At 45.0% G+C, this 207,715-nt stretch overlaps 7 protein-coding genes across 12 annotated transcripts; 3 read left to right on the top strand and 4 right to left on the bottom strand.

Moving 5' to 3' along the window:
* Positions 1–11,104: 11,104 nt before the first annotated feature.
* gnrhr4 (gonadotropin releasing hormone receptor 4) lies at positions 11,105–47,999 on the bottom strand. Its single transcript, XM_086162738.1, has 3 exons — positions 47,445–47,999; positions 14,585–14,789; positions 11,105–12,149 (listed from the first exon to the last, which is right to left on the bottom strand). The coding sequence occupies exons 1-3, from the start codon at positions 47,997–47,999 to the stop codon at positions 11,689–11,691; spliced, it is 1,221 nt and encodes a 406-aa protein (XP_086018864.1). The 3' UTR covers positions 11,105–11,688.
* A 29,828-nt stretch (positions 48,000–77,827) lies between these two features.
* LOC147225370 (ras-related and estrogen-regulated growth inhibitor-like protein A) lies at positions 77,828–81,067 on the bottom strand. Its single transcript, XM_086163190.1, has 4 exons — positions 81,001–81,067; positions 80,855–80,908; positions 80,698–80,774; positions 77,828–79,307 (listed from the first exon to the last, which is right to left on the bottom strand). Exons 1-4 carry the CDS (start codon positions 81,059–81,061, stop codon positions 78,882–78,884), a joined length of 618 nt encoding a protein of 205 aa, XP_086019316.1. The 5' UTR covers positions 81,062–81,067; the 3' UTR covers positions 77,828–78,881.
* Positions 81,068–97,378: 16,311 nt separating this feature from the next.
* slco3a1a (solute carrier organic anion transporter family member 3A1a) lies at positions 97,379–133,848 on the top strand. Its single transcript, XM_086162737.1, has 10 exons — positions 97,379–98,004; positions 102,205–102,661; positions 122,690–122,788; positions 122,853–123,152; positions 123,935–124,099; positions 124,169–124,367; positions 127,293–127,446; positions 129,847–130,019; positions 130,100–130,164; positions 132,112–133,848. The coding sequence occupies exons 1-10, from the start codon at positions 97,846–97,848 to the stop codon at positions 132,462–132,464; spliced, it is 2,124 nt and encodes a 707-aa protein (XP_086018863.1). The 5' UTR covers positions 97,379–97,845; the 3' UTR covers positions 132,465–133,848.
* A 5,595-nt stretch (positions 133,849–139,443) lies between these two features.
* On the top strand, positions 139,444–149,251 carry st8sia2 (ST8 alpha-N-acetyl-neuraminide alpha-2,8-sialyltransferase 2). The gene is made up of 6 exons (XM_086162735.1): positions 139,444–139,789; positions 141,098–141,151; positions 142,980–143,114; positions 143,182–143,439; positions 145,868–146,161; positions 147,999–149,251. The coding sequence occupies exons 1-6, from the start codon at positions 139,692–139,694 to the stop codon at positions 148,297–148,299; spliced, it is 1,140 nt and encodes a 379-aa protein (XP_086018861.1). The 5' UTR covers positions 139,444–139,691; the 3' UTR covers positions 148,300–149,251.
* Positions 149,252–150,308: 1,057 nt separating this feature from the next.
* fam174b (family with sequence similarity 174 member B) lies at positions 150,309–155,022 on the bottom strand. Its single transcript, XM_086162736.1, has 3 exons — positions 154,388–155,022; positions 153,078–153,209; positions 150,309–152,312 (listed from the first exon to the last, which is right to left on the bottom strand). Exons 1-3 carry the CDS (start codon positions 154,657–154,659, stop codon positions 152,309–152,311), a joined length of 408 nt encoding a protein of 135 aa, XP_086018862.1. The 5' UTR covers positions 154,660–155,022; the 3' UTR covers positions 150,309–152,308.
* On the top strand, positions 154,104–187,290 carry chd2 (chromodomain helicase DNA binding protein 2). 6 transcript variants are annotated; one of them, XM_086162732.1, is made up of 43 exons: positions 154,104–154,470; positions 158,569–158,848; positions 160,229–160,296; positions 160,459–160,519; positions 163,215–163,270; positions 165,890–167,862; positions 170,847–171,078; positions 171,751–171,837; positions 172,032–172,093; positions 172,542–172,673; positions 174,090–174,266; positions 174,352–174,491; positions 174,579–174,804; positions 174,884–174,984; positions 175,054–175,095; positions 175,205–175,383; positions 175,465–175,589; positions 175,675–175,891; positions 175,972–176,061; positions 176,168–176,358; positions 176,444–176,632; positions 176,715–176,877; positions 176,984–177,136; positions 178,811–178,882; positions 179,288–179,437; positions 179,527–179,675; positions 179,761–179,857; positions 179,940–180,032; positions 180,125–180,295; positions 180,377–180,546; positions 180,629–180,670; positions 180,761–180,900; positions 180,991–181,129; positions 181,205–181,355; positions 182,556–182,678; positions 183,813–183,947; positions 184,048–184,188; positions 184,275–184,391; positions 184,480–184,658; positions 184,739–184,838; positions 184,929–185,118; positions 185,211–185,457; positions 185,535–187,290. In XM_086162732.1, the coding sequence occupies exons 6-43, from the start codon at positions 167,801–167,803 to the stop codon at positions 185,815–185,817; spliced, it is 5,457 nt and encodes a 1,818-aa protein (XP_086018858.1). In that variant the 5' UTR covers positions 154,104–154,470; positions 158,569–158,848; positions 160,229–160,296; positions 160,459–160,519; positions 163,215–163,270; positions 165,890–167,800; the 3' UTR covers positions 185,818–187,290. The 6 variants fall into 6 exon arrangements, with proteins under 6 accessions (XP_086018858.1, XP_086018856.1, XP_086018854.1 ...); XM_086162730.1 differs by having other exon boundaries at positions 154,105–154,470; positions 160,226–160,296; positions 163,215–163,292; XM_086162728.1 differs by having other exon boundaries at positions 154,108–154,470; positions 160,226–160,296.
* A 2,937-nt stretch (positions 187,291–190,227) lies between these two features.
* On the bottom strand, positions 190,228–202,216 carry rgma (repulsive guidance molecule BMP co-receptor a). The gene is made up of 4 exons (XM_086162725.1): positions 201,591–202,216; positions 197,865–197,980; positions 195,466–195,983; positions 190,228–193,164 (listed from the first exon to the last, which is right to left on the bottom strand). Exons 1-4 carry the CDS (start codon positions 201,602–201,604, stop codon positions 192,457–192,459), a joined length of 1,356 nt encoding a protein of 451 aa, XP_086018851.1. The 5' UTR covers positions 201,605–202,216; the 3' UTR covers positions 190,228–192,456.
* Between the last annotated feature and the right edge of the window lie 5,499 nt (positions 202,217–207,715).

Below are 207,715 nucleotides of genomic sequence, written 5' to 3'. Positions count from 1 at the left end.
AGGTTCAAGCAGGTTGGAATGGGTGGAGAAAAGTGTCGGGGTACGAAGAGATAGAAGAACATCAGCCAGAAGGAAAGGAAAGGTGGACAAGACACCTAGAAACAGATACAATGACGAAAAGAAGGCAGAGATGAAGATGTTGAGGTCCTCTTTGGGAGCAACCGGGATGGAGAGGATCAGGAATGAGTCCATCAGAGGGACCAAACATGGTAGATGGTTTTGACGTAGACTACAGATGGTTGGGTCATGAGAGTGACAATATTGGAATTGGAGGTCTAGAGAAGAAAGAGAAGATTGATGAACGTGGGGAGGATCCAGACAATAGGGTTGGATGGAGAAGGTTGATTGGCTGTGGAGACCCCTGAGGGGAAAAGCCCAAAGGAAAAGAATAAGCGCACGCTGCTCAACACCTTTTCAGTGTTTGTGAAGGTCAACACGTTAGACCTTCTGAGAACACTGATGTAATGGTTGACTTTGTTTGTATTGCTTTTTCTTTTATGATTCCGCTAACCAGTTTAGGCCCCAGCATGCCCATGACCTTGAGTGCAGGATAAGCGGTAGAAGATGGATGGATGATAACCAGTAGCAGCTATCAGGAAATGGAATTTACTGCCTTTCACAATGGGGCGTTGTTGATCCTGCGCAGAAATAAGATGAACATCAGTTGGGTCCTCCAGCACCATTCAGGTTTGTCATAAGACCCCGTGTTAAAATGAATTGCCCACCCCTGCTCTTGGATCTTTTCAGGAAAGAGGACGTTTTCGTGCTTTCAGACTGCTTAAGAACCAGGAACCATGGACCTCAGCCTTAGAGACATTTCAGCTCCAAGTCTTTTTACGGTTACGGTGGTAAAATGTCTAAGCCGCTGGTGTTACCAGATGCTTCTTGCAGACTGGAGAGCATCATTTTTGAAAATCTATCGAGGTCACTGGTCAGCTGATGGTCAGATTAAACAATAACATCAAGAGGATCATGTCATTGTCACCACCACTTTGACCTGGAGTCAAGCATACATGTCCTGTGAGCCCCTTTCGCACTATAGGAACATTTTGCAGAAACATTTCCAGCAAAGAAATTAGGGCCTCAGCCCGCAACTATTTTAGTTCCATTGGATTTATACATATACATATGCAGCAATTGGTAGAACTCGTGAGCTTGTGGTGCAACGGGCAGGAAGGATTGTCCAGGATAGCCCCCGGCCTGTCCTTCACCCTCCCCACTGTCACCAATTGGAAATGGTTCAGTCCCACCACCGAGTGGGCTTTCCTCACTATCTTATTGAGCCGTTGACCTCACCGGTCCTGGCATCGCCCGACCAGCCAACAATATCCAAGGGGAGCAGCTGGCTACCTACGTATCTGTTACCTAGGTATCTTTTCTTCTACCTTGGAGTGCTAAATGGTGCCTGGTTCCTGCTTTGACCCTGACAATGTTAAAGGAAGTGCAAAAAGTTTGATAGCGTTAGTGAAAATTCACCGGCTCGGCGGATGGCGCCGATGCTACTGGAGTGAAACGTAAACATCCTTCGCCGCAGACGGATCATTTGACATCAATGAAGACAAAATGCCTCGATGTTCTTTTTGTGGATCGCAGCGGAGCGGCAGCTTTGACGGACGTCCAACACACCGCCTTCGACAGCCGTGTCTAATTCAATTTCACCAAACATGGCAGTTATTAGACACGGCCTGCTGACTGACACCAGCGTTTGTGGACGGTCTGGAGACCCCCCATCAAATCCACAGCACCAACCAGGGAGCTCTTCCTATTTTCTGATGCGTGCAAAACCACAACAAATACCCGAGGGGGTCTAATACATGAAGGCCGACCGATCTTCCGCCGTCAGATATTTTACATATTTGACCAACAAGACACGTGTGGAGATGAAATTCCGTGTTCGATGCACAACTTCCACCGCCGTCTGCAGGAAATGAAAAGCATCGGCTCGGGTTGGCGGGGATTGACCCGTCGCTGAAAGCGCTGTTGTATGAAATTCCGAACGCACGGTGATTGTTTTTGAGGCCGCAAGTTCAACACTGGGGATTCTTTTGCGATCATACTCTCAGATTAACATAAACGCCTATTTTGCACGCTTTTCCCTTCCGGCGCTACTCAGTTTAGCAGCAGCTGTCAGACGCTGCTCCCCGACGACCCCCTCCAGCACGCCAAACATACGGGAAAATTACGCAGCTTATACGGCGTCCCCTTCCATCGGGAATGGCAAATAATGTCAGCCAAGATGTCACCTGATTTACATGCTGAATGAATAATAATTAAATACAAAAAAATCTGAAATAGAATATAAATAACCTTATCACAAAGCTAAAACCTGTAGATTACTGGATAAATAATAATAGCAGTAAATAATAATCTGCCCCATAGAGAGGGGGCTTACTTGGGATTATCATTAGTGGTGATATTAAATGTTTTTCTTCCCCATTTTTGGAGTTTTAATATAATTAAATTGAGGGAGAATTTTCCCCTGCTTCCCCGGAGGCCCCGGGCGCCGTTAGCATTTGCTAGCATCGTCTAATAGGCCGGCGAAAACACCAAAGATCCGGAATGAAAATAAGCTGCAGGGAGCGGCGTAAACAAGATGGGAGTTTGAGGATGTTATCTGCCCAACGAACTCCCTCATCTCCATCCTCAAATACTCCCAATTCACACTCGTGTCATTTTCTGTCGCCATACATTTACAGGAAATCGCTACGTGCTGATAATGCACCCGCGGCATAAATGGTCGAGGCGACTGGAATTGAGACGTCTTTTTCGTAATGGCTTTCGTTCCGCGTTGTTTCCTGTCGCAATTTTCCGGCTGGAAATTTAGTTGCGATCTTTAGAAGAGAAAACAAATCAAAGTGCGACACGGTTTTTACCTTTTGCCTGTATGTCTGAATTACTTTTCTTTTGCATGTGTGTGTGTGTGTGTGTGTGTGCATCCAGATATCGGCTACATACAGTATTTAAAGTGATTTTTCAAGTGATCGCAGACCGCCATATGCCCGCTTCTGTTTCCTGCATGTTGATTGGCTAATAAATAGGTGACCGATATTCTGACCCGCTGTTACACACAGCGAAAACCGCCGGGATCTCCAAATGTCACCGGATAAACCCGCGATCGTGGACTTCGATTGTGAAAACTGGCTCGGCGCGAAGCTGAATCTTCCCCCTCGGGAAATCTGAGCGGGTTTTGAACTGCATGAAACAGGTCGTCGAGGCTATACAATTCATATCCGGGTTATAATAAACAAATAAACCTTGAAACCGAGCAAAAAAAAAACAAACCGGCAGCGCCACGTGTGAGACGTTTTTTCGGGGGGGGATAACCAAGTTAAGGCATCTCACTTTTCATACCGTAAATACAATTTTGAGATACGAGTATTTCAAAATAAATAAAAAAAGTCTTGAAAAAGAAAAAAAAAAATCGACAAAAATAAATGTAACTAAAGTATTTACTACTGTATACATCCTGTATACATACCAATATACATAAACAAATACAAATACACATACTTATTCATTTATATATGCATATACATAATCATATAAATACACATACACATGCACACGTATATTCCGAACACATATACATAAACAAATATATCCAATCATATTCAAATAAATATATGTTCATCGACATAAACATAGAAATACACACACATCCCTGCATATATATTCATATGAATCTATATACATGTGTTTATACTGTACATTTACATAAACACATGCATTTGAACATACATACACAGGACTGTCTCAGAAAATTAGAATATTGTAATAAAGTTCTTTATCATGTGTGATGCAATTAAAAGAACAAAAATATTTTTTCATGATATTCTCATATTTTGAGATAAGATTTTTGAGTTTTCTTAAGATGTACGCCATAATCAGCAATATTAAAATAACAAAAGGCTTGCCTTTTTTCAGTTGATTTGTAATGAATCCAGAATGTATGACATTTTCGTTTTTTTAATTGCATTACAGAAGATAAAGAACTATATCACAATATTCTAATTTTCTGAGACAGTCCTATAATTGTATGTATATATATATATATCAACCCAACCATCTATCTATATACAAAACATATATGTGTATAACTATATACATATATGTATATATCTATCGATTTATATATGTCTATGTATTTATATATATATATGTATATATGTATATATATGTGCAGATAGATAGATGGATATATTTGAGATATCCATATATACATCTAACTAAAAAGCTTGATATATATAGGAGATGGTACATATAAGGGTGTGTATAAATGTGTATGTGTGTGTATGCATAAAAATAAACACATATAGTACAAAATGCTTGTGTGTGTACATCTGCAAAGATATACACATAGAGTGAACGCTCATCCTTCATCATTGCGCCCATAACAATGTTAGCTGGATGCTAAAGTAGCTTCCGTCAACATTAGCACAGTCCGGCTACTGGCTACCGGCCGTCCAGATCGGTAGCCAGATTTGGGCCAGAGGAAGTCGACAGGATATTTGCCGATTTCCACTGGCGCCGTAGAAGCACGGAGCATCCAGGAATGTCGGGAACGCCGCGGGTGATTTGTTGAAACATACTCTAACTAATGCAATAAAAATATTTTTTTTAAATGTCTGCATGAAAGAATATGCTTTTTCTTCTTGTGTCAATCGGTATAAAATGAAAGGAGAGACAGATGGCAACCATGCGGCTGACAAATCTAAAATAAGTTGGTCTCCTTGTTGATTATGAAATTGAAGTTAGAGTCTTAAACTGCAAAATGGATTAAACAACACAGATTAGGGTTCAGTCCAAACACATGCAGGAGGTTCTTCCGAGAAGCGTGGAAATGACAAAGTGACAGCGGTTGTGTCTCTATATGACACATCAGCAAGAGGTTGTATGTCTCTATATGCGGTCCGTTGCCTGGCAACCGGTTCAGGTTGAACCTCGTCCAATGACGGCTGGGAAAGAATAAGAACAACTTTATTTATCCCGAAGGAAATTGTTTTGCCAGAGTTTCAAGTCAAACATAGCAATAATAGATAATAGTAGGAAGGAGGGAGAATAAGAAATACAAATAAAATATAAAGTGTCAAAGTCAAGGCTATAAAATGTTTTAAGGTCTTAAAAAGTACAAAGGAAAGGCTCCGGCGGCGCCCCGGACGCTGAGGTTAGCAGTGTTGATCGCGAATGAATGAACCAACAAATGAAACCTGCGATTTGTGCAGGTACATCGAGATGGACGGAATTTTGCTGCGTCAAAGAGACGTGTTTTCACGGCGTGAAGCGGCTTTGCAATCCGACGCCAACGCAAAACGCTTCATCCCGAGGAGGAATCAGATGCGATCAGATGAGAGATTCAAACCAAAGACCGAACAGTGACGATGACGAAAAGACAGGAAGCGGAGCTGGAGGCGGCAGAGACGAAGATGTATCGATGTTCTCTTTGGGAGCGACCAGGATGGAGAGGATCAGGTATGGGGACGAGGACGGCACATGGTAGATGTTTTGGACGTAAACTGAGATGGTTTGGTCATGAGAGTGAATATATTGGTGGACGGATGCTGGAATTGGAGGTCTAGATCAGGGGTGTCAAACTCATTTCTCATGGTGGCCACATACGACCAAGGTAGATGTCAAGCAGGCCGGACCATTAAAGTGATAGCATACTCAACAATAAATAACCAAAATATCATGTCTTTCCTCTGTTTTGGCGTAAAGATGTACAAAACATTTCACGAAACACCTCATATTTCCTTAGACAAACGTGCAATTTACTTTTATCATTCAAATGAATGCATTGCAACGGATCCCACTGATTGTACAAAGGCGCAAAAAAATTAATTGGTATCGAAAAATATAGTAATGCACTTTAAGATTAAATGAGACTTATAAAGAAAGGGATTTTTAAACCATTTACACATGTGCATATAAAATCTAAATTGAATCCCTGCCTACACCTTATAAACTAAAGAGAGTGCTATTAAATGCGTAAGGAAGAAAGTGTTCACCTGTCCTGTAAATAAACTTCATATATGAAACATGCACACACATGCAATACATACTGACAACGTATGGAGTTGCATGAATTGCACATTTTACCGCTGCTCCACTGATTTCTCGGCTAACGGTGAAAGTGGACGCTGTTTCCTCAGACCCGCCAGCAATTGGTCGATCTTATCTCTTCTCAGTCGTCTTTGCAAGCTGTCATATTTTTCGCTGTGATGGCGCCGAATATTATATTACTTACATATCGAAACTTGTCGCAAACACACCGAGCGCAAAGGTTTCCCGTGCGTCTCCGTAAATAAATAGGATGTAGTCCATTTTTCTTTGAAAATTCTACACTCTTTATTTACTTTTTTCTGTTTTGATAACATTTTGGCTAATAAGGGAGTAGCGGGGAGGCGGAGAACAGGGTGGAAACAAGGTGGTAACAAGCAGCAGGTGGCGCATTGATAACGTCTGCTGATTGGTCCGTCTCTGGGATGCAGCTTGTCTTCTATTCTGACCAAAATAGTGTGGAAAATTCTTGAATTGCACTTAACTAAAAAAATAAATACTTGTCTTTTATGCATATTTTCACTTTCAAATTATTCTGCGGGCCTGATCGAACTCTGGCTACCGGTCTGGATGGCCGGTAGCCGGTAGCCGGACAGTGCTTATGTTGACGGAAGCTACTTTAGCATCCAGCTAACATTGTTGTCAGGCGCGATATTGAAGGATGAGCGTTCACTCTATGTGTATATCTTTGCAGATGTACACACACAAGCATTTTGTACTATATGTGTTTATTTTTATGCATACACACACATACACATTTATACACACCCATATATGTACCATCTCCTATATATATGTATATATATACATACATATATATACATATATATATATATGTATACACACACATACATATATATATAGCTTATTAGTGAGATGTATATATGGATATCTCAAATCTATCCATCTATCTATCTGCACATATATATACATATATGTACACACATATATGTATATAAATGTAAGTACATAGATATATATAAATTGGTAGATATATACATATATGTATATAGCTATACACATATATATTTGGTATATAGATAGATGGTTGGGTTGATACATATATATATGTATATATATATATAGACATACAATCACAGGACTGTCTCAGAAAATTAGAATATTGTGATAAAGTTCTTTATCTACTGTAATGCAATTAAAAAAACAAAAATGTCATACATTCTGGATTCATTACAAATCAACTGAAATATGGCAAGCCTTTTATTATTTTAGTATTTCTGATTATGGCTTACATCTTAAGAAAAGTCAAAAATCCCACCTCAAAATATTAGAACATCATGTTAAAGTAATTTTTGTGTTTTTAATGGCATCTTTGACAGCCCTGATCTAGAGGAGGACCAAAGAGAAGATTGCTGGAGAGAGGATATGAAGTGATGCAGAGAATAGGGTTATAAATGGAGAAGGTTGATTGTCTGCGGCGACCCCTGAAGGGAAAAGAAGAAGAGATTCAAACCAAATGTCCTGACGTTTTATATTTGTATTGTACAGGAATACAGATGGAAATTAGCTATGAGCTATTATTTGGTACAAACATCTCTGCCTCTGTGCTCAATGTATTTGTACACTGTCCTAATAAACTTCCAAACAAACAAACGTAATGATTTCATTTGCGTACGAGCGCACCCTCGCCGTCTATTTCGAATTCCGGAGACGTCCCATCAGCCGGGCGGATCTTTGCTCCCCCGTTATATAATCCCCGGTTCGGGTCGTCGGGAGGTTGATTCGGGTTTCGGCGCTGTCGCCTCGTTCTCACGCTCCATTAGCCTTGACACGGATTCTCAATTCTCCCCCTCGGTGAGCTTCTTTGTCGACCGCAGCCGCTGCTTTCCCGTCTCGCCGGTCGCCTCACCTCGGGGCCGGGATCTTGGCTTCACGAGTGCATTTTCACCGTTTCTTCACGCCGTGTCGGTTTAGAATCTTTAAGCAGCCGTCGAGCTGTCGTCAGGCTCCAGGTCTTCGCCCTCCCTCCGTCTCAAATCCGTCTCGTTCTGAAATTTTCTCCAGAACATCTAACGTCGATCTCTGAGGGAGGCCGGGGCCGCAGACGTCATCGTTTCCTTCATCTTCCGGAAGGCTCTACGCCTTCCAGAAGGCTCCTCGGCGCGTGCGTGACACGTTAAATATTAATGTGAATTTTGAAATTGGAATAGATATATTCCATTCTCCCATGAGAGCGGATTGGAAATGAAATACTGTAAATCCAATGCATTTCAGATGTTCTTCTTCTCAGAGAACATCTCATCATCTCATCTCATTGTTATAAAACAAATATACACTGCTCACAAAAATAAAGGGAACGCTAAAATAACACACCCTGAATCTGAATGAGTGAAATATTCTTATGAAATACTTTGTTCCTTACATAATTGAACGTGCTGACAACCAAATCAAACGATGATTTTAACTCACACTCAAAATTAAACAACTTTGATTTATGTCCTTAAAACAAGTTCAAATGAATCCGTGTTGTGGACAGTTTGATTTCACGCAAGTGTGATCGACTTGGAGTTACATTGTGTTGTTGAAGTGTTTATTTTTTGGAGCCATATATAAAAAAAATAAATAAATAAAATATAAAAAAAAATCCAAATATATTATTCATTATACGAACCTCTCATTGATGTAGAGAAAAACTAAAAAATTGAGCCCAAAAAAAAAAAAAAACCTCCAGCTCCGGCCGCGGACAAATTTAATTCCCCCGTCCGCTTACGTCGTCTACGAACATCTCAAATTCCGTCCTATCAGATTCTTACAGGTTCAGCAATCACGTATTCCCCGGAAAGCAGGCTGCCAGCGGAGGCGGTCAATTTATTATTACGGTAATTAAATATTCATTCCCACGTATTGGTGACAACCCTCGAAGCTTGTACTCATAACGTTAGCGACGCTGCGAGGTGACACCACAGAATCAAGATTTACAGCCTTAAATTATAGGAATGATGTCATATTTGAAGTACTTTTCACACAAGGGGTCGCGAAAATAGGAGCTGGGAAAGTCAAGAGGGAGTGGGATGTAGCGTGGATTATTCCGATTTTAATGGAACCACACTTAAGGACACGGTGAATTCAAAATACGCCGTTATCAACTAATTATAAGACAAACTTTCCATACAGCCTTTCTGTGTCCAAACCTACGCATGAGGTTTCAATCGGGATCCCGAAATCTCACGAAGCGTGAATGACCGAGCGATCGGTTGCGTTTGTGCGACTCGTAAATGAGAGGGTGAACGATTAATATCTCAATATAACATGTGGATGAGATTAAATGATGGTAAGTCTCTATGTGCGAGTGGATCTCACCTCTCGTCCAATGACAGCTGGGCTCCGCCAGCCCTCGTGACGCCGAGTCCGGGATGAGTGTCGTAGATAATGAACGAATGAATTAAACATGGAAATCCTTCATATTGAGAGCTCACTCGGTAGATTCTGCTTTACACCCAATTTCTGCGGGAGCCCCAATCAGTCGCCATAATCGCCCGCGTAAGATCTGAATTTGCAAAGCGGTGGCAACCCTTCATCCTCTCTGCTCATCAGACAAAAGAGAGAGACGGTTTTAAATCCAAGAGGTTTGACTGTTTCTCGGCGGTGATGAATATGGACTGAAACAACTGCGGGGCCGGGCGTTCAGCGGTTTGGGAGCGCGGCGGCGGAAGATGTCGGATTTTAATCTCATCTAAATTCCGGCTGGCGGCGATTGTGGAAAACAGAACCCGAGAGCGGGTCTGATTTCACGAAGGAATCGGGTCGAGAGGCCGAAACTAATCAGGATCAAACAGTTACGGTTGATGAATTCCGAGTTTTTACAGGGTTGTTTTTCAAAACCAACAAAAACTTTACAGAGAGTTACGGCATCAGGTGAAAAGTCGCTCGTTTCGGCGGCAGGCAAACCGTTCGTCGTTGAAGTGTGGAGGCGGCAGATGGAAATCTCGGGTTTCGGTTTGGACTGAAAGGCCGGGCCGAGGCAGGAACACAAAAAAAGATGTTTGGAGTTTCTCAGTCATGGTGATTTCACGTCGAAATCAACGGTTCTCATGAACTGAAGAAGCCTAACGGATGAGGGTTGAATCGTCTTCCAGTCAAGAAATACAAGTCCAGTTGCCAAGACAAGAAGACAGAAAAGAGAGACTCAGCGGCTGTAAAGAGTAAAGATGGTGCGGCAGAAGGGGAGGCAGGCAGAGAACGTGCAGGTAAAAACTGTTCTCTTTCAGGACTTTTTACTGCGCTGATGCCCCAGATCAGGTTGGCAGCAAGTTAGGCTATGCAGTGTGTGTGTGTGTACGTTTGTGTGTCTCTGTCCAAAAAAAAAAAAAAACCCTCACTAACCCAAGCTTACTGTTCTGTATATTTCCTGTGCATCGTGTATTTGCAAGTGTATTTGCAGTCCTTATGTCCTCTATTGTAAGTCGCTTTGGATAAAAGCGTCTGCCAAATGCAATGTAATGTAATGTAATGTAATGTAATGTAATGTAATGTAATGCACGGGGATCGACCTGATGTAGTGGCTAAAGTTCCCTCTAAGTATTTGCCAAAGTATTCACTCATTTAACCACTCTAAGACGGAAATAATGAGTTTCTACGCGTGTTTACTGTTGACGACGGTAGAAAACAGTGTGTTCGCTCCGTCCTTTACTGAATCTGACGGGTATCAGAACAGTTTCACTGATCACGTCATAGCTCAGCGCTCCTAACCTTATTTGGTTAACCTAAACATGAATACATGTGCCATGAATAAGCATAAACCCAACGAAAATGCAAAATGAAATACAATAAAGTAATTATAAATAATTATGCTATAATCAACAATCACAAAAATATAATTTAAATAATATTATATCCAAATCTGAGACTAAATGACAAAAAATGGAAAATGGCGCCAACACCCGGCAACAGGCGCAACATCGCTTTTAAATCCTCACTGAATGTCAAAACCATGACACAATCGAAAATTAAAACCACAAACACAGACGTCCGACCCACGCTTGTCTCTCTTTGCCCGGATTCTGGGTCCTCGTCGGGTCTCGGATCATCTGAGGTGAAGGAAATTTTATTCGAGGAATAAAAACAACGCAGGAATACATTGGAATGGATCGGGTACAGTGGGAAAAAAAAAAGGGGGGAAGCTATATCATGCAAACAAATTATTTACACCGGAGAGAAGACACATTAAAAGAGCTCCAAAATAGATGTTAACTTCCTGGCTTTACAATATCACGAGGCTTTTAATTTGAAAATACAAGTCAAACACATACAAGTCTCATTTCACAGCAGCGACATACACTTTTATATAATTAGCGGTGAGGAATCCCCGCGGAGCGCCGCTCGGTTCGCGGCCGGGGAAACGACACGGGGCGCCGACCGCACGCTGCGGAAGTACATTCAATACGCAGGTTTGCCGTAGCGATAATCAAAAGGCCATTACGTTTAAAAACAACACGATGGCAACATTCACGTTTGCACACTGAGCACTTTGAATGACAGAAGTAGCTTTTTTTTTTTTTTGCTAATTAGCATATCGGGGACGGGGAAACGACGACTCCACGAGCGAACCGAAGCAAACGGGAGTCTTAAGACGCCCCCGTCGACGAACTCAGCTCCGAATTCTTGAATTTTTTATATCTGGCTCAGGGGGAGGGCCGACTCCGAGACGGCTTTGGCGCCGCCGTTGTCGTCGGACCGCTCCGCGGACGCCGCCGCCGCCGCCGCCGCCCTCCGGCGGGAGGAGAGGCGCGTCATGTGCACGACGCTCGTGGTGTTTTCCGCTTTGCTCAACGTGTTGGAGTTCTGGCTGGACCTCCGCAGGCCCTGCCGGAGGCGAACGGTGAAGAGGCCGTACGTGATGGGGTCCAGGCAGGCGTTGAAGAGGCCGAAGATGAAGAGCATGTGAGTCAGGGAGTGAGATACCGTTTCCTCCATTTTGTCCGGGAACAGCCAGTACCACAGGCCCAGCAGGTAGTACGGAGTCCAACAGATGATAAACGACGTCACGATGACGATGCTCATCTTCAGCGTCCTCATCCGAGCTTTGGGGATGTTGTTGTGGGAGCGCCGTAGGTGAACGTCTCGAGACGACACTGGAGGAAGGGGGATAAAGACTCCTAAGATCTCGGGAAGTCCACGCCGAGGTCTCCGAATTCATCGTTTTTTAAGAAATAACGACGCTTTTTACTATTTGAGGAAGGCACAGACCTGACAGGCCTGCATGGTACAAATGATCCAACTCCATTTACAGGAAATTCTCGGTTTATCCTCCGTCTCCCGTTAATGTATGCAGAGAGAAGGCCGTTTGTGACATTAAAACAAATTTTGTGCAGGAAGGACCGGACAGATAAAGTATGTCTAGGAAGACGGCTTCGTTTAAATTCACCGGTTGTACTTTTGTTTTATCGTTTGTGTGGAAACTTTTCGCCCTTCATTATGGCTCCCAAGGGCAAGTCAGACTCTTCTGATGCCACGGAAGCGCTTGGAAGAAATGGAAAGCCATCTCCAGCTCTGGAAGTGAAATTAGATATAATAAAACGCTCGGAAAAGGGGCGAAACGACCGCGAACATCGTCATCTGCGATAAAAGTTTTAAACTCGAACACGTGAATGGATCTTCTATCAAATCAATCGAGATCAGCGTATCTGGCCGACACTGGTAGTTCTGCACACGACTTACGGCGAAAAATGGCCGTGCATAAATACGCCGAGGACTTCCTGTATATGTGTATTATGCAGAACGTATAGCACTTGAAAAGTTATCGCTGGGTCGAAAGGAAATATGAATAAACAAGTAAACATCAATTGCACGGAGCTGCACGGAGGGCAAAGTCATGGAATCATCAAACGCGCAACCTCAAAAGGCGCCGAACTAAAAACATCCGCGCAAGAAGCAATTAACTGGCGAGCCGGCGGAAGGAAAAAATATAAAAATTCGACTGAACGAAGAGAAGTGGCGGGATTGAAAAGAGAACAGCGAGAAATTGGAGCCACAATACAAGCGAAGCGAAAGGGGGGGGAAGCCGGTCCGCCGTTGAATATGATGTCCTGCTAAATGTCAAGCACTCGAAGGGATTGTTAAAAAGTAAAACCATCATTTTGGAGGCCGTGCTTAGCTCTGGCACACAAAGGCTCATTTAGGAATCAATGATCAGGAGCTACTGTGAATGTCGTCCCCCGCCGTTTGGCTCCGGCTGAAACCATTTTCGAGATTGCTCATTAAAAATGGAGGAGGTGTGAAGATCAGCGGGCGTAGATGGTCCTCACTCGGGAATAAAAAGGGGATAGGCGATGCTGGTGGAATTCATCAGCGCCGTACGTGGACGGAACAGCACCCGGCAGAGAACTCACTCGTGTGGGACGCCGGGGAAATAACGAACCGATCCCCAGAGCGGGCGTAGCGGTCCTGGAAACACTAGCTAGCTGCTAGCTAGTCTAGCATCAGTCTAGCTTGAGTCAAAGCAGCGCTGGGATCAAGTCGTGCTAATAAGGGGCGGTTACCATTATCGGCTAACATCTGGGATATAATCCTACAAAAGCTGATTTTAGGTTTGTCCTGGAGTTTGTACAGGAAATACAGCTTGAAATAGCACTTATTTTGCACTCGGTTCCGGTCGTCAGTCGATCACAAGGCCACACATTGAGATTGTTCACCTTCTCGTTCACCCGCCTTGGAAATGTGAGGCGCTCCAATGAACCTTCTGCATGTTTTTGGGTCTGAGAAACCCTTTGCAGACGCAGCAAGAACATGTAAACGCCACACAGAACGGCCGGCTGTCGGAACTGAAACTAGACCTTCTTGCCGTGAGGTGGAAACACCAGCCCATCTTTGTTTTAGTGATCTTCATTTAAGGGCAAATAAAAGTTGTTCAGGTTGTATGAACAACAAGAACGATGGTTCCAGTCTGAGTAAATGTTTGTATGAGTATTGCGTGCAGAAAAACCAACAGAAAAGATCATCATCCAAACGTCCGTTCGGCTTCGGGGAACCCGCGGGCGTCCCGTTGGATTTCCAGCAAATGGAAGATTGACCGATTGCAGGCGTCGCATCCCGAGAGCGGAGATAAATTGAACTGCAAAGCCACAGCAAGACAGTTTGGGGGAATTTGGAAGTGTCGGCTGTTGAGACAATAGCTCGAAACGTGGCGCAGAATTGATGCGCTCATGAGCTAACTTGAGCTAGCCTCTTTGCCAACGTAATCCACGGGTTTCGTTCGAACGCCGTTTTAAGCCTTGAAAATAGCCGATTAAAACGCTAGACTTGGATTGTTTGGCTTTTAGATCGTGTTACTTTATATTCATTCCTCACTTATTGCCATGCCGATAAATCTGAGTATCACATTCCTGTGATGAGTTTCATTTTGGTTGTTTTCTTTAACCAGCTGCTGGCGTCTGTTCCGCGTCTGCACTTTGTTTTGTTTCATGATACATTTAAACTGCCGAGATTTGACGCTTGAATGGCAAAACGTAGGATTTTAAAGTCACGCCGACGCCCGCGGGCAAATGAAAAAGACGGACGGAGGACTTACGGTTGTTCCGAGCCATTCGGCTTGAGATCTCCACAAGGATCCTGGTATAACAGAAGACCATGATGACCAGGGGCAGGAGGAAGAGACACACGAAGGTGAACATGTTGTAGAGGGTCTCCTGCCAGCGCTTGACGAAACTGCCGTGGGTGGTGCACTGGGTGAAGTTCTCCGGGACTGTGATGGTCACGTTGTGAAATATGAACATCTGCGCAAGAAAAGTTAAAAGTAAAAGGTCAGAGCAGGCAAGAGAATGAACCCCAAACCGCTCTCCTGGTTCCTCCAGGTTAAAATGCAGACAACGAATTTCCCGAACCAAGAAATTGTAATGTTTGCATTTTCAAAGCGCGTTACACTGGCCTGCGTTCACTCGGAGCTTCCATGCAGAGTGCTAACTAAAGCACTTCCATGCAGAGTGCTAACTAAAGAATGCTAACTAAATATTTCAATTTTTTGGCATTTTATTTTTACTTTAAAATCATTCATGATCATATAAATGTACCGACATTATTTTGTACATTATCATCCATAGAAAATGAAAGAAAAGGAAAAAATACGGAGTTTCCAAATTCAGTATTGATGTAACGTACTTATCAAAATATTCAAAGAAAATAGTTAGAAAAAAGCAAAAGGGGCCGTAAATGGCCCGTAAAATGCCCAGGTCTGTTCTAGAGACATGGCTACAAGGCTACGGTTAGCGTCTTTAGTTAGCACAGAGTGCTAACTAAAGAAGCTAACGACATGGCTAAAGAAGCCATGTCTCTAGAACAGACCTTGGCATTTTATGGGCCCCTTCCGGCCCCTTTTGCTTTTTTCTAACTATTTTCTTTGAATATTTTGATAAGTATTTTCCATCAATATTGAATTTGGAAACTCCGTATTTTTTCCTTTTCTTTCATTTTCTATGGATGATAACGTACAAAATAATGTCAGTACATTTATATGATCATGAATGATTTTAAAGTAGAAATAAAATGCCAAAAAAATTGAAATATTTAAATTGCAATTTTCATTTTGTTCAATTTACATGATACCCAGTTGGCCCACAAATAAAAATGCAATCATTTCCCGCCCCTGCTCTAGAAGGAGCCAGGGTTTCTCCACCTTCAGCCTTGCAACCGGATAAACATATTTAGCTCATGTTTCTCCTTTTTGTTTATTTCTCAGCTCATGTATATCCGGCATCCCTATTAGCACGGCTTGTACGAACTGCACTTTAGCCGCAGATGTTTGTATGAAGCGATAACACCGTCACGTCCCCGTCGCTCCATCACATGATCCTGTTTTATAAATAGTATATTAGAACCGAAATTGCTCTGACATTTTCTTTCCGACACGGCGCCGTTGCAGGTAGCGATTCTGGAGGTGAATGCGTGGAGGGCGACATGGAACGTGGCTGTTCTCTGGGAATCTACCTGGGGAAATGATTTCTCCTTAATCCCCCCTCGCAGATCTGACCTTACAAAAATCATGCTTATTTTTTTCCATTTTTCTGATGTAAAAAATTCCATCCTGCGGGGAAAAGCCGACTATAAACCGTGTTTTATAAGTGAAAGGTAAACACACCGTGAGACGTACAAAGTCGCCTCGAGCTTTAAAACCCAAGAATGCCCGGAGGGGGTTCATCTGAAAATTGGATTAGGACTTGGAAATATTCATATTCGTTTTGAATGACAAATCCTGACATTCATGGAAGTGCAGCTCATGTGCCAAAACCAAAAATAAAGCATGGCTCCAATGTGTTGGGGGCTGTTTTACATATCGGAACATTGGTGAATACCCGAAATGCTGATTTTTCATGTAAAAATCCAACCTCCCACCCCCCCCCCGGTTTGTTTCGGGTCAGTTTTTTTGGTATCCAGACAAACACCGGGCGAAAACTGATGTGACAAATACATATTTTTAAAAAAAAATTGCACACTAAAAGTGCTCCAAAAAGAAAAAGATGATTTATTTCACAAATAACACAAAAATACGTATTCTCGCATGCGTGACATTTGGAGCAAAACATAGGCTCTTCCTCAGATGCTTAGTGGAAAGCATGTTTTGCTCCAAATGTCACGCATGCAGGAATAAGTTTTCTGTGTTAGATGTAAAATAAATCATCTTTTTTTTTTTTTGGAGCACTTTTGGTGTGCCGATTTTTTCAAAACTCAACTTTTTTTGATCAGGCATCCATCACTAATTGGGTCACGGATGTGTGTTTTTCTTTTCTAGCGCAGAAACAAATATTTTCCAAGTCCGGATATTCAGAAGTCATGGGAGAAACGCACTTTCATGGTCAGAATGTCATAATCAATCTGGCAGTCAGAGCCTCAATAACTCCTTGAAAAAAAAATTAAAAAAAAAACGGGAAAAATGATTAAACCCCTCGGAGACATGTGTTGTTTCTTTCCTTCCAGCATGAACTGGTTCACTCGGATCCAATAATCCACACAGCTGCCGGGGCCGTCGCTGCGATAAATGTGGAAAAAAAAAAAAAAAAAATCAACGCGCTCTTGAATGCGGCAAATCGACAAACCAAAAAGTTTTCCCGATTCTCATAAACACGGCAAGAACGAGCTGACAAGCAACCGCCCAACGCCGGAAACAAATCCAAGTCACTGTCTTAACCTGCGAGAGACCGCAGGGAAATAAATGGGCTGTGGTCTGAGATAAGATAAGAAAAACATTATTGATCCCCTTGGCGGAAATTCCTTCGTCGAAGCAGCGTTATCGTCACAATGTCAAAAAAAAAGGAAATAAATATGAATATAGATATAAATAGAAAGGCGGAAGACAGGGGATAGCAAGACGAAATAAAAATCCACAAATAAATAGTGAGCAGACAACAACAACATCATGGATGACAATGGGCAACGGTGAGCGCAAAAAATACAGAGGAACTAAACAACATAAATAGAGTGGCAAAATGAAGAAATAAACAAAAACAGGCCGGATGTGTGCAGGCTGGGACAATGAATGTGGAAAATAATGAACGCACTCTTGAACGTGGCAATCGACCAACCGAAAAGTTTCCGAAAAGTCTCAACTTATATATATAACCACACTGGACTGCATCGACCCTTTCACACAAGGTGATAAAAAAAACGAGCGTCTCTGTGGGCTTTCTTGACAAAATGAACATCAACTCAACTTAAAACATCCCTGAGGCAAGTCTTTGCTGCAAGAGCTAAAATAACCCAAACTATCTGCCCACGTCTGTTGTGATTCAGATCAGTGGTCTTCATGGATGACACACACACACACAAAAAAAAAAAGGTTTCATTTTAATTACTTTCCAGCTAAAAGATTAAGGGGTTTTTAAAGGACCCAAGAGCTCGCTCGAATCCCGGCGAGTCTCGTTAGTCTTCACCCTGCCGACTCGGGCGAAGGCGTTCACGGACGCCGGAGTGCCACGGGTGGCCGGGGTCCACAAGGAGGATCCACACTTCTACTTCGACGCCTTCTTCCGTGAAGCACTTTGCATCAATGGTGGGGAGGTGTAAGGACCCGTGAGGAAGGGGACCGAACCTGGACCATCTTGAACGGGTGGCGGTGGGGAGGGTGAAGGACAAACCGGGAGCGATCCTGGACAAACCTTCCCGCCCCCCTGCACCGCGAGCTGCAGCGCCTTCATCCTTGTGTCCACGGCCACCAGAAGGTACAACAGCACACAACTCCGACCGGCTGGAGGTGCATCTGGGCTCCCACTACCTCACTCATTCACACGTCATGTCCTAATTTTATCTATTTTTATTCTTGTTGTTGTCACTCCATTCTCTATCCAATTTTTCCTTTGTTTCTTTCTTTTTTCATTCTGTTACTTATTTTTATCCCTGCTGTCGTTGTTATCACTTGTTTCATCTATTTTATATGTATATTCATATTTATTGATAGACCTAGAAAAGCATATGGCAGGGTGCTAAGGCGTCAAGGAAATCTGGAGTGGCAGAGAAGTATGTTAGACTGGTGCAGGACATGTATGCTCGCTGTGGGACAGTGGTACGGTGTGCTGTAGGGGTAACAGAAAAGTTCGAGGTGGAGGTGGGACTCCATCAAGCATCAGCTCTGAGCCCCTTCTTGTTCACAGTGGTGATGGACAGGCTGACAGACGAGGTTAGACAGGAGTCTCCATGGACCATGATGTTTGCACATGACATTGTGATCAGTGGTGAGAGCAGGGGACAGGCCGAGGAACATCTAGAGAGGTGGAGGTATGCCCTGGAAAGGAGAGGAATGAAAGTTAGTCGCAGCAAGACAGAATATATGTGTGTGAATGAGAGGAACTCGGGTGGAACGGTGAGGCTACAGGGAGTGGAGATCAAGAAGGTGAGCCACTTGGAACACATGGGCTTTCTGGTTTGCATCAACAGCGACAAGCTCCCAGATGGCTGAGACGGGGGAAGGTCACCGGAGCCCGAACAACCACCCGTCCAATTGCTGTCAAAGATTTACAAGTGTGTTGTGCGCCCGGTTGCCCTTCGTGTCTTGAAGAGTCAGCCTGAAACGGGAGTTACGTACCGGGCAGTTGGCCTCACAGGGAAAGTCATGGGAGTAGCAACACTGACACATTCACGAGCCTGGTTTTCGGTTGTATGGCCATGCGGTGAACCAAGAGATGTCAGCTTGGCCAGGACCACCTTTTGCTTAACCCTCATATTATGTTAAGGGTCAATTTGACCCATTGGGTCAATGGGTGAAATGGGTCAAATTGACCCTTAACATAATATGAGGGTTAAGCCGGAATAAACAACGGCCGCGTGGACTTTCCGGGAAGCGACGGTTCGATCGCCTTCAAGAAGACACCCAGACGTCACGCCTGATGACGCACATAATGGAAAAGAGTACCCAGCAGCAGCTGGATAACCTGCTAACTCCATTTTCTTTGTGATTCAGGTGTCACGTCGCTACTTCTGCCCACTTGTCACCTAGAGAGGCTTGTAAATATGGCCGAGCCTCCACGATTATGAGCTGCGTGTGTGTGTGTGTGTGTGTGTGTGTGTGTGTGTGTGTCTCATATTAGCCGTGGAAATTGTTAGTCAAGGCCACACAGAAGCTTTGGAGTCATTTCTCACTCGGCGGGCCAATACCGCCGTCCTCCTCTGCATCAGAGAGCAGAAGTGGATCTGATATTTATCTCGCTGTTCCGATAAATGCGTGAGTCATCCGGGGCCGGTGAGGCGTTGCAGGCAACAATTTTTTTTCTAAACACTTGACTCTCAATAGGTTAAAGGATTCAGCTGGGATAAATAAACTCATATTTACTTGTGCTTAGCGGAATACAACTAGATGTTAGCTGATGCTTCCCCCGGGGTTTCTCATTATCTTGTATCTTCACGGAAACTTAGATTAGACCAGAGGTCGGCGACCCACGGCTCCGAGTGGCTTGGGAAAATAAATGATAAATATCTAATTGAAGTGTATTTCATTTGTGTTATTTCCTCTTTTTAACTTTTAGTTCTAAGTTGGAAGATTATTGTGATCTTGAAATATTAAATAGAATAATATTCATTATTTTTCGCCACTCAAAATAAACGTCACACTCGCGGAAGCCGGTAAAGTCCCGATTTGCAGATGCTGTGCGCAGAAGTCCCATAAACCAGGTAAAATAAATATTTATGAAGATATTTTGCAAATATTTATTTTTTATTGTTTGTTTGTTTAGAAGTTTATTAGGATAGTGTACAAATACATTAAGCACAGAGGCGGAGATGTTTGTACCAGATTATAGCTCATAGCTAATTTACATCTGTAGTCCTGTACAATACAGATATAAAACTGTATAAAATAGACAATATATATGAAATATACAGAGGCAATAAAATAACTATACAATATATAAACAGGCAATAAAATATGTCTTTTGCAAGTTGAAAGTGCTATTGTTGTGATATTGTTACTCTGGTTATCTGGGGGCCATCAGATGTTACCCAGAAGGGTATTGATTACTGACACAGTGATTTTTTCCCGATTTCTTTTTAAAATTCAGGTCAAGGCTCCGCTACACGCTCTGAAAGCCCAAAGCTCAAAATGAGTTCATTACATAGATAAAATTAAATTTTCTCTGTAATACTTTGTGAATTTCAGAAGCAACGCACTACACACTTATTTATACAAAGTGTAAAGGTAATAAAAAGCAATATTTACAGTGGTACCTTTATTTTAGATGTCAAAAAGTAATTGCAGCTCCCAGTGTTTTCTTTCCGAGGAAACCGGGTCCAAATGGCTCTTTGGGTGTTAAAGGTTGCCGACCCCTGGTCTAGACTATATTGATGGTTAGCAGTGGTTAGCAGTGGTTAGTAATGGTTAGCGCCTCCGCCTCACAGCAAAAAGGGCCTTTCTGTGCAGCTTCTCCATGTTCTCTCCACGTCCAGTCCGTCCCACGATGCAAAAACATGCAGAAGGTTCACGAGAGACCCTAAAATTGTGAATAGTTGTCCACCCCAAACCTCCTAACCAACAACAAGTGGGATAGATTCAAGCACCCCCGAGTGCAAGATGATTGGTATAGATAATAAATGTCAAATTGGATATGGCAGTTCCTTCTTCTTGTCCTTTTTCTTAATTAAAAGCCTTCAGTGCAAACATCACTCTGGGTTATAATCACCCCGCCCATAGGCTGACACCAGTTGATTTTTAGACGACAGTGAATTGCAATTTCTATTAAATCAAAAAAATGTAGAAAAGACAGAAACAACGGTGGAAGGAACGGCTCGGGGGAATTTTTGTTTATCTGACGGGCGACGTGGAGAACCCTCATTTAGCGGCGATGTTGAAAGGAAAAAGTGGAGGTGGACAATATCTGTGCAACCGAAGGACAAAAAAAAAAAAAAAACAGCGCTCGTGTCAGTTCGTGGGTTTCCATTAGCGCTGCGGAGCATCTTTCATCTTTCATGAGAATAATATGAAAAGCACGACGGATAGATGCTCGCGCCGCGCCCAGATCAATGCGCCAGTTAATTCTATATGACTTCTATCACGGCAAGAGTTCTTAATTCATTCACGAGTCGACTCTTTTGTTTATTTTATCCTTGTACGTCTCAGCCCATTCACGTCTTGCTTATTTTGGTTTATTTCTTTTATTTTTGTCATTGTCACTCTGTTTAGGTTGTCTATTTTTCACCCTTACTGTCTTTTTTTTCCCCCCCCCATTCTGTTGACCGTGTGTTTTTCTCTGCCGTCTGGCCGTCTATTTATTTGTGGATGTCTTTTCTAACTGACTATTTCTATTTATACTCATATTTATTGACATCATAACTGTCATGCTTCTGGGACAAAAGAATTTCCCCTATAGGGGATCAATAAAGTTATATTAATTTGGACTTTTGCGCCGAACTCCAGACTTTTTGATTATTTTGATATATTTTTGATTATTAGACTTTGTGCAATCAGGTTTATTTCTGTACGTCGCCACTCAACCTGGTCAAACTCCATTTTCCGTTCCCAGCAGCGACCCTGTTTGATAACTCGGGACACAAAACCCGCTCCAAAGCTGTCGCGCCGCGATTCTCCAATCTGTCGACTCGCAGGGAGCCGTCTTATTATTGTGCCATCCTGTCACGGCCCTTCGGTTTCCCAGAGGCTTTTAGTATCGGACGAAACAAACCCTCCGCGACTTTTCTTCAGTTCCTCCGAAGGACGGACCACCTTTTCTCGGGTTTATCTGTTCGCCGTTGCCAATTACTTCTATCCAGCCAAGGTGATGGAACATGTTTTCCTGCAAACAACTGTCATTCAAACGATTCCTCTACGGGACTAGTTACTGGTTTGTGATGACACTTCTGTTCTACCGACTGCCTGGAGGCAAAGTCATCAGCAAAACCGGTAGGAATACTTTCAGTTTCATTTACTTTGTTGTAAGGATGTGTGTCATCCATCTTGGAAATGGACTTTGTAAGAAAATATTTTTGAATTTTTCATTATAAAGCCAAAAGTATTTGCTCACCTGCCTTGACTAACATATGAACTTAAGTGACATCCCATTCCTAATCCATAGGGTTCCACCCTTTGCAGCTAGCATAGCTTCAACCCTTCTGGGAAGGCTGTCCACGAGCTTCAGGAGGGTGTTTAAGGCAATTTTGGACCATTCTTCCAGAAATGCATTTGTGACATTGGATGAGAAGGCCTGGCTCTCAGTCTCTGGGAGTTGGGAGTGTGGAATTGTCCAAAATGTCTTGGTATGCTGAAGCATTCAGAGTTGCTGTCCACACTTTGCATTGCACTTGGTGACGTGTGTCTTGGATGCTGTGAAGCTCTTTGGACAGTGGAATATATAGGAATGAGGAACTAGATTTGTTGCACAGGCGGCATCTTATCAGTGCCACGCTGGAATTTACTGAATTCCTGAGAACGACCTGTTCTTTAACATATATTTGTAAAAACAGTCTGCATGCCTTGGTGCTTGATTTTATACATCTGTGACCATGGACGTGATCGCAACACCCGATTCCCATTATTTGGATGGGTGAGTAAATACTTTTGGCCATATAGTGTATATCTGCTAACGCTAAAGGCTATCAATTCATTTAGAATTACATTTCCTTTTTGGGTTTTACACACTCCATTCAGGATCAACTTCCTGTCTTCTCATTGAAAAGACTGAAGAGCTGCACCTCGAATAGGAAATTTGGTGAATATTCACATATTTCGTAAAATATCAAAGACCAAAAGCCATGAATTATGACCTGGTGATGTTTCTTTAATCCGATGCATTCGATCCGGACACACAAAGTTCTTTTAAGTGGATGAAGCTAATGCTAGCATGCTACCGGCAAACATTGCTAGTGTAATTTAAGGAAAACATTTAGAGGTTATTATTACTCCATCTGTTTAATTCTGTATTTAAAAGGTTTAAAAAAGACTCCGTGTGATGCAGAAAGTTCTGGGAGCTGTTTTTATGAATACAAATACCTAAAATGTGGACATTGTATCTGGTTTTGTTATTTCTGGATTAACATTTATTTGTGTGACTCAAAAGTAAATTCTCTCAATGGCAGCGGACTACTTCTGTTTATTTATTCTTTATCATTTGGAAACTTTATGTCTTCTCTTTAAGATAATAATACTGTATTGATCCCCACAGGGGGAATTCTTTTGTCACAGCAGTACAATAGCAATAAATCTGAATTATTGTTGCACTTTATCATACACAGTATTTTCTATCGCGTAAATGATTGGTAAAAAACAAATTGCAGCTTTCCTGTTCTGTGTGGCATCTATTTAATGCCCTACTGGTATTCAAAAAAAAAAAAAAAACATTTTAGATGTACTTAAAATACCGCAACTTCAGAAGCTGTGTTGTAAATGTAAATGCTAACTGCTATCACAAAGCTGCAAGGCTATTCATTATTATCCTTATGAACATGCTAATTATTGTTGATGCAACAGCCAAAGGCAAGAATTTGTCCTGAAGTATAAAGAATGGAATTCAGCTCCTGACAAGTTTGCAATTAATTTATAGAACTTTACAACTGAGTGCACAAGGTTTCTGATTCGTACAGGTATTTTTGATATTTCCGTAATAAACACTTCTGCATGCGTGAGAAGCACCGAATGCAGGGATCATAAAAGGTCAGAAACGAGCTCATCTTGAAGCCTCACATTTCTCTTTAGCAGATGGCGTAAAGCTTAACTTGTACATGTGGTTACACAACTGCTAATATACTGAAGCTAGTTAAGATTCTTGACTGCTGCCATATTTAAAAACCACCAGATAACGGTGGTGAGCTTTGTATCGCACCAAATTAGCATTATTTGCATCACGTATCGTGGATGATCACGGTCATAGTAACATAACCTTAACGTGACGCCGGAAATGGAGATCCTGGAGGAAACGCAACAATTCACAACTGGTGAAACTCACAAAGTTTGTGTTCAGACATTAAAAATAAAGTGTTTCTCGAAACAGGTTTTCACATGTATCTGCAGGGAAAATAGAACTCCCGAACCTTGCTGCTGCCAGGAGCAGGAATTGGCGTTGTGAAAGGATACTCAGCTCACTGGAGCTGCAGCTAATCTGACCTTGGATCTGATGAACGTTCCATTTTGCTAGATTTTTTTTTTTTTCATCCCGAGCCAGCCGAATTTGATCAAATTGGGGAAAAAAAAAAAAGCTTTTAAAAAAGACCAGATCCATAAAATGACATTCTCCGCGATTATTTCTTCACAATAGAAGAAGCCATTACTCCACAAATGTCACCAGAGGGCTGTTTTGTGTAGTTTTTTTTTTTAACAGGAAATTGTCTTTGTTGAAGAATTCACAGTTCTCTGTGCAATTAGGGCCGTTATTTCTGTCTAATGAGCCTCTTGCAATTTAGGGTTGTTTTTTTTTTTTTTTTACTTGTATCCAGCAAAAGGAATTAGAAATAGTCAGTCTTGAATATTTCCACTACGAAAGCTCTTTTTCCAGAAGGTAGCTTTCGCTGCATCTCAGCAGTTGTGTTCATTACAAGTTGCGGTGCTCTTGCAGACCTCCACGCTTGCTCCGTCTGGATGCCTTGAGATCCAGAGAATAAAAGGCGAGCTTTCCCCTCATGCCTCGCTACGTGACGTGCAAATCAACCGCTGGAAATTGAAACTCCTGCTCTGAGAGAGCGGCTACCACACAGGAACCGGCTAAACGGGATTCAAACAGGGAGCTGTTCCCGGCCAGGGGTCAAACTTTCTTTTTTTTTTTCTCCTATGTGCGCGCCTGCTGAACACAATACCGTGATGGTTAGCGCGGCGAATGCTGAAGAGCAAAATTCAACGGTTGAGCGTTTTGTTTTTGTCCGTCGGTTGTTTTCACCGCACCTGGGGCCACAATGCCAAAGATTGCTATCCTGCTGCATAAAAAAAAAAATACTAGATGGGATGTTCGGAGGGTATTTATTATCAATGAGACAACAGAGTGGATTCATCCATAACATTACTTCCGAGCATTGATGAGCGCCGGTCCGCTACTGGCTAACAACAACATCGGCCTCAAGATGGACTCTACCACAGTGGCCCCTAACAAAGTTGCAAAAAACCTCGGCGTCACGATCAGCTGTCATTCTCCAACCATATTACATCAATTTCCCGGACCTGCAGATTTGTGCTGTACAACGTTCAGAAAATCAGACCCCACCTGACCCAACAGTCGGCACAGCTATTGGTTCAGGCCATGGACGACCTGCTTGCGCAAGAAAACCACTGCGGATGGTACAGAATGCTGCAGCACGGTTGGTTTTCACTCAACCCAAAAGGGCTCATGTTACACCTCTGTTCATCCAGTTGCACTGGCTACCAGGATCAAGCACAAGGCCCCGACCCTGGCATTCAAAACCACCTCAGGAACAGGTCCAGCATATCTGAATGAAATGGTAAGACCTTATGTTCCCGGCAGAGAGCTGCGTTCCTCTAATACAAACCTACTAGCAGTACCTTTTGCTCGCTCTAAGCGATCTCAGGCAAAACTGTTCTCAGTTCTACTACCTCAGTGGTGGAACAAACTTCCGGAAGCATCAAGACTAGCATCATCTCTCTCAACCTTCAAGAAACAGGTAAAAACTTTTCTCTTTCAGGACTTTTTACTGCGCTGATGCCCCAGATCAGGTTAGGCACCAAGTTAGGTTATACAGTGTGTGTGTGTGGGTGTGTACATCTTTGTCCAAAAAAAAAAAAAAACAGCTTACTGTCCTGTATATTTCCTGTGCATCTTGTATTTGCAAGTGTTATTTGCAGTGCTTATGTCCTCTATTGTAAGTCCCTTTGGATAAAAGCGTCTGCCGAATGTAATGTAACTTAACAAGGATCTCTGAAACAGACGGTATACACAATCTCTCCCTCTCCAATCATCTCCACTGTCTCCAGATTTCTGCAATGGCCAGTAAGACAACCAAACCAGTAGCCACTTGGGCATGTCGTGGTTTTTCTTAAACCAAAACGTCCAACTGTAGGAATGCAAAGCCACAACTCCCATAAGTGCTGTGAGAAAGCAGTAAACAAGAAATGCGGCGGAGGGTTTTAAACAATGAAAGAAAACCCGGGGTGGAGATAGGAAGCGAGAATAAAGCGGCGAGGAGGAAACCGCTAGAAAGAGGAAGCAGCAAACAAGAAAATATTATTCAAGGAGAAGAGGAAGCCCGTTGGAGAATGGCTAGCATCTGACCCAGGAGAGGAAGAAATGTGCCGCATCAGTTCCAGGTCAGACGGCGGTGAAAGACTGGAGTGAATTCAGAGCTTAAATTATCAGAGATGTCTGTCGGTCACTTCCAAAGCTCCGCGGCTAAACGGGCGAAGACGGTTGGTTTGCTACCAGACAGAAGTCGAGAAGACGCCAGTAGGGTTTTGCGACTACCATCATTTCCCCAACAACCAAATTGTGGCTAATGGAAAGGATGAGCGGCCGGTAACTTTGGAAAATCACTAGCCCAGGTCGCTGGTGACGTCTAATAAGTCGTGTGACATCCAGGTTTGAGATGATTCATCTCACCTGCATCTGGCGAACGGTAAAAGCCTCGCTTCAAAATATTACCATTATATTCTAATGGCTAATCGTAGCATGTTCTGCGCCCACTCGCTCGGAACGGCAACTCTCCCGGCTTCTTTTCTGCTGGATAATTTAACGGGCTTGCAATTACAGCGCCGCAGCGTATCCCTATGACACGTCGTTAGAATTTTCTGCGCTAAACATGGACTCGGGATTCAAATCGGCGGCCGCTGAAATCGACCAACCTTTAGCGGGCTCCTAAATGACAATAATCCTTTTCATACTGCAGGAAATCTTTGCTACTGCTAGAACCGGTTCAGGAACCAGGGGTGGCCAACCAGTCAGAGGCTAAGAGGCCACAGTCGCTTCCCCTCACACTCTTGCCCCCTCTTACTCAGAGAGACCTCTGCTCTGATTCACCGTAAATGTCACACTCACACGATAATGACAAAAACTGACTCCCGCAGAACTATCATTTTTTCCCATCGATCATTGTGTCTCACAAACAAACTCTCAGTTCAATGTCCAGTTCAGGTCTACAAAGATATGATACTTTACAATAGCATTTTTTCCTCTTACCATGCATGTTGTTTTGTGGGACTCCTGGCATTCCTTGCCGTCCCCAATCCTTTTCAAATCTGGTTTATAGTCAGTTGTTGCCGCTCAAAGTAATTCCTGTCCATGGTTGGACTTCAGGTTTCGTGGTAGAAAAACAACACAGATGTACACTATATGGACGCTAGTTGGCCACCTCTTGGCACAAGGCGCCTCAGCGACCATCAGTTTACGTTTTCTACCACTTGGTGGCTGAGTTGCTGTCGTTCCCAAACTCTTCCTTGTTCTTCTAATCCAGCTGACAGTTGACTGCGGAAGTTTCGGAAGCGGCTGGATTTGTTGTACAGGTGGCATCTTTTACGTTCCATGCTGGAATTCACCGAACTCCTGAGAGACCCGTTCTTTCTGCATGCTTTGGTGCTTGATTGTCACACCTGTAGCCGTGGAGGTGATTGGAACACCTGATTCCGATTATTTGAATGGCTGAGTGAATACTTTTGGCCACATATAGTGTAGGCTGACCCAAACATTGACAGTATCTTAAGCGCAGCTCGATTGACATTTGGACACTTTTCTTTTGGCACATTTTTCCAGAGTTCAATGTTCCCTTCTTTCAAAGCGGGTTTCAGTTGGTCCTCAATCATCTCCAACTCCAGCCGTAGCCTCATCTGTGAGCAGCAGGTTTGCAAACAGCCCGTCTCCGCATTAAACGGGTCGACGAATAGCGATGTAATTTTCGGAACAGCTGTTTCTACTTTTTCTGCCCGACCTTTCAAAGTGACCAAATTGTTCTTGTGAAGTTCAGGCCCCTTTGAAAATTCCCGGTGGACGTTGGCATGGAGTTTAAAGCCTTGAAATGCGCTAATGATGCTTGACAGAAAAGCCAGAATGGCTTGACGTTTAGTAAAACATCCTGTGTTCGTCTTCATATTTTCATTTTGCTGTGCATTTTTTCTCTGCCATTTTGAGAGTGAACTCGGTAGTCCGACACTGCTTGACGATTTTCCCTCCGAGTCATTTTAAACACAAAGGACCAGGCTATTCCTTTTAGCATGGGGACAACATGGGAAGCAGGGAAACACGGACCTCAGTTCCTTGAACCACTTTGACACCTACCGAGGCGGGATCGTTTTACGGTTGAATAGGAACTCACAAGATGTATGTGCTTTGTGATCGGTGGAACTCATCAGCCGCGGTCTTTACTAGTTCGGAGTGCCATTTTTCAAAAGTATCACGGTCACTGGTCAGCTGTTTTCTCGCGACAAACGGACAAATTGGCGAAAATTGGACCAAGGAACAGGTTCAATCACATCTTGCCCGCCACACCACAGAGGGGTTTCCAGGATATCTACACTTCGGCGTAAATGAGTTTGGTACGGCTGGGAAGCAGCACAGTGAGAAAATAAAAAGCACTGCGACCCATTTGACAGGCCGTCGCTATCGTTCCCACCATGCGGAACATGAACATACCGGCGACTTCTCTTCTCTCTCCATGTTGTCCATGTCGTCTTCTTGATGGTTTGTTTTGAGTGTAGTGCAAAAGGTGCAGGTCACACCGGCCGCCCCAATGGTCCCTTACTGCAGTGTTTCCCAACCACTGTGCCGTGAGAGATCATCAGGTGGGCCGTGGAAAAATGCCCACTTTCACCTGATTGGTCCGAAAATTATTTATCCAACGCAAATAATGTGTCTTCCTATGTCTATGTGGGCAGCGTTTCCATTCCATGGCAACGGGTAGTGAATTAACCTGTGCATCTGTGTATCAGAGTGATTAGTGACGCTTTGCGTGATACATTTTTAAAATAAAAAGTACTGCCAATGCTGCCTGTTTGCATAAACAGGCAGCATTGTTGAAAACTACCAAGACGAGTGAGGAAGCAGTGAAAGCTGCTATAAAGTTGCTGAACTCGTCTCTCAATCCAAACAGCAAAACATTAATACTACCTGCCGGCAAAATCATTGGAGAAGAAAAGCTCGGCTCTGGCGTTGATAAAGAAATAGCCATAATTCTCTCAAATAATATCAATTTCAGACATATTGATGACATGTCTTCAGACATTGGAAAAAAGTGTTCTGGAAAAGTTGCACATCAGTGGGAAATTTGCATTACGGTTTCATTCTCATTCGGTAAAAACTGTTTTTGACAGCTTTATTTGTTGGTGTGCCGTGTGATTTTTCTAATGTCAAATATCTGCCGTGGCTCAAAAAAAAGTTGGGAAACACTGGTTTACTGCCTGTGCCAATGCAAAACCAAAAGGTTCCCCAGGAGGAGGAGGAGGGAAGCTCAGGTCCTGGATCCACATTTGAGCTGGACAGTCATTTAGAAAAGCATCTTGGTCCAACCGTCACTATCAATGTTCCATTCAAGTGGATTGGAATGGATATTATTTTCCCATGTATTGATTAATTGACTCCTTGATGCAGTACTTAGTAGTTTTACTGTCTTACAGCAGTGGTCTCCAACCCCTGCGGTTTATTTGGTACGCTAACAAAATATTCATGGTACAAATGAAAGTTTTTTCATGAGACCTTCCACATCTTATTTTGAAAAACAAGGGTTTCCCCCTTCGCCTTACTGCCGCATAAAGTGTAATTGTTGGATTCAGATTAAATTCTTTGAAGTGACAATGAAAACCCCCGCGCTTTCATGCATAAAACTGCTCCCTGGTACAAAAAAAGGTTTGGGACGGCTGCCCTACAGTTCCCTCACAAATCCACTCATGCTGGACTACACCACTGATGCTTAATGTTTTTAGCGAGCGCTAACTAGCATCGGCACTCCTCCGCTGCTCCATCCACCCTCCATATCAACACGTGACATCTCACCTCTCTTTGAAAGTGGATGCTCATCTGCTAAAAAATATTCGGAGGTTAGAGTTCCCCTTTGGAAAAGTAAACGAGCTGTCGCCTGTGAAAGGCAGCAGATTGTCTCTTTCGCCGTGTTTGGCATTTGAGCGTGCAGACAGGCAGGGCCGGTCTCTTGGTGATTCCGTCCCGGAGCTCCAGAGTGTGATAAAAACCAGATAAAGGGTATCGGGGCTCATGTTTTCTTTTCGCCGCCGCTTCACAAAAGCTACCAGATAAAGCGATTGTCTGGAGTCCCTTCCTGTCGCGGGGGAATCAAAGATAACACTTTACGTTATCGGTGATCGGGGGTGACAGATATTCCTATTCAAAGTCCGAAAATAGAGACAGAACTGATATTTTTCTTTTTATCTGCACTAGGAAATGTACTAATTCAGTCAAAAAGAGATGTGCATGTCCGGCCTCGGTTTTCATGGCATGGCTTACGGTGCACGGGGAGCGTGTAAGACTTCAGCCAGTCAGAGATAGATATGTCTGAGGGCATTTATTTAAAATACTTTAAAAAGGTACATTTGTATCATATATATATATGTGTGTGTGTGTGTGTGTGTGTGTGTGTGTGTGTGTGTATACATATGTGTGTGTGTATAGATATATATATATATATCTATACACACACACACACACACGTTTATACATACATATATATACATAAATACACACACGTGTATATATACATATATAAGAATAAGAAGAATAAGAATAAGAATAACTTTATTTATCCCGAAGGAAATTGTTGTGCCAGAGTTTCAAGTAAAACTAGTAATAAATTGGAAGGAGGGAGAATAAGAAATACTAATAAAATATAAAGTGTCAAAGTTAAGGCTATAAAGAGTTTTAAGGTCTTAAAAAGTACAAAGATTTGAATATTCCCTTCGGCTGAAAGAAAAGGAATTAAAAAGAATTAAAAATTAGAATATTGTGCAAAAGTTCTTTATCTACTGTAATGCAATTAAAAAAAAAAAAAAAAACTTTTTCATGATATTCTAATATTTTGAGATAGGATTTTTGAGTTTTCTTAAGATGTAGGCCATAATTAGCTATATTGAAATAATAATGAATCCAGAATGTTTGAAATTTTTGTTTTTGTAATTGCATTACAGAAGATAAAGAACTTTATCACAATATTCTAATTTTCTGAGACAGTCCTGTCTATACATACATCTATATATATACATGTACACGTACATATAAACATATGTATACATATACATAAATACACGTATATATCTATGAATATACATATGTGTATCTTCTTCTTTCGGCTTTTCCCTTCAGGTGTCGCCACAGCGAGTCAACTTTCTCCATCTCACCCTATTCTCTGGATCCTCCTCTCTCACACCAACTACCTTCATATCTTCTCTCACGACGTCCATAAATCTTTTCTTTGGTCTTCCAGAATCCGGCATCAATTCCAGCATCCGTCTACCAATATATTCTCTATCCCTCCTCTGTCCATGACCCAACCATCTCAGTCTGGCTTCTCTGACCTTCTCTCCAAAACATCTAACATGTGCCGTCCCTCTGATGGACTCATTCCTGATCCTCTCCATCCTGGTCACTCCCAAAGAGAACCTCAACAACTTCATCTCTGCAACCTCTAGTTCTGCCTGCTGTCTTTTGGTCATTGGAACAGTTTCTAGTCCAAACATCATCGCTGGTCTCACCGCTGTCTTGGACACCTTTCCTTTTATTCTGGCTGAAAGTCTTCTTTCCCTTCGTGCCCCTGACACTTTTCTCCACCCATTCCAACCTCCTTGGACCTGTCTCTTCACCTCTGTTGCTCTGGACTGTTGACCCCAAGTACATGAAATCCTCCGGCTTCTTGATCTCCACTCCCTGTAGCCTCACCGTTCCACCCGAGTTCCTCTCATTCACACACATATATTCTGTCTTGCTGCGACTAACTTTAATTCCTCTCCTTTCCAGAGCATACCTCCACCTCTCTAGATTTTCCTCAACCTGTTCTCTGCTCTCACGACGGATCACAGTGTCATCCGCAAACATCATGGTCCATGGAGATTCCTGTCTAACCTCATCTGTCAGCCTGTCCATCACCACTGTGAACAAGAAGGGGCTCAGAGCTGATCCCTGATGGCGTCCCGACTCCACCTTGGACTTTTCTGTTACCCCTACAGCACACCTTACCACTGTCTCACAGCGAGCATACATGTCCTGCACCAGTCTAACATACTTCTCTGCCACTCCAGACTTTCTCATACAATACCAGAGCCCCTCTCTTGGCACCCTGTCACATGCTTGTATATGTATATACATATGCTTATAGACACCTGCATATATATGCATGTATACATACACACATGTTTGTTTTGTGAGATGCTTGGCAAGGAATAAACTCGGAAGTCCCACTGCTCATGTCGTCTCCATTCATTCCTCATAAAAGAATGCGCAGGCGTTCTGGGTGAAGGACACCAGAGTCCGACAATCTCTAGATATTGTGATTGAGAGAGGGAATGGTCGGTCGTACGTCCGTGTAGGACGTGTTTTGACCGATGATCCAGGGTGAACCCTTCCTCTCGCCCAGTGACAGCTGGGACAGGCTCCAGCCCCCCGGTGACCCCGAAAGTAGTCAGTATAGATAATGAATGACTGGATGAATCGTGCTCAGGGCTTTTAAAAGTACTCGGTATCTGTCTTGTTTTTTAACCAAAAATGCCGTCAGTCCAGGCACATCAAGAAATGACGAACAGACGACGCCGGTTGTTGTGTCAGATTCGTCCTCCCTCCGGCGAGATTTAACTCGACTGAACCTCGGGTTCTCCGGATCCCGTTGAGGCTGACAGTCGGCGATGTCACAACAGACGCCGTTTCATCGCTTTCGATTCACATTAGCGGCGATCCCGTCTGGTCGGCGGGGCTCGGCGACGCTCACTAATCTTCGCCGGTCTCCGGAGGTGTGTCGGGTAACCAACCGTCACCGTGCTACAACAAGTGGATAGAAAAAGACTTGACAGGAGGTTCCAGGTATGCGAGCGCCACCCGTCTCGCTTCCATCCCAGAAGATCTACACTTCGGTAATGTTATTGTTAAAAGTGAATCACCCACGAGGTAAAAATGTCTCAGACACATTGTTCTAGCTGTGCATTGCGTGATCAGTAACTGGTTGCGAGCGTTTCATGGCAACAGGTGATTTCTCTTACGGCGCCGAACCGACACAATTCATCACTTTGCAAAGTATTTGTCACCGCTTTTCATGGTGCCAGTAAAAGAAAATGTCTTTACTCCATTGTTAAAGCCGACCCAAATGTTGCCCGGCAACTCCCTGCCTGCATGTCAAAATATCCCCGGTCTCATTTGTCCAGTGTGACGGTGTTGGCGGAAGGAAGCTACCGTAATTAACCCTGTGAGAAATCCATTAATTAGCCGCATCGTTGTTAAAGCCGCAGTTCTGGAAGCGTGTCGAAAATGCTGGAATTTATAGTACAGTATATCTTTGTTTTTCGCGGGGGTTACGTTCCAAAAAGAACCCGTGATAGGCAAAATCCGTGAAGTAGAACCTTTATTTTTTTTTACAATTATTATACAATTAAATACTCTACTATGCATTGCTGCTGTCGTCCTTGTGTTTTTTCTTCCTTTTTTATGGAACGAACGGAAGATTCATTAATTCCGTAATGCCGACCTACAGCCGCATAGCTGTTACCTTCCCTTAGCATGTCCAGAAGTTTAACTTTATCTGCGATAGATAGCATCTTCCGCTGCCTTTTGGGCCCTTTTGTCAGTCCAGAGCGTTTTGTCAACATGATGGGTTTTAGAGAAACTCGAAATCGCAAGAGAATTTGCACGTACGTCATGTAAATTCGGCGAGCTGTTTTACGTACCTGTACATATTAAACTGCGACGTTATTGACGCACAGGTAGAGAAGAAGCGGAGTGACTTTTTAGCCAATCAGAATGCAGAACACGATGCACGATGCAAATCCGTGAAGTAGCGAAACTGTGAAAAGTAAACCGCGTTATAGCGAGGGATCACTGTATATAATTCACATGCCATATAGAGACACAAATATCATAATTTCCAGATGATTGAGAGCTCCTGAATATAAGCTGCAACGACTAAAAATAACTAAATAAATATATGTGTGCATATATAGGTCGCTCTTGTCTATAAGACACAGGTTTGTAACATGAGATATTCACACGGAAACATTTTTTTTTAGCTTTTAATCAAATACATACCGATAACATCAACAAATACACACTGGAAATGTTTTTTTTGCAAACAGCGACGATGATGAAACAGATTACCGTACTTTCCGTACTGAATATAAGCCACGCCGGCTAAAAATCCACAAGATTATTGTTTAAACCGCAGTGTTCAAAGCGTGTGGGAAAAGTAGCAGCCGGTAGTCTGAAAATTCACGGTAATAATGAATAACACAAGTAAAAGTCCATCCATTCATTTTCTATCCCCGTTTTGTCCAACTCCGGCTAATCGCTATCTTTGTCCTCCTCCCGCGTTAGAACTCGTCGTCTTTTTCAGTGTCGAAATTGAACGGTCTCAGAATTTCACGGTCATTTCACTGGATGTTCCAAGGCTAAACGTTTTGGCGGCATGAAGCACGATAGCGCAAAAAAAAAACACAAATTATTCAGGTCACTGTTATAGCCACAGTGTTAAAAAGCGCGCGAAAAAAGTAGAGGCTTAAAATACAAAAATTACAGTTTTCGCTTATTCTTTCGCATGCCGTATGAAGACGTCCATCCGTACGTCACAGAGACGTACCACCGTTCGTTCTCTCGTTTGCAATTTTTGGTTTCCAATGAACCTCGTGCGGATCTGACCTTGCGTTCCGTCACAGAGGCTTCGGAGAGCAAATTCAAATTCCTTAAAAACAACAGCAAAGCAATCCTAACGGTAGGCCCTCCGTGCCGACACGCCTACACACAGCGGCGACGTCTCGTGACATTACAACATTAATCTTCCCTCCGTATTGATTCTCCCAAGGCTGCCGTCTCTATTGCAGACACGCGTAACAAAAGCAACGCCATTTACCGGCTTCTGCGGGGGAATTAATTAGACCGCATTCACCGCCTCTGTCAGGATGAGAGCGTTCGAGGGGAGGAGGGACCGGCCACCACCGACGCCGCGGATTAGAATAACGGTCTTGTAATATGAAGTTGGATGTTCAGCTTGGTGGTAAAACCAGCACACACTTCAGGTCGGCGCAGGATAAGTAGTAGATCTACAGACGAAGGACGTTCCTCCGTCGTAAATGTGTCAAACTCAAGGCCACATCTGGCTCGCGAGAACGTCTTAAAAGGTCTGATTGACTAAAAATAAACAAGTCAAACGCGTGCGTTGACCATAAAGTACATTTCCCACGATTCATGCCGATCATGTTACCGCCAAAGTGACGACATCCCGCCACTGGATCGCAGTGGATCCACATCAACAAGTGGATTTGAGGAATACAAATGATCCCTAAATGTCCGATGAAAGATGTTTGTTCTTAAAAGGAGTAAAAGCGGTGTGTCTTTTGTGTGACGAGGCAGCGTCGGTCGTCAAAAAGTACAATCTATGTGGGCATTTTGATGCCAAACACGGAGCTAAGTATGCTAACGTTAGCCTTCCAGAAAAACAACAATTAAATCCAAGAATTAAAAGTCAAACTATGATGTGTTCACAAAAACTGCATCCAAAAACACTGCAGTCGTGAAAGCTAGCTTGGTTGCAGAGCAGCTCGTAAAAACGTTTTTTGCATGTACGCAAATGTAACATTTAATTCAGAGATATTTAATATTAAGCAGTAGTTACATTTATTTCACATTACATTTAGTTGCATTTATACTATTACCGTTACATTTGGCCCTTCGAGGGCAACCGTTAAGCTAATGTGAAAATTAGCTTTGAAATTTCTGTGAAAATGAGTTCGACATCCCCGATCTAAAAGTGCAGAGAACAATTTGTTATGAGATGCAGATTATTGAGGTACGCTAACAACCAACCATCCAAACAATGACACCTCGTCCACCCAGAACAGGCGTCAGGAAACCAGATAAGTCTTAGCTGATATTTCCTCACATGATAAGTCATAAATAATCCATAATCCAACTTTAAAACTCTTATTTTTACTGGATAATGCGGTTGCTTACACAAGTCACACATGCAAGTTCACAAATCAGCTAGCTGATCTATGCAGAGCAAACCCTTCTGACTATGACGATGGCGAAAAGTAAAACAGACGACGAGAACCGTACATTTCAACAGGAACGGACGGAGGAATTAGCCTTTGCAGAGAGAGCAGGTTGTGCGCTGTGTTTAACACGCGCGGATAAAATTTCATCGATGAAACAAATATAAAGCGACACGTCGAGACACGCCGCGCCACATTAGCTTGGATATATCCGGTGGGGGACAGCGGGCAGAAAGAACGCCACGAGCTACGACGCAGAGTGCAAGCCGGTCAGCAGCAACTCCGTTTTCAGACCCGACAAGGTGACTGGAATTAGCTTTGCTAGTTCTTTAGCAATAATGAGGAACGTAAAGCCATTTGCAGATGAATGAATGAATGAAGCTTAACTTCGCCACGTAGCAACCAGACTGACAAGCCATCAGCAAAACCATGCAGCACTGGAAGTAGTTTATTTATTATTAGTCAACTCCAGGATAACAATGCAATTAAATAGAATAAATGAAGAGATTTATTGTACTTTAATATTGCTGGTCTTACTTGAAAATTCACAGTTGAATTCAGTGTTAAGAAAATATTTACCGTATTTTCACGACCATAAGGCGCACCGCACTAAAAGGTGCAGTCTCAGTTATGTGTGCCATCACTGTATTTAACCCACACATAAGGCGCACCTGATTATAAGGCGCAGGTTTTATACACAATCCACGCCCACGCTTCAACCTTAAACATTCTCATGGTGTCCTCTACTACGTATGTCTTACAACAACAACACACACACAGGCATACAAGTGTGAGTAATTAAAAATAGAGCAGGAGCTAAACCGAGTTTGGAATTCACATTTTTTTTACCGGTAATTGTCATCAACCGAGCCCATGGAAGTCCTCATCCTCTGTTTCTGATTTGAACAGCCCGTGAAAAGTGAATTTCCACAAAGACGTGATCATTTTGATGAGGATTTAAAAATATATTAACCCGCAGCAAACCTCACTCAACTCTTTACGAACGTATTCACGCTTGTATTCTGCTTCTCTCCATGAACCAATCAACAAGAGGAATGGAACAACATGCTCAATCAGCCAATAGCGTGCCAAGTACGGATCTACTTAGCCAATGATATTCCGTATAAGATCTGGCGGGGTTACAACGATAGGAACAAGAGTTGGTGATACTGGGTATCTTTGTTTAACAAAGGAGATCTCGCACTTTATTGATTTTATAAAATTAATTTTAGTTTGATTTTACTTTATTTTCCACTGTTTTTTTTTTTCTTAGGCTTGAATATGGCTATTTCATCATGAAGAAAAATTCATATCAACACGAAAGAACGATAAATCGCATTAACTGAATCACAAAAGGACGAGAAAACCAAACCACAAAGTTGTGAGGGTCAACTTTATAGTTTCACACAGAGAAGTAAAGTTTTCACAACAGCGCTGAAAGTCCGAACATGGTCTCCTACTGCCTGCAAGAATGCAAAACTAAAAAAGTTCCCCCGGTAGCTTCTGGAACCAAACTCAAGCTGAACGCCGACCTCTTCGTTTGTCCATTTTTTACCGATTCTGTCTAAAACAGCTGCCCGGAGAGCGTCTGCACAGACGCACAGAGGAAACTGCCTCTGCAAAAAAGACACATTATGGATTTCTTAGCTCAGCCTTTAAGTTTCTCTTTGGGTGAAATACAAAGAATAAGACTTCTGTCATCGTCTCAACTCAAAACCCTTTTTACTGAATTATTTCTTTAAGTGCTTTGCTGCGAGAGAAGGAGGTCGCTGAGATTTTTCAGCACAAAAAAAAAAAAAAAAAAAGGACAGGGTATTAAAAAGGCAAAAAATAAAGGGCTTTCCAAACCGAAGAGGACCGGAGGGTTGAGTCATCTCCGACGCCAGAGAACCCTTCACTTTCCACAACTAGTTTCTTTTTATTTAAAATAACATTGCTTTCCTGTCTCGCCGGTCGAGGACCGCACCTTCCCGGCAGGCGTCCACACACACACTTTCTGCTCAGCTGGCAGCGGAGAAGCGAATTAAAAGGCCGGCGTCTCTGCGGGAAGACGGGATCAGATTTTTCTTCTTCTTTAAAAGCTCCGAGATGATACCCACCGCCCGCGGCTGTCGATTCCAGCTCGCGTACCTCTCGAACTTCTCATTTGGACACTCCGCCCCCCCCCAGCTTGGTCATTTGTAGGGTTACACTCACACACTCACACATCCTGAAGTGCGCTTGATTTCCTGATTTCCACCTGTGGCGGTGCACTCAAGGGCAAGCCTGGCGTTTGGCTGAAACTCAACTCCACATGATGATTCCTTTTTTTGTTTTTTTTTTGCAGTCTTATTCCTCCAAGGCCCCCTGTTGAGCCTCGAGCACAGACTCCGATGGAAACTTATTTCTGTTTCCAACCTCAAAGTGTCGAACAAAAGGGGTCGAATCCTTTGTTCGGACCTGCAGACTTCACCCCGAGACCTCCAAGACAGCCGAGCGCGTCTCCAGATCGGCTGGTATTAGCATCTGGGCAAGTGTGGAACACCTAAAATAGGGTGACCACAACTATTTGGGGTTTTTTCGTTGTTATTATTTGGTGATTTATTTCAATTCTTGTATTTTTTTCTCTGTAAAAGTGGGGGTCTCGTTGCACTGGGAGCGGTAAAGGGGAGGATGTTATTTGGGAGAGAAAACTAGCTGCATGCTTGTTTACTTCTGCTCTTTCACCTGCTTAAAACAGGTCGGTAAATCACCTATTAATACTCATTTTATTTGTATTTAGTCAAGCATTATTTCGCTGAATTTTGCATGTGTATGTGATGCTGTTTTTATTTGTTTAGAATGATGAGAGAATTTTACCAAGCGGCCGCCATTTTGCCATTTTGGGTGTCCTTTGAGAACGACTGAGCGCAAACGTTGGTTTTTGATAGCCAGAATTTAAATACGCTCATGGGGAAATAAGCGCTTTGTATTTTTTGCTGTTTTATTTTGTGAATCCTGTTTAGTTCTGACTTCTGTTGTCTTAAAAGAAAATGTTTGGAAGTTAGCACAAGCACATTCAATGCTGCATATTTCCGTAGCCTGTGCATTTTACAGCAACTTTATTTTGTATTATTTTGGCAAATGCACAAAGAAAAAAAGCACATTTCTTGTGAAGTTTACATTTTATTTAAATGTTTTGATATAAAACAATATGATTTTATGCGCAGGGACTGTTAATGTAAATACATAGTTATACAGATGTTTTCATCTCAGAAGCAGAAGTGACCAAAAATATGGCGTAATGTCATCGTGTGGAAACAGTGAAAATGGTCACAAGGACTCTTAGAAATTAAACGAAAGAACTTATTAATATGAGTTTAAACAAACTGAAGCTGGTGAAAACAGATGTGCCTGTGAATATGTGTTGTTGAATAAAAAGAGATGTTATTTGGGAGAGAAAACTAGCTGCATGTTTCTTTAGTACTGCTCTTTCACCCGCTTAAAACAGGAAACATTTTTGTCACTGTGGTCGTCAGCCTTCAGACCCGAAACACAAGCATGAGTTTTCGATCAGTTTTACATTAGTTTTGTAAAAGCTGTTTTCCTTTCGTGCCTTTGGGAATCAATGGATTCCCATTCCGTTGCTATCGTTTCCTTGTTAGCTTGCTGCTCGTCTAAGATAAAGTTTATTGATCCCCATCGGGGAAATTCCTTTATCACAGCAGCAGCAACAGTTATGTCAACAATAAATATGAATATAAATAGAAAGACAGTTAGAAGACAGGAGATAGTAGGACATCCATGAATAAATAGACAGCAGGGAGCAACAACATCGGGGGATGAAAAATAGCCAACCAGAACTGAACGACAATAGAGTCCAAATAGCAATGACAAGAATAAAATAGGTAAATAAAAATAGGCACGATGTGTGCGGGCTAGAACCAACAAGGGTAAAAAAGATAGTGCGGTTGTGGAAGCAGCGCAGATGCTCCCTGCTTTTAATTCTCTCTGCTTTCCTTTTTTTTTTAATAAATAATAATAAACCCTATGAATATCTGCTTCTTGAGACTGCATTCCACTCATTAGTTATTATTTTACAGCTTTGCTGTCGGTGCCCCGAACAAAGGTCGGTCTCATTATGGAGTTAATGATATTCCAAAAACTCTGATTTTTTTAAAACGCTCGCAAATGCTGCAAAATTCACATCATGCCAGCGGGTGGCGACATGACTTTTGTGATGATCTAAAATGTGCACGTGCGTAGAGACGCTCGACAAGGTGAAACATCGCCAACGGCGTCCGGTTGAGTACACCAGAGTACTCTGGAGTCAGCCATTGGTTGAACCGCTCGTGCAAGGTTATTTATTGCAACTTCAGCTGTTTTCAAAATGATGCGTTTTCCTCGTCTCCGTGGAGACGGGGACTGTCACGTTTTCATAGCTTCCCATTTTACGATCTCAGACGCCGCCAATACCCTTCTCTTGTGAAGGGACGCCCAAAATGATATAAAAGTTTCACGTTGCTGTGTACACGGGTTGCCTGACTCCAAAGCGCCATGAAGGCTTTGCTCAACACAAGTAATCTGATTACTTCTGGTGTGTGTGTGCAGGGTACAATCACACACCAGAATTCTACGGCTGCAACGAGGCGACTGTTTCATCCAACCTGGGATGAACTCGGCCCACTAGTGACGTTGCACTGTAGTGAGCATTACTTGGCACAGCATTGTAGCAGCTGTGTGTGTGTGTGTGTGTGTGTGTGTGTGTGTGTGTGTGTGTGCGCGCTAGAAGCACTGACAACTGCTGCATGAGTGTGACTGTGTGGTGATGAGTTCACATTAGGAGGATTGGTTGCTGTTTTGGTCGATTTGGATGAACACTGTGTGAGTAATACTGTTAGCAGCTCCATCACACACACACACACACACACACCAACCCCTGCGTTGATATGAATGTGCGTGAAACTTCTCAGTCATCCAAGTCACGGATGTTCCTGAATGTGAAACCTGGAATTGGTTCGAAACGTGGAACCACTTGGAGTCCGGTGGCCTCGCTTGGACTTATCGGTCAGAACCGTGTCGGTCCCGAGTCTTCGCTCGGTTTCCCCTCCTGTGCGTCCAGGACTGCAGGCGTGACCTCGTCTGCAGAGGTGCTTAAATCTTCTTCTTCTACTTTCGGCTTTTCCCTTCAGGTGTCGCCACAGCGAGTCAACTTTCTCCATCTCACCCTATTCTCTGGATCCTCCTCTCTCACACCAACTACCTTCATATCTTCTCTCACTACGTCCATAAATCTTCTCTTTGGTCTTCCTCCAGACCTCTTGCCTGGCAGCTCCAACTCCAGCATCCGTCTACCAATATATTCTCTATCCCTCCTCTGTCCATGACCCAACCATCTCAGTCTGGCTTCTCTGACCTTCTCTCCAAAACATCTAACATGTGCCGTTCCTCTGATAGACTCATTCCTGATCCTCTCCATCCTGGTCACTCCCAAAGAGAACCTCAACATCTTCATCTCTGCAACCTCTAGTTCTGCCTGCTGTCTTTTGGTCATTGGAACAGTTTCTAGTCCAAACATCATCGCTGGTCTCAACTCTGTCTTGGACACCTTTCCTTTTATTCTGGATGAAAGTCTTCTATCCCTTTGTACCCCTGACACTTTTCTCCACCCATTCCAATCTCCTTGGACCCGTTTCCACACTTCCATTGCTCTGGACTGTTGACCCTAAGTACCTGAAATCCTCCAGCTTCTTGATCTCCACTCCCTGTAGCCTCACCGTTCCACCTGAGTTCCTCTCATTCACACACATATATTCTGTCTTGCTGCCACTAACTTTCATTCCTCTCTTTTCCAAACATACCTCCACCTCTCTAGATGTTCCTCTACCTGTTGTCTGCTCTAGAGGGGCTTAAATACAAATATTTATTTACATATAGGTCGTCAAAAACAAATGCGTTCTTCTCCTTTCGGCCGTTCACCTCAGTAAATCACCTCCCTTCACCTCAGCCTCTCCTCTCGCTCCAGCCTGACCATCTGCCTCTTTCACACCATCTCTGAGCTTCCTCTTGGAAGCAACCAGAGCATCCTTCCACCCAGACCTTCAGCCTCGCTCCTCCGAAACATCTCAGACTCTGACTTTACCACCATATGACACACACACATGGGTTCTTCACGGCCCATGTCGTCGTGGGCGCAGCCAGGACGTCGACGGGATCCGGTTCGGTGGCCGCAGGATCGAGTCCCTGCGGTTCTGTTGGTTTCGTCGCGCCGTGATCTCCAGCACTCGCTGGAACGGAGGGTCGGCGCCTCATAATCCGAGAGCACGGTGCTCGACCGGAAGCAGACGGAGGTCCCACTCCGGGTCGGGTAAGAGGTCCTGCCTCGAGTTGGGGAGTTCAAGTATCTCGGGGTCTCTCGCTCAAGAGTGCGGTGTCTGCGGCGATGTGGACTCTGTCCCGGTGAAGAGGGAGCTGAACCGGAAGCTCTCAATTTTCGATTTACGTTCCCATCCTCACCTACGGTCACGAGCTGCGAGCAGCGACCGAAAGAACGAGATCGTGGATACGAACGGCTGAAATGAGTTTCCTTAGAAATAGGGTGAGAAGTTCGGAGAAGGTCCTGCTCCTCCGCACAGAGAGGAACCGGACAAGGAGGCTCGGACATCTGGGAGAAGATGGATGGATGGATGTCCACCAGGAGGAGTGTAAACATTATAAATATAATTCTAGATATGAAAATGAGCAGTGCAATAAGGCTTTTGACTGTCGCTTGGTGTGCAGCTTGCAAAGTGCAGGTGCAAGGATGAGTGTGTTTAAATGTGCAGTAGTTACAGGTGCAAGAAGAACGAGTGTCAGCCGTTTAGGAGTCTGACGGCGGCCGCTTAGCACTAGTTTTTTAATCGTGAGGCGGTGAATGGTTGTATGTCTCTATATGACAGCAAACAGGCTTAATCGCCTGCTTGTCTGACACCTGAAGATGCAGAGTCAAAGGCACGGGCGAGCAGCGGCGCTCCCTCCTCCTGGAGGTCCTTGATTTTAATAGTTTTCAGTTTATTTCTATCATTTGCACAGCCGGATAATTATCTTCGTCAGAACACTTGACACCTCCGCCAATCCTGAAGCGACGCCGCCCACGCGGGGACGCTTGCGTATGAGCAGCCCCTCTCTCCGAGTTCATGAAAGCGTTTCGACAAAAAGTCCCCGCGGCGTTCAGCGCAATCATTAAAAATGTCCAAAGGGTAAACAAAAAGGACCTGATTTATTGTTTTAACGAAATGACAAATGTAGCGCCGACACGCCAGGGCCGCGGAGCAGGGTTGATTCAAGCCGCAGAGGATTTACGGCCAAAACAAACGCCAACAGAATACAAACAAAAATTAAATCTTATCAAATATCCCGGGTAGCGACAAAATCTACAGGGCCTACTGCTTACTATTGCTTACTACAATCCATAGATCAGAAATAAGTTTTTTACATTCATATTTTTTATTTTCAAACCCACAGCCTCTGTGATTATTACCATATTTTTCGGACTATAAGTCACAATTTTATTATTTATTAATATAATTAGATTATTTTTCATACACACACACACACATATATATGCACATATATTAAAATATAATTTCCATGTTCATTTTCACACCGACAGCGGCGAGAGTGCGCTCTTTCCTCCTGTACCGCTCGAATTTTAAAACAACTTATAAAGACTGAACACAGACACCGCCCCCCCCCCCCAAAAGAAAATCATATTCTGCAGATTAAAAGCTGCAAGTAGGGAAATATGCAGCCGAAAACGGTAATCGAGCGGCGAAAAGAAAGTTTGGAGTGAGCAAAAAACTGAAATCGCAGGCTAAAAGCTAGGTGGCCACAGCTACGCAGTTACGTCTCCATGGCGACGAATATAAATTACTTTGCGAGAGGACCTTCTTGGTGTTCAGCCTGCTGTCGACCTCCGTAGATTAGTGATTATCGGTAAACTTGTTTTGCCATGTTGTTTATGCGATAGTTATCTGAATAACTGTTAATGTCATGTTAACATACCAGACACCTATTCCACCTGTTGTTCTCTATTCTATTTTTATTTCTATAACTTGCCTTTCAAGGTGAAATGTGTGTTCTTGGTCTCTGATTTTATCGATTAAATTAGAAAAATAAATTAAAAAAGAAATTTTTCTTATAGCAACTTATCATCCAGCGGGAATTGAGTTTTTTCGGCCGATGTGACAAATAGTCTGGAAAATACAGCACCTGTTTCATGACAGGTATCTTATGATTGTTGGGGGGACGGAGCGGTAACGTGGAGACCAACGGGAAACCGTGGAAACCTGGCAGCCTGAGGAGTTTCTGAAGGCGCCTCACAATTATGCAACAGCGACAAAAATGAAGAAATCATGGTGAAACTGAGGGAGTGTGATTGGCCGACGACAACAATGACAAAATGTATAGAAAATGTGATTAACTGAAAACACCGCATTGCAGCTGTGAGTCTCCAGCGCCGATAATTGACGTATCAGAGAGCGGGATTTTGCAGAGGCTTTCCCGTGTCCGTCCCTTACGCCGCGCCGTAACAACCCCCAGCTTGAGATGACCTTTGACCCCGGGGATAAAAGCTGTATCCGTTCTCATCTTGACACGCAGAGTGAAGAAGAGGTCATCGCATCCTTGACCCTTTAAACCCCCCAGAACTTCGGAAGTGGAGGTTTTGTGCCCCCTTAAACCTGCTAGTTGACCCTCAGCAGCTAAAGCGCAGTAAAACTAGTTAATCACCCCTGAAAAAGACAGTTCACGGCGTTGTTAATCAGGTCCAGAGTCGCTGCTGATCAGCCCTGACTGCAGACGGGTGCTGGAGTGAAAACAAAACCCTCTGCTTTTAGTTTAAAAGCCATCCTAACCCCTTTTTTAAGCAAATACATTCAATATTAAGATGTTAAAGAGGTGCTGAAGCTCTTCACCGCCTCTCATTAAAATGTATAACTATGCAAATAATTGTCAGCGGGCCGGCCGGCCGGCCCCTTCCATTTTAACTATTTAAGTTTCCCATTAATTCATTCATGATCCAAAGCGCCATCTTTCACTCTGGGTCACCGGGCGAGACGTCGCGTTCACCCTGGACCCAACCATTCACTCGCTCACAACAGAGACGTTAAAACAATCACTAGTCTTTAAGAGACATGTAAACATTCACAAGTCACAAACATACCGCCATTCACAAGTTAAATATGGAGACGTAAAACCATTCACTCATTCATTCATTCACAAGTCATATAGAAACATGTAAACATTCATTCACAAGTCATTTAGAAACATGTAAACATTCACTCACAAGTTCTATAGACACATGTAAACATTCACTCACAAGTCATATAGAAATATGTAAACTTCACTCACAAGTCATAAAGAAACATGTAAACATTCATTCACAAGTCATGTAGAAATATGTAAACATTCATTCACAAGTCATGTAGAAATATGTAAACATTCATTCACGAGTCATAAAGAAACATGTAAACATTCATTCACGAGTCATAAAGAAACATGTAAACATTCATTCACAAGTCATATAGAAATATCTAAACATTCATTCACAAGTTATATAGAAACATGTAAACATTCATTCACAAATCATAAAGAAACATGTAAACATTAATTCACAAGTCATATAGAAATATGTAAACATTCATTCACAAGTCATATAGAAATATCTAAACATTCATTCACAAGTTATATAGAGATGGACAACCATTTCTGAATAACGACCACTAACGACCACCAATTGCAATTTTTGTAAGTCGCTTTGGATAAAAGCGTCTGCTAAATGACTAACGTAACGTAATTCACAAGTTAAATATGGAGCTTTCACTCATTCACAAGTCAGACATGCAACCATTCACTCTTGTTCACCATTCATTCATTCATAAGTCATAAAGAGAATTGTAAACATTCATTCACAAGTCATAGACATGTAAACACAAGTCATGTGGAGACCCGTAAACATTCACTCATTCATTCAAAGTGGAGGCGTCCAACCCTTCACAAGTTTTATATGGAGACGTCCAACCATTTATTCATCCACACGTCATATATACGACCATTCACAAGTCAGAGATGTAAGATTCCCTCCTTCACACATTATATGGAGACATACAGCCTTCATCCTCTTGTTCACAAGTCATGTAATCATTCCTTCACAAGTTATATAGATATACGGCCATTCTCTCGTTCACAAGTCCTATGGACATTACATTTGTCATTTAGCAGACGCTTTTCTCCAAAGCGACTTCAAAAAATTGCAATTCAAATGCAACCCTTCACCAGTCACATATGAATTTATTCATTCATTTGTCATAAAAAGACATCTTATGGATGCGTTCTTCATTCATTCATAAATCACACGACTCTTCATGCCATCCGCACTATTTATATAACTTAAGTGATTTTTATCCAGCGCAAACTCCAAGCCGGGAGCATCTCTTTGCGAAATTTAACAATTAAAAATGGTGATTCCAAAGAGACACGGAAACATTCACAAGTCATACGGAGACACGTAACCTTGTATTCCTTCACTCCTCAGGTCCAGACCTGCAGCCGTTCACTTCTCAAGCATCTACGTGGAGTTTCCAGCCGTCGGTGAAGGAAACCCGACGAATACCTCCGTTAATCGATTCATTGATTTGTTAGTTTGCCTCTTCGCCTCCTGCTCTGTCACCTTTAACCCGACATCCAACAGCAATTTGCATTTTTTTTTTACCAATTTCATGACTGAAACCATCCATTCAACATCAGCAATTTTTATTTTGGATCATTTTCTACGCACTCTCCTTGCTGGAGGAGGACCTTCTGGAGGACTTTCACACGCATGGAGAAGAAACCCGGAGGGGGGGGTTGTTCTTACTTGCGGGAGGGAGAGGATCACGCTCATCGTCCACGCCACGGTCAGCATCAATTTGCTCTTCCTCTTGGCCTCGCTGATCCCCAGCGGGTTGAGGATGGCGGACTGGCGGTCCAGACTGATGACCACCGTGACGAAGGCGCAGGAGTACATGGCCACCAGCTTGAGGAACATGAGCAGGCGGCACGCCGCGTCCCCGGCGCGCCACTGCACCGTGATGTTCCACGCCGCGTCCACGGGCATCACGATGAAGGTCACCAGCAGGTCCGCCACGGTCAGGTTCATGATGAGGATGCGGACGTGCGACTTCCGGCGGCCGCCGTGGCTGGCCGCCCACAGCACGAGCAGGTTGCACACGGCGGACACGGCGCACAGCGCGAAAGTGATCACCACGCGTACTTTGGCCGCCGTGGAAAAGGTCGGCAGCTGGAGCGCGTCCCCGCCAGCGCTCCTGTTGCACGCCGCCGCCGCCGCCGCCGACGCCGCGGAGGGGGAGGCCGCTGCGGGAGCCGCCCCGCAGCTTCCGTTCCCCGCGTGTTCTGCGTGCTGGTGGAACATAGCCCAAGAGCGCGCCGCCGCCGCCGCTGTGCGCCCCGCGGGTCCTACGACGCGTGCACCGAACTCATGCTGTGCACGCGCGCCACCGGAAGTGGACACACACACATGCACGGTCCGATCGCGACGAACTTTTTTAATTCCCGCAGCGGTTTCGGCGCAAAAAGTGGGAAGGAGAGGAATTTTGCGCAATGGCGCGCGCGCGCGTGCGGGGACGGACGACGATACACGGAGGATGCGGGTTCCAACCTGCGGGAGAAGAAGGAGGAGGAGGAGGAGGAAGAGGAGGAAGAGGAGGTCTGTCCGCAGACGCGTCCAGATCACCGAGACGCGGCTCTGCTGCCGTCACTCAACGCAGCCGCAGCTTCATTCCTCCTCCTCACTACCCCAACACACACACACACACACACACACACACACACACACACAGCCACAATTTGATTACGTACCTGATCTTTAGCAGGTGTGTGTGTGTGTTTGTGTTTATTGACATGAAATCTATGCACTTACACACACACACACACTCACTCCTAATCACCATTGATTGCTATCTTTAAATTACACACGTATACGTGGGTACTATAGGTGTGTGAGAGCGCGCACACACACACACACACACATCTATCCATCCTGCCACAGTGTGATTGTTTGATTACATAACCGATTTCTGGCAGGTGTGTGTGTGTCTTCACTGACATGAAATTAAACACACACACTCCTAATCACCATTGATTGCCATCCACTATAAGTTGCTCACGTAAACTATAGTGGACACACACACACACTTATCCAGCCAGCCATGTTTGATTATCATACCTGATTTCTGGCAGGTGTGTGTGTGTGGTCATTGACATGAAATCCCTGCACTGAAACACACACACCTCTGATCACCATTGATTACAATCTACACTATAAGTGGCACACATAAACTGTAATGTATGGGAGCGAGCACGCACACACACACACACACACACACACACACACACGCTCACACAGGCCCACCTATCCATCTAACCACAATTTAACTGTTTGATTGGACACCGAGTTTTTTCTGGCAGATGAGTGTGTGTGTGTGTGTGTGTGTGTGTGTGTGTGTGTGTGTGTGTGTGTGTGTGTGTGTGTGTGTGTGTGTGGTCATGACCATGAGCTACATGCACTGTGTATTTGTACACACATACCTGTGAATTTTCGAAGTATTTTAAGTACAGTATATGGGAACACACACACACACACACACACACACAAATATAGTACAGCAAATCGGGAGGTAATCCAATTATGGCTGGATGGCCCTGTGTGTGTGGGTGTGTGTGTGTGTGTGGGTGTGTGTGTGTGTGTGTTCCCATATGCTGTACCGAGAATACTTTTAAAATACATCAGCATATGTGTGCATAAGTGCGTCATGTTTAAATTCATGTAATACATAAAATTAGGTATCAAATAGTGTAATCAAATCATGATTCGGTAAGTGTGTGTGTGTGTGTGTGTGTAGGGTTCTGACCATGAATGACATGCACTCAAACACAAGCCACTTCTAATCACCATTGATTACCAATGTTTCCTCACCGTATCTGTGTGCACACATATGTGCACCGGCTAAAAGCAAATAAATAAATGTGTGTGTTCAAGGCCGCACTTGTCCATAAGCTGCAGGTATCCACGTTGTAAGATGAGATATTTACACAGAAACACACAAAAATCCTGGAAATGCTTTTTTCCAAACACGGCTGATGAAAACGATGAATAATAAATAAGACAAGGAAAAGTCCGTCCATCCATTTTCTATCCCCGCTTTGTCCGACTCCAGCTGATTGCTATCTCGGTCTTCCTCCTGCGCGCTAAAACTATTAGTCGTCTTTTTCAGTGTTGAAATTGAACGGCCCCAGACTTTCACGCTAATTTAATTGGTCCGACGCGAGGAGGCTAAGTGTTTTGGCGGCATGAAGCTCTTTGGCCTAAAAAAAAAAAAAAAATCCATAAATTAACTGCATAATTGTTTAAGCCGCGGGGTTCAAAGCGTGTGAAAAAGTGACGTCTCAAAGGCTGGAAATGACGGTTTTTACAAATTATTTCAGTGAGAATATACGGGTACAAAACCGTGTAAGAGTTTCTGTTGATTTTGGATTATTTCAATCAAATACAGAAGCGACTCCTGGTCTATTTCGTACCTCAGATCGTTTCATGCCGCAAAACTTTTCCACTGTAAAGATGAGGGGAGGTCATTTAAAAAAGAAAATAATGGATGTAAATGTAAGCGCTGCACCCTGTGTGATGCACTTTCAGTGAAACATAGATTTGGAGGGAACAGACGTAGAAACAAATAATCCCTCCGTGTCCTTGGCGACTCTTTGTCCTTCAGGTTCAGGAGGTTTCGAGTGACCTGGCAGAGAAAGAAAGGAGAAAGATTCAAAAAATATGATATTAGCTCCCTCTTGTGCAGCTTGAGGGTGTGCAGCCTTTATTCAGGCCCCCTGAGAATGTGAAGGGAAATCCATGGCAATAATCACATGCTGCGGTGCATACACACACACACACACACACACACACACACACACACACAGCATAAGTGAAATTTCACAAGTCGCGTTTCTATATTTCCCTTCGAAGAGAGTTGCTGTCAGATTATGTATGCGCCTCTTTGCAAGGCATGACGCACAAAGGTTTTGTTTACTTTTTTCGTGTGTGTGTGTGTGTGTGTGTGTGTGTGTGTGTGTTGAGTTGAGTAACCATTTCTCACAAAAGTAGAACCCTTCAAACTAAAGCTGAAAGTCTTTGACACATTTTTAGTAAGTAGGTCGCGTATCTTTAGCCTCTTTGAGCTTTCACAGCACCGCTAGCGGTTTGTAGCATGTGGCTAACGGTGTCGTCAGACATGCGGGAGATGACATCGGATCAACAGCCGGCGCTCTCACATATCGTTTTCTAATTCCACCGGATCGATTCAAAATGCCTCGATCCCTGAAATTGAGTGTCACGGATCTTTTTTTTTTTTTTTCCCGCGCTGAAAATCCAATCCGTTATACCTCAAGGTTACGAGAAAGAGGTCTAAGTGACGGCAGATAATTCCCGTCCTATTGATTTCCTTGTTGCGGCGTCTCATGGTTCATCTCGCCGTCTTAGCGGATGGGCAGGTAAAGAGAAATAATAGCGTTTCTAGGAAAAAAAAAAAAAATTTGAATAGACGTGAGTCATCACGGTGTTGAAAACGAGCGCATCCCTGTGGCGTCGCTGCATGGAACCCGTCACGCCATCAGGTCAGCAAAGATTTACCGCTTCCACTGACCTTTCCATGATACCGCTGGGGAAAAAAAAAAAAAACTGGGTTACGCCACCGGCAGCTCGCCTCATCTCCGTTCCAGCGTCACCGCCTGTCCGCTTCAGGAAAAATGACGAGTCAAGCCATGTGGACACGACGCCAAACACCACCTCAATGATGCTCAGACCAAAAACTCATCTCCATCCAGCTCCTGATGCATCATTTGTATGGAAATGCACGGAAACATGTGATAAACAAGTTCTCTGAAAGGCGTGTTGAATTCCTTGGACGCCGAACAGCGTCGCTGCTTCTTCTAACGCAGCGGGAGGAGCGACTGTGAATCTATTTCTCGGTAATTGAGCCGTCGCCGTGCCGCGATACGCCGCTATCTTGAAGGCCACCGTCGAAATCGACGCGGCGCAGAGGTGAATGGAGTAAACAAGCGGCGCCGGCGGTTTCTTTTAGCATCGTTTGGCAAAATTGCGGCAGAAACTGCGTTACAGGCGACGCTTTGCTCACGGGGGAATCGAAATCCAACCCATCTCTCCAAATAGTGTCTGCACGTCCTGCTTGGAGAAGTCCTCTTCTTCTTCTTCTTCTTTTTGATTTTACATTCTTATCATTTTCCGTCGTAACCGTCCCTGTGTTAAGATAAGATAAGATAAGATAAGATAGGAACAACTTTATTAATCCCGAAGGAAATTGTTGTGCCATAGTTACGGAAAATATAACAGTAATAGATGATAAAAAGAAAAAGGCAGAATTAGAAATAAAAATAAACTATAAACTATAAAGTGTCTCAGTGAAACTATAAAGTGTCTTAGTAAACAAGTGATAAAACTATAAGTGTCTTAGTAACAATTGCGGTAAGGAGTGCACAATAGTATGATAAAAGGAAAAATTGTAGTGTAGCTGTTATGAAATGAAATATTGCACAGTTCTGAATATTGCACAGTGAAATGAAATATTGCACAGTATTTGTTTTTTTTTAGGTTAAAGGTTTTTATGGTTGCCGGCGGCAAAGGAGTGATGAGTTTTTGCAGTCTTTCCAGGAACTGGAACAGCCACCTGGTCCATGAACCTCAGTCGCTAGAACCATTCTAGCTCCTACTCAGAAGAAGCGTCCACAAGAACTCATCAGAGGTGGTCAAAGTCAGTATGTTCACGCACAAAAATACACAAATTTACCACAAAGAACAACGACAAGTTATGCCGAGGTAGATATTGTAGGGTTGGATTTGTAAAGTGACAGGAGAGCTAAGGTGCAGTTGCAAAGGAAGTGATGTCAGTATGAAAGTGCAGGTGTGTCACTTCGTGATCGGTGGAACCCGTAAGCTGGCCGTTACCGCTTTGGAACGCCATTTTTAAAACCGTTGTTATCACTGGTCAGCTGTTTACTTGCCACAAAATGGGCCGACGCAGCGAGAAATGGGTTGATAATGAGGTCCAAGCTCAGTAGTTTGCAGGACTCGCAGCCAAACATCAGTATTTTCTCCAAATCGGAGCTAAAGTGGGTTCTTCAAATGTCGAAGAAGTGCAGGGAGAAGATAAAAACACTTCAAATCGTCCATGAAGGCTGTGGCAGCTGGGCTCTCCATGTTCCCCGTGTCGTCGCTAATTATAATTTATGCTTACGATTTGCACAATTCTGCACAGTAATTTATCTATACATAAATATACATAAATACTTAGGGACTGTCTCAGAAAATTAGAATATTGTGATAAAGTTCTTTATCATCTGTAATGCAATTAAAAAACAAAAATTTCATACATTCTGGATCCATTATTATTTTAATATTCCTAATTATGGCTTACATCTTAAGAAAACTCAAAAATCGTTTCTCAAAATATTAGAATATCATGAAAAAGTTTTTTTTTTTTTTTATTGCATTACAGAAGATAAAGAACTTTTATTCTAATATTTTGAGATAGGATTTTTGAGTTTTCTTAAGATGTAAGATGTGTGATAATAAAAGACTTGCAATATTTCAGTTGATTTGTAATGAATCCAGAATGTATGACATTTTTGTTTTTATAATTGCATTAGAGAAGATAAAGAACTTTATTACAGTATTCTAATTTTCTGAGACAGTCCTGTATATATATATATATATATATATATAAATTACTATTAATTTATTCATTATAATTTCATTTATTGTTTATCTATTTTAATCTATATTTTCAATTGTATAATTTCTATTTTATTTCATTTTATTTCATTCTGTGATTTTAACAATTTGATGTTGCTACTCCATTGTTTTTCCTGATTCTGATTCTGATGTCATCAGCTGGCTGCGTTGTCACGTTGTGCGTGTTTGATACCTTTGTGCGTCTCCTTGGGATGGCAGGTTTATCTGCTGTCGATGAAACGGCATCTTCCTCCCGGATATTCATGTTTTAATTCCTGCAACGGTTTCATATCAAACCCTTCCCATGAAATTAACCTTTCCTTATCTTAAGTCACCATTTTAATTGGCTGACTGAGCTATGAACTATTTCAAAGCTTATGTTTTTAACCCCCTTTTCCCATGCAGGCTTTTACAACCGGGGGAACATAATATTCCATGTTCGGTCGTCAGTATGCACATACTACCACCTGAAAGGGCGAACGCCATCCAGTATAAAGCGTTCTTTAAGTGGAGATCCTTTACATTCACTGGTTCCCCATCTACCAAAAACAATCTACCAACATATTGATCATTACTGCCATGCATGAACTTCATACAAGTAACTGAACCATGTATTATATGCATCCCGCTCTGTATCTATTATGTATAATATATGTATTTCTATGCTGAGACTGCTGTTTCATGTGGTTACTCTACATCAGGGGTGGGCAAACTTTTTGGCTCTGGAGTCGCTTTTAAAAACGTTTAAAATTTGACGGACGGGCCGGGTCACCGCAAGATACGATACATATAAAAAACAGAAAAAAACGCATTTGTTAAAAGTACATATCAGACTCGTCTGACATTTGCTTTGACAATAAAACCAGCTCTGTTTTGGAGGCTCTGACGTGTACTCGCATTTTCACGTCCAGCTCATTCATGTGTGTCGGTGCGTCCACGGTAAAGGCTAACTAACAATGTCAATCTGAGTTATTCAGCTCAGGAAAATTCCAAAGTAGCTCCAAAAATGAAATAATCTCCTGTTTGAGCTCCCACATTCATTGATCCAATCATTCAATCATTCACATCAAGTGTGAATTCTGTACCAATCTTTAGTGGGCCGGATCAAAAGGACCAACGGGCCGGTTGTGGCCCGCGGGCCGTAGTTTTCCCGCCCCTGCTCTACATCTATCTCCCTATAGATATTTAAATGAAGTCAGTGAGAGGAGGTTTAAGCGGTTTATTTACGTGAATCTGAGGGTTTTACCTGCTCGGTGCCGTGAGGACTAGGTTACCTTCTCCTTCTGTATCATTTGTCCATGTTTTCTGGGAAATGCTGAACAATCACAATCAAGTCTGCCAGTCCGTCGCGGCAACCGTTAACACAATACACCAATAAGCAATAAAACGCACAACGGCTGTATAATCAAGAAACACAAAGCTTCTTTTTTTGTCCTGCGCATGTTTTTTTTTTTTCTCTTTTAAATTCAAAACTCCACACGGCGTCCAGACTGGTAATTATGTGGCGTCGCAGGTGGCTTCGATTGATCCGCAGGGTTTTGTTTGTTTTGTTTTCTTTCGAAACCCTCCCCCCCCGGGCCTCGATGACCCCCCGGGGTTCACGTTAGCGAAATGCCGAAGGTGCAGCATCTCGCCAGAGGTGAAGCATGTGTTCCTGCACGCCGGTTAAAAAGCCTCATCGCTCAATGAGCGATCGCTTCGATCAAACGTGAAACGCACCGGCTGTGTAAACACAGGTGAGCCTGGAGTCGTCGCCTCGCCCTTGACGCCTCCTGTTACCTCCTCTCTTTACCTCAGCGTCTGTGTTTGTTTGTTTCTGCCGACGGAGGAAGGTTGCAGGGGCGGGCAGGTGTGCCTCCCCTGCAAGAACGCCCTTCGGTTATTTATTCCTGAGTTCCTACACTAATAAAACAAAGGCTGGAGAACAAGTTCTGAGGAATAGGAAGTAGTTCAGACGTAGGGAATCTCAAAATCTTAAACCTTAAAAAAAAAAAAAAAAAAAACTCACTTACTTACTGTAAATTGTAACAATTTATCTGTATATGTATTTATAACTGCAATATTTCATTTCATAACATCTGCATGTGCAATATTTCTTCATCCTCTTGTGCGCTCCTTATCTTTCATCTGGTACTTAAGACCTTAAGACCCTTTATAGCCTTGACTTGTTACTTAGACACTTTATAGTTTATTTGTATTTCTTATTCTTCCCCCCCTTTTATACAATTTTCTACTATTATTTATTATTGCTATGTTTTTCCTGTAACTCTGGCACAACAATTTCCTTCGGGATAAATAAAGTTGTTATTATTCTTATTCTTATTCTTATTCTTGTTCTTATTCTTCAAGGAGTCGCCTGTTCCGAAACCATAGCGCCGCTTGCCAGTGAACCGCATCTTATTTTTTTTTGTTGTTATTCTTTTTTAAATCACATAGAAAATATATATTTTTTAAAAATACGTGGAAAAATATTTCATATGAAGTTAGAGCTAGCTGGTCTCCACAGCAACCGTCGCCGTGGAGACTAGGTAGCGGGTGGGGTGTAGGTGAAGGGATGATATATATAAATATAAATATATATAAATAAGTATAAAAAAGGAAGAAATGTATCATTTTCACATTGAATGGGAGGAAGAGTTTTTCTGAACGCGTCACACAAGCTATCATGCTAACTACCTGCCTGACAGGAGAGGCCAGCGAGTCAAAAGCAGGTTTGTGTAAATAGTGTTTTTCATGAGACCGATGAAAAGCTCCCAAAAAAAACTCCCCCAAAAGCAACCGGAGTCTCATTTAGAGCTACCACAATTTAAAAAACAAAGGCATATTCAGACGAGAAGATTTTGAAAGAAGCAATGAAGATAATTGCAAAAACTGTGTTTTAAGACGTGAAATATGGAAACAGATGGAATCTCCGCTCTCTCCGATGTCCGACTGGGGGAACCTTTAGAGCTAAACAGCGCAGAACGTTCAGGATGCTATTGGAGGACTCGTCTACGGCGACCTGCTAGTCCGATGGCTCAACGGGGGGACGAATTTCGTTGCATTTGTTGGTCACTTTTGGGTGAGGTCAAAGAGTTCGTGCAATCCGAAGGCAAAGACGCCTCGCTGCTGGAGGACACTTGCATTTTTGACGCGCTGCAAGGCAAAGGTAAGACTGTTGTTGACATGATAAGTGCTTTAAATGCATTTAAAACCCAGATTAGCATTTTCTCTGTGCAAAAGGTGCTGTACTTTCCCCTCTGCGCAGAGGGTCCTGAAAGACAACAGCAACTGAGACTTTTTACAAAGTTGCAGGAAAGTACTCTGAAAGTCATATCCAGACTTGGGCAAGAGTTTAAGAACAGATTTTGTGATCTTGATCAGCTCATTCATTTCCAATCCTTTCGTGAATGTGGACACACCACGCGTTGCTCAGCAACTCAGCGAAACGTTCTGCTTGGTTGCCGAACAGCTGGAAATCGAAAATGTAGCCCTCAAAAATGACATCCACCTCAAAACCTATCGAGCTGCACCAAACTTTTGTGCCTTGTTGACACAGAAAAGTATAGTGGTGGACGCACAGTAGTTATACAGGTTGCCAACCTGTTTAATTCAACTTATCTTAGTGAATCAGTCCAATTATTAAAAAATCGTGACATATCGTGTGTTTGTTAAATGTAAGATATAATCATTTGGTTAAAAATGCAGTAGATTTGGTGATACCATCAGTGAAATCTGAAAACTTATCTGCACGAACGTAATGCAACGTAGTGCGTGATTTGATTTACAATCATTATATGATAGTTATGGATAATTATTGTGAGAAATTTAAAATCATTATATGATAATTATTGATAATTATTGTGAGAAATCATTGATATGATCAGTGTCTTCACAAAGATGAATATTCATTTTCAATAATGTCACATAATTAAATGTAAATTGAGTGCATTTGTTATTTCAGAACTGTGTATCCAACTGCACTAATTTAGTATTTTGCATTAATTACCCAAGAAGTGCCCTACATTGTCCAACATGTAAATGATTAAATGGCTGACTCGATACATATCAGAGTGCGTGTGTTTATTATTTATTGTATTTATTGTGCATAAGAAACATGGATGAACCATGAGAAGTTTGTGGCTGGCAAACAACAACAACAACAACAACAACAACAACAATGACAACAATAATAATAATAATAACAATAATAATAATAATAATAATAATAATAACAATAATATTGATACTTATTGATACCTAACATTATTATTATTATTATTATTATTATTATTATTATTATCATTAATATTATTATTATTATCATACATTGGATAGATATTTTTTGGGTGGCTATTTCAAGAAAATTGGTGATTAACAATGGAGGGATGTTTATTTTGAGGCCCTAAAAGTTACAAGTCATGAAAAGCACAGAGTAGTCTGCAGGAGAGTACAGATATAAAGATAAACTTTACTGAGCTCCATTGGGGAAATCCTTTTATCACGGCAGCGTAACAGTTATATCGTCAAAATCAAACATAAAATAAATATAAATGGAGAGACAGTTAGGAGACAGGTGATAGCAAAGACATCCATGAATAAATAAACAGCTGGTAGAACAACAACATAGGGGATGAAAACAGACAACAGAATGGAACAGTAAGGGTGAAAAGTAGACAACTAAAACTAAACGACAATATAAATAGAGTTACAATAGCAATGACAAGAACAAAACAAATAAAAAGATATAGCCAGGATATGTGAGGGCTGGAACCATAATAAAGACAGCCGAGTTGGGGCGTGACATGTGACACAAGTCACAAAAAACACAAGGAAGGTCCGGCTTTTTTTATACATGGAGACGAGGAGCTCGGCGTCCTTTAGGAGGAGCGCTCGTGTGATCGCTTGCTTTTACGCACGAGATGGAAAAAACACATCGTTCGGCGGACGGATAGTTGATTAAGCAACAGACATCTTGTTTATCAAGGTCCAGTTCAGGCTACGACAGCATAGATAATAATAACTATAGATTCACACTGTGAACAGTAAAGTGACATAAAATATTTTCACAACATATCATTATTGTTATTATAAAAATGATTGTATTCTATGTTTTATCGAAATATATCAAAATATTTTTAACATTTGACCATGAAAAATAAATCCTGGACTGAGGTGAGATGTATTAATAGGCCTTCAACCTATTGGGTCGTTTACATCGTAACTACAAGCAGGGTGAGGAGATAAAAAATACTATCGGACTATATTTCACGGTGGATCCATAACATTGATTAAAGGCTCTTCCTTCCTCCTACAATGTAAACATCATTAGCCGTCTCGTCTCAGTGGGGTCACGATCAACATCTTGTTTTGCGTTTTCTGACCGACAAATCAGGTCGCAGCTCATAATGTCATGATGACGGCTGTGCCAGGCATCAGATGGATCCCATTCTTCTCATGAACGGCTTCAGGGAGACCGACAACAACGACAGGGAGAGGAGGGTCTACTTGAGAAGCAATTTCTTTTCATCAAACGAGGGCAAACCGCAGGGTCGTTCGATTATTTTACGCTATTATCTACTTGTGTGATTTTAGACGCGTGCGATGAGTGAATGCTCGTATCGGCATGTGACCCTGCGATCAAGCGGTGGATCGGTTCCCCGCGACCCCGAGCGCAGGATTAGCACGGCGGCAAAGGAATTCGTGAATTAATAAACGCGTGAGAGATAATAACGAAAAGAAGGTCGGACCAGATGATGGAGAGGTTTGGAGGAGGGAGCTGTCGCGCTCAGACGATCCCTCCGACGAGGCGTGAAGTCTCCCCGGCGGAGATGCGACGCCTCACAGATGGCGCCGCCGCCCCATCCGTTCGCGCCGAGAGGCGGCAAACTGGTGTTGATCCAAATGAACCGGGGCGGCGTTTCTTTCCCGACCCTCGACTCGGGATAAGTTGTCAAGACGGGGCAGGCGCCGCGGGCGGCGGCACCAGCCTGGCGCTCAGCGCTTCTGCCAGATGGTCGCCATCAATTGTGAGTACATGCTTGTATAAATACATATTTATCTGTTGGCCCAATTGCAGTCAATCAGTGTGTGTGTGTGTGTGTGTGAGACCACACTCTTTGAAATGATCTACAGAAACCCAACATGATGAGGAAACAATTCCCTTTTACAAGGTGCAGAAACTCGGCCTTCTGCCGCGACCAGTGATGGGATACGTAGAAACACCTTTAGTTGTGCAAACATAACAACACAACATCAGCGAAATTTGTTAGAGAGAAGCTGCCAAGCTTTAATATAAATAAAAGAAATAACAGTTGTGGATACCCGGAAGGACCCCTGCAGCAGATTAAGCCTGGCCCTCCAGGAGAAGATGTGAGGTTACTATCATGCATGGGTGAAAGAACATAAGTGCAGACAGGAGAAAAAGAATAAGAAATAAGCGTCCATTGATCATAAACTACATTTCCCGCTATTCATGCCGATCACGTGACGGCATCCCGCTGTTAGATCGCAGTGAATCCACATCAACAAGTGGAAATGGGAAATATAAATGATCCCTAAATGCCCTGGAAGAGAAAAGCTGATGCAGATGGAAGGCTGTTTTAGGAAAGATGGGAATGTATATGTAACATTTTGGATTGGAGTTATTTAACATTAAGGAGTAGTTAAATCTTATCTTATCTTATGGCCCTTCGAGGGCATTGGCGGTGAGGCAGACAGGTGGAAGCAACTGACAATCAGCAAACAAGGCGTGGCTGCAGCTGATTGGCTACACCCTTCTTGTGCAGTTTAAAAGCCGCACACACCGGATTACTCATTGCCGGAATGTCACAGTCCACAGCTAAAATCACCGGATTACACCTGCGCCCACCTGGAAGGTTCACCTACTGGATCCTCCTCGCCAGCTCAGCTTCGGTCCGTCAGAACCCCTGGATCGTTCCACCTGTCTGCTACACCGTCATCCAACTCCTCCGCCACACACCGTGCTCTGCCTGCCCGGAACCCCCAGCCTCACTCACCGCCTTCCCACCGGTTGTGTACCGTAGGTTAGTTTAGATTAGGAATCCTTGTATTACTAGATTTGTCAGTTCGTTCGTTCGCCTTTTTGTTCGTAGCCCGGTCGATAATTGATAACGTTTGTTTGTATCGCCACTTAGGTCCGTCCACTAGCGTTAAAGCTAGTCTCCATCAGTTTGTTAGCCTGTTCGCTAGTTTTGCTAGTCGTCCTTTGTCCCTTATTCAGTTCTTGTTTGGCTTCATTTCTGTTTGTATTTTTGCAACCAGTAAATATTTATTACTAATTTCTGAGTCCTGGTCGTGTCTTGTTGCTCCGCACCTGAGTCTTTTGAACCATCCGTAACAGTGTGGCCCTCGGTGAAAATGAGTTTGCGTAAGACAACATAACTAGGGACCGGCCAATGACGTGCAGTCAGAGGCAGGGCCTCACCTGTTATCATGGAAGGAAAAAAATGCAATATGAAACAAAAAATAAAATGGTTATATTTATTTACCTTTTTTTTTTCAAAATCCCTGAAAAAAATAAATTCACATTTCCGTTGAAATATGAAGAAGAGACATGCGGTGACCCGGCAACCAGCTGAGCCTACTATGGATTGCGCAATGATTCTGCTATGTGTGCTATTGCTGTCTCTGTGGATGTCACTATTAAAAAAATACTTTTTATAGATGAACTAAATTTCCATAGTTTAGCTGACGTGTATAATGTTTATCGTCAACAACTGTAACGTGTTTCTTGTAATCATAAAACGAGTGCGAAGCGACCTTAAGTGAGGCAGGCAGTGACGGTGCCTCATGCTAGGGGGCGCCGCTGATCCCAGGGATCCTTCTTGGCTACAGAATAATAGCAATAGCAAGCTACAGTAAACAGTTAGCAAGTCAAGTGCAGCCATCCAGTTATTTTTTTGCCGATCTCATCGGGCTGTATAGCTCACAAACGGTGAAGGATGAATATAAATCTCCTGGGCAGCTTCTCAACTTTTTGGCCCAGAAGGATCTCATTCAAACTGTTCCTGAGAAGACAAAGTTGCTCTGGCCGGCGGTCACCATTCTGGCTACGACAACATCAGTGCAGCGCTCATTCTCAGCACCAAAAAAGACTCAAAACATAGAGTCGGAACAGGACCGATCAAGGACGACTGTCTTCACTGGAAGCGATTTCCATTGAGACAGAGAGACTTTTAAAACTTCAGAAAGATCAGTAAGACTTCTACAAGCAAGTTATCGACGTTTTTCTTAAGAAGGAGCGGCGCATGGACTTCATTTATAAGTAAAGGTAAGTGATAACGTTTTTTTTAAATGTGCTTTTTTTCTATGCTACAGGTTGTATATGTAAAGAATGCTGATATGATATTTTAAACACAACACGTCAACTGCTGCCAATGAAATAGTGAATTAGCTCCTCTGTAGAGTTCAGATGTTTGTAAATCTGACATGAACCAGCTATGTACCTCACTGGGGCTAGCCTAGCGCTAACAATAAGCTTTCTCAAGAAGAAAAGTCCAGATATGGAGGTGTTCCCGGCTTCATTCGTCGCGTGCGACGAGACATCCAGCCGTCGGCCCGCGCCGGTTGAAACCGGACCCGCCGTCCTCCGGCCTCGGCTTTCGCCCGGAGTCCCGTCGCTCGGCTGAGTCGAATCCAGTCTGACATCTCGACGTGATACCGTGGATTCTCAGCCGGGAAAAAACAGCCGGAGGTGAGAGCGACGGGTTGCTGGACTAGAAACGGTTCGAAAGCAGGTTTGCTTCACGTCCTCCCGAGCGAGAGGCTGTAAACTTTAATCTCCATTTGAATGCAACGGTCCGTCCACCAAGGCTGTAAACACACGACCTCTGCTTCGGGAACCTGGAAGCATTAAATCCACACGTTCTCACTTCTCAGTGCCTCCCTTCGGGTCCCTTAGCAATCCTGTGTTTTAATATTTTGGGGTATCACCAGCACGCTCACCTTTGGGATTTTGTGCATACCAAAATGAATTCAATTTGCAAAAAGGGATTCATTTGGAATAAATATAGTAAACAAGTGTTTTTATTTTTTTGAATATAAAAATGTCTTTTTCGGGAAGCTGCGGTTTCCGCCGGCGCAAGCGCTAGTGACTAGCGTGTTAGCAAACACCCAGGACGGGCCGATAACGGAACCGGTGGTTCGGCGTACGTCTCTGGTCTTAGCCAAAAGTATTTTAGTGATAGGAGAGGCCGTTTTAAGTTGTTAAATGTATTATTTTTGGCTAGAAATGGAGCGGGTCGCGGACTGAAACCAAACTTCTCCCGCTGGGGGGGTCGGCTCTCAACCAATGTTCCCTCTAAGCTAAACAACCGCACAATTGCGCACTGCTCGCACACTCAAAAACCTACCCAGCGCAGTGAGCGCAAATGAATTAGATAGGTTACATTTTTTGGTATCATTTTGTTGTGTAAATCAGTGAGTGACAGGGGTCCAGCCAATCATACGATACGATGCAGTCACGCTACGCAGCCAATCACGGCATTGACAGTACTTGCGCACGTGCTCTGCCCATACACGCTATATAACAATAATAACAAGGTGGCGGAGTTAAGTGATGCTAATGCTAACATGCTAACCCCTTATCATGGTGGAAGGAGTGGAGGTTGAATGTGATACGTCCAACTCACCAAACCAAAGTAAAAAAGAAATGCAGTTCTTTCAACTTGGAACTGCTGCAAATAGATGAAACTGGGTGAGAATTCTTCTTATTCAAGTGAGAAACATCTGCTCTGCAAATCATGCAGCGAAGCTAAAGTAGCAAGCGAGTTTTCTGATGGAAAAATATGGACAAAATGGAAACTATGATCCCGGGTGTGATACTGATGTGTGGCCACACTGTGCACATCTCATGTTGCTCACAGTGGTCGTCAGTGTGCTCAGCGAGGTTAGTCTTAAAAGCTCAGACGTATGAAAACCCCGATAGCCCGGGGGAGGTCGAGCGGACTCACCGGCGTTGCGCTGCGATGTACGTTCATGCATCGGCCTGCTTCGGTTCCCATGGTTACGCAATCGCCTGGAAGGGACGTCATGGTTATAACCGGGGATAACGACAGCGTGTGTGTGTGAACGCCACACGGATATATTATCGTTGTTATTGACACGAGCATTTAAAATGGGGTCAATAAATGTAATCGTGCGCCCGCTCGCTTCCCGTCTTCTCAAAGGCGCTTCATATCACCAGCGAACGGTGCGTTTAAGGTCCGCGGTGAATTCCGAAACGTCAACATCGGTTTGAAACCAGTTCCCTCAGAGGAAGATTGCCTGGGTTAATCTCGTGGTTTTTATTTGCTGTCATATCAGACATTTAATTAAATTTAGATTACATTTAGCCGCTTGTGAAGCCCGATCAGACGGCGTGTTTATTTTACACCTGTGTTCCTACGTTTATCTTCTCTGAAGCTTTGCAGACATTTTGATTTTCCGTCCCATCCAACCGTTGAAATCAGCAGAACTTTGCTAACAGGTTTATGTCTCTGCTTCCTGCTGGCTCCTCTTCCTCATTTAGAACAGAAAGATGTGGAAATTACAAACTTTTCTTTTATTTAAGCTCCCCAGCGCTGGAGGGTCAGGATCAACACTATATGGATGTAGATACGGATGTAGATTCTTCCCAACATCAAAAAAACATGCAGGAACCATATGAGTCCGGAAGGTCATTTGATGATGTCATCTTAATTACTTTATATGATGTTTGAATGGTTGTATGAATCTGTGATGAGGCGGGACGTGACGCCGAGGGACTCCGACCATCCATTTGGCTGTTGACGCTTCGGGAGGGAGAAGGTGTTGCATTTAATCGTATTGGAGATTTATTTTTTAGCGGTTTCTCTCCACTCCATCGGTTTTTACCCTACAAGACAGGTTATCAGGCAAAGAAATTGGTTGCAGCAGAGGGAGCGTTCGGCTTCAGACTCGTAAAATGATGCGGTGGGGAATGATGGGATGGATAAGAATAGGAGGGTGGGCTGGAAGGGTGGTACTGTTGCGTTTCAAACATGTCTATAACGTGTCACCAGTAGATTTCATCCTTATGTCATCAACTGCTAGGACTAAATAGCAATAAAACCAGCTGAAAGACAGCGCCATGCCATCAGTTTCCTGAGCAGCTTTTACAAAGAAACACAATTCTAAGATCCTGTCAAGCTCAAATTTTCGGTTCCAGGAACTAGCTTCCTCTAAGAGAGCTTTTTAGCTCTGTATAAAAACAAAGTGTCTGCGGTGTTCACCTTTAAGGATCCCTTTTGGTCCCTTATTGTCCGATTTAATCCAAAACAGATGTGAACAAAGAGGATAAGGCTGAAGACAAAAGTCCAAATGAGCTTAAAGACGAAGAAAGAGGAAAAGAGGCAAGAGTTGCTGGTGTACTTGCGGCAACTGTTGCTATGCCTACAGAAAGCGAGCGTGTTATCGTAAGGAGCGCCGCTTTTTATAATCAGCTGTTCATTGTTGACTTCCGGACGTCCGCTGTGCTGACGGACCAGGTGACTTCGTACCACCGTTGATCTCTTGTCATCAGAGGCTACCTCCGCAGGAGCAGGTTGTTCACATCCAGCATCTCCTGCCTACGGTGTTTCCCAAGGGATTTTGTGCGCCTGTGAAAGAAAACTATAAGTACGGCATCAGGGTTTAGACTCTGTTTAAAACTAACAGCATTTTCAGCAGCTTAGGTCGGCCAAATGCATCAAAAGCATCCGGAGAAAAGTGACGAGAACAAAGCTTCGGGTCCTTGGACGATTGTTTATGTCTGTGAATGTCCTTTCTTTTCTTTCTTATTCTTTGAAAAGCCCTGCAGACTTATATCTGTACCTTTGTTTCCCTTGGCCTGGAAATTGTACCTAAAAGCAGCAAAAGTGAAGCAACAAAGCGAAAGCTAACACTAGCGGAAAGCTAAAGTTAACACAATGAAACCGATTGACATCGTCAACGCGTTGTGCTAGTAAAACAATGGCTGCACTCTTAGATTAGAATATTTGTTATAAATTGGGATTTTTACAACAAATTCTAATAGGAGGCAAAAATTAAAGGTTATTTATGGCAATTTGTCCTCCCAGTTGGGGTTCCCTTGAAGAGTCAAGACGAACCACTGTAAGAAGAAGAGGAAGATGAGAATGATACCCGTGGACAATCAGAGGGGTTTGTTTTCATCTTTCCCTTTGTACTGCTTCGCTGTGAGAAAAACGGCGGCGTTAGCTAACTCTGGACTTACTTTGGCCAAGAAGTTGATCTTCATCTGCGAGCATCGGACCGCTTCGGCGGTCGATTTCTCACCGGCTCTGTCCTTCATGTCTTGAGAGAACAGGTGACCAGGGACCACGACCGTTGGAGAAAATGGCGCTCCTCCGTCCACAGGAAGTGTCTAGTGATGGGTGTGCCTTATGAGTTCCTATGAAAATATGAAAATACCCTGCCTCGGCGTAGCAGCTAATGGTTCTGGGTACTGAGGTCCCAATGCACCAAGGAATGGTCTTGTCCCTGAAAAGCTTCTGGAAACAGCAAAAAAGTTTCAACCGCCTCGCTTCCGCACCCTCCGCTGTGTTGATGCGTCTGAGTCCGAAAGCAAACGGACTCGTCTTGTTTGGATCGGCCCGAATGAATCGCCACCCGGCCCTTCAGTGGGATGTTTTGAAGAACTCAGACGCTCTCTGACAAGACCCTCTGCAGCCACTTGCCGATTCAAGCTATATTTAACTAAGAAATCATTCCTCGGGGGGAAATAATTGGTACACAGATACCCTTCTTTTTTTGGCTTCTATTATCTCCTGAGAGACGAGTCCAGACGCCTGTCGCGTGTTTCTGTTTTTTATTTTTCCCGGCTGCCGCTTCCGCTCGCCCACGCCGTCAGAATCTCATTGATGATTCCGGGGGGGTTCAGAGACGATCCCTTTGCTTTTTGCTCTCAACCTTTATCCTCGGCGGCGCAGCTTTTTGCAAAAGTCCCTGCTTTGGATCGGCGGCCAAGCGTCCCACCCACTCCCCTTCGCCATAATCTCGTCACCCAACACTCTTCCCCATCTAACTATTGTTTTATCTCGATCCGGCGTGATGAATCCGATACCTTTTAAATGTAAATTGAATTTTATCTTTGGCGTGAATAAAGAGAACCTCATGGATGCCGTTTTGGTGTCACTCGGTTAGCTAAGAAGAAGCAGGTCTAATAACTGTGTATTTCCCAAAAGTTCTCAATTTCCCCCCTTCCATTGATTTTCGCAGCAACTTCTTTTTGACGTTTAAGTAACAGTGGCATCATTTTCCCCTCCGGGGGACTAAATTCACCCGCGTGGAAATCGATCGTCTCCCCAAAACGTCCGTTTCTAATCCCGACCGAACCATTGATTTGAAATCAAGGCAGTTTTGTTGCACGGCATGGCGGAGGGTCTTCTCAAGCAGGGGGTCTGGAACCCCGGGGGTTCCTTCCTCAGATCCAACGGGAATTTATATCGAATTCTCGTTGAAGGAAAACAAAATAAATAAAAGAGATAAATGATTGACAGTCACTTGGTTTGCTCCAGAACAGCCTCTTCTCCTGCAGGCTCTTGAACCCCTGCCATGGTGGATTCTAATTGGCTGGCACTAAATTGTTGCCTGGGATTGTAAACATGTCATCCAAACGCTCCAAGGCCTATTTTTGAATGCGGTGACACCCCTAATCCCAAACCACCCACCGGGACCCACTTGTGTGTCGCCGTCAGCCTCCCTGTGCCGCGGCGTGAGGTTCGTGTCGTAAAACCAAAATAAAAAACAAAACTAATCGGCACGTCAATGTTACTCGGCCCTGGAATCGGACCAGAAGCTCCGCTAACGGGAGCGGAGCCACAAAACAGAAGAATTAGCTTTGCGTCGACGGGAGCCGGAGGAGCATCCAAACGACGGCGATCGACGACAAAAAAAGGAAAGAAATAAACACTTCTCTGAATCACAATCTGCTCATTGTAATGTTCACGCTCCTGAAATATTCTTTTGTTTTTATTTTGACTTATTCTTTTGAGTATCGGAGCCACAGCGGACGCCCTGGGAGGCTTCATTCTCGGGGAAAAGACAAGTCTCTGCCTCCCTCTCATGATTGCTTTTGGAATTGCAGCTTTAAGGGGCTTCGCAGAGCCGACGTGGACGAGGAGCTGCATTTGAAAGGTGATGATTTTTTCATCCGTTCATCAGCTTTACCACTTAACCCCGAAATTTGAGGTTTCATGTAGGACTGGTCCATGTAGAGCAGGGGTGGGCAGTTCTTTATTACGTGAGAAACCTGAACGCCGTTGGAAGGCCGAACCAACGATAACAAAAGAGCGACACACTTGTGTAACATGAAGAGAATACATGTTTTGTCATTGTCTCAGGTGGTGGTGAATTCTTGTTGACATATTCTTGCGGTGGCAAAGATTACCTGAGCCAGGAAATCCCCAAAAGTTGCTCCTCTGTCCCCAAAGAACGACACCTCCGTCAACACAACAGCTCCCTTGAACCTGGTTTCTGCCGATCAACTCTTCTATTTACATTACGAGCGACCGTAACCGAGACCCGCCCGAAACCCCGGTTCATGGCTGGTGAGGCACTGACGTCGTCAGATTTACAAACATATGAACCCTACAGAGTAGCTTATTCACCATATTATTGGCAGCAGTTGACGTGTTTTGTTTCAAATATCATATCAGCGTTCTTTACATATGCAGACTGCAGCATAGAAAAAAGCAAATGTAAAAAACGTTGAAGTCCATGCGTCTCTCCTTCTGAGGAAAAGCATCGATAACTTGCTTGTAGAAGTCTTCCTTATCTTTCTGAAGTTTAAAAGTCTCTCTTTCTCAATGGAAATCGCTGCCAGTGAAGACAGTCGCCTTGATCGGTCCTGTTCCGACTGTATGTTTTGAGTCTTTTCAGTGCTGAGAATGAACGGTCCGCCGATTCTGTCGTAGCCGGAACAACTTTGTCTTCTCAGGAACAGTTTGAATGAGATCCTTCTGGGCCAAAAAGTTGAGAAGCTGCCCAGGAGATTTACATTCATCCTTCACCGTTTGTGAGCTCGGCAAAAAAATAACTGGATGGCTGCACTTGACTTGCTAACTGTTTACTGTAGCTTGCTAATGCTATTATTCTGTAGCCAAGATGGATCCCTGGGATCAGTGCTGCTCCCTAGCATGAGGCACCGTCACTGCCTGCCTCACTTAAGGTCTCTTAGCACTCGTTTTATGATTACGAGAAACACGTTCATATATTAAAAGTATTTTTTTAATAGTGACATCCACAGAGACAGTAATACGGTCTCAGTCCGCAGAATCATTGCGCAATCCATAGTGGGCTCAGCTGGTTGCCGGGTCACCGCACATCTCTTCTTCAACGGAAATGAGAATTTATTTTTTCAGCAATTTTGAAAAAAAAAAAACAACTAAAAATGGTAATGTCAAGTGGACAATAACTTTATAGTGCAAATCACTGAATAAATATAACCATTTAATTTATTTTTTCATATTGCATTCGGGAGATTTACATCGCTAAATCCAAACAGTTGGATTGATGGATTGGATGACTGCAGTTTCATTCTATTTCATCAAAAACGCTTTTTAGATACTTATTTGTTGGTTTGCCACTGCTCTGTTCAACTGTCCTCTTGACATGCAGCAGCAAAATAGAACAAGGGTTAGGATTTCCTTTTATAGGATATCTTATAAAATACAAGGGACAATGCGAGCGAAGATGCAGTTGCGCCATCGACGACGGTCAGAATATAATGCGGGGACGGGGAGTCCGATCCCTGAGGGCCTCCAGACCTGCGCTCGAAAGCAGCCGGGTTCTCCGACTGGTCCGGGAACGACGAAATTGGCATTTTAATTCGAGTTGTGGTGCAGAAAGAGGCCGTGATGGATGAGGAGTTCCCTTCTCCCGGCCGGACCGTGGACCTCCTTCCCCTCACACGTCTTATCTCTCCTTGGCGTTGATGATACCAGTCCACTTATTCGCTCAGGGAGGACTTCCCATCTTTTCCTCCAGCTCCTGCTCCGTCAGAGGCCCAATTAATCTCCGTCTCATCTGTTTTTCCGTCTCGGGCGGGACGGTGGCCAGGCGGTTAAACGCCGTGGGGTAATCTTGACGCCAACTCATTTCTCCGAGGAAGCTGCCATGTTGTTTTTCCCTGGTCTTTGGCTTCCAGTCCAAATATGTTTTCTGCCAAAACATTTTATTACGCAATATTTTAAGTATTATATCGTCATCCACGGCTCTCAAATGACTTTTACCCCGGATGAAGGAGGTTGACCACAGGTCCCGATCTGCGCTTCCCATCCGAGATCCGGGATTCTTGATGTCGTTGAGCCGCGTCCGACTTCGGCGCCTGCAGGAGGCAGATCTTTTCAAGGAACGCCAGAGACATCAGGAAAACATACGTGTCCCTCGGAGTGAATTCGCGCCTGGCGGCCCCTCCGGAGGGACAGAGCCTCCTGGTGCTGCTCGCGACCATCTGCTTCCTCCGGCGGCGCCGAGGAGCTGGCGTCCACTCACACCCGTTCTCTTCATTCTGGTTTACAACATTCGGGTGTCATTTTCGTCTCTGTTCGAAAGATTTGGTCCGGGTGTTGTGGATTGTGGGAGGGGAGGGGAGACATTCCTGTCCAACCCCATCTGTCGGCCTGTCCGTCACACCGCGAACAAGAAGGGGCTCAAAGCGGATCCCTGATGCACTCCAATCTCCACCTTTAACTGGCATACTTGTGCCGCACCACTTTCCAAGTCAGCTATATGATCAATATAGTCTAGTCCAGGGGTCGGCAACCCGTAACACCCAAAGAGCCATTTGGACCCGGTTTCCTCGGAAAAGAAAACACTGGGAGCCGCAATTACTTTTTGACGTCTAAAATAAAGGTACCACTGTATATTACCTTTACACTTTGTATAAACAAGTGTGTAGTGTGTTGCTTCTGAAATTCACAAAGTATTATGGAGAAAATTACATTTTATTTATGTAATGAACTCATTTTGAGCTTTGGGCTTTCAGAGCGTGTAGACCTGAATTTCAAAAATAAATAGGGAAAAAATCACTGTCAGTAAAAAATAAAATTTAGCAAAATATATTCATAAATATTTATTTTACCTGGTTTATGGGACTTCTGCTCCTGAACTTCTGCGCACAGCATCTGCAAATCGGGACTTTACCGGCTGGCGGGTATACCGGCTTCCGCAAGTGTGACGTTATTTTGAGCGGCGAAAAATAATAAATATTATTTTATTTAATATTTCAAGATCAGAATAATCTCCCAACTTAGAACTAAGAGTCAAAAAAGGAATTAACACAAATGAAATACACTTCAATTAAACATTTATATTTTATTTTCCCAACACACTCGGAGCCGCAGTGTAAAGATGAAAGAGCCGCATGGGTTTCCGACCCCTGGGCTAGACATGCAGAGGAATCGAGGAGACGTTTCACTTTACCGCTTTCATTTGGTCGATGGAAAAGGCAGCACCTCATGATCATAAACTCTACCTCGCATCACGCGACAGACTCCACCGCCGTGAGTCTTTCCTCCGTTTACGAGGGCTCTGTCCGCTTGTTAGCATGTTAGCGGCTCCAGTTGTACAGCAGAATACAAGTTGTTGTCGTTTGGCCACGTTTTGGAAGACGAGCACAACACGGCAGTTACGTTTTGATTCGCTGTCCTCGGCAGCCTAATGTCATCCATTTTATCGTCCAGGGATGGTACGTTTACGACGGATGGTATGGTGTAGCCGCTAGCCTAGCTAGGATACTTCCGCACTTCCTCGCGACTCCTTCTTTCCAGGGTCGAGATACAGTCGAGTTCGACGTAGCGGCGGACCGGCAGACTAGTCCGAGGTTTGTAGAGAATCCACGGTGTCAAGAGGCCGGCTTCTGCAGAGGTCTTAGCGGATCTTCCTTGTATTCTGGCGCAATGGACAAATGGGACGAACCCGAAAAACTAGCATAAAACCCATTTCTCAGACATGCCTGCCACAGCAGATGTTCTCAAACAGCAACAGCTCCTGTAGATGCTTTCCGTAGATCCGTAAAGGAACAATGCAGCTCACTTTGACCTCCGCTCTTAAAGCAAACACTGCATCCGTGGTATTCTGAGGTGGCATGAAACCAAACGCACAGCTCTGTCTCATCTCATTAACTTTATTCCTCCATAGTTACCGCAATTCTGCTTCCTCGATCCGAATACTGCTAAACACGAGCATGTTGCAAAGAATCGCGGGACGGCGTCCAGGCCTCCTCTGCGGGATGACCAGCGGGTGTCTTTTATTTTGTGTTTTTTCTGCAACACCGAGCGTAACGCCATCCGTCCAAATTACAGATTATAACGCATTTTAAAAGTCGCACACCCCATATGGACATCAGCTGCACTTTAAAAACCTATTATCTTGTTATCGCTGTCGTTATTAGGTCCATATTTGGGTTTAACAGCGTGACTTTGCAGCAAAACAAATATGGAATCCAATTATTTTTTTTATGTGTTCATTTATAAGTCCGTCTGCGGTTGATTTATGAGCTAAGAAATGAAATGAAGGCAGCGGATTTTGACTGAATTTTATATGTGTGTGTGTGTGTGTGTCAATGTGTGTCAATGTGGTCGCTCTTTAACCAACAGCAGGGGCCGCGGCAAGGAGGTCAATCTCCCGTCAGCCATTACAGAAGGATGAGTCACTCTTCGCCATGCCTGATTTCATTTGCCGGCTCACGTGCAAATATCGGTCCTGTTTCCCCTCCACGTGAACCCCTCGTGTGAGAAGACACGTTTTTGTGTTCTCTTTCCAACTCAATCAGCCATTTTATATTAGATCAGGCCTAATCAGCTCGGGGCCGAAGTGGCGGCGGCACTTCAGCGAGCCGAGCGAGTGACCTCTTCATCCGCAGGATCACGGCAGACGGGCCGCAAAGCCGTTTATTTTATTTCTCTTAATGCCGTTCAATTTGCCCTGCGGACAAATGTTCCGATTCGGTTTTAATTTGGAAATGCGGGCGCTTTGAGATGGAGGATGTTTTGGGTAATCAGACCGATCTCCACTCCAAACAGAAAAATAAAAAGGTTTATTTCTGCTCCTCTTGTTGCCGAGAGAAAGTAAAAAATAAAGCCTTTGGCGGGTTAATCCGTCATATCCAAAGGGGAAAAAGTAAAGAGCAAAACTGAACTTTGAACCCGTCGCCGCTGGAGGTTGAGCCGTGTCGGGCGGCGGGTGCGTGCCGCCACCTTATTTGGAAAGTCGCTGAGCCGTCGAGCGCCGCGGGGGGTCCGTAAACCTTCGCAGGGGAGCTTTTGGAGCGCCAAAGGGCACGAGCGAGAGGATCGCTGGCATTTTTGAGCAGTTAACACATTTTTTTATTAAGTCTCGGCCTCGCCGAGCACCCGGGAGGCGGGTTTGTGTTTTTTTCTCCTCACACTCCACAAATTCCAGACCCCTTGGGAGTCTCATATTAAGAAAGCGAGATTTGTCGTCGTAAAGGCCGTAAGTTTAGAACCGCTGAGTTCTCGCTGTTAGCGCGCACGTCTACCCGTGCACATCCGTCACGCTGCTAACGGCTCCCCAGGTGCCAAGTTGACTCTAAAGTTTCTAGCCGGAGCGCAACAGAGTCCCCTTTCGATGTATTATTTTATTTATCATGCAATTTGAAGGACAGCCTTATGACTGTGGGCTGCAGTGCAGGCTTCTTCTTGCCATCATGTCTGCCATCTTTGTTTATCAAGTTAAGTGAGGTTTTTATTTCTATGGCGCCGTTATCACAAATAATAGCAGTCGCTGACAAGACGTAATGATATCTTTAATCTTCCTGCAGTTTGCAAATGAAATCAGGGTCACAATGACCTGATTTGTACTAAAACAATCATAGTATTATAGTAAATGTAGTTGCAGACATGTTTAAAATGTTGAATTCTTCACTACATTTATCCTTGTTGTTATTCTGTTATCTACTTTTATCCTTATTTTGCTATTATTTTACTATTTGTTAGAGTTGTTTTTTTTCACCCTCGTTGTCGTTCCATTCTCATCCTGTTTATTTTTATCCTTGTTCTCATTCTGTTATCAGTTCGTATCCTTCTTATTGTCTTTATCCTTTTAATCATCTCTTCTATTTATATTTAAACAAACACTTTCATACTGCTATTTTTTGCAACTGCACGTTGTCTCGCCTGTCACTTCAAAAATCAAACCCTATAATATCTACTTCAGGATGACTTGTCGTTGTTCTTTATAATTTTTTTGTACTTCCGCACCGTGGGTCTCGGAGTAACGCTATTTCAGTGCTCTGTATGCGTGAACATACAGCAGTATTGACAATAAAGTTGACTTTTTGACTTTTATTGATATTGTTATTGCAGCGCTGCTGTGACAAACAAACGTCTCCCATGGGGGAGCAATAAAGTATCATCTTATCTTCTTAGAAGTTCAGCAAAAGTGCGACTTTCTCCTCCAGTCCTTTGTTTTCCAAGTTTCTGCACCGGCTGACCTCCTAACCCATCGTGTTGAAGTCGTTGCCAGGGTAATGAAATCAAGCCGGCTTGTATTGAATAAAAGGAGGCGAAAATCGCATTGTGCGACCGCGCCGATCAGTTACGTCTCTTGAGAACGGGCTGCCGGGAAGCAGACGCGCCTTTGGATGTTGGAAATGTGACCAGGAGTCATCTCAGCTTTCCACCAATGTTCCTCAGGAGCTAAAAAGATACTGGTGTAAGAGTATTAGTAATGATTGAACATTGAACTAAACCCAGATATATTTAAATGTAGGTCAAATGATGATATAATAACTAATTGGTTTGAAGAGAGTTAATGGTTGGTTGTCTCTGGATGTGGTCCTGTGATTGACAGGTGATCAGCCCCGCCTCTCGGCCCATCGTCAGTTAGGATTGTTCAATATGCTCACACACACACACACACACACACACAGAGTGCAGATGTAGCTTAAGGCTGTTTAAGATTTAACATTAATTGTGTGAAAATCTTGAAACGAGAAATCGAATAAACTGGCCTGTAAATGTCAGCAGTTCTAAATGATACAGCAGAAGGTCGGAAAGTGCGAGATTAAATATATTTTAAACATTCTGCATCCAAACCGTGGGTCTCACCCAGTCCATCACATACGGAGACAAACAAACATTCACTTCTTCACACATCATATGGAGATTTTCAACCACTCACCCTCTCATCGAGGTTCCAGATATACAGGCGGTCCTCACTAAATAACGGGGTTTAAGCGAAACGGCGTTTCTACCGTCCGGTATTTGCATACCTATCGATCCTTTGCACCGTGCTATTTTACCTTTTTTGTCCTCTAGCGTTCATATTCGCATGAATATAGGCCAATTACAAGCGCGTACAATACGTACTCTCTCACAACTCCGCTGCCAGTGCATTTCCTTTTTTTTTTTTTTTAACATTATCTCAAAGTCCGTCGAAACTCCGAGTCGTCGTTAAGAGAAAACCGCCTGTACTTTTGTCACTTCCCAATATTTAACCCCAATTACAATAATTTTGCATTATAATAAAATATAAATACAGCATGAAAAGCCCTGGTTTTGAGGGTTTCATGAACCCGTATGTTGGGCTCCTGATTGTTTGGGTCAGGCACTACCTTCCTAAAAACGTGACACTGTAACTTCTGTAGGAATCTTTATTTTCTTTTAAATCTGTCTTTCTTCTGTGGTCTAACCATTTGCACGTTTCCTCACGAAAAACCTCTGTGGTAGCTGATGTGTGAAATGGCGAAGGCGGAAACAGTTTTTCAAAATAAGATCAGAACAGTCTAACGGGGGAAAAAAAAAAATTGTACCAATAAAGATTTTCTATAGAGATTCACTTTTATCCACACATCCAGGCAATTTAGGGTCTTTAGTATTTTATTTTATTTTTAATTATGTGAGGAAACCGTCAAAACCCACGTCGAACATTTTTGACTGGGAGAGCCATAAAAGCCAAATATTTCTAATATATTTCATCGAGAGCTATATAGTATTTTTAACGTATAATAAATTAAATATGTCTTACTTTTAATGCGACCTCTGGTGCCGCATGGATTTGTTGGATTTGTTGACCGTCTCATCAATGCAATTTTATCATAGCATATTAGACGTACCGCTGATCCAAATGTAAATTCCTCCGTCCACGCAGCCCGAAATGCACGGTAATCATTCTCTTTTTTCCTTTTTTCGCCATCTTTTTACACAGATAAACTAGTTGGCTATTTGATAAAATAAACTAGTTGGCTATTTGATAAAATTAATTTCTTCACCTTTACAATGACCCGGCATTGGTTCCCGACCCGACCGACGGCTGACCCCTTGAAATTTATCTTCAAAACTAATTTCTGTTTACTTTAAAATGACACAGTGTTATGAAGAAATATCACAAGTATTTTAAGATCAGTTCCAAATTTTTTATTTTTTATTTTTCAACTCAAAATTGTCTGGGAAAAAAAGTCAGTTCATGTTCATTTGCAAATTTGAACCAAGTCACCATCCGGCCCGGATTAAATCCCAGATACGAAAGGAGTAATAAATCAATATGTTTAAGACATTTATAGAAATTAATGACCGTTCTTTAGATATTTTGAATCAATCAGACAAGGAGCAGTGAATTAACTGACTATAGCTCACACGGTTTTCAAATAATTTCAAATAAAAGCAGGAATTTGGGTCAAATGTTTCAACTCCAGCTACAGTTTAATCTATTTCTTTTTAACGCTCACTTCCATGCAATCACATTTAAGGGGTTTTTTTTTCCACAAACTCTTTTGTGATAGCATATATAGTGTGGGTTTGATGTGAGTTCCAAGCTATGTACGTTCCAGACAGACCGGCGGGTCTCCCGGTCTGCCGTGCCGACAGCTCTGTCTGGGCTTTTTCTCCGGGGCGACCCCGAGGGTTATACACCGTGACAAGGACCCGCGGGGGCCGCTCTCACTTTGTTAACCCGTGCCTTGTTCCTGTCAGATCCCTCCTGCACAAGAACAGAGAAGACAGCTCTGGCACTAGCTTAGATGCCATTTGGCCTCCTGCGCTGCTGCCTGAGTGGCCACGGAGACGGACGTCTGCCTGACGCCGAGCGACAGAGGGCGGAGGGGAAGCCGAGCCCAGCAGACTTTCGCTCGCTTCTTGATGTTGCAGGGGTCAGCGCCAGTTTACCCGAGCATGTTGGCCGCAAATTAGGGAATTCTTTTCCAGCAGGCGACGGTCCCGTGGAAGCGGAGCGTGATTTTTCCAGCGTGCCGTTGCGTTGCAGAGAATCCTCGTTTCTGATTTCGCACCTGTTATCCCACACGTGTCAAACTCAAGGCCCGCGGGCCGAATGTGGCCCGCCACGTTTTTTTATGCGGCCTCACGAGAACGTCTTGAAAGGTCTGATTGGCTCCAAATACACATGCAGGGACCATAAACTACATTTCCCACAATTCATGCCGATCATGTGACGGCGTCCCGGCATCAGATCACAGTGTAGCTACATCGATGACATTTTCAGAAATACAAATGATCCCTGAATGTCCAGGAGGAGAAAAGTTGATGCAGATGGAAGGCTTTTTCAAGAAAGAGGGGAAAGCCAATACATGTTTGTGCGTCAAGGAGAAAAAGCGGTACGTCTTTTGTGTTACGAGGCAGCGTCGCTTGTCAAGGAATACAATCTACGTCCAAACACGGAGCTAAGTATGCTAAAGTTAGCATTCCAAAAAATCGTCCAAGAATTAAAAGCCAAACTAAGATGGCAGCAGAATGTGTTCACGAAAGCAGTGAAAGCGAGCTTTGGAACAGTGCAACTAGTAAACAATGTGGTTTTCACATCTATGCACATGCATAAGTAACATTTTGGAGTCATAACTTCACATGAAGGAGTAGTTTATATTTATTTTACGCTACATGTCGGAGGTCTTTCCTACCTGAGGCTATCAGACTTTTTAATTCCTCTTCCTTCAGCCGAAGGGAATATTCAAATCTTTGTACTTTTTAAGACCTTAAAACACTTCATAGCCTTAACTTTGAAACTTTATATTTTATTTGTACTTCTTATTCTCCCTCCTCCCCACTATTATTGTTATGTTTTACTTGAAACTCTGGCACAACAATTTCTTTCGGGATAAATAAAGTTGTTCTTATTCTTATTTCAGTTACATGTGGCCCTTTGAGGTCAACCATGATACCGATGCGACCCTCGCTGAAAATGAGTTTGACACCCCTGTGTTATCCGATTCACACTCGTACTGAAATGGCGCTGGCGCTTTCAGACTCAAACCCGTAGCATTGCTGTGGATGGAGGTTAAAGTTTGAATCATTTATGCGGAACAGGACTCAGAGCGTGGCCAACTTCCTTGTTCATCAAAACAAACCTGGAGATGTGACCTCTGATTGGACAATTTTGCCTCCCCCCTGCTGAGATTCTGTAAAATCATCACCGTCACTTCTACTCATCTGCTACTTTATTGGAATCCTTGCAACATAACGGGAGACAACTTGTACAGTACTTAATCTTTAATATAAATATGGAACAGACTGCATTTGTTCCCGGTTCTTTACAGTGATTGGACAAAAGAAACGAACAAACTTATGGCACCGAAAGTTCCTCTGCAAAATATTTTCTTCACAATGTTCGGTTTGACTCGGCCAAGCCGATAATCTTTGGCATTTACAACAAACTTCAAGGCAAACTAGATCCGTGCATAGAGAATCGGACGCGGCAGCTGGTAAAAGACAGGCAAATATTAGGGCTGGGACGTTAAACCATTAATTGCAATTAAGTCAATTACAGAAAATGAACACATTTTAATAGCACTTAAATTCCCACCACGGAACTTTCTGAATGCTGGAGTTCCAGGGGGACAGATTATGGCGACGCACAGTGCAATCAACTTTCAGATGCAAGTATAAACAAACATGCTTTTCTTTGGACTTGATGAGGGATGGAGTTTGTGAATCACAGGAGAATTTCTGCTCTATGTTAGCACCAAAACACTATTGGACATATTGGAGCTAGCATGCAGGTTAGCAATGTTAGCTTTGCTGCAGAGGGTAACAGCGTTGCTAATATGTGTTTCTGCCAAGTTGATCAATCCGCTGGCGAGATGTAGACCGCGCTCTTCTCCGTGGTAGAAGGTCAGAGGTTACGAGAGGCGCCGCAGATAGAGTCAGCTGATGGAAATCATGAACTGCCGTCCAGGAAGACAACATTAAAACAAATCTAGCATCCTCCGTGGGGATGAAAGGCAAGCAAGACAGGTCATGACGACGAGAAACACTCATCTCTTGGTGTGTATCATGGAGATTAATTAATTCTATTGTTTTGAGGTCAAGTTAAAGTTCAAATCCCACCCCTTTTAAATATAATGCATGAAAACTGCATGTTTTGTGATATTTGCTCAAAGTGCCGCTGACGTACAGTTTGTATAACCTTCCCCTCCACCTGCGGTCAAAGTTCACGGAGTTTCCGTGGGTGGGAGAGTCCGTGGCCGCGACCGGCAGTCCCGCTTCTATTTGGCTGAATCCTGTGAGAACACAGAGCGCCTCCCTGGATCTAAAACGAATCCGTTCGTCTTCTGGCAAACACCGCCGACATGCTCTTCACGATGCCCTTCAGCCCCAGGGGCCTCTTGACGGTCAACTTGGAGTCCCTCACGTGTTCCACCAGGCCGTGAAAGGCCATGAGCACGCTGTGGTAGTTCTCCGCCGCCGACACCTCGTAGAAGTGGCAGTCGGTCTTGAGAGCGAGGAGACGGCCCTCCTCGCTCGGCACCGTCCGCCTGTGATGCAGATCCCTCTTGTTGCCCACGATCACGATGGGCGCTTTGTCGGCGTGCAGGAACTCCCTGCAGGATCTGATGGCCTGGATTAGCCTGCTGACTGCGTTGAAGCTCGCCCGGTCGCAGATGCTGTAGACCAGCATGAAACCGTTGGCCCACTGGACCTTCTTCTCAAACGGAGACGTCTCCGTGGACAGCTCCTGTAAAACAAATTCATTTTTTATATACTCTATTTACTACATCAGCAGATAGTGTTGGGGTGTTTCTTATTAGCATGTATGATGGTAGCATGATGGATGTATATAGTAATTATTACCACATCATCAGCAAAAAAATTAGGGTTACAGTCATTTCAGCATAACACACCGGAATTCTAGGAAAAGGGGAGTATAAGCACTCGTTATAAGTACTTTCTAAGTATTTTCTAAGTAACAGATATGGGCTGGTGCAAAGTGCCGTGGTGGTTAGCCCGTTCACCTCACAGTAAAGCTACATTTTTTTGGTCTTTGTTATACAAGGATTTAAATTGGAATCAAATATAGCTGATTAGACATAAATTCTGTCTAAACTATAAAATCAAGGAAGTATCTTACAAAATTACTCACAAAATATACCCAGAAAAAAACAGGTTTAAAATTGATATTGATGACTAATTTCTGTGAAATACATGAAGAATCTATTCATTTTACTATTGCTTGTACTCACAACTATTCTGGTCAAATGTACAAGCCTTTATTGAGACAAGTGGATTCTCACTGCAGGATAAGGACATTTTCTTTACTATGTAGGCTGCACCAGGGAAAAGGCCTTGGTTTCTTTTGTACGACTTGTGTTGCTTTTGGAAAAATTTCACATTCACAAGAGTAAATGGACTAACAGCAAACCGATCTTCAGTCTTTCTACAGGAAATGAATCAGCGCAGAGCCACCACGAATGGACTTCAGAACTTGAAAGCAGTAAGAATGAATTTTATTTTGGAACAATTTGTATATTATTTGTATGTATGCATAGAAAGTGTTTTTGTTCTATTCTTTGTATGACTATTATTTTTGCATCTATGTATATTTTTGTGTTCCCCCTAGCAAAACAGATTTGTAGTGTGTGTATGTATGTATAAACACATATATAGAAAAAACTCACAGCAAGTTAGTCTCTGGTAAATGAGAGTGAAAAGTTGTATTTCTCTTTCTAACATGTGAATGACAGGGTGAATGTTATGCTAATATATGACGTCTGAGTGAAAGGGTAATTGGTTGCACGTTTTTGTAAGTGGCTCTGTGATTGGTTGGTGGGCGGTAAGCCCTGCCTCCCATCCAATAAGATAAGATGTACTTTATTGGAGGAAATTCTTCAGTCACAGCAACGCAACAATGACCGTAACAATAAATATGAGAATGAATATAAAGAAGGGAGACAATTAAAAGATAGCAAAAGACATCCACAAATAAATAGAGGCAGGCAGTAGTTAAAAACTATGTAAAAAAAAAGAGTGACATCCTCCAGAATACACAACAAAAACATGTTAAATGCACATTTTTTTTAATTATACCTTTGTACGGTGCAAATGCACTAAACGGACGGCGGTCTTACCGCGGAATAGGGAGAATCCCAGATGTTTATGGAAACCTCTCTGCCGTCCAGCGCCAAGCTGTGGCGGAAGATGGATTCTGGAAGACAGACAAGAGAGGCCGAGGTCAAGCCGACGGCTGGCCGCCCGAGGGCGACGGTCCGCCGGGGAAGCACTCACCGATGTCCCCGTACTCCCCGATGAACCTCCGGGTGAGGAGGCGCACCGTCAGAGCTGTAAACACACACACACACAAACACACACGGATGTTCAGTCACGGCAGACAAAAGAAGCGCTACCACGCGTGTCCGTGGAAAGATCCCCACCTGATTTCCCGACGCTCTCCGTCCCCATAACGACGGCGTTGACGTCCATCGTCGCCTCCATGCCGCCGAGTGCGCATGACTGAGGCACGCGCGGGTGTTCTTATAGGGCCCGCGCGGGGCGGGGGGGCGTGGCCACCGCGCACCCGGAAACGACAACAACAACAACGACAACGTGGACGCTATCAATCTTTCTCAATAATCGATCTTTTCTGATCTGACCAGTGACGCATCTCTTGCTGCTACGACTGCTACTCATAATGATAAGAATAATTAGTAATCGTGATCATTTTTTGTTTTCGGTGTGTTTTTTTTTTTTTTCAAGATAGCGCCCGAAGACGGCAGCCTTTCTTAGCTGCGCCTATTATTTTTACCTCTCTGTATTGTAGAGTTTCCTCTATGGAGATTAATAAGAATATTTTAATAATAATAATAACCATCATCCCACGACCATAAGGATAAGGATAAGCAGGATAAGCGATAGGTAAAAGATGGCTGGATAATAATAATAATGATAAACTTCATCTTCTTTCGGCTTTTCCCTTCAGAGGTCACCACAGCGAATTAACCTTCTCCATCTGTTCTCTGTATCCTCCTCGCCAAACACACCTCGCTACTTTCATATCCTCTCTCACGACAACCATAAATCTTCTCCTTGGTCTTCCTTGAGACCTCCTGCCCGGCCGCCCCAATTCCAGCATCCGTCTACCAGTATATTCCCTATCACTCCTCTGTACACGACCCAAACATCTCAGTCTGGCTTCTCTGGCCTTCTCTCCGAAACATCTAGCATGTGCTGTTCCTCTGATAGACTCATATGTAATAATGATAATAATAATAACAACAATAATTATAATAATAATTAGCATCATACCACAACATGAAGTGCAGTATAAGCGATAGAAGCGCTAGATAATGGATGGATTGATAATAATAACGATACTAATAATAACCAGCATCCCACGACCCTAAGTGCAGGATAAGCAATAGATAACGGATGGATGGATAATAATAATAATAACAATAATTGATTATAATAATAATGATTGATATATATATATATATGTAAAAATGTAGATACACAGGTCAAAAAAATAAAAATAAAGGGAATGCTAAAATAACACATCCTAGATCTGAATGAATGAAATATTTTCATTGAATACTTAGTGCTGACAACAAAATCACAAAAATTATCAGTGGAAATCAAATGCAATCCAACATGGATATAGTGTCCTTAAAACAAGTCAGAATGAATCAGTTCTGGGAATGGGAAAAAATCCGGAAAAATCACATTGTCTGATTTTAAAAGAATTTATTTACAAATTATGGTGGAAAATAACTATTTGGTCAAGAACAGAAGTTTTGTTGGCAATGGACACAATGTTTTCACACACTGTTGCTGGTATTTTGGCTCATTCCTCCATGCAGATGGTCCTCTAGAGCAATGATGTTTTGGGGCTGTCGCTGGGCAAGACGGACTTTCAACTCCATCCAAAGATTTTCTATGGGGTTGAGCTCTGGAGACCGGCTAGGCCACTCCAGGATTCTTCTTATGCAGCCACTCCTTCGTTGCGCGGGCGGTGTGTTTGTGATCATTGTCATGCTGAAAGACCCAGCCACGTTTCATCTTCGGTGTCCTTGCTGATGGAAAGAGGTTTTCACTCCAAATCTCAGGATACATGGCCCTGTTCATTCTTTCCTTTACATGGATCAGTCGTCCTGGTCCTTTTGCTGAAAAACAGCCCCAAAGCAAGATGTTTCCACCGCTGTGCTTGACAGTAGGTATAGTGTTATTTGGACGCAACTCAGCATTCTTTCTCCTCCAAAAACGACAAGATGAGTTCTATTTTGGTTTCATCTGACCATATGACATTCTCCCAATCCTCTGCTGGATCATCCAAATGCTCTCCAGCAAACTTCAGACAAGCCTGGGCATGTACTGGCAGGGGGAACATCTGGCACCACAGGATTTGAGTGCCTGGCGGTGTAGTGTGTTACCGATGGCAGCCTTTGTTAGTTTGGTCCCAGCTCTCTGCAGGTCATTCAGAAGGTCCCCCGTGTGGTTATGGGATTTTTGATCACCGTTCTTGTGATCATTTTGACCCCAGGGGGTGAGATCTGGCGTGGAGCCCCAGATCGAGTGATCTCATATGTCTTCCATTTTCTAATACTTGCTCCCACAGTTGATTTCTCCACACCGAGCTGCTTACCTGTTGCAGATTCAGTCTTCCCAGCCTGGTGCAGGGCTACAGTTTTGTTTCTGGTGTCCTTTGACAACTCTTTGGTCTTGGCCAAAGTGGAGTTTGAAGTGTGACTTTTCGAGGTTGTGGACGGGTGTCTTTTATACTGATAACCAGTTCAAACAGGTGCAGAATTTACCAATTCCATCAAAAATCCTACAATGTGATTTCCTGGATTATTTCCCCCCATTCTGTCATAGTTGAAGTGTACCTTTGATGAAAGTTACAGAGCTCTCTCATCTTTTTCAGTGGGAAAACATGCAAAATGACTAAATACTTTTTTGCCACATTGTATATATAAACATATGACAAACAAATCTATCCACTTAGATTTTATTTGAAAACTATTAGTTAGTTAGATAGATAGATAGATAGATAGATAGATAGATAGATAGATAGATAGATAGATAGATAGATAGATAGATAGATAGATAGATAGATAGATAGATAGATAGATAGATAGATAGATAGATAGATAGATAGATAGATAGATAGATAGATAGATGTTGTGAAAAAGGGATGAGCTAAAGGTCGATGTCATTTCCACTTCTCTGCACAACATCCAAACATCATGAGGGTTTTCAGGTTTGCAAACAGTGTCACCATGGCAACGGTCAGGTGTCCGCAGAGCTGGGGGGAAAGGGGGGGGGGTTGTGGCCAGTCAGCCCTGCAGAGGTACAAATTGTGAGAGAAAAATAATATTCATGTTGTGTGTATAAATGTGAATGTTTCAATACTGATGCGGTAACCGGAGAAGCACTATTCTAGGGTTTTATGGAGCGCCTTAAAAACATCATGAAAGAAGGAACAAAGAGAGTCATGGCTGTGGCTCTGCTTCTTCAGGCAAGTTAGAAACTATAATATTCCTGCTCTTTGCAGGAGGACAATTTCTCTTAATGCGCCTCTGTGAATTTTGAATCCGGCAGCTGTATGGGGTGAGTGACTTGGCCGCTGAAGAGAATCCTGGGTTCTTTAACTTGAGGAACCTCCCCGAGCTACTCTTTCTCCCTCTCATTCCTCCCTCGCGGTGTGTTTTCGGGTCATTTCGGCCTCGTGAATCACCGAACTCATTCATCCGACTCCTCTGAACCTCTGCCAGCAGCGGCCTCGCCATTTGGCAACCATGTTTATATACTTCACTTCCGTCTCTGTGTTAGACAAATGATGGGGGATGTTATCATTCCTCTTTCCTTCTCCATTACGATCACTGGTTACATTTGAAAGGTAGTTCTTTCTCTCTGCGTTCTACCTATCAGTGTCTGGTTTTAAATTTGCTGCGTCGGTCTGCTCAGTTTCATTTTCAGACATTCACCCGACATTCGGCGCAATGCCGGCGGTTTTCTGCCTCGACCGTTTGGGGTAAAAGGAGGGAGAGAGAAGAAAGTACAATAGAGTCCTTCTCGTCTCAAGCTGGACTTCGCATCTAAACAGCTTGAAATATTTTGTCATCACAACGTTACCGTAGCGACGAGCTCCTGACCACTCCGTATTCATCAATTATAAGATGTATCGCCGTGTGGAGCGGGAGCTGCGCCGACTGCAACACAAAAGCTCCGCAGAGCATTGTGAACACGGCTGGGAGGATCATCGGTGCCCTTCCGCCCTTGCTGAAGGACACACACACACACACACACACACACACACACACACACACACAGCGCCCACCTCACACGTAAAGCGTCCATTCCACCCCTCCCCAAGATGCCAAATTGTCAAAGCATTTATTGTCATATGTACAGCGTGGAAGCGTATTTCCCCGTCCAATGAAATTCTTGCTTGCAAACACGGAAGGCGCCATGTTAGGTTTTTTGCTTTTTTTCAAGTAATATATATTGAAACATTGCCACTTTTTTATTTTTTTGCATTTTCTTGCACTACTGCTACTTTGCATTAAGTAAACCATCGTGCCGCTATTGCACCACATACCATGATGCTACTACCTACTGATCTTTGCACTAAACTGTACACACAAAATACCCTGCTGCTACTTTTTCATGCCATTTCCATCTGCGTGCACTTAATACTTTATTCCTCTTAGTTTAATGTTTACTATAACAGTGCACTTTCCTGCTAATTTATCATTATTATGATATCGAGAAACGTCTTCTTGATTCCTCTGTATGTCCACTGCATGCGGAGAAATGGACAGCAAGGCTGACTTTGACGTGGATGGTGTTAAATACTTTCACGGTGCGGTGTTCATGTAACTAGCCAGCTCAACGCCAGGCATTCGTGCAGAGATGCAGCAGTAACTCCAGGAAATGAACAGTCTGGCCGCAGCTGTGGTTTAACGTTTATGTCGGTTCGTCACCGGAATCTCACTGGCTTTCTGTGGTTGATTAAGAGAAGTGGTGTTTACCCGAACCCTAATCCCGACAAGGAACGGTGTAAATGTAACCAAATGTAATGTAGCATAATAACTGCTCCTTAATATTAAATAACTCTGAATTTATTCAAATCCAAAATGTTCCCATCTTTCTTGAAACAGCCTTCCATCTGCATCAACTTTTCTCTTCCTGGACATTTAGGGATCGTTTGTATTTATCAGTTCCACTTGTTGAAAATGGCGTTGATGTGGATCGAATGCCGATGCAGGTCACGTGATCGGCATGAAATGTAGTTAATGGTCAATGCAGGCGTTTGACTTATTCATTTTAAGACAATCACACCTTTTAAGTCGATTTCGCGGGCCACAGAAAATGACGTGGCGGGCGTCCCACAGTGGGGATATTTCAACCACGCATAGCAGAAAGTGGACAGCGCAAAAAAAAGTGATCAAAAATAAACAAGAAAAGGTGTAAATAATATATACTGCTCAAAAAAATAAAGGGAGCATTCTAATAACACAATGTAACTCCAAGTCAATCACCCTTGTGTGAAATCAAACTGGCCACTTAGCATTTGAATTTGTGATTGCAACTAAATAATATATATAACCAGAACCACAAGTGAGTAATTGTTAAAGATTATGAATGAATGAATTTTAAAAAAGCCGCAGTATTAAAAGCTTCCTTTTTTGCAAACTGCAACCAGAAGGGGGGAGTAGATCTCAGTGAATGTCTTTGACAGCCTTTGCTTTTACTTCCTGGATGAGACAAAGAGTGAGGCAGAACTGGCCAGACCTGTGTGTGCGTGCGTGCGTGCGTGTGTGTGTGTGTGTGTGTGTGCGTGTGTGTGTGTTTCTGTTATCTTAACTTGCTTTATTTCCTCCTCTGCGGGCAACAATTTTTCTGCATTAATCTGATTGCGCCTGCAAACCTGGGCTGCTGTTTACATATAAACACAGGCAGGACGGAGCAAACCTTCCCCTGCATGGAAAACACTCGGGGATCCATCTTTTTAAAAACAGCTGTGGTTAAAGCGATTAATTCTTTTATTCAGTTCATTCATCCGAGGCCCTTATGTGGTTCTTCTTTATTTCTTTATTTTAAATTGAATTCTTAAACCGAAGCCATGAAAGCAGATTACATAAGCCCTTCATATCGTCTCTAATACAATTTTGCATTGTCTGTGCTGTAAATAAGATTATTCTGAGGCTGGATGCTCACAGGAGACGCTGGGATGGCTGCTCCTTTGGCGGCGGTGGTGAGGATGTTTAGAGAACTTCTGCAGTGGCCACGCTCGGTTTTATTTTTTACTTGAATATTATGGCTAAGGGTTCACAGCCTTTATGTTTGTTTATTAGTGCTTTATTTATCAATCAAATTATCAATAAATCTATAAAATGGTCCATCTATTTCATATGTTAGTAACAGAGAAGTTCAATGGCAGTGGCAGAGTAGTATGTTAGACTGGTGCAGGACATGTATGCTTTGTGTGAGACAGTGGTGCGATGTGCTGTAGGGGTAACAAAGAAGCTCAAGCTGGAGGTGGGACGCCATCAGAGATCAGGACTGAGCCCCTTCCTGTTTGCAATGGTGATGGACAAGCTGACAGATGAGGTTGGACGGGAATCTCCATAAACCATGATGTTTGCAGATGACAGTGTGATCTGTAGTGAGGGCAGGGAATAGGTGGAGGAAAATCTAGAGAGGTGGAGGTATGCTCTGGAAAGGAGAGGAATGAAGGTTAGTCGCAGCAAGACAGAATATATGTGTGTGAATGAGAGGAACTCGGGTGGAACGGTGAGGCTACAAGGAGTGGAGATCAAGAAGTTGGAGGATTTCAGGTACTTAGGGTCAACAGTCCAGTGCAATGGAGAGTGTGGAAAAGAGGGGAAGAAAGGGGTCCAAGCAGGTTGGAATGGGTGGAGAAAAGTGTCAGGGGTACAAAGAGATAGAAGAACATCAGCCAGAATGAAAGGAAAGGTGGACAAGAAACCGTCTAGAAACAGTGATATTGACGAAAAGACAGGAAACGGAGCTGGAGGTCACAGAGATGAAGATGTTGAGGTTCTCTCTGGGCGTGACCAGGATGGAGAGGATCAGGAATGAGTCAATCAGAGGGGCTGAACATGTTAGATGTTTTGGAGAAAAGGTCAGAGATGGGCGGGTCATGGACAGAGGAGGGAGAGTGAATATATTGGTAGACGGATGCTGGAATTGGAGGTCAGGAGGAAGACCAAGGAGAAGATTCACTTGAAGACCTACAAGTGAAATTTTTTGATCCAATTTAATACACCCCAAGATCTGGTGAGACATTTCATCATCAATTTTATGTAGCTGATACAAAAATTGATCAAATGGGACACTAACGTCTTGGTAACCCTCGAGACAGAAATGCTGACTCCTGCGCCACCGTGCCTCCATCATCATTATTATTATTGTTATGTTGTCATCATCATCGTCACCATCATTATCACCATTACTATTATTAATTTCATGGAATTGCAGGCAGTAGCTGATACAAAAATTGATCAAATGGGATGCTAACGTCTTGGTAACTCTTTAAACAGAAATGCTAACTCCTGCGCCACCGTGCCGCCATCATCATTATCATTATCGTTATTGTTATTGTTATTGTTATTGTTATTGTTATTGTTATTGTTATTGTTATTGTTATTGTTATTGTTATTGTTATCATCACCATCCTCACCATCATTATCACCATTATTATTATTAATTTCATGGAATTGCAATCAGTAGCTGATACAAAAATTGATGAAATGGGACGCTAACGTCCTGGTAACTCTTTAAACAGAAATGCTAACTCCTGCGCCACCGTGCCGCCATCATCACTATTATTGTTGTTATTGTCATCATCATCATCATTGCCATCATTATCACCATTACTATTATTAATTTCATGGAATTGCAGGCAGCCATGACCTCCAGGACTTGGGTAAGAGGCAGTCTGTCAATCACAGGGCGACAAATAGAAGCGACTATTCACCTTCTCATTAACACCTACGAAGAGTTCGGTGAACCCGAACCCGCAGATGCACGGGGGAAGAACATTCACACCTCCACGCAGAGAACCAGGCACCTTCTCTCACCTCCGGCACAATCGCAAACATGAAAATTAGGGATTAAATCCGGCGATGCGCTCATTTCCCGGAGAGAAGCTGGCATACGGTTTCACTCCCCCGTCCCCGTCCCGAATATAATTCTCTTCCATCCTTCCCCTGTGTAATTCTCAGCTGGATCTTAACAAAAGCAGCCGCCTGTTCCACGTGCGCTGTCAGCCAGTGCTGAATGTACCACGTTAAAACCGCATTCATCAGAAATGACAATAACAGAGACTTAACCTTTCGGAATATTTGGCAAAGCGGGTAAAATATCCTCGACAAGGTTTTTTGACGTGCACGTGAATCTTCTAATGGACTTAACTTACGCACCTTTCACAAACGTGATGGTTCTACTTCCCCTGTATGCTGGGGCGGGGGAGGGCGGTATTTGCATCTGATTTGCATTTGTGATAAGATAAGATAAGATAAGATAAGATAAGATAAGATAAGATAAGATAAGATAAGATAAGATAAGATAAGATAAGATAAGATAAGATAAGATAAGATAAGATAAGATAAGATAAACTTTAATGATCCCCATAGGGGAAAGTTGTTGTCACAGCAGCGCAACAATAGTCTTATAAAAATCGATAAATATGACCATAATATAAACAAGTGACGACAACAACAATGGCAATGTTAAAAGTAAATAACAGAATGTAAAAAAATCCAAAAAGGGGAAAAAATGGATAAGAAGGGTGAGAATAGATTGAGACCAACAAGGTTTAAGAAAAATAAAGATGGAGAAGTTGGGTGGAGAAGGTTGATTCGCCGTGGCGACGGGTAAATAATGACCAACATCTCGACAACCAAGATTTGGTGAGAGATTTCATTATAGATTTTATGTAACTGATACAAAAATTGATCAAGTTGCACAAAAATGTCACATTTGCAGAACAGTTATAATGTCAGAAAACATAAAAGTAAATATAAATATAAATATAAATAGACCGAAGACAGATGATTGCAAGACATGCATGAATAAATAGACAACAGCAACAACATCAGGGATAATAATGGAAAACATAAAGTAACAGTAAGGGTTAAATAATACACAACCGAAACTTAACGACTTGTATTTGTTGTAGCAGCTTTTAGCCTTCAGACGATAGGTTTCGTTTTCGCTGTGGAGATGATGAATAATAAGCCCAGTTAATAACAGTTAATCTAACAATTTAACTCTTTCAGGACATAGTTTTCATTCACACTGTAAATTGAATTGATGCTTAACCTTGTGAGAGAATCCGATTGGATTTGCGCCGCAGTTATTAAAGTTATTTCACTTTGTCAACCACAGAAACAGGAAGTGATGTCACTTCCTTCTGAGTTCACCACTCCGATGACCTCCGCGGTCAGTCAAGTTTACAAATGGCATCATCTTATTTGTCATAAAACCAGAGGAAAGTGATATATTATATAATTTTGATATAGTTTGGAAATGTGTGACTTTAGCTAAAATTAATTAGCTTTACCCATAAAATGTGAGGGGTTTTTTTTTTTTTTTTGGGTTATGTTAGGATCTGATTCTTTGTTTTTAAATATTAAATACCTGAGATGAAAATGTCAAAGTTCTTTTTGTGAGTGTGAAGTCCATCAGAGGGACAGCGCGTTAGATGTTCTGAGGAGGTCCTAGAAGAGATTTATGGATATTCATTGTTCCAGCAACCTCCTTCTGGACCTTTCCGGAAGACCCTGCGTCACCGGTGAACGCATCGCTTCCCCCAGCGGAGGAGTTTTATCGATACGCGACGGGAAATTTGAAGAAATAATATCGAGGTCATCGTTTAGGATGAGTAACTTTTGAATTTTGAATGGGTTTTATGACAAAAAGGTAGGAAATAACATGAGAGGCTTTTAAAAAAAAAACATAAAAAGATGATTTCATGAATAGTTTTCTCCCGGCGTCTTAATAGCGGCAGCTGCCGAAGGAGAGGGGAAGAGCGCCGCCCCATTAGCTTGTCGTTTCCGACGCAGGAAGGAAGCTCTCAGACTCAGAATGGGAGGATGAGGAGGAACAAAGCATCAATGGCGACTCTGGCGTCAATCCCTCCTCCAGTCCCCGACGGCGATTAATAGCTGTCAGCAAAAACGTCTGCCAGTTCCGTCCTCGCTCTCAGAAACCACCGCGATCAGGCAGGCGCAGATCGGCCGCCTCGGCTCGTCGGGCGGCCATATGTCCTACCCGAGCGACCCCGGGAACGCCGGCGGGGCCTGAATATTTCATGGGGTAAACACGGTTAAGTGGTTTATAATGTTTCTCTGGGCTTTTGCTTCTTTTTTTTCCCATAATGTCCCCCGTCTCCGGACGTTTCCGCACCTGAGCCCGAGCGTCCTCAAATATATAACTCTTGAAAAGTGTGTGAGGAGGGGGGGAGTTCAGAAAGTGCATCGGACGTCGGGTCGTCCACACTATCCTCTCTACTTCCGAATAGATGTTGGCGTTGATATCAGAGAGGCAGGTTACCGGTTACCGTGGCAACGGCACGTGGAAGCAGGAAGTTGCGGTGCAAGTTTTTTTTTTTTTTTTCGTTTTTCTGTTTGCAAAATGCAAATGGGGCTTTGGAAGGCTTTAGCAGCATCACATGGCGGGTTTGACCAGCATGACAGCGAGGATACAAAATTAAGAAACACACACACACACACACGGAGAGACAGGAAACCGAGTACGTGCCTGGGCAAATGTTGGCGTTTCGAAGGGTCGTGTGAAAAAAACAAATGAGCCCGCAGATATTTTGATAGACGTTCTTTTAACGTCTATAAAAAAAAATGGCTCACGTTCCAGAGAACTTCTAAGCCTCAGGGTTCGTGTTGCCATGGAATCGGCCCCGCCGGGGTCTGATGATGTCACACATGAGGAAATAAAAGCTATCGAAAGTTCGCAGACACCTTAGAGCCCGCTATTGTTCCCTTCGAATCATTGTTTTTTTTTCCCACGCTCGATGGGGCTCGCCACTCCTGGCCGTCTCCCCGCCCGACTCGTTTATCCGGTTTGCGTTTTTTGCATCCCCCCCCCCCTCGCCTCGGCTTCGCCGTCGCGATGAAACAGGTCTTAAAATTCAACAAGGATGCGCCCGCTTATCTGTGCGCGTGGACCGACTTTTCGTTTTGTTTTTGCCGTCGCATTCCGACCAAGATTCCAGAGCGGCGGCTTCTTCAGAATCTCAAAAACAAGTGAATTTGTCCCATCGGTCCGGTTCCCTTTACATGTGCACCGTTTGAAAACCCACCCGCCAGCCGCGCAGACGATATCGCGCTATTTTAAAACCGACACACGGCCCCCTCCTATTGATACCGGCCTAAAAATAGCCAGGAGCGAGGCTGCGTGGAATGGTTTAAAATGTAGAACAGACAGCAGGGCGCTATATTTAGACGGGATGCAATCACAAAAAGCGCCTCGCAACTTTCCATTGAAGCTGCAGAGGCCATCTGACATGCAGCATGTACGCTTCCCCAGCTTCTCCAGACACCGCAGAAGAAGAGAGGGTGCGGCTCTGTCTATGACAAAGGGTGACATGGATGGATTTCAGGTTGATTTTTGCCGATGTGGAGCTCTGATCTGAGAGGTGAAAGAGCAATTTATAAGCCCGCCACGGTGCAATATTATGGTTTCCAGTTCGAAGCCCATCAAAGAACAAGTGGTGGCCACAGCTGCCTCTCCATTACACACTTTGTTAACTTGTGTCATGCTCGCTTATGCGATGTTAACTCGCGTCATGCTAACACGCTCTATGTTCATTCAAGTTATGCTAATTTGTCCTATTTTACCTTGTGTCATGCTAGGTCAAATAATGTTACTCACCATCATGCCAACTCATGCTATAGCAACTCACGCCATGGTAGGTAGCACGCGCTATGTAACAATGTGGTTCCGGTTCGTAGCCAATGAAAGAAAACGTAGCAACCACAGCTGGCTCGCCGTCACACGCCTTTTTTAACTATGCCAACTTGTGCCGTGTTTACTCATGTCATGCTATCGTATGCTAGTGTAGCGAGTCGTGAATGTTGGGGTTTATGTTTATGCTTGTTTTCTGTGTGATTTTGGAGTTGCCGGGAATTTTGTGGGTGTGGTTTGGGGTGCAAGGAATTCTGTTTTGTTTTTACCTGGAATTGAGCGGGAACAGTTAGCTGTATTGCAGTCTTTTGTGGCGCGGCTGTGGCCAACAACAGCTATTGCTCATTAAATGGACGTTTTAGCGTCAACCGGGTGTTTTCCCCCACTAAACCGCTACACTATGTTACCTTGCATCATGCAAACGCAACCTATGTTAGTGACCATCACGCTAACTTACACTATGTTATCTCACACCATGTTACTGTGTTTGAAGTCAGTCACAGAAAATGTAGCGACTCCAGCTGGCTCCTTGCGACGCGCTTTGCTAGCTTGCATCATCCTAGCTGACACTATGTTAACTCTTGTTACAGTGACCCATGTCATGCTAAATATGTTGACTCATGTCATGCTAGCTTGTGTTACATTAACTTGCATAATGTTGACTTACTAACTCACTAACTTTTGTTACCAACCATCATGATGACTTGCATGATGCTAATTCACATCATGCTAGCTATGTTAATTTTTGTCATTCGTGTCTAACTTGCACAATGAGGTTTCTGGTTCAAGGCCTGTCAAAGAAAACATAGCAACCACAGCTGGCTCTTTGTCACACAGTATTTCAACTTGCGTCATGCTAACAGGCGCCATGTTAACTTGCGTCATGCTAACTTGTGACATGTCACTGTGCACCATGTGAACTCGCGCGATGTTAATTAGAGTTACACTAATTTGTACTATTGTAACTTGCATTAGCTGCTCACTGTGTTGACTCACATCCTGCTAACCCGCACTATGTGAACTCATTTCAAGCTAGCTCATGCTATGTTAACATATGCCCTGCTAGCACATGCAACATTACCGACCATCATGCCAACTCACACTAACTTACACTAATTATGCTAATTATGTTAACTCATGTCACGCTAACTCACGCTATACAACAATATGGCTCCCAATTGAAACCAAAGAAGAAGTAGCTTTGGCTCTTAATGACGTGGCTTCGCTCCAGCAGTTGAGACGGTAACCCCAAAACAACGTCTCTGCGGTTAAACTTGGCACGGGATGAAACCGGAGCCGGTCGGTTCTCCAAGGTGGATCACTTCCTGTCTGCGGGTCCGAGCGAGCAGAAGCAGCTCCATCCAGGTGACGTCCCGAGGCCTTCGAGGAGCCGCCGCACAAAGCTGGGGAAACCACAAAAAAATGTGTTTATTTCTCATTCATTTATCTCCCACATTTTCCTCAGACCCTGCGGACGTTTGGTAGCCGTCTTTTTTATTTCCCGACACAAAATCTGTGCACTTTGGGTGTAATAACCGTTTTCATAAAGCGGTAATTATCCCCGCGGGGGGAGTCAGCGCCGAAAAGAGGCACTAAAACATGAAACGATTGGAAATGCCAGGTGAGCCTGTGGAGTCCGTTGATGTTTGGAGGAGATAAACAGAGATGAATAACATCTCCGCTGTAGGACGGGAGGCCGGGGGGGGGAAGGAGGCGCCCGGGTCGAGCGGCGGGTTGCTGCAGACGCCGAGAGACAAACTCTTTCAGTCGTCATCCAAATTCCAAGGAAGTCCGAGAGTTCTGCAAGTGGGCGTTTTTTTCGGATACGCCTCGGTGGATTTACACCGGATTAGCAACGCGTTAGTACAAATTATGATGCTTGCTTTAGCCTGGCCAAATGGTTTTATTGTCTCGACCACAGTCCGGTGGCTCGGTTGAGAAATCCAAGTTGCTGCAAACTCCAAATTGCCGCATCAACTTGGACTAGCTGAGACATTCATTGCTAAATGCTCTGCTTCCTTAGCATCCCGAGCTACAGCCAACCCGGTGCGATTCATCCATTCACCCGGGAGCCGAGAGTCGGATGTAACCCGGACGGTCACCTGTCAATCCCATCAGAGGGTCTGAGGGATTTTTGGGCCTCGGGAGGAAGACGGAGAACCAAGAGACAACCTAGAAAAGTACAAAGAGAATTCGCGACGTCAACAAAATGGATTAAATAATCATCGGATAAATTGTGCGGCTTTTCAAAATGAAGATTATTCAGTGCCGAACTTCAGATAAAGACAGGAAGGCAGAACAAGGAGGAAAACAATGTCTGGCAGATACAGTGTTTTGTTGGGATGTGGCCGGCGCTGCTCAATAACAGGTGGGTCATTTCTTCCTCAATAGTTTAAACAGGAAATACCGTGTGGCATTGTTTGCGCTCCCATTTATTCTCGAGACTCTCCACCTTCACCTCCGCCAGATGGGCGGAGCCTCGTTTTTGGCTTTTTTTTTTGTTGTTTCCACAGGCCACCATTTTCCAAATCCTATAAATAGCGTCTGCTTCAGCCACGGCGAACAATGCAAGCTTTTCAGTTCGAAAATTCCTGGCATCGGTCCGAGACGTCTCCGCCTATACCTACCTGACTCATATCCTTGCACATGCTCTGTATGTAAACACTGCTCCACACACACACACACACACACACACACTCAGCCTGACAACAGCTTGATGGAACTCTTTTGTTTATGTAGTAGTGCGTCTCACAGATCGGACCACGCCTGTGTTATGATCTTAATAATATGTACTTCGCGCTGTGGTTATTTTTTGAAGCCGAAGTCTCATGTCATCATAAATAAAAATAGGAGAATATGTCAGAGTTGAGCTAAGACACTTTCTTAAATGTTTCCAATCGTATGAGCGACATCGAATTACCGTAATCGTCGATAGCGACCCCGAGATCTTTCGCTTCGTGGTGTCTGAAAGCTCGCTTCCTCCCAGCTCATCTCCGCTGCACGCCGCCAAAAAATTTAGCCTCGTTACATCGGACCAATGAAATGACGTGCAGTTCCGAGGCCGTTCAATTCCGACGCCGAAAAAGACGACTGACGGTTTTAGTGCGCAGGAGGAAGACCAAGATAGCGATCAGCTGGAGCAGGACAAAGTGTGGATAGGAAATGGATGGATGGATGAACGGACGTTTTCTTGTGTTATTTTTTTAATAATCGTTTTCATTAACCTTGTTATAGGCACTGTTTGGAACAAAGCATTTCCAGTACGTATCTGTGAATCTTACCGGTATGTTTTTAATTAAAAGTGTTAAAAAAATGCTTCTGTGTAACATCTTTTTGTGTAAATATCTCATGTTACAACGTGGACACCTGGGGCTTATATACGAGTGCGGCCTATATATGTACACATATATGTATCTGTTTATTTTTAGGCAGAAAATGTGGTAGCGTGTTGTGCTACTGTATGTTAATTCACATCATGCTAACTTTGGTCATGGTAGCTTGTGCACATCATGCGAACTCGCACTATGGCAACTCACAACATGCTAACTTGTTTCGTCTTCACTTGCATCATGCTAACCTGCGCTCTGTTAACTTGTGTCATGCTAACCTTCACTGCTCACATCATGCTAATCTGCGCTACGTCAATCACAGTGTCATAACTCCTGTCATGCTAACTCGCACTATGTTAAATCAAATCACGCTATGTTAACTGCAGTCAGGCTAACTTAAATAGCATCATGCTAATTCCAACTCATATGCTAAATCACACGATGTTAATCCACCCCATGCGAACTCACACTATGGCAACTTGGCAACTTACAACATGCTAACTTGTGTCATCCTCGCTCACATCATGCTAACCTGCATTTTGTTAACTTGTGTCATGCTAACCTGCACCTCTCACCTCATGCTAACCTGCGCTATGTCAACTACGCTAACTCACACTGTCATAACTCCTGTCATGCTAACTCGCACCATGTTAAATCAAATCACGTCATGTAAACTGCCGTCATGCTAATTTAAATAGCATGATACTACATTCGACGTATATGCTAAGTCGCAAGATGTTAACCCCCCCATGCGAACTCGCACTATGACAACTCGGCAACTTATAACATGCAAACTTGTGTCATCCTCACTCGCATCATGCTAACCCATGCTCTGTTAACTTGTGTCATGCTAACCTGCGCTATATCAACTACGCTAACGATGTTAACCCCCACCGTGCTAACTTGCATTGTGTGAACTCATGTCATGCTCCGTTTAAATGTGTTTAACTTACGTTAGCTGGGTTTATTCTCTTGTAAACAAACATGTATCTTACTGGGTTTCAGTTTGACACGTTTTAATAAATCAAGAACAAGAAACATCTTGCGATATTTGTCACTTGCGCTGTACATGCTAGGATGACAGCAACTCTATGCGAGGGGACTGAACTTTGCACTTCCTGTATTTGATAGTCACTTTTATCACATCTTTGCAAATGATTTCCTCCAAAACTGAGGCTTCTGGACGCCGCTTTGAGCCTTTCGAATTCCAATACGTAATCATTTAACAGCGAAAGCAGCAAGTGCAGTGAATTGTGCACGGCGGGGCGAGAAAGGGAGAATCCGTTCCCTAAAGAAAGTCCGGTTAACAAAACTGTAATTCTTTATTTTAAACGGCTAAACTCTTATCTGGCGCCAAGCAGAGCTCAGATAACCACACAGATCGAAATTTATCTGAGCAAAAACATCTCATGACAAAAGAATGTGGATGTTCCTAATGCGCCACTAGCGCATTAGGATTTTTGTGCGTGGGGTTTGACTTCCCCTTTAACCCCGCCTCCCCACGCTCCCACGCAGGGGCCCCGCAGGACAGCTGGAGTGACTTTTTTTTTTTTTTCACGTCGAAGAAGCCACGTTGAGCTGCCACAGCGCCTGCGGGGTTGGGCACGTCCTCGCAGGAGGAGGAGGAGGAGGAGGAAGAGGAGGAGGAAGAAGAAGAAGAGGAGGGAACCCGCCACGGAGCGCGGCGTGCGGGAGTGAACGGCGGGGAAACCCACGAGGAACCCGCAGGCGACCCATGCCACGCGAGAGTTGGCGTGTTCCCGCGCGTCGACCGGGAGGAGATGATCGGTGCGGTGTCGACCGGCGGATCCCCGCGGAGTTCGGACGCGCGTCCCGCGGCTCCACCGCGCCGCTGAACCCCGGGTGGAGCCCCCCGCTCCCGCTCCCGCCCCCAGCCGCGGATGTAGCCTCCGGCCGTGCGGGGCAACCCACCCACGACCGCCCGCGTGTGATTGCGTGCGTGCTTTTTGCGGGATTTTTGCGGTAAGACTGGAGGAGGGGATGCAGGTGAAGAAGCACCGCGGCTCGGACCGGAGCGGCGGGGACGCGTCGGAGGGAGACGCGCCCCGCAAGAACTCCTCCTGCTTCTCCAATATCAAGATCTTCCTGATCTCCGAGTGCGCCCTCATGCTGGCGCAGGGCACCGTGGGAGCCTACCTGGTGAGTGCGACCCACTCACCCACCCGCGGCGTGGGGTTTGGATTTTTTTTTAAATTTTATTTCATTGTCATCTGCAGCCGCGTTTTATAGAAAGTAAGCAAAATGTCATCCAAGGTCACAGGAAGCCTCTGTTCCAAGACGTGTTTTTCTTCTCTTTTTTTTTTTTTTAATATCTTTAAGTTTTATTTTATTTGACATCTCGTTGTGCTACTGTTTTTTTTTGATTTTTGTAATTTTTTTATTTTTGGTCATTTCTCCTGATCTGGTTGGTTCACCGTGAACAAAAAAATAAGAATGTTATTGCAGCGTTTCCCGACTAGAAACACTTGAATGTAGGATTAAAATCAAAAAGTCAAGCGTGCTGGGATGTTAACAGATTTTTACAAGCCTGTCCAAGCATCCCAGAGAACACACACACACACACACACACACACACACACACTGTAAACTACTTTGCTCATTTACATGGGGCAAGTGGTGGCCATATTAAGAGTGGAACATCTTATCTTCTGGTGGTGGAGCTGCGGAGCGTCAGTCGTCCAGCAGCGGCGGCCCAGAACGATGACAGGAGACCCCCCCGCCCCTCCGCGGACCCTCCATGTCCTTAAATAAAGCCGCCGTTTGCTTTTCATCGCCCGACTGATCGGAAACAGGCGTCTGGTTTTTCTGTCCCGCTCTTTAAGCGGCGCATCAGTTCTGGACACCTGTTCAAACACGTCAGGGTGGACAATAAAGAACCTGGTGCCGGAGGTGATGTTTGGGATTACACACACACACACACACACAGACAGACAGACGTGTGCACGGACACACACACACACAGGCGTGCGGCTTCCCTGACGGCTTCGGTCGATCAGTAGAGCTAATTTACAGGGAGCTTTATTTGCGATCTGGCGGGGTGGCGTTCGCCGACATGTCGTGGCGTCCTGCTGGATGATGGGATTGACCTGCAGGGAGCAAACAGAGCTAACAGCAATGTCACACACACACACACACACACACACACATGGTCTGAGCTGATCAACAGTACAAGACTTTCCTGACTTCCTGATTTAACGTCCTAATGCTCAGGCTAACAACACATCCTGCTTTACCCTTTTCAAAAGCTCCTCCAAAAATACAATGTGGCTCCGTCTTTCTCTTTTCACTTCTTTTTTTCTTCCTTTCGGCACGCGTTTGAAGTGTTTTTACTTGCGAGGAAGTGAAACTTAACCGAGTTCTGGCACGGGAAACCCCGGCCGCGTTGCAACGCGGAGGATCGGTCGTGCCGTCAAAGAAGTCAGTCGCGCCGTGTTTGCATCCGGACGATTTGCGTTCATTAAAAAAAAAAAAAAAAAATTCTTGATAGCTCTTTGGGTGAGCAGGTTTCCTCAACTGGAAGAAATTCAACACGCCATGTTCGGTTCCTGGAAAGTAAGCGTGCACTACAACCCGATATTTTATAGATGAACCGATGAATCAGTTATGGAGGTCTGAGTTGACGGGGGATCAACGCGGCGGGATCGGTGTCCTGCTTCTGGACCTCATTTGGACCGGCGTGTTCCCCAGGTGTGTTTTCTGCCGCAGCCGCGTGACATAACACGTCCGCAACACCGGATGGTTACGTCATCCCGGCGTCTAAATGGGGGGTGACACCTGACCCCGACACGCGACGGGAGGGCGGATCATTCCGGAGACAAACACCGTCTCCTTTTTGCGTGTTTATTCACCCGATCGATTCCGAGTTCACCCTGCGCTTTATTTGCGATCATTCCCGGTCGGCGTGAAGGGTTTTCAGGGTTTCAGAAGGCCCGTCTCCGGGCAGCCCCTTGGAACCACGCGTCCCGTTCGGTTTCAAGTACCTCCCAGCTGACCTCCTTTCAGCGCTCGGCGAGCAACACCTCGTAAAGCACGGCGGAAACCATGCCAAGCAGCCGGGGCTTCAGCTCGGAACAGCTGTTCGCCCTCGGCCGACGGCGGCGATCCGCGCGCCGGCTTCATATGATTGGCTGAACGCCGGCTGATAATACAGGCCTTGTCGCCCCCCTACGACAAAAAGAAAAAAAAGTGAAGTCATTGTGCTTTCACAAGATTGACTCCTCTGTTGGGGAAGTTGTGAAGCTGGATTGGGTTTGTTTTGTTGCCATGCAACAAATGAAACATTTCCCCAGCTTGGGTTGTTTTGTGGAAAAAGGGAATCACTGCGGCGGGACGGCGCAACGTGCAATCTGCCATTTCCCCCCCTGCTATATTATTTTGTTTTTTTTTTCTAATCTCCATGAAGACCTTCCAGGTCTTAAGTCACAGTCGAAGAAGATTCGTCAACCTGGAAATTAGCTGATGTTTCCGCCTTGCTCTCCGAGTCGCCCACAATGGGACGGGTTCCGATCCGGACCGGACGCCGCTTTTTCGCCGTCGGCGTCCACGGGTGGTCGGCGGCGGTACAGGCCCGGTTCTGCGGTCCCGGTCCCGGTCCGGCCGCACGTGCCGCCCCCGGCCTCCGTATTTACATGTGTGTTTGGAGAAAGTGTCATGACTCATTCTTGAAGTTTTCCAGCCGGTCCACGTCATCCACTCGGCTTCGCTCACAGCGCCCACACACACACACACACACACACACACACGGCGCTCCCGTGTTGTGATTTGCAGTGAAAGAGTCGTTGTGGCGGCCAGACTGACCCGCTGTCCGCTCGCCGGCTTCCTAAAATGTCACAAGGGAGTTTTTCTTCTCCCCAAATGACAAAGCAGGCAGTCTGACAACGTTCTTCCTCCACATGTCGTCACATCCTCATCTGTCAGCTTTGTGTAGATTACATCGGACCTAAAACAAAGTGTGTGTGTCTGCGGGAGAATAAAAAGTAGTTGAAGTCAACTTTGTTGCGGCGTCAAACCAAACATAACCTCTTATCCTGCGGCGTGTCCGTGAACTGTCGCGTGATTGGTCGGGAATGTGAAGCGGGCGCGGTGTCGGGGAAAGTGTGAAAATCCGTGAAACATTTCTAGCAAGACGTACAAAGACGTGCCGATGAGGCCGCTCAGATCTTCGCTCCGTCTTCGCGTCGAACGCCGTGACGGTTTTGCCGATGACACGGCGCTATCGCCGCGTTGTTGTTCCCTGTGAGATTCCCACAAAGCTGGAATCGTGGGCGGGGCTTAAAAGCTCTGCACCTGTGTTTCTCACGAAGTTTGCAAGATCTATCTTGGTGCCGTCACGGCTCGCTTCTTTGCAGAACGTGTTTTTTCCCATCGTAGCAGTTGATGCGAGCCATTCGGGGAACGGAAAAATTATGATGCCTCTTCAAGGACATTTTGGGACAGATCCGAAAATAGCCCGATAACTATTTAAATGTGACTTTGTGGTTCACATGGCAGCGAGATTGAACCGTCACGGGGCGAGGAGGAACAGTTCCCACGGGCGAACGCAACCTCAGTCCACCGAGCGGCAGCTTGATGGCGGCTTGACTTCCAGACGATCGGAACTGGACGGGCAAAAATGAAAAAACTTGTTTCCAACATTTCATGCATTAGGTTGCAGTGGCCGGCGGGCGAGAAGCACACGACCATTCGGTCTTTCACGTACAAAACGCGCAACAACGATACAAGCATTCATGCAAACACCCCCCTGTGGGAATCGAAACAGAGATCTTCTCGCTGTGAGGCGAAAGCGCTAATCGTATCGGCCGGAGCCAATCCCGCGCGGGGATAATTCACGGCGCAATGACCCGACGGGCGAGCAGCCGAGATTCAAGGCATTTAAAGTGACAGATAAGATTAGGGATTATTAGATTATGAAGTGAGTGACGCTCGGATTCGGGAAGTAAAACTACAAGAAGAAGTCAACGTTGTGATAATTCATTGAAGTGAAACAGGATCGTAAATTTCTGCGCCGGGTGAATTCGGCGGTCGTATGTTTGGTGGTTTTCGTTTGATGCGCGCCGACGATAAAAGTCTTTCCTCGCGTTTGGTTGGAAGTTATCAGGGGATCCGGCTGCGCGGCGGGAGATGAGCTGTAAATGTGTCAGTTTAATCGGAAACAGCCGTTTGGGCGGGGCGGCATCTTTCCGGAGCGTCTGAATCACGATGTTCCAACGGAAAGACGCAGCTCGGAGTGAAACCGATGATGGAAACCCGGTCCGACTTGAAAATCAAGCCCCCTTTTTTTTGTTCCTGCTTTGCAACCCGGTTCTAATCAGTTGTTTTTTTTCTTCTGCGTCTTTCCAGGTGAGCGTGCTGACCACCCTGGAGCGGCGGTTCAACCTGCAGAGCGCCGACGTCGGGGTGATAGCGAGCAGCTTCGAGATCGGCAACCTGGCGCTGATCCTGTTCGTCAGCTACTTCGGGGCCAAGGCGCACCGGCCCCATCTGATCGGATGCGGGGGCATCGTCATGGCGCTGGGCGCTCTCCTCTCCGCCCTCCCCGAGTTCCTGACGAATCACTACGAAATAGGGGAGAAGTGGAGGACTGACATGGGTCGGGACGTTTGCGATAACACCAGCAGCAGGGACGCACAGTTAGCTGAGGACAAAGTGTGTGCCAACAAGGAAAACACCAACATGATGTACCTGCTGCTGATCGGAGCCCAGGTCCTGCTGGGCATCGGCGCCACGCCGGTGCAGCCGCTCGGCGTGTCCTACATCGACGACCACGTGAGGAAGAAAGACTCGTCCCTCTATATCGGTGAGCGAGGCGGCTTTCGCGAAAGCGGCGGAGACCAATCTGGTTAATCCGTAATACAATTCTCTCAACGTTAGCCGGTGACGGTAACATCGGGGATGTGAAATTGTGTGCACAATGTGTGTCTCTGACATACGGCGAAAACATCCAGCTTCCTGTCTGGAACCGGGCTCTTTCCTCTTGCAGGCGTGACGGGGAAAGAGCGGGCGGTTGTTGACTCTGGCGCGGTTTCCACGATGCAGACTCAAGAATGGTGTTCTCGGGTGAACTGTCACTACGCCGCTCACCTACTGGAGGAAAGGAGTTATTTATAAATAATAGTAATTGAGATCGACTAAATACTGGCGGAGTGAATGTTTGAAGAATCCCAGAAACAACGGCGAGCCTGAAAGCGAAACAAAGCCTTCGGCGTTTGCCGCCGCCGTCTAATTTCCCCGAGGCCGAAGCAAAACTCGACGCGCGACGGCGGAAAGTCAAACACGAGAGCGCGTTAATTGCCGCCAGGTGCAATATTTGCATAGTTGAGTCAACACCGGACGTGTTTACACGCTCCCGGTTATCCCGTCGGCGGGCGCGCTAACGCCGCTGCCAGGTGAGCAGATCTCGGCCCGGCTTCTTTTTTTTTTTTTTTTTTTTTAAATCTCCGTCGCCGCGGAGACCCCGATTCGGGTTAAACGGCTCGGCTCAATCCCATCTCAAAGGCGAGAGATGCTGCTGATGCGGCTCTTCAAAGCTGCATCCAAAGTGCTTGGTGAGCAAAATTGTAAACGCACAATGCTTGTTCGCCGGGGGCGGGGGGGGGGGGGGGTCGGTATTTGCTGGGATGTGTATTTCTTAAAGTGCCGGTGTGGAGACGGCGGCTTAAACGCTTTGTGTGGAAAAAACTCTACGCCGGCTTTGAGTTTGTGTTTTCTAATGAAAGGTCTGCACAGGGGGATGCGGGGATATTCAAAGTACGGTACGCTCCTATGTTTGCATCGGAAGTCCCGGAGGTTTACCTTTGTCCCATCTCGCCCGGCACCTGCCTGCGGTTTTATTCGTGGTTCTTTGATGAAGCCGGCGAGGCGTTCAGGGTTCGGGCCGCCGGGCGCCCCGCCCGATGACCGCCATCCCGTCGGGGCGGAGGGCGGGACCGCTTTCTACCGCACAAATACAGATGTTAAACTACCAACAATAGCGCCCGTATGCTCTGCGTTCCAACAGCCCAAAGCTGATTTCCTTAATTGCCTCCTTGTTGTATTTCTTTGTCGCAAAGCCGTTTTATCAAAAACAGTAAAAGAGAAAGAAAGAAACCCCCCCCCCCCCTCCGGCAGCTTTGTTCACAAAAAACAAGAAAGGACTCTGTGTCCCCGCCGCCACAAAAGGGCTTTTTGACACCGTGGCACCGCCGGAGCGGCTCGTCGGACGTTTACGCCGGCGTAGCGGACGGGTAGTGATTGAGTTTTGGCAGGGCTTCGGCCCTGTCGCCCTCCGATAAGCCGCCCTGTGAGTCGGAGGAAAAACAAGCGGTGAGCAGCGAGGAACAATGCGGTATTGAGTCGCGCTCAGCTGATCGTCCTAATCCCTCGGCTGCAGGCGCGTCATGTGGCCCCGGCCCCGCATGAATGCCCGAGATTGTCCGGATCTGTGTGAGTTTTCTTTCCGCACGCTGATTATGCATTCAAATGAAGGGAGGGCTCCACGTCAGCAAATCCACTTAACTCGAGCGGTGGAAGAATGTCCTGACATTTAAACCGGGTTCACTTGTTCTGCTCACGTTTTTTGTTTTTTGTTTTTTTTCGCAGGTTTTGCACAGTAAGTAGTCAGGGCATCAGCCACTTTGGCACCGGAGGAACTTTTTGTACATCCTGGTGCCTTTCTGGGAACTATTCAGACATCAGAGGCCATTTGGACCATTTTAGCTCGTACCCCGCGGCGGGGTCTTTTTACGGTCCCACAGGAACTCGTTCGGCATGGGTGATTTGTAGAACTCACCAACCACGCCCATTACCAGATACTTCTTGCGGACCGTGGAGCGCCAAATTTAAAAACTATTGTGGTCGCTGGTCAGATTTTCCCTTGTGACAAAACCAGCCAGACGGAAGGTTTCCAGGGCTTTTTCGCAGCGAAACATAGATGTTTTCTCCAAAATAAGTAGGGAGTCAGCTAACGGCCGCGCTCTTCACGTGGCGAATCGGTGCGGGGAGAACGTAATAGTCCACGGTTATTATTCCCGCCACGCAGAACATGAACGCTGCGACAACTTGGCTCTCCGTGTTGTTCTTTTTCATGATTTCATAAGTGCAACAGAGTATTAGAGCTTTACTTTTTGGGGTCTTCACAAGAAGCAGGGAAATGACCCAGGCGGACTTAGAGCGGTCAACGTTGTGTTTACGTCGCGTTGCCCTCATCTGCCGCGGCGTAATCGTACGTGCCATTTGCCGTCAGCTGGCGGAAGGTCAGAAAAGCATAACTTCAATCATTTAACGTGGCGCATTTTCAGCTCAAGCTCTGGGTGAAAAAAAAGCAAAAAAAAAAAAAAAAAAAAAACAGATCAAGCTGCCCCCCTCTCACCAAAATAGCTTCCTGCTGCAGATACTCAAAGCAGATTGTCACCCAGCAACTCATGTTTTTAAGCTGAAAGGCCAGGTGAGCCCGCCCCGCTCGGCTTTCCACGCGAGGAAGGTTTCCACCTTGTCTGGCTGCAGCGGCGCCGCCGCCGATCCGAAGAGGCCCGGAGAAGAGTCGTAATTACAGAGCGGGGCAGGAATGCCAGCCGGCCAGCCGTGAGGTGGATCGGAGTGGGCTGGGCCGTGCACGCATACCACAAAGGCCTGTGAAAAACAACTCCTCCAGAGGCTCCGGCCGCCTGCTTCCCCCTCCCCGCATGTACTTTAAACAACAGTCAGACGCACTCGGGCAGAGTTTGCTCTTCCTCCCGGGCTTTTCTAGCTTTTCTCACTGTTTACAGCCATTGTTTAGCTTTTCCAGGCGGGGGGTTTTGTTGTAAAACTATTTTGGTTTCTTCCAGCAAGCTGCCTGAATGCTCTTATATAGATAAGTGCTGCGTGTCGTTTGTGGGATTATGTTGTTTTGGTTTCTCCACCACCCCCATCCCAACCGCCGCCCCCCCGCCAGTCTCAACGCGGGCGCTCGTCTCTGGCCAAAGGAAATAAATATGATTGGACAGATTGCGTCAACAGGATCTCCATTCCCACTGCTCTGTGACCTTTCACTGTCCACTGCTAATTCTGGCTCTTCCCACAGGACCTGTGGCTGCAGGGATACACTGTAAAAAAAAAAAAAAAACGGGGTTCCGAGCTGACGTCGGATCGCATGGAAAAAAAAAAAAAAGAAACAGAGGGTGGGGACTTTTAAATAGCTGGAAAATCTTCATAAAAGAGTAATGTTATGGAATTGCTTACACAAGCTCAGCGGGTTTACGGGACGTGATTCGGTAATGAAGTAATCAATGTCTCTTCTCGGATGTGTAAATGCGCGTTTATGCGTTTTCGTGATAACCGCAAGAAATGAGATCTGAATTAGTGATGGCGAAGGGGCGCCACGACTGAGGTTTATTTATTTCACGTCGTTCTGCAAGGGTTGTCATGACGACACATTTAAATACTGACAGTGCACGTGGGGGCGCCGCCGATTTGATGCAAGCTAGCAGGATGATAATGTTTATCCCGTCTTTTGTAAGCAAGCAAGCTAACGTTTACTAACAACACCTCTAGGTTAGCGAAAGTTAGCTACAGCGCTAACTGCATAATTTTCATAAACTGAACATCCTAAACAAATATACTTTTATTTCCTGACTATTAGCCGCTACTTTTTTCACACACATTAAACACTGATGTGGCTAATTTATGGATATTTACAGGCTAACCAGCTTCATGCCGCCAAATTATGTAGCCTCGTCACATCGGACCGATTAGCGTGAGTTAGCTACAGCATTAACTGCATAATTTTCACAACCTGAACATCCTAAACAAATATATTTTCATTTCCTGACTATTAGCCGCTACTTTTTTCACACGCATTAAACACTGACGTGGCTAATTTATGGATATTTACAGGCTAACCAGCTTCATACCGCCAAATTATTTAGCCTTGTCACATCGGACCGAGTAAATTACTCAAAGATGCGCTAGAACACACACATTAAGAGCAAAAACAAAACAAAAGAAAGACTAAGGAAGTGTGTGACAGGAAGAATCCTGAAGACGTTTAATTCCGAGTGGATTTTGTGAAGAGGATAAAGATAAAGATAGCGATCAATGACTTTTCCTGCTAGGCTACTGTATTTTTTTTAACCAGAAGTGTTACAGGCACTGTTTGAGGAAAAAAAAAAAAAAAATTTCAGTACATATTTAATTAAAAATTAAAAAGCCTCTGCATCTCATGTTACAAATGGTGATATCTCAGTATTTCATGTTAGGAAAAGATACGTGCTCCTTATAAACGTAGCAGTCTACATATGTGATATATCCGGAATTTTGCACTGGTTTAAAGAGACGATTTATGGACTATTTATGGAGGAGGATCCAGAGAATACTGTTAGATGGGTTGATGCGATGTGGCGACTCCTGAAGGGGAAAGGCCGAGAGGAGGAAAATATGTTTTTTTTTACTGGGTGCGGCTTATATTCAATAGTCAGAAAATGACGTCCCACAGTTTATGATGGTTTAATTGCAGAGAACGAATTTCCCCATGGGGATTAATAAAGGATAAATTATTAGTAGTATTATTGTACGACCAAACTGGCAGGTCGACTGAACGACTGAACAAAGAGGCTACTAATTCTTCAATATTAATTCATCCCAGCTGTGAATTGTAGGGTTCACCCTTTACTCATTCATTTGCATATCATATATAAACACAGACATATTAGGACATTTGACCATTCACTCTCTCATTCATACGTCTGGCCAATGAAGGGTCTCCGATGAACTTCCTGCATGTTTTTTTTTGTCTGTGGAGGAAAGCGAGACCTTCAGGAAACCCACGCCGAACATCTCCGCACCCCCTTTTCGAAATACAACCTACTTGCAAATGGGCGGAAGCGCAAAAAAACATTTAGCCAGTCGACCTTAGTTTGACGTTGCCCCGTCACGTCGAAGCAAACCTTCCCAGTGTCGATATTTACCAATAAATTAGAGACCCGGCGCAGTGTGCAGGATTCAGAGGAGCCTCCACACACACACAGGCAGCAGCCTGGAGCGACGAACTAACCCGAAGCAGACGGGAAATATTTTGCGACGACCTTTTTTTTTTCTATTTCACGCCCCCTAGCTAGACCTATCACGTATTTCTTCCAACCTGCGGTGGAAAGGTCGCCGGGGCGCAGGTAGAGATTTGTGCTTCGTGACGTTTGCCACCACTCTCTGGTTTAGGGCAAAAAAAAAAAAGGTTTCAAGGTGTGTTTTATTTTTTTTTTCTCAACGACGGGGTTCTCGTAAGGGATCCTCCGGAGACTTGACAACATTCCTGCTTAAAACGCCTCTCGACTCCGAGCGGTCGCTGCACCGGGACGTTTATATAAGCTACTTAAACTCAGCACATGTTAATGTCATCTTGAAGGATTAGATCCTAAATGGGTTTTTCCGTCCCCGCCATAAGCTGCGCATAGAGTTTGCCTAGCAACAACAGTGTGTTTCATCTCAGAGGCCCCGCTAGCAGTCCGGTGCCACCGCGACGCTAGCATGAACTTGGCGGGTTTGTCCGCCCGCCGATGCACGCGACTGCCGACATTTTGCTAAATTACCCAGAGGAATGCACTGCATTATGCAGCAGCACCCCCGCCCCCTTCTTTCTTGGCTCCCTCGGGTCGGTCCTGGAGGGTGCAGAGGGCAGCAAACACGAGATTACCTCATATCCACCCGGCCCGCGGCGCGCCGAGTGGCCTCCGAGCTAATCAGTAATCATCCCTTAGTAATCCGAGTATCACATCTTAGGAGGGAGTCAGAGAGGAAGTGGGCTGACGTGCCGTCGAGCCGCTCCTGCAAGGACCCGAAATGAACACTTTTGAAAAAAAAATTTAATTCAATCTGGGCAGAAGTATCTCTGCTTCCATTATGAGCCTGTTGTTTGTTTACAAGCCGCGGGGTGGGGAGTGGGATGGGGTGGGGGGTGTTAGACGAACCCAGATGGATGCAGATTCGCGGTTGACGTTAATGTTCTCCTCTTTCCGCCGTGTGAAGTCGTGAAACAATCTCACATCGGTGTGTCAAGCACCCCACACCACCGACCCCACTCCCACCCACTGTGAAAAGGCCAGCATTAGCTGTCATGGTCCATCTAGCACCTCATACATGTGATAATGTGTGTGAATCTTATTTTTGAAAGAAAAATAATTGGTGTTTTCTGCACCTTGTAGGTCTGATGGTTGGAACCCGCTAACCATAAGTAGCGCTTTCTCAGTAAGTCAAAACTTAAAAGCAAAAAACAGCTGTGACACGAAGTGTCGAAATGATGTAAGGTGTGAGCCGGATGTAGCTACGCTATGTGGTTTGAAGGTTTTCTGACAGAAACCTCATTTGCCTTCGCCTTATCAGTTGACACTGTAAAAAGTACAGCCCCAACGTGCGACGTATTTTCTTCCCGTAGACTCAACCCGTCCCCCCACGCCGGCCTCTTCCGGTAAGCTTATCTCACACGTTGGGCCGGGTTGCGTCGGTCTGTTGAGATTCACGGCAAACTGTGTTCAGTCAGGAAATTATCTTCCTCATTTGCGGCCGCTAAAAAAAAAAAAAAAAAAAAAAAAAAAAGGAAGTCTTTGTAGCTGTAGCTTCTACTCCCACCAGTGAGGCGGTTAAGAACCAGCCGGCATCCTGTTGCACTGCAAGGCACCGAGAGCCGTTGTGACTCCGCGCTGAATAATTTGACCCTTGAAAGCTCCGTTTTCGCAGAAAGTGGCTGCTTCCAGCTCTTGAAAAAGAAAAAAAAAAAAGAAAATCCCTCCCCCGCCGCCCCTTGAGGTGAGACTGTCGTTGGGAGAAAGTTAGATTAGTTTACATTCAACTATATTTTCATTACACATGTAAGGATACAGTGACAAAATGCCGTTAGAATCTAATCAGAAGTGCAAAAAAGCTGCAGAATGTGCAGCATTTACATATAAATGTATTTTTTGTAGAATAAATACTTTTTTTTTTTTTTACAGCAGAGGTGGAATAGAATATGTCCCCCTAGTTAAGCATGGTAGATAATTGTTATGTACAGATTGTGTACAAATAGGCAGTGATTAATATGATTAACAGATGGCAGTTTACAACTGGAACTATAAATATACAGATATCTGATACAGTAACTCTACAGAACGGATAATAGAGAGATGTAATATGAAAAAGTTGCGAGCGGCGTTCCAGGTAGCGCGGCGCTGGAATTCCCAGGCCGGCGTTTTTGGGCATAAACGTGCCGCTCAGCCTCTCCATGGGGAATGTGTGTGTGTGTGTGTGTGTGTGTGTGTGTGTGTGTGTGTGGCCTCGCTAAATCTCAGCCACCATGCAGCTTTCTCAAGGCAATCTAGGTCAGGCTCTGTCACTGCTGATTAAAAAGGGGATTTTTTTTTTTGTCATCCTTTGGGGGCGGGGTTGTGTGTGTGTGTGTGTGTGTGTGTGTGTGAGGGGGGTAAGAGGTGGGAGGAGACAGATCATAAATGCAGCCGTATCAGCGAGGCATTGCCACGGAAACGGATGGTCGCCGGGGCGTTTTTTTTTTTTGTTTGTTTTTTTTTTCCTTTTTACGAGGCACTTTGGCGCTTCCTGTGCTCGGCTGCTGCCAGGGGACGCGACCATCCGCCAGACCTTCCGTAAAAACCCGTCCCGAGATGCGCAGCCGATCATTTCCTTCAATTCAAGCACCAGACCTTGGATAAGGGCTCAGGAAACGCCGTTTCGCGCCGCGTCCACCGCAAATTCCAAGCCTCATTGATTGAATGGCGTATAAGCGGCGGCCCCGCGGGCCCCCGGCATTACTCACGAGCATGTTCGCCACTTAATCCCCCCGTATCGCTGAACGTGGAGAGCGAAGGATAATTGCGGCTAATTAAATGGACTTTGATCGATGGGCGTTTATCACCCCGGCCCACGTTTATTTGGTCGGTGAGCAAACACGTGACGGAGTTTGTTCACCGACCGCCGATGATTTCTCCCGATGTCCGGGCTGGTTTTGAACCGCCGAGCCCGAATTGGACGTTTTCCAGGTCGGCGCCAAATCAATGGATTAATGGAACGCCGACCCTCTTTGTGTTTCCGCCCAATAGGAAGTGCCGTAGACTGCCTTTCCTTGAAAATGCTAAATCAATTTCTAAAGGATGTCTACAAACACACACACTTTCCGTCTTGGTGGCTCAATACAGTCTCCAACCCGCTGCAGGGAAATGATGCAGATCTTATTCGCGTCGATCAATAGCCGATCGTAAGGTGTCACTCGTTACGCGGGTGTTAATCATTAATCATCTCAGGGTACGAATGCATCGTGTCTCTCTGAACTCCCCGATCCAGCGATCCTGTTCTCCAGTCCGAAAAACAGGACGCTTTTGAAAGCTTGGCCTCAGGTAGAGGAGAGAGACTTTATTGAACCTGAAGGAAATTAAGCGGCATCCAAATTGTACAGATCCGACATACATCTGCAGGAAAAAAAAAGAAATAATGATAATAAAGATAAAAATAATTAAATGAGGTAGCCACTTTTGCACTGTAGGAACTTTTTGCAATTCCTAGAGCGTCCCCAGGCCTCCGTGCACTGGGACAGCTTCGCAACCAGGTACCGTTGGACCTCGGTTCCTAGAACTGCCTAGACCTCCAACCTCTTTTTTTTTTTTTTTTGAACATTTATTAGAACAGGTTCCTTAACAGAGTCATACACATTCTTACAAAACCTCATAACAAGATATACATTATACAATAATCTTTATAGGTCACTTATTTCCTCAATAGCAAACGAAAAATAAAATAAAACTGAAAAAAAAAAAAAAACACAAAAAGACATCTAACTCAGTCAAATAGAGATAATATCTTCAACTCTCCAAATGTTTTTTAATGGGTGCCCATTTGTCAAGATATAGGTCTGTCTGAAGTCGTAAGTTTGCTGTTATGCGTTCCATGCAGTTTACATCCTTAAGCCTCTGACGCCGCTGGTCCAGTAGGTTTGTGGGGTTTGAGCCAGTTTACTGGGATCATTTTATGTGCAATTAATAGAAGAACTCTAAGCGAAAACACCTGATTTTTCCTTAAATCGCTTGTTGATGCTGCATCCATAATAACTTGCTGTGGATCAATTGGTCTGTTTAATTTTAAAATCTCACTTCTCCAACCTCTTTTAACGGTTCCACAGAAACCCAGGTGACGTGGAGCTCCTAAGCCGCAGGTACTTCTTGTAGGTTCGTCTTGCAGCCATTTTTGAAATAACCATCTTGTTCGTTCTTTAGAACCGAACATTTCATGTTGGATTCCCGGCTCCTACTAGTGTGTCGAACTGTCGAAGTGTTGTTGTGCAAAACACTGAACCCGTAACATCATCCATGATGGGTTCATTGCAGAGGACGAATTCACCCAAGAGGGACCGGTGACGAGTCCGAGCTCTTCTGGCCTGCTCTGCCACAGAGAGGTCCAGGGCTTGCAGAGAAACATCAACATTTTGGCCAAAATAAATTCAGATTTAGCTAACAGCGGGCTCTTCAGACAAGATAAAACCACTTGGACCTATCTGATGGTCCACGGTTATCATTCCAGCCATGCAGAACACGATCTGTAATCTGCGATGCTGTGGCAACTTCTCCCTCCTTGTTGTCCTTCCTCTTTTTCTTTGCGGTTTGTGTTTTTTGAGCGTGGCCGTTAAGGTGCACGTCACAGCGGTCGCTACTGTGCTCCCTTACCGACCGTGAGAATGCGGAACTAAAATTGCGGCTGTGCGATTGACAGGTCGAACCCCCGCCTCTGGGATTGACTCTTACGACCCCGGTCAAGCATTCTAGAGGATGACATCATGGGTTTTGATATCCTTCAAACCGCGTGGATCCTCAGGAAGCCGGGGGTAATAGCCCACCATTTGCTGCGTATTGTGTATTAGCTTCTCACATGACTTTTGGAGTAAAAGGTGTTGGTCGTGGAGGCGCCGGGCCACCTGCCGAAGAAGTGGCTCCCAGCTGTCGTCGAAGCCCGAGAACCTCTCGAAGCTTCTGGTTTTCAATAGAGCAGCTGCAGCTCTCCAGAAGAGGGACGTTAACGCTCCGGCCTGGAGCCCGTTCTCCATAATTCCCCCCTTCCCACCAGCCAACTGCCGAACAATGGACACAGTGTGTGGCTTCATCGCGTCCCCGAGCAAACATCTTAAGCGTGACTACAAACAGAGCAGTGTAGCGGGGCAGGGAGACGTGGACCTTTGGCTCGCCGACACGGATTGGTTTTCTTTCGTTCCGTCCGTCCTCCGTCCCGAACGCCAGACGGGTTTGTTTATGCAATAAAGCTGAAGTTTGAATTGAAATTCCACGTGCGCGCCGTTCGGGTTCCTTGACACCGAGACCCTTCCGTGGCTTAAATCCACGTGGTGTGAAAATAAAGACGAGCAGACCCCGGCTAGCGGCGGCTAATACCTCCTTTAATTTAGGTTAATGACGGCTTCGGTATCTTCCGGGAATAGCTGGAGTTTGAAGACACAAGGTTAATTGGACTCAAAGATTATGTCACAGCACATCAGGTAAAGTAGCCTAACGGCATCGGCCTCGCCAGGTGAGAGTGGGAAGCCGATGGCGGGCCGGCCCGGCGTGACGTAAACCAGGGGTTCTTAACCTTTCTGAGGCCCATTTTGTTCAATACAGAGTGGCCCAGGGCCCATTAGATATCATTTTAATATATATTATTTATTGTTATTAATGATATTATATTATTTATATGTATTATTTAATATACACTGCTCAAAAAACATAAAGGGAACACTTAAAAAACACATCCTAGATCTAAATGAGTGAAATATTCTTATGAAATACTTTGCTCTTTACACAGTTGAATGTGCTGACGACAAAATCACACAAAAATGATCAATGGAAATCAATTGTATCAACCCATGGAGGTCTGGATTAGGAATCACACTCAAATTAAAGTGTAAAAACAAACTCCAGGCTGATCCAACTTTGATGTAATGTCCTTAAAACAAGTCAAAATGAATCTGTGTTGCTTCCTGAGTGGACACTATGATTTCACAGAAGTGGGATTGACTTGGAGTTACATTGTGTTGTTCAAGTGCTCCCTTTATTTTTTTGAGCAGTATATATACACTGTATAGGTTTATAATTATCTCACTCTTGGTTTGATTTGTATTCAATTCAATTCAATAAACCGAATCCACTTACAGTTTACCGAGCAAAAACCTTGTCAAATAAAATGACATCACAAAAATATGATCTTACTTTGTGCCGCACGTCTGGCTACGAGGTAGCGAGCTTTCAGTGCACTTTTAGAGTTGCCAGTCGGCGACACGATCGATCTTTTCCGCATCTGCTGCCCATCTTCTTTTCTCTTGAAAACTTTCCCACAAGCGTCGGATGCTCGGTCTCTCGGTGCCGCTGTAGTTTTGACGGCTTACGTTAGACAGCGTTAACACACACTCCACACACTGGGCTCTCGCTACCTCCATTTACGAAGTTAATGAAGTCGGGATTGTACTTGCGCAAAAATTTCCTTTTTGGCGGGGGGGTCGTCTTCAGTTTTTCGTTTTAAATATTTCTCCGTCTTGTTTGTTTACAGCTAGCTGAGTGTCTTCTTCTCCTTATTTATGGAGCTGGTTAAAGTAATAACTGACCGATGCATTAGCGCCGCTACATGGTCGGTTGTTATTGCGTCCCGCAGCCCTCGCGGCCCACACGTACAAAACAGATTTTTTTTGCGACCCACAAGGTGGCCGCTCGGGGCCCAAGTTTGGGCCCCATGGTTAAGAATCACTGATGTAAACAACCTCGCAGTTTTCTGCAAAGGCAGGGCGCAGAAAGGCAGAGTCCCGAGCGCCGAAGCGCAGCGCGGTCGCTAACTCAGACGGCTCCTTTGACTCTGGGATGCCTGCCGGAAATGTGGGTTTTCGCATTAAACCGCGGAAACAGCCGGATCAATAGCGGCTCCAGTGAAACCCAGATTTGTTTTTTCCTCCCCGCAAACCGTCAAAGCGAAGTTAGCTTCAAGCGAGAACGATCGGCCGTTAGCGGTAAGCGCCGCCGTTCTTCCTCGAGCGATGATTCAATCAGAAAACAAAGGGCGGCTGCGAGAGCCACCTACTGGCGGGCGGAATCAACGCCTGTGGCGCTTCGCCGGTTTTCTTAGCCTGCTTTCAACCTTTTGGGAGATTTAAGATAAAACGAATGCGGGCGATGAAGCAACACCCGCGTGGTTTGACACATGCAGGAGTTACTTGCGTAAAAGTGCGGGACTTATTTCCCAACACGAGCAAATAAATGAATCAACTTATATGAGATTGTTATTTTTCCACCCCCGTCGGGTCTGTTAGAACTGAAATGTTTCGACGTTTAGCTGCGCAAGAAGCGCCTGGACGAAACGTGGCTCCTCTTCGGCGAAGGGATTCTTTTGCCACCTTAAATTTGCTGAGTTTATAATCAATTACTTTATTTTATCCACAATTCTCACAACCAGGTAGAAATGAGGAGATTAACCGATCAAATCAACGGTTGGTGGGTCCAAGAGCGGTATCGTCCGATTAGCGGCGAAGCCTACGAGTCGCGGCTGTGACCTCCTCCCGGGCTTCGGGTTGAGCCGGAGCTCGGCTTAACGTGACGAGGTGTCGGGCGCCGGCGGCCCAGACGGGAACCGCGACTCAGCTAACCGTCTCTAGCGACCCGCCCCCCCCCCAAACCCAGGTTCCTACTGATCCCATGACGGGTTGGACATGAGAAGATCTGCAGAAGGGCGGCTTCTGAATTTTGCGATGGCACGCCGTACCAGGAAGTCAGAGTCGGATGATCCCGGCGTAATGGCATTTAAATGTGAGATGAGAGCCTACTTTGAGCTTTGCCGCGTTATTTAGGTCATGGCTTCGCTGCACCAACAGGGTTACCGTGGGCTACGGCTGGCCGGCACACCATTGCCCGTTTATTCTCGCTCATAGGCGGATTATGTTTCAAACAAGAAAGCTCTGTCAGCCTCGAGTGAGGCACTCAATTCAATTAGATGGTTAGTTGGTCAGTCGAGGGAAAATCAGATCAGTCGTGTTTAATCCGTTGTTTTTTTCACGCAGAAAAATTCTGGTCCTGTGAGAGCCCAACGCTTGGTTTGTCTGAAACTTTATTTGTAATATATGAATTACAAATTAAATATCACTTGTTTTTCCACACCTGATGTCGGCGTTGATCTTAAAAGCCTGCCGAGCTTCCTCTCCGACGCCTCCGACGCCTCGGCGGCCGCCACCCGGGGGTGAAAGCCGCTGTCCGGTGCAGTTAACGTTCACTTCTGGATCACTGAAGATTCGCGGTTAATCGCCTCGTCTGAAAAGTCGTCAGCTCGGCTTCGGGATAACTTTTACCCGCCCGGTGCTGAGGAGGAGCCCGGCGGAGCCTTCGGTGCTCGTGTTTAGCGGGAGAACCGAGAAACCACCTGAGGAGATCGACCGGCGTGCGTCGAAGCTACGCGCTAATCAAACAGGAAAGACGCGGCTCACGTAGTTACAACAACTCACTTCCCTTCGGCTTTTTCCAGTTTTGCGCTGGTCCCCTTGATAAAGTTCAAGATATCAAGATGAAAATAGGGTTTGCACCTCCAGACTTCTCTCGCTGAAGGCTAATTTATGCTAGATCAGAGGTCGGCAACCTGCGGCTCTTTCATCTTTACACTGCGGCTCCGAGCGGCTTGGGAAAATAAATTATAAATATTTAATTGAAGTGTATTCCATTTGTGTTGATTCCTTTTTTTTAACTTTTAGTTCTAAGTTGTAAGATTATTATGATCTTGAAATATTAAATAAAAATATATTTATTATTTTTCGCCGCTCAAAATAACGTCACGCTCGCGGAAGCCGGTATACCCGCCAGTTGGTAAAGTACCGATTTGCAGATGCTGTGCGCAGAAGTTCAGGAGCAGAAGTCCCATAAACCAGGTAAAATAGATATTTATGAAGATATTTTGCAAATATTTATCTTTTATTACTGACAGTGATTTTTTTTCTCGATTTATTTTTAAAATTCAGGTCAAGGCTCCGCTACACGCTCTGAAAGCCCAAAGCTCAAAATGAGTTCATTACATAAATAAGATTTAATTTTCTCCATAATACTTTGTGACTTTCAGAAGCAACACACTACACACTTGTTTATACAAAGTGTAAAGGTAATAAAAAGTAATATATACAGTGGTAACTTTATTTTAGACGTCAAAAAGTAATTGCGGCTCCCAGTGTTTTCTTTTCCGAGGAAACCGGGTCCAAATGGCTCTTTGGGTGTTAAAGGTCACCGACCCCTGGACGAGATGTTAGATCTGCACACACACTTCTCTCCTTGTCCATCGTCTGTCTTCATATCCTGCGTGATCTGGCACTTTTTGGAGGAGCTGCCTGACGCTCAAGTGTGGTAGAACCAGGGATTTGCCGTCCTCATGTATTTCACGGCTTCTAAGACCGCCAGTGTCTGGTACTACTTCGCCATTATTGTCGTTATTGTCCAAAAACGTGGAACTCCGAAGTGAACCGTGACGTCCACGCGGCTCCTCGATTCCATCAGATCGAACGCTAGTTCATATTTTCTGGACAAACGTCTCGGAGAACCGAGAACCGGCAGCCTGAGATCCAGGGGAACCTCTGAATCCCAGGAGCTCGACAGGATGGAGTCGGAGAGCCCGATCTTTCCACCCGCCTTAATTATTCCCTTCAGGACTTTTGTCCTTTTTTATTTTTTCCTTATGGATTGTTAGGTTTTGTGGAGCTATTGTTCGATGATGTGATGGATGTGAGTCACCAGAAAAGCGCCAAGTTTATGGCCATCGTGCCACAGCTGGCTTCGAGGAGGCGTCACCGTCTTTTCACGTTTTTTTTTTTTTTGGCGCTTCTTCTAAAGTCTCGTAAAATCTCGAACTTTTTTTTTTGTCAGAGATCTTTATTTGTTCCTTTGAGGGACCCTCCTGCTTTCAGGCGACCTCACGCCCGACTCGGGCTTCGTGGTCGGGGGTGGGGAATCATCTTAGCGGGTCTTTTTAGCTCACTTTCAATTTCGTCCCCAACCCGCCCCCACCGTCAAAGTGGCACAAGCTGTTTTGTAGCCTCCCGCGTAGCAGTGTCCCTCTGCACTTATTTAGCTCAGGGGGATTACTAAGCCAACTTGAGCGGGATTAACGGGGGGCGGTGGGGGTTCGGGGGGGGGGGGGGGTGGAGTCGCCCTTTGTACAACCGAGAGCAGGAAGCGAACCCCGGACCAGGGAAGAGCGTCTCAATGAGCTTTGCGGTTCGTCTTCTCCGGGGCGGTTAAAGGGAGTTGTCACTTAAGATCATTAATGGCTCTTTCTTCTTGTCGCGGAAAAAAAGGAAAAAAAATGATCACAAGTACCGATTGCAATTTGCAGTCGGCGGCGTCGTTGTTCCTGCTAATTAATATCTGGAGGGGGAAAATCCTGGCGGGCCGAGCTTCTCCTCGGCCCGTCTCTGTTGGTTTAAACAAATTAGACAACAGACAAGAACACCGGAGCAGGGCGTCGTTATTGAATTACAACCGACATGAATTACATCCCCCCCCCCCCCCCCCCCCCCGTTCCCCCGGAAGGGGGGGGTTTAATTTACAGGGATACCGAAAGGCTGGGCGCGGCACGCAAATTAGTTTGTCCGGGACTTATCTGGTTGCAGGAACGCCGCGGGGCGCAGAGGGATTTAAAGGCGGTTTGTAAAACTAGGGGGGGAAACCAAAGCAAAACAACGTATTGTTTTCCCGTCAGGATGATGACCTGCTTCTGTTTCGTCCTTCACGGAGAATCCGTGGTTGGAGGTCTCCTTGTAGGGCTCGTCGGTTTCCACCGTGAGCTTGCAGTAGCCAAACGCGGCAAACGGTAGCCGTATCGCTGGAAGTACCGGAGTTGGCAGCATTGCGCGGTATGCTCAGGCGCCACCTGCGAAAAGAAAGTTCGCCATGTTTGTTATTGTCTTGGAAGTGAGCTCTGCGCCGCCCACTAGTGGGAGCTTAAAACAACAACAAGGGAAGGTGACATTTGAAACAGACTTGCGTGTTAAGCTTTACACTCTCAGGCAGCCTCTGCAAGAAATTAACTCCTGGCAAGGAAGGCCTTTTTCCGAAAGCGGGTCGAGAGTTTTGTCCTGCTTTTGCTGTATTTCCTTGCAGAAGCTCTGGAAATTGGTAAACACTCAACTCACGATTTGACTCGGGGTCGATTCAGTTCTCCGGAGTAAAACCGACCATGACGCTGATTTTTAAAGATCCCGTTTCCGTAGATTAGCCATCTATTCAGTGTTATCGTCACGGCGACGGCTGTCAACGCCTCCGCTCCACCTATAAGGTGTTCCCCCCCCCCCGCTAACTTCATTTCCGCTTGTGAGGTTTCCGCGGGCGAACGTGCCGCCGTTGCTGTGAAGAGACGGCAACTCAGGTTTCCAAGGCAACGCTCAAAACCAGAAAGCGCGAGCGTTGTTTGGGAGACCGCGGGCGAAAACGTCTGTCGCGAAGCAAAGAAAAAGTCCTGTTCAGTTAAATAAATACATAAATGTTGACAACGGCGTTCTTGTTGAAATAATTTGTGCATGTAAGACAGGACACAATCCAGTCACCTTGACCCCACACACACACACACACACACACACACACACACACACACACACACACACACACTTGCTGTCGTACAACTTGCGAAAATGCGGCATCAGAACTACGATTATGAGCTCTTTTTCAATATTGACCTTTTTTTTGCATTGAAAGACGAAGAGTACCATGCACACACACACACACACGCACACACACACTCACTGTCTTACAACTTGCGGAAATGTGGCATCAGAACTACATCAGGTCAGCGATTATGACTTCATTTTCAATATTGACTTTTTTTTTGCATTTAAAGACGGAGAGTACCACACACACACACACACACACACACACACACACACACACACACACACACACACTCCTGTCGCTCATCGCCACGACAACCATCACCTCATACATTTTCAAGGTACTGAGATGCAACAGCCAAGCCTGAGAAGTATTTCTTAGGGGTTAAGTACTCTGTTGTGTGTGTGTGTGTGTGTGTGTGTGTGTGTGTGTGTGTGTGTGTGTGTGTGTGTGTGTGTGTGTGTGGTAGAGGCTGGCAGGCAGTGAAAGCGGCCACATTACACAAGGCTCAGTCACAGTTTCCACAATTTATTCATTAGGTCGCCGCCCCCGGCACGCACACACTGTTTTTCCGGCCGGCTGGAGACGGCGATCGCCGCTCGCCGCTCGCCGCTCGCCGCCAGCGGAGGCTCTGAGATGCAAAGATCGGAGCGGCGTCTCCGCCTGACTCAGTTTTTCTCTTTGGGATCCGATCCAGATCCACTTTTCGTCTTCATGTGGAAGACGCGGGGGCGCCTCTCGCTGTCAGGCGTCATCAGCACCTCGCGCGTCAAGCCGTCAGGCGACGCCCCGCGAAGGTGTGAGGGCCGGGCGCCGTTGTCGCCGCCATCTGCTGCGAGTGAGACGACCCCCCCCCCCCCCCCCCCCCCCCCCCCCCCCGCCACACACACACACACACACACACACACACTTCCAGAACACCCGCCTCCATTTGCTTCCAGCTCATTACAATATCTGCTTTTTTTTTTTTTTTTTTTTACAATTATTATGAAATAAAACTCTCGAGTGTCTCAGCGGCGAGGAGGCTCGGCATTGCGTCGCCGCCTCTCTTCTCCGCACGCCGCCGTGCGCTCATCATCATCATCAGGAGGAGGAGGAGAAACGTCCAAAATGTAGAGCCTCATCCGCTTGGACAGCCAGGCGACCCACCGCTGTTATTGGTCTTATCATCTTATGTCGGCTATTAACATGAACTTTTTAATTCCTCTTCTCTTCAGCCGCAGGGAATCTTCAAATCTTTGTACTTAAGACCTTAAAACACCTGATAGCCTTAACCTTGACAATTTATATTTCATTGTATTTCTTATTCTTCCTCTTTCCTACTGTTATCTATTACTGTTATGTTTTTGCTTGAAACTCTGGCACAACAATTTCCTTCGGGATAAATAAAGTTGTTCTCATCTCATCGCATGAAACCTCGTGTTATATTTATTATATAAATGCAGAGCGATTCGCCGATTTGCACCGTATGGCACAATTTTGCACATTTATTTATATATATGTATATATTTTTCTCTTTTTTTTTTTCTCTCTTTTTTTCTTTAACACGACCTCACGTGCCCCCCAATTATCCTTCCGGTGCAAATAATTTCTTTCTGTATGTTTGTTAGCGCTATCGCTATTATTAGCATGATCTACCACCGTCTCTATAGATGAGATGAGATGAAAACAACTTTATTTATCCCGAAGGAAATTGTTGTGCCAGAGTTTCAAGCAAAAACATAACAGTAATAGATAATAGTAGGAAGGAAGGAGAATAAGAATGTCTTAGGAAGGTCTTAAGTACAAAGATTTGAAGATTCCCTGCGGCTGAGGGAAGAGGAATTAAAAAGTCTGATAGCCTATCACGCTCTCGCTTTCTCGCCTTCTCGAGACCGAAGGCCGCCCTGGTCGAGCCGGGATCCGTCTGAGTTTGTTTTTATTTTCTTCGCCGTGTGATTAAAACCTGACTCGACCGAGGGAAGGGGTCAAGCAAAACCTTTTTCAGCAGCGAGAAATTACCGTATTTTTCGGACTATACGTCGCTCCGGATTATAAATCGCACCGGCCAGAAATGCATAATAAAGAACGAAAAAAACATATATAAGTCGCACTGGAGTATAAGTCACATTTTTGGGGGGGGGATTTATTTGATAAAATCCAACACCAAGAATAGACATTTCATCTTGAAAGGCAATTTAAAATGAAAATAGAATAGAGACCAACAGGCTGAACAAGTATAGCCTGTATGACGCCTGTATAAACAATGAACTGACAACATGCCTGCTAGGCTATGCTAACGTAACATATTACAGTAAGAGTCATTCAAATAACGATAGCATATAGCACATGCTACAACCAAACAATCTATGTCACTCTTAATCACTAAATCCAACGAAATCTTCTTCTTCGGTGTCACTTCTGAACAACTCTGCCAACTCTGAAGGTAAACAACGCGCCGCTTCCTCTTCTACCGGTACGTCGCTTGCATCAGAGTCATCGTCACTTGCAATTCCAATTATTCCGGCCTTTTTGGATCCCGACAGGACGGCGTCCTTGCTCTGATAGAGAGGCGATTGCGTTGCATGAAGCGGTAACACCAGGAAGGTCCTCATTTATATTCATCTCCTTGGCAACTACCTGGTGTGAAGACGCAACCGTCCTGTTGACAAGCCTCTCCCGGCAGCACCTTGTTCAAGCACCATGTGTGAACTGGTTCCTCTCGCCGCGGCCAGCTAGCTTTTAGCCCGCGATTAGCTTCTTTAGTTTTCTTCATTTCAGTAAGAGTAACCTCCGCTTTTCTCCAGTCCCTTACAAGTTTCTCACTAACTTCAAACTTTCTTTCTGCTGCTCGATCGCCATTTCCGGCTGCATATTTCACTCCTTCCGGCTTGTAACCTGCTGAATATGATTTTCTTTTCGGTGCCATTTTTGTTCAGCCCTTCTCAGTCGTTTTTATAAGTTAGCGCGAATGTTGAAATGATCAATTTTCATAGGTACAGAAGTCGCTGGTAGCTTCTTTTTTCACAGCGCACTTAAGCCATGACCCGCCCCCGCTGAATTTTGATTGGTTGGCGTGTGTGTGTGTGTGTGACGATCGCTGTTATATCAATATATATTATATTAGCTCAATTATTTCACACATAAGTCGCTCCAGAGTATAAGCCGCACCCCCGGCCAAACTATGAAAAAAACTGCGACTTATAGTCCGGAAAATACGGTACATTTGTTTTTGTTTTTCTGTGTGTGCGCAGGGATCCTTTTCTCCACGCTGGTCTTCGGGCCGGCCTGCGGTTTCATCCTGGGCTCCGTCTGCACCAAGTTCTACGTGGACGCCATCTTCATAGACACCGGTGAGCGTGGAATCGACCTCCTTCCGTCTTCCTCCTTCCCCTTCCTGACCTCTTCGCCTCGCAGATAAACTGGGCATCACCCCGGACGACCCGCGGTGGATCGGGGCGTGGTGGGCCGGCTTCCTGCTGTGCGGCGCCTTGCTCTTCAGCTCGGCCCTCCTGATGTTCGGCTTCCCCCAGTCCCTGCCCACCAAGGAGCGGGAGGACGGCGCAGACAGCGAGCAGGTCATGCTCCCCCCTCCGCTCAACCCCGAGTACGAGGCTCCCAAGCCGACCAACGGCGTTGTAATCGGCGGCGGCGGCGGCGGCGGCGGCGGCGGCGGCGAGCGGGCCAACAGCCCCACCTGCTGTCAGCAGCTGAGAGGTGAGTCTCTCAGGATCTGCCAGTACGACCTGCTACTCCTTCTGTGGAGTTAACAGCGTGCACTACTGCCGTGCAGGATTTATCCATTATTTATTCATTACCAGATTACAAAATGATGAGTTTATTTATTTATTATAATTAAATGATTTATTATGTATTTTTATTCTATTTAGTTATGCATTTATTGTAATAATATAATCCCTAATAATAATGTGATTTATTTATTTATTTATTTTTATTATTGATATAATTAATTATTAATAATTCAATGCAGTATTTATTCATTATTTATCCATTACCAGATTACAAAAATGATGACTTTATTTATTTATTATTATTAAATGATTAATAATGTATTTTTATTCTATTTACTGATACATGTATCATAATAAAATAATCCCTAATAATATGATTTATTATTTATTTTTGTTTATTATTGATATATTATTGATATAATTAATTCATCATAATTCAATGCAGTATTTATCCATTATTTATCCATTACCAGATTACCAAATGATGACTTTATTTATTATTATTCTCAAATGATTAATAATGTACTTTTATTCTATTTAGTTATACATTTATCATAATGATATAATCCATAATAATTATATGCTTTATTTATTTATTTTTGTTTATTATCGATATAATCAATTCATTATAATTCAATGGTTTGGGGGTGAAAATGAGCATTTATTGCATATTATAGTGTTTGCAAGCTTCTTTATTTTGCAGTATTTAGCGAGTACTTTTCAAATACTTCATCCTCCCCCTCCCAGTGATCCCCAAGGTGACCAAGCACCTTCTGTCAAACCCGGTCTTCACGTGCATCATCCTGGCCGCGTGCATGGAGATCGCGGTGGTCGCCGGCTTCGCCGCCTTCCTGGGGAAGTACCTGGAGCAGCAGTTCAACCTCACCACCACCTCGGCCAACCAGCTGCTGGGTACGTCGATTATTCGACGATTATTCCCCCCGACCGAGACGCGTGACGGAGTCTCGCCACCCCTCTCAGGTATGACGGCCATCCCCTGCGCCTGCCTGGGGATCTTCATGGGCGGGCTGCTGGTGAAGAAGCTCAACCTGTCGGCGCTGGGGGCCATTCGCATGGCGATGCTGGTCAACCTCATCTCCACCGCCTGCTACGTCTCCTTCCTGTTCCTGGGCTGTGAGACGGGGCAAGTTGCCGGGGTGACGGTCAGCTACGGCAACAAGTAAGCTCAATTATCCCTCCCTCTCACGTCGCCATCTCCTGTTTGTAATGTTAAAACTAGTTTTGAGGGCAGCGGTTGTGTTTACATTATTTTCGCCCTTCATCGTGGCTCCGGAGGCTTTTTGCTGTGTTTCTTTATGTCCGAGATCAGCGGCACACAACCTTTTTTGTACCAGTTTTACGCGTGAAAATGTTTCCGCAGACCGGTTTTGTCAGTTCATAGTACACTGCTCAAAAAAATAAAGGGAACACTTAAAAAACACATCCTAGATCTAAATGAATGAAATATTCTTATGAAATACTTTGGTCTTTTCACAGTTGAATGTGCTGACAACAAAATCACACAAAAATGATCCATGGAAATCAATTGTATCAACCCATGGAGGTCTGGATTAGGAATCACACTCAAAATGAAAGTGTAAAAACAAACTCCAGGCTGATCCTGCTTTGATGTAATGTCCTTAAAACAAGTCAAAATGAATCTGTGTTGCTTCCTGAGTGGACACTATGATTTCACACAAGTGTGATTGACTTGGAGTTACATTGTGTTGTTCAAGTGTTCCCTTTATCTTTTTTGAGCAGTATATTTACTCCGAATACAATGATTACACTTTATATTACAATATTAAGTGTGGCGGTAAGGCGAAGGCAGAAACAGTCGTTTCTCATCCTAAGAACCGGAATGTCCAATGAAAAAATGATTATTTGTCTTTGCAGACCGGTACCAAATAATCCCGTTTTGGGACCCCTGTCTTAGATTAGGATTTTAGCGCTGTGCTTGCTGAGGTGAGTGACGTAGGTACTTGCGTGATTTTTGACTTACAGTCAAAAATCACGTTCAGGCACGGCGTGGGTTCGGAGCACCGGCGTACGTCCAGGACAGGCTACGAGGAACGACTCATATACTACCTTAAGCATTAATGAACACCCGCAAAGCCAAAGATCGAACGTTTATCCGTGTAATAAGCCCTGTGGAAGGTTATTTCTAATTAATGCAAGCAGCATGCAGATCAGGAACCCCCCACCCCACCCACTGGCGTGATATAGATAATTATATTTGCGTATATATCCGTGACATTTCCTAACGCACCGCTAACACCTGCCGTTGGAGTTCCCAATAAAGAACGTCTGCAGTAACGGGTGACTTTATCGGAGGTGAAGCGCCGGGTCGGGACGTGTCAATTTAAAAACACCTCCGCCGGTGCCAGATTTTTTTTTTTTTTTTTTTCCTGCAAACTTAATGTCATCTCATAAAGTCTATAAAAAATGAAAAAAAAAAAGGGCATTTTCCATCCAGAGATGTCGGTGCGGCGCGGACGGAATATAAATGGAGCCTTCAGTGAATTAGTCCCTGGGCCCGTCTGGAGGCAGAGCTTATTACCGGAGAATGCTGATTATACAACTGGACGTTTAACTCACTTTTATTATGATCATCTGTTCCGGCCAAGCTGCCAGCTCTTGTTATCATTTTTTTTTATTATTATTTTTTACATTTTTTTTTTTTTTACGTGCGACATGAGGAACACAATGACGTGCGGTAACGGCTGTGTAATTACCTGTTAATTCCCCGTTGCCGGACAGGTGGTAAAATTTGACAGTATGACAAATAACTGAATGGATATTGCCGGCGGCGCAGCACTGCTGTTTCCGCTCCCAGCGACCCGAACCAATCAATCAGTCAATATATTTCACTTTAATAGACAGGAGGAAGAAAACAAGCATATAATGAGGTGATGTATTATTATGGCAAGACCGGGAAGTGAATTCAAGTACTCGGTTTAAGTGCTGGAAGGGGTGCAACTACTATATGGAGTGACGGTAAAAACTACTGTGAGAGACGCTTTTTTTTGGATTTAACATTGTTTCACACGCACAAAATACCCGGTTCCTCGTCTGCGGCTCTACGCCGTTTCCCCGGCAACTCGAGCGGGGCCACTCCCGTCCGACCGAAGCGGACGTTGCCGCGGAAATGGCGAAACTCACTGATGCTCGGTATTTTTCAAAAATTGCACTTAGAATTTAGCACTGAGAGAAAAGAAGACTGTTTATTATTCGTATTTGTAAAAAAATTGTACTTGGAATTTAGCACTGAGAGAAAAAAAAGACCCAATTTATTCATATTTTTAAATAACTGTACTTGGAATTTAGTACTGAGAGAAAAAACACAATTTATTATTCGAATTTTTTAATAACTTCTTGGAATTTATCACTGAGAGAAAAAGACAATTTATCATTTGTATTTTTAAATAACTGTACTTGGAATTTAGTACTGACAGAAAAAAACACAGATTATAATTCATATTTTAAATAACTGTATATGGAATTTAGCACTGAGAGAAAAAAAAGACAATTTATTATTCGTATTTTTAAATAACTGTACTTGGAATTTAGTACTGAGAGAAAAAAAGACAATTTTTTTATTTGAATTTTTAGATAACTGAACATGGAATTTATTACTGAGAGAAAAAAAGAAAATTTATTATTCGTATTTTTAAATAACCGTACTTGGAATTTAGCACTGAGAGAAAAAAAGACAATTTATTATTTGTATTTTTATATAACTGTACTTGGACTTTGGTACTGAGAGAAAAAAAGACCCAATTTATTTGTATTTTTAAATAGCTGTCCTTGGAATTTGGCACTGAGAAAAAAAAAGAGACTATTTATTATTCATATTTATAAACTGTGTATTTCATTTTAATATTCATGAGTTCTTTTTTAAAAAAAAAACTCATGTGCTGAAATTGTTCACAAACAAATGTTAACGCAAAGACAACCTCAATTTTTCAGCATGGTGTGAGAACAATTTCCATATAAATATGTAAATACAGACAGAAAAATAATGTGCTATAAGGCAGCCTGGGGATGAAGCGATGGAGGTTTTTCTCAGCCGTCTGGTTCGGCCGTCTCTCTCCGTCACGTCCAGGACGGTGCGGGCCGGAGAGAAGCTGGACGCCCAGTGCCTCAGCCACTGCAACTGCTTCACCTCCTCCATCAGCCCCGTGTGCGGCTCCAACGGCATCACCTACCTTTCCGCCTGCTTCGCCGGCTGCACCCGGAACTTCTCCAGCGTCTCTCAGGTCTCTACACACCACACGTGTCCAACTTCAACACATAGTATATTCCATGCACCATACACACTTTTTCAGCATGCGGAGCTACTTTGAAAATGTCCAAGTCAAAATGATCTACCTACTATAAAACCATAGGGCGCACTGTATTATAAGGCGCACCGTCAATGAATGGCCTATTTTTTTAAAAATGTCATATATAAGGCGCGCTGCATTATAAGGCGCATATAATAGAAGCTACCGTAGTGGCTGGGGTTGCGTTATGCATCTACTAAATGGAGCTGCGCTGGAGGGAACGTCAACAAAACAATCAGATAGGTCAGTCAAACTTTATTAATAGAATACAAACCAACTCCGTTCACTCCCAAAACATGCATTCACAATAACCGGTAACCGGTAACCGGTAACTCTTACCGATATTTGCGCCGCCTTCGTTGAAAACAATGTATTTCCAACTCCATTTTTCACAGTTCAAAGTGTTTCATAAAACAAAAGCACCGAGACGCCGCGTCTAAATTCATTGATGTTCATGTCGCTAGCTAGCTAGCGCTGTTGCCTTCATTGGAATAGTGACCATAGAGACGCTTCTACTTGCCGCCCTCTGTTCAACAACCCACTGTTCATGTTTGTCCTCCAACTGTAGCCATCTTGCTTTGTTCCCTGGGAAACTCTGTTTAGTCTTCTTGCCGCAGGTCATTTTGCCGCTTCCTCCATAGCATCGATTTGTTAATGTTGAATTCTCTCGCTGCCGCTCGATTCCCGTGTTCTACTTGGTGACCGATCGCCTCGAGTTTGAACTGTGTCGTAAGCGTGTCTCTTGAAAGGTGCCATTTTGGGGTCTTTATATGCGCACAAGTGGTGGGACTGGAATTCCCACAAATACTCACAAACAAATGGGAAGAAAATGCGTGCTTTTGTGCAGCCATGTATCCCAGGATGCACCGCGCGCTACTTCTTCTGCGGGAGAAAATGGAGTCGGCGGCTGCTTCCTGTCGTTTCGAGACCTCTTGCGGCTCAATATTGATCCATATATAAGGCGCACTGGATTATAAGGCGCACTGTCGGTTTTTGAGATGATTAAAGGCTTTTAGGTGCGCCTTATAGTGCAGAAAATATGGTATTTCTAAATATATTGAGAATTCTTTATATTTACGATATATGTTGGTGTACCTTGCATAACTGCACGATACAACTGTATATTTTTGTCACGACTTTACTCTGATGATTCGCACTGAATGGAATCAGCCAGGGATGCAGAGTCCGGAAAGTACTGATAACCAGCCTCATGTTTTTATGAATGTCCGAAAATGCCACTCCATATTACCCTTTTTCAGTATGGTGATGGTAGACTGGCAGATGAGGCTTAGTACGCGTAGTAAAAATAATAAAAAGTCCTCCTCCCAAGTTTTTAGCTTCTTACTTCCTCCGGCTCCCCCACACATTTTGTTAAGTTAAGAGTTTGCGTCAGGAAAGGTCAGATGTCAGACTGGCTGCCCTGAGCGTCAATTAAGTGACAAATTTTATAGTGAGGACGGACGATAGGCTGATGTGTATTTTATTTAATGCCATGCATCTACCTGCACTTCCTTTGCTTCTCACCTGTGTCAGCTTTTAACAGCACCCCCCCAAAAAAAGAAACGAAAAACAAAAGGTGGATTATGAAAACAGCTCAGACTGGTGATCTGCAAAGAGCAGCAAACTGAGCTTTAACGCATTCTCAGTTCTCTTGCTACGACAGGACATTTGATTTTTCTTTGAAGGAAATTATATTTTTCCGCCTTTTGGTTGCCTGGAGAAAAATGTTTTTCATTTTTACTCCAGGGGAAATTGCCGGCAAAGCAATGGGAAATGAATTTTTCTCCTTGTTTTATCTTTTTGGAGCATTTATTTGATGATTAATGTTGTTTTCCAAGCGATAATCTAATAGGTTTTATTGGTTCTAGCTTCGATATGTGCGATAAGGTCATTTCGATACGTTTTCAATGAACGCCAGTTTTTTAAATTTCGGTCCCCGCTGTTCTGCTTCGCTTCGGCTTCATCCCTTCCCGTCAGCGGATTTTTGTCGGACAAAGCCGAAAGCCTTGATAAACGTAGTCGTAATATGTGGAATTCTAACAAGAAAAGGCGAGAAAAGTGGACGCGGTGAAAGCAAAAAAATGTCAAACTCTCAACCGGCTATCGCTTTTGATTTACGAGATGGGAAATATACTTTTTCTTCTCCTGCCCGGCAGTGAGATAAACACTCCTGGCGTCGTCATCCTCAGTTTGAAAATCATGAAATCACCCGAGATATTGAGACGATAATTTCAAGCTAAAATTCACGTTCACGGGGGAAACCCGCTGCTCGCCATCGCCGCCGCATCGGTCCATATCGCCGCATCTCTTACCTGTAACCATGGCCGCCTCCAGAACCTGACCGGGTGCGGCTGCATATCCGCCGATAGCCAGACCGCCACCGCCGTCCCGGGGAAGTGCCCGACCCAGGGCTGCCAGGAGGCCTTCCTCATCTTCCTGTGCGTCATCTGCGCCTGCAGCCTGGTGGGCGCCATGGCCCAGACGCCCTCCGTCATCATCCTCATCAGGTCTGGGAAGTTCGCGGGTTTCGGCGGCGCCGCCGGCCGACGACGAGCGGCGTAATCATCCTAATGTGTTTATCTTGAAGGACGGTGAGCCCGGAGCTGAAGTCCTACGCCCTCGGAGTGTTGTTTCTCCTCCTCCGTCTGCTGGGTAAGCCTTTCAACAAAATATACTACATATACTATAGTATACTACAATATACTATACCAGACAAAAAAATATACTAAAAACTATTTCATGTGGTTTGATTTATTATTCATTACGATCAATTTTGATGCAAAAACCATGAAATCAAAGGTCAATTTCAACCAAACTTTACGAATTTCGCGTTTTAAGGCCATTGGCAACCTATGATTTATTGACCATGTAAAAAGCTTCTTTAGCTAAACGCGCTAGTTGAGGGACCGGAGTAGTTAAATTGAAATCCTCGCATTAGCTTTTTGCAGAAAGTGGGCGGGGCTTGGGCTGTAGCTAAATCCAATCGCGAGCAAATGTTTGCAAATTTAACACCAACAGGAAATACTCGTTCGTTCATTCATAATCTCTGCCACTTATCCCGCTTTCGGGGTCGCTGGAGCCGCTCCCAGCTGTTATTGGACGAGAAGACGGGTTCGATCACGTGCCAGAGATACATAAATGGACATAAATGTATATCATATAGATATAATGGATGTATGATAACGAAAAGACAGAGGGTAGAGATGGAGATGTTGAGGTTCTCTTTGGGAGCGACCAGGATGGAGAGGATCAGGAATGAGTCTATCAGAGGAACAGCACATGTTGGATGTTTTGGAGAGATTGTTTTGAGGATTGTAAATATATTGGTGGACGGATGCTGGAATTGGAGGTCTGGAGGACGACCAAAGAGAAGATTGATGGAAGTAGAGCAGGGGTGGGCAAACTTTTTGACTCAGGGGCTGCATTGACTTTTAAAATTTTAACAGATGGACCGGGTCACCGCAAGATATGATACACATAGAAAAAAAAAAAAATCGCATTTGTTCATCGTAGAATCGTCTGACATTTGCTTTGAAAATAAAACCAGCTTGGTTTTGAAGGCTCTGACATTTTCCCTTGTAGCTTCATGTCCAGCTCATTCATGTGTGTCAGTATGTCCACAGTAAAGGCTAAATCACAAAGCTAATCTGTTACTATTTCCAAAAAAATGAAATAATCTCCTCTTTGAGCTCCCACATTCATTGATCCAATCATTCAATCATGTACCAATCTTTGGCGGGCCGGATTAAAAAGACCAACGGGCTGGATGTGGCCCGCGGGCCGTAGTTTGCCCACTCCTGATATAGATCCATTCATTGCATCACATTACATTACATCACATTACATTACATTTGGCAGACGCTTTTATCCAAAGCTACTTACAATAGAGGACATAAGGACTGCAAATAACACTTGCATTCATGCACTCACTTCTTCAGACTTCACCTAGACAAATACAACCATGCACTCTTATTCACACATCGTCGAGAAAAAGTACCTCAAGTGTAATTCTCAAGTGTTCTCAAGTAGCTACAAAACTGAAATAATCCCCTGTTAATCTCCTGCTCCCACATTCAATCATTCACATCAAGTATGATATCTGTCCCAACCTTTGGAGGGCCGGATTCAAAAGACCAACGGGCCGAATGTGGCCCGCGGGCCGTAGTTTGCCCACCGCTGAAGTAGATGATATGAAGGTAGTCGGTGTGAGAGAGGAGGATCCAGAGAACAGGGTTAGATGGAGAAAGTTGATCCCCCGAAGGGAAAAGAAGAAGATGTGCGATAACATACATGTATTTATTCACTCCTTCATACGTCATGTAGAGACGAAACCGTTCACTCCCTCGTTTGCAAACGTTGGTCTCGGTTGAACCTCCTGCACGTGTTTGGACGGCGGGAGGAAACAGGAGGAAGCCCACGCAGAAAAGCCTCCCGGTGGGAATCCAACCGGAGACCTTCTTGCTGTCGAGCAGAAGCGCGACTTCAATAAACACATATAAATATTGCGACCATATTGGTCAATTGGTCAAACAGCCAATTTTTGCCTTGAATCGGTTTTTAACCCAGTGGTCGGGGGATTCTGGGGTCTCCTTCTTCCAGGCTTCATCCCCCCTCCTCTCATCTTCGGCGCCGGGATCGACTCCACCTGCCTTTTCTGGAGTTTCAAATGCGGCGAGAAGGGCGCGTGCCTGCTCTACGACAACGTGGCGTACCGGCACCTCTACGTCAGCCTCGCCATCATCCTCAAGGGCGTGGCCTTCCTGCTCTACACCACCACGTGGTACTGCCTGCGCAGGAACTACAAGAAGTACATCAAGAGTCACGAGGGCCACATGACCCCGACCGACTTCTACCCGTCGCTATCGGACGGCCCCAAGCTGGCGGACAGGACGAAGTTCATATACAACCTGGAGGACCACGAGTTCTGCGAGAACATGGAGTCGGTTTTATAAAGCGGGCGAGGCGGAGCGGCGGTTCGATGACGGGGAGGGCGACGCCGAAAGCGTCGTCCGTCGGTAGCGGGGTCCATTTTAGCCGAGGAGAACGCGGGTCCACCGCCTCCTTCCTCGCTCTCCAGCCTGGACGATTAGGGTTTTATTTTTATTTACTTTAAAAGCCCGGGTCCGCTCCATCGTTTATCCACACTTCAAAAGTTGCCAAGTGTTTACAGATGTAGAACTTTGTTTTTAACGGCAACCGTTCAGGTCCGGTCAGTCGTTTTCCGATCTTAGCCGGACCGCGGGTGCGACACGTGCAATTCACTGGCGCGACTGTTTATCGCCGCATTACTAGTTTCTTCCATTCACTCGTCGGTTCTGTTCTTCTCTCTTTTGGCATCCGCAGACTTTTATTCAGCCTAATTTGTCTTAATAAGGGATTATTCGAGTCAAGAGTCGCCACTCGTGGTTTGTTTTTTTGTTTTTTATTTCGTTTTGACTTTTGCACATAGCCGAGGAGCGAAATTGGGAATTGTGTTTTCGTGTTTTGGACTTTTCGCGTCGAACAGAGATTAGGAGTAATATATTTATATATATATATATATATTTTTTTTTTTTTTTTTCTCGTTAAGCCCAGGATGTTTATTAGACTTTAAAAGTAAAGATGGTTAAATTATATTACAAACACTTTACGACAAGGGTGCGAGGACACGCGTCAACGCGGGGATGAACGTTAAACTAACCGCTAACGTATCTGCTCGTCATTGACAGATGATTTAACTCAGCACAGAGAAAGCTAACGGGGATTATTGGCATTTCTAAAGGTTAAACACATTGAAATTCCAAATTTTAATTTGAAGCGCGTGTCAAAAAATGTATAAATGATCGGCGATTGTTAAGCGGTATTTTAATGCTTATCGCCGGGCCGACTCGTCCTAAATGCAGAGCTCTCGTTTCGTAGCCGTTAGCATCGCTCACGTCTGTGAGTCTGATGCAGGAGGGGGGGGATTTTGGGACAAGCCAACACAACGTGAGTAGTATGTTGATTTATTGCCGGGGGGGGGGGGGGGACTCAAAGAAAAACAAAAAAAAATTAAATAACACAGTGTCTTCGAAGTAGTCCTGTGATATCTGGAACACAGAGCTGCCGTGGGAGGGTGTGTATGTATGTGTGTGTGTGTGTGTGTGTGTGTGTGTGTGTGCTCGTGCCTGTATGTGGGTGGGTGGGGTCATACCAAATACCAAAAATAAAAGAGGGCTCCTCAGCGTGACTCTGCAGATCCGGCCTGTTTCTCCGATCCTCCCTCTGCAGCTACAGTTTTGCCGTTCGTCCCTTTTCTTACTCTTTTTGTAATGCAACATATCGTTTATTCTGGAAATAAATTATTTTTCAGGAAATCACCTCCGCTACTCTGTCTTCCCTTTTTCGGCGGCTCTTTTGGCGGTCAAACTACTTCTGCCTTTTACACCTGTAGTTCCTGCAGTAGTACGCCTTTACGTATACAATGAAGTATTCGGTCTCACTTCTGTATTGCAGTACTTCACAGGAACAAATACTATTTGAAATGTCCAAAACAAGGCTCTCCCTTTTGGCTGTTTGTACTCCTAAAACCACAAAAAAAACAACTTTGGACTGGACTCGCACCAGTACAAGTTTTTATGTAGTTATCTTAGTTTTGTCGGTTAGAATCCAAAGTATTTTTTCGTCATTGGCATCGTTGGTAAACGTGTTATGACAAGGTGCTCGTAACACAATAGAAGCATCAGTAACTTCACGAGGATGTAATACAGAGAAATGAGTTAGAGATGCAATGGAAATGTATACTTTGCAATTTTACATGCTCCAATTAAAAGTATTGTTTCAAATTTGACATTTTATCCCACTGTACATTTGTGTGACAGGACTTTGTTGTAATTATGCAGTCATTTGTGCGTTACGGCAAAAAGAAAAAAAAAGAATTGCACAAGGTTAATTTTCATTTCATTTTGCAGCTGCCGACATCTCGGTTCGAGTGGACGATCTTATGATAAATCTGAAGATTTGCCATCTCATATTAAGAAAAGGCAATTTTTTTGCAATGTAATTGGACACTGGAAGAAAACAAGAATCATGCAAATCGCTAAATCTGATTTTTGTTAGAATTAAAATATGCACCAGTGCTTAATGTGAAAAACGCTCAAAAGCGTGTCACCCCACACGGCTAAATAAGCTGGCAAAAAATGGACGGTGAGATTCCTGTTTTCAACAAAAAGAGAACTTCAAAGTTATTTTCAGCTGAATTACGACCCGGAGCCACGCGTCTGATTGGTCAGGAAAGCGTCGTAATAAAGAAGAAATGGACCGTTTAGCATGCTAGCTATGCTAGCAGGGTGTGAGCACGTTAGCCGCTAACAGGCAGGCTCAGCGAAACTTCTTTTTTCATTCGTCAGTCTACTGTTCAAGACAAAAGCAAGTTATATACTGGCATAGGAATTTGTAAATACATCTCTATATGTAAATATAAATAAAATAGGCTTCAAATGTGGACGACGGCAGAAGAAGACCCTCAATATCTGGCACTTTCCTTCCTGAAGGACGTCCAACCTTCCAACAGCTGGTATGAAAATACCATTTTTATATGAATCGATTTGTGAATTAAAAAAGTAGGATAATGGAAGCAAACATTACACACTTTATGCTGTCTTTTTTTTCACCTCATTTGCCAACCGCGGCGCTCAGCAAAAGATGTTTTCCCTCCCCCGATCTGTACTGTATTTCTGCGTCTCCTACACGATGACATTTCCGTGCCTGCGGACGTACCGGGTTTGAGCGGGCGGGTACATTATCCTCATTCCCCTTCATTCAGTCTCTCGCCGATGTTTCTGTTCAATCCCCCCTTTGGCAACTAGCACGTAACCCCGCCGGGCAAAACAAACAGCCCGCTGCGGGAACCGGGCGGAAATCAACATCTTTTTTTTTTTTCCCCTCCTTCTTCTTCTTCTTCATCCCGGCATTAGAACCGAATCAAAGACAATACGCAATTACACACCCCGGTGCCGATGCTGAGCGCATAAAAAAAAGAGAACCCCTCCCAACTCCCCCGGAAAGAAAAGTGAACCAGTCACCGGCGGAGCGTCTCATTGAAACCACAGAAGCTGCTGCAGGCAACCATTTTTGTCCTTAATGAAGAGGCGCCAATTAGCCTAATGGGCGCTTTAGAGAGAAAAGCGCCATTACGTAAGAACGCCGGCAGGAGGGAAAGATGAAGCAATGCATCCTCACCGGAGAGCTGCGACTTCTCAATTTGCTGACATTTACTTTGCGCTGGCCGGGCGTTTTCTGAAAGTTTCGAAAATATGCAAAGAGACGTTTTCGTTTGTGCACAATCGGCCTCCCGCGGAAAGAGAAATCGAAATTTTTAACGACGGAGCTGTCTGGGCGGCTGGTTCTCAGCCCCGACATATGAAATCTTTGTTTTCGTTTAATTACACGGTTGTTTAAAAGCCAAAAGATCCCTTCTTACCGCAAATTCATTTAACTGACTACTTAATTCACCCTCCGCCCAACTCACCCCCCTTGGATACTGTTGCTACGTCTGCCTGCCACAAAAGTCACTGGAGAAACAGTGTGTCATTTTTGGAAAAACACCAAGCCAATTTCAGAGGAAAAGGTTAACACAATGTTTAAACAGGACTTTAAACCAAACTGAGAAAGCCTAGATTTAGCACGAGGCTAGCTCCTCCTTGCGCTACCATCGGCTCCCGGGCGTCCCTGCTCTTCTTCCTCCCCCTCTTTCTATCCCGTTCGCACTCACGTCGCTTCATCGATGTACGATAGTCCTTCAGCGCTCTCATTTCTCGGGTTCCCAAGAGGGCTTGGCTTGATCTACTGCAGCGGTCCTGCCAGCCGCCCGACATTATTACTTTTATGAATATTACAGCCATTATGATATCGTGACAGCTATTCGCATGTAACTGTTAGCACTACTGTTACTATTAGTATGAGCCCATTTGTTCTCATCTCAACGCGACCCTCGAACCAAACCCCCCGTCACTATCGTACTTTCACTTTCCATCTCTCCGTCCTCCCTCGCTTTCTCTCTTTCTACCGGTCGACCGGTCGAGACAAAACGCCGCCGTCGCTTGGCTCGGATTCTGGGATCGTGATCGGGCGCCACATAAATACAACCAGATTTGACTGGACTGCGACATCACTAACACTGCAGTCTGGAGTTGTTTTTCCACACTATCGGCCACGTTAGCTTAGATAGCTTAATTAGCTAAGTTAGCTTAGTTAGCTTAGTTAGCTTGCCACACCACTACTAGCTACTGATGTTCACCATGAAGCTGAATGTTAGCCTGGACTAAGCAGCTAACACCTGCTAACAACAGCGTCACTTTATTTTACAGTTTATGAGTTCAGTCATTTGGACAGTCAGCGCCTTTCAGGGTTTGTTTTTGTTTGTTTGTTTGTTTGTTTTGGAAAGGGAATAAATGCTATTTGTGTCAAGCAATTCTCAATGATAAGACTCAAGTCAAGTTGCATTTTATTTGCATGATGCAAATTACAAAATGACAGTATAAATCACAAAATACAAATTAAAAGAGCTTTACTGGAGATACAATTGGAAATATTCCAGAAGAATTCAGACAGTGAGGAGCTGGATGCAGGCAAAGATATACAGCGGCCTTTTTTTTTTTTTGTTTGTTTGTTTTTCTATCTGGTTTAGCAGTCTCGAATCCACCCAGCGTGGAAATTAAATTCCGCACGCAACACGAGCTAGCAGACGAAATGTAAAACTAACCGAGGAGTTGTGCGAGACACGATTAATCACCGAAGCTAGCAGAGCATCCGTTTTACATCCAGTTGTCCAGGAGGGAATCGGGCTACCTCCTGAACAGACCTAAAACCCAACGAGAGGCTTCTTTTGCGCCCCGTCATAACTTTGACCTGGTTTCTGTCCGGCCCCCGCTGTGAGCCACCGCAGGAGAAACCAGGTCACCCAATCCGAATGAAAAAAAAAACACGTTTTCAATCCCCGGCGGTGTTTGAAGTCAACTTCCCGCAGAGTTTTGCGCCACTTTTCTCAGTCGTCATTTGATCGACCGTTTTCCGGTTAGCGCTCTCTGCCGGTAGTTTGTATTCACTGTGTTTTCTTTTTGTCCTTTCGCCGTTCAGATTTATCTCATTCAGGCTTCCCAGCTGTGAGAAAACAACAGACGCGGGCAAAAGGATAAAAAAAATCAATAGTTCGAGCGATACAGCCGTTACTAAGACCGGCGGTACCCGAAACAATCGTGAAAGCTGAACATCCCAGTCCACCATCCGGTCCATGGATGGAAATGACACCAAAAAAATACATTTGTTGGGGTCGGCGCTACTTTTAAATATCGCATAAAGAAGGTTTCCGACAGTGAGCCTTTTTGTTTTGAGTCTCCCGGTTCTAAGATTTTCTCCCACAGTCCATCACCATGCAGGGGGTTCATTGGAAACCCTAAATTACCCCAATACTTCGGAGGAAAATTGTATGTCTTTCCATGCGGCCGGTGGGTGAACCTCGTCATTGACAGCTGAGATTGCTTCCACCCTCACACCCCCTGTGACCCCGAATCCAGGCTGAGGCAGGAGGTAGAGAAATCGTCTTTGGAACCGAACATTCCTGCCCTGATTCCGGGCTCCTTCCTGCCTGTCAAATTGTTGTTGAGCAAGACGTTGAACCCCTAATGGCCCTGCTGGTGGGCGGCAGCCAACTGCTCATGGTTCTTCCATGATGGCTTAATTGCAGGGGATGAATTTACCCCTTTGATTAATAAAGGATTCATTTTTCATAAGAAGTATGGATAATGAATGAATGAATAAATTGGTGAAAGGCCAAATTTTTTCTTAAAAAGGGAAAACAGCACCCCATGTGGTGTGTTTTATTATTATCATCATTGTTATTATTATTATCATAATTAAATCTAATACTACTACTACTACTACAACTACAACTGCTAATAATAATATCAAAATTAATGCTATTGGATGTGTAAATGATGGTTTTGTGTCGGTCATAAAGGACGCTGAAGTAAAAAATAACATTTAACAACAGTCATTATTTGTTGTTAACAAATAACAACAGTCCGAACTTGAACCTCTGACCTGTTTGTAGATATTTTTTCCACACCAAAATTTCAGGGTTCATTATCATTATTATTATTATTATTGTTGTTGTTGTTGTTGTTGTTGTTATTTACAACGATAAAAATGATATTATCATAATGAAATATACTTCTACTTCTACTACTACTATAGATAATGATAATAATAATGATATCAAAATTAATGTTATTGGATGTGTAAATGATGGTTTTGTGTTGGTCATGAAGGACGGTGAAGAGGAAATTACCTTTTAGAAAAAAAAGGAAATAGACCGGAAATGGAAGGTCTGATTGGCCGGAAACGGCGACCTCGGTCCGAACTACAACCTCTCACCTGTTTGTAGTTTTTTTTCCGCACCGAGAGTTCAGGTTTATTATTATAATTATTATTATTAATATTATTATCATTATTATTATTGTTATTTTGTTGTTGTTGTTGTTGTTTACAACGATAAAAATAATAATATCATAATGAAATAGACTACTACTATTGATAATAATAATAATAATAATAATAATAATATCAAAATTAATGCTATTGGATGTGTAAATGATGGTTTTGTGTCTGTCATGAAGGACGCTGAAAAGGAAATAACATTTTAGGAAAAAAAAAAGGAAATAGACCGGAAATGGAAGGTCTGATTGACCGGAAACGGTGACCTCGGGCCGAACTACAACCTCTCACCTGTTTATAGTTTTATTTTCCGCATCGAGAGTTCAGGTTTATTATTATTAATATTATTATAACTATTATAATTATGATTGTCATTATTATTATTACGTCTTCCTCGCCTCCTTTGCGTGGGGGGCCCTGCGCCTTTAAGGCCGGTCCACGTCCCGCGGCTCCGTGGGTGCGCGCTTCCAAAGTTTGACCGGGGGAGCGGCGCCGCGGGTTCCGCGTGGACTGGCAGGACCGTGCGGGACCGTGCGGGTCCACCGGTAGAGTCTATAGGACAGGAAGCGGAAGCGACGAGCAGAGTGCATTTTGTTGTGTTTTTTTTTTTTTATTTTTTATTTTTTCTCCGGGAAACAAGAAGGTTGATGTAGCCGTGCGTGTGCGTGCATGCGCGTGTGCGTGCGGAGGGAGGAGGGACCCCCCCCCCCCCGCGGCCGCAGACGACCATGCCGCCTCCATCCCGCACGCTGCTCTTCTGCCTGCTCACGCTGCTCGTCGTGCTTCTGATCATTGACGATATTGCAGAAGTGGAGGAAGAAACCGCGTAAGTGTCCCGCAGTCATTTATCTGCGCTGCGTGCGTGTGCGCGTGCAGACGTGCGCGCGCGTGTGTGTGTGTGTGTGTGTGTTTTGGGAACCCTATTGTTTTCTCGTCCGCATGTGTGTGTGTGTGTGTGTGTGTGTGATGGTAGGGTGATTTTCTTTTTTTTTTTTTTTTTTTTTTTCAAGTGTTTGGGTTTTCAACGCATCGAAAAGTGCGGTGGCGAATGAATTACGGCAATGCGCGTGCGTGCGTGTGTGCGTGCGTGTAAGCCTTTTTTTTTTTTTGAACACTCGGGGTGCAGCAGCTGTTTCGACAGCAGGGTCTCCACGGACCGGGGTTATTTGTCTTGCAGCAGCCCGCATGCGGGATAGGATTCACTCTCCCTTTGTGTGTGTGTGTGTGTGTGTGTGTGTGTGTGTGTGTGTGTGTGTGTGTGTGTGTGTGTGTGTGTGCGGGGTTTGGGGGTGCAGGTGGATACAGAGAAGGGCAACATATAAAAGGGGGGCTGGGAAAAGAAAGAAAAAACATTCTGGGTTGTCTTTAGGAGAAGCTTTGGATGCTGAACGCTGCAATACACACACACACACACACACTGTATCTTCTCCCTGTCACACACACTTGCCCCACTTGCCCAAAGGTAATAAATAAAAGAAATAAAATCCTAATTTCGGCGTCAAGAAGAGAAAACGGAGCAGCGGACGCCATCCAACCCCAAAAAGGACGTTCTTGCAAGAACATGCAGCCCTTGAATGCAATTATCTGTGTGTGGCTCACTTTGTAATGAGGTCATATTGGGGGGAGTGTGTCGCCACGGGAGAGGAGAACTGGAACCAAACCCCCCCTCCTCCGTCTCACCGCCGCCGCAGCCTAGATACAATTACCACGCCGGTTTTTAGAACCGCCAACAACGCCAGCGGATCCGGATAATCCGGCCCACCTGCCTGTCTGGACGTCTCCCCGGCCCCGGAGGCTCCTCGCCAAGGTCAGGGCGACGGAGAGGAACGGCCTCCGGATGCAGTTTCCTTCCAGTTTACCCAACAAAGAGCGCTCCGAGCCTCCGTGGGCGGGAGGGGGGGGATCCATTAAGGGCAGGTTTCTCCTCATTACATCAGCGAACAGGCCCACGGTGGGTTCGTCTAAAAATACCTCCGTGTCTCTCGCCGTCTGGTGGGTACCGGCGGCGGAAAGTACGGCGAGTTTTGCAGGTTTTCGCGCGTCGTCGCGGGAAAACCTCGGAATAGCGTCCGAGAAATGACGCCGCCGGCGATTCACCGCTCAATCACTTCTTTTTATTTCTCTTCTTTCTCAGAAACGCCGGACGTTCAAAGATGAACTCTCGCCGGCTCGTCCCCAAACCGCACAGGTCTGAAATTCAATTATCTCCACACACACACACACACACACACACACACACACAGATGTATGTGCTCCAGCAGCGGGAAACTAATTGTCACTTCGATATCATTTTCGGCCCGTGGAACCGAGCGAGTCGCCCGCGTCGAGGGTCTCATTACCGTTCGCTTCCGGAAGGCGTCTGGTTTTTTCGAGACGATCGGAATTTTAAAATAAATGGAAAAATGACATCACCGCCCCGACAAGACGTGCCGTTCAGCGGACGGACGTGGACGGATTATTTTGAGAGTAAAAAAACAGCCGAGTTGTCTCGTGTTCTATTTTGAAAGCGGACGTTTTCACATCTTCTTGCATCGCGTGAAGAGGAAAAATCAGGTGTTTTATTATCGCTCAGGGTCGCGGGCGAGAGGTGGGTTCACCCTGGATCCATCACGCTCATTTATACATCATTTAGAGACAAACATTCACATCATATACATATATATATATATATATATATATATATGTGTCATATATCATTTCCAGACTATAAGCCGCTAATTTTTTTGCATGCTTTGAACGCGGCTTAAATAACAATGCGGCTAATTTCTGGATTATTATTTATTTTATTTTTTTTTAAGGTTAAAGATTTTCGATCCGATAAAACGTTTATTTAGCCTCGTCACATCAGACCAGTGAAATTGACGTGAAATTCTGAGAAAGCCGTTCGATTCTGACTCCGAAGAAGACGACTTGAATGGCGAAAATGGATGGATGGACTTTTCATTGTGTCATTTATTATTATTCTTTCTCATCGGACGTGTTTCAGGCACTGTTCAGGAAAAAAAGCATTTCGAGTACACATTTGTGGATGTTACCTGTATGTATTTCATTTAAACAATGTTTGTGTGCAATCTTTCTGTGTAAATATCTCATGTGGCTTACAGACAAGTGCATCCTATAGATGTCCACATATATTTATTTAGTTATTTTTAGCCGATGCGGCTTATATTCAGGGGCGCTCAATAGTCCAGACATTATGGTAAATACAAGCAACCATTCAATCTGTCACTCACTCATTATAATTTAGAGAAATAATCATTCATGCTCTCATTTACCGTAATTTCCAGACTATTGAGGAAACTGGACTAAAAGCCGTGCCGGCTAGCTGATGGCTATCTTGGTCTTCCTCCTGTCCACCAAAACCATTCAAGTCGTCTTTTTCGGTGTCGGAATTGAACGGCCTCAGAATTTCACGGTCATCTCATCGGTCCGATGCGACCCGGGCTAAATGTTTTGGCGGCGTGAAACTTGATAGCCCCCCAAAAAAATCCCAAAATTAGCTATGTCGTTGTTGAAACCGCATTGTTCAAAGCGTGTTGGAAAAAAATTGGCGTCTTATAGCATGGAATTTACAGTACAGGCATATTGAGATATACAACCATTCACTCTGTCATTCATATGTCATGTAGAGACTTCATCTTCTCATGGAAAGGATTATCAAAAATATAAATTGTATCAAGGTTTGTTGACGACTTTAGGCCAAGTCATCCGTTATTGCTTTTTGCGTAAAATCCCAAACAATGCGGGTAATCTTCAAACGTCCACCCACCCATCCATCCATCCATCCATCCATCCATCCATCCATCCATCTTCACCTCATCCTCATCAGACGTCCCTCTCCACAGCCACTTGGTCCAGCTCTTCCGGGATAAATCCCGAGGCGTCCCCCGAGCGTCCGAGAGACCCGGTCCCTCCAGCCCGTCCTAGGTCTTCCCCGGGTTCTCCTCCTGGTGGGACGTGGGAACGGTGTGTTTGCGTTTGGCCAACGGCTGCTCTCTACCTACTGTCTCGTCTAGGAAGACCGCGACGCTCGCCATTCCCGGCGTCTCGACAAAACCGGATGTAGTGAAAGTGAACCGGAGCGCCGGCGCCAGCGCCAAACCCCCGTCCTGCGGCTGGACCTTCAACAAGACCCTCTCCGTCCTCATCAGGTAGAGCCGAGGTCCCGCCGCTCCGGAGCTTCGCTCGCAGCCCGTCTGAGAGTTCTGGTCCGCGCAGGAAACACATCCTCCGATTCCTGGACCCGGAGAGAGACATCTCCATCCTGAAGGGCACGCTGAAACCGGGAGACGTCGTGCACTACGTCTTCGACCGCCACAGCACCACCAACGTCTCGGAAAACCTCTACCGCCTCCTGCCGACCGTCTCCCCCATGAAGAACCAGCATCACCGACGCTGCGCCATCGTGGGGAACTCCGGGATCCTGCTGAACAGCAGCTGCGGGCCCGAGATCGACTCTCACGACTTTGTGATCAGGTATTTACAGCGTTAAGTCTTAAAAATGCTTCCGCCTCACAGCAAGAAAGACCCCTGGTACGATTCCGGCCGCATCAGCACGGAGATCCACTGAAAAACAGCAGGAAGTTCATCGGAGGGAGTGAATGCTTTTTATTCTTGGACAATTTGTTGTTTTTCTGGAAGGCGAGCTTTGGCGTACTCGTTTAGTGTCAAAATGTCGACGTAGATTGTACTCTCTTCGGGTCACCGAAAGATACAATACATAAAAAAAAAAAAAAAACACATTTGTTAACAGTGTTTATCAGACTTTATCAAACCTTCCAATGTCAAAAAGCTCTGAAAGCTCTGACGTTTGCTTGCATTTCATGCACAAACCAGTTTTTCCCCTGTAACTTCACGTCCAGCTCATTCCTGGGTGTCAGTATGTCCACAGTAAAGGCTAAATCACAAAGCTAATCTGTGTCAATCAACTCAGGAAAATTCTCAAGTAGCTCCAAAAATGAAATAATCTCCTGTTTGAGCTCCCACATTCATCGATCCAATCATTCAATCATTCACATCAAGTATGAATTCGCTACCAATCTTTGGCGGGCCGGATTAAAAGGACCAACGGGCCGGATGTGGCCCGCGGGCCGTAGTTTTGCCGCCCCTGCATTACACAAAAAAACACTTTTTCTCCTTCAAGCACAAACATATATTCGCCTTCGACTTTTTAAGACCTTCTTGCGGGCCACATAAAACAATGTGGCGGGCCACATCTGGGCCCGCGAGCCTTGGGTTTTGACACCTGTGCGCTATATGATGTGTGAATGACCGTGAATGGTATATTTGAGTGTATAAGATAACAAAAGTACTGATGACGGGAACCTGCGAGTTCTAGTTGCCTGTTAATGGAATAGATCAGCAGATGATTTCCACGGTCAGGACTTATTGCTCTTCTCCCGGCCATCTTTCTCACTTGGTGCTACAAACCCTTATCTGGGTTTTCACTCCAGGATGATTTGCTGTTGATGCTTACCTAGCTGAAAATATATTAATGGCCTCCAAAGGCACCGGGCGATACTTTTTAATTATTAAAAGTCGTCGGCGCGCTGCCAGTGAGAGCAGCCAGTGCACGATCACGCTTTAGATTGTCGTCTTTTGAAAAAAGCCTTGCCGTCCAGCTGGAAACTCCCCGTTCCTCTTAGACAGCTGCGCTTTCTCTCCGGGGTCCCGCTCTCATTTGACAGCGAACATGCCGAAGCCGCCGACCGGCTCTGATTACCTGGTCCTGCTCTGACACCGGGGGGCATATTATCAGGCCTGCACTCAGAACTAATCCGAGATGAAGGAATGCATTGTGATTTTTTTTCTTTTTTTTGCCACCGTCGAGCGGGGAGACGCAGCGATCTACTCCCTGCAGAGGCATGACTGATGGGAAACGGTCCCGCCATCGATCGGCCACTCTGAAGCAGGAAGCGAGGCGGTCGGTAATTTGATCGGCCGGAAAAATCGTCCTGATATCGACCCCCTCGTCTTTTTTGTCTTCTCCAAACGCGACCCGTGTCGGTCCGAGGGGCAGAGGTCGCGGTTTTCACCTGCTGCGGCGAAATAATAACGCCCGGCAGATGACTGTGTTTGCTGCATCGACGCGGCTGACGCTTCGTACTTTTCAGGGTTGATTCCGGCGTTTCCGACAGGATTTAAAAAAAAAAAAAAAAAGAAAAGCTGACGAAGTTTGAAAGCGGTTTAAATCCTGCAGCTTCGAAATCGCGGGCAAAACAGAAGTAGCAGAGCAACAGCGGCCACTAGTGGACATTTTAGGAACGACAGCCACGCTGTTTTATTGTTTCGCTGTTTTGCCTCGCTCCGGCTCAGCGGGGGGCGTTTGAAGGAGAACAGGTGGGGTTTCGATGGCGGCGATGGTCCTGCAGCCCCGCTGCGACACAGCAGCTGGCGGCGAGAGACGGCGTCCTGGGGGGATGCAAAAGGACAAATGAACAAGACGCCGTTTGCTGCCTGTCTTTGTTTCTGTGCGGATTTGCGGACGCAAACGGTTCGAGTCGGGAAACACGCACGTGGGTGATGAATTTAAAATTTAAAGAGAGGTTTTTAGACCCCGCCTGCATCAGGAGTTAACCGGTGACGTCGGTCCGTTTCCCTCGGCGTCTCTCTGGAGACCGTCTTACCGAGGCGGTACTTCGGAAAGCCCGCTGTGCTCCTTTCCCTTCCTTTTGCGGGTCAGGATTGTCGGCCGGTCGAAGCCGACACGTGCCCCTGCCTCCGGTGGCGTGGGCTACACGCCGCTCGCTTCGCTCTGACTCATTTGACTTTGCTTTTTTTAGAAAATCCCTGTTTCCTCTCGGTATTTTGTTGCTAAGCGATTCCAGCCGGGCGACTGATTTAACGCGATCGGTAGTAACCCGGGTGTAGCAATACAGCTAAACACTTCATGTTTGTCTTAAAGGTGTAACCTAGCGCCGGTGGAGGAGTACTCCGGGGACGTGGGCCGGCGCACCAACCTGGTGACCATGAACCCCTCGGTGGTGCAGCGGGCGTTCCAGGATCTGGTGAGCGCCGAGTGGAAAGAGCGTTTCCTGCGGCGGCTGCGGAGCCTCAGCGGCAGCGTGCTGTGGATCCCGGCCTTCATGGCCAAAGGCGGAGAGGAGCGGGTGGAGTGGGCCCTCCGGCTCATCCTCCTGCACACCGTGGACGTGCGCACGGCCTTCCCCTCGCTGCGACTCCTCCACGCCGTCCGAGGGTAAGCGGCAAAAGGAACGCGGTGCCATAAAGACCGACGATTACTTTCTAGAGTTAAGCGAGCATTGATCTGACGTTTTAGCTACCGGTTGCGAAACTCAGAGAAATTGAATGGCGTGCATGAGCTGTAAAATGCTAACACCATGTCGGGTGGATTTATCCATCTGTCACTCAAAGTTACCCGAAGGGGAAAAGAGTGGTACGACCCGAGTGTCCTTGAGATGTTGGTTGGGGTCTGTTTTTGGACCATTTGGTAGATTCAACCGGGATCCAACAAGCCTGACTTTCTAATGCTCGTTGCTCAGCAGCATCCACCCCCCATCAACCCACGTCCACCTCTTAAACTCTCTAATTAACCTGAATAAAGATGAGAACCGCTCGGAGGTGGGAGGGCTCAAGAAGCAATCTGCGCCGTCGGTACATCTCTGCTCATCAGTATCCTCCTGGAGTCCTGTTGTCAGGGAAGTTGCCGAGCAACCGGAGAAACTGCAACTCTGCCGCTGCTGTTTTGTTGAGGGGGGAAAAAAAAAAAAACAAATCTCAAGACTGCTCCTTTAACGAGCTGCGGCAAAGAATCTAACCTCGGCTGTTCGCCGACCGACCGACCGACAGGCCGACATTTCTCCGCCTCCTTCCCGAGGGATCCGTTGTCATCCCGAAATAGTGGTCGCTATCAGGTTGCGTGGCCAGATGGCTGCGGCGGCGTCGATAATGAGCCCCGCCGCCGCCGCCGAGCGCGTCGGCGTGGTTTATTAGCCTCTCCCTCCATCCGTCTCTCTTCCTGTCCTCGCCTTCCTTCCTCGTTAAGGCATTTCGCATCCGCACGGGGAAAGAAGCAGCCCGTGTGATCGGCGCTTCACCCGGGAGGGGCCGAACAATAATCCTGTTTTGCCTGCCGCTCGTATAAAAACCCACGCGTTTCGTATTTAGTACGGCATCGCCTGGAAGAGCGAAGTCTCCCGGGCTTAAAGTCCCAGCTAACAGTGGAGGATGAGTGAATGCCAAGTGAGAACCATCTCGGATTCCCTCCGGGGTGCCTCCGAAGTTTCCCATGTTTGTCCTTCGTAGCTTTTTTTCCACATATCAACACGACCTTTCAGACGGAAAGTGGAAGAGAACCAACAGCCCCGGCGTTTTGCATCTCGCCCTTTATTACCCACTTTCGCGCCGTAGGAACTCCAAGAACGCTTCCTCGAACGAGGCCGTTTCTAGATGCGCTGGGACGCCACAGGAACCAGGGATTGGGTTCCTACAACTTTTTTAGCTCCTACTCCGAGGAAGGGTTCTGTTGACGGTTCTGTGGAGCTCAGATACTTGTTGTGATGTCCCGCGGTGCAGGGAAGAGATAAAAACACCTCAACCCGTCTGATAATCTGTGGTTATTATTCCCACTATGCAGGACACGAGTGCTGAGGCAGCTTCGCTCTCCATGTTGTTTGTGTCCTCTTCTTCTTTGCGGGTTTTATTTCCGAGCGTGGCGCTTAAGGTGCACGTCAGACCGGTCCCTTCCGCGGTCCATCACTGCCTGTGAAAGAGCGGAACTCCGTCCGAAAGCGGCTCATGTCGCCTCCAGCGTGGGAGGAATACAACGTTTGTTTTTGTTGCAGAGAGAAGCTGCAGATCGATTCCCTTAGAGGAGGCCATTCATGTGAGATGTTCTATTGCTAATCCAGCACCTCTGGATCGCAGCTTCCATCCCGTCCTCGCCTTCCGTTTCAACTTCCATGGCTGTCAAAAGCCGTCCCTTTTACGTCCTTCAATAACCACCCCGAACTGATAGCTTTTTTTGTTTTATTTCGTCCGCCAGCTGAAAGTGCAATTGGTGTCTCCTTCACCAGGTACTGGCTGACCAACAACGTCCACATCAAGCGTCCGACCACGGGGCTCCTCATGTACACGCTGGCCACGCGCTTCTGCGAGGAGATCCACCTCTACGGCTTCTGGCCGTTCGCAAACGACCAACGGGGCAAACCGGTCAAGTACCACTACTACGACTCCCTGAAGTACCAGTACACCTCCAGCGCCAGTCCACACACCATGCCGCTGGAGTTCAGGACGCTTAGCGCTCTGCACAAGCGGGGCGCGTTGCGGCTCCACACGGGGGCCTGCGAGGGCCGCGAGCCGCGAGGCGGAGAGTGAATTCCCTCTCCGGCAGCTTCCGAGTCCAGTCGTTTTGTGATTTCATTTATTTTCAGTCGCCAAACCGGGCTTTTTTTTTCCCCGCACATTGCTTAGAGTCAAACGTCTCCAGGCGCCCGGGGGAGGGGTTCTGAGGCTCCCCTCCGTCGGCGGCGCCAGCCATGTAGATTCTCGGTGTTCTTATCCGGTTATAATTCAACAATACTTATTTTTAAACTGGTCACAGGACACCGTGGCGCTTATTACTGGTTAATTCAATGTAATTCAGCGCCGCAGCCAAAAGAGGCTCTTGCGAGTCGCCGGTCGGGCCACAAGATGGAAGCACTTAACAAACCGAGGCGCCTGATGGCGAGAGACGCGTTCAAACGCTCACGTTTAACGGTGCACAGCGGCACGTCGGACCCTGCGAAATGAAGGTCACGACTTTCCCCTTCAAATACTGGCTTCTGTAATGCCGTTTTCGTGTTTGGCCTTCTCGGGGGAAATTCTTGACCCCTCATTCGAGCGGGTCGTCGATCGACGCACGGTTACCGTGGGCGCCCGGGGGCAGGACGGGGTAAAATGTGCACGAGCCTCGTGAGTGTAAAGGAAGGCGCCAGCTGTTCACACAAAGCGCGTTTGCCGAGCGCAAACTTACCTGGTCAGTTTCTCAGCAGAACGGTCGTCTCTGAGCTGGAAACGTTTTCAACCGTGGTGGAATTAAAACCTTTTTTCGGTTCCATGCAATTAATAATTGTAGGACGTGAGATCCGTCATGTATCTCGAGTTGGATCCTGCAGATACACCGTGCCTACAATCAGTAAACACCGTGCAGACAGAGGTGAATGTTCTGGGTTTTTATCAAGGAAGAAATTAACATTTGGTCTTTTTGATAACTTTAAAACAAAGTGCAAAGACTGGACAGAATGTGCAAAACAAAAAAAAAAAAAATAAAGAAGTTTTTCCATCTACACTTTAAGGTCCATTTTTTTTAAACCTACTAGTTTTTTTTTTTTCATATATATATACTGCTCAAAAAAATAAAGGGAACACTTGAACAACACAATGTAACTCCAAGTCAATCCCACTTCTGTGAAATCATAGTGTCCACTCAGGAAGCAACACAGATTCATTTTGACTCGTTTTAAGGACATTACATCAAAGTTGGATCAGCCTGGAGTTTGTTTTTACACTTTAATTTTGAGTGTGATTCCTAATCAGATCTCTATGGGTTGATACAATTGATTTCCATTGATCATTTTTGTGTGATTTTGTTGTCAGCACATTCAACTGTGTAAAGAGCAAAGTATTTCATAAAAATATTTCATTCATTTAGTTCTAGGATGTGTTTTTTAAGTGTTCCCTTTATTTTTTTGAGCAGTGTATATTCTTCAGATTCCAGCCCTTGTTTTAGAAACATTGAGCGCTCTGCAGTGAAACCAGCAGCCTCGTGATTTGCACAAGTGGTTTTTTTTTTTTTTTTGTTTGTTTTTTGTCAGGATGCGCCCTGTAGATTTACACGACGGACGAATGACGCCGCCAATTAAGTTAAGAATAGCCTCGTAAGACGTCAGCAGTCTGAGGCCGTGAATGTGTCGCTGAACTGTGGAGGCTCGGGGAAACAGAAACAGTATGTGAGACTTACACTATAAAACTTAATTTATCCAGAATGTTGGCTTCGCCTGGGGTTTATGCTGTGAAGATAATCCTTTTTAACTTTTCTTCCTTCACGATTTCTGTTCGTGTGTGTGTGTGTGTGTGTATGTGTGTGTGTGTGCCCACTTGATGGCAGCTGTTTTTCGTCCAAACCCCCTACAAAATAACTTGTGCATGTTTATCTGCAGGCTTAGCGGCTTTAGAAAGACTCCCCGACTTGCGGATGAAGGAATTGCGCCGTTCAGCCGTCGCTATTTTGTATTTGTTGGAGGTGGAAATTGCACCAAGTATCAGAGAACAAATGTGTGTGCGCACACACACACACACTCACACACGCGCACACTTAATGTGTCACCCACAGAGCAGCTTCACACTTCAAAAAGACGCCGTTTTATTTGTGTTTTAAAAAGAAAAAGAAATGGAAATAGAGGAAACAGTTGCGGGAACACGCGACATCAAACGTCAAGCGCGGATGTGTCGCCAATAAACCCGAATAACGCCGTTTACCGTCGTCTTTACGACACAGGTTGAGTGGCAAACTCCCCAAATAGCTACCGCAGTTATTTAAACTTGTTGTTGGGGGCAAAGACAGAAAGAGAAGGGCAAAAAAAAGAATCATTAAATGTACATGGATTTTCCACAATGACACAAAACTAACAAAAACAAGCCTCTCTACTTTCATGATCGACAGAAGAATACGTTTTAACCTCGACGTTAGCGGTGCTCGCGTCCCAAAATCAAGTCTTTCGTTGCACAAGCTTTCGTCGGAGTGTTCAGGACGAATGGTGCGTACGGTGACGCTATCCAGTGTTAGACAGTACGTCTTTGTGTATTTAAGAAGAAAAAAAAAAGACTGGATGTGGGAGTGGTGGTAGCAGTCCGGCGGGCTCAGCTGCACTATCAGTAATATCAGAAGGTCACCCGCAGCAGTTGCTGTGGAAACTCAATCCAGACTCTTTCCGCCGTGGCGTTTTCCATGGAGCGACGGTTGTATGCTTTCTTGTTTTTTGTGTGTTTTGAATTAAAAAGGTACTGGAAACGCAGCTCTGCATCTTCCCGTTCATTTGACGTCGCGATTTGAGGTGGTAAACGTGGGATTTACGCGATCCGCCCACGGGACGTGTCCTGGCGAACGCGGCGCCTCGGTCCACTAATGAAACCAAATCGAGCGTGTTGGATAACAACGGGCTTCGGGACGTGCGATCGATTAGCGATAATATCGCCCGTGAAATGCGAAACTGTTCTCAAGTGATTGTCTAACAGGCCGAAATTAGACTTCCTGGGATCCAATAACACCTCCATTGTGAAATCATCTGACTGAGATTTTCTCTTTTTTTTCTTTTTTAAACGGGACTGCTGGCGCTCGCTCCGCGAACCCCGAGGTCTTTTGGTTTGATTCGTCAGCCTCCAACGCTGCGCCCGATGTAGCGGATTAAACTGTAACAAGCACTAGAATCTCGCGGTGATTGATGATCGATAAAACTGCCATCCCCTCGGCCTTTATCTGACATTTGAAGAGGCAGCGAGGAGGCTTTTATCCAGTCAGCGTGGCGAGTGGTTTAAAATAAAGAATAATCGGTAATGTGATTAGTCCTGGTGCTCACTCGCTTCCCTCCGCACCAAACTCATGCAACCTCCCCCAACAGCGAGAAGTTAATCAAACTTCAAAATAGCAAAAACAACAGATTTTTTCAAACGGGCATCCCGCTTTTCTCCTCCAAACAATACGGCATGTCAGTATTCTTTTACTGCGGATATTTAAAGAGTACAGCTGAGATATAGCAGCAACATTAGGACGTATCAAACAAGAAACACGGTAAAAAAATATACCACAACTTCATACGTCGGGAAAGAGGACGGTGTGTTTGTGTGTGCGCGCATTGGTTAGCACACAGAGGGGAACTTTTTGTATGAAAAGTTTTAGTTAAAAATAACATATCTTGCTGCTCTTCAGCATTCAGCGCCTCTGCGCTTCACCCGATGACCTCGACTGGCCCTCGCTATTCTTTTTTTATAAAGAAATATATTTAGTAACACAAACTGAAAAAAGGATCACAAGTATGATTAAAGATACGCTCCGCCCCGTATAATACTGTGCACGAGATGCCGCTGTACATCCTCGCCCGATGAGCTGCAAACAAGTAGAAATGTGCAACGTGGGAGGAAAGATGCGGGGGTCGGTGGAGGGGTTCACGTTGGGCCGATTGATGACCAGTCGGTAAAATCGACGACCCGTGTCGCCTCCTGTTGTTGACACTCGGAGGAAAGCCATGCGCGAGCAGCACAGAACGGGTTCGAGGGGGTCGGGGCAAACACACCGAAGAAGCAGGGCTGGAATCCAGGAAAGAAAAGGAGGAGTGGATGTCGCTGGTATTCACCTATGGAGAAAAGAGAAGAAAAAGTGTTCACTGTGCAGTACTCCCTGGCTCAAGGGCAAGGAAAACAAGCCGTCATTGCTTCCTCAAGGAAGCGGCGAGAACAATACAAGGACGGAAGGGTGGAACCTTAAGTCAACAGAGAAGAGCTCGGGCTTCGAAAAAGCCATTTATCTATGTAACTCTTAAGGAAACGGGTTTATGTAAACCGATTTTAATACACTCAGCTTTCCCCTGGCGTGCAAAAAAGAAAGGATGCATGAATGAGTTTCCGCAAAAACTTCCAGGGCTGATTCAAAAGACGCCGACGGCTACTCTCCTCGCAGTTATCGAGGTTTTTTTTTTGTTTGTTTTTTTTCTTCCTGCAACAGAATGGGTTTATCAGGTGATCTCAATTGCAGTGGTTGCAAAAACAAATTTAGCCTATTCTGGGATTAAAACTGCTTTTTAAGTCGATGGTTTTGATTAAAAAAAAAAACACACCTCGCGTGGAGGTTCTGCTGCTATCGGCTTGTGAGAATGTAATCTAGAGTAAAACGCTGGATGTGAACGCGCCATACAAGTGGAGGGCGTTTAACATTCCAGGAGCGGGGTTTGTTCTGTGTCGGGGCAAATGTGACATACCAGAGATTGACTTAGTAAACTGAGAAAGGGTAAAATGTCCTTGGCTGCTTGTGGGCGTGCCCAAGAAAGTTTTTTTTTTTTTTGCAAACACTGAGCTCGGTATGTTAGGATACGAATAAGACGAACTGTCAGGCGTCCACGAACCTGTAGTTGACGTCGAACAGAGTGGAGTCGTCGTCCTCGTCGTTGTCCTCGTTGAGGGGCGCCATCTCCACGCGCTCCGCCGGTGTCGTTATGATGTCGTATTTCCGCGTCTTCCGGATTCGTCTCCCAGATCTGTGAAAAAAGCAGGACATTTTATATAGAAACATCATCATTTCCCGACTGCGCTGTCAAAAACGAGCCAACTAATTAGAAACTATTGATTTCCATCAGACATTTCATCGATGATGCCCGTTAATTTCAGAAAATGTCTCCAAGTCTCCATGCAGCACAGATTCAGATGGCTCGACCGTCATGTGAAGATGGAGAAACTAGAAAATGTTCACATTTAATGAGATGGGTTTATTGGATTTCATGACTCAAACTCTTTATTGATTAGAAATATAGCTGACACTGAATAGAAAACGCTGCTGCTACAGCTAAATATTTTTATTTGGAATGAATGTATTTTTTACATAAATTCGCATTATATATGGCTTGATATGTAAGGGGTTGTAATTTCCTTCTCCTTTTATGACATTAATGGTTTAGTTGATGCAAGCCGTTCGGCGCCTTTTCACTGAGTATTGAATCTTGTTTTAATCACACTCTAGTTATTTTAGATACAAATACAAACATTTGGAAAGTATGTATATGTTACATAAATTCGCATTATATATGGCTTTAAATGTAAGGGGTTGTAATTTCCTTCTCCTTTTGTGACATTAATGCTTTAGTTGATGAGAGCTGTTCAGCACCTTTTCACTGAGTATTGTATCTTATTTTAATAACACTCTAGTTATTTCAGATATACTCTTTCTCCTCGGGTTGACCAAAACCATTTAAAATGCCGAAATATAAACATGAGCAGTTAAAAGTACAAGAATAATCCCAATGTTTCCGCTTCTTTTAAGCTTTAACAGCCGCGTCAATAGATCACACTGGATTACAATTGACTCAAAAAAAAAAAAAAGACACAAGGTTTATTTACAGACTAGAAGACACTGGGCGCGCACAGCTCATCAGCCATTAGAATCCATAAAAGTTATCGATTAGGAGTCATCTGGTTTTCAGGCGAATGATTTGTAGGCGCACCAAAGCGCCTAAAAACTACAATTCCCAGGAGGGAGATTAATAAGGCCCGGACCTCCAACGGCGGAACGAAGCCTTGACGTCGGTGACGTATTTCCAAAGGGTTTCAAGTGAAATACATAAAAAGGATTTCGATTTTTAAATAAAATAATTATATTCATTGTGGTAATAATAATATTAATGATGATGATAAAGGGTCTGTGAATGCGTTTTCAGCATACCTGACCACTTTGACGACGAGGCAGGTGATGAGAACAGCTGTCACGACGCAGACGAGGACGACCACGCTCTTCAGCGTGGGCAGGTAGGTCATGAGGGACGACATCCGGGAGCCCACGGCCGCCTCCGTCACGTTGCTCGCCGCCGCGTCCCGGTGGGTGACCGGCGGGGAGGTGGCGTTCAGGAGCACCGCTGGCGAGGGGAGGGTTTGGGGCTCCCCGCGGACGCTGACGCTCCACAGCGCCGCGACGAGCAGGGCCAGGGGGGTTACCATGACGCCGGGGAAGGACGCGGGCGATGCGGTGTGTCTCCCGAATGGCCGAAGCGCGGTGGCGGCCGCTTACAGGATCTCGGAGCCGCTTATCGGAGCCGGACTCCCGTCACGCAGTTCGGGGCCGGCGGCGGCCATCTCTCCGGACCTCCAAGATCTCCCGAATGGCGGACCCCCCCCGAACCCCCTTCACTCAACTTGATTTGACTTCTCGCCTCCGGGAAGGAGGCAGAAATAACCGTGCTTCCGCGGAGGTGAGCCGAAATATTTTCCTCCCGGTTGCTTTCGCGGTTCGTGCGGAGATGGAGGGGATTATCCGCCTCCGGAAGCGCTCCGTGGGCCGGCCTCTCCTCCCGGTACTGAAGGGGAGGGGGGACGTTATCAGTAGCCGTGTTGCATTCAGGTGCACCTCGTAATTTTCGCTAATCCGTCCCCTTTAATCCCAACGATATCGACACGACACTTTTTTATTCTTTTTCTTTTTTTTTTTGGTTCATGTTTTCCGAAAGGTTTGCAAGATTTGTCTGATACTGGAGATCAAATTATTTTCAACAACACTTATTTTTAATGCTTGGGAGTTGTTGTTTTTTTAAGACGTGTTATGTACGTGTATTCATCAATATTCCGAGTTTACTATGAAGCCCACACGTTTCTGCAAGTGTTTGCATTGGAGGCATACTTGTGTCACCTTTCAGGACACAATCTCTGGTTTAATCACAGGAGCAATCATTCGGAGGTTTTCTCTTGCTTAGTGTGACAAAATAGTTTCAGAAGTGTGGGTTGAGGTCACAGGTAAGCTGTAACGTGAATTGTGAATTGATCAGAGTTGAAGTTATGGTGGTAATTGTCATAGGTGTTAATCCATATCTACACACCGTAAAGATGTGATGAAAATAAATAATAAAAATAATATAGGAGTGCTTTGGAGTACTGCATGAACCACAGGCAAACTTTGTCACATGTCATACACTCTTATTTTTTATCTATTGTTGTTGTTATATACTATTTATCTGTTATCGATTCATTTATCCTAACACTTTCTCCCACCACTTTAGTGATCATTTTGGATTTCACTCACTGTAGATTAATTCCCCACAGCATGTGAAGGCCCCTTTTATTTGTTTACTCACCAGCAACAGCAGGCACCATTTCTTCAGGGCAGCAGACTGGAGGCCCATCACAACAAATCCCGCCCTCCAAAAAATCCCAACATTTAGGACCGAAATTAGCAGTCATCACTCAGCGGACATATGGGAAATAGAAAATATTTTATCCTGATTAATGTTTACCTCCCTGCGCCAGCTATGTTTACAGTCTGCAGTGGAAAAGTAGGCCAACATTTGTCTTTCTTCCCACAGTTGAAGTCACTCGTCATCTGCGCCAACAAGAACTCGCAGTTGTTTTTTTTAAAGATATCATTTAATTTTTCATTGCAGTATTTGATAATGCAGGGGCTCATTTCAGTTAAAAGTGGGGAGTAGATGACAGAATTTAATAATGAGTGTGAAGCTTCTGCAACTGGCCTGGTGTGTTCCCCATTGGATTTGATGACAGCCCACCAGATGGCAGCACAAAATAACAACAGCTCTGTTTGGCCAGCAGGCTGATGTCAGAGGGACTGGACTGTCGGCTTTAGACCAGCTGCAAGAAAGAGCAGTGGACCTGAGTGGTCTGGGACTGGGGCTCAGCGCATAGAGCAGAACAACTGCAGCTTCATTTCACATTCAGATTCATTATTGATGTGGAGTTGGAGTCTTTCGCCACGAGGGAAAATATGATCCTGAGCTGCAGCAGCAGTGGTGAAAATTTCAGTGGCTCACATCTTCTGTTATGTTGTTGGATCCAACTGCCCTTGTTTTTTGGGTTTCCAATTTGCTCTGCAGCAGTAATAGTATTAAAAGTGAACGTTTAAACATTTAAAAATATCAACATTGCAAATCCAGTACTTAAAAATAACAAAATTGGAAAAAATTAAAAATAAAAGTTTTCTCTGTGTAACCTCTTCAGCAAGGCTTTTAGACCGAAATCTTCTTTATGCATTTTGATTATGTTTTAACTACCAAGCATGGAAAAAAGTTAAATGACTTTAGACAAGGTCATGTTTCTCAAGCCATGAAATGACATGATTTGAAAATATATTACCATGAACCGAGAGTTAATAATTGGTGATATTAAAATGTTATGGTCCCTGCATACCAATCACTGGATCTTCACTTTGCTCTCTTTGCTGTCGAAATTTCTCTTTGAACAGTCGCACCAGTTAACAATCCAATTCAGCCGGATGCATCTGCTAACAGTCATTTTTAAAGGCTATTTGTTATAAACGTTACGTTGGGTTGGGAATTTGGAAATACAATACGCATGAACGGAGCCCAGCCTGTTTGTATATGCAGTGTTTGAGAGGCACACCCTCGTGCAACAGTTGTTTGGTTCACTTCTGTGTGACAAACTGAGCCCTTTATTGCCTCTCATTGTGCATTCTTTTGTTTGTTGTTCAAGTCTTTCTAGAGCATGCTGAATATTGTGAGGCAGAGAATGTGGTTCCCTGCAGTTTAAAAAAATCCTAACAAAACATTGTTTTTCCTTGATGATTCCTGCGGCCAGTGCTTCATAAGCCTGTATAGTTGGTGTTCTCGAGAAACAGCATAGTAGTCTTGTCTGAATGTGCGCAAGAAAAATTTGGCTTGTTTTCTTGAAACATGGTGGTGTGGTGGAGCATGGGCTAATGAAGCCATGACAATTTGGTCTGGGGCATATCTGGGATTTTTCCGACTTCCTTCGACGATGTAATTAGCACACTTCAGGTGCACTGCCAGTTCATACAGAGATTGTCGGTTTGTTGTACAACACGATTGGTAGCCTCTGTGGTTAAACTCGAATAACCCGTTTGTTGGTAAGGCCATGTTTGCTGCACTTGCAAAACCCTGATTGGTAATGTACTTAGACGGTCCTCCTGTTGCTAGGCTGAGGAGCTTTAAATAGAAATCTTCCACAGAAGAGGCATGCGCAGTGGTGTTGTATGTTTCATTGGCCGGCGATGGGGGTGGAGTGCATACCAGACTCCATGCACAGCCCAACAAAGGTTGCACAGACTGAGCAGCGAAAGCCTTTCTAACTTGGGTTGCCCCCGCTGAACCCCTGGTTCGATTCAACCAAAATACTTTGACGAAAACAAGTAATGCAATTCATGCCCGACTCGGTAGTTTTACTAATAGGCAAACCGGGTTCTTGCACTAGAATAAGGTTCGGAGCGGGCCAAATGGTGCGGGTCATATTCGTTAATTCCCTTTCCTACGAAATACCAAAATTAAAGGACAACTGTGATAGTCATCCAAGTGTGGTGCGTGTTAACCCTCAAATGTAAAGCACAGACTTCGTCAGGGTCAAATCTCTGCAAAAGCAATTACAATAAAGTTGCATTTACACATTCATATCACAAACTTGCATCAGATCCGGGTATGTTGTAATCAATTGAAAATAGATGTTACTGCCAGTACATTCATAATTTCGTGATGAGATAAACATACAGAGCCTGATTTGGTTTTCCAAATCAATTCGCAGTGGGGCCTTGCTCCTTCTGAGTTAAACCTGTGGCATGAAAGCCAACAGAAAATAACATTTAGGGTCTATCTTAACATGCAGTCATGATCCTGAAATAACGTAAAACAATTTAGAAAGTGTAATAAATGTCAATGCTAATCGGGTCGCAAATGTGAAACTAAGGGGGCTAACGTGTAAATGTAGCTCAAATAAACGAGAGGGTGTTATCCGTCAAGGGTGAAAAAAAATAAATCCAAATAAATCAGTCTATCCCGTTCTTTGTTGTTCTAGTAACACAAACGTCGTGTTTTTCACAGATTATTGTGTTTTTATTGTTATTTTTCTTTTTTTTTGCCGTACCCCGGTTTACAGATTCGGCGGGGCGGCCATTGCTAGCAAGACGAAGCTGGAGAGGAAGTGGAGTTTGGCTTACGTTGAGAGGAAAGTGGGCAGAGCCGCTGAAGGATATGAGCTCTGGGAGCGGCGGAGAGGACGACACACGCAACACAGCAGCGGAGGCAGCCGAGCTCTGAGGGGAGGAAAGCGCCGAACGATGCGGCCGAAAACCCCCACCGCCACGGCGAAAAACGCCCGAAATACACGACGACGGCCGGGGCAGAGAGACGGGGGATAGCCACGGCCTCGGAAATGGGTAAGAACATTCGAGGAATCGGACATTAGTGGCAGGAAAGCGCGGATCCGCGGCGTATGGCAATATGGTGGAAAGAACGACAGTTCGACGCAGTGTTGTAAAAAATGGCCAGGGTGTGCTGTCAGAGAAGAATAAAGAAAACGGTCCAGATAGTAAAAAAATGCTTTTAATATTATTTTAGTTGATAGAAAATGGATGTTTGACACTTCTCTTTCGACTTTATGTCGTTTCTATTCGAGCGGGTGGATATTTATTCGACCTGTTCGGGGATATTTCAACCTACGCATTTAAAATTTGCTTTGTCCTTGAAAGGGCAAATGCCCTTGTTGAATTCGGCTGGGATTTAACAAGGAAATTAACCTTATTTTCATCGTTTTTTCGACGTTGTATCGAGTTTTTTTGGGACATAAACACATCAAGCGTCAGGTATTTTTCCCCTTTTTCTTTTTGTTAGGTTTTCTGGGGTTTTTCATCGACCTGAAAATGTGGAAAAATATTCGAGAAATTGTTTTTCAATATAATCCCACCCAAAACGTGTTCAGGGGTTGACAGTAACACGGTTTAAATATGTGTTGAATGTTTAATACATTTTGTTTAAAATTAAGGTTGGAATTAATCGGGACAATACATTAAAGTATTTTAAACACATCAAACCACAGGATTTTATTCATTGTAGATGTCACACTTGGATTGTACTTCAACTGTTTGTCGAATAAATGTTCTATATGTTAAATAAACTTAGATGTACTTCGAAATACTAAACAGGGTGTTGGCTTTTAACCCTTTGAGGTACTGAAAGAAGTAATTTAAATATTTACATTTATTTATCTTTTCCACTTCACATTTAACCTCCAGCTCACATAAAGACAATTTTGATGTTAGAAACCATCCATACAAGTACGTATATTTTCGAAAATATAAGATATCTGTATAAGTATTATAGAAATAAAGCAATATTCCTTGTGTGTCTCCACGTCTCTTTGATGAGATTGTTGATTTATCCACATTTAAAGCCTGATGCAAGTCATGGTAAAACAGGTTTTGTAGTACATTTTCTAAATTATATTTGTATTCTGAATTTATTGTTAAATCCAAAGGATTAGTACCACACTGCAGAAAACAAAATGTCCTCTCTGGCCACCATATTCTCCATTGGATCTTGGTTTTGGCGACAAACATTTTGCCAACACCAAGATTGCGAATGGCAAACATTTTCCAAAAACGTGCACCTTACATCTTAATTGTTTTCTCAATATGCTAATTATATTTAAATGATCTCTGAAATGACATTGTTGAAGGATTTTACCAACCAATAAGTTATTGATGGTTTTTCCCAATGTAGGCTCCCAATTTGTAATTTGTTGATTTTCTCTTCAGCAGGGATTCTTCCTGGTCCTTGGCGAGATTGCGTCAGAGAAGAAAGCATGGCGTTGTCCCAAAGTGAAATGGTATGTTCTTATATTTTTAAGCCCCCATAAGGCACATTTTTAGCTCCTTGTCTTTCAAATTGTTACAACTATAACTATATCTTTGCCGCTTGTGCAATGGAACTAGCAGGTTATGTTAATGACAATTTATTTTCTAAGAACCTTGATTTCTCTGCTTTATAGGGTTGAACTTTTGCGACGACAGAGTGGTGGACTGGTGGATTTGCAGGATTCACACAGCACTGTGGGTACAACTTTCAATATAGTTCAAATAACCTGAAAGTTTTTATGTCTCTAAATCTGCCCATTCAACTGCGTCAAAAAGGTCACCGCAAACCAACCAATTTATCCTAGTTGACCACCTGAAGAGCTAACAGTGCATTTTTGCACATTTGTTTCACTGCCAATTGTAAGGTTGTTAATTGTTCTGTAACTTTTGAACACCCATTTAACTTAAGAGCACACTTGTTTTTAACAAAATTGAGTCCCGAAATTCATTGCTGTTTCACAACAATGCACTCAAAAGCACAGCAAAGTACAAATCTTAGGTATTTGTCCATTACTAAAGTTGAGAACATACCACTTTCGGTCCTATGTCATTGTACGCTATTTAAATCCTTACATAAGAAGCTTATTATTTGCAGTTTATGGTTGAGTTTGAATGTCAATGTATTAAGCTAGAGCTTTAAGACACACAGCTAAGTGATTTTAAATTAATCCTTGTATATTGGTTGAATTAGTATTTTTAAAAAAACAGATGCTAAGCAGAGAATACATCGGGTCCTCAGCACTCTGTCTTTGATGATCACAGATGTTAGCCACCTCAGAGTAAGAATTATCACTTGTTGATGATGGATGACTGATTAGCCAACATTCTCAGTCTTTATCCAACCAGCCTTCCATTAGCCTTCTGTTAAGCTAACATATGAAACATCCACAACCTCAAAGTATTGTGTTAAATTAAAGCCGTGCCCTAATAATACAAAACCACAAAAAGGAACATTGATTTCAATACCCTCGTTAGACTTATTTCAAGTGCTGATTTTCCCTTGAATGACGATGTGGTATGATGTGTGAAGTTTGAAAGCCAATGACAAAAAACATTCGCACATGATAATACATATTCAGTAACACCACTGTCTGAGATTACACAAGAAATTAAGGATAATACATGGATTTCTCTACGCTGGGACCTTTGGCTTAAAGATTGTCAGCTGAGACTTCGGCATGACACAAAATAGCTATGGTGATTTTTGCCACACAAATATTACAATCAGCACTTGGCTTGGCCTAATGCTACTAAGCTAAATGGGCATTGTTACTTCTTTTTAACTAAGGCTATGGGCCACACACAGCAAGGCATGTTTACTTCCAACAACACATGCTAGCTCGCTGCGAGCCATGGCACCCTACAGTCTGTTGACTAACAGGGTCCATAACTTAAGTTAAGCATCTGAACCTAAGCCGTAGTGGCACCTAAGGCCTTTTTTTCTTCAGCGTATGACAGCAATTGAGTAAGAAGCTAAAATGCTGTATCTGATTTTCCAGATGTTATACTGCTGATTCCCTTAGACCAGTGGCAGTTGCTATATTCACCTGTGAAGATAGTTAAATTGACATTACGTTTTGGTGTTTATGCCACATCTCTTTTTAAACATTTGATTTGTAATGATGTAGTGTTATACCGGCGTATGGTAAATAAGTCATTTATTGTAATACCATGATATATTGGTCAGTATACATCATGCGATGTAGCTATCTGCCATCTTTTAAGTGTCAGTGTAAATAAGTTTGTGTCTAATGAATACGAAAGTTGAGTGCTTCAAGTGGCAGATCAATTGCGATTTTCCATAGTACTATCAAAAATAAGTTTGGACTGACATCACAAGTTGTTTTAAAACTAGAGAAATTCCTTATTAGTTATCAGGGTTAGACGTAGGTATCCCATCAGGGCTTCATCAGTGAACTGAGCGCTCAATTTTCTGCATTGAGGGTAATCTCCACTTATTGTCAAAGTAATTTGACCTGATCATATCTGTCTTTACGCCAAGATTTTAAAATTTTTTTTGTTCTATTTCAGTTACCTTAACGTATTCTAGTTTCTAGCATTTGCTCATATAAACCTATTGAAATGTTTGTAACAGGGTTAGTTTTTACTACTAAAATGATCAAAGATAAAAGTTTTCAAATGCATTCTCAGTTGCAAATAATAGCCATATAATATATTTAATGTTACACATCAAAATGAGAGGTTTTTCTAGTTTGTCGAAAAGGTTTCTATTTTCCAGTCAGCAGTAAGCCTAGACAGCCTCTTATTACATCCATATAGGGTAATCTGTGAGTGGGCATACCTCCCTAGTAAAAGAGCGTCACTCATCACTCCCAAGAATAACTGGTCAGATGTCTTTGGTGAGAATAGATTCATAAGAAAGTATCTACTTTCTTTGACCTAATTTGAATGATAATATTCTCAAATTCTGTCAGCGGAGGGACCTTTTTAAACAGCAAATAAGACAGGTTGCAAGGATTGCATTAGTGCGTCAACTGTAAAGTTTTAAGCCCTGGAGTTATTGAGTCAAATATGAAATCACGTGTCTGCTTAGTCATAATTTTACTATTGTAAAGAAAATTACAAGTCAAAAAAATAGATATGATGTTGGAGAAAAAGAGAACTAACCGGACGTCTAAAAATAGGTCTGTAAAAATATTATACCTGTACATGGCAATAGAGAACACTAACTATTTCTCTTTGAAAAATATAGTATGTTATGTATACCATATTACAGTTTACAGGAACCAGTTGGAGTCCCAAAAGAAAAAGATTCAAAGGCTTTGGACAGTTGATTAGTTATCATGTTAAGAGAACCACACATTTGGTCTGAACTTTATTACATATCAATGATACACTTCATTCATTGTTGTTCTCATCTCCTCAACAGTGCGAACATGGACGTGTTCGAAGATTTGTGAGAGAACGAGAAAAGAAGACAACTCTGTAAGTTTTCATGTTTAACCAGGTAATTTGATGAACATTGTGAGAATCTGGTGGTTTTTTTTTGTTTTGTTTTTTTCCCCTTCAACTTGAGAGACAGTTTGTCCCCTTTAACTCATTCTAACCTCAGAAGAGCTTCAGGCATCTTCATTTCTATTTTTAGCTCACATTCATCTTGAATAAATACTGACACCGTTCACTTAGTAAGGCTAGTAATAGACATAGATGTGGACAAAATAGGGCATGTACACATTAAAACGTCCAATTTTTATATATATATATATATATATATATATATATATATATATATATATATATATATACTTAGTAGATGCCTGGCCTTAGCATAGACAAAGAAAATTTACAATTTATGTGCTATTAGGTCTTGTAAAATAAGGCTAGTTCTTTTACAAAAATCAATTTCTTCAGTGTAAAATCTGAAATCCATTGATAAGTGATCTACCACAACTTAAACCATGTCACATTTATTTAATTTCACTTGTGAATTTTATGCCATTTTGAGCAGGGAGAGTTTCTTAGTTTTTCAAGCATTGCTGAATGAAAATCAGGATTGTTTTAAGAGTGGGGCAGGGTGTCTTATTGTTGACTCTGGTTGAATTGTATTTAAAGTGGGCAAAATGCCAGGAATCATCAAGCTCTATTTTGCTTCATTAGTATTTAATATCTTAATTAACTGTTTAATCTTTCAATCTCCAATCTTGTTTGATTGTCAAAGACCCATTGAAATTATTGATAGCTGTGAACTTTTGGTTTCACATTTTGTGTTGCTAACTGTTGACTTATGCCGTCATTGTGAGACCTAATAGACAAAGTAAATCGGAAGTTGTCAACTTGCACCTATCAAACATATGATAACTTTGAGCGTGGGCTGGTGTTTGTGGTTTCAATAGTCTTAATGCCAAGCTATTCTTTGCTTTGATCAAATGGGCCTTTATGGTTCCAATTTTAAACCAACTATGCTCAGTGACTCACTATAGCTGATCCCTAACCATCAATGTTTTGTTGTTTTGTTTACTGTCCAGCTCATTCAATCTTCAATTTATAGATTCATTAGGACCACCAGCTAAGCAACTGCCAGTTTACATGGCTGTTTAAATAAAGTCATTTGTCTTCTCACTCATGACTAAAATAACAGTTAAAGATTTGATGAGGTCTTAAAAATTATTCAGGATTTAAGAATGAATTCTACTTAGGGTTTCCATTGAAGTGCAATGGATCCCCCCTACTAAGAGTTTTTTTTAAATTCTAAAAAAAAATCTTTATTTAAATGTTGAATCAGGACTTGGACCAGAAATAATTTTCCTCTTTTCCTTATGCAGCTCTTGTTCCTTCTTATATTAGTGTTTCTTGTGCCATAGGTGAATAGGTGTAGACATCAGTTGTTTCAAAAGTTATTCAAATACCATGTGGTATAAATTTAGTTAAATCCTTAGTTGCCCTCTCAGGGAGTAAGTTGTTAAGCTGAATTTTGATGTATTTAGCAGAATTTAGTCAATCTAAATTGGTGGATTTACCTGGCAGTCAACAAATGCAAAAAAATTAAAACATATATTAAAGGAGTTTAGTTCTGATAAGTCTGTCGCTTACATGTAAAGTCTAAAATGCCAGTGCGTATTTTGTTGGAATATGATCAAATGAAGGAGTGTTCAGTCCAAAGGCTGACTACATCTTCACCATGTCTTTTTGCAAGTGTACATGCCAGTGTAATTTTGGTAATTCTCTCCTGGATGAGTAACTGCTGTTCCCGGCAACCATGGCTAAAGTTCATGTTATGCTGCCCTCTGTATGTTGAAGTCATAAATTGGAAATGCAAAAATTGATATTTTAGTTTCCCCGAACATACCCGTAGTTGCACTGAGATTTCTTTATACTTTGCCTTCATGACTTGAGCTGCCAACCTAAACCTATTTTTGGAAGACATAGATCAGTACGAAGTTGAGTTTCATCACTAGCTGTACATATCAAGTCAGTATCCGATCAACAACCCACCCAAGATAAATTCTTCATTTTCCGAATAGAGGATTAATGAGTTCTTTGAAAGTCAAGATTGATGGGTGAAACTTACATTTTGCCTTGTGAATGTTTGGCCAAAGAAAAAATGATGGCCAAAAGGTTCCTTCTTGCTCGATGTTTTGATTTTTAATTGAGAATTTTTATTCATTTTTTGGAAAAAAGTTGTGCAGATTTTGTGTCTTATGAGCTTGATCTGTTGTCTTGTCGCTACAACTGACCATGTGCAGACCCAAGTATTTTCTCCGAACACATCCATGGACAGAACACATGGACAGAACTCTGCATTTTAGACACTTGACGTAAAAAACTTTTTGAAGTTGGAGAATACTTCATTTAAATCATGACGATTTATCAAAACTCACAAGTTAAGCCATTTGTCCCCAAAATGATTCTGTAGGTATGCGTCAGCTTTATGATGGCACTTGCTAACCACATGGCTAGCTAACTGTAATTGATGCTAGCCAAGTATGTTTGTGTTGATTTTGATCTAGTTCAGCATGCCTCTTGTAACCGCTGGATCAAGAGTCATTGACCATTTCACTTGCACTGTGGGCTTACACTTTTTCCTTCTTTTTTTGTCCCATCAAGACCCCCAATCAACCGGATATTGCTGACATGGAGACTGTGTTGTTAAATGTGAAGATGGCGAGTGATGTTGCAGTTAGCCAAATTTTAACTTTTTTTTTTTTTTTTTTTCCAACTGGATTTCAAAAGGAATTTTTGAATTTTTTTTTTACGTCAACATGGACAATGGAACATCATTGCTGCTTTTCTTGGACTAAAAAATCTCCCTGTTTTTTTTTTTTGAGAAGCAGAATAAGCCATTGTACGTTTGGTATTCAAATGTTGCTTTTTAATAAAGTGTATGACATCGTATTTTTTCCCTGACTTTGTTTCATTAGCCTGCTAACCTGGAATGTACAAATGAATTGTTGGCGTCAAATTTCAAGTGTTTCTTGTCGCGCTGCGGTTGGTCGTTTCATGTAACACACTGAACATGCTACCCTTATGTTGCTGTGTTTTTCTCGCTACTCGTTATAATTAAGCTTTACGTACAACCAAACGTGCGAATGTTCAATCTGCAGATTCGACAAATCTATCCAGGTTAAACTGACCCTCTGATTTCCTGAATGAAACCAGGTTTCTGCTTAAGAACCCCAACATGATCGATTGTCGATGATTTACTTTGGTTAATAACCAGTACATATTCAAATGAATGAATCAGTTGTTCTATAATGATTAACTCAAATGGTTAAATGGGATTCTATTCAAACCAAAATGGTGTCCAGAAGGCTGTCTAAAATGGCCCCTGGTTATCCCCTTTCCTGTCTGAGCAGGAAGTGATGCAATTGGTGCAACCTAAAAAAAAAAAAAAAAACAACTCTCTTAGAGAGCTTAAATGCTTTTCTTACTAAATGGTAAGAATGAGAGTTTTTCCTCCCTCTGGCTGGTTTCATGGAGATGAAATAAATGTAAGTTAATGTAAAAGAAAAAGTTAAAAGATATTAAAAGGGGAGGGACTTAAAAATCACCTGAGTGTGGGGTAAATGGAAATAACGTCAATCAAAGGCAAAGCTTTCAGAGCTAGGAAGGAGCTCTAGATGGCGGCTGAGCCTTGGGAAGGGTGCCATGGGCTTTCGTCAGACCGTTTTCTTGCTCGTATTTCGACGGGGATCGCTTCTCGGTGGTTGCGAGTTGTCGCCGCGTTAGTACGATAGGCGATTTGACGGGATTTTCGCCGTTTTCGTGTGCTTTTCGGGGCTGCTTTTTCCGAGCCGTTTGAGCCGTCTGTGCTGTGGGAGTGCTTGTCGTTGTTTTCCATACAGGGCTCTGGCAGCCATGGCGCGCCTCCATTTTTAGTGCTGCTCGCCTCTGTCGCTCTGAGGCTGACAGCAGACCAGGTCTGAGAAGGCCTACATTGTTTTCGATTAAACGATTTTCTTTTTTTTTTCTTTTTTTGCTTATTATTCTTACTCTTACCAAGTTGTTATTTTTTTTACACTTATTTTATTCGAATCGGAGATTTATAACTGATGCAGCGAACTTGAATCTAACGATTCATTTATAGGCTACTACCTTTCTTCACATTGAATCGGTATGTTTACATTGATTTGGTGCATAAATAACTGATTTATTCACCTTTAAAAGTCAAATTTGCAGTCTTTCATCTGATGACGCAGTTGAAATTAATTGCATGCGGCTCGGTCCGTGGGAGATATTGAAATATATCCGTTGGATTTTCAAGTTATCGTGACAGCACCTGTCACCGTTAACTCAAAACAAACCGGCGATTTGAACGATGATCCACCAATTTTTGGATCTTTTGCCCTTTTCTTCCCCCGTGTCGCACCGCCTGGGATTTAACTGCCAGCCGAGCGAAGGCAACCTTGTGGGACTTGCACGGTAGTTGAAACCTCCCTACAACTTTTCGACAGCAAATACCAGGACGACAACAAAAAGAAGACACCATTCTGGCAAACGATTTTTCAGGATACTGCGATGATGAAGAATAAAAGTAAAAAACAAGAGGATGAAGGCTCGACCCAAAGCAACGCATCAAGGTATGATCCTTATATTACTTTTTCCTTTAGCCCCCTTTCCACATCTGGTTTGATTGTTTACCTTGTCAAGCATGGTTGATCACCTGTGTATACACTAGCGACGTAGTCTCGTTGAAGTGCACCGCTGTCATGAATGACCTTGCTATTGTTTAATAGCCACACCCTGATTTTCTTTTTCGTACCATTTCTTTTCACGCCATACCTCGGTCCCAGGCCCCCGTCTGTCAGGAGGTCGTTGCCCACAAGATAACCTTATGTGCTCGATGTATGGAAATGTATTTGTCCCGGATTACCTTGCAGATAATTTTTCCTAGTAATCGCTATATTGTAACGTGACCTTGTCTTACAACTTGGTACTGCATTGCACCATTTTTATCAACGTTGTGTATGTTTATTTTACGTGTTTATTTCAGAAACAACATATTGCTCTTGGTTTAACCCTGGAAACATGGAAAGAAAAAGGGCTTATATTAAGTTCGATTCCAGGTTTACCAACTTAATGTATTGCAATTTGTGCAATCTGTGTTTTTATGTCCCCCCGAAGGCCTACGTTTCAGTTGAACTGTGCATTTTATTGACACTTCTAACAGGGATGTTGGACATTTCATTTTTTTTTTTTTTGTCATGATCAACTAATTTCCCTTCATTAAAATATCTTAAAGAATATGACGATGTGTAAATGATTCCTTTTTTTTTACAGAAAGGTAAAAACCTACAGTGAATTCTCTCTGTTTCTGCAATCATAAAGTTATGCCAGTGTCTCTTTGATACAAACTGTACATTTCAGGCATGACATTAATTTAACAATATTGGGCTCTTTCATAATGTGTGTGGAATTTAATTGAAGTGCATTTATTCTTAATCACACTGAATATGAATTACAACAATTCTTGACTTTTTTTTTCAAGGATTTTTTTCTGAATTATTTCTATCAACTATTATTCTAAATAATGAAGAAAATCTATTTCATGTTTACTTTTTGAACCTTTTAAAATAAAGAGACGCACACATGCATTAATTTTTTTTTTAATCTGAAATGTATTTTTTTTTAAGCTAGAAAAATATTTTATGCAAACTAGATTCCATGTTATATGTGATGACCTTTTGTTCCCTACTAACCTTTGCACAAAAAAGTGTGTTGTTATTATTGTGATTCCTCCTTGTATAAGTGGGCGAGCAGTTCCTATTGAATTCCAATAAAATTGCCCTTGTATTCACCAAGAATCACATTTGCATGTGTGCAGGAACTTGAAAACAACAGACGATTTATATATTTATTAAACCAAATAGACGATTGCAGGTTTGCTGTCATTTAGGCCAAGCAAGATATTACAGTTTTTCCCCAATAAGACTCATTTGTAGCTCAAAGCAGAGACGTATGGACGTCCGGGGCAGGTAATGACCCTCCAGGCCCTCCTGTGACCGCACACTGCAGCAGATTACATCACACTTGTAGTTTTTTTTCCTCTGCTTTTTTGTGGCAGCCATTTTAGTATTTTACTAAAATACGACCTATGTCCCTGACAGCAGCCTGGTGTTTTTCCTCACTCCTGACACTCATGAGGGCTGCGGGACTCTGTAAACTCGGAAGTGTCTTAATGCGAACGTGGTGGGTTTTCTCGTTCCAATGTCCGCTGTGACATTTCCACACCAGTTGTCGTTTGTCTCAAAATGGCCATTTGCTCGCATATCCGTATTAGTAGTCCAGTGCGGAAGAGAAACAGGAAGTGCTCGGGTCCTGGGCAGCTCGAATACTGCGCCCCCATAGGCTGATCTCCCACCTAGCAACATGTCAGCCAATGGTAATTCGAGATATTTTTTAACCGCCCCGCCCCTCTCTGACGTCACTTAAAGTCGAAGGATCCTGCGCGTTGGCTGTTGGAGGAGAATGTCAGACTTTCATTGTCACCTGATTTATTTAATCCCGCACGGTATTATTTAGTTTCACTTTCTCTACTACATAAATGAAACACATCTTTTTAAAATGGAAGTGTGAGTTAGATTTCTTAGATGTGTTGTCTCAGCGTTATGTTTTTTTTTAATTTTCAGGTGAGAGTTTACATTTTAAAAGAAGGTGATGGGAGTTTTAAAAAACGTTTGGATCTTTTTATTAATGTCCAGTTTTAAACCCAGGTGTTGTATAAAAATCCGTGTGAGGATTTGATGCCGTTGATCCTCACGTGGAGCGCGTACAGCGCCCCCATGTGTCCAAGGAGAGAGTGGAATGCAACATATTATTCAATTTTTCAATTTTATGTACATTTATAAATGTAAATTGAGCCAACTATTAAAGCAAAACAAAGAGTTTATGTATTAAATAAGCAGATATTTTACTTTTTTGGTCTTATCTCAATGCTGTATCAGGTTGAGCTAAAAAAAACACTTTATTATCCCTTTATCGTAGTTACCCATATTGCAAGTGAGGCTATCGGAATTGATGAATTTAATACATTGATTTCCTTTTATTGAATAGTTGCTGCCTTTTTTATCTACCTTTTTGATACACTATCCCAGGCTTCTGTTATTTAAGAAGTACAATTCAAAATTACCTTTGTTTCCTACCTCAGAACATAAATATTTCCTGAATAGTCTTGGATTTTTTTAAGATATGGGTTTTTTTTTTAATCTTACTTTTATTGCCCCAATTTATCATTAACATAAAAAAAACAGTTTTATGAACATAATCAGTTGCCATGGTTAGAAACAGTAAATTTAAAATTTCCCACTGCAGTATTTCAGGCTGTAAGAGGATTTGCGGTCCATTGAAAAGAAGGGGGTTATTCTGAGGTTCTGCATGATGTAATGAGGGTTCTGCTTCCCGTCTGCGAGGAGAAAACACTGACTCCATCGTTAATCCAATTTCCCGCAGGGACTGTTTAGTCACCGGGGTGTGTTGGAAGAAATTCTTTGCACAAGTTGTCGTCGCCATCGCCCGAAAATCACCCTTCGCCATGCTTTGGTTGACCTGGTTCTCGTTCTTGTAGCAACTCGGCCTCAGAGGAATCCAATCGCTCCGCGTCGGAGTCAGGAAGTCAGTCAGAGAGCGAGCATGGCAGCGAGAGGAGGAGATCCCACAACTCCGAGTCCAACAGCTCCTCGGAATCGGAGAGCCGCTCCGAGTCGGAGAGCGAGTCGGCAGAATCCAAACGCCAAACGGCGACCGAAGTCAAAGACAAGCCGGTTAGAAAGAAGGAACGTCTTGCAGATGTGAAAAAGGTAAAAGGTCACCGTGGTTGTTTTATTTTTATTTTATTTTTTCGTGGCCTCACACGAGAACAGGGTCCGACGTCTTGACATTTCATGAACCAAGGTTGGTTTCAAAAACTTTGCTTGAAGTAAACTGACCACAACAAAGTATTAAAGGAGAACAAAACACTGGCAAAAAACAGTGGTATCTGAGAGGCTTTTAATTCCCCAAGCTGAATTGTCGCAGCATTGGCTGTATAATATTTCTGTAAAATAAATTTTCCAAACATTTCAGTAGTTGATCAGGCAAGAGAATTAACACCTATGACCTGTGTTTACATGTCAACAAGCATCATTAGAGTGGAAATAACCGCAATCCTTGATTCCGCGTTTCCTTAAAAATGTATTGAGCCAATATGGGCACCTGTCGGTTACCATGGCGATTACGGCTATGTGCGGCGTCTTTCTCTGTCCACTCTGTCAAGGAGAACTGCGACATATCAGCGGTTGTGGTTCGGAGTATTGCAGCTATCAGGGAAGTTAAATAGTACACACACACACACACATATTGGTCATCCCACTCTTACTGCGATAACCAATGCACAGAGCTGTATTTTGACCTGGACTTGGGAAAGATAATTGGAAAATGGGCACAGGGGTTTTCCAGACGCCGCCTTGACAGGAACCGCCCTCTGATTCCAGATGTGGGAGGAGCATCCAGATGTTTACGGGGTCAGGAGGTCCAACCGCAGTAGGCAGGAGCCGGCCCGCTTGAACATCGGCGCTGGGGTAAGCGCTTTACGATAAATATAGTTAAAGCAAATAACAGCACGGTGGGAGTCCTGAGCTCCTTTTTTTTTTTTTTTTTTTTTTTTTTTTGAACAACCCACCGGTTCCATCTAGTGGGAGGGGTGGGGACGTGGCCGCCGCCGTCGTCCCGCGCTCTTCCCCTGAAAGCATCCTGAAAGCATGTCTGTCCACAGGGCAGCAGCGACTCGGAGAGCGAGAGCCCCAAGAGGAAGACGTCCCGGGCCAAAAAGAAGGAGTGAGTATCGAGGCCGTGAGCGTCTTCCAATGCCCCGAAACAACGCCACAGCCGCCGTTTTTTTTTTTTCTTTTCTTTTGTTTAAATGATTTTTCACCGCAGACGTCACATTGTTTCTAGATGTACCATCATGGATCTCACACACACGCCAAAGCCTTGGCACCGTGCGCAATGTCCTCCTATCGTCAGTCTGTGTTCATACTGTGACTCCCGATCATTAACGCTCATCTGTAAATGGGTATCTGTTTGCACTCCGCTCAGGCCGGCCAGGTTCTGAATTTTAAATCCAGTTCAGAGTGGATCAGAGGCCTATCCCTGGTTCCTTGATCACCCTACGGCTAGAAATTGAAGTTTTTGTGATTTGTTTATATTATTTAAAAAAAAAAAAAAAAAAAGGTAATTTTTTTTTGATGGGCCTTAAGGGTGAACTTCTGGCGTTTCTTTTAAGAAATATCTGGAAAGATGATGACTCAAATGATGACGAGGAGGAGGAGGAGGAGGAGGAGGAGGAGGATTCCGACAGTGCAGACAGTGAGCAGGAAGAGAAAAAAGTTAGATCCAGACGACTTCCTGCTAGAAGGTAAGAGCGTAGCGAGGCCTGGCCGTCAGACAGCTACCCACTGGTCATCTATTCACGCCGTCCGCTGTCGCCGCACATTTTTTGACTTTTGTTTCGAATCTCGGGTGAAGACGCGACCAACAGTCACGTTACGCTTCGAAAACTCGAGGATACACGCGACGTCCCGGCGACAGTGTAAATACTATTTAATATCATACATTTGTTGCTGCATAATTTGCAACTCCAATTTCAGCATACCAAGATATCAACTCATAAAGGCTAAAGATTTAAAATGTATATCAGCCCATCAATAAAGACTGTTTTAACCGTTGCCAGGATACAGTTTTCATGGTCTAGTTTATACGGCAACACCCTGACTTTTGTGTTTTAAGTAATTGAAGTGTTTATTGTAATATGTACAGTATGGAAATGAAATTATTTTGCTGTCAAGTAGTGAGAAATAAATAATGATAATCAAACGTCACATATAATTATATAATTAAATGTAATTATAAAAAAATGAATAAATAAAATTATATAAAATAAATAAAATTATAAAATTATAAAAAATATATAATTATTAATTATTCTCAATGGTAAACATACGTCATTACTTGTAGCATAGCATCAATTTGCTCCTACATCAAATTCAATTTCCCTTTCAACATGAATTGAAAAGCCACCCTGATTTTGACACAGGTTATTCCATAAGAAAACTTAATCAATTGGGATAAATGTATTAAAAACAGTGATACCTAGTAAAAGAGAATGAGGGAAAAAAAAGGAGAGTTTTGAAGATCGGATGAATCTTTTTCATCGCTTCACCTAACAAACTCGCCATAGACTTAATACTGCAATGTGTTGCTCAATGTATTTTGCACACTAGGCTACGCTTTATGGCTAAACCTCATTTAGTGATGCCGTGAATGCCGCTCCTCTGTCTAAAATGATAAAAACGCCCCTCCTGGCTTAGAGTGGCTCTTCCGATGCCTTGACCGTTGACACTCGCTCCGTCCGCTGCACCAAATCCCTGTAAATGTCTCCTGGCATTTTAAAAAAAAAAAAGATGCTCTATCAGGGTCCGTTTCCTCTCTTCACGGACACGTCTACAACCCAAACCTCTCGGTGAAACGCTCATCCCGCTCTCTCGTTACGCCGATCTCGGCTCGTGTGAAAACCCATAAGTCAATGTTCGACGGTTGTAACGTTTTAGCTACTAAATCAGCCCAAAGAAGCGGACGTTTATCTGAAAATGGTCTAAATGACTCGATGCCATGTCGGCCTAAGGCTCGCCGCTCTGGTTCCAAGGACTTGCACGTTAGAAGGGCTTTCTGTTTGCAAAACCCGTCTTAAACGAACCGCCGTGACCTCCCTCCCGTGTCGATTTTGGCCGCGCGGTTCCGTCTCTCTCTCACGGCCGAACGCGATGCGTTACAGACCCCAGACTAAATCATCCAAGAAGCCGCACTCGCAGAAGGGGAGGAAATCCAGGAAGCAGGAATCGTCCGCCGAAGAGGAGGAGGAGGAAGAGGACGACGACGATGACGACGATGACGATGAAGAAGACACTCCAAAGAGGCAGACGCGCAGGAGAGGCGCCACCAAGGTCAAAAGGTGCGTTTCGAGGATTTCGAACCCGTGTTTTGGCGTCGTTTGGCGCTCCTTGACCGGACCGCCGTCCCGCCTCGTCTTGTTACAGTTACAAAGAAGACCAACACGACTTTGAAACGGACTCCGACGACCTGATCGAGATGACGGGCGACGCCGGCGAGGAGCAGCAGGACGACGACAGCGAAACCATAGAGAAGGTCATGGACACGCGGGTCAGCAAGAAAGGAGGTAGGGCGCTCCCCGCGCCTCGTTTGATGAATTCACTTTGGACGAGTCCTCCTAACGCGGCGTTTTCCCCCCCCTCGGCGGCTCCAGCCACGGGCGCCTCCACCACCGTGTACGCCGTGGCGGAGAACGGCGACCCGTGCGAGGGCTTCGAACCCGAGAAGGACGAAGGCGAAACGCAGTACTTGATCAAGTGGAAGGGCTGGTCTTACATCCACAACACCTGGGAGAGCATCGACTCCCTGACCCAGCAGAAGGTCAAGGGCCTGAAGAAACTGGACAACTTCAAGAAGAAGAACGACGAGCTCAACTCATGGTGATTAGATGTTTCTTCTTGCGGCGCGTCATTTAAAGAAAAATGAGAATCCGTATGGAAAAATGGCTCTCGCCGGCAGGTTGAGGAAGGCGTCCCCGGAGGATGTGGAGTTTCACAACTGCCAGCAGGAGCTGACGGCCGACCTGAACAAGCAGTTTCAGTTCGTGGAACGCGTCATCGGTAAGCGGCGGCTCGCTTCTATTTCCATTCGCAGCGTCTCGACACTGAACTTGTCTTTATCACCGCCAGCGACCAAAACAGGAAAAGCACAGGGGACGTCCGACTTCCCGTGTGAGTAGCTCTTTATTCTCCGGTGGCGTTTCTTTGCATTCTAGATTTACTTTATTGTTTAAAAATAATGAAATACTTAAATAAATAACCACTTTCGGCTCGCTGGCAGCCCACAGCCACAAAACCCCGTCCTCCAACGAGCCCGAGTACCTGTGCAAGTGGATGGGCCTGCCGTACTCGGAGTGCAGCTGGGAGGACGGCGCCCTGGTCCGGAAGAAGTTCGAGTCGTGCATCGACAGTTTCACCAGCCGCAACTCCAGCAAGACGGTCCCCTCCAAAGACTGCAAGGTACGTCGCCGGGGTCGGGAGGCCGGCGGAAACAAACCCCCGTCGGAGGACGGCTTGTGACCCGGATCGCCTCGATCTCAGGTGTTAAAGCAGAGGCCGAGGTTCGTCGCCTTGAAGAGCCAGCCGTCGTACATCGGGGACGAGAACCTGGAGCTGAGGGACTACCAGCTGGACGGCCTCAACTGGCTGGCTCACTCCTGGTGCAGGTACGCCTTCTTTTTTTACTTTCTCTCTAAATACTCGTTTCCGCCATCTTAACGTCGAGCCGCGGCGCGCTTCCCCGTCCCTCAGGTGCAATAGCGTCATCCTCGCCGACGAGATGGGGCTGGGGAAGACCATCCAGACCATCTCCTTCCTGTCTTACCTGTTCCACCAGCATCAGCTCTACGGGCCCTTCCTGCTGGTGGTGCCGCTGTCCACGCTCACCTCCTGGCAGAGGGAGTTCCAGACGTGGGCCCCCGACATGAACGTGGTGGTCTACCTCGGCGACGTCATGAGTAGGAAGACGGTAGGTTCCGCCCGAGACGGAAAAGAAACACACACGCCGATTTCACGTCCGCTCAGTAAACGTTGTTCTCCTCGTCCCAGATCAGGGATTACGAGTGGGTGAACCATCAGACGAAGAGGATCCGATTCAACGCGCTGTTGACCACCTACGAAATTCTCCTCAAAGACAAGGTGAGCGCGCAGAAGGGACGCTTTTATCGATCCGGCGAACTCGCGAGAGCCTGTGTCTTGTTTCGTGGCGCCGTGAGCAGAGCTTGTTCTCCTCCGCCGGTTCCAGGGGGTGCTGGGGAACATCAACTGGGCCTTCCTGGGGGTGGACGAGGCCCACCGGCTGAAAAACGACGACTCCCTGCTCTACAAGACTCTGATGGAGTTCAGGTCCAACCACCGGCTCCTCATCACCGGCACGCCGCTGCAGAACTCGCTCAAAGAGCTCTGGTCGCTGTTGCACTTCCTGATGCCCGACAAGTACGTGCCGGCTCACGCCTCCGAGCCGAGGGGGGTCGTGGATTCTGGCGTGACGGTGGCGTCTCTTTTTTTGCCGCGATCGCAGGTTCAACTCCTGGGAGGATTTCGAAGACGTGCACGGCAAAGGCAGGGATAACGGCTACCAGAGCCTGCACAAGGTGCTGGAGCCGTTCCTGCTGCGGCGCGTCAAGAAGGATGTGGAGAAGTCTCTGCCTGCCAAGGTGGAGCAGATCCTCCGCGTGGACATGACGGCGCAGCAGAAGCAGTTCTACAAGTAAGATTTTTTTTTTTTTTTTTCCCTAAATTTACAACCCCTTCAGACAGCTTCATTTTCCTCTTTAAAAAAAAACTCCCAGGTGGATTTTAACGAGGAATTACAAAGCTCTCGCCAAAGGCACCCGCGGTAGCTCCGCCGGCTTCCTGAACATCGTCATGGAGCTGAAGAAGTGCTGCAACCACAGTTTCCTCATCAAGCAGCCCGAGGACGGAGAAGCCGAAACACAGCAGGAGCACCTGCAGGTACGTTTCCCTTTGACGCCCCATTTTTGGCCGCGAGCAACCCCTCAGGAGGAACCTGGCCCCGCTCGGTTCCGCCGGTCTCACTGGGTTTTTGTTTTGGCGGCAGGGTCTGGTGAGGGGCAGCGGGAAGCTGGTGCTGATGGACAAGCTGCTCACCAGACTCCGGGAGAGGGGCAACCGGGTCCTCATCTTCTCCCAGATGGTGAGGATGTTGGACATCCTGGCCGAATACCTGGCCAAGAAACGCTACCCGTTCCAGGTGAGGCCTTTCACGAGGTACTAGATAAGTGATGGTACTAACTAGGACTGCAACTAATGACTATTTCAATAGTCAACCAGTCATCGGCTGCGATAATGACTGGTCAGCTACACATGTTATGAACCGCACAGAAACAATGGCTTTTGTATTTATTGAAAATTAAACGTGACTAAAAACTCAAGAGTCGCGAATGGTGATAAAACAATTTCTCGGTCGTGTCACTGACGGGACATTCCGGAAAATCGGACTTGTTTGTTTTTGCTTTCGACACGTCGAGTCGTGAAGGAACCGTTCAAAGCTCGCGGGTCATTTTCACCCCGTCGTGAGCTGTGATTCCTCATCGCCGTTAACTTGTTCCCCCTCCCGTCTTGCAAAAAGGACGATTCGCTAAAAGAAGGGCTCGCGGAGAAGCCTTCCCCCTCCGCAGAGGGAAGGAATCACTCAAAATGACTCGCCCGGTGACTCGTCACCTCACCTGAGCTGATAGAGCGCCGACCTCTGAGTGAAGGCTTAGAAAGAAAATATTCGCTATAAATGCTGTTTGTCCAGCAAAGGTTACCGTTAAGCTAAAAATAAAAAAATGAATAAAAATCTTCCTGAGTGACTAGTTGGTTTATTCAGATGTTGCACGGTCAGTTCTCAGTTTCTTCAATTTTTTTGCATCATTGGATTTATGTTTATGAAAAATTGATACTCAGGGGGACTCATTGACCAGTATCGGCTTATCAGAAAACCAATTCTCTTTGGCGAGTGACAATAAAAACTGCTCCACACCGCTGCATCCCCTTCTCGTCCTGAAGATTTGAGAAAAGTAAGATGTCGCACTCTGAGCTACTTTGATTAGCTACCGTGAAACATCGGATACACACCATGATCACTAATGCACGAATACTAAATGAGTTGTCCGCTTATTTTGCTGCTGACTAGCCGCTGCGGCCCTTGTGCTAACTTGGGAAAAAAGTTAAAAAAAAAATCAATAATGATCATACTCCCCAAATTGATGAAGTTTAATGATTAGCATCACGTCGCGCGTCAGAGCTTCACAGCCTCCACTGTGAATCGCCATCTGTCATGATGACAGACGGCGTTGCGCTGTGGCCCCCGAACGCCGTGCGCGCACTGTTATGTTTCCCGAGCAGACATTTTAAAAGCTGCAGAAGAGTCGTCTCGCTCTGAACGGCGAGACGTCCGAAGTGTTTTCTGACGCGGCAGGGTGACTGGCCCGTTTGTCAAGGTCAGACGTCGTAAAACCAATGTTTTTCTTCAGTAAAATCAGCCTCGGCTAAACCCCTCTGGGTACTTTCCATTTCTAGCTCGACGATAAATAACCGGTCAGGCCGAAGTTTTTTTTTTTTTTTTTTTTTGTATTCACGCCCAGGGGGCTCTCAGGGCGGTCGAGTCGCCGCTTTCGCTCCGAGGATTGGATGTCAGCGTCGCCGCGGTCACGCTCGGCCTGCCCGGGAGTTCACGCGGTTATTTATATCCGCGAGGTATTTTATTTTGTAGCAGAGACCAGCCAGGACACCTGCAGGTCACCGCCGCGTACAGTCGGCGTCGGCGGACCCCTCGCCGATCCGCCGGAGCTGTTCCGACGGGAAAGCGGCAGTTGGCGGGCGGAGGAAAAGCAATTTCACATGTTTACCGTCTCTTCTGCTTCCCCTTTCGACCCCCCAGCGCCTGGACGGTTCCATTAAGGGAGAAATCCGCAAGCAAGCACTTGACCACTTTAACGCAGAAGGCTCAGAGGTACGTAAGGCCCCGCTCTTCCACTCTGAATTGTTCAATTGGTTGTTTATGGAGGGAAAAAAAAAGGAAATAAATGAATAGATAAAGCGAAATCGGCTTTTCCCGCAATTGATTGTTTGGACGTCCGTGACAGCCCTTAAGTTGCGGAGGGTCTGCGTGAATCTGAAAATACCTCCGTGTCGATGTGATCGTCCGTTTCAGGCCAGTATCGGCTTATCCGTTATTGACTGAACAAAACGCGAGCGCTGTGACCTCACAGCGCTCACAGCCGCCGCGCTCGCGGCCCTCAGGAACCTCACAGACGGCGTCGGGCGCCACACAGGGTAGCATAGCGTGGGAGAAGCTGTGAAGAGTCATCACAGCCGCCGGCAAAGTCTTTATTAACGGTTCAAATTTACCTTCTAGGACTTCTGCTTTCTGCTGTCCACCAGAGCTGGAGGGTTAGGGATAAACCTGGCCTCAGCAGACACCGTAGTCATCTTCGACTCCGACTGGAACCCTCAAAACGACTTGCAGGCACAAGCCAGGGCCCATCGGATCGGCCAGAAGAAACAGGTAATCCAGCGTAGAGGCCGCCGCGAGACGGGACGCTCCCCCGGTCGCCGGGACGTAAATAAAAAAGATCCGCGCCTCCTGTCTGCCAGGTGAACATTTACCGTCTGGTCACCAAAGGGACGGTGGAAGAGGACATCATCGAAAGGGCAAAGAAAAAGATGGTCTTGGACCATCTGGTGATTCAGAGAATGGACACCACTGGGCGAACTGTGCTGGACAGCAACTCCGGAAACACAAAGTAAGACTTGTTTTCCTTTACTTTGCGCCCTCGATCGTGTCCGGTCGACATCGTTGAAATTACTTTTGCGCCCTTTCCCTTGCAGCTCCAACCCTTTCAACAAGGAGGAGCTGACAGCCATCCTCAAATTCGGAGCGGAAGATCTGTTTAAGGAGGCCGAGGGCGAGGAGGCCGAACCTCAGGTATCGACGGGTGCTCGTCTTTGGGTGGAAAAGCTAAAGTCGTACTTTGAGGACGAGGAACAAACAATCTTTTCTCCTGCAGGAGATGGACATCGACGAGATCCTGAGGTTGGCTGAGACCAGAGAGAGCGACCAGGGTTTGAGCGCCACGGACGAACTTCTCTCTCAGTTCAAGGTGCCGATTTTTATCATTTTTTTTTCTCCTCGTCGGGTTTTAAATCGCCACCAGAACCCCTGGCTCACGCTACCAAAATCGCGCCACCGCAGGTCGCCAACTTCTCCAGCATGGAGGAGAGCGCGGCGGACTTCGAGGAGAAGCCTGTCCGCGAGTGGGACGAGATCATCCCCGAGGAGCAGCGGCGCAAGATCGAGGAGGAAGAGAAGCAGCGGGAGATGGACCTCTTCATGCTGCCCCGGAGCAGGAGCTCCAACAAGAGGGTGGGTCGGCGTCCTCGGATCTCCCGGCCGCCGCTCGTTTTAAAAACGATAAATCAAATAAAGCGATATCTCGGGCCGCAGGCTCAGGCCAACGACAGCGACAGCGACGTCGGCTCCAAGCTGAAGCACCAGTCCTCGGGCTCGGAGAGCGAGACGGACGACAGCGACGACGACAAGAAGCCGAAGAAGAGAGGGAGGCCGCGGGCCCGCAAGAACAACGTGGAGGGCTTCACCGACGCCGAGATCCGCAGGTGCTTCAGTCGGAATGTTCTCGTGTTTTCGAAAGCGCGTTCGTGTTTTGATCTGAAAATAAACGCGCAAATGTTCGAACAGGTTCATCAAGGCCTACAAAAAATTTGGATCCCCCCTTGAGAGGTGAGAAGCTTTGTTTTTTTTTTTTTTTTTTAAAGTTGCACCCATGAGTGCCGAACTTGGAGTGACGGCGTTCTGTGTTCACGCGAGCAGGCTGGAAGCCATCGCCAGGGACTCGGAGCTGGTGGACAAGTCGATCGCCGACCTGAAGCGACTCGGGGAACTGATCCATTCCAGCTGCGTGGCGGCGGTGCAGGAGCACGAGGAGCAGATCAAGGAGAACCCGGTCGAAGGTAGGAAGGTTTTTTTTTTCCCAGAGACCCGGGAAACCGGTGTTTTTTTTTTTCCCCTGCAAAGCTGACGTCCACGTGCTAAATCTCTAGCCAAAGGCCCCGGGAAGCGGCGAGGGATTAACATCAAGATCGCGGGAGTGCAGGTGAACGCCAAGTCCATCATACAGCACGAGGAGGAGTTCGAGCCCCTGCACAAAGCGGTGCCGTCCAACCCGGCCGAGAGGAGCAAGTAAGCTAACGGCTAACGGTTGGAGTAATTGGGTGCCGCCGCGCATTTTTTTACGTCACGCTGCCGTATCCGCAGGTTTAAGCTGACCTGCAGGGTGAAGGTTGCCCACTTTGACGTGGACTGGGGTCTGGAGGACGACGTCCAGCTCCTGCTGGGCATCTATGAACACGGATTCAGCAACTGGGACCTGATCAAGACCGATCCGGACCTGAAGCTCGGCGAGAAGGCGAGTACTCCTCCTCTGCTGTGATGCGAACGTGTTACCTTTAGAGGTGGAACTCCTTTTTGTACCTCATTAGATTACCGTAATTTCCGGACTATTGAGCGCACTTCAATATAAGCCGCACCGGCTAGCCGATTGCTATCTCGGGCTTCCTCCTGCGCACTAAAACCGTCAAAGTCTTCTTCAGTGTCGGAGTTGAACGGACTCAGAATTTCCTGATCATTTCATCGGTCTGATGTGACGAGGAGAAACATATTAGCGGCGTGAAGCTCATTAGCCCCCCCCCCCTCAAAAAAAGTCCATATATTAGCCGCAGCGTTGTTTACGTGAAAAAAGTCGCGGCTTATCGTCCGGAAAGTACGATAATCACATTTTAATCAATGACCCAGTCAGTCTAGGACACACATAGTTGGGCCTAATGTCAATCCAGGTTGAATCATGGCCGTCAGATCGTTTGACGTCGTCTTTCTGGATGCAGTTAGTAATTCTCATCAGCTTAATCTCAACCGAGCGGTCGAAGGTCCACAGCGCTACATCTCAACGGCGGATTGGTCGATTTTATCCGACGTGCACTCAGTCCTTCATGTTTCTAGATTCCAACCCAGATATGTGGTTGAGTGTTGACCGGCAGCCCTACTCGCTCTTATTAGCAATGCTGTTTAGCAGCGAAGTTAGCATTGGTGACCTACATGCTCTAACATATTTCACATTGAGTGGCTGATAGAGGGTTGGGGTGCGCCTGTGTTACGCTAACTAATACAAGTTTCTTGTATTTTAATTTCCCTTCAACCAGCGTCGTCTCGTCCGTCGCGTCGGTGTAAATCTGTCGTCCTGGAACTTAAAATCATTTCCCAACTACGTTTTTCTGTAATTAATCAAAATGAACGCACCGAGTCCCAGCCCTAGTTTTATGAGGGATAATTAGAATGCATAAGACATGCGATCTGTTAACAGTCATTGATTTCTAAATTTCTGTTAATTCCCTCTTATTTTCAGATGATGCTGAATTAAATTTCATCTTATGATGAATTCCGGTAAATCTTTATGGGAAATTCTAAAACGGTTTCATTAAGACAGGTGACATTTTTCAGCTTCACACTGGACGAAGCCCAATTTGAGAGCCTTAGAATGGTGGAAGTGTCCGTTATCTTTTTGGCAACAAGCCGGCTCACAGGCGCTCATTTCATCATTTTCCCCGCGCAGATCCTGCCGGACGATCCGGGCAAGAAGCCCCAAGCCAAGCAGTTGCAGGCGAGAGCGGAGTATCTCATCAAGCTGCTGAAGAAAGAACAAGAGAGCGTGGAGCTGTCGAAAACCGGGGAGGAGGTACGGCCATATTAAACCCTCCAGGTTGACCAGACCCCCCAGTGTTAATCCAGGTTGAATCCAACTCGATTCTTCCCCGTCTCCTGGTGTGCCCCAGGGTTCAATTCTGGGGCCCCTTCTATTTATCATCCATATGCTATATCCCCTCCACCTCCAACTCAACTCTTCTGACTTCTTCTCTTTTTGACTGGCTCATTTTAATCAAGTCATGGTTCTCCAGAGCTCAGGTCTGGGGCCATTTCCATTTGTCTAGACCGCAGGTGTCAAACTCATTTTAGCTCAGGGGCCACATGGAGGAAAATCTATTCTCATGTGGGTCGGACGTGTAAAATCATGGCATATTAATCTTTGTTAATATACCTATTGCTCAATTCACCCCTGAAACCCCGTATCTTTTAGCTTTGCAAGCCCAATTGAACTTGTTTGTTGCCCTGATCCGGCCCTTGAGTGTGACACCCCTGATCTAGAGGCTTCCTCCCGGCTGCACCGTCCGTAAACGAAACATCAACTTTGTTACGCAGATGACGCCCAACACATAGAATGCCCGTAGAATCCAGGATAAACTTCAAAACATCGCTCCTCACCTATAAATGCACAACCTGGACCTCTCTGAGGTCTTCATCCCACACTGCCTGGCGTAGTATTATGGGAAACGTCGGTTTAAACTCAAAATTCATCTGTTCAAAATTGCAATCTGGAATCCAACCGCTCCAATTTTTTTAATCGTTGTGAGGTGACCTTGGGTTCGGAAAGGCGCCCACAAATAAAATGTCTTCTTTTGATTCCATCCATCCATTGTCTGCCGCTCATCCTGCATTTGTGGAGGCATGCCGGAGCCTCGTCCAGCTGTCAGGAGACATATTGTACCGACAGACAACCATTCAGTCTTATTCGGCGCAATTTTTCCCAATTTTCCACTTGCATGTTTTTTGACTGTGGGAGGAAACCGGAGAACCCGGAAGAAACCCACGCAGACACGGGGAGAACATGCAAACTCCACGCAGAAAGGTGCCCTTATCGGAATCGAACCGGGGTTCCTTCGTGCTGTGAGGCCGAAGCGCTAACTACTGCGCCACCATCCCGCCCTCTTATTATTATCTTTTTTTTTTTTTTTATTATTATTACAACATCAAGGTCTCTCCCAAGATCAAGGTGAAGAAGAGGAAGCCTCGGGTAAAAAAGGAGAACAAGACCCTCAAGGACGAGCAGGGCAACGACATCTCCTCCCCACGCCTGTCCGACAACCCGTCAGAGGAGGGCGAGGTGAAGGTGAGACCCCCCCCCCCCAATCCCCCGAATTGATTAATGTAATCAGATTACAAGTCAAACTGGCCGGGTCTGACGTCTGATCTACCTTGCGTCGGAGTAGGACGACGGAGGGGACAAGTCCCCCGCCAAGAAGAGGCAAAAGAGGAAGGATAATAAGGAGAACAAAGAAAAACAGGGAACCCCCAAGAAGGAGAAGGAAGGGGACCGAGAGAAGAAGGCGGCCAAGCCCAGGAAAGAAAAGGTAGCGGCCTTGGAAAGGAAAGGACTGGAAGATGCCCCTTTTTTATTATGGGTTTATTGCTCACCCTTTTCTTTTTTGTCTTCCAGGCTAAAGGAGCCAAAGGGAAGAAAACCCAGGGCCCGGTTCACATCACCGCCGGCTCGGAGCCCGTTCCCATCGAAGGAAAGGAGGACGACGAGCTCGACCAGGAGACTTTCAGTATTGTGAGTTCGGCTTGCCGACAAAAGGAGATCGGCGAACTAAGTCATTTAGAAAATAACTTCACGAAACCCGCCGCGGTTCTGTGCGCAGTGTAAGGAGCGCATGAGGCCGGTGAAGAAGGCCCTGAAGCAGCTGGACAAGCCGGACGAAGGCCTGTCCGACCAGGAGCAGCTCCAGCACACGCGCACGTGCCTGCTGAAGATCGGAGACCGGATCACCGAGTGCCTTAAAGCGTACAGTGACCCCGAGCACGTCAAGATATGGCGACGGTAAATGCTGCGACCTTTAATGCCAAAAGTTGGTCAACCCCCTCAACCTATGCTAATTATTGGTGTTGTTATTTTGACAGAAACCTGTGGATTTTCGTGTCCAAGTTCACGGAGTTCGGTGCGAGGAAACTCCACAAACTCTACAAGATGGCGCAGAAGAAACGGTCCCATGAGGAAGAGGCAAGATTGAGCCTCGCGTTTGTCTGTGCCTCGTCCGTGAAAGATGTATGCGCGAAAAAAAAAAAACCAAAACTGTCCTGTGCTTTTCAGAAGGAGCAGAAGAAGAAGGACGACCCTGGCGGGAGATCCAAGGCCTTCCGGCCGGAGCCGTCCGGCTCCAGTCGGGATTCAATGGGAGCACAGATGCCCTCCAAGCAGTCGTCCCACCTGCCTCCATCGGGCGGCCACGGCCACCACAGGGACTCTTACATGACCAACAAGCGCCACTTTGGAAACGACGGCAAGTGCAGTCGCGCTGTAAAACTCCCCAAAACAGGAGGGAGAGGTTTCAGCTCATCCGTGTTTTGTTATTTTTTTTTGTTTGTTTCACAGATAGGGGCGATTGGCAGAGGGACAGAAAATACAACTACCCAGGTAACAGCAACCAGTCATGGCAGGGAGACAGGCATCACCCCTACGACCAGCATCGCTACAAGGATCACTACAGCGACCGCCATCAACACGGGGACTCGTACCGCAGCTCAGGCAGTTACCGCAACAACAGCTCCCCGCGCAAAAGGCAGTACGATCAGTACAGCAACGACCGAGACCACCGGGGCCACCGACCCTACTACGACAGGTGAGTCCCCCGAGTCCCTTCCGAGGTGCCCCTGCCCCCGTGTGAGGTGTTGTAAACTTCGTCCACGATGTCTCAAGGCACCCGGACCCCAAACGACGACGTCCCGACGACTTCCGTCCCAACTACCACCAGGGAAGAGACGGCCCCCTGCAGGACTTCAGGAGGATGCCGGACCCCAGGCAGTCGGGTCCGCCGGGGTCGGACCACTACAGCAGGCCCTTCCACTCGGACAAGCCGCCCCCGCTCCTGGACCCCCGCTCGCCCCAGACTCAGAAGTCACCCCACGACTCGCGCTCGCCGCTGGAGCGGCCCGTGGACGCTAACGCCGCGGACCCCGGCTGGAACAGCAGGAAAACATAAAAAGGCAGCTGTCGCCGGCCCGGCCCGGACACAGACGCTGGCGCCGGGTCCCTTCGGGGGCCGAACGCCGTGGCCAGACAAGCGTGGACTCGCCAATCATAAGCTGACATTGGAAAGGGAATCCCCGGGCACCCTCGTTTTCCAGCCAAACCAAACTATTTGGCTCTGTTTCCCCAGCCGGTGGACGGCTGGGGGTGACTTCGCGGAGGGAGTTTGTTTCCTCCGGTCACCTTTACGATGGAAAAGACTCAAAACAACCAACTTAATTTAAATAGGAATGGATCTGTCAATCATGGTAAGACTGAACAGAATGCTCGTGGATGTTTAGTCCCATGGACTATATTATAATCTTAGGGGAATTTAGGGTGCATGAACTGTTGACTGATCTCAATCCTAAAAGTGCCTGAAGGTTTTGGCCTTTTTGAACCGAAAATGTATGGGATTCTTCCCAAAGGAACCAGAACTCGGATGTTTTTTTTGTTGTTTTTTTTTCTGTGTGTGTTTAGCTTTATGTCTCACTAATGATGTCACTAGAAGACTTCAGTGCAAATGAATGTGTAATGTATTTTCATCCGCACCTTCCGAAATGTCGGACATAATCGTGGGACGCGGGGCTCTGTGAAAAAAGAAAGGGTTGGGGTTTCCTCGAGCGGAAACGCACGAGTGAAGTCAGTCGATTCCTCCTACGTTCTCGGGAGATGTTTAAAAAGATTTTTAGCCAAACAAACTGACGTTTTTTTCTGTAATAATGTCGTCACATGAATCACACTTTCCCAATCAACGGGCCACTGACAGCGTGGAAGCTTCGTCAAGCAGTATTTGCGGCATCACAAGGAAACAGTCCTTTATCTCAGTATTAGGACGGCTGGAAAATGGTATTCGGCTGAAGTTCGAGCTCCTCTCCCTCCCAGCTGGTACCTACTCTAGATCTGTCGGAGTAGGTGTAGGATTCTTTTTTTCCTATCAGCTTGTCTTTCTGGAAGACTTAATCGGTCAGTTTGGCTGACGGTTCGGAAGTCAACGTAAGCGCAAATCATGTCCATCGCTGTTCTGTGCCATATCTACTCCACCCACCCACCCACCCAAGCCCTCTTCACCCTTATCCTTTGTTGTGCCTTATTTCTCTGTATTATCGTTCCGTGTATTGTTTCCAGGACAGTACCGGGGTCTGACGTATTATTGTAACAACTGGGGACCATGTATCTTGGTAATCGTCGCGTGAGCCCCCTCCCCTTTTTTGTTCTTCCAGAGGAGTCGATCAGAGGGGGAAACAACGACAAGACACAATGAAGATGTTCGTTTTATTTTGCTTTTGCCGGCCTGATTAGCCAATTCTTCCACATCAAGCCACAGTTTCCTGTATCATAATGTTCATTACAAAAAGTCTAAATAATTTATATTTGTGACAGAACCACTCTATGAGAAACGTGCTGTACATATGTTTGGACATATGTATTAAACTTTGTTACACAACGGATGTTGGCGTGGTTTCATTACCGTGTGGTCCCGGCACATTTAAAAAAAAAAAAAAAAAATTCGGCAGATTGTCTGCGTTGATGTGGCAAACCCAAACAGGCTCCAGTTAGAGATTTTTGAGCAGGTTGCGACAATAATCACAGTATTGATCATCAACACAAACACATGGTACCTCTTTTCGTGCCAATTCTTGTGATGCATTCAGGGGCCTCCAGGAAACAGAATCAGGATCTTACTGTGTATCTTGCAGTTGGTGGAAATGTTTTTTGTTTTTTTGGTTAGGTATACTAGTGCTCCTTGCTGCTTGGGAAATGTAAGAATTTCCCACAATATTATATTTTGCTGATATATCATGTTTTTTGTTTAAATTGTTATTTAAAACAACAATCTCAAATTAATTTGTTTCCCACAACAGGAAAGTGCATTTAAACGTCATTTCCCGACCTGTTTTTTTTTTTTTTTTTTTTTTAATTGAACACATAGCATAAATAAATATACATATGTACAGATAAACATGGCAAGGTAGAATCGAATGTCAATGAAACAACCAGGGATGACGAGGCAAAGGACACAAGGACATTTGTTCTGTAAAGGTTTGTGAGAAATGTTTAATGTTAGATGAAAAAGAAAGTAAAAAAATAATGAAATAGATTAAATAAAAAAAACCTGCAAGGGGAATATAACATGTATTTAACTTGGTGGTTCACAAGGAATCTGACATCAAACTGTATATTTTTTTGTTTTATGGATTTTTCCATAAGTTTCAAGGATTTTTTATACAATTCAAAATCATTTATAAAGAACGTAAAATTGGGGGAACACTTTTGGATTCTGTTTTTGTGACTAAAGAACTTGGCCAGGCCTAAAATAACATTGACACAGAGTTCATCTCTTTTGTTGCTTAAAAGTAAACAAAATGTTATGTCGTCTCTTGAGAAGGAAACTGGTGACGATGGAAAATTGTCTTTAACCTATTTTTGAGTTTTAGCCCAAAAACCCTGTACTTTTTCGCATGAGAAAAACATATGGTCTGTGGTTTCTTCCCGACCTGTTTAAGATCTTTCATAATGTTTACCAACACATGTGCTCGGCATTGCGTCATCGTGACGTCGATGGCAGTGACGTAGAAAGGGGCGTGGCTGACCTTAAATTAAACGCACCTGTTGAACCATCCGCGAACGTCGCAGGGAGAGCTATCAGCCAATCACAAGGCAGCAACTCTACGCGAGGACACATTCCAAGACCCGGATGGAGACGAAACCAAGTGCTGAAAGAAAGGCGATTTAACCGATTTACTTTATTTTTGGAAAATTATCGTTGATAGCCGGCGGACAGAAACTGCCGGTCGACTCCGTCACCGTGTTTCCTGGAAGAAGAACCCACGCCGGGTCCAGGGAGATGGTGGTGGGGGCAATTTCCTGCCCCCTAAAGTATCAAGATGGTATCGACTGAAGGTCGGGGCCCATCTGAGGCCTCCACCTGGACCGGCTCCGTCTTCTCGCTTCTTGGCTATCGGAATTTTCACCCACCCAGGAGGAGACACGCGTGGGGAGTGTCACGGACGTGGGGAGGTCCACATCTTGAAGCCAGTTCACCGGAGATGGGGTCCCGGAAATAGGAGGAAGGTGAGTGGACATAAACGCCACATTGACCCGTGACTCGACGCATGCGTGGTAACATCGCGTTGGAATAAAGCGGAATTCCACAATGACCTCAAGAAGACATAAAATTATTTTACATTTAAAACAATTAATTCAAATTTAATTATTCATTAAAATAAATCATTTAATTTCAATGGTTTAATTGCAGGATATTCTGAGTCTCCAAAGGATCTTCTGAGTCTCCAAACACAAATTTCCACATCGCGGATGTGACGTCACAGGCAGCGCTTTTTGATTTTGAAACTGCAAATTAATTTAGCCTTAGCATATATGCACCAGTGACTTTTATTTATTATTGTTGTTGTCATTATCATTTAGTCAGTGATAAGTTGCAGGCGATCCTCTTGAGGTGGTCGTGTGTTTATAAAAGGTGTCGGTTTGTGTCTGCCTCCTGGTTTGATTCTCGTGGTCGGTTTGGTCCTTTGTGGGTTCTCCATCTTCTCCATCCTCAACAGTCCAACACCGTCCAGTAGGTGAACTGAAGACTAAATTATCCATAGGTATGAACAGTTATATCTCCAAAAATGAGGCCTGGTGATTGACAGGTGAGCAGTCCAGGTTCAGCGCTGCCCCTGGGATCGACTCCAGAGTCGTCCTCTCTGAGCTGGATACCTGCTATAGACAGTCGTTTTTTATTTGATTATTTTTCTGAACATGTGTGGCTTTTTTTCTGGCAGTTTTCCCAGCAGAAAAACTCAAATGTTGCTTGTCTGGCATCTGATGTGCCGTTCGCTGCCGCTTGCCCAGTCATTTTTTCCAGTGCCCGAATACACAAAGAGAGACATGGTTTTATTTCTCCCTCGTTGGATTCTGTTGTCACTGGAGATGTTTATGTGCTTTTTTTCCTCCTCCATGATGTTCTTAAGATCCGTGGTGAAATGTTCAATGGCAGGGAGAGGAAAAAACAGATTTTGACTGTTTTGTGTCCTGTCTAGGTGAACATGTAAACATGGATAATTTCTTTCATTGGATCGTCATGTTTCCTTTGATTATCTAATAGAATCCTCAATTTTGAAGTGTGATTCAAAGTATATTACTTGATGCCAAAAGAAAATAACAAAAACATTGTGTCAGATTTGTTGGTGAAACTAAACTCGCTCCTTTTCGTCTGCATGAAGAGGTTCCGCCTGTGCGAAGGACTCCAGGCCGTGAATTACCATCTCGCCAGAAGGGTGCAGTCAAACACCGCAAACCGAAATATCGTGCTTTTCTCTTATTCATTTTCAAAAAAAGCCCTTAAAGCAACTGGAAGTAAGAAAGGAGGGCACTGCACTAACAAGACACTTTTCTTTTATTCAATAAATAATTTACATTATAAACAAGCGACTTCTGGCGCCACGTTTGTTTTACATACAAATACAGTTTGATCGTTCTGGCATTTCCCATTCAGCTATTTTTTTTATTATTATTCCTTTTTTTTAATATATTTTTAAAATTCATATTAGGTCTGACACACAAATTCAAACAACCTAAGAGCTAAACGAGACGAAAAAAACAACAAAAAAACATAAAGTGCTTGATATTCGGAAACACGAACGACCCAAAACACAAAATCCTGCTTTTTCCTGCGGACCTGCCGTGTGTCCGCTGCAGAACGTTGCATTTGGGGGTGTTCGCGTTTCTTCAAAATTCTCTTTTTTTTTTTTTTTTTTTTTTTTCTCCTTATCTTTTTTTCAAAATTCAGAAAATTAATGGAAAAGGTTCACATTCATCAAGATCCTCTGATGTACAAACTGGAGTGATAAATTCAAACACATCTGTTAATATACAAAATAATAACAACTCACAAAACATATGTACAGTCTCACAACAACCACATACTGTTAGAAATCACAATACAAATCACACCGATTGACACCAAATCCAACGTTACAATCATTTGATTACTTTAGTTGTGTTTTTTTTTTTTTTAAAGTTGTTACTGTCAAACTGCTGCACTAATACATATTTCCAAATAGCAGTAGTAAGGCCTGCCAAATACTTCAGTGTAAGGAAAAAAAAATGGCTAGAAAACTTTGCCCACACAATGACGGTATCTACAGGGATGACTTGCACGTTTACAGATACTGCGGCCGCGAACCAAAGGTCAAGTGGAAAACTCGCGTAGCGAGACGTGTTGCTAACAGCAAACCAAGGAAAAGCGAGGGCAAGACTGCTAAATGGGAACAAACGGTTAGGAGTCAGTGTGACTTCTGAGTTCTTAGCTAAAAACTGACTCGGTCATTTAAAAAAAGAAAGTCCCCTGTTGGAAATCGGAGTCCTTTTAATAGGCCGAGAGAAGACGGAGATTGAGTTGGCACGAGGGGCTTGTTCTTTGGCAATGAAATCACCTCTGCGGACTCGCTTATTGTTGACTCACCGGGTCGTGATCGGCGCTGCACAATGGGAGTCACAATGAAACGTTTAACCGGCCAGACGCGCCTTTCTGTGCAGAAGTAGGACTTTTCGCCAAACGCTCAAAGAGCCGCCTTTCCTCGCGCCGAAGTTCGATAAATGACATACATTCTGAGAACATACCAAGTGCCTTGAACTACTTTTTTTTTCTCTCTCTCTCTTTTTTTTTTTTCCCTCTTGCTTGTTAGCTACATTCACATTATATTGTTAGAATACAAACACTGACTGATTGGCGTGTCAGGTCAGGTGACGGCAGTACATTGAATGTTTACAGGTATGAATGGATTTCTGTCATTTCCCTTTGTGAGGTGAGCCGACCCCAGACCGCAGCGCGGGCCGCCTCATCTTTTCCATTTCTGGGTGCAACAAAGTGACACGGAGGTTTGCTGTAGAGCCTCCCGCACCACAAATGCAGTGAATTAACCACAGACACTGGAACTGCACACATATTTAACTAATGCACGCACACACGCACGCACGCTGACAGTATGACCCATTAATCTCCACAGCAGACAACAGAAGACACTGCTCTGACATCCTTTTGGCCAAACGCTTCCCCCAAAAGGCTCAGGCTTTTCCAGAGCTGGAAACTAATCAGACATAGAGCTGCTGCTGGTCTTAGGTTAACAAAAGCCCCTGTCAGGTCCTCTAGCTTTGCCACATGAGCCACAGAGAGCTTCACTGGCTCGGCCCCAACGAGGGGATCAGGGGCGGGAGGGAGGATCAGCACGCTCCTCTTTCTGCAAAAGATCATTTTGTCCGGCTTCCCACAGGCATGCGGCTCCGGCGAGAATGTAGGAGTTAATCCCAGGTGGGCTTCCTGAGCGCCGGAGGAGCCGGACTTTCTCATCGCCGCTCTCTTCAAAGAACGGTCCCATCGGGGCGGCTAAATACACGTGCTGATAGGTGGGACTGTTTCAACTTCCCTTGTCGACAACACGAAACAAAGACACGATGACGCAACGAAAACGAGACACGGGGCCGACCTGGCGAGCTCGCCGCCGAGCCAAGTCACGAGGAGCGCGAGCGGTCGGCTGGACCCGAGGCGTGACACAATGATGGTAACGCTCCCTGACTGACAGACCGTGAGGCTGTGGTTGTAAAGTGACTATAGATGAGCTGCGAAACACTCGGTCCACAACAAGACGAGCAGAAGGTTGAGCAGGAGAAGCGGCGGTGCGCCTCCTTTGCCCGCCTGCGCCGCGTTCCCGAGAAACGCACCCTCTTCGAAGATGTGGTACCGGTTGCTGTTCGAGTGGAGCATCTTGACGTCCTCCAAGGCGTAGAAGGCCGCCATCGTGAAGTTTATGTCCCCGGAGGAGAGAAGGTCGAACACGCAGGACTGAAAATACAAGTCCTCCACCGGCAACATCTCCTTGCACTTGGCCTTGGCGGACATGTAAGTGAAGCCGTGCGCCGCGGCGCCGCCCCTGGTCCGGCCGGCGCTCTGGGCCTCGGCCGCCCCGGCCCTGAAGTTCCTGAAATCGATGCGCTGACTGGCGGGGCAGCCGTGGAGACACAGGTACAAGTCCTGGCTGTCGCCTTCCTCCACGGAGTTGACCACCTCCTCCGGCATGCGCACGGCGAAGGTCAGGTAGCGGCCCACCTGCCGCACCACGATGGTCGTGCCGATGTACCTGGCCTGGATCTCCACGTGCTGCCCGGGAACCTTCTCCACCACCCGCAGAGTGTTGGCGCCGTGACGTTCGCCGCCGTTCTTTGAGCCGTCCGCGAACGCGGCTGGCAGCTCGTCGGTCTCGGCGTGGTACATCTTCTGGTCCACGCATTCCTGGAAGTTCTTGAAGATGATTGTCAGCTGCGGAAGGGAAAGAGGAAGCGAGTCTTTACATTGCTGTCCGCTGCGAGCGAGTTTTGTTCGTTTTAGGTCGCAGAGGAGGAGGTGAGATGAGATTAGAAAGTGCAGTTAGCTATGAACTGAGAACAGGTTTGTGCAAAGCGTGTATCTAACCCACCACGTCGCTGAAGTTTCACGTTGCAGCGGCGGCTCGACACGGGGGAGGCCAAGGTAAACGCCCTCAAAAAACACGAGCCTCCGCTATGTAAAATCAGGCCTCAGTGTGCAGACACAAAGACGAGCCATTCATAGCCTTGAAAAACCTGCCTGTGAACCCCAGATCTGGGCTCCAGGGAGTGGCGTAGGGCCAGGACTGAGCCATACACTCCGCAGCTAATTAAGTGAGACTGGCCAGGATTCTTCAAGCTTGGTTTCATCGGGACACCAGCGAGCCATTGTCCAGGCCGCGATACCAGGATGGCCCAGGGGCTCTGAAGTGTGCGGCGCTTGGACGGAGGACGGGGGGGGGGGGTTAACAACTCTTCCCCACCTACAATAAACTTAAGGTTTTCCCCCTGGTTTGCTTTTCATGAAAACAAGAATTAAAACAAAAAAAAAAAAAGAATGGTTTTACGACCCGATGATTAGAGCAAAAATAGAAATAACCAGACGGTTTTATTTGCTGTAGCGAAAGTAATGTACCACCACGCAGCACGGCTAATGCGGATCTTTTACCAGAAGGGCTTGTTTACACAGGTGGCTTTGGCCGATGCCTTACTTTTCCTTTGTCCAGAGTAAAGATTCTTAAGAAAAGAAAAAAAAAAAAAAAAGAGCTGCTTGGATTTCCAAGAACAGCAACATAAAAATGTCGTTACTTCAAAAGCTGCGAACAATCAAATGCTTAATGGAGTACCATTAAGAAACGTTGATTACAGAAGATTATTCTTTCTGCCGCAGTTGGAAAATACGGCCACGATCCTCAGCACCCACGCCGAGAGCCTGCCAACTAAAACGACGGCTACGATTTTTGTTTTCGACCCCCGTGTTCGACGGGACGCTACTTTTAGAACGGCCGTTCACGACGACAACAAACGAACGCACGGATGATTAAGCTTTGAAAGAAAATAGCTCCCGATGCAGAGAAAATATCTGCAGCCCCGTGCGGAGACTTCATTTACCGCGCTGAATGCGGACCAAGCTCTAAGTAGGCCAAGCAGCCGTCTGGGCCGCCCCACTGCGAAAAGTGAAAATAAAGCCTCGTGTTCGCTTTTAATGCAACACTGCTGTTATTACACTAACATATAATTTATAAAGCTTATCAGGATCTTAGGAATTCTTCAAGGTTGGACTTCTTCAGCCCGCTTTGATGGAGCCCGTCCAAACATTAACCAGTCCGCACAGTTGGACTGAAAACCAGACCCACAGAAGCACTTACAGTGTCAACACACGAGAGGAGAGACACGCAAATGCAAAAATACGAACCACATGATGTTCTAATTCAGCGCTGATGCTTATAAACCCAATACCAACAGAACCCTGGCATTCCACATCAATCTAGCCATGGCTGAAACTTAATATTTCATCAGCGACTAACTTTTCTTAATATAAGGAAATCAAGGGACTGTAACCGAATCCTGCCGTCACATCTTCGCAGGCCTTTGGATTGCTCTCTTTAAACACCAAACGCACTGGAACACACACACACACACACATATCACAGACTAGCGCAAAGATGTTTTTCGCAAGATGGCTGAAAACGAAAATCCCCTTTTTTTTTTTTTTTTTTTGATAAACTATACTCATCAAATGTCGGGTGTTTTGGTTTGATTAATAACTTTTAAGGGAAGCTAAAACGACCGACTGGCGCGCCGGATCGACCGGCTTTTGAAACGACTCGCCGACTTTGATCCTCCAGCCTTGCTTTGAGGCGCGCTTTTAGGAATTTGAAAAAGGAAAAATTCCAAATCCTGATCATCAAATGTAACTAGAGGACTTTCACATTCGAAAAGGTTTTCTTAGGGGTTTTTGGAAACACCAGTTGGCGTCTCCTGCCATTTTAGATGTCTACTGAGGTTCTCAAGTCTTCCAGGTCATGATTTATCCTCGTCCAATCTCATCGCGGCAACTACACTTGATTTCTTCCCTCGAGGTGAAACGTCTTCGGGCGAGGAAACCAAGTCTTATTCATCTGTAAGCGAAGTTGAACAAAGCTACTCATTAACTACTTCTAGCCGTCGAATAGGAGCGCCGGTGTTTCCTCAGGCGGGTTCGGTGACGACGAAACGGGACGACGGTTAGCTGATGACGTGAAGGGATCCCCACCTTGCTTGTGGCAGTCGCCATGGAGCCCGGCACTACGGGGGTGTTGGTCACCTGGACGGACAGGTATTTGTTGTGGATGAGCGGCCAGGCCCCCTCCACCTTGCACGTCTGGAAGTCATCGCCGAACGTTCGGAGATGGGGGTCCCCGAAGAAGCCGCAGTGGGTGTAATTCGGAGAGGCCGTGTTGCGCGGAAGACTCCGCTCGTAGTGACACACTTCCGGGCTGTCCGAGCGCTCCTGGCTGTCCGGCAGGAGCGGCGGAGGCGGAGGGGGAAGCGGCGTCCGGGCTCGCGGCTGCGACGTCGGCCCTTCCTTGGAGCAGTTGTGCTGGATCATTAGATCCTCTATGCCATGTTGGGCGGAGTGGTAGGCCAGGTCGCCCCTGCAGGTGCGTGCCGTCCTGCGCACGCAGCTGTTGTAAGCTCGCAGCGCCGTGCAAAACTCTTCCTCTGGTCCCGAGTTTGAGGTGGAGGCCCAAAATTCTGAATTACACTTGAGGATCTTGCACTGCAGGCTCACTGTCAGGGAGGAGCGACAGACGGGTTGAGGAGAAGGAGAAAAACAAGAGGTTAGAAATTCATTCAGAAACAACCGGACCCGTTTGTGTTGTTACAGAAGTATAACGGTCGATCCACGCGCTCACGATATGGTGAAAGAGCCAAAGCTTTAATGTCTAGATTTTACATACAGTCATTCTTGGGCGGAAAAAGTCGGGAGTTTGGTTTTTTCTTTCTCGTTTATTCCGCGCACGGCATTCCAGGGCCAAACAATATCTAAACCTCCCGAGTTCTTACCCTTTTGTGTGCGGACTGGCGAATTTTAAAAAGACCCAAGGCCGAGATTTTTCTCTCTTCTCGAGGCCCGCTGTCATTTTTTGCACTCAGGATACGGCACGGCCATGGTCGTCACTAATTCTCAACACATGACGCTTAAACTGAGACTAGAAGGATAATCACGCTGTCCAATAACTAATGTGGTTTTCTCTTCAGGCCACTATGACAAATGTGGTCTCGCTTTGCTGCACATTACGGTCTTTTATTGTCGGCCTGTTTGTTTTCTCTTCATGTTCTGTGAGAATAAAGCGTCGCCATGCGAGACGGGTGAGGACTCAGCGGACGGTATACATATTTGTTTACAGGGTTGGCGGAAAACAAACAGCCTTGATATGAGAAAAAAACGCGTTACCCTTGACTCAGAACAGAAGCAAGGGAACTTTTCTTTTCTTTTTTTTTTTTTGCATGTTGCAGCAAAGTGCTGCTTTCCACGCCTCGAGTCGCCGCATTAAAGCTACTTAGAATCCTAATCTACAACTCGAGTGATAACGTGCGCGGCTCGACCGCGGCCTGTCGCGGCCGCTTCGAAACGCCACATCCGGCCAGGTCTTTACACAAGGGCTCTTCAAACATTTCCCAGGATGCCCGGTTGCGACACGGTGTTTGCCTTTGCGCCGCCTTTATCTGAATGGGCCGCCACAAGTTTCACCCAGAGTCTGGATGGGGTGGGGGTTGTTTTAACACTTGGAAGTCACACTTTAAACAATAACCCTCCTGCAGGCCTCACACACACACACACACACACATGACACGCACGCACACACCGGCCGTTTGATAGAAGGCAATAAATCAATCTTGATCACAACTATGAGCGCAAATTATCACTCCGTTGTTTGACGGTAAGTGACTTAAGGGGGGAAACTGATAAGGACGAAGGCAAACTTTCAAAGCCTGCAGAACACCGATTCCCCTTCCCCCTACACACACACACACACACACACACACACACACACACACGGAAAGCCCTTAGCTGCAAAAGAAGTGACCTGTTTGCCATAGTCCACTTGACCGAGGATAAATCACACAGCTCGACTGAGACATGCGTTTAAAACAAAATCAGATAAAAATCATATTGAAAACTACCGTTACTTAGTTACAAAGTAACTGATAGTAACGAAGGAGGTTGCAGGAGGCGGGTAGAAGATCCCCCACCTTACATACAAAACAATCGCTTAAGTTAAAAGGTTTTTATAGATGAAAATGATAATAATGATGAATAACCACTTGAAGGTTTGCAGCTGAGAAGTTTCCCTTTTAAAAATGGCGTAATAATTTCCACTGCTTTGACTGGCACCAACTCAACTATTCGATTAGTTGACGCTACTTGGCCGTCAGCAAAGTTTAGTTTTTTTTTTTATTGTTTGGTTATCAGTTTTAAGCATTAAAAATATATATATTAAGTCGATTAGTGAAAGCGGTGGAGCTGTTGCGCGTTGAAAGCCGGGCTTCAGCTCCGGCGCTGGAGCAGGAACGTTAAAGAGATTTAAAAAAAAAACAAAAAAAAACCGATTTGTTCTCGTTACAGGAGCTCTCCGGGTCTGAATGGAGGATCTTTCTCTTTCTTACCGGAGGGGAAAAGCGAAGCGAACACGGCGAGGACTCTGCACACTTCAAGCGCCGAGGGTCTCCCTCTTTTCCCCATAACCATCCATCCAGCTCGGGGTCGCGCTTCCCTCCTCACCCTGGTCGGTCCGGATCGAGGAAACACAAGGGAGAAGAAGGTTAGAGCCGCCGGAGGAGAGCAGACCAGCCCGCCTAGGAGCCTCCCAATCCCGGCATCACCACCGGCTGGAACCGCTGGTTAGTTTTTATCCTCTATTTTCTTATTTTTCTTCCCCCCCTTTTTGCTCAGCCTGCGCGCAAACCTTCGCTCTAAGCGGGTCTGCCTGCAGAGCGTGAGCGAGCAGGTTGTGCGTGTGCGTGTGCGCGTGTGCTTTCAAAGAAGGTGCAGCCCTCTGTGCGTGCACCGGCGAACACACACACACACACACACACACACACACACACACACACACACATATACGCCCCTCCTCCGAAGAGTGTCAAGTTACACCCTCAATGTGCAGACTTGTTCTGTGCGTGGCGTGGAAGTTGGGGAAGGCACAGATCGCCACTCCCCATCCAAAACACGCAGTTTGATTGACAGGTCGTTTAAAAATCACCCCCCCCCCCCTCATTTAGTTGGTCCTGGTCTGCAAAGACTTGAAAAAAACAAAAAAAAAATGACACGACTTTCCCCTTCCAGATCGGATTTAAATCCGGCTTCGGGGTTTCATTTCATGCAAAAGGATCAGGTTTTGACTCACTTTATTAAATCATAGTTTTCTAATTCCTTCAAACCTACTGTATATGTATGAGGAGTAAGCGCCGAATGAGTGTCACGGATTATTTTCAAAGGAAAAGCCGCGACGTGCTTTTACTTGATCGCACTTTCCACGATATACAAGTGCTGCGGTGTTTTCTTGCCCTTCTGCTTTGTGTAAATGAACTCCTGTTGTTTGCGACCCGCAGGCTTTACGTTGCCGCTTCAGAGATTAGCTTTTGAAATGAATTGTGATGTCAAAAATCGGTGCGTGTGAAACATCGGTAAACGTATTTTGCCTTTCAATCCTACTTTATCATGATTACAGATGCAGAAACCAGACATTTTCCCTTGTTACTAACCCACTGATTCTATCAAGTGATGGAGTTGTCTTCCGTAAAATCACAGAAGCTGAAATTCGGCCAGATTTTTTCCGGGATTGTGGAAAAAGTATGAAAACCAACAAACGAGACTCGCTGAACAAAACAGACAAAACCTTCAGCGACTATCTGTGCTTTTGGGCGGTAAATGAAGCCGCTTGGCTGAGAATATAAGTCAGACCTCCACCATCAAACAGAAAAATACAAGGTTATTACAAGGTTGTTCTAGAAACCTTAGAGTTACTTGAAAATAAAGGGAGAAACTAAGGTTTCGAGGTTGAACTGAGATTAAGTTCCAAATCCTAATCAAATCAAACTCAATACGGCAGGGCGGTAACTGGATTTACTGATGCGAGGCCTCCAAGATCAAATTTAAATATATGCTAGCGTTTCACATCTTGGGAGACAATTACACCGGTCGTGGAGATGGAGAGACGCAAATCTGACGTCTCCAACCTCCAACTGAAGCTCCCGTCGCAAACCGCAGGAGGATTAGCGCACGTAGAGCCGCCGCTTCAATCGGTCTGAGCGAACCTGTTTCAGAACGTCTTCTATGAACGCTAGCAGCTACGCGCGGCCTCGATCGACCCCGTCGCCGGGGCGACCGTTCCGTTGACCGTTTGGTTTTTTTAGCTTTGCAGATAAAACCTTGCAGCTGGCGCTACTTTACAGAGGTTAGCCTGCGGCCGCAGAGCGCTAGCCGGAGACGGCGCACGTGCCGGTCCACCCGATGGCCGCTGCACACGGGGAGCTCTTGAGATTCGACGCTTCGTGTTTCGCCGAACCACCACCGATCGCGGTGACCTCTTAAATACCCGCCTGCGCTTTGAGTTTGAAGGAACGGGCGCTTTCACCGTGAGCGCCTCCGAAAGACGACGTGCTGAGCCGTCAGACGGATTTTTCCGCAGAATGTCTTTGCGATGGCCGGGTTTGACGGTCCTAGCGTAGCGAGCGCGGCCTCTGCGGGTACAAGACCTCCGGGTCTGACACACCCGGGGTTCCCGGGAACAAATGACAGCCACTGTTTTGACAAATTGAGGAAAAGAAGAAAAAAAAGACGAGCTGCAGCAACAGCAGCAGCACTGCGGACGCAAAGCGGGGAATGATGGCGTCCTGATAACAAAATGCACGAGTAGTGCGCGGAAAAAAGCCCAAAATGTTTATTTCCCGTGATAAACTAGAGGTGGTCGGCGTCTGTGTGTCTGATTGTGTCACCTGTTGCAGGTGAGGCGGTTATTTGCTCTCCACATGTCAATACGCGAGGCTTTCGTGCCCGGGATGTTGCGAGGCGTCACGTCCACGGCAGAATGCTTATTCGCCGTGTCCTTTCTGGGCGAATCAGCAGCGGGCAGACGTGACTGAACGCTGCCCGTCTGCCAAAGCGACAAGAATACCGGAGACACCGACATATTTGACAGATAGTTCAAAAAAAAAACACAGCCGGCAGGTTTATTTCTGCCTTTTTTCATTTCTCGGTTGATTGGGAAAACATCGTTAATTGGCCCGGTTTTACGGTCAATCAGATCAGCGATCATTGGAATTAAAATGAGCGTCCTCTGTTGAAATCTATTCGGTTTTATACGACAGCGCCACTTTGTCCTACATGTTCTGCTGAATTGACAATCGTGCGGGAGAACGAAGCGTCTCCCGCCGCAGCCCAACCGCAACTGTGCCACAAACGTCACCCTCTGCGGTTTTGTCCGACCGCCTCTTTTTTTTCCTTTTCTTTTTTTTTTACGTGGCATTACGAGTCGCGGATCAACGGCGAGCCGACTGTTTTAGAGCCAATAGATTTGACCACCTGTTAAATGTGACACAGTATAACAATAAAACATCCCCATAAATCCAGGAGATATAAGCCAGCCGCGTTTTTATGGACCGTGTCGCTTAACGCCGCCCGTCCAACCGATAAGGCGGTTCCGACGTCGGGAAAAACACCCAAAAGCGGTGGAACATGAGCGGCCTCCTGGTCCCGTCGCCTCCCTGCAAAGTCAAAACGATGCCCGGCGTCCTACATTTCCAAACCCGGCTTCTCTGTGCCCGACCAGCAGAGGGCGCCTGTCTTTAAAATGTTTTTTAAAAAAAAAGAAAAGAAAAAAAGAAAAGCCCCCCCCCCCCCCCCACGTGAAACACCACAAACCGTGACACACAGAAACACATGGCATTAGGAGGACGACCGAAGCTGTCATTATGTCTGAGCTCCACGAACAGCCCGCTTATTGCTCTAATTGCGGCTTACACTTTTTTTTTTTCCTCTCTTTTCTTTTTTTTTTTTTTTTTTTTTTTTTTTACTCATCAAGGTGAAAACGTGCAGACGGGAGGCTCGTCCCGTTTCCGGTGTCAGACCCCCCCCCCACCACCACCACCGACCTCCAAGTTAGATGCAATAACAATATTATCTAATTTTTTTAAAATGTCTTTAACATGCATTTTCAGATGTAATGCATTTTTTTTTTAAATTACAAAATGTGACTGCAAAAGTGGACATGCGGAACATGTAGGGGCGGATTAAAATAATAAAAAAAAAAATCGAATAAAAAAATTCGATATTTACACAATCGTGCAAAATTATAATACTAATAATACCATAATAATAAAAGAGGAATCTACCTTGGCGACTGCATGGGCTCTTTGCGTCCTGCAGGAACCCGGTGGAAGAGGAGCGGGAGAAAGCTGACTCCCGACACAAAACACACCCGTGGATTTCAGCGTAAACCTCCCCCGTCCACGCCGGCACCTCGTCCTTCAGAAACACGGTAATCCGAAGTCGGACCCGCTCCGCGACTCTCTGCGTGGAAACCCCGCCTGTGCGCTCATGGTGTCCGCCGTGGACAGACCCCCGGCCAGCCGCCGGCCGCCGAGCCGCATCCGAGGCGCAGCCGCCGCTCCGTCCGTCCAACCAGACCTCGCCGGCGGGCTCAGAGCCCCGCTGCCATCCCACCGCACCGCACCGCACCGCACCGCACCGCACAACAGGTTAAGTCCCGGGGAATCCAAAAATTTGAGTCCACGACGCGGGGAAGAAGAGAGAGAGAGAGAGAGAGAGGGAAAGAGCTCCGGGGCAGAAATGCAGCTTCTTCTTCTTCTTCTTCTTCTTCTTCTTCTTCCCTGCAGCTGCTGCTGCTGCTGCTGCTGATCTGCTGTCTGGATGTTGTGAAACGGCTAGTTAGAAAGTGTGAGAGAGACAATGATCCACTCCGCGTGACGCTGCAGGCACCCCCCGACTCCCCCCACACACACACACCATGCACACACACACCATGCACACACACACACACACACACACACACTCCAATCTCAGTGGACCCCCCCCTTCTTCATCAGAGTACACGCGCCTCTCTATATCCACCCCCCTCCTTTTGAGGGAATTTTCTTTGAAATGCATTAATTTTTTAAACCGAAGCAAAAGTGTCTTTCTCATCCACTTCATTTTAAAAAAAAATTTTTCTTAACTTAAAAAAAAACAACTGAACCAATCAGAGTCCACATGTTCCCCGAACTGTATTTATTGCCAAAACACACATCTCTATTCTTAGATCCGCGCCCTCACCAGATAACTCCCCCGGCGGACCCTCGAATCGGTCACCACAGGTCGGGGAGAGAGAGAGGGGGGGGGGGGGGGGGGGCAAATCCATAATAATCAGGATTTAATGGGGGATCAGATGGACAAGCACTTTGCAGTGGAGGAGGAAGGTGGGGGTTTTTCTCCGTGGAGGCTGCACCTGTGTTTTAGGATCAGGCTGCATGCAGGAAAACACTGGCCGCCTCCTCCCTCCCTCTCCCCAGCCTGAATTCCTCCCGACACAATCGGCCCTCTCTGCTCCAGTTTCCCCCCCCGATCGGGAAAATCCATCATGGTGGGGAAGAGTCTCTGCGGGAGCGACGCGCATACAAAAAAAAAAAAAAGATATCAGCCGAGAGAGAAAAGAAGTAGCATTCACCTTCTTTACCTGGGCCTTGTTTCCGCGCTCAGCTGACCGGGGTGATGCAACTCGTGGCCCCCCCGGTGCCGGCAGGCCAGAAAGTGACCCCTGTAATCCACCCGTTAACTATCAGCGCAGCGGCCAGGACCTTTTCCCAGATGGCCGGCGAGAGGCCGCGTGTTTTACACCGACGGATCCCGGGGAACGTGAAAGAACGACGCCCCGGCGTGGAAAGAATGGTTTCGGAGGAGCCGGATGTCGGGCCCCATCTCAGACGCAGCTGGGGGACGGGAGAAGGAGATCCGGGCGGATCTGCTTTACGTAGTGCCAGATTAAGGAAAAAAAAACAAGTTTGTTTTTTTGGAGAAGCCGTGATAGTCAGCTACGCAACAGATACGGCCACTGTAGAATTTCTGCTGAGCTCAGAGCACCTTGATAAATAAATCCCACCAGCGGTAGAAATAGGATGCAGACGGAAAAACAGCGAGACAATCCTGTGAGTTCACGCGTTAAAAAAACTTAAGAAATTAAAAAATAAAAAAATTGCTCAAATTTGGCACACCCATTAGTTACGCTTAGCATTTCTGCCATTTTTTTTAAATAATCTAAAAGTCACAGGAGCCGTCAATCATATTTGATTTCAGGTCAGACATTTATTTATATTTATTTATTCATTTATTTTTAAAGTTACGGTAATTTGCCGTCAACACCTTTTAATAATATTTTTTTATATTTAATGTTTTTATTTTTATTTTAGTTGTAGACAAACACTAACTTGTGTATTGCACTTTATGATTAAAAAAAAACAACTAAAATGTGTTGCAATTAAAAATAACATTTAAGGTATTAGGAAAACTTCCAGTCTGCTCTCATTCAGAAAGCAGGAGTGCGGGGGAGGGGTTGTTTTCCTCACCGGCGCAAACACCGGGGGGAACTTGATATTTTTAACTTTTATATTTTCTCTCCTTGTGTAACCGGCGTCCTCTAAAAGCAAGAACTCAAACTCACAACCCCGGGCGTGGAAGGCACAACACACCCACCGAGTACTGTTACACACACTTTAAAAAAAAAAAAAAAAAACAAACACAAAAATAAACCAACAGCGCTATGCGGCGATGATGCTTGAGCAGAGCGTGTACTTTACTGCAGAGGAACGGAATGCTAACTTCCTTAGCATGTGCTAAAAATGAGGGTTTTTACCCGTTACCGTGGAAAAATAACCCGTTAAAGGCTTCATTTAGTTTCTTTGATCCGGCCGCTACATCGGGGATAGACCTGCCCTCCGGCACAGACCCCCCCCTCCCCACCCCCAGCTTCATCCTGCACGGACTCGGTGTCACCTCGTGCACAAAGAGACGCCCCTGCACTCGCTCCTTCGGGGTAAAATTACCCCGATCCATTTTTTTTTTATCCTTTTACCTTTTGAAGAGGACCTGCTCTGTTCATTTCCATCTGTATTTTTGGTGCAGGAGTCACTCCTCATGAGTCACGGATGTAAATAACCCTTATTTAGCACAGTAGCCCCTCCGTAGATTCCCCTCTCTTTTTTCCAGAACATGTCCCGCTCCGAAATTTTTTTTTTTCCCATCTTACATTTCGACCCGCCGAAGCCCGGAGCGGATCTTGTTCATGATGAATAATATTTATGCCAATATCTCAAGAAGATGTCATGCTTATAGTGATGATGATTATTCATTTGTAGCGACGTCTCTCCGGCTGTCCTTCCCCAAACATAGCCCACGTTTGAAACGGCAGGCGTCGCCTCGTGTCTCCCGTAATAAGGTGCGAGCGCGAATTCCGAAAATTCTATTAAGCCGGGGATATGCAGGAATCAGGCATGCCGGCGCCGTCCATAACAACACGAATGCAGAACGCTTGCAAATTGGCCTGTTCTTTCCAGAGGAGGAACGAGCTAGAATGTGTAAAGCCTCATTACGGAGTGGCGTCTCTGGGTTTTGAGCGGAGAAGGTGAGCCTTCCCCTTTGAGAGGCCGGGAATGATTTATGCACATTGTTTAATTCCGGGCGTGGACCGGACTAAATTGAGTGTGCCGGCTCCCGGACGAATGATTAGCTTTGCTGCTAAGCACGGATGATCTGAATGTAAGACGTATTACGACAGGGGTAAATCTCAGGGAGGGGCGTTAATGAATGAATGTTGTGTTTTAGACAATTAAAGAGCCCTTCCATTCCGCACCTGACAGAAAACAAGGGCGAGCGATCGCGGTCGCATCGGCGCGCAAGATTCCATAAATGCACGGCAGGAAACGGAGGCTTATCTCAATAAAACAGCTGGCTTTTTTAATTTCCTGCTCCCGAGATCCCGCACAATAGCGAGGGAGCGTCTAAATATTCAGTTTACCGAAATAAAATTAGATAAGGGCTTTTTTTTTTTTTTTTTTTTTTTTCATCATCGCGCGCGGCGCGGAAAACCCCTTCTGTCAGTTTAATTTCAAGCGATTCAAAACCAATCAGTCTCAGAAATAATAAGAACCCGTTTGTTTGGCTTTACGCCTGAATTTGCTTTCGCTGCCACCGAAACAATTAGGCCGTTTTCAAAACCAAGCATTTTGACATAAACAAGGAAAACGGCGCCTGTTTGTGTAAGACAATAAACTTGCACGGCTCTCCGGTATTGATCAGACCGTATGGATCTGGGTGATAGTATTGTGCATTCAGAACACGCTTCTGTCCATCCCGTCCACAAGACGGCCCACATTTCCCGTCGGGTTTTCGCAGAGTGACGGAGACGCTGACAGATCGCGGAGAAATTCCACTATGGTACAACAAAACGTGACTGACAGCCCCTGTCTGGCTGCTGCTGTGACGTGTTTTTAAAGGTAAACGCCGGCGGCGTCCGGCCAGAGAAAAAAAATAAGCACCCGCCGCTCTTTACGTCTTGACTCCGTCTGCCTGGTTGTTGAACTTTACTAGTGTCCTGCGGAGTTGCCCTGTATGCACAGCTGCAGGGGCTGCGTCCTGCCCTTCCCTTTGTCCCGGCTTGTCACAATAGCCGCAGTGAAAAGCTCAAGTTTTTGCAGGTGCGGGGAAATTATCGGCGGCGGAGAAATCCCTCCGCGGCTACCATGCCCCCGGCAGCGGCGGCGGTGAGAAACCCGGTCGGACGTGCGCGCTCGTGCACGCTAACATTTCTGTTTAGAAAATTGTGCAGAAGTGAAAACGGCCGGAGCACAATCCCGGATTAATTTCTCCCCGCCGCGCCGGCCGGTAAATCTCCCGCATTATTGGCATCGTTGGCTCGCAGCCTTTTCCCTTCCTCACCTTTAGACCCGGCTGTTTCTGGCTCTGCCTTTTTATTGCTTCGACCACACACACACACACACACACACACACACACACACACGGACACGGATGCTTTAGCCGGCTCGGCTCATGTTTTGCCGCACTCCATTCCGCCCAAATTATCGCTAATTATGGCGAATTCTGGTAAGACGGGGAAACGCTTCGAGCCCGTCCGATTTCCACGTGGCAAAGTGAGTTTCATTTGCAATTTAAATCGGCGGCGTTTTCCGAGTAATCAATTATCACGGGTCACTTCCTTGATAAAATTTAAGCACAATTCATCCAAGAGCATAATTTTACCCTCCGCCAGCGGAGGGAAGTGAATTTGCAATTCTAGAAGCCTCGGAGAGGATCATTTCCATGCTGAAATATTTATGGCGTCCTTAAAACTGTTGAAGAGTGGAATTCAGCGTCGGCTAAATGAACGGATTAAAGTGAAACTCATTTGGATGCGCGGCGTCCTCCGACCGGGACCCGGCTCCCGAGCAGACGCCACAAAACAAACCTCCCGCGCGGAGACGGCGTGGCAGCGGCGTCCGTGTTCGAACCCCCTCCCTTCCCTCGCCGTCCACTTCATCTGCGCGCCGAGGTTCATTAACGAGCTGCGAAAATGTCAGCGCTTTGGGTTCGGATTCATTGAAGAGTCCACAGATGTCTAATTACAGGAAAAGACGCAGGGATGTTTCCCCGGCCCTCCGAGCCAGCAGGCCCGTCCCTCGGGCTAAACGATGCTGCTATTGATCATTATACGTAAAATGATACTGTAATTTCTCCGTCCGGGCGGCGGCAATAGAAGCAGGTTAATTGAATCAGACCCTAAAAGGGGGAAACATTGGTGCGGAGCGCCATAAATGTTTTGTCTTGTTATGCAGCTCACTTAGCTGGAGGATTTCCCTCAGTTGGTTAATTAACGCTCGGTTAATTGGGTGGAGCTTCGGCGGCCGGGGACGCCTGGAGCAGCTGGAGACGAGATACCCCCGGTCCGGTGTTTGATCAGGTGTGTTTGGAGCCACGACGGAGGCCGCGGCGCGGTTATCCCGACGAGTCGGGAAGCGGGAGGAGGTTGGACCCTCCCCGCCCTCCTCGCCCTCCCGCCCCGCAACCCAGAAAAAATAAAAAAAAATCCCGATGTCAGTGCCAAAATAACATCAGTGAGTCATAGTTGCCTTCAGGCCGTGTTATCTTCTCTGTCTCAACTTGCAGGCTGGTCCGCTCACCAGTAACTTTAATTAAAGAAGGAGTAGGAGTCGCCGCATATTTAGGCTTGTTTTAGAAGTATCTTTCAAATAATGAAAAAAAAAAAAAAAGTGACCAAAGAGGAACAAAAAAAAAAAAAAAAAAAAAAGCACTAATATTAGAAAGAAACCCAAATCTTTTTTTCCAATCTGAACACCTCTGCGGTCCGAGTTTGCGTTTTAAAAGCACATATTTTTCTTCACGGGACGACCACACGTATTTTTGACCTCCTCCGTTCAAGCCGTGGAGGTACGTCACTTTTTTTTTTGGCGGC

The sequence above is a fragment of the Fistularia commersonii genome, chromosome 17 (genome assembly GCF_037954325.1).
Source record: "Fistularia commersonii isolate RoL2024-O1a breed Wild chromosome 17, RoL_Fcom_v1.0, whole genome shotgun sequence".
Taxonomy (NCBI): domain Eukaryota; kingdom Metazoa; phylum Chordata; class Actinopteri; order Syngnathiformes; family Fistulariidae; genus Fistularia; species Fistularia commersonii.
The sequence above is the reverse complement of the archived record's forward strand: the minus strand, read 5'-3'. Positions and strand labels throughout refer to the sequence as shown.

Excerpts from the sequence above, each read along its gene's own strand:
- gnrhr4 (XM_086162738.1), bottom strand. The coding sequence starts at position 47,999 with ATGTTCCACCAGCACGCAGAACACGCGGGGAACGGAAGCTGCGGGGCG. Across the intron at positions 14,790-47,444 it reads TGATCCTCTCCCTCCCGCAA|ATGTTCATATTTCACAACGT; the intron begins GTAAGAACAACC and ends TTTCTTGCGCAG. Across the intron at positions 12,150-14,584 it reads CCGAATGGCTCGGAACAACC|TGTCGTCTCGAGACGTTCAC; the intron begins GTAAGTCCTCCG and ends CCCTTCCTCCAG.
- LOC147225370 (XM_086163190.1), bottom strand. The coding sequence starts at position 81,061 with ATGGAGGCGACGATGGACGTCAACGCCGTCGTTATGGGGACGGAGAGC. Across the intron at positions 80,909-81,000 it reads GGAGAGCGTCGGGAAATCAG|CTCTGACGGTGCGCCTCCTC; the intron begins GTGGGGATCTTT and ends GTGTGTTTACAG. Across the intron at positions 79,308-80,697 it reads GGGATTCTCCCTATTCCGCG|GAGCTGTCCACGGAGACGTC; the intron begins GTAAGACCGCCG and ends TTTGTTTTACAG.
- slco3a1a (XM_086162737.1), top strand. The coding sequence starts at position 97,846 with ATGCAGGTGAAGAAGCACCGCGGCTCGGACCGGAGCGGCGGGGACGCG. Across the intron at positions 122,789-122,852 it reads CGCCATCTTCATAGACACCG|ATAAACTGGGCATCACCCCG; the intron begins GTGAGCGTGGAA and ends TTCGCCTCGCAG. Across the intron at positions 130,020-130,099 it reads TCCGTCATCATCCTCATCAG|GACGGTGAGCCCGGAGCTGA; the intron begins GTCTGGGAAGTT and ends TTTATCTTGAAG.
- st8sia2 (XM_086162735.1), top strand. The coding sequence starts at position 139,692 with ATGCCGCCTCCATCCCGCACGCTGCTCTTCTGCCTGCTCACGCTGCTC. Across the intron at positions 143,115-143,181 it reads ACCCTCTCCGTCCTCATCAG|GAAACACATCCTCCGATTCC; the intron begins GTAGAGCCGAGG and ends TGGTCCGCGCAG. Across the intron at positions 143,440-145,867 it reads TCTCACGACTTTGTGATCAG|GTGTAACCTAGCGCCGGTGG; the intron begins GTATTTACAGCG and ends TTTGTCTTAAAG.
- fam174b (XM_086162736.1), bottom strand. The coding sequence starts at position 154,659 with ATGGTAACCCCCCTGGCCCTGCTCGTCGCGGCGCTGTGGAGCGTCAGC. Across the intron at positions 153,210-154,387 it reads CTCGTCGTCAAAGTGGTCAG|ATCTGGGAGACGAATCCGGA; the intron begins GTATGCTGAAAA and ends CTTTTTTCACAG.
- chd2 (XM_086162732.1), top strand. The coding sequence starts at position 167,801 with ATGATGAAGAATAAAAGTAAAAAACAAGAGGATGAAGGCTCGACCCAA. Across the intron at positions 176,062-176,167 it reads AAATTCTCCTCAAAGACAAG|GGGGTGCTGGGGAACATCAA; the intron begins GTGAGCGCGCAG and ends CGCCGGTTCCAG. Across the intron at positions 184,659-184,738 it reads CACGTCAAGATATGGCGACG|AAACCTGTGGATTTTCGTGT; the intron begins GTAAATGCTGCG and ends TTATTTTGACAG.
- rgma (XM_086162725.1), bottom strand. Across the intron at positions 195,984-197,864 it reads CGCTTCGCTTTTCCCCTCCG|TGAGCCTGCAGTGCAAGATC; the intron begins GTAAGAAAGAGA and ends CCTCCCTGACAG. Across the intron at positions 193,165-195,465 it reads TGGCGACTGCCACAAGCAAG|CTGACAATCATCTTCAAGAA; the intron begins GTGGGGATCCCT and ends TCCCTTCCGCAG.